The 288,358-nt window shown below is 44.2% G+C and overlaps 5 protein-coding genes across 24 annotated transcripts; 3 read left to right on the top strand and 2 right to left on the bottom strand.

The window, feature by feature from the left end:
* Positions 1 to 73,023: 73,023 nt before the first annotated feature.
* Positions 73,024 to 91,639, bottom strand: NUDT8 (nudix hydrolase 8). Of its 10 annotated transcripts, none has more exons than XM_033920527.1 (6): positions 91,621 to 91,639; positions 85,189 to 85,326; positions 77,985 to 78,289; positions 76,390 to 76,522; positions 74,887 to 74,964; positions 73,024 to 74,478 (listed from the first exon to the last, which is right to left on the bottom strand). In XM_033920527.1, exons 3-6 carry the CDS (start codon positions 78,269 to 78,271, stop codon positions 74,257 to 74,259), a joined length of 720 nt encoding a protein of 239 aa, XP_033776418.1. In that variant the 5' UTR covers positions 78,272 to 78,289; positions 85,189 to 85,326; positions 91,621 to 91,639; the 3' UTR covers positions 73,024 to 74,256. The 10 variants fall into 10 exon arrangements, with proteins under 10 accessions (XP_033776418.1, XP_033776412.1, XP_033776411.1 ...); XM_033920521.1 differs by lacking the exon at positions 91,621 to 91,639 and adding an exon at positions 91,115 to 91,273; XM_033920520.1 differs by lacking the exon at positions 91,621 to 91,639 and adding an exon at positions 86,957 to 87,019.
* Positions 90,931 to 117,016, top strand: ACY3 (aminoacylase 3). Of its 8 annotated transcripts, none has more exons than XM_033920511.1 (9): positions 90,931 to 91,289; positions 97,011 to 97,074; positions 97,940 to 98,006; positions 102,707 to 102,959; positions 109,524 to 109,719; positions 111,507 to 111,600; positions 114,138 to 114,245; positions 115,029 to 115,138; positions 116,588 to 117,016. In XM_033920511.1, exons 3-9 carry the CDS (start codon positions 97,991 to 97,993, stop codon positions 116,783 to 116,785), a joined length of 975 nt encoding a protein of 324 aa, XP_033776402.1. In that variant the 5' UTR covers positions 90,931 to 91,289; positions 97,011 to 97,074; positions 97,940 to 97,990; the 3' UTR covers positions 116,786 to 117,016. The 8 variants fall into 8 exon arrangements, with proteins under 8 accessions (XP_033776402.1, XP_033776404.1, XP_033776403.1 ...); XM_033920513.1 differs by having other exon boundaries at positions 97,940 to 98,032; positions 102,750 to 102,959; XM_033920512.1 differs by lacking the exon at positions 97,011 to 97,074.
* A 3,318-nt stretch (positions 117,017 to 120,334) lies between these two features.
* Positions 120,335 to 194,917, bottom strand: UNC93B1 (unc-93 homolog B1, TLR signaling regulator). Of its 3 annotated transcripts, XM_033920185.1 has the most exons (13): positions 194,819 to 194,917; positions 187,966 to 188,095; positions 162,471 to 162,612; positions 158,273 to 158,414; positions 147,036 to 147,189; positions 142,259 to 142,420; positions 138,803 to 138,932; positions 136,823 to 136,916; positions 135,456 to 135,583; positions 132,015 to 132,197; positions 124,697 to 124,970; positions 123,413 to 123,531; positions 120,335 to 121,269 (listed from the first exon to the last, which is right to left on the bottom strand). In XM_033920185.1, exons 2-13 carry the CDS (start codon positions 187,980 to 187,982, stop codon positions 120,898 to 120,900), a joined length of 1,917 nt encoding a protein of 638 aa, XP_033776076.1. In that variant the 5' UTR covers positions 187,983 to 188,095; positions 194,819 to 194,917; the 3' UTR covers positions 120,335 to 120,897. The 3 variants fall into 3 exon arrangements, with proteins under 3 accessions (XP_033776076.1, XP_033776077.1, XP_033776079.1); XM_033920186.1 differs by lacking the exons at positions 187,966 to 188,095; positions 194,819 to 194,917 and adding an exon at positions 169,922 to 170,085; XM_033920188.1 differs by lacking the exons at positions 158,273 to 158,414; positions 187,966 to 188,095; positions 194,819 to 194,917 and having other exon boundaries at positions 162,471 to 162,605.
* Positions 194,918 to 214,259: 19,342 nt separating this feature from the next.
* On the top strand, positions 214,260 to 237,338 carry ALDH3B1 (aldehyde dehydrogenase 3 family member B1). Its single transcript, XM_033920892.1, has 10 exons — positions 214,260 to 214,470; positions 221,152 to 221,314; positions 226,319 to 226,429; positions 228,724 to 228,844; positions 229,358 to 229,443; positions 231,477 to 231,558; positions 233,828 to 234,214; positions 234,373 to 234,539; positions 236,465 to 236,564; positions 236,756 to 237,338. Exons 2-10 carry the CDS (start codon positions 221,153 to 221,155, stop codon positions 236,947 to 236,949), a joined length of 1,410 nt encoding a protein of 469 aa, XP_033776783.1. The 5' UTR covers positions 214,260 to 214,470; position 221,152; the 3' UTR covers positions 236,950 to 237,338.
* A 7,256-nt stretch (positions 237,339 to 244,594) lies between these two features.
* On the top strand, positions 244,595 to 255,053 carry NDUFS8 (NADH:ubiquinone oxidoreductase core subunit S8). Of its 2 annotated transcripts, none has more exons than XM_033920648.1 (7): positions 244,595 to 244,683; positions 245,345 to 245,410; positions 247,045 to 247,107; positions 247,586 to 247,675; positions 248,653 to 248,825; positions 249,369 to 249,497; positions 254,760 to 255,053. In XM_033920648.1, the coding sequence occupies exons 2-7, from the start codon at positions 245,371 to 245,373 to the stop codon at positions 254,889 to 254,891; spliced, it is 627 nt and encodes a 208-aa protein (XP_033776539.1). In that variant the 5' UTR covers positions 244,595 to 244,683; positions 245,345 to 245,370; the 3' UTR covers positions 254,892 to 255,053. The 2 variants fall into 2 exon arrangements, with proteins under 2 accessions (XP_033776539.1, XP_033776540.1); XM_033920649.1 differs by lacking the exon at positions 244,595 to 244,683 and adding an exon at positions 245,171 to 245,229.
* Positions 255,054 to 288,358: the final 33,305 nt, after the last annotated feature.

The raw sequence follows: 288,358 nt of genomic DNA, 5'->3' as shown, positions 1-288,358 counted from the left end.
AGCCTGGTTCTGGAGGCACTCCAGCCAGCCAGGTTTTCAGGATATCCATAATGAATATTCATGAGAGAGATTTGCATGCACTGGTGAGACCTCATTTAGAATATTATGTACAATTCTGGAGACCACACCTTCAAAAAGATATAAACAGGATGGAGTTGGTCCAGAGGAAGGCTACTAAAATGGTATGTGGTCTTCATCATAAGGCGTATGGGGACAGACTTAAAGATCTCAATACGTATACTTTGGAGGAAAGGCGGGACAGGGGAGATATGACAGAGTCTTTCAAATACCTCCATGGAATAAATGCACATGAGCTGAGTCTCCTTTAATTGAAAGGAAACTCTGGAATGATGGGGTGTAGATCCTCGCCGTCTACCTGAGAGTGTAGGCCGAGTCCTCATGGTCACTCTGGTCTCCGCCACCTACTCGAGAGTGAAGGCCATGTCCCCACAGTCACTCTGGTCACTCGCCATCTACCCAAGAGTTTAGGCTGAGTCCTCATAGTCACTCTGGTCTCTGCCATCTACCCAAGAGTTTAGGCTGAGTCCTCATAGTCACTCTGGTCTCTGCCATCTACCCAAGAGTTTAGGCTGAGTCCTCATAGTCACTCTGGTCTCTGCCATCTTCCCAAGAGTGTAGGCCAAGTTCTTACAGTCACTCAAGCCCCCCTGGTCCTACTGAACTCTCTGGTCACTATGGGTCACTGTGGTATACTGGTCCTGCTGGACTCTCTGGTCACCAGAGGCTACTGTGGTACACTAGTTCTGCTGGGCTCTCTAGTCTCCATGGCTTACAAGACCCTTGGCCACAACAGGTAGGTTTGCCCTAGGCCACGCCCTGGCCACAACAGATAGGCTTATTGAAGGATAGGCCAAAGGCCAGCATTCATCCCCTCAAAGGTCACCTATAGAGTTCTTGTCACCAAGAACTCAAAGTCTCTTTCCTCTTTTCCTGAGAGTCATATGAGTAGCCTCCTCATATTCTCAAGGTAAGATCACTCTCAGGGGAAGATTCTCAAAACTTAAATGTGCCTTTAACGTGCTCGCTAAACTGGTTCCAGCCAGTTTAGCGTGCATGTATTTTAGAGACGGATTATTAAAACAGTTTACCTAGCAGTCTCCAATTCTGCCATGCAAATGTAATTCAAGAGGTCATTAATATTAAAATGAACACTCTGAGCGATTCTCTATCATTGCCGAGTGATTCCCTAATCTCGTTGTGCCACATTTGCGGCCAAAATTTGCTGACAGGTCTGAGCTGTCATAGCCTTACTTTCTGATCAGTGCCTGAGCGCTGATGGGCACTAAAGTTTTTTTCCATCTATGGTTCTTTTTTCTACTTTAAAGCACTGATTTGTAACTTTATTCCTCCATCCCTTGTGTATCAATTAGTCTGTAAGTTTGTCAGTCTAACCCATTATTTTTAAATTTTAAACAGTATGTCTAAAAGTATGTTCATTTTTATTGTATTGTATCTCGCTTAGTAAATTTGAATAAGCGACTTATCAAATCAAAATAAAACTTGAAACTTGAAACTCAGGCACTGACAGGAAAGGAAGGTTTAACAGCTCAGACCCTCCACAAAAATTTAAAAAACCCAAAAAGCCATATTGAAGATCAGCAGGAGAGATGCCCACTCTCTCCTGCCATGCTTGCACAATTTCCGGACGCCCACCCCTGCCAGCGGAAGGGATGCCCACTCCCTGCTGCTGCCATTGCACAATCTCCCGATATCCAACCCTGGCAGTGGTAGAGATGCCCACTCCCTCCCGCCACATAGCACAATCCCCTGGCACCACTACTCTCCCTCTCGCTGTTGCCCAACTCCCCTTGTGCCACCAATGATCCTCTCCCCACCCTCCTCCCTTATTGACAAAGTTTGGCCAGAGGGATGCCTACCCACTCTGGCTGGCAGGCCTGCCCCTTTCCGGTGCATCCTGAAATGTGCCGCAGAGGGGCCTAAGGCTCTGATTGGCCCAGGCGCTTAAGGGTCTTCCCAGGAGGCTAAGAACATAAGAATAGCCTTATAGGGTCAGACCAAAGGTCCATCAAGCCCAGTAGCCCGTTCTCTTGGTGCACCTGGCCAAAACCCAATGAGTAGCAACATTCCATGTTACTAATACAAAACTAAGAACTACAACCAAGAACAAATAAGAATATACCTACTATTGCATCATGAAATTACTCCTTACTCATGAGCTCTTCCCTTCCCCCATTAGTATCAACTACACACCTCTCAAGCACAACTGATACAGGAAATACAAGTTTGTTAAAAACATTGTGTAGCTGAGTGGGCTTGTAACCGTTTATATTACATGTGACCAGAAGGCTCATCTGCATACTATTTCCAGCAGAGGACACTATGACCCCTCTAGCCTCCAGATGCCCACAATTCCATGCTCCTTCTAGCAGCAAAAGAACAGATCTGCACTATGTGGCATTCGTCACATGTCACATGTAAGACCCTCACTTTCTTTAAAGTGCAACATCAGATCTGAAACACAGGGATTTTTTTTTTTTTTTTTTTTTCAAAACAAGAAGCAATTAGGTATTTATATCTGCTAGTGAGTAACCGGGCCTTTATAAATAGATTAATTATAGCCCCTTTGCAGATCACTGACAACCAAATATAGCTAAATCGAACCATTCATCATGGAGGGGCATTTTGAAAGAATGTTCAGGTCGGAGTTCCAAATGGACGTTCACCGCACATGTATATTCGAACAGGATACACAGCCTGTTTGAAAACACATGAGATGGATGTCCATGTGCTGGAAACGTCCAGCATGAACATCCATTTTACAGACTGGAACGGCCGGAATTCAAACGAGGGAGAACAAAAGACACGGATGTCTGAATCCAGCGTGCTTAGAAAATGACCGAACAGACATCCATGCAGAACGTATGGTCAGCCTTTTGGTCAATGCAATGAACTGTAAACCGAAGGACCTATGTTCAAAGCCCATCTTAACTCTTTGTTTTTGTAAGTATGAGCCCTCCAGGAACAGGAAAATGCCTACTATACCTGAATGTACGCCACTTCAATAACCTTCAGGCTTGCAAGTGTCTTATACTGTATATTTAGGTAGAGTAGATATTCTTCTGTTTATGGAAGGCTCCCAATTTTAAAAAGAAAACAGTTTAAGTAGGATTTGAACCTTGCACTAACTGCTAGGCTACTCCTCAGACCCGCTTAGGTTTTTGTTAAGAACGTCCATAATACCTGAAGCTGTCATACAGCCTGGTATCCTCTTCTGGTTTCAATTTCAGGGAAGAGGAAGGGGACAGCAACCACTTGCCCTGGATCAGTAGCATGGGATATTGCTACTCCTTGGGTTTTGGCCAGGTACTAGTGACCTGGATTGGCCACCGTTAGAACGGGCTACTGGGCTTGATGGACCATTGGTCTGACCCAGTATGACTATTCTTATGTTCTTACGTGAGCCAAGTATAGGACAGTTAAGCCATTGTAATATCACTGATGAGGTTGGCTCGGAGGCACTGTGGACTGAGGCATTATGACATCACAATCTCAGCTTTGGAATGTTGCTCTCATTGGGGTTCCGGAACCTTGTTATTCTTTGAGATGCTGGAATGTTGCTACTCTTTGGGTTTTGGCCAGGTACTAGTGAACTGGATTGGCCACCGTGAGAACGGGCTACTGGGTTTGATAGACCATTAGTCTGACCCAGTATGGCTATTCTTATGTTCTTACGTGAGCCAAGTATAGGACAGTTAAGCCATTGTAATATCACTGATGAGGTTGGCTCTGAGGCACTGTGGAATGAGGCATTATGACATCACAATCTCAGCTCTGGAATGTTGCTCTGATTGGGATTCCCGAATCTTGTATTCTTTGAGATGCTGGAATGTTGCTACTCTTTGGGTTTTAGCCAGGTACTAGTGACCTGGATTGGTCACCCTAAGAATGGGCTACTGGGCTTGATGGACCATTGGTCTGACCCAGTAAGGCTATTCTTAATCCCTCCAGTGGACAACTGCTCAATCAGAACCCCTTTCTGTACCCTGGACGTTCCTGAAAGAGATCTAAATAAGGCTGTCCTCCTTTTTAGACATGGACGTTTTTCCCCCGTTGGCAATCACTGTTGCATGTCCAGATTTCAGGCCCTCCCTTCTCCTGCCCAAAACACGCCCCCTTGCTATTTGGATCTACTGCAGTGTCGGACATCCCTAGTTTGCCTTTGCAAACTAGGGATGTCCAACTCTATGACCATCGGAGCAGCGGAGAGCATTCAGTGGGCTGGCCAGCGCAAAAAGCCTCTTGCACAGTTTTGTAAAAGGGGGGGGGGGGGGGAGAGCTAATGCCTTTTAGTTAACATAACATAACATTATACTTACAGACTGCATTACCAAAAATTCTACGCGGTTTACAAAAAGATTATAAACATTAAACATAATCGTATATTTGAATGAGTCAGCTAGTCAGGTATTTGGAGAAAAGATAGGTTTTTAGCTGTTTTCTAAAATGTCTGTAAGAAACACACATCAATGAATCTATAGAAGAACAAGAAAAGTCAACAAAAAAACAAAATTTCTTGGTGCCTTGGATTTTTTGACTTGTTCCTGGGGTGCTGATTCAGAAAATTGCATTGAATAGATCGCATCAGCTCTAGTCTCTTAGATATGGTTGATATCCTAGCTTCTTATACCTTTGGGAGAGTAGAGCCAAACATGAAAATTGGACCCAAAAAAGATTGGCCTCCGAGGGAATATATGGTGACTGGGGGAAAAAATGTAATCGATGAACCTTTGGTAGCACAAGATAGATTCATACCTGATGGAACAATTTGTAAAGGCTTTGAATAAAGACGGTTCGTACATTGATTGCTTTGTTGCTCAAGTTAGGATAATTACTGAATAAAAAATAAAATTACTTTTAGTTTTCAAGCACCAATCACGTCAAAGAATGATGCTTGTCTGGGCAGTTGTATCCTTATGCACATGGACGCTCATAATATTGACAGACTCTTGTGTATGAGACGTACATGTCATCTATTCTAGTATATACAGTGGTCTCAAACTCCAACCCTTTGCAGGGCCACATTTTGGATTTGTTGGTACTTGGAGGGACGCAGAATAAAATAGTTAATGACTTATTAAAGAAATGACAATTTTGCATGAGGTAAAACTCTTTATAGTTTATAAATCTTTCCTTTTGGCTAAGTCTTAATAATAATATTGTCATTTATAGCTAAAGAGACATACGATCAAGAAACTGTTTTATTTTACTTTTGTGATTATGATAAATATACCGAGGGCCTCAAAATAGGACCTGGCGGGCCGCATGTGGCCCCCGGGCCGCGAGTTTGAGACCACTGAGTATATACTTATGAAGGGAATTTTTAAAACTCAAGTAAAATTCTGGAATCTCTCGTGGCACACCCGGAGTCTCTTTGGGGCACACCACTGTGCCGGGGCACACAGTTTGAGAGACACTAGCTTAAAATATCAGTACCTTATTTCTGCTTTGTGGGCTGCCAGGTACCGCAAGAGTATTTTCTAATGTTTTTATTTGAAGATATCAAAATCATTTCTTTATTTACTTGATACGATGCCTCTGTACGCGGTAATTTCTTTCCGCCAGTGTTTGATCTCGTATTAGAGTTATTGGAAATGTCATAAATAAAAAGGAAAAAGAAGGAGACCGAGCATCTTTTACACTCGATCTGTAAGTGTTAAAGCTAGTTAAGTGTAAGTCTGCAAATAGTCTCGGAAGACTCTTACAAGGAGCCCCAATAAAGAGAACTTAAGCAGATTAAAGTGAAGCTGCGTCTGATTGTAAAAAGCCTTATTTGCATGCAATATTGAGCTGGGAAGAACATTTTTCATTACTCCCCTCTGAGATCTAGATTGAAAAGCAGTCTAAAATGGCACAAGAGCTGCTCAGCAAATCACATTTTGGTTTCTTCCGCAATCCTCTGTTAGTTGGAGCCGCTCTGAGCGGCGCATCCCCCACCCAAGTTTCATCTTATTGTCCTGTGTCCACTTTTGCCCAGAAGGATCCTCCTACTCATTCCGAACCAGGCCTGAAATCTTATGATTTTAGTGTTTGAGGCTTGTGCAGATGAGAATGGAGCTTAGGCATTGGTGGAATGAGGCATTATGACATCACAATCTGAGCTCTAGAATGTTGCTACTTATGATGTTAAAGTGTTTGAGGCTTGTGCAGATGAGGACGGAGCTTAGGCATTGGTGGAATGAGGCATTATGACATCACAATCTGAGCTCTAGAATGTTGCTAATTAGGATTTTAAAGTGTTTGAGGCTTGTGCAGATGAGGACGGAGCTTAGGCATTGGTGGAATGAGGCATTATGACATCACAGTCTGAGCCCTAGAATGTTGCTACTTATGATTTTAAAGTGTTTGAGGCTTGTGCAGATGAGGACGGAGCTTAGGCACTGGTGGAATAAGACATTATGACATCACAAGCTGAGCTCTAGAATGTTGCTACTTATGATTTTAAAGTGTTTGAGGCTTGTGCAGATGAGGACGGAGCTTAGGCATTGGTGGAATAAGACATTATGACATCACAAGCTGAGCTCTAGAATGTTGCTACTTATGATTTTAAAGTGTTTGAGGCTTGTGCAGATGAGGACGGAGCTTAGGCACTGGTGGAATAAGACATTATGACATCACAAGCTGAGCTCTAGAATGTTGCTACTTATGATTTTAAAGTGTTGGAGGCTTGTGCAGATGAGGACGGAGCTTAGGCACTGGTGGAATAAGACATTATGACATCACAAGCTGAGCTCTAGAATATTGCTACTTATGATTTTAAAGTGTTGGAGGCTTGTGCAGATGAGGACGGAGCTTAGGCACTGGTGGAATAAGACATTATGACATCACAAGCTGAGCTCTAGAATGTTGCTACTTATGATTTTAAAGTGTTTGAGGCTTGTGCAGAAGAGGACAGAGCTAGCAGGATTGGAGCAGGGACAGGAAAAGAACTCATGGGGAAAGGGACAGTAAAATGAGTTCCCACGGGGACGAGGAAAAATTTGTCCCCGTGTCATTCTCTAATATTGAGCCTTCATTTGCCACTACCCAGAGTATGTTTCCCTACTTTAGCCATTGTAAAGATAGGTCTGGGTTGTGGGCTCTGCACCAGTGATCCTTCTGAAACCCTAGAACACAGATCTTGAATCTGTCTACCAGGTGTCACCCTTAAGCATTGCATTATACTCTGTCAACCCTTAAATTGTGCCCTATTAAATTTTGCACAGTCATGCAATCAAGGGAGAAAAAGACTTCAAGGGCTCAAGGAGGCAGGACTTCAGAATATTCTTGCCCTGCCTCTGAAGTCTGAGCCCTTGAAGTCTTTTTCTCCCTTGATTGCATGACTGTGCAAAATTTAATAGGGCACAATTTAAGGGTTGACAGAGTATAATACAACGGTTAGCCCAAAAAATGTCTTTCCTGCGTCCGTACGCAATTGTCCTCTCCACTCCACCTCACAATCACGTACGGGCGCAGGAAAGCGCTTGCGTGAGGTTACAGCAGTGAGGTGGGCAACGTTCTAGAACGTAAGGTAACCATTGGAGGCAGTGCAGCTTGTGCGTGTGTACGTAATCTCGTGCTGGAGGTGACAGCCGAAGGGGGTGGCGGACGCGACCACCGGACACTTAAGGCACAGGTTTTCCATAAAGAATCACTCTTTAGAATACCGAGGGCCTCAAAATAGGGCCTGGAGGGCCACGAGTTTGAGACCGCTGCTATAGTGCATGCTTCATATGAAAACACCTGGTTCACCTTGCCATGTCGCTCGCCATAGAGGCATCTACATTGTAAACCAATGCTGGGGGATTGATCGATTGCTAATTGACAGATATTTCCATGTAAAAAAAAATACATTCAGCATAAGGGAATCCTACAAATGTCGGGTATATCATTCATTGCAAAAAAAAAAAAAAAAATGTGAAGAATGATGATTCTATGTTGGAAACAGATCAGATGTTTAAGATAAGAATCAACTTACGCAGACACCATTTTAAATGCTCCAAAGCTAGCCAGAGTGACATCATTGTGAGAGAGCATTGTGCAAGACCAGAGCACTGCATTAATGACTTTGTGTTGAGAATACTAAGAGGACATTTTAAAACAATCCAGGAACATAAGGCCTTTGAAGTTAAAACGATGAAATGTTTTGACACCCACTAGACAGGACTTAACAGAGATTTGGATTTCCTATCACATTATAAACCATAAAATAATACTGCTTTGTCACCCACTTATCACCCGTCCTTCTCCCCCCCTTCCCCCCCCCCCCGCTTGCATCTCTGCCATTCTCTGTGATACTGTCATTAGAATGCTTTTATGTTTCACTTATATATATTCCAAATAATTGCCAACATTTGCTCATTTCTGATCTGAAAAAGCTAAACAAAAAATGTATTGTTAGTCCAATATAAAGGTATAATTTCTTTGTCTTGTTTTGATTTATTGATATTTAGATATTTTTAAAAATATGTACATATGGAGGGGCATAATCAAAAGAAACATCTAAGTCCGATTCAGACGTTTGGCACTAGACACCCAAATTTGGCAGTAGTAAAACATCCATTCTCGAAAAATACGTCTAGAATTTTTTTTTTTTTTTTTTAATTGTCTATCTGGATGTCCAGGCCATTGATTGTCTAGACTGCCAGACGTCAATCTTTAAACTGCATTTTCAACCAAAAATTCATGTAAGTCCCAAATGCCCAGAACAAGACCATTTGGACGTGGGAGGGGCCAGCATTGTGATGGACTGGCCACCCAGACATGGCAACAGAGCAGCAGGGCACCTTACAGGGCACTGCTGTGAACTTCACAAAAAGGGTGCCACATAAATATCTCACCAGAACTCCCTTATAGGTTATGGTGAGCCCCCCCCAAAACACACTGTACCCACCTGTCTACAACCCCAATATCCCTCATGGCTGCAGGTGGCACCTATATGGCAGTACAGTAGGGTTTTGGTGGGCTCACATGTTCTACCATTAATGTAGTGGTTAGAGTGGCTTATGGGCCTGGGTCCTCCTCTCTATGTTCACTGGTCCACCCCCCAGGCTACTTAAGACACCTGTAGGCAGCTCTACTAGGCTTTCCTATAGCAGGTGCTGATGTTCCAGAAACAGGTATGTACATTTTTATTCTGATATTTGTAGCAGTGTGAGGCGGTCATTGATCACTGGGAGAGTGTGTAGGGGTCTTTATATAAGAACATAAGCAATGCCTCTGCTGATTCAGACCTGAGGTCCATCGTGCCCAGCAGTCCGCTCGAGCAGCGGCCCAACAGGTCCAGGACCTGTGCAGTAATCCTCTGTCTATACCCCTCTATCCCCTTTTCTAGCAGGAAATTGTCCAATCCTTTCTTAAACCCCAATACCGTACTCTGCCCTATTAAGCTCTCTGGAAGCGCATTCCAAGTGTCCACCACACGTTGGGTAAAGAAGAACTTCCTAGCATTCGTTTTGAATCTGTCCCCTTTCAACTTTTCCAAATGCCCTTTTGGTTCTTTTATTTTTTCGATAGTTTGAAGAACCTGTCCCTCTCTACTCTCTCTATGCCCTTCATGATCTTGTAAGTCTCTATCATATCCCCTCTAAGTCTCTGCTTCTCAAGCGAAAAAAGACCCAGTTTCTCCAATCTTTCTCTTTCTCTCTCTCTATTTCTGTCTCTCTCCTTTTCTCTCTCTCTCTCTATTTCTCTCTGTCTCTCTTTCTGTCCCTCTCTACTCTCTCTATGCCCTTCATGATCTTGTAAGTCTCTATCATATCCCCTCTAAGTCTCTGCTTCTCAAGCGAAAAAAGACCCAGTTTCTCCAATCTTTCTCTATCTCTCTCTCTCTCTCTCTCTCTCTCTCTCTCTCTTTCTATCTCTCTCTCTCTGTTTCTGTCTTTGTCCCTTTCTCTCTCTCTTTCTTTCTTTCTTTCTCTCTCTCTCTCTATTTCTCTCTGTCTCCCTTTCTCTCTCTTTCTGTCCCTCTCTACTCTATCTATGCCCTTCATGATCTTGTAAGTCTCCTCTTCTCCAGGGAAAAGAGTCCCAGTTTTCCCACTCTCTCAGCGTATGAAAGGTTTTCCAAACCTTTTATCAGACGCGTCGCTCTCCTCTGAACCCTCTCGAGTATCGCCATATCCTTCTTAAGGTACGGCGACCGATATTGGACGCAGTACTCCAGATGCGGACGCACCATCGCCCGATACAACGGCAGGAAAACTTCTTTCGTTCTGGTTGTAATACCCTTCTTGATTAGGCCTAGCATTCTGTTTGCCTTCTTAGCGGTGGTTGCCTGGTCACTTTGGATACCGTTTTGCCACTTATACCTGCTTTTACAACGTCTAAGTCACAACATATAAGTTTTAACCAAGAAGTCTCGTGAAACAATCGATTATCCCTACAGCATGACTAAGTCTACGTCGGCCTACATCCCGCCCTAACCACTCCTCCAGATACGCCCCTTTCAGCTCTGGGCGCACAGCGGCATTCAGAGGCCTAAAAAGTCTCTGGATCCGTCCAAAGTCAGTTTGATTATCGGCACTTGGACGAACTGTCTTTTAGGTCAACCAAGTGCCAACTTGGGTGCTATTTTAGATGGGTTTAAGTTTCATTGATGAGCTCCATATTATATAAATGTGTCATGGCTGATAAAACACAATATTCCTAAGCCTGGTTTGCAATCACAACTGAAGATACTATAGGGAGAATGATTTAGTTGAAAATTCTAACTAATTTAGAATGAAGACTTGTGAAGCTGGAAGTCCAAAGGAACAGCGGGAAATTGCCTGACCAAAGTGGAAGAAATTGTACTAGGTCTGTCTGAAAATGTGATGTCCTGCTCGGATCCTGCACTCTGGCAATGGATCACTCAGGTCAGGATGCGTTCTTGTCTGAGCCTGTAGCCAGCACTGCCTTGAATCGTATCTCTGCTGATGTTAGAGCAGGGGATCTCCAGTTGTGTGCTCTATGCTACTTGCACCCTTGTCGCAGTCTGCCACCTGCAAGTGAAGCAGATGTGAACTTGGCATCGTTGCACCAGCAGCACTGAGGAGTTCATTTTTTTTTGCGCTGGAGAGGTCATTTTCATAGACTCACTAAAAGTACCCGCACAGGGTTAGATCTTGCACAATTCTGGTCTGCGAGGAACTGCTGTACAGCTCAGCGAAAAACCTTTCTTTCCCCACCCCTGTTCCTCCTCTGGCGACATCACACACAGTGAGAGTGGGAATGTGATAAGCCCACTCAGATGCCTGAGAGCCGTGGTCAGATTTACAGTTCATTGCAGGCATTTCTCGTATGTTCTACCTGCCGCTCAGCTCACCCAATCAAAGAAGACCTGGAAGCAGCTTATCATAGATGTATGAGTAGGGTTATCCAGTGGCATAGTAAGGATAGGAGCTGCCCGGGGTGAGGTGCCTCCTCCTCTCTGCACCCTCCCTCCCCCCATTCCACACTTGTGCTCTCCCTTCCCCCACGTACCTTTAAATCTTCGCCAGCGCAAGTGGCTTTTCTCCAGCATGCTCCTCGCACCAGCGTTGGCTTTCCATCTGATGTCACTTCCTGGCCCAGTGACCCAGAAGTGATTCAGAGGGGAACCAGGCTGGCGCGAGCAACGGGCAGGAGAAGCTACTCGCACTAGAGAGGTATGGGGAATGGGGGAGGGATGGCGCGAGCATGATATGGTGTGGCGAGGTGGGGCAGAGAGGTGCCGGCACCTCTCACCCCCCCCCCCGGCCCCCCTCTTCTACACCACTGGGGTTACCACATGGCTCCAGAAAAAGGAGGACGGATTGAGACATCCAGGTTTTACTTCCATCATAAGCAGCGGAAGCAAGACCCAGATGTCTCTGGTGTAAAATGATTGCACCCAATTGTGGCCAATTAGGTGTGTAAATGTTAGCATTCTATAACCCTTCCACATAACTGCCTGACCTTCCCCTGACCCGCTCATGCCTCTCCCAGTTCCCCGCCCCCTTGCAGTTGCATAGTCTGGAATTTACATGCACAATTAGCAGCAATTAAGACCAATAGTAGCTTATTATTATGCATTAACGGCATTTAACAGCTCATTATTAAGTTATGTGCACAACTGACCTTATTCTTAAAGTTGTGCACGGAACTTTGCACACTAGTCAGATAAGTTGAGCAAGCAACCATTTAGGATTAGGGGGATAGAGGGCTGTTCTATTACTGGGCACCAACAAATAGGAGCCCAGATGGGTAGAAGAGTACAAAATTATTTTATTTATTTATTTTAAAATTTTATATTCCGCATATTCTATACGGATTCCAATAAAACATCTAAAATAATTAAAACATACAAATAACAAGTTACACCTTACAAATACCAAATACACGTTAAAAGAAATAAAATAAAAAAACGAAATAAAGCTAACCTAAAACAATACGCTTGTCTGCTTAACTTACAGAACACTGTTAATTATGCGCATAGCCAACTCTATGACTTAAGTGCTCAGGCCTAACTTAACCCCCCCCCCCATCCTTTTACAAAAACGCGGAAGAAGTTTTTGGTGCGCAACTCATATATAGACAGCCCAGTAATCAAGAAGCCTCAGTCAATCCCAATTCCAACCAATCGAGACAAATTTCATTCAGTGCAATCATTGTGCTGCTTTAGTTCCCAGGCACACCATCTGGAGGCTCAGGGCTTGCCCCATCTGTCTTCAACTTGCTAGTATCAAAGAGGAGCTCTGTAAACTTAAGCAGGAATTGGAAGCAATTAAAGCAGCTACAATCACACCCACACAAATATACCAATTTACCACCACTCCCTCAAAGAAAAAACAACCCAGAAATAAATGGATCACAGTAGGCTCAGGTAGACAGAAACATCCACCTTCACAAGTGTTGCCCCTAAAGAATCCATTTTATCCATTAGAGCATTGTAATGCTCAAGATAAAAGAACTGAGGAGGAACCAGAACAAGTGAAGATAACTTGTGAAGTAAAGTACTCCCAAAGCATATATAAAAAAACCAGGAAAGTATTGCTGCTAGGGGAGTCCATCATCAGAAGGATTAACCTTGGAACACAGGACAAGGGACTCAAAACATCCTCAGCTACCAGGAATGCAGAACACTGCCCTCAGAATGATCTATTCCCTTGGAAAATTTGACCACATCACCAACGCCTTCCTAGATTCACACTGGCTTCCAATACAAGCCCGCATCCAATTCAAATTATACTGCATGTTATTCAAAACATTAAACGGAATGGCACCCACCCACCTAAACAACCGTCTAAACAGGAACCACTCAACCAGACAGAGGAGAACCCAATCCCCTTTCTCCTACCCCCTTTTAAAGGAACTAAACGCAAAAAGATGTACGACAACTTACTAGCAACACATGCAGCTAAATTGGACCCCACCATCACCAACCTACTGACAGCTTCAACTGACCTCAAGGCTTTCCGCAAAGAAATAAAGACCCTACTATTCAAGAAATACGCCCAAATGTCCTAACCCCTTCCTTTTCCCCTCTCGCCCCCTCTTAGCATCCTTACTTCATAATTGTTTTAGATCTTATGCCTTTAATTGTATTCCTCTTCCTGGAAAAGTCCAGCTATCTTTTTGATGTCTTTAATTGTATTTCTCTTCCTGGAAATGTCCAGTTATCTTTTTGATGTAATCCGCTTAGAACTGCAAGGTACAGGCGGAATATAAGCCAATAATGTAATGTAATGTAACAAATACTGACTGTAATTAGGGACGAAGCAAAGAATTTGAACCCTGATATTATTATTCACCTCGGAACAAATGACCTTGCCAACAATAACTGACTTGCAGCGCTGTCAGTTATTTGTCAGTTTGGGAGCTGGGGGAGAGGATAAAACCTTTTGTAAAAACGGTAACTTTTTCAGAAGTACTGCCTACTTATGGAAAGGGAGAGGAAAGAGTACAAAATACTGAAAACTTCAATAGATGGACCAAAGCCTGGTGTCATCAAGAAGACTTTAGATACATAGGAGGATGGGAAAATACATGGAAAAACAAGAGACTGTATTGTAATGATGGGCTGCACCTTACCATGGCAGGAAATAAAATCCTAGCTGAGAAATTCAGGCCATATGTTTCTAGGCATTTAAACGAGAAGGTGGGGGTGGCGTATGTATGGAGACGTTATAGCCTGAGAGCAGCAGCGGATTGCGCTCCTGAATTTGCCCCTGAGGAAGGTTACGGAACGGGCAATCGGCCAAGGCACCCCTTTAATGAACTATCTCTAAGATTACTTATTTTCTTTGCATTTTGCCATTACGGATGAGGAATTATTTATTATCACATCTGTTGACTTTAACATGGAATAAATGATAGTGACTTTTAAAATGTTTCAAGTTTCTTATTACACACAGCACCTTTAAAAATTTAATTAAAAATATTGGGTGAACGTAGATGATGCTTCTGTGTAATACCCACAGGGTGCGCTCTAGGGTACATGTTTCTTGTGGGATATATCCTGGTGGAAACCTAATACAGTGGTGCCTCACACAACGAACTTAATTGGTTCCAGGAGCAAGTTTGTTATGCGAAATGTTCGTTATGTGAAACGCGTTTTCCCATAACAATACATGTTAAAAAAAATAATTTGTTCTGTAGCATAAAATATGCTAAGATGACATAAAAAAAGATAAATTTTTTGTTATTATTTTTATTTAGATACATCTAAAAACATAATTGTTTTTTAAAACAACACACATTTTTTAAATTTAAAGACAGACTAAGTAGAGTCTAATTTTACAGTGAGAGAGGGCAGAGTCTCAGCGGCAAAAACTGGGACTTAACTGTTCATTTTTTTTTTTTTTTCTAGCATTGGGGAAGCGGCGAGAGTAGCTCCGCCCCCCCCAACGCATCAGCAGTAGGCGCCGGGCCCCTGCGAGCCGACGGTCTGCCACTGCACAGGGAGCCAGGCGGAGAGAGGGCAGTTAAGCGCAGTGCCTGCGCGGAAGGATGCAGCTCGGGCGACTTCATTGTGTGAAACGAAGTTCGTTGTAGGAAGCAAGACATGAAGTTCGTTGTGCGCAGCGTTCGCTGTGCGAGGCGTTCGTTATGCGAGGCACCACTGTATTTGATTGCAAAAGGTTTTTCCCCAGAGACTGATAATTTACTCTTAATTAACTTGGGGCTCTTTTTACTTAGTCGCGTTAGGGCTTTAACGCACGGTATAGCAAGAGCTATATTGCCCCGCACGCTAGACCTTAACGCCAGCATTGAGCTGGCGTTAGTTCTAGAAGCGTAGGGCATGGTAATTTCCTGCGTGCGCTAAAAACACTAGCGCACCTTAATAACAGGAAGAAATTGAAACCTTTAAGGTCCTGTGTGCAAATTTTTTGAAAACTAAGAGCAGGTCTATTTGCTAGTTTCAAGTTTATTAAAATTTTTGATTGAACGCAAATCAAGGTTTCTAAGCGTTTTACAAATTATATTTTAAAAAGGGGGAGTTGAAACAGACGAATATCCACTTAACAATACTTGGCCAACAAAAAAAACAATAGGAAAGTTGGGAGAACTACAAATTAAAAGTAAAGATAGACCACAATAGGGAGGGAAGGAAATCAGGATTATTGAATAACTCTGTCTGTATTCGAATTATATTTAAGAGTCATGAAGCGCCAGAAGACGTATGAGGAGAGACTGGAAGCCCTGAATATGTATACCCTAGAGGAAATGAGAGACAGGGGAGATATGATTCAGACGTTCAAATACTTGAAGGGTATTAACGTAGAACAAAATCTTTTCCAGAGAAAGGAAAATGGTAAAACTAGAGAGCACAATTTGAGGTTGCAGGGAGGAAGACTCAGGAGCAATGTTAGGACATTCTTTTTCACGGACAGGGTGGTAGATGCCTGGAATGCCCTCTCGAGGGAAGTGGTAAGAGGAAAACGGTGATGGACTTCAAAAAAGCGTGGGATAAATGCAGAGGATCTCTAATTAGAAAACGAAGGATGTAAATTAAAGAACTAAGGCCGGTACTGGACAGACTTGCATGGTCTGTATCCCATATGTGGTGATTTGGTGTTGGATGGGCTGAGGAGGGCATCAATGAGAACTCCACTAACTTGGAACATGAGGATGTTACTGGCCATGCTTTAAGAACATAAGAACATAAGCAGTGCCTCTACTGGGTCAGACCCGAGGTCCATCGTGCCCAGCAGTCCGCTCACGCGGCGGCCCAACAGGTCCAGGACCTGTGCAGTAGCCCTCTATCTATACCCCTCTATCCCTTTTTCCAGCAGGAAATTGTCCAATCCTTTCTTGAACTCCAGTACCGTACTCTGTCCTATTACGTCTTCTGGAAGCGCATTCCAGGTGTCCACCACACGCTGGGTAAAGAAAAACTTCCTAGCATTCGTTCTGAATCTGTCTCCTTCCAACTTTTCCGAATGGGACGTTTGGATAGGCTGGAGTGAGCTTGGCCGGCAACTTCAGCATTTGGAACCTAGGACAATGCCAGGTGGACTTTACAGTCTATGACCCAGAAATATCAAAGAGACAAGTTAATTTTATCATGTATTTTTAATGAGAATAACTAATGGGCAGACTGGTTGGACCGTTCAAGTCTTTATCTGCTACCATTTACTATGTTACTATGCTGGCTGCTTCTTCTATGCAATGTAGATTAGTCACTGTTGGAGCTCAGTGGATCACTGCTACAACCCATATGCAAATTTTTTTCTGTTCCGAAGAGGAGAGATGGATCATAGAAAAAGAAGGATTAGAGAGGAAGAGAAGAGAGACCAAGAGAGCTGCGGTTGCCAGGCACTTGGAGCAAGGGAGCCATAATCCACACTTGAATGGATTTCTCCTGCCTGAACCACCAGAACATAGATTTGATCCTGGAATAACTGTTCTGCAAACATGCCTGCTGGGGCTTCAAGAGAATGTGGCCGGAAGAAACATCCACAGATACAGAACATAACAGCTGATAAAGACCATACAGCTTATCCAGTCTGCTCACTCATTCATCACCCCATACCGTGCCAGCATGTGGGGTGATAGGTGTCCATGGAGGATGTTAGAGACCAGCGCTCCTGTTCTTGGAATCACACTGACCACATGGACAGTCTGTAGTTTTCAATCAGATAGGTTCTTTCTCAGATGGAATCTTGCTGCTTTTCGGAGGCCTGCCAGGTCCCTTGTGACCTGGATTAGCCACTTTTGGAAATAGGGTCCTGGATGACTTTTGGTCTGATCCAGTATGGCAATTATGCCATGCATTTCTTATCATCACAGTTCAAGGTGAGCTGCAATAACTATTCACAGCCAACACAAAAAATACTTATAACCGTACCTACCAAACAATATTAAGTAATAATAAATGAAGCCACATAAGGCATTCCAAAGGCATACCTATGCCTTGACTTGTTTCCACTTTTCTCTTTAACACAGTGTCCTGCAAACTTTTTTGAGCTGCAGCGCACTAAACGTAGTGGCCGTGGCTCGAGGCATCCAGAAGTGCATAGACGTTGCCGTGATGCTTGAAGGCCCCCCCCCCCAGACGGGCCCTGAGATGCCAGTGGGGAGTGCTGTCAGGGAAGAGGGCCGGAGAGAAGGAGACGCCACTGAAGCCAGCTGATTGCCTACAGGACATGCCTCTCCTGTAGGCAGTCAGCCGGCATTTGCGCCTCTCCTCCTCCCCAGTGTGCCGCGGCATGCCTGAAATCTTAGGAGGAAAACTAGTGTGCCATAGTGCACAGTTTAACACAAGATAGGAAGGAGTGGTATCTAGTGATGTTTAGCCTCTTCCCATCTCTGCTCATCAGAGTGCCGATCCTTACTCATGGGTAAGCCCTAGGTCCCTTCAGAACCAGCTAATGTGGATCCTAATGTGGTCCCGTGGCATCTCCACTTTCCTTCAAGCATCCCCAGCTCTGGTTGGCCTGATCTCAGGAACTGAACTCAGGTCTTCATCATACCAATGCACAGTGCTCTCCCCCCCACCCCCCACCCCCCCACGCTTGGAGATTTTGTTGGGGTTTTTTTTAGCTTGCACCTTTTCTGAAGTGCTTTAAGGTAAGTTACATTCGCATACGCCCTGTCCACCAAACCAGCCTTTGGGATTATTTAATCCTGATGACTCAAAAGCCCGTGTTTAGTCCCAAAGCGCCTCCGAACGCTGTGCAGCCTGAATATTTTAAAAATGTTCAGCTCCAGATATTATCCCCAAACCCCACATTTGGCCTATCAGAGCTCAGGGTGGCAAAAGAGCATTTCTGCTAGAGCTGGTCTGGAAGCCGAGTTGGTTTGGAGCAGATCCGCAATGTTCTTCTAAACCAATCAAGGGCCGAGATGCTGCTATTTCACATAATCCCTTTCCCACCTGGGTATTAAGAACATAAGAATTGTCACTGCTGGGTCAGACCAGTGGTCCATCATGCCCAGCAGTCCATTCCTGCGGTGGCCCCCAGGTCAAAGACCAGTGCCCTAACTGAGATTAGCCTTACCTGCGTACGTTCTGGTTCAGCAGGAACTTGTCTAACTTTGTCTTGAATCCCTGGAGGGTGTTTTCCCCTATAACAGCCTCCGGAAGAACGTTCCAGTTTTCTACCACTCTCCTGGTGAAGAACTTCCTTACGTTTGTAAGGAATCTATCCCCTTTCAACTTTAGAGAATGCCCTCTCGTTCTCTCCACCTCGGAGAGGGTGAACAATCTCTCTTTCTGTACTAAGTCTATTCCTTTCATTATCATGAATGTTTCAATCATGTCCCCTCTCAGTCTCCACTTTTCAAGGGAGAAGAGGCCCAATTTCTCTAGCCTCTCACTGTACAGCAACTCCTCCAGTCCCTTAACCCCTATGTGCCCTCTGAATCTGTCATTCTTGTTAAGCTTGCCAAAATGAAAACAATTACTTTTCTTTGGACTCATACAGATTTTACACTGAAATTACAAGTCCTTGTTTAGGGGTGTGTGCAAGGAGGGGGTGAAGAGTTGGTCAAAAACTGAGGGGACTCTTCAAATCAAGAATTCTAGTCCTGGTAGTGGCATTAAATGTGTGTGACCTTGAGCAGCTCACTTTAGTTTTCTCTGCTTCAGTTCTAATCACCGAGCTACCGTGTGTCCCCCCAACTCACCGTGTGACCTTGAACGTGTCAAGGCATCTCTTAATGCCTCAGTTCTCATTCCTATGCCTTCTGTCAATTGATACCTCTTTGGTAGTCCAAGCAAGTCACTCTGTCTTTCTGTGCCCTGAGTTCTAATCCCAGCTCTGTCACTCTCTTTATGACTCCGGGTAAGTCACTTTGTCACCCTGCGCCTGGGTTTTCCCAGGTTGCAGTCAATTTGTCGCCTCAGTCAAACATTATTAAGATGGGCTTTGGAAAATCCACTGCTTATTAAAACAGCATAAAAATCTGTTTTATTCCTTGGGATCTTGCCAGGAACTTGGACCTGGGTTGGCCACTGCTGGAAACAGAAATCTGGCCTTTATGGACCCTCGGTCTGTCCCAGTATAGCAACTCTAATAATTGCTGTCTTTCATCCTCTTCCCCCAACACGAACACATATCCAGAATCTATCATAAGGTCAAGAACCAAAACTGGTCTGTCCACGACAGAGGTGGCTGTGTGTATGTCCCTCACTTATTAATAAGTAAAGCACAACACCGGGCTCTCATTAGGATGGAAGCAAATTATTAACATTAATATTATGAGTAGAACATGCATCACCTTTTGTAAACAGCAGGATACTACACAGAAGATCCCAGCGTGATAGCCAGAGGCTCCCCCCCATCCAGCATGGTAAACACAACCTCGTCTCTCTCCTTCCAAGCCTCAGCTGCTGCCTTTTCTCAGGGTTTCGTCGGAAACATTCAATCCCCCTCTCCCCCAAATAAGAATCCCCAGATCTCTCTCCACAAAAGGATATTTCCGCTGCTTTCTGTGGCGATGGAAGGCAGGATCTGTGCACAGCCCCCCCCCCCCCACACACACACACTCCTGGGTGCAGGGCTGGAGCTCCCCTTGCCTTCTCTCCTTCTGGAGCCCGAATGACGGAGGTTTTCCTCAGGTAGGAAGCCTGCTCGAATATCCTCGGAGGCTCTCCATGCACCCCCCCCCCAAGCTAAGTTTCCGCCCGTCCTGACTCTGGGATTGCTGGAGCCAGATGTGAGGCTGGTTGCATTACTGCCCCCTTCCCAGCAAGAGCTGCCCTGGGCAGGAGGGGAGGCTTTGATGAAGGTCTAGCCAGCTCCCTTTCCCTATGCCAGGCGGAGGGACTCTGGCACCCCCCCCCCCCCCTCGGTGTCCTTCCAGTCTTTGACAGAGACAATATGAGAGAGAGAGGGTGAATGCACGAATGAATGAGTTTCTGTACCCTGTCGCTCTCAATCTCTCTCACATACAGATATAGACACAAGCCATTCTCTTTTGCTGCTCTGTGTCTCTCTATCTTCCTGGAAACTTTATTGGCCTGTCAATTTGTGTCGCCAAAACAGCACCTGAAGTTAAAATAACACAGGACAGTACTAAAATACCTTTCTCCGGCTCGGATTCTGAGCTGCTTTTTCTTCGTTCCTCCTCTGTCTCTTCCCTTCTGTCACAGTCTTTCCCTCTGTCCTCAGGCGTTCTCCCCTCGTAAGTGCTTTTTTCGCTTTCCTCGCTCCCTTGCCTCATCCAGTTGCACACATCTGTCATAAAGTGATTACCGGGGCTGCCAGCTGCCAGGGGCTGATTTATAGCACACCACTACATTTTCTAAAGGACTCCGTGTTCATCATATACTAATATTACCAAATCTGGTGAAAGTCAATGTTCCATTATACAGTCATTCAGCTGAGGTTGCAAGGACAGCCCTATGTCCTCAAAGCCCGACCTTAACATGTGTGTGACTGTGTAATTAAAGACATCTTCTCCCTATCGCTCTCTCTTTATTCAGCTGGCTCTCTCAGTTATCAAGTGGATGAGGGCTGTCTCTCCGAGTGACTTTCTAAAGACACCAGCTCATGATGTACACCCCAAAAGCCATCTCTTCTTTTCAACTTTTTCACCCATTAGCACAGCTGTGGGCAACCTCAGTGCTCAAGGGCTGCAACCAGTGGAGGGGGGTTCAGGATTTCCCTAATGCATATGCATGAGATCTATTTGCATGTACAGGTTTCAGGCATGTTCATTGGGGAAATCCTGAAAACCCAACTGGGTTGGTTGCACTCCTGCTTTTACTCCTAGGTGTACACTGGGGAGGGAAGCAGAGCAATCAGAACTGGATGAGACTGGGGGAGGGTGGGGGGGGAACGGAAATCGTTCTGTAGAGATATTTCAGACCAGTCCTGGTTATAGTCCAAAGGGATGTGATCCAAGTTTCCAAGTTTATTTGATATACCGTCAATAAGGGTTACCTAGATCAGTGTTCTTCAACCACCGGTCCATGGTCCAAATTTTCTCCTTCTCTCCCTCCAAGAGATCCTACGTGCCTAGCCCACGCCTTCGTGCAACATAGAGGAGACAGAAGGCTAGTCCCCACTAGGATAAAGGGATAAAGACCATCCTCTTCACAGACTACTTTACATAGAAACATAACGGCAGATAAAGACCAAATGGCCCATCCAGTCTGCCCATTCTCAGTAACCATTTTCTCCTTCTCTCTCCAAGAGATCCTACGTGCCTATCCCACGCCTTCGTGCAACATAGAGGAGACAGAAGGCTAGTCCCCACTAGGATAAAGGGATAAAGACCATCCTCTTCACAGACTACTTTACATAGAAACATAACGGCAGATAAAGACCAAATGGCCCATCCAGTCTGCCCATCCTCAGTAACCATTTTCTCCTTCTCTCTCCAAGAGATCCTACGTGCCTATCCCACGCCTTCGTGCAACATAGAGGAGACAGAAGGCTAGTCCTCACTAGGAACACGGTAGGATGAACACAGTAGAGATACCCAGAATTGCTGAGAATATGATAAACAAAGTACAGATAACTAGGATTATCAGGATGTAAATCTAAGATGAACATAGAATATGATACAGGTATTAGGTGTGCAAATAAGTAGGATTTAGTATGAACATAATGCACACTACTAGTATTATATGTGTATATATATGTAGGAATGTTGATTATGGTATAAATATGTCTGTATTGAAATTGAAAACCATCTCAGAAAATGCTAACTCTGTATTGTAACATCTTTACAGAAGCTCATGTAAACCTCTCTGAATTGATTCCCCAGTCTTTAGTAGCAGTATAGAAGCGTTCAATAAACTTCCCCCAGGCGACATCCAAATCCCTCCAAACAAACTTGTGTGAAAATTCCAGGGCTCTGATTGATTGGACAGTATCATTTTTTATTTTTTTTTTACATTTAGTTTCAACGTTTATAGATCACAACTGCACAAAACCTTCAATGTGATTTATAAGAAGTGCAGTAAAAATCAAGCATTCCAGAGAATTTAGCTTAGCAGTCAGAAAAGAAATGAATAGGTTCCATAGATGTAAAGTAGTTTAAGAACACACATTAATAAAACAGCACATCATTTTGGCAGCGCTTCAAACATATGGTACAGGTTTGTTGACCTGTCAGAATCTCAGCCACGTGATGTCACTGTACAGTGTTGAACCTGCACCATCATTGGCCAGCACTTTAGAACAACGGGTGTTCCTATAGGTCTCACGCTTGACCCATCACAAGCCTTGAATTCTTGCAGCCATCAGCTCTGCTGCCTGGTGGCATTTAAAGACTTTTATAATGGGCTGTTTGGTCACATGCCATTGCTTTCAGCTAATAGGGATAGTTTAAATTACAGCTTGGTTATTTAATTCATGAGTTGATCTTCTGCGAAAGAAAAAGAGGGTACACGAGGAAGCATGTCTTCCCATGAGCTCACCCCCATCCTATATTAATGCAGATGGACAAAAAGGGCACCCCCAGCAAATATATGGAATCATTCTGGACTCATCCCCATACAGACAAATAAGACAGAGATGGGATGCCTAAGGAACATATGATCACAAAGGGATCAGTTCCTTACTGTGTCGTTGCAGACGGAAAACACATTAGGACACTTGTGATCGCACAGAATTATCTTTACATTTACATGAGACATTTAAATACTGTTACCTACATGGCATAAATGCTCACTTTGGATACCTTTTTGGCACTTATACCTGTTTTTATATTGTCTAACTCACAACGTTTAAGTTTTATCCAGGACGTCTAGTAAAACATTCAATTATCCCTGCAAGACGACTAAGTCTAGGTCGACCCCCCCATCCCGCCCACAAACTGCCCTAACCACTCCTCCAGATACGCTCCTTTTAGCTTTTAGACCTTATCTTGGATGTAGGTAAGAAATTTCCAACTTGACGATGACACCAATTCGCTTTTGAGCCCACATGGGTCCATTTTACAGGTGGGACCAACATCATTTCTTTGTGTACGACATTCAAATTCAATCCAGATGTTCATTCATTCAATCTTTCTCACAGGCACTCCTTGATCTCCAACCCCTACTTCTCTCAAATATGCTGGGGGAGGGCAGCCTGATCTGCGGGATGCAGACACTGTCCTCCTATATAATAGGAGAGAGTGTAGAGGAAGAGGAATACTGCATGGAGAGGGGACGGAAGGCACAAAAGATGGAGAGGCAGGGCCTTTTCCATATGACTTGTCTTGTGATAGGAAGTAATTTGTTTTCCACTTGTAGACTGTAGGAAGGCTTATTCCCAGGTGCTCATCACCTGCCTCACAGCTGAGTTTGGTGTGGTGCAAAGGCTGCACATTCCCTAAAGACCAAACCAGCTCTCTTCCGTAGAAATACATGGCACTTTCCTTCCATCGCTCATCACTCAGGGGCTGAAAATGTCTTGTAACAGCACGAATCATGTTTCTGATGTTAACATTTTTTCAGATTGCTATTTGGATTCTCTCTAGGGAAAATTAGAATAAGGGTACCTCTATGCTGTGTTACTGTGCTCTATACTATGGTACACACAAGTTTCAAGTTTATTAGGTTTTTATATACCGTCTATCAAGGTTATCGAAGCAGTTTTTTTACAATCAGGTACTCAAACATTTTCCCTATCTGTCCTGGTGAGTTCACAATCTACCTAACATACCTGGGGCTATGGAGGACTGAGTGACTTGCTCAGGGTCACAAGGAGCAGTGTGGGATTTGAACCCACAACCTCAAGGTGCTGAGTCTGTGGCTCTAACCACTGCACCACACACTCCTCCAGCATAAACTTCCCTTGTGCACAGTCTGACCCACTAATGAATAGATACAGATAGCAATAATGCAAGCCCTCCCCCCACCCAACACACACACTGCCCCATCACAGGACAGGCAACGGCGGTACGAGCTTCTTTCCTCCCCTGACACAGGTACATACTCAGCCAACAAGCAAATAGTGGGAGAAAATGAGATGCTTCCGAAAGGGATCTTTATTAACAAATTTACAGACTCAAAGCCGTCAGCATTTGCTTACAATTCATGGAATAGAAGCAGAGACAGGTTACACCACAGACAAGACATTTGGTGATAAATAATCCCATCTTCAACTTACCAGAGGGAGCTGATGGGACATCACCCATATGTGTTTGACTATCCTGCTGCCAACGGAGAACCTACGTTACAGGTAAGTAACTACACTTAACTGATGCACAAAAAATATCTCACAATAGGGTCTCGGTTTTGTCCCTACTTATCGATATAATGCGTTTCAAGCTAGAGTTGACCTGTTCCGCTTATCTAGGAAGTTACAAATCATGCAGTCTTTTTTTCTTTTTGTTAATCTTTATTCATTTTTAAAACTCACAATAAGTGTAACATAAAATACAATCATTTCATACTTGAACATCACTTAATATATCATCAAATTCTAACTCGCATCAAATATTCCCCTCCCTTATACCCAACAATTATTTCTAAGCAAAAGAAATCATAAAATATTCCCCCCATCACCCCCACCCCGGACGTGTATGACGTGTTTTTTTCTAAGACGACTCGAGCACATCTGGATGTCTCAGTAGTTAAAAAGAACCTTAGAAATGAATGCCACCTGACCACAAAGATGAGTTCAGGCTGCCCCCTTGCTCCTTCCCAACCCCCGTGCCTCTTTCATTTTCTCAGCGTGAGAGGCATCACGAATTTGCGGCCCACGTGGTGTTGGCTCTCCTTCTGACATCACTACCTAGGTGCGGGACCCGGAAGTGATGTCAGAGACAGCCGACACCAACGCGGGCAGCAAGTTTGTGATATCACTCACACCGGGAAAATTAAAGAGGTATGAGGGAAGGGGCGCACGCACGTGGCGGCAGGGGGGGTTCAGGAAGGAGCAGGGGACGGGGAAGTGGACGGATGCCGGTGCCCCCACCAAGACAGCGCCCGGGGTAGACCGCCCCTCCCCCTTACTAGGCCACTGCAAGGGATCATACATCACATTCTACGCAAGTGTTAAAAGTTTCAATAAAGGTATCTTTGTAACCAGTTGGAGCTAGCTATATTTTGCAAAGTCACTTCCTTTGTCCTGACCCTCTGAACCAAGACAGCTTTGTTCATAATGAAAATGGATTCTGCTCACAGTGACTTTCTGTTGTCCACAGGCCTGGGGTAAATACCACACTTTGGAACTCTCTATCCCCTTTATCTTCTCTGTTCCCTAGAGCCCAAAAAGTTGGACATTGCGATGCTTATCTAGAGGGGAATGGTGGATCAGTGAGGGAAGGAGGAAGAGAATGGGGAGATGCTGGACATGGGTGAGGGAGAGAGAGAGAGAGAGAGTAAATGGTGGGGTAGGAGAAGGGGGGCATAATGTTAGAAGAAGAAGGGTCTGATGCTAAGGCTGGAAGAAGGGAGATGGGAGCAGACATGGAGAAATGCCGGGACTGGGGTTTTTGTTGGGAGAAGGGTGCTGGTTTGGGAAGAAAGGGGACGGGGACTGATTCAAGAGATAAGGATGAAAGGGGGGGCTGCACTGACCGATGCTGGGAGTTGAGTTGGGAGAAGAGCCTTGTGCGTGGGTTGAGCAAATGCAGGACTTGTATATGGAAGAAGGGTGCTTGTGCTGGCAGATACTGGAGGATTGCGATGGAGAAGGGGGGGTCAATGCTGGGGGAGTGAGAAAGAAGACCTTCAAACTGAACCTCCTATAAACTCACTCTTCGTCTAGCCTATTTCCTCTCAGTTTAATCTTTGATATCATGATGATGCTTTTCCCCTTTCTCCTTTCGTATCCTACACTGATTAATGTTTCTGGTAATTATTGTTTCGTCATGCTCCACCCCTCCCCCTTGTGGCTTATGATTCAGGTGTTGATTTTCTGTCATCTCACCATTTTCGCCTCATGCCTTCTGTAATTTAGCCTATTGTATTACATCACCTGGACGTCCTTCTCAATTGTGCACATTACCGAAGACCTTATAAATAAAAATAAATATTGTGAGGATGAGAAGCAAGGGCATGTGCCAGGGAAGGTAGAGATGGAGGGGCAGAGGAAAGGATGCTGGAGGTAAGGAGGAGGAAGGCAAGGTCACGGAATATTTTATACTCTATGTGATTTACATAAAATGTGTGTAAGAGTGACAAAGTATAATTATAAAGTGAGGAATGAGGGTGGGAGCTAGGGGAAAGAATTGGGGAAGGAGATGTACATTGTTCTTACTGCAGGATCACTCTTATATACTTCTTCTTCAGGAGTGGCAGAGAAAATAATCTCTCAGACGCATCGATGCTGCTGAAAGAGGTGTGTTGGGATTGAGGAGGTGAGAAGGAAAAACATGGGGGAAGAAAAAAAGAAAGCTGGGTAGCAGGAGGAAAAGAGAAAGAAACAGAGAGTACTTAGAGTAGGGAGACATGTTGGATGAGATAAAGAGTGTGCCAGGAGAAGAAAGGGAAAGGAGAGAGGACGATAATGAGTGAGGAAAGCAGGGGAAGGGATGGAACTGGGAGAGAAGGGGTTGGAAAGGAGAGAAGAAGGAAAGGGGAGGGGGAGAGAGAAAATGCTGGAAAGGAAAAGGTGGGAGGTGGGAGAATAGAAGAGGAAGGTGAAAAAGAAAAGGGTAAGTTGTGAGGAGAGGAAAGAAAAGGGATGAAGAGAAGGAGGGAAAGTGGAAGAAAAAAAAAAGAGATGAGAAAAAACATTTTGATAAGAGTGAGGAGAAGACATGAGCGGGAAGGGGGCATATGAAGAAAAGGAAGGATGTTGACTGTCCTGCCAGCCAGGATCGAGTTATGTTGCGGTGCAGCCAACTCCTGCTTCATACAGAATGGACTGAGATCATCTTCAAAGACTTGATTTTATTTTCTTCTACGCTTTCCTCCCTTTTTTTATTTAATTTTTATTCAACTGCATCTACTACATATGGGTCTAGCGGCCTGAGCCACTTATGATGATATATATCTCCTATCTCTTTATCTTATCTCTAACTTTCCTATATCTAATGGAGTTCCTTTCCTAGTTTATCTGTATTTTATTGTAAACCGCTTAAGCGATATATCAAATGTTAGGGTCTGGGTACAATTCTGGAGACCACACCTTCAAAAACAGGATGCAATCCACAGGGCAGCTCCTGAAATGGTTCACAGTGTTTGCCATAAAGCGTGTGGAAACAGAAGATCTCAGTTGACCTGTCAAAGCGCGCAGGACTTTGGTGCACCGACAATCCCGCAGTGGCTTTTGCGCGCAGGTCAAATGCACGCTGCCGCTTCTGCCGTTCCCTTAGCACTCTGAGGGGGGGTAACCCCCTACACTTAGAAGTCCTCACGCTCCTGTTGGGGGTGGGGTGAACCCCCCAATACACTGAAATCTCCCGAAGACCAAAAAACAGAAGGAAAACGGAACTTTTCAGTGTACTGGGAGATTCCCCCCCAAAATCCCCCCCCTAACAGGAGCGCAAACTCTTCTAAGTGTAGTCAGGATTCCCCCACCCATACCTCCTTCAGAGCGCTAACAGGAGCGGAGGACATGGTGGCAAGCATTTGTCCTGCACGCTTTAGTTATGGAACCCGATCTCAATATGCAAATTCTGGATTAGGGAGAGGAAGAGGAAATAAACATTTACCTCCAGATTCTATATATGGCACCCAAACTTGGGAGTATTCAAGATGTGCACCCAACTAGGGTTACCAGATTTTCCGTTTTGAAAATCCGGACCCCTAGACACTTTGTGCAGCTCTACTAGGCTTCCCCATACCAAATGCTGCTGTTTTAGAGAACCTTTTCGTTCTCATTTTTGTGTGGTGGAAGGGGGTCAGTGAGCACTGGGGGAGTGTGGGAGTGTCTTACCCTGATGCATGCAATGGTCAACTGGCAGTCTGGGCACCTTTGTGGCACTTAGATGCCTCCAAAACAGGTCTAGTTTCAAACATCTAAGTTCTTGAAAAACGTTCAATTACACTGCACAACAATTTTTTGGTTAAGTCTTGATTCCTGAAAAGTTTTTGGTGATTATGACAGGTACCAACTTGGTATGCTCAAATATGGTTTTGGTTTTACTGCATCACGTAAGAACTATGAGAAATAGACATTTTTATGTTTACTGACAATAAAATATATAGTCAAGTTTACGTTTCGCACAAGCGACTAAATGAAACAGAATTAAAAGTGTTTTGCTCCCGAGTTTCTTTTATATTCTGGTGCATCACGTTGTAGCATCCAACAATAGTCGGCAAGCATTGACGGATTCCAATTGCCCTGGTATCGTTTCTCCATCGTAGCTATGTCTTGATGAAACCTTTCACCGTGCTCGTCACTCACAGCACCGAGATTTGCGGGGAAGAAGTCCAAGTGTGAATGGAGGAAATGAATCTTGAGTGACATATTGCACTTCATTCTCTTGTATGCTTTGAGAAGTTTGTCTACCAGCTGAATGTAGTTTGGGGCTCTGTAATTGCCCAGAAAATTGTCAACAACGTCTTTCAAGGCTTTCCAGCCAATTTTTTCCGGCCCAACTAACAGATCTTCAAATCGCTTGTCACTCATAACATGTCTGATCTGGGGGCCAACAAAAATACCCTCTTTGATCTTGGCATCAGTTATTCTTGGGAACATCTGTCTTAAATAACGAAAACCTTCCCCTTCCTTGTTCATTGCTTTCACAAAATTCTTCATGAGTCCCAGTTTAATGTGAAGAGGAGGCAAAAATATCTTTGTCGGGTCAACAAGCGATTCATGTGCTACATTTTTCTGTCCTGGAACTAACTTTTTACGGAGTGGCCAGTTCTTTCTAGAATAGTGCGACTCTCTGTCTCGGCTGTCCCATTCGCAGATGAAACAGCAGTACTTTGTATAGCCAAGCTGCAGTCCTAGTAACAGAGCAACGACTTTGAGGTCTCCACAGATATTCCAGTTATACCTGGTATACTGGACATACTTTAGTAACATTTCCATATTCTCATATGTTTCTTTCATATGTGCTGCATAGCCAACAGGTACTGAAGGATAAACGTTGCCATTGTGCAACAGAACAGCTTTCAGGCTTAACATTGACGAATCAATGAAAAGACGCCACTCTTCCGGGTTGTGATCACAACCAAAGACCGAGAACAATCCTTCAATGTCACAACAGAAACAGAGAGTGTCGACTTGTGCAAAAAATTTGGTTATATCATGATGCCGGTCTCGAAACACAGAAATTTTCGTACCTGGTGATAGCAAACACCATTCCTGCAGTCTCGAACCTAGCAGCTCAGCTTTTGCTTTTGACAGACCCAAATCTCTGACCAAATCGTTCAATTCGGACTGTGTTATCAGATGTGGATCGCCTGATGAGGATGGTTCAAAATCCGGGTCAATGTCACTGTTAGAACCCTGCACTGCAGTTTCTTCATCTGGTTCGTCTAAGGTCCAATCCTCTGGTGGTTTCGGAACTGGAAGACTGTCATCATGTGGCATGGGTCTCATTGCTGAAGGCAGATTAGGATATTCAATTGACTTCTTGTTTTTGGCAGAGAAACCAGACACATTAGTCAAACAGAAATAACAGTCCGTCACATGGTCTTTCTGTTCTCGCCATATCATCGGAACAGCAAATGGCATCGTCTTTCGAGTACCTCTGAGCCAGGCTCTCAGACTAACAGCACATGTCGCACAGCAAATGTGAGGCGCCCATTGCTTGTCTTGATCACCTATTTTGCAGCCAAAATACAGATGATAGGCTTTCTTTACAAGGGCAGTCATCGAACGTCTCTGAGGCGTAAGTGTATATTCCCCACAGATATAGCAGAATGTGTCGCGGCTGTTACGACACCGACGAGACATATTGCCCGACACCAAAACGTCTATAGCATCAAGCTTACTTACTGTTATATTGCTACAGCTACTATACTACTATACTTTACTATACTGATACTATATACACACACGGACTATCTATATTAACCAAATGAGCAGGATCGGTGTATGGAAGCCACCATTATAGCATGGTGAGACAGCGCAAGCTCGTTCAGACCTGCCCAGACATGCCCAGGATGTCATCTTCCATAAAACAGCTTCCAACCTGGCTAGATTTTATGCATGGACATACCCAGGCGGCACAAACCGTTGTTGATAAGACACTTATGGGAGAAAAAATTGTTTGCATCCAAATATAAGAAAAAATCATGACAAAATTGAAGATTTCTCTGAAATGGTACGTGATGGGTAATTTTTGATGTAATATTCATGATCAGCACCCAAAATTCTATAAGAAACACCCAGCAGTGTTCAGGAAGCAAAAACTTTGTTGTGCAGTGTTATCGTTGCAAGATGTCCAAGTCTAACTCACCCTTAGGCACGCCCAATGTCCATCCATAACACGCCTCCACCACACCAATCAAGTTCTGGATGCACAGAGGCTGGGAGGCCTCGATAGATGTCCAGAAAGGCGGTTTTGATTATCCGCACTTGGATGTCCTGGCGATTAGGACGTCCAAGGGCCGATTTAGGACCCTTTTTGGACATTTATATTTTTTAATTATGAGCCCCATAGACGGTATCTGAATCCCAGAAAGCATAGGATGAATACATGATAGGATCTCTGAGTGGAAGGACGGGGTTCTAAAGATTGGGTTGAGGGTATGGATAAGCAGAGTGGTTTTATTTTCTGCCGTTATTTTCTGCTTCTGTGTATTAGGACCGCTATCCTGTTTGTCCTTGGAGAAGACGCAGCTTTCACAGGTTCAACAACTTGTATTACTGATTTACAATGGATCATGTAAGGTCTCAATTATCAGGAATTGTCCCCAAGTAACAGAGGTAACAAAGTATGATGGACAGTAGCCCAAGGTAATTAATTACCCTGGCCCATCATTAATCCTTGTTATACACCTAAAGTGAGGACCATTAACCTGATGCCAAAGTACACTGAAAGAAATTTACAACACAGAGCAGAGAGCAAGAGGTGAGGAAATCTATTTATAAATCATCGTGAAACAACAAAATGCTAAGTGAATGTATGGCTAGTCAGGTGTTACATGAAGGAGAAGGCAATCGGACTGCAAAACCTCAGATATGGTGTCCTTGAATAATTCTTGCCAGGGTCCATTAAAGGGAGTCACAGGTTTCAAGTTTATTAAAAATTTGATGAATCGCTTATTCAAAATTTTAAGTGATGTACAAAAATTACAAGTTTCAGGGGGACAGAATAAACCATTTGGACTAACCAGACAGAACATACCAAACAAAGGGGGGGGAAAGGGGAAAGAAATACAATTGTTGATAGTAAATAAGGAAAATACAACAAGGAGAATAAAAGTGGAAGACTTGAAATAAGTCAAAAAATAAAATAAGATCAAAGAAGTCAAATGCATCTTTAAAAAGAAAGTTTTTTTGTTTTTTTTTTAAATTCTTTATTTAATATGGAAAAAACACTACACACAAGCAACGTTTCAGCAGGCAATAAAAACAGTCCAAACAGCCCCCCACCTCCCCCCCCCAAAAAGAAAGAATTTTAACTTGCTCTTGAATCTGTCAAGAAGGCGCTCTTCTTGGCAATTTTTTGAAGAGTAGGGTTTTTTGTTTCTTTTTTGAAGGTTCTGTAGTCTGTGGTCGAAGTCAGCAGATTGATGAGTTGTCGGTCCAGTTTCGCTGCTCTGATGGCCAGTAGGTTATCATACATTTTTCTTCGTTATGACCGTTTTGGTTGGTGGGTGTGTGGGTTCTCCTTTGTCTGGTTGAGGAGGATTGAGTAAGTCGATCGTTCCAGTAGGAAGGGCTGTCTCCGTTTATAGCTTTGAATAGTAGGCAGTGGAATTTGAAGGGCACTCTGGCTTGTATACATCTCTGAAATATACATTCCTATCTCATCGACCCTCAGCACAAAGAAATACCAGCCACACAGACATGACATTATCCAGCCACTGAGCTGTTGCAAACTGTAAACACTGGAAAGACGTGTGAAAGAAGAAGAGGTCATCAAGATAACCTTAACGAATGCTAATACACACAGGCATTCCTTCTCTCCTGTTTTTTGATAAACAAATCTCTCTTTTCCAACTTTTGGGTTTATGCTTCTCTGACTTTAACTAAAATTAATTACATAATAACATAACATAGTAGATGACGGCAGATAAAGACTCGAATGGTCCATTACTTCAAATGATGGGCTCCTTTAACAAAGCCGCCTTAACGCGTGGAATAGGGCCTTAACGCGTGGAATAGCACGCGCTAAATTGCCCCGCGCGCTAGACGCTACCGCCTCCTTTTGAGCAGGCGGTAGATTTTCGGCTAGTGCGTGGGCTAAAACCGCTAGTGCGCCTTAGCAAAAGGACCCCTATCTTTCCTACCTCTTCATAACTCATATTTCTCTCCCTCTCTCTGTGCTTCTTTACTCTGTGCTAATTAACAAGAGGCCCAGTTTCAACTCCCTTTAAAATTCTCATACTTTTTGGCTCTGTTTTGTTGATAACACACATCACATGACAGAGAGAACGGGCGACTGCTCAATATAGAAGTTGTAGAGGAATGGGGAGTTCTTTTGTGAGAGTAGTGGATTTAAATTCACTTCTGTGACATCGCATTAACAAAGGACTTGCTACCTGTGGATTAGAACACCAGTGACCCCTGATGCAGGCGTTTTTAGTCGCCGAAACACAGTGCTGTGTCGGGTCCACACTTTGTGTAAGTCCTTGATTGAAATAAGCAAGACCTTTTTACATCAGAGTTCCTCTGTGGAGTGTTCATTGTCCGTTCCCACTGTTTTTTGTGTCATACATAATTGTAAACACAAGACAGAATTACAATCCTAAAATCAACATAAAAACATAAGAATTGCCGCTGCTGGGTCAGATCACTGGTCCATCCTGCCCAGCAGTCTGCTCACGCGGCGGCCCCAAGGTCAAGACCAGTGCTCCAAATGAGTCCAGTCTCACCAGTTTAGCATGCATGAACTTGTCCAACTTTGTCTGGAAACCCTGGAGGGTGTTTTCCCCTATAACAGACTCCGGAAGAGCGTTCCATTTTTCTACCACTCTCTGAGTGAAGAAGAATTTCCCTAAGTTTGTGCAGAATCGATCCCCTTTCAACTTTAGAGAGTGTCTTCTTGTTCTCCCTACCTTGGAGAGGGTAAACAGTCTGTCTTTCTCTACTAAGTCTATTCACTTCAGTATTTTGAACATTTCAATCATGTCCCCTTACCAGTCTCCTCTTTTCAAGAGAGAAGAGGCCCAGCTTCTCCAATCTCTCACTGTATGGCAACTCCTCCATCCCCTTAACCATTCTCACCCAACAAACAAACAATACCCAGCCTAAAGTATCCTCTAGGCAATCAATAACAAAGGCATTTAAAGATACTGTAGTGATATTAGGTAGATTGTGAGCCCACCAGGACAGATAGGGGAAAAAGCTTGAGTACCCGAATGTAAACCACTCAGAGTATAAGTGGTAAATGAATACTTAAATAATAATAATAATATTAAAGGCAGAGAAAATTTTCATGTGGCCAAGCCAGGCCAGCAATTCTTCAGTTCATTCATGAAGTGGTCCCACGCCATTGGGTCAATGAGCCTCCACTTCAAGGTCAATATCTATGTTGGTAAATTTCCTCTTACAAATGAGAACAATCGCACGGCTCCCGTGACAGGGGCAACCATCCTCCGTCTGTCTTCGCTCGTGATTTCTTCCTCTACATAGCTAATCTACCATGGCATTGCCTATTTGAGATTCCTCTGGGCTCTCTAAGAGAGATGAAATGATCATGGGAGGCCTTGGACAGAAAATATCGAGCCATAATTCACTGTGGGGAAATTGGAGAGGTGATAAATCTGCAACTGGAGCTGCAGAAGTGAGAGAGTCAAACTTCATCTTCACTCCTTTTTCTATAAGAAATTACGGGGGGAATCTTTTGTTTCGACCTTAAAGCTGGCGCTATAAACTATGCTTTCGTTCTTGCTAATTACCCTTTGCAAGGTCTTGCTGAACTAGTTTCTGCCTAAGAAAGCCTCCACATAGAACTTCTCATCTTTCTTATCAGATTGTCATTAAATGGTCTCTCTTTTTCTTCTCTATATAACCTCAACAGACCTTTCAAAGTTACCCCTTCCTCTGCTAGAAATTTTAAAAAACCCAAAAAATCTGTGCCATTGGAAAAAAAAAGAGGACCTCCCCCCCAGACAGACCTGTTGGACACAGTCGGTTTTTACAGTGTCAGGTCAAAAGCGCGCCGGGACAAAGGCGCGCCCAGACAATTGAGTGCAGCGCGTGCCGCCGCGCCGCTCTAAATTACTGTTTTTAGCACTCCGATGGGGGGGCGTGGGGGGGAACCCCCCCCCCACTTTACTTAATAGACATTGCACCGCATTGTGGGGGCGTTGTGGGGGGTGTGGGGGGTTGTTCCAGTGTTCCCGCTAAGCTGCGCTGGCGTGCGCTGGCGCACAAAATATTACATCGCAGCGCACAAGTTTCTCGTCACAGCGCACACACTAGTGTGCCGCGAGATGTTGCCTGGTGTGCCGCAGGGCCGCCGGGCCCGGAGCTTACAGGGGGCCCGAGGCAGGGGCGCCAGTAGCTCGCCAAGGCAAAGTGAGTCGATCACCCAGGACTCACTTTGTCTTGGCGATCTAATCCACAGTTCTTCAACCGCCGGTCCGCGGACCGGTATCGGTCCGCAGGAAATTTTTGCCGGTCCGCGCAGGACCGGCAAGATTGACTCATTTGAACTTCCTGCCGGTCCGCGCAGGACCGGCAAGATCAGCATCGGAAGCGTGCGCTGGGCCGGAGAGATCTTGGGGAGCCTCCGACAGTGGCTTTCTCCCCTCTCTGCAGCTCTCCTTTACTTCCCAGCGCAGCGATTCACGAAGGCAGCCTCGGGGCTTTTGCTGAGTCGCGGCTGCCTCTGATGATGCAACTTCCTCTTTCCTCAGAGGCGGCGCGACACAACAAAGGACCCGAGGCTGCCTTCGTGAATCGCTGCGCTGGGAAGTAAGAAGAGCTGCTGGGAGGGGAGAAAACCACTATCAGTCTGGGAAGCTGCTGGGCAGGGGAAAAAAGGGACAGCTGCTACTGGAAAGGGAGAAGGAGAGATGCTTCTGGGAGGGGAGGAGGGAAAGGAATCTGGGAAGCTGCTGGGCCAGGAAAAAAAAGGGACAGCTGCTACTGGAGAGGGAGAAGGAGAAGGAGAGATGCATCTGAGAGGGGAGGAGGGAAAGGAATCTGGGAAGCTGCTGGGCCAGGAAAAAAAAGGACAGCTGCTACTGGAGAGGGAGAAGGAGACGGAGAGATGCTTCTGGGAGGGGAGGAGGGAAAGGAATCTGGGAAGCTGCTGGGCAAGGAAAAAAAAGGGACAGCTGCTACTGGAGAGGGAGACGGAGAGATGCTGCTGGGAGGGGAGGAAGGGAAGAGAGTTACTGCTGGACAGGAGGCTGGGAGAAAGAAAGAAAGGGGGCAGGCAGGGAAACAGAAGGAAAGAAGAGAAACAGAAAAAAAGAAAGAAAGGTCAGGGAGAGAGGAAGAAAAAGTTGGGGGAGGGAATGAGGTGTGGAGGAGAGAAAGCATACAGGCTGATAGAAGGGAAGAAAGATTGGATGCACAGTCAGAAGAAGAAAGTGCAACCAGAAATCACCAGACAAGGTAGGAAAAATGATTTTATTTTAAATTTAGCAAAGTGGAGGCAGTATTACCACAGTTTTCAAAGGAATTTGCCCAAATAACTTAATAGTTAACTGGGTAAATTCCCAGAGATGAAAACTTCCCTTCACTTACTATGCACAGTTCTGAATTTATATCTGCTGTCTATATTTTACAATATGGTCCCCTTTTACTAAACCGCAATAGTGGTTTTTAGCGCAGGGAGCCTATGAGCTTCAAGAGCAGCGCTGGACATTCAGCGCAGCTCCCTGCGCTAAAAACTGCTATTGTGGTTTAATAAAAAGGATGGAGGGTATATTTGTCTATTTTTGTATGCTATAAAAACCAAATACAGAGAGAGACTGAGAGCTGTTGACGAAGAGCTACGTGTGTGTCTTTCTTCCATTCCAGCCAGAATATCAGCTTTGTGTTCAGCCAAACAGGCCCAGGTTTCGCACTGAATAAAGTATTTTATAATTTTTATAATTTTTATTTCATAATAAAGTAATTATAAAATACTTTCTTTGTGTTTATTTGATTCCTATTCAAGAGAATTACTTTATATATAGTCAATATAGGCAGAGAGTTAAATTTTTTAACATTTTCTAATGGTGGTGTGCCTCGTGATTTTTTTCATGAAACAAGTGTGCCTTTGCCCAAAAAAGGTTGAAAAACACTGGTCTAGAAATTGAAAGCATCAAACGTATTGTCTTCTGGACTGTTTTTAATTTACAGTTTACACATATGGATGTAACAGACATAACTACATTTGTTGTAAAACATTTATTAAGATATCATTTCATCCCTACAATTTCTGTGTTCTTATAAATATTATTTAACGTTATTTAATTTAGCGTGTAGGCCTAAAATTCCTTTGAATACCTCGTCCTCATGTATCAGCAACTTTGACAACATATTTATTTGGCTCATAACTTGCTGGCGCCCGATATTTTTAGCTCACAGTGAAAAAAGTTTGCTCACAACACCCGCCCGCTTAGAGGGAACACTGGTTGTAACCCCCCACATTTTACTGAAAACTTAACTTTTTCCCTGTTTTTAGGGAAAAAGTTCAGTTTACAGTAAAATGTGGAGGGTTACAACCCCCCAAACCCCCCATAACGCCGGCGCGATGTCTATCAAGTAAACTGGGGGGGGGTTCCCCAACAAAAAACCCCGACGGAGCCCCTAAAAACTGTAATTTAGAGCGGCGCGGCGGCGCGCGCGGCGCTCAATTGTCGGCGCGCACTTTTGTCTTTCGCGCCGTTGTCTATGAACCGGTTTTTATGATTGCTAAAACCCCATTTGGAATAGCCAAGCCATGTTAGTGCATCAATCGCTTGGCTATTTTGCACGGGGCTTGTGCTCATTTGCACGGCCGGATCGGAAAATGGGCGATCGAGGGTGACAAACGCGCAGCGGGCCGTCCTGTGCATCGGGTCGCTAACGGCGATTGTCGCTAAAGCTGTGAAAACAGGTTTAGCGACGATCGCCGACCACAGTGCATCTAGCCCTTCGATCGCTTTCCAGAGAATTTGGGTGACTTAAGCAAAGAGCAAGGGCGAAATAATAGGTCCCGACAGTTGCACAGACACAAACATCTCCCAGCATATACTTTAACCTGCATTTTTAGAAGCTGCTTATGCTATGATCATGATTGTTGAGTTTCATAACACTGGCCAACACTCAGGGCTCCTTTTACTAAGGTGCACTAGTGCTTTAACGCACGGAATCGCGCGCGCTAGACCTTAACGCCAGCATTGAGCTGGCGTTAGTTCTAGAAGCGTAGCGCGTGGTAATTTCCTGCATGCGCTAAAAACGCTAGCGCACCTTAGTAAAAGGAGCCCTAATTGTGGTGCCTCAAATGTTAGACCTGTTTTGGGGTACATTTGACCTGCTGATTCCAAAAATGGCACCAGTGTTCTCCTTTCCATTGCAAATGCACGCAGTGTCTCACTTCCGGCTCACCACACAATTGTTTCCCACGTACTCACCTTTATAGGACCCCCAGGGACCCCTGAAGAAGACTTTTGTCGAAACGCGGACCGTGTTGGGTCCTCTATCCCTAGCGATCTAGGTCCTTTAAGGCTCTTATGTGGATGATTTATTTTTATGCGGATGATTTCGGTGTATCTTTGGAACTTTGACACTTTCAAATAAAGTCCATTTAGGAACATCGTCACTCCACAGAGTTTTTTGGTTTTCTCTGGATTTTCTTCTTTGTGGGTATTTTGGGGTCAATTCCTTTTGTTTTTGCTACTTATGATTTGAAAGTGTTTGAGGCTCGTGCATATGAGAACAGAGCTGAGGCATTGGTGGAATGAGGCATTATGACATCACAGTCTGAGCTCTAGAATGTTGCAAACACAAGCAATGTCTCACTTCCGGCTCACCACACAATTGTTTCCCACGTACTCACCTTTCTAGGACCCCCAGGGACCCCTGAAGAAGACTTTTTGTCAAAACGCAGACCGTGTTGGGTCCTGTATCCCTAGCGGACTAGGTCCTTTAAGGCTCTTATGTGGATGATTTATTTTTATGTGGATGATTTCAGTGTACCTTTGGAACTTTGACACTTTCAAATAAAGTCCATTTAGGAACATCATCACTCCACAGACCTTATTTCTGTCTGCAACTTTGTCCCAAGCCTCTCCTGAATCTAGGAGTGTTTTGTCTGCCTCAAGCTTCTCCTAAGCCTGGGTGTTCTCCATCTCTCTCTCTGCTCGTGCTTTGGAACTTTGACACTTTCAAATAAAGTCCATTTAGGAACATCGTCACGCCACAGAGGTTTTTTTTTGGTTTTCACCAGTGTTCTCAGCTCTAGTGTTTGAGATACAGAACATGTGCCACACTCTGCTTGCCCATTAAAACATCAGGATATGTATTGTACGGGAAATATGCAGCTTATTCTGATGTATTGTTATACCGTTGTTTCTTTGTGTAATGGTATTTTTGTATATTAAAATGAAAAATCAATAAAAGAAAAATCAGGATATTTTAATATAGTGTTTAAATTAATATCTTTTAAGCGTGAAGGAAACATATTGAAAAGAAAAGTGTTCAACATGGAAATCTACTTATTTCCTTCCAAAAGCACAAGTTTATGATACAAACTTTCCAGTCATTCGACACACAAGAAGCTCCTTTTGGAAGACTTCCGAGAGTGGGATCTGCCAGGACAATCCCGCATAAGATTCCAACAATAGTCTGCCATTCATGTGTGTATCCCATCTTCCTTGGCATCTGGTTCCCATTGTTTTTAAGTCTTGGTGAAAGCTTTCTTTTTTTAAAAAAAAATCTTTATTCATTTTATAAACTAACACAAAGTGCATCATATTACCAACATTTAACAATATAGACAGCACTTAATTCCATCAAATGATATAAGTACATATCCCTCTCCCCCCTCCCCCCACCCTTTCATACAGTATAAAAACAATCAAGAACAAAACAAATGATCGAGGTAAACAAAATTACAACAAATAATTAATTAAATACTGTACATATCCCCCCCACCCACCCACCCTGGATGTGTATAATCAACAGACAAAACTAGTAATCATGCTGTTTATCCTAGAAATAAGAATAAGAAACCAAAAACTGGTCTGCGTGACATTTGAGGGAGGTTTTAATGATTCCATTTGAGCTTAGTTTAGCACTTCCCTGAACCTAGGTTCACAACAAAGGATTCTTTAATATGAGTTTTCAAATGGAGTGGTCACAGTCTAGTTGTCACTGCCATAGTATGCAGGTAAAAACAATGCATTTTAAATAAAATCATATATATATATATATTTTTTTTTTTTTTGTAGTGGTACAACAGCAACATTGTCCCCCGACGAAGGCTTTATTAGCTGAAACGCTCTGAATGTAGCGGGAGCGTTGGGCAGTTCATGGTCCCCCAACGTTGGCTCTGGCTGGAAAGCCATTAAGATAAGTGTTGTTGCTCTTGTATAAAGTACATTTTAAAATAATATATGATTAATGAAGTTGAACAAAATAAAATTAAATAAACAGTTGCACTCCCCAATCTGTTAGTTAGATTTTTAAATAAAGTTGTCAATAAACTGAATTTTAAGGTAGGAAGGGGGTTTGTGAAGTAAATGATTACATCACATGCATTCAGAATGAAGACTTGAAACAACATCCAAGTTATAAGAGGTCTCTTTACTGGGAATTATGCATATTTATGATACTTCAACCTCATTATTAATTACGGGGATTAGTTCCATTTTTTAGGTGATAGTTTACATGTTTAAAATAAATGAGCTTAAACAATTTAAATTATTGAGAATTTAAAGCACTTTATGTGCAACAGAAAAATTGTTGAATACAGGTATTTGGAAGTTATCCTTTAGACCCCCCTATTTGGAGAATTTGTATACATTTGAGTGTGGGTTGGATAATCTATAATTTGATCCGTGGAGCATTGAGATAAAGCATCAAATTACTGCATCTCAATGGCCACGAATTTGGAATTGGAGGTTGAAATGTATGGTGTCTGCGTCTATGAGACAAACACGGGGTTGTTTTTTTTTGCATAGAGTTTTTTGGACCCCAGTTTGTTTACATAAAGTAGATAATACCAAGTCTAATAGATGCTGGCACTGTCATCTTGAAGCTGGGACATTGGATCATTTATGATACTGAAATTCTGGAGATCTATTTGGGATCAAGTTAATAATTTATTAGAAAATCCAGTGGCATTATCGTATGATACCATTTTATTTGGGACATCTATGAGGGCAAAAAGTCAAATATCGGTGAAAAATAACAAACTTTTGGTGAAATCTTTCAAAAAGATAAAGGGTGCTGAACTCAACAAAAGTTTAGGCATTTTGTGGTAATTTCTCTGTTAGCGAACAGAGATTTCCACATTTTGTGACTACGATGGGATTCTGTGGCCCAGTTGTACTCAGTGTGACCAAAGACCAGATGGTCTTAGGAGTCAGCTCTGCGGTGCTTGAACAAACTCCTTGACTCTGAACAGGGAGAGGAAATTTCCATTGGGTTAAGGACCCCCCCAAAATTTAGAATAGTTGGCGCCTATGAATATGGTCCTACACTTGAACCAGCAATTGTTTCTCTTTCTCTTCTGTACCTTGTCATTCTTAGTACTTGAGCCACAAGCACAAATCGTCATGCCAAGAAAGTTTCCTGGAATAAGGAGAGAGAGGACAGGCAAACGTTAAGATAGAGACAGAAAGGGACAAGACAAGGACTAATGAACGGGACAGAAAATGAAGTGAGAGAGACAGAGAAATGCAAACATTCAGAAAAGATATCCAGACATACACAGGAAGAAGAGGGAGAGAGAAAGATGGGGAGTGGAATCAGAGTAACTGAAAGACAGAGGTAAATACAGTACATAAAACAAGAAATATTAAAATATAAATGTATAGAGATGCATGATAGCAAAGGATCTCTCTGATGTCTCCCTGTCTCCCTTACAGCTCAGGGATAAAGACAACTGTACCTATTCCAAAAATCTGACAGCACAGCTCAGAGACAGGGGACACTTACTGCCATTCTAGAAATCGACAAAGTCACCTTCATACTGCCAGCGACTCATCCTTCAAGTCATGGTGGAGCTAGTAAGAACAGAAGGCAGGTTATGTCCCGAAGAGTGAGAGGGCGGGGGGGGGGGGGGGGGAGCGGTGAGCTGCAGCAGAGAGAGTACCAGCCCACAATCTATCACAGGTAGAGGACAGGGGGGAAGATAGCTGTGGGCAGTGCACAGAACGCCAGTCTATGATTTCTCCTAGGCGTATAGGGGGAGAGTGAGGAGAGCAGCGAGCCCAGCACAAAGTCTATCACAGGTGCAGCAAGGGAGTGGAAGGGGAAGGAGAAAAGGATGCATTGGCAGGGCTGTGTAGGAAAAAATTGATTTCATATTTGAATTATTTGCAAATTATATACATATCAAATACACCCAAATTATTTATTTATTTGAAAATGTTATATTCCACTCTAGCAACATTTCTAAGCGGATTCCAACAAACATACATAATTTATAACAAACAAATCCCCGCCCCCATTTACAAGACCGCAAAAGCAGTTTTTAGCGCAGGCCGGCGTGCTGAATGCTCTGCGCTGCTCCTGACACTTGTAGAGTTCCACCAGCCTGCGCTAAAAACCGCTATCGCGATTTTGTAAAAGGAGGGGCCGTGGAATACATTAAAACAACAATTACTTAATAAACTTCAAAACATTTAATATAAAATATATAGGAAATCAGCATTGATTATACCTCCCTAAACAAAAATGTTTTCAACAAAATCTTGAAACAGTCAACATCACCAAGCCCTCGCAGTTGCTCAGGTAATTGGGTCCACACACATAGAATATAGATTTCCGATATTCCTCGCGGTGAATTACACGAACAGATGGAACCACCTTACTGTTCAAGGAACATGAGTTCCATGTTGGTCGATAAAGACAAAGGGAGTCTAACAAAACTGGAGATTTCCTGCCCATCAGTGCTGGTGTCAGATTACCCCAAGACACCTGCCAGATTTGTGGAATATTTCTTTATTTATAATACTAGTTTTTTAGCCCGTTACATTAACGGGTGCTAGAATACATGTGTAGACTTAGGCATTTCTTTCTCTCTTTCTTTCTATGTCTCTCCCTGCCCTCTGTCTGTCTGTCTTTCTTTCTTTCTGTCTCTCTCCCCTGTCCAGCAGTAGCCCTTCTCCCTTCCTTTTGCCTCTCCCCTGTCCAGCAGTACCCCTTCTCCCTTCCCTGCTCCCTGTCCAGCATCTGCTAGGCTGGGCAGCCTCAGGGTTTTTGCTAGGCCGGCCTCGCATTATTGAAGTGGGCCGGCCTAGCAAATGCCCCGCGGCTGCTTGATGAAACCGCTGCTGCTGCCGCTGCTGGTCCAAGGGTGAGAAGAGGCGTCCCGGCAGCGTAGTCAGAAGGCAGAAAGTCAGCCAGTGTCGGAGATCGAGGCAGGAAATCAGCTGAGGCAGGCACTGCGCATGCGCGGCATGGACACACGGTGCACGGCGCGCAGAGATTGAAGTGTGCATGCGCACTAAGGGTTTTATTATAGTGGATCTGAAAACACTTAATAGTCCGCAAATCGCAAACATCTCTGCGGATTACAAAAACACACTATCAAAACAGCAATCAAAGGCTAAAATCACAGATAAAATTGTACTGAACATCATGAATCAACAAAAGCTTCCTGAAAGAAAAATGCCTTGAGAGCTTTTCGAAAGGAAAGAAGCAGAGGAATCTTACGTACTGCATCTGTAACATAGTAACATAGTAACATAGTAGATGACGGCAGATAAAGACCCGAATGGTCCATCCAGTCTGCCCAACCTGATTCAATTTAAATTTTTTTTTTTTTTTTTTTTTTTTTAATTTTAATTTTATTTTTTTTCTTCTTAGCTATTTCTGGGCATTCCACAGCCTAGGGCCCATGACACTGAAAGCCCTAGAACGGATTGTAACTTGGGTGATAACATGCAAAGGTGGGACTTCCAAAAGATGTTGAGACTGTGATCGCAGCGGACAAGATGGAACATATGGCCGAATCAAAGAGCTCATAACCTTCGGCAACATGTCCTGAAGGGCTTTAAACACAGAAATTAAGATTTTAAACCTAACTCGCCATAACACTGGCAGCCAGTGCAGCTTTACCAGCAATGGGGTACCTGGATGCCCAAAAGTCAGTCGGTATTACCGATTGGATCGCTGTTGACTGATTCGCTGGCCGATTCCCCCAACACCGATCGATGCACAAACAGTGATTGACGCACAGAGGTGCAAATCATTTGCATGCAAGCGCGACCGATTCAATCGCTCAGTGAGCGATTGACACATGCGCAAAGCTGAAGCCGCAGTGACAGGAAAGCAGCCTCCTGTCACCGCTGTTAGGGCTTCTGGTTCAGTTTTGGGTTTTTTAATGGCACAGATGTTGTGCTGTGTTAAACAAAACCTGTCCCATTTAAAAAAAAAAGCATCTAGGCCTAGACACTGCGTCCAATATTGGTCGCCGTATCTTAAGAAGGATATGGCGTTAGTCGAGAGGGTTCAAAGGAGAGCAACACGTCTGATAATAGGTATGGAAAACCTGACATATTCTGAGAGATTGGAGAAGCTGGGTCTCTTTTCCCTGGAGAAGAGGAGACTTAGAGGGGATATGATAGAGACTTACAAGATCATGAAGGGCATAGAGAGAGTAGAGAGGGACAGAAAGGGAGATAGAAAGGGAGACAGAGAGAAATAGAGAGAGAGAGAGAGAAAGGGAGAGAGACAGAAATACAGAGAGATAGATAGATAAAGATTGGAGAAACTGGGTCTCTTTTCCCTGGAGAAGAGGAGACTTAGAGGGGATATGATAGAGACTTACAAGATCATGAAGGGCATATAGAGAGTAGAGAGGGACAGATTCTTCGAACTTTCAAAAAATAAGAGAACAAGAGGGCATTCGGAAAAGTTGAAAGGGGACAGATTCAAAACAAATGCTAGGAAGTTCTTCTTTACCCAACGTGTGGTGGACACCTGGAATGCGCTTCCAGAGGACGTTATAAGGCAGAGTACGGTACTGGGGTTCAAGAAAGGATTGGACAAATTCCTACTGGAAATGGGGATAGAGGGGTATAGATAGAAGATTACTGCACAGGTCCTGGACCTGTTGGGCCGCCGCGTGAGCGGACTGCTGGGCACGATGGACCTCGGGTCTGACCCAGCAGAGGCATTTCTTATGTTCTTATGTTCTTATGACACACAAAAGTCAGTCGGTAGATGAATTGTGGAGAAAAACATCTCAAATCTGAGTTTCAAAAATTGTACCTTGGAGGTTTCCACGTGAAAAGTGTCCATCTGCCACTTTTATTTTTCCAAAAAAGAACTTTATAGCATCCCAGACGGGTCAGTGATAAATATATTGGGGCCAGGGACTGAAATCTGGAAGGGGACTTTCAGATGTGAGAAGGCTTGGGGGCCCAGGGCCCTGTGTCTTAGACTGGGGAAGGTAGTTGAGACTGATTCAGCCAAAAGCCTCTTCCTCCTCCGAGTTCAGCAGATAGAAAAGATCATTTTCCTTTTCCTAGACTCACCAGTTCACAAATGCAGCACAAACTGCTACAGCTGACCGGCCTTTGCTTTTTTTTCTCCCTTCACGTTCTTCTTTCCGTATTGTAAACTGCTTAGATGTTTTATATAATTTGCAGTATAACAAATATAGGTGAACTCCGAGGAGTGGTCCTAGTAGATCAGGATTTGACAAAACGAGGTCCTTTCAAATCTGTTCGATGCTTTTGAAAGTGTTAATAAACACGTGGCGAAGGGGAGCCAGGTCATCCTCCAGTGTGTTTGAATTTTCAGAAGCCATTTAGCAAAGCTCTCCATGAGAGACTCCGGAGGAAATTAAAAAGTCACGCGGGAGGAGGCAGAGATAAAGGACAGCGGAGAAAGGTTAATGAAGCGCTCCAGGGATCTGTATGGGGACCGGCACTTTTTAATATATTTATAAACGATCTGGAAAAGGGAGCAATGAATGAAGTAATTATATTTGATGATACAAAGTGATTTGAAGCGTTAACTCATGAGCGGATAGTGTGGGAATGCAGAAGGACTTTGCAAAACATAGGGCTGGGCATCTACACGGCAGAATGAAATGTAATGTGGAGAAGTGCGATCGGCTCGAAGAGCACCGTCAGGTTTTCGTGGCAGAATCCAGACGCAGATTGCCGGGCCTTTCTTCTGCGCAGCGTAAACTCGATGCTGTTGCCGTTGTCACGCCTCCAATGCTGACCATCTGCTGCCGCCCAGGTGGGTGGTACTACATCATTCATCTGACATCTTCCTGTCTGCCTCGGGAGGCTCTGTTGGTAGTGAAACTTCCGACGGCATAGCTTTCAGCTTCTCAGAGGTGCGCAAGCCCCACTGGCATCTATAATAAAACCCTAAGCGCGCATGCGCGCTTAGGGTTTTGTGATCCCTGCCGCCGTGATGTCTGCGTCTGTGGCCACATTCCAATTGTGGCGCGTGCAGTAAATTCAGCGGTTTGACTCAGGAACGGCAGGAGGGTGTTGTGTGGGTAAGAAGTGGAGGGGGAGAGGGAAAGAGGGCTGCTTTAGGGGGGAGGGGTATGCTGGGGGGGCAGAAAACAATCACGCTTTGGTCTGGGAGGGGGGGAAACAGAAGGGGGCAACGGAGCAGGCAGGCATGGCACAACAGAGAAATACAGGCAGGCAGGGGGCCAGGGAGAGACACAGACAGAAAGAATAACAGACAGACAGACAGCGTCCAAGGAGAGAGAGGCAAAGAAAAAAAGATAGACAGACAGACAGCGTCCAAGGAGAGACAGAAAGAAAGAAAGGCAGACAGACAGAAAGCGGCCAAGGAGAGAGAGACAGAAAGAAAGAAAGACAGACAGACAGACAGCGTCCAAGGAGAGAGAGACAGAAAGAAAGACAGACAGACAGACAGAAAGCGTCCAAGGAGAGAGAGACAGAAAGAAAGAAAGAAAGACAGACAGACAGCGTCCAAGGAGAGACAGAAAGAAAGAAAGACAGACAGACAGAAAGCAGCCAAGGAGGGAGAGAAAGAAAGACAGACAGACAGACAGCGTCCAAGGAGAGAGAGACAGAAAGAAAGAAAGACAGACAGACAGAAAGCGGCCAAGGAGAGAGAAAAGAAAGAAAGACAGACAGACACACAGGCTATTCTAGCACCCAGGCTTAAAGACTAGTATAGGGAATAATAATCCTAATTAGGGTTACCAGATTTTAGTTAAATAAAATCCAGACTCATAGCCCCGCCCCCAGGCCCGCCCAGTTCTGCCCTGCTACACCTATGTCATACCCCAGCCTCGCCCCCCTCAACCTGTTCTCGTCGGTCGGTCAGGCATCCGCGCATGCAATGCGATGACATCATTTATTTGTGCACACGTGTGTGACACCACCGCATGCATTCGTGCCCTCTTGACACAGTCCCAAAGAAGAAACTTTTCAAAGCCTGGACATGTCTGGGTAAATCCGGACGTCTGGTATCCCTAATCCTAATTATAGCCACACACAGTGCTGGGTTCAATATTCACAATCACCACCCCAGGACAAAATATTGTAGGTAGTAAGTAGAAATTCTCAGCTCATTATTGGAAGCTCTCCAATAAGTGGGGAAAGCATGCAGAGCAGAGCTCATGGAAATACAGTAAAACCTTGGATTGCAAGTAACTTGGTTTGCAAGTGTTTTGCAAGACAAGCAAAATATTTTATTACGTTTTAACCTGATATACAAGCAAGGTCTTGCAATACAAGTAACATACAGTATTCTGCATTAAAGTTCTGGGGCTGTGGAACGAATTGTCTGAGTTTCCATGATTTCTTATGGGGAAATTCGCTTTGATATACCAGTGTTTTAGATTACAAGCATGGTTTCGGAACAAATTATGCTCGTAAACCAAGGTTTTACTGTACTTAATGCGACTCATATTGAGGTACCACATTGCTTATCTCTTAGCTTGAGTAATAAAGACTTTTGGTGTGACTGAGTGTGGCATGTCTCATGTTCTTATAGCAAGTGATTTACAGGAACCTGGGTATCTAATTTTAGTTCCTTAGAAATAGAAAGGAACAGCTGACTCTTATTACAAAAGGGAAGAGACTGATTTGTGGAAGAGTCTAGGCCCATATCTCTTCGATGGGAAAGCCAGAAGGGCCTCCCTAAGCAGATTCTCTTTCAAGTCAGTACAAAACTCAGTCTCATTGATTATTCAGACTCTGCATGAGTTGCAGCACTTCAGAATGCATTTCTTCCTGGACTGTACCAGCTTGCTCTAGAAATAAAAGGTAGATAAATGAAATGTCAAGATAGCAGTGACAGGGAACAGGCTTCTCAGAAGATAGTGAGTAAGAAAAACTGCACTTGATCCTGGGGAAACAGAAGGAACACAACTACACCTCCTACTAACCATTTCTACATCGCCGCTACAAGTCCACAGCACTGTAAACATGCCTATGAGGTCTCTGTAGAAGTGTAAAGAGGATCTCGTGGTTCCCACAGAACTAAAAGCGCACGGCCTTAAAAAGAAAGGGGCCATGGCACGGGATTCAAAGGGATCCTCGTTTTTTTTTAAACTCCCACGGACCTCACAGATCCCGCTCTCCCCAAGTATCCTCATTTTTCTTGCGGACTTCATGGATCCCACTAGAGAGGAGGTAGGGGGTAAAATGAGGATACTTGGGGAGAACAGGATCTGCGAGGTCTGTGGGAGTTTAAAAATTGAGATCCTCATTTTTTTAACTCCTGCAGACTTCACAGATCCCACTGGAGAGGTGGGAGGGGGTGTTAAAAAACGAGGATCCCTGCGGACCCCATGCCACAGCCGCTTTCTTTTTAAGCCATGTGCTTTAGTTCTGTGGGGTTGGCGAGATTCTCTTTTTCACTTCTGTCTTTGCTGCTACTGAATACTGGAGTCCCACTCCAGTTCTCCCTTTTGTTTTTCTGCATCCCAGTATCCCAAATGCCACCCCCCCCCCCCCCCACCGCTCCTGCTGTGCCCCCGTCACACTCACGCCCTCCCTCCCCATCCCTGTACCTTTTTTAATCTTCACCAGCGCAAGCAGGTTCTCTTGGCGTTCCCTCTAACGTCACTTCCTGGCCCCGCGACCCGGAAGTGATTTCGGAGGGAGCCAGGCCTGCGCAAGCAGCAGGCTAGAGGAGTTGCTCGCACTGGCAAAGATTTTAAAGAGGTACGAGGGCGGGGAAGGGAGGGCGTGAGCATGGCGTGGGGGGGGCAGAGAGGTGTTGTGCCCTCACCAAGATGGCACCCAGCGTAGTCTGATCTCCCCCACCCCCTTACTATGCCACTAGCCAGTGTGAACCACACCCACGCTGGCCTCAGGCATCCTTAGGCGTGTCTAAGTGCTCCTGTAGGTGCGCGAACGGGGCCTTCAACATAGGCGCCATTTGCCTCATTGATTTACTTTTAAAAATGTGCATCCCAATTGTATAGATAGATGGCAGTAGGATGCCCACCGTTACCTAACTTTGGGGTGTTGTTATGAGAATCTGGGCCTAAATGTCTCGCAACCCTTTGTATACTTATTGGCTCCATGGCAGTTAATGAATCACTAATTCTTTAGCACACCTTAGTTAAAGGACCCCTAGATGAGGTTTTAAATAAATATATATGTCAAAGGAAGATCTGTTATACTTCTGGGCAGTGGCGTAGTGAGGGTGAGTGAGTGGGTGGTGCCCCTCCCCCCTCTTCTCCGCCCCTCCCCCCCTACTTCTTCCCAACCCCCCTGCCCTATGTGCCCCCTTCCCTTCCCCCATACCTCTTTTAATTTCCAGGCGCAAGTGACAGCACAAACTTGCTGCCCACCTCGTATCGGCTATCCCTCTGATGTCACTTCCTAGGCGCAGGGCCCGGAAGTGACATCAGAAAGAGGCGACACCGATGCGGGCAGCAAGTTCGTAATGCTGCTCGCACAGGGAAAATGAAAGAGGTACAAGGGAAGGGGCACAGAGTATGGGTGCCTGCGCCCCTTACAAAGACCGTGCCCGGTGTGGACTATCTCCCCTCCTTACCACGCCACTGCTTCTGGGGCATTTCCTGGAGAAGTCAAGGGGGGGGCCATGCAGGAAAATGAAGCTTCCAGTTCTCTTTCCTCCAGGTGGGTCGTTCCTCCATTTCAACCTCCCAGAACTATGATCATAGCGAGCCTGAAACCAGCTTAGTAGAATTGTATTTAGTTCCTGCTTCGAGCTGCTTAGGTTCGTAGACTGGAAGCCCTGAATATGTATACTCTAGAGGAAAGGAGGGACAGGGGAGATATGATTCAGATGTTGAGATACTTGAAGGGTATTAACGTAGTGAAAGGTCACTTTGGGAAGCCACAAAACTTAGAGACTTGAAGAAAGCCCAGATGGTTTATTAGCATACGTATGCGACTCCTGAGCTCCAAGCTGGCTTCAGAAGTCCCGAAAACAGGAAATTACAGAGATATTTATACATTCTTCTGGCTATACAACTGAATTCTAGAAAAAACTGTTCACGTGTTACTTTTCTTAACAATCATTGGTCCTCAGCTCACACTAGCAGGTCACTAGCAAGTCACTTATCTAGGCCCTGCAGTCTTTCTGTTGCATGTCGTTTATGCTGAGATAGCCATAAGAAGTTAGAATGTCCAAGCTAACACCCAGTACAGGCAGACTAGAACATGAGATAAGTTAGATCTGCAGCTAAACATAATTCAGCATTTTATTAAAGAGAAAACTTAGTTCAACACTTAGGAAAACCAGTACCAGACTCCTTCAGTAGAACAAAATCTTTTCCAGAGAAAGGAAAATGGTAAAACCAGAGGACATAATTTGAGGTTGAGGAGTGGGAGACTCAAGAGCAATGTAAGGAAATTCTTCTTTACGGAGAGGGTGGTGGATGCCTGGAATGCGCTCCCGAGAGAGGTGGTGGAGAGGAAAACGGTGACGGAGTTCGAAAAAGCATGGGATGAACACAGAGGATCTAGAATCAAAAAATAATAGTAAATACTGAACTAAGCCTGGAGAGGGCTTCAATAGCTGGGAGGGTGTAGATGGGCTGGAGTAGGTTTTGACGGAGATTTCGGCAGTTGGAACCCAAGCACAGTACCAGGTAGAGCTTTGGATTTTTGCCCAGAAATAGCTAAGAAGAAAAAATTTAAAAAATTTAAATTGAATCAGGTTGGGCAGACTGGATGGACCATTCGGGTCGTTACCTGCCGTCATCTACTATGTTACTATGTAAATAATTTCTCTGATAAAATACTGAATTCATTGGTTCGTCTGGATTTATGTACGAATACACATAAAGAAAATTTAACGATTTGCTAAATCAAAACTAAATTCAAACCCTTGAGTAGGACTGACAAATGGTTTAATTGGATTTTGCTGAGTCCGGTTAGTTTAGGCCTGAGAGCAGATGTGTATTTCTCCTCTCTGGCAGATTAGCTCCGCTGAGGGAACTTGGAGAGAGAGAAGGTAATGCTACGCTGTCTCTGCCATGTGGGAGGACAATGGCAGGATTTTGTTTCAAGAATAGCTTTTCTCTGCCTACGGGCTGTCTAAGGATTCACCAGGCATCACACATTGGTGACTATGTGGGACTTTAATTTGGGGAGAACACAGAATGGGGCTCACTCCACCATCCTTGCGTGAACTGCCCTGCTACCATTTTTTGATCAAAGATTACTATAACAAACTGGTAAATAACCCAAATTCAATGTGCCTCAGGGGAGAGTGTAGTGCAGTGGTTAAAGCTACAGCCTCCGCACCCTGAGGTTGTGGGTTCAAATCCACGCTGCTTCTTGTGACTGTGGGCAAGTCACTTAATCCCCCCATTGCCCCAGGTACATTAGATAGATTGTGAGCCCACCGGGACAGACAGGGAAAAATGCTTGAGTACCTGAATAAATTCATGTAAACCGTTCTGAGCTCCCCTGGGAGAACGGTATAGAAAATTGAATAAATAAAAATAAATTATACAACTTTAATAATATTACAAACACTATCAGTTCCAGAGAGACAATATTATACTCACACAGCTATATTACAGTTATACTGTATACCTCTGGGTTGGATACCAGTATAGAATTCTGTATACACATTGTAAGAGAATGACACGGTAACAGAATTTGTCACTGTCCCTGTCCCCGCGGATAACCAAGGGAAACCATCCCCATGTCATTCTTTAGAGGGAAGAATCAGCCTAGCCACTGACCCTCAAGCCTTGCATTGAAGAATGCTGGTGTAGAAGGACTGAGGTTGAGATAGACACTGAAGAATGACAGTCTCTGGTATCCAGAGCAGCTATTGTGATGTCATCATGCCTCATTCCACCAATGCCTAAGAGTCAGCCTCAGTGATGTCACAATGGGTTCATTCTCCTATACTTGGCTCACATAAAAGTCAGAGTAAGAATGGGCCCAGCCACTGACCCTCAAGCCTTGCATTGAAGAATGCTGGTGTAGAAGGACTGAGGTTGAGACAGACACTAAAGAATGACACAGGATGGTTTCCTGTGATACTGGGACAGACCGAAGATCCATATAGCCCAGTATCCTGTTTCCAACAGTGACCAACCCAGGTCACAAGTACCTGACAGAAACCCAAAGAGCAGCAACATTCCAGAGCAGAGATTGTGATGTCATAATGCCTCATTCTACCAATGCCTAAGAGCCAACCTCAGCAGTGATGTCACAGTGGCTTGATTGTCCTATACTTGGCTCACATAAGAACACAAAATTTGCCGTAGAGAATGACACGGGGCCAGTTGTCCCCGTCTCCACAGTTAACCATGGGAAACCATCCTCATGTCATTCTTTAAGGAGAGAAGGAAGAATCAGAGTATGAATGGGCCCAGCCACTGGCCCTCAAGCTTTGCATTGAAGAATGCTGGTGTAGAAGGACTGAGGTTGCGATAGAAATTAAAGAATGACAATCTTTAGTATCCAGAGCAGAGATTGTGATGTCATAATGCCTCATTCTATCAATGCCTAAGAGCCAACCTCAGCAGTGATGTCACAATGGCTTGATTGTCCTATACTTGGCTCACATAAGAACACAAAATTTGCCGTAGAGAATGACACGGGGCCAGTTGTCCCCGTCTCCACAGTTAACCATGGGAAACCATCCTCATGTCATTCTTTAAGGAGAGAAGGAAGAATCAGAGTATGAATGGGCCCAGCCACTGGCCCTCAAGCTTTGCATTGAAGAATGCTGGTGTAGAAGGACTGAGGTTGAGAAAGACACTAAAGAATGACCCGGGATGGTTTCCCGCAGTTATCCAGAAGGATGAATCAATTGTGGTCAGAGGATCAGATGCTATCATGGGGAGCTCTGCAGGAGGAATATGGTTAATTAACACGGGATTCATTTTGCTATACTCAGCTGAGACACCTGATTTATAAGAAAGCAAAGGAAGAGTTAAGTCTATTTGAGATGTATGAAGGGGTGCTGAAAAGTCCTCAGAGCAACCCAAAAAAATTTAGGCCCCTTTTTACAAAGCTATACAGCAGAGTGCCACGTGGAGAACGCTCTGACACCCTTTCAATTCCTATGGCCACCGGAGCATTTACTGCACCGGCCCACGCTGCCAGATTTTGTAAAAAAAAAAGGGGTTAGATTGTAAGCTCTTTTGATCAGGGACTGTCGCTTGCCTGTTTAATGTACAGTGCTGCATGCATCTGGTAACGCTATAGAAATAATAAATAGTTTCAAGTTTATTTGCATTTGATGAATCGCTTATAAAAATTTCTAAGCGATGTACAATTTAAAAGCCACAAGTGGTGGTCTCACGTACAATTTAAACAAGTTTATCGTAAGACAAACAATATAAATCAATTGGCAATATGACATTTGAAATAGACAAACAGTGTAAAACAATTAGCATTAATACAATTACATTGGAGACAAACATGAAAGAGTAGGAGAGGAGGGAAAAGTTGCAATATCGTTCTTGTTGAGAATTTACATAAAAGGGAGAACACATTAAGGTACAAGGGGAAACAGTAGGATTGATGGTCAGAAAAATGTAAAAATAAAGGTGTGCCAAATTATGTATCAAATGCGTCTTGAAATAGAAAGGTTTTTAAGAATTTCTTAAAGGATAAAAGATCTTTTTCATTTCTAATATAGTTTGGTAAGGAATTCCAAAGTGTTGGGGCCATAACACAAAATATATCGTTTCTTCTCGTGCCAATAATTTTCAAGGAGGGGATGGATAGTAAGTTTGAGGAGGATGATCGTAAGGAACGTGCGGCATTATAAGGAATAATCATTTTTGATATGAACTGTGGTTCATTGTGGGTCAATGTTTTGTATACTAAGAATATAATTTTAAAGGTAATTCGGTGGGAAATGGGAAGCCAATGTGATTTAATCATTAGTGGAGTGACATGATCGAATTTTTTCGCTTTATGAATAAATAGTAGTAGTATCTGGTTCAATCAATGATTTGAAACAATGTCAAAACATACAATTTAATTTCTTCAAATTGGCACTTAACGAAATAAGATGACACTCTTTTTTTAAGCTACAGTGGCAAAATGACGCTCGGAATTTAGGAAGTTGGTTGGTTGGACTGAGAACCTTTCAGCACCCCCTTGTATGTCATAAAAGTGAGCCAAGTATAGGACAATCAAGCCATTGTGACATCACTGATGAGGTTGGCTCTTATTGGTGGAATGGGGCATTATGACATCACAATCTCAGCTCTGGCTACCAGACACTGAAACTCTTCACACTACAAGGTGGTGCTGAAAAGTTCTCAGAATGACGCAAATGGCTGGAAAACAGATTGCAGGGGGTGAGCATAAATGGGAAGTTCTCAGACTGGGAGAGGGTAACAAGCGGTGTGCCCCAGCGTTCGGTTCTTGGGCCCATCTTATTCAATAGCTACCAGGAACGCCTTGGAAAACTGGGGTTGTTCACCCTCGAGAAGAGAAGACTGCAAGGGGATATGATAGAGACAAAATAGAGCAAGAATCACCGTTATTCACGTTGTCAAATGGGTCTACAAAATGTCAGGAAGTTCTGCTTCACAGAGCGAGTGGTGGACGCTTGGAATGCTCTCCCGGAGGAGGTTGTGACGGAGACCAGCATTCTAGGTTTCGAGGGCAAGTTGGATGCGCACCTTCTTGCGAATCACGCCTTCCAAGCCGCCAAACTAAACCCTTGGCTAACCCAAATGGTCCTCAAGGCCTACAACTACCTCGACTTTAGAAAACTACTCAAAACTCACCTATTTCGAGACCAAGACCCTTAATCCCCTTTTCTATCCTCCTCCTCCCCCCCCTCTGACCTACTCCCCTCCCCCGTCTCCCTCCCTCCCCCCTTCTTCTCTCCTTGCTATTCGTAACTCTACGATCAATTTGATATGTAACCACTTGTAACTACTATCTCCATGTTGTTTGCAACTCTACGATCAATTTGATATGTAACCACTTGTAACTACTATCTCCATGTTGTTTGCAACTCTACGATCAATTTGATATGTAACCACTTGTAACTACTATCTCCATGTTGTTTGCAACTCTACGATCAATTTGATATGTAACCACTTGTAACTACTATCTCCATGTTGTTTGCAACTCTATGATCAATTTGATATGTAACCACTTGTAACTACTATCTCCATGTTGTTTGCAACTCTATGATCAATTTGATATGTTACCACTTGTAACTACTATCTCCATGTTGTTTGCAACTCTATGATCAATTTGATATGTAACCACTTGTAACTACTATCTCCATGTTGTTTGCAACTCTATGATCAATTTGATATGTTACCACTTGTAACTACTATCTCCATGTTGTTTGCAACTCTATGATCAATTTGATATGTAACCACTTGTAACTACTATCTCCATGTTGTTTGCAACTCTATGATCAATTTGATATGTAACCACTTGTAACTACTATCTCCATGTTGTTTGCAACTCTATGATCAATTTGATATGTAACCACTTGCAATCTCTGCCTAACCAATGTGAACCGCCTAGAACTCTTCGGGATATGGCGGTATACAAAAATAAAGTTATTATTATTATTAAGGGATACGGGTAAACATGGTAATCATCAGGAAACACTTAGCTTAGCCTCCGCGTGTGCGGGTCGCCGGGCTAGATGGACCTATGGTCTGATCCGGTGAAGGCATTTCTTATGTTCTTATGACCTGAAACAATGTCAAAACATAGAATTTCATCTCTGCAAATTGGCACTTAGCAAAATAAGATAACACTCTTTTCAGCTACAGCGGCAAAATGACGCTTGGAATTTAGGAAGTTGATTGGTTGGAATGAGAACTTTTCAACACCCTCTTATATCTGAAGCAAGTGTTGGGAAAGGGGGCCCTCTTGAGGGTCAACCTCTCACTTATCTAAGCCAAACCTGATTTTAAAATATACAGCAAAGTAGTGGGCTGGTGGCAGTTGGAGACATGTCTTTAAAAATGTACTAAGGATATCTATAGCATGTAACATGAATGAAAACAAACACAAAATATTGTATAGGTCAGTGATCAGTCCGCAGGGCCGGCACATGCATCGGGCCCCAGACAGTGCTCTTCAGCCGCCGGTCCACGGTGCGATCAATGCGGCGTTGTTTTTAGGCCAGCTCCCTGTTCCTCAGTGCTGCAGTGCACAAAGCCATGGGCAGAGGCTCCTACGTGCGTCCTGCGCCTGAAAAGGAAGCCTTCTCTCTGACGTCGCAACGTCAGAGGGAAGGTTTTCAGATGAGGATCGGGATGCGCGAGGAGCAGCTGCCCAAGGCATTGTGCACTGCAGCACTGAGGAAGAGAGAGACGACCCAAAGATAACACTGGGGGGGGGGGGGGGGGCAGGCCAGAAGGCAAGGCACCGCATGGAGGGAGAGAGACAACAATGGTAGGGAGAATTATTTTATTTTTTTAATTTAGTGATTGAATTGTGTCAATTTACATCTGCTGTCTGAATTTTGCACTGTTCAAGAAGAAATGCATTTGTTTCTTTTCCTCTGGGGTTGTACTGCTTGCAGAGTCTTGTACCTTAGGATTTGTTTGTATATATTAGTACTTTTAGTTTTTGGTCCCGTATTTGCATAGGGGTTATCTGTGTTCTGGTAGGAATGAATGTTGAGAAGCATACGTACAGTGTGCTTTGTGTAGTTTAATTTTATGGTTAACCATTATGCGTTGTTAGTAAGATTATATTGTGATAGGGAGGTTCTGGAAGCCAAATTTAGGCTCTTTCGTAAAAAGCTAAAATACAAAACATCCAGAGTAGCATTGTCAGAAGTGCTCCCTTTGAGGACCCAAGAGACAAGCAGAGCTCTGGAGTCTCAATGCACTGATGAGGAGATGGTGCAGGGAGGAGATTTTTAGATTCGTTAGGAACTGGGCAACATTCTGGGGAAGGGAGAGCCTATGCTGCAAAGATGGGCTCCACCTCAACTAGGGTGGAACCAGGCTGCTGGCAACAACATTTAAAAAGGAGATAGAGTAGCTTTTAAACTAGAAACTGAGGGAAGGTCGACAGTCACTCATAACAGCATGGTTCAGAACAAGGAATCTTTATATCACCATAATAGAGAAGACCATAGGTGCGAGCTTTGTGGGTGCTGTGGGTGCCTGAGCACCTCCAATATTTTTGGGACCTCACATGACCAGGGTCAGCATGCGGTTCAGGCATCTCTTCTCCTTCCCTCTCCCTCCCTTCCCCTCACCTACCCGGTCTCCTTTCAATTTTCTTGTTCAGAGGGGCCCTGGCACAGCAGCCATTCTTACAAACTGCTGGCACTGCCCCAAAGCTTTCCCTCTGCCACATTCCTCCCCCCCCCCCCCCCCCGAAGCAACTTCCTATTTTCACCTGGATGGATCTCGAACAGGGAAAGCTTCTGGGTAGCACTGGCAGCTTGTCAGAATGGCTGCCTTGCTAGGGCCCCTCTGAAAAAGAAGAATGAAAGGAGACCGGGAAGGTGAGGGGAAGGGAGGGAGAGGAACAGAAGGGAAAGAGATGCACGGACCATGGGGCCCCCTGAAGATGTTTTAAGTTAGCCCAGGGGTTGGGGTAGGGGTGGGGACAGAGAGGGATGAGAGCAGGGGGAAACGCAGATGGGGGGAGGGAAGGAGAGAGAGACGCCAGACCATGGGAGAGGAGAGAGATGCTAGGCTATGGGAAGGAGAGGAGAAAGATGTCAGACCATGGGAGGGGAAGGGTTGAGAGAAGATGTTGCACAGGGATGGAGGGAAAGGGAAGAGAGAGAGGGAGAAGATGATGCACAGCAATGGGTGTGGCAGGGAAGAGAGACCGAAGAAATGCTTCTTATGGATAAATAGGAATAGGGGAGAAGAAAGAGGGAGGAGATGGTACACATGGATAGAAGGGAAGGGAAGACATTGAAAAGTAGATCTATTTTGAAAAGAAAGCAGAAAAATGGAAGAAAGTTGAATGTTAAAAGTTAATGTTAAAGATGGATGTAGGGCAGAAAGTAAAGGAGAGAAAAACAGCAAATGGTAAGAAGGCCCTGGGAAAAGATGATTAGAAAAATAAAATTACCAGACAACAAAGGTAGCATTAGATAGCCATATCCTTGTTTTATATAATTAGGATGTTGACATCCAACACAGGAATAGAACTTCTAAAATAATACCGCTCCCTGCAAATCGATGGCCCATTTCTGGAAAACAAAAGGCCTATTTTTGCTTATCAGTGGGGTCATTCTGCTTTGTTCTCAATTAAAGGAGGCAAACACCCCCCACCACCCCTCTACCAAACCCATTCTCTTTTCAGTTTGACATGTTCTCCATTTTTCAGTGCATCTACTACAGAAATACTATTTTTGACTCAAGTTTCCAGAGCTCAATTAACATTTTCTTTCACTTTGCTGGAGAATGTAAACCGGCTATATTTAGCATATATATTTTAAGACTTCCCATTTATAACCACAAGTGATGGATGATGCCTCCCAGGCCAACACCCCCAGCCCCACCAGTACCATCACTTTTCCCATCTGCACATGAATTTTCAGTCCAGCGCCGTCTATTAACTTAGCAAAATACTCACCATTGTCTCGAATTTCTTTATATTCATGCATTCCCCTTAGTCCATATATCCCACCAGTATTTCTTTAGAATGTAGTTTTCTCTAATTTTTTTTTGTTTTGTTTTGTTTTCAAAAGGCTCCTCGAACCTAAGCTGTTGTTTTAATCATTCCTATTCTGAAATCCCCCATTCAGTACATTACCAGATTCTTAATCAACTTAACCATTAACAGTCCTATGCACAGGTCAGGCTTCTATCGCATGCGGTACCCCACACTCTCAATGGGTTAGATACTGTATCCGGTTCATAGACAACAACGCAAAACAGGGAAAAAGTGAAGTTTTCAGTAAAATGGGGGGGGTTACAACCCCCCAAACCCCCCACAACACCCCCACGATCTGCATTAAGTAAAGTGGGGGGTTCCCCCCCACACACACCCCCGTCAGAGCCCTAAAAACAGTAATTTTCTTTGGCGCGCACCTCCGCACTGCGCTCAATTGTCTGCTCACGCCTTTGTCCCGGCGCGCTTTTGACCTGACACCACCGTATCCTGCTCAGGACATCAGCATTGGATTTCCTTCCCCTCTCACCCCTGACCTCCGTACACACCAATACCCTTTCTTCATCCTAGTCACCATTTGAAGAAAAATGTCAGGTTCACATTCTAGAGCTGGAAATGCTCACATTATAATGCCTATGATCAGAATTCCTGGCTACAGATCACTTTCACATGGAGGGAGCAGAGAGGCATTCCCACATTATGAGCCACTTCTCTAGATCGTTTCAATACGGACTCAATCTCCTCACATGAAAGGCTGACCCCTAGCCTTAGTACTGCAGAACTACCGCAAGGGATGATGAAGGTCGTTTTGGGAACCGGAGCCGGGTGGCCAGAAGCAGAGAGAGACTGCTCCCAGCCCATGATCATCTCTGGGTAAGGCCCAGAGCTGATGGGAGGGGGAGGCTTTAGTGGGCACCATGTGGGCAGGGCTTTGCATCAGAGGAGAGTCCAATGAAATTTGGATGATCTGGGGGGACAGAGAGCATGTCTTTGTGGGGGTGGAGTGTTTGATGGCTTTGGTCAGACAGAATTGGGGATTTCCATCAGAGGTGTGTTGGGTTTGAGTACACGGATGTCAGGGGGGAATCAGGCTAATTTGGTTAAAGGACCATGGCCATGCTAGTGGACTGCCAGTACAGCGGAAGCACTTACTGCCTCTTCCCGCGACAGCAGTATGTGCAGCCCCCTCTATCAGCGGCCTTGACAGCTAGCATGCAACACGGAACTGCACGCTGTCACAGGTGACTATACCTAGGGCTGCCTAGCCCCACCGTCAGGCCCGCCTAATTATGTCCGCCCCACCCTAATTCTGCACACAAGCCTACCCTAGCTCCACACCCCACTGCCTGATCTTGTCGGGCAGGGAAGTCCGCGCATGCGCAGCCGTCACACGATGACATCACGTCATTGCATGACAGCTGTACATGCGCGGACTTTCAAAACCCGGACAAAGTGCCGGGTTTGGAGCGATGGCAAGGTGCATTGTCATCTTGGAACAGAAACTAGCCTGGAAACAGCTGCTGAGCTGATGGTACCGTGAATTTTTGTAGTACTGTGATTTTACTTGGTCCAGTTGACCATTCCTACTACTACTATTTAACATTTCTATGGCGCTGACTCTGAAGAGCTTACAATCTAGTTTGGGCAGACAGTAGGGGAGTTCCTTACAGAGAGAATGATAGTAAGGACATAGGTACTGTAATTTGTGGTGAATAGGAGTTGAGGGTTGACAGCGCTCTTGAAAAAGTGGGTTCTTAGCTTGGATTTGAATACTGCAAGAGATGGAGCCTGATGTAATGACTCAGGCAGTCTGTTCCATGCATACAGCACAGTAAGATAGAAGGGACGGAGTCAGGAGATGGTGGAGGAGAAGAAGGGTACGGTTAGGAGGGACTTGCCCAATGAACGGAGTTCACGGGAGGAGGGGAGCATAGAGGGAGACGCAGTGAGGAGTGATATTGAGGGGCTGTGGAGTGAGTGCACTTGTAGGCCAGTAAGAGGAGTTTGAATTATATTCAGAAATGGATGGGGAGCCAGTGAAATGACTTGAGGAGAAGGCTAATGCGAGTATGGCGGCAAAGTTACGCAGAATGTTGCATGGATTGGAGGGGAGAGAGATGGTTGAGCAGAAGACCCGAGAGAAGCAAGTTGCAGTAATCTATGCAAAAGGTGACGAGAGTGTGGATAAGGTTTTTGATAGTGTGCTCGGAAAAGAGAGATCAGATTGTGGTAAAATTATAGAGTGGTGAAGGAGAGAGAGGAGTCAAAGATGACTCCGAGATTGTGAGCTGATGAGACAGGGAGGAGGAGAGTGATGTCCCCAGAAATAGAGGATAGGAGGGCGGGGGAAGTGGATATAGGCAGAACGATAAGGAGCTCAGTTCCTAACATAACTTAATAACAGATCGGATCCCTTGAAGGACCCCTCAACATTAGGAAAGCACTAACAACACACCTCTTTATCTAACTCCCCTGGCCACGACTGATGGATTACAAATAAATGTATATTGGTACTAGATCTTTGATATGTGTCACGCTAAGATAAAATCTTGTATTGAAAACTTCTTGCATTATAACTAGCAAATTTAACCTGTAAACTGTATATTATGGATGGTTCATAGACAACGGTGCGAAAGACAAAAGCGCGCGCCGACAATTGAGCGCAGCGCGCGCCCCCCCGCCGCTCTAAATTACAGTTTTTAGGGGCTCCGACGGGGGGTTTTGTTGGGGAACCGCCCCCAGTTTACTTAATAGACATGGCGCCGGCGTTATGGGGGGTTTGGGGGGTTGTAACCCTCCACATTTTACTGTAAACTGAACTTTTTCCCTAAAAACAGGGAAAAAGTGAAGTTTTCAGTAAAATGTGGGGGGGTTACAACCCCCCACAACGCGGCGCGATGTCTATTAAGTAAAGTGGGGGGGTTCCCCCCCCCCCACAACCCCGTCGTAGCACTAAAAACAGTAATTTAGAGCGGCGTGGCGGCGCACGCTGCGCTCAATTGTCTGGGCGCACCTTTGTCCCGGCGCGCTTTTGACCTGACACCATTATGGATATTGGTATTAGATCCCCAGTATGTGTCGTTAGGATAAAAACTTGTATCCATAAAAACTTGCACTGTAATTACGGCAATGAGAACATAAGAAGTTGCCTCCGCTGGGTCAGACCCGAGGTCCATCGTGCCCAGCAGTCCGTACCCACAGCGGCCCATCAGGCCCATGACCTGTAATGTGATCCTTCTCTAATCCCTTTTATCCTTCTATCCATACTCTGTCTAAAACCTATCTCTACCTCTATCTGTATCCTTCAATCCCCTTGGGATAGAAAAAAATAAAATAAATGTTGCCTTTCTCAATGATCCTTAGTAGAGAATGACACGGTGACAAAATTCATCACCGTCCCCGTCCCCGCGGATAACCGCAGGAAATAATCCCATGTCATTTTCTAGTGTCTATTTCAACCTTGGTCCTTCTACACCAGCATTCTTCAAAGCAAAGCTTAAGGGTCAGTGGTTGTGGCCATTCATACTCTGATTCTTATGGGAGCCAAGGATAATGAAGCCATTGTGACATCACTGATGTGATTGGCTCTTAGGCACTGGTGGAATGAGACATTATGACATCACAATATCTGTTCTGGAATGTTGCTGCTCAATCTCAGCATTCTTCAAAGCAAAGCTTGCGGGTCAGTGGTTGTGGCCATTCATACTCTGATTCTTATGTGAGCCAAGGATAATGAAGCCATTGTGACATCACTGATGTGATTGGCTCTTAGGCACTGGTGGAATGAGGCACTATGACATCACAATATCTGCTCTGGATACCAGAGACTGTCATTCTGTAGTGTCTGTTTCAACCTCAGTCCTTCTACACCAGCATTCTTCAGAGCAAAGCTTGAGGGTCAGTGGTTGTGCCCAATTATACTCCGATTCTTTCCTCTCTCCTTAAAGAATGACATGAAGATGGTTTCCCGCGGTTATCCGTGGGGACGGGAACGGTGATGAATTTTGTCACCGTGTCATTCTCTAATCCTTAGATTATGCAGCTGTATCTTAATATTCTTTCAGTTTCAGTTTTCATGATCCCAAAGTTTAATCTTCAGGAACCGAATTTTGTTTCTTTGCAGTTCACTTGCGCTCACACTCATTCCCTCCGTCAGGACTACCTGCCGAGATACGACTTGTTGCACGGGGCTGATTTTATTGCGTGCTCCATTTTCTCCGTTAATTTGTCCGTCACAGGAAGGAGTTTATGGAACTTGTCCTCTAGCACAGCTGTGACGGCCCTTGTCAGGATCATTTCAAAAGCTTATTTCTGGTAATGGATTTGCCCATAAACTTTTGTCAGCTCCATTTACCGGCTTAGCTGCTCCGCTTTGAATATGCAGTTAATAAATGCATTGGCTTTCAACGCAAGCGGAGCAGCAGCCGAGATGGCTGGTCACCACGAAATCATCACCAAAAGCCCCTTGGAGTCATCTTTTTTGATGGTTTTTATATACCTGACAATTTTATAATCACCTCTTTAAGCATGTAAAATGTTATTCAGTGAGTTGAAGTCACATTATCCCCTCAACGTACGATCTTCTGAGGTAAAATTTTGACCATGTCTTTACATAGACTACTGTAATGTCAACTAGAAAAAGTACTGATAAACCTGCAAAAGTGACACTCAGAAGCGATATAGCAACATCACTCATTACCACAACTCAAATTGAAAAGGCAACACTGCAAAGTGTACACTGGGGCCTAGAATGCTACTACACCTTATATTGGTTCTAGTGTTGTGATTTCAACAACCCCAACTCATTTAGCAAGTCTAGGGTGTTAATTAATAGTCCATTCTAGACATGTACTTCAGGAGGAATGTTGGAAGTCATAAGCTTTTATAGTTGCAGCGCCTCAGTTATGGAATGGATGACCAGATTTTCCGGAACGAAAATCCAGACCCATAGCCCCGCCGTCCCCCAGGCCTGCCCAGTTCTGCCTGGCCCTGCCCCATTCCACCCCCCCCCCAGTCCTGCCCCCCTCAACCTGTTCCCTTGGCGGGAGGGCACCTGCGCATGCGATGGTGTGACACGGTAATGTCATGCGCATGCATGACATCACCGCGTTGCATGCACACATGCCATCCCGACATTGCTTCTAGCTGGAAGCTTTTCAAAACACGGACAAAAACGGCAGGTTTTGAAAAGCCGTCCGGACTCCCGGACGTGTCCTCGAAAAGGAGGACATGTCCGGGAAAATCCGGACGTCTGGTAACCCTACCTATAGAGTTAGACAGGAAATGAACCTCATGGCCCGGATATTCAATTCTATAAAGGTTGCCAAATGTAAGATGGCTAAATACTGTGCACAAACAAAAACAGAAAAAAGAGGACCTTAAAGCTATTTAAATATAATTTTTTTGGGTCCCCTTTTTTTCTGTTTTTGTTTGGTTTCATTCGTTTTTTGGGACACATTGTTTGAATTATCACCCAGTTGTTATATTGTAAATACTGTGCACTACATATGTATTCTATAATGGGAATTTTGTGGGTACTGTCCATGATTGAACAATAGCTAATGCCTACATTTAAGTATGCTCACTTACACCAGCTCGATGGCAGGGGGAAAAGCGTGTGACTAAATGTGGCATTTACATGCATTACTTACAGTATTTTGTAAGTGATGGATGTAAATGTAGAATCCGTCCAAGCTCCTCCCCCTATGAACAGCACTTTAACAAGCAACAGTGATCTAGTGGTCTCTTCCTGGTGCCATTGTTTAATGGAAATGACCACTGGTACTGCAGCAGGAGGTCCTGGCAGTCATTCTGAGATTAATACTGGCATAAACAAGAGCAATCTGTAGTCAATGCTGCTTATGCTGTTTCAATCTCAAAAAGGCTGTACCTTCCCAGACCCAATATTGCTCCCGCCCCCCAGAGATATCCTTCCTACCTCTCTCTCCCCCTTCTAAATGCCCTGCCATCCATCAACCAATAACAGCTCAAACACAGACTGGGCTCCTCCTCTCTCCTTTGGGGCTTTGCACCCATTGCCAGAAACTGCAGGTCACAGCAGCATTCTCATCGCATAGTAACATAGTAAATGACGGCAGATAAAAACCTGCATGCTCCATCCAGTCTGCTCAGCAGTCACATGATTATCAAAGCATTACTGAACCAACAGTGCAAGTGGACGGAACTTCTCTCGTATGAGGAAAGACTAAAATGGTTAGGGCTCTTCAGCTTGGAAAAGAGACGGCTGAGGGGGAGATAGGATTGAAGTCTACAAAATCCTGAGTGGAGTAGAACGGGTTCAAGTGGATCGATTTTTCACTCCTTCAGAAATTACAAAGACCAGGGGACACTCAATGAAGTTGCAGGGAAATACTTTTAAAACCAATAGGAGGACATTTTTTTTCACTCAGAGAAAAAGTTAGGCTCTGGAATGTGTTGCCAAAGGATGTGGTAAGAGCGGATAGCGTAGCTGGTTTTAAGAAAGGTTTGAACAAATTCCTGGAGGAAAAGTCCATAGTCTGTTATTGAGAAAGACATGGGGGAAGCCACTTCTTGCCCTGGATCGGTAGCATCAAATGTAGCTACTCTTTGGGTTTTGGACAGGTACTAGGAACCTGGATTGGTCACTGTGAGGACGGACTAATGGGCTTAATGGACCATTGGTCTGACCTAGTAAGGCTATTCTTATGTTCTTAACATTTTACTTGCTTAAGTTCCACTGAATGATGCCTTCCATTCCCCCACTGACTCATACACAATTTCAATATGGTATTAAAAAAACCACATATATGCGCCTAATAAGTACATCACGGGACGCATCGAGTCAGAAGATGATATCTTCTGGCTCATGGGACCCTCGACCACCAGAGGGCATCCGCTGAAGATCAGGGGAGGGAAGTTTCATGGCGACTCCAGGAAGTACTTCTTCACCGAAAGAGTAGTGGATCATTGGAACAGACTCCCACTCCAGGTGATAAAGGCCAGCAGCGTGACGGATTTTAAGAGAAAATGGGATACTCACGTGGGATCTTTAAGGGAGTAAATTCAGGGGAGGGGATACTTGGAATGGGCAAAGTTGGTGGGCTATAGCCCTTTTCTGCTGCTTGTTTCTATGTTTCTAAGTCCTCTTTCAGCACTCCTGCCAGTGCAAGAAATTGATCCAATACTGCTGTGTCAATCTTGAAGGACAGGCAGGTAGCTAATGACCTTCCTGAGTCTCACGATTCAAACCCACCCCAATGCCAAGCTGCTTCGTACAAATGTTGGTCTAAAGCAGCTGCAGAAATGAAGCCTTTCAAGTTCAACTCCTCTTCTGCACATGTGCTTGCCTGGAAAGAGCAGAAACAGGTGTTATATCAGGGGTGAGCAACCAGGGTTGAAAGATTTCCTCTATAAAAACAGAGGGCACCCAGTCCTGCCCCCAAATGAACCTTAATATAGTATTATACTGGGGGGCCCTCAATATTTTTCCCACGGGCCCCCGCTGTTCTAGCCCCGCCACTGAGGTAAGGAATCCTCCGGCGCGATTTGTATGCTCGGTCGGGTTCTCTCGCCCCACAGCCATCCTTGCCTCGTTACTTTTCTGTTTCACGGACTGTAGCCTCGCTTCTCCCATCTGTCACCAGGGCAGTCACAGCATTTTAATCAAGTTACTGGCAGCTTTTTTTCCTCCACACCCTGGCACCATAGGCACAAGGCGCATTATTCAACAGCAGGGTGGAAAGAGAGAGAGGAGAAGGAAGTGCGGACACAGGGGAAGAAAGAAGAGGAAAAGAAAGAGTTATTAAGTTGAAAAGAGGGGGGGGGTGAAAGAAGCAATAGGGTGGAAAAGGGGAAAGGAAAAAGGATGAGATAGGGAAGGAGAAAAAGATAAAGAAAAAAGGGAAAGAAGAAAACAATGAGAAAGGGGAACAAGGTGGACCACCCTTGGTACCATCTTAGCAGGGGCGCCAATGACACTCAAGTGCTGGTTTTAATGACTGCCGGAGGCAGAGTGCGCTCCCTCCAACCTTATCCAGCCTCTCAGGGTCCTGCAGCCATCGAAAGGCAGCGCGGGGCCTCCTAGCCGCGTGAGCACTGATGACGTTGCAGCGCCTTGCCCCCTGAGACACAGGCTTCCTGTTGCTTTGAAAGGCGGGACGCTGCAGAGTCGTCGGTGCATGACTGGGAAGTTCTGCTGCCTTTGGATGAGAACCATCTCTGCTGCATCTGTGGTCCGGTGGCAACAGCGGGTACGAGGCTGGTGAGGCTGTCGGGATGCACCGCCATCTTTTCAAGTTTTCAAGTTTTATTAGGATTTTATATACCGCCTATCAAGGTTATCTAAGCGGTTTTTACAATCAGGTACTCAAGCATTTTTCCCTCTCTGTCCCGGTGGGCTCACAATCTATCTAATGTACCTGAGGCTATGGAGGATTAAGTGACTTGCCCAGGGTCACAAGGAGCAGTGCGGGGTTTGAACCCACAACCCCAGGGTGCTGAGGCTGTAGATCCAACCACTGCGCCACACACTCCTCATCTTCTCTTATCACGCCACTGCACGAAGGAGAGAAGCATGGTGATGCCTTGGTTCTGGTATTCCAGTGATCACGTCTGCCCTCTGCTGTGCCTCGGCACTGAAGTGACCAGGACAGAAGCAGTGAAGCACACCTGGAAACGGACTGAGGTTAACATGCTCCAGGAGCAAAAAGGATTCACAATGTTTAACTGTTATAAATCACCTCCCAGAGCATAAACCTCACTTTCGATTTATTAGATGCTCTGGGGGGAAGGGGCGCATCTCCCAGATGGAAAAGGGATTTATGTCCCTTCACATCTGACTAATTTCTTGATAGAAGGGATTCAGCTCCCAGGGTGCAAGGCAGAATTTCCTGGAAGGTAAACAGCTATGTGGCCCCTATAGCAACAGTTCTCAATGGCTAGGTGCACAGCAAGGGACACAACCCACTTCAAACCTCTGTGCTGCAGCGAGATAAGAAAGGAGACACTAGTAATGAGAGTGGCAGAGTTGGAGAACTGATCTTGGGCGATCACGTGACCCGTCATTGTCTCAGGTACAAAATTAAATGGGATGTCTTCCAGGGAGGGGGAAATTCCTACTCTATCTGAATGTAACTCACCTTCAGCTACACAGGAGAAAAGGTGGAGAGGATATGAGGCCATGAAAAGAAACAGAAGTGTAAAAGAGAGGAAGATGAAATGGAGTAAGAACATAAGCATCGCCTCTGCCGAGTCAGACCATAGGTCCATCATGCCCAGCAGTCCGCTCCTGCGGCGGCCCCCCAGGTCAATGACTTGTGAGTGATCTATTACTCCAAAGCATTTTGTACTATATAGTAACCCTCTACTTGTACCCCTCAATCCTCTTATCCTTCAGGAACTCATCCAATCCCATTTTGAAACCCAAAATCGTACTCTGCTCTACCACCTCCTCTGGAAGCGCATTCCAGGTGTCCACCACCCTCTGAGTGAAGAAGAACTTCCTAGCATTTGTTCTGAACCTATCTCCCTTCAATTTTTTTGAGTGACCTCTAGTTTTTGTTGCCCCCGCCAGTCTGAAAAATCTGTCCCTTTCTACCTTCTCTCTACCCTTCATGATCTTGTAAGTTTCTATCCTATCCCCTCTAAGTCTCCGCTTTTCCAGGGAAAAGAGCCCCAGCTTCTCTTTCACCTCCAGTGGAGGTGAAAGAGAGCTGAAAATGGGGAAATACCAACAGAAGAGCAATGAATACAGATGAAAGCTGAGAAAAGATGGAGAAATGTGAAATAAGAGAGAAAGGAATGGAAAGAGTGTGGCGCAGTGGTTAAAGCTGCACCCTGAGCTTGTAGGTTCAAGCCCACACTGTCCCTTGTGACCCTGGACAAGTCACTTAGGCCCAAATTCTGTAACCAGCGCCTAAAGTTAGGCACCTATTTCGGAGGTGGTCAACTAGATAGGCGCCTATCTAAATTGAATAACAAGCTCAGTTAAGCTTTTTTAATCAGCACTGATTGAAACTTACGCGCCTGTCAAGAAAGAGCGATTCTGTAACAAGGCGCCTCTAAAAATTTAGGCAGCCTTCAAAATAGGTGCTATGCATGTTAGGCGTGGCTACGTTTTAGGCACCTTCTTACAGAATCACTGCTCTTATGCACTGCAGACTTCAGAGCATACCCTGAAGAAAGCCCCAGTATGGTGGCTGAAATGTCGGTTTCTACCTGACAAAGTTGCAGCGAGACCCGGAAGCTTGCAACAAGCACAATGCCAGCTGCGGAAACCTTGAAAGAACATCTAACCCAGCTCCACGGGGAGAACATCTTTAAACCTACCAGAGACTTTTCAATTCTATGGACTTTCACAGCAAAATTCAAATTTCTGACCAACTGACTTTCCCGCCAAAATTCAAATTGGTGGAATGCCCTGTTCCCAATCAGGTCAGTGAACCCACTATTTCCATACACTGAAGATAGCCGCAGCACGATGGCTGAAACGTCGGTTTCTACCTGACAAAGTTGCAGCGAGACCCGGAAGCCTGCAACAAGCACAATGCCAGCTGCGGAAACCTTGAAAGAACATCTAACCCAGCTCCACGGGGAGAACATCTTTAAACCTACCAGAGACTTTTCAATTCTATGGACTTTCACAGCAAAATTCAAATTTCTGACCAACTGACTTTCCCGCCAAAATTCAAATTGGTGGAATGCCCTGTTCCCAATCAGGTCAGTGAACCCACTATTTCCATACACTGAAGATAGCCGCAGCACGATGGCTGAAACTTCGGTTTCTACCTGACAAAGTTGCAGCGAGACCCGGAAGCCTGCAACAAGCACAATGCCAGCTGCGGAAACCTTGAAAGAACATCTAACCCAGCTCCACGGGGAGAACATCTTTAAACCTACCAGAGACTTTTCAATTCTATGGACTTTCACAGCAAAATTCAAATTTCTGACCAACTGACTTTCCCGCCAAAATTCAAATTGGTGGAATGCCCTGTTCCCAATCAGGTCAGTGAACCCACTATTTCCATACACTGAAGATAGCCGCAGCACGATGGCTGAAACTTCGGTTTCTACCTGACAAAGTTGCAGCGAGACCCGGAAGCTTGCAGCAAGCACAATGCCAGCTGCGGAAACCTTGAAAGAACATCTAACCCAGCTCCACGGGGAGAACATCTTTAAACCTACCAGAGACTTTTCAATTCAATGGACTTTCACAGCAAAATTCAAATTTCTGACCAACTGACTTTCCCGCCAAAATTCAAATTGGTGGAATGCCCTGTTCCCAATCAGGTCAGTGAACCCACTATTTCCATACACTGAAGATAGCCGCCGCACGATGGCTGAAACGTCGGTTTCTACCTGACAAAGTTGCAGCGAGACCCGGAAGCCTGCAACAAGCACAATGCCAGCTGCGGAAACCCTGAGAAAACACCCTGATACTGCATTATACTGATATTCTATAATAAGAATTTGGCAGCCCAGATGCTGTTAAAGAATAGACAACACTGTGTGTCCTTGAAGGGCTTAAATGCAGGTGCCAAGTTGTAAAATTGCCCCCATAATAGCTACCATTATCCAGGGAAATGCCTTTGAAAATTGGGTCCATCACACTCCTTACTCTCATCTTTGTAGACACCTCAGCTATCTTATCTCTGGGTCACAGCTGGGCGATCTTGCTTACAGGATATCAACGTAAGTTGATATCAACGTAAGTTCTACCTTCCTGCCAAGATTCTTCCTTGGGGCATTTGATATCATGTCCGGGGAATCCATTGGCAGCAACAGCTCTCTCCATGCTAATTTCCTTCCCAAGTTTCAAAGTCTTTCTTCAGGCTGCCTAGTTACAGCCTGGATCAAACAAGATGGAGTCGCACTTCAAGGATGTTCCTGGGACAAACCATTACTCACTGAGACACAGAGCTCCCTGTCAGGAGTTGGCGGGGAAGTGAAAAGGGCTTCTGTGGAAGAGGAAAAGTAACAGGGAATATCTTCTATGATATAAGAGTGTTGAGCAGAAATATGATCTGTGGCATAACATTCCTCTACAATTAAAAAAACACTATGCCACAGAGAACTCCTTCAAGCCAGTTTACCTCCAAAGGACTGCCTAGCTACCTTGCCTACATCTATTAGATCTGAGCTACACATGTTCACTCACATCCACTATCTGCTGGAGAGTGAAAAATATTAGCTGGATGTGGACTGCACAGGGTTCTTATAGGTCACATTGAAGCCAATAGTTCTCTGTCTCCATCTGCTGGTAGGAATGCATAAGCCCAAGCATTTGGACTGGTCTAGCGAAATGCTAAGGAAAGTTCTTTTCTGTATCAGCCTCAAGAAATTGTCCTGTAAAAAGATGATAAAGCCACACAAAATTCTAGTCACTGAAGCAGAGTGTGCTGTCTCTTCTGGGAAACTCCAGGTCACCTGGTTTTGCCCCATTGTAGCTATGTAGTCTTACTTTCTTAAGAAAAACTGAGCCCATAGATCTGTAGAGTACATAGCACAAAACCAGGACTGGCTTAGCCTGCCCTGTGACATGGTAGTTATTTACCAAACTACTACACCAACTTTCTGTGTCCTGACCTTGTAAACTTTAGTTTCCGGCCCAAAGTTTAAAAAGACAATACTCATATTTTTATGTGTAACCCCAGGGTCACCCTGCCCGGATGATGGTTGAAGGGGCACACAAAAATATTGGTTTGTTTGGGACCAAGGGTGGGACCAACTTCCAAAGCTGCAAGCACACCCCAGACGATCTCCTCGCTCCTCCAAGAACTCAGACCACACCAGGTATTGCTCTTTAAACTCAACTTTACTCTCTCATGTTGGTGAAAGAAGCACTCGAATGTTTCAAATCTCAAACAAATCCAAACTTATATATAGTATCTCCAGTCCTTAGAATGAATGGTCAATTAGGAGAAAATCCAAAGACCCTTTTGGCACCAAAACCAGATCTTAGATCCTCTCTGGGGATGTAGCTACTGCCACTTTACTACCCCCTAGAACAGTGGTTCTTAAACCTGTCCTTGGGGACCCCCAGCCAATAGGGCTTTCAAGATATCCCTAATGAATATGCATGAAGCAGATTTGCTTATAATAGAGGTGACAGGCAAGATCCTTTATCCGAAATTCTGAAAACTGAATTTTGACGCTTTTTTCATCCAGTCCCATAATTTGGAACATGTTTGTATTTGAAGTGTCATTGATGGACTATTCAAAAATACATTATGAGAATAAGAGAACTTCTGCTATTTCCATCATGGGAGTAACGCTGTGGAACAAATTAACTGGACCGCAAAGAGCTTTATCTGATATTCAGAAGTTCACAAAAATGCTTAAAACTACACTTTTTATAGAAGCATTTTAATGAGATGTTTTTGCTTAATGCTGGTTTTAGGATGAGAGCATTGTGAGGAACCCGTAGACATCATTTACCTCGACTTCAAAAAGGCCTTTGACAAGGTACCCCATGAGCAGCTACTTAGGAAGCTGTGGAACCACGGGGTGGAAGGGGACGTACACAGATGGATCAAACACTGGTTGGCAGGCAGAAGGCAGAGGGTTGGAGTGAAGGGTCATTACTCGAGCTGGAGGAAGGTCACGAGCGGGGTTCTGCAGGGGTCTGTACTCGGGCCGCTGCTGTTCAATGTATTTATCAATGACCTGGAAACGGGGACGAAGTGTGAAGTTATCAAATTTGCGGATGACACTAAACTCTGTAGAAGGGTTAGAAATGCGGAAGAGTGTGAGGACCTACAAAGGGACCTAAGAAAACTGGAGGAGTGGGCGAATAAATGGCAGATGGACTTCAATGTGGGGAAATGCAAGGTCATGCATTTAGGGAGAAAAAACCCGATGTTCAGCTACCAAATGGGGGGATTAGTGTTAGAGAGAAGTAGCCTTGAAAGAGATTTGGGTGTACTGGTGGACACAACAACGAAGTCAACGGCGCAATGCGCAGCAGCCGCGAAGAAGGCAAACAGAATGTTGGGTATTATTAAGAAGGGTATTACGACCAGAACGAGAGAAGTCATACTGCCGTTGTATCGGGCAATGGTGCGCCCGCATCTGGAGTACTGTGTTCAGTATTGGTCACCGTACCTTAAGAAGGATATGGCAATACTTGAGAGGGTCCAGAGGAGAGCTACACGAATGATTAAGGGCATGGAAAACCTTTCATACACTGAAAGATTGGAGAGACTGGGGCTCTTCTCCCCGGAAAAGAGGAGACATGATAGAGACCTACAAGATCAAGAGAGTAGAGAGGGACAGATTCTTCAAACTTTTAAAACATAAAAGAACAAGAGGGCATTCGGAAAAGTTGGAAGGAGACAGATTCAGAACAAATGCTAGGAAGTTTTTCTTTACCCAGCGTGTGGTGGACACCTGGAATGCGCTTCCAGAAGACGTAATAGGACAGAGTACGGTACTGGAGTTCAAGAAAGGATTGGACAATTTCCTGCTGGAAAAAGGGATAGAGGGGTATAGATAGAGGGCTACTGCACAGGTCCTGGACCTGTTGGGCCGCCGCGTGAGCGGACTGCTGGGCACGATGGACCTCGGGTCTGACCCAGTAGAGGCACTGCTTATGTTCTTATGTTTTATCTGTGAATCCACTGTTTACAATGGAATGTTTGCTGTCCGTTCCATTCTGTGAATGTTGCTTTTGTAAAGCCGCCTAAGAATAGGCGGTTGATAAGTTTTTTAAATAAATAAAAATAACGGTTGCTTTATTTTGAAATAAAATGATTTGGTGGCAATTTATGATCATAGGGCCTCTTCTATTAAACTGCGCTATTTCTAGCACGGGGAGCCGCGCTGCTCCCGACGCTCATAGAGTCCCTACGAGCGTCGGGAGCAGCACGGGCCATTCTGCGCGGCTCTCTGCGCTAAAAACTGTTAGCGCAGTTTAACAGAAGAGGGGGTATTACCATTCCAAAATATGCCTGATCCTAAGGATTTCGGATAAAGGATCTTGTATCTTTATTTATTCCCTTCTTTTCTCATCCATGTTCTGAATGTGGTAACCTTCCTAATTGTGTAGTGTGACAGATGTTATCCGTCCTTCCAACCAGCATGTCACATGGTTGTGCGGTATGACAGAGGTTATTACTTTTCCTGGCTGATGTGCATCGCCCCTGGTTGTGCACTGAGACAGATGTTACTCGTTTGCCTGGCTGACATAGTCATCCTTGGTTGTGCATAGTGACAGATGTTAGAACTCCTCCCAGCTGAAATAAAAGAACGTGGGCTGGAAATTTCTAATGGTTCCAATTCCCTGTTTGTCTAGGGCACTCTGCTTAAAAGCTGCACCGGAGACAGTTAGAGTCAGCGGCATGGGAACTGCGTACAGAAATACGGGATATGATTATTCTTCTTACGTTGCTGAGACAGAGCTGTGTGTGTCAGAATATCATCTGGAAGTGACCAGCTCAGGCCAACTTACAGTGAGGGCAGAGCCACAGCCATTTGTGTCTTTACATGGAAAAGAGGTAGAGAGAGGACACAAGGTAGCCACACTTATGCCAGGCTTTGGGCTCCTCCTTCCAAAAGGCTGATTTTAGCTAAGGCATGTATGTTAATTTTCCTTCAATGGGCCAAGATCTGCTCCCGGCCCAGAGCAGACTCATTCACTGCCCATGCAAATTCGCAACTTTTCTTCAGAGATTGAGATCAATATCTCTAGCCCTAGCCCTCTCAGGCAAGGGAGGGCGCTATGACTGATGTCTTATGCTAAAATTGCTCCGGTATAAGCCAGGGACAAGCAGCTTTAGGGCAGAATCAGTCACTACAGCGGTGATGCCCCAGACTCTGTACTTCCCATGCAGAAACACCGGGCTTGTGTAGTGGTAGTGACCATGCCAGCGGAAGTTCGTATAGCCCTGGTTTTGCTTCTCGCAAATATGCGGAAGGGACAGCGTGAAGACGTCCTCCACCTAGGAGAGAAAGAGCATGCATTAGGTACGATAGACAGCACCTCCAGAAGCTGGGAGATACAGCATGTCCTGAATATACAGGTGATCGTCTCCATCAGTAAATCACACTCAAACCCAGTTCTGTGTGATGGTTGGGTGCCTTGGGTATGAAGAACACCCCCAAAATTCCTAACTAGGGAGCATTTCATTTTGTGTTGGACAAGTGCCCTGTTAGAAGCAAGAGCCTGGCAGCACAGTGAAATGGTTATGGGTAGACGAGAGAAGATATTCAGTGGGGTCCCAAGAATGTTCCTAGAGCATCCGCCATGACCCTGAGGACAACTTAGGACAAATTCTCTGCTCTAACATTCATCCTGTGGGTCAGTGGATTCCAACATTAACAACACTTTAATGCAGGGAAGAACTCACCTCTGTGCTGTTTGGCCTCAAACTAAGCGACTCTTTACAACCAAGGTTTGCAACAACCGGAACAATCACCATTCCTGCCTGGCCACAGAGAAGAAACGTTAACACTGATGCAGAGTAAAGATCAGTGTACGCAAACACACATGATGCATACGGTATCTACAGGACCAGCTTAAGCACTGGACTAGGTAAGGCTCTGGCCTAGGGTACCAGCAATTAAAGGTGTAAAAATACCCAGCCAGTGACCTCAGCTGGTCTACAGGTTAAGCTTTTAGTTCCCTTCCTCGGATCTGGTCTCTCCCCTTTTCTCCCCCCCTACCACCACTACCATGGGTGTGGAAAAATTCATAATTTAAACGCATGTAAGTCTGACATATCGACCCAACAAAATGTTTTTTAAAATCTTTCTGTAGCTAACACAACAAAGAAAAATGGGGAGACCCATTATCTCCAGAACATCTGTATCCACAGTTTTTTGTTTTTGTTGACTTTCTGTAGCTACCCAGGGGCAGCTTAAGGACTAGTGGCACCCTGCGTCAACTTGCTTTGGGGGTCCCCCCCTCCCCACCACATGGCATAACTTCTTATGCACCTGCCTTCCCCCCCCCCTATAGGTTTGACCTCTCACCTTCCTTTGGGTTGGCATCTCTCTTTCTCTATCCTCTTGTTTCTCTCCTCGCAGGTCTGGTACTGCTCCCTCAACTCTCTCACGCCCCCACGGTCCTGTAAAGTTTACGCTGGTCGCTGGCGGCGGCAGTGGTAGCAATGAGACAGGCCGTATTTGGCCTGCCTAGGTATGTGCGATGCAGAAATAGAAGATTAGATTAGATTACCCTCTGCCCTGACCTGCCTACGGGAAATTGCATCAGGGGAGGCAGGACACACAGAGAGAAGTCCAAGGGGCATGCCAAAGGCAAGCAATGTAGTCTTTACAGGACAGAAGGGGAGTGAGCAAGGTGAGGGAGTAGTGCCAGACCTGTGAGCAGAGGGACAGTGGAGAGAGAGACACCAGCCCATAGGAGGGAGAGATGTCAAACTGGTAGGGGCCAGGGCAGAGGCACAAGTAGTAATGCAATTGAGGGTGGGTGCCACAAAAGTAAGTTGGCTTAGGGTGCCACTAGCCTTTGAACTGCTCCTGGAGAGTTACAGAAAATTCCACACCCTACTGACAATTTTTTTAACATTTTCTTGTGTCGGAATGTCAGATTCACACGCATTTAAATGATAAGCTTTTCCACACTCATCAACACACCATGTTGTACATGTTTTACTCGGGGGACAAAGCATACGCAATTCTTAGCATGTTACGCCACAATGTATGAGGTCACAATAAAATTATCCAATCGGTGAACAATTAAAGGGTGACATCATAGAAGAACTGCCCAATCAGTAAGCAGATTCATGCTCTGTGATGTCACAGGAGATAAAATAAAATCAATCCATTTATTCAGTTTTTTATTGGTCTTTCCTACAAAGGCTTCAGGAGAGGTACAATAAAACATTTACCGAAATTGTGAGCGGTTTCATGACCCCCCACACATTCTCCTCTAGCACCTGAATCCCCAACTCTTCCTCAGCCTCCCTTAGGGCTGTGTGGATAACACTCTTGTCTGATGGGTCACACTTTCCTCCAGGGAAACTGAAAGGCACAAAACCAAAATCCTCTTAAGCAACAGCACCACCTACAGACTATGTTCCTTCTACGCAGAGCACGTGAGCAATCGCTCATACATTCTAGGAGCATTGCTCACAGATTTTACATGGTAGTTCACAAAAATACTTTCAAATCTGCAGGTTAAAACCACAGGTTCACACTGCAGGGAAGGGCGGCAGAGAGCAAGACAGTTAACATAGTAACATAGTAGATGACGGCAGATAAAGACCCGAATGGTCCATCCAGTCTGCCCAACCTGATTCAATTTAAATTTTTTTATTTTTTCTTCTTAGCTATTTTTGGGCAAGAACCCAAAGCTTTACCCGGTATTGTGCTTGGGTTCCAACTGTCAAAATCTCTGTTAAGACTTACTCCAGCCCATCTAAACCCTCCCAGCCATTGAAGTCCTCCCCAGCCCATCCTCCACCAAATGGCCATATACAGACACAGACTGTGTAAGTCTGCCCAGTACTGGCCTTAGTTCAATATTTAATATTATTTTCTGATTCTAAATCTTCTGTGTTCATCCCACGCTTCTTTGAACTCAGTCACAGTTTTACTCTCCACCACCTCTCTTGGGAGCGCATTCCAGGCATCCACCACCCTCTCCGTAAAGTAGAATTTCCTAACATTGCCCCTGAATCTACCACCCCTCAACCTCAAATTATGTCCTCTGGTTTTACCATTTTCCTTTCTCTGGAAAAGATTTTGTTCTACGTTAATACCCTTCAAGTATTTGAACGTCTGAATCATATCTCCCCTGTCTCTCCTTTCCTCTAGGGCAGTGGTTCCCAACCCTGTCCTGGAGGACCACCAGGCCAATCGGGTTTTCAGGCTAGCCTTAATGAATATGCATGGAGCAGATTTGCATGCCTCTCACTTCCATTACATGCAAATCTCTCTCATGCATATCATTAGGGCTAGCCTGAAAACCCGATTGGCCTGGTGGTCCTCCAGGACAGGGTTGGGAACCACTGCTCTAGGGTATACATATTCAGGGCTTCCAGTCTCTCCTCATACGTCTTCTGGCGCAAGCCTCCTATCATTTTCGTCGCCTTCTGCACAAGGGAGATGTCTTTAAATTGGTTTTATTTTTGTTTTGATACTGGGATTTCAGGGCAGCAGAGAGCAGGACAGTCGGCAAGGACGTGAGCGATTGGTCCTCAGCAGTCGCTTCTTTTTGGATTGGCCAGCACAATCGGTGTTCCTTCATTGGTTTAGTGGTCTTCCTACTTTGCATGCCATTTCCCCCCATTTGCATGTGCGGATCGGATTGGATGCGGACCGGATCGGCCAGAAGGTTAGTGAATCGGGTCGGGGTTGGAGAAGGCTCGCAAAGCTTAGTGAATCTAGCCCCGAATAAAATATTGAAATAAGGTAAATACGGTGTTTGACTGGGGCACAGAAAGTACAGTAATTTAAACCAACTAATATCACACAGATTCACCTGACTTCCCCTTTGTGTCTCCCACGCAGTGTTTTCGAGCGCAACGTATACAGGAATGAGGGGACGCCAGCCACGGAGCACAGCGACACCAGGACAGCGGCTGCAGCTTTTGCATCACGGTACCGTGCTGTGGGAACCTCCAGCGCTCTGCGGCACCGCTGCTCATTCTCAACCGCCAGGCAGCTCCAGGCAGGACCGCAGGCCGTCGCTTCAGGCGAGTTAGCAAAGGTGGCACAGGTCCTGGCGAGATCTGGGCGCCGGGAGAGGTGCAAGACCGCCGCCAACATCACCCCCCAGACCACCGCCTGTACATTAAAAGGAGAGAGATCTTTTTCAAAGATAGAAACGTAAACATCTCGCATTTATTAAGCTGTATTAAGGTCACAAGCATTATTTGCTTATTAATGCAAGGTAATTGGCAATCGCACGGCTTAATGCAATACATATTAACTAATTATGAACAGTGATGGGTGCAAATTCACACAAAGCACCTCATTATTTAAGAATGCAGTTTGCAGTAAATTTCACAAGTTGCATTATTCACTGAATGTTAACAATACCTCATGAGAAACTGTTACCTTCCCCCCAGGAGGAAGTTAAAAGGGCCACTGATCTTTAAACAATTGCTTCGGAACAGGAGAACCAAACAAAAACTGCAGACAATGTACACGATGCAGGCAAGAATTTATTGTACCAAAGTTAAAATGCAGTAAGATAAAATCCTTATTACCAACCAAGGGACCCGACACGGTCCGTGTTTCGGTCAACACGCCTTCGTCAGGGATCCATGATAAATAAGGTATAAAATACACCGCATGAAATGAAGATAACAACAAAAGCCTGACTGTTGAATACGCCAAAACGCTGCCAAAAATAAAGCCGCTCACAAATGGAGCAAGTGAGCGGCTTTTGTGAGCGGCTTTATTTTTGGCGTATTCAACAGTCAGGCTTTTGTTGTTATCTTCATTTCATACGGTATATTTTATACCTTATTTACCATGGACCCCTGATGAAGGCGTGTTGTCCGAAACACGGACCGTGTCTTGTCCCTTGGTTGGTAATAAGGATTTTATCTTACTGCATTTTAACTTTGGTACAATAAATTCTTGCCTGCATCCTGTACATTGTCTGCAGTTTTTGTTTGGTTCTCCTGTTCCGGTGTTTTTTCTGCAGATTTGGTTGGATTTCTTTTTTGTTGCTCTTAAATAATTGCTTCCCAATCCCTCGTTTATTTTAAACAACACTGCACCCAAAACCCCTCCACGATTCCTTTGTTTGACCTACAAGCGCTCTCCCACTACCACCCATCCATCACTTTACTACAAATTCCAGATGCTGCCAGCCTCCCCACCCACACTCTCGCGGGGGCCTACTTGGGCAAAGTTACCAGATTTCCTCTTTTTAAAAAAAACAGGACACCTGGCCCCACCCCTCTCTGCCCCCGGCCCTGCCCCGCCCCACACACAAACATGCAAGCAGGCACGTGACATCATCAGGTCGATGTCCGTGCACGCGCAGAGGCCCTGCAGATGCAGCTGCGAGCACAGGGTCTTCTAAAACCCAGACACATTGCTCGGTTTTGGAGATCCCTCCGGGCCCACCCCGGACAATCTTCTAAGAAGAGGGTATGTCCGAGTTTTCCCGGACGTCTGGTAAACCTATACTTGAGGGACAGGAACAAGTTCTTGCCGCTCTTGCAGAAGTGATTGCTGCATTCAAAATGGATCCCTTGAGCCCCCTAGTGGCAGAGTGGAGGAGTAGCCTAATGGTTCTTGCAGTGGCCGGGGAACTGTTATCCCTTTTTCCCTCTATCCTATAAATGATAGTTCTACCTCTCTTTCCTTTATGTCTCAGTTTGTCTTGTCTTTGTATCAAATATTAAATTATATTTTCCCAACTTCTATACTTTTTTAATGTAATGTTCACTGCTTTGACAGTTTTTAAGCGCTATATCAAATTTTAATAAACTTGGAAACTTGGTGATTCTGACTAGAGAATGACACGGTGACAAAATTCATCACCGTTCCCGTCCCCGCGGATAACAGCGGGAAACCATCTTCATGTCATTCTTTAAGAAGAGAGGAAAGAATCAGAGTATAATTGGGCACAACCACTGACCCTCAAGCTTTGCTTTGAAGAATGCTGAGATTGAGCAGCAACATTCCAGAGCAGATATTGTGATGTCATAATGCCTCATTCCACCAGTGCCTAAGAGCCAATCACATCAGTGATGTCACAATGGCTTCATTATCCTTGGCTCCCATAAGAATCAGAGTATGAATGGCCACAGCCACTGACCCATAAGCTTTGCTTTGAAGAATGCTGGTGTAGAAGGACTGAGGTTGAAACAGACACTACAGAATGACAGTCTCTGGTATCCAGAGCAGATATTGTGATGTCATAATACCTCATTCCACCAGTGCCTAAGAGCCAATCATATCAGTGATGTCACAATGGCTTCATTATCCTTGGCTCACATAAGAATCAGAGTATGAATGGCCACAACCACTGACCCGCAAGCTTTGCTCTGAAGAATGCTGGTGTAGAAGGACTGAGGTTGAAATAGACACTAGAAAATGACATGGGATTATTTCCCGCGGTTATCCGCGGGGACGGGAACGGTGATAAATTTTGTCACCGTGTCATTCTATAATTCTGGCTCCTTTGCCCCAGGTACAAAATAAGAACCTCTCTATATATGTAAACCACTTCAATCGTAACCACAGAACGGTAGTGTATCAGGTCGCTTTCCCTTTATTACTGCTGAGTACACATAAACCTAATAAGAGAATCTGAGATAATAGGAGTTTATATGTCAAACCTAGGTTGGGGGGGGATTTTAAATATTTTGTAAAGACTGGACACTGTAACGTCAGCAGCCTAGCCCTTAAGAGATAGCTGGCCAAACAGGCTGAAAAGGTGATGGCGAAAGCTAGAAGGATGCTAGGTTGCATAGGGAGAGGTGTGGCCAGTAGGAAAAAAGAGGTATTGACGCCCCTGTGTAAGACTTTGGTGAGACCTCATTTAGACTATTGTGTACAATTCTGGAGGCAAGTTTCAAGTTTATTCAAATTTGATGTAGTCGCTTATCTCAGTTTACTAAGCAAAAAACATTGTCTTACACAAAAGGGAAGAGGGGAGAAATACAATCTTTGAAAGGAAAGGAACAAAAAAGGCAAAAACAACATGGAAGGGTTAATACCGTGTTTCCCTGAAAATAAGACACTGTCTTATATTAATTTTGGGCCCAAAAGCACTAGGTCTTATTTTTTTCCTTGTACAATGATCATCTCTCCCTTCCTCTCCTCCACGCCAATTCTTCCTATTTCCTTTCCTTCCCCCACATGTGCAGCATCTTTCCCCCTCTCACCCATCCCCTTGTGCAGTAGAATCCTTGCAGCTTCTATCCCTCCCTCCCATCCCCCTGTGCAGTAGAATCCTTGCAGCTTCTACCCCTCCCTTCCATCCCCTGTGCAGTTGAATCTTTGCAGCTTCTATCCCTCCCTCCCTCCCCTTGTGCAGCAGAACCCTTGCAGCTTCTATCCCTCCCTCCCCTTGTGCGACAGCAGCCCATTGGATTTTTACGCGCTTTTTTTCTTTTTTAAATCTAGCCCTTAGTACAAAATGCTAGGTTCTGAGTCAGCGCCCAAGAAAATGATTTTAGATAATCCACCGTTATTTTTAGCTTAGTATGCTACAATTTTAAGGGTTATCCAAAAAAGGGAAAGAGAACAAAGTTGAAAATTTCATCTCTATAATCCCCCCACACATCGGCAGCTCTACCCTACCTGTAAAAGAATAAAAACACAACTAGAAAAGGTTCAAAGAAGGCAACAAGAATGATAAAGAGGACAAAACACCTCTGCTATGAAGAGAGATTAAACAGATTAGGGCTTTTCAGGGATACCATAACAGAAATGAGCCAGACAAAAGCACACCGACAATCCCGCACAGGACTTATGCGTGCCAGCTTAAAACAGTTACTGTTAGCGCTGTTAGGGGGTGTGGGAGGGGAAAACCCCCCCCCCCAGCAAACTTACAAGCGTTCATGCTTCCGTTGGGGGTTTTTGCTTAGTTTTTTGGGTATTCGGCAGTTTTTAGTGTAGTAGGGGATTCCCCCCACACATCCTCCCCCAACAAGAGCGCAAACACTTGTAAGTTTAGTGGGGGGTTCCTCCACCACACACACCCTAACAGCGCTAACAGTAACTGTTTTAAGCCGGCGTGCATAAGTCCTGCGCAGGATTGTTGGCGCGTTTTTTGTCCAGCGCAGGAATGACGGGTCACCCTTTTCAGCCAGGAGAAAAGATGAGTGAGAGTGGATGTGATAGAAATGTATAAAGTCATGAATGGGGTAGAACAGTTAATCTATCAAAGAACATTAAAACAAGAGAACAAATCAATGAAAACCTAATGAATAACAAATTGAAAACAAATTGTATAAAGCCTTTTTCCCCACAAAGTGCATAATTAAAGCTGAGGAATATGTTGCCCACAAGATGAGATCCCAGTAATTAACATAGCAAGATTTAAAACAAATTTGGACAAGTTTCTGGAGGAAAAGTCCATAAACTAGTTGTTTGCCAGGTACATTTGGGATAGGGTTACCAGATGTCCTGTTTTTGAGGACTCTGTTGGGATTCCGAGCGGCTTTTTTTATTTTTCTACTTTTGTCTGGGGAAACCAGACATCTAGTAAACCTACAGCAGCTCGAGCAACCTCCTTCCCCCTCGCAGCGAGATCCGGCACTTGTTCACCATTTTTCCCAGCCATATCTCTTCAGGTCGACGGCAGCGTGTGTGAAGTAAACACGCTGCCTTCGGCCCACTCAGAAGCTTTCTCTCTGCTACTGCTTCCTGTCCCTGCATAGGCAGGGCCATGTGTCCTCTTTTTTTAAGAGGAAATCTGATAATCCTAATTTGAGAGAGCCATTGCTCCTTTCTGGAAATGAACTATGAGAAAGTGATCTACTTTTGGGGATCTGCCAGGTGCTTGCAGTGTTACCAGTTGGGCAATTTTCCCACCCAACTGGGCTAGTTTTTAAGCCCGACGGCAGGAAATAAAGGGCTTGAGCGGGTGGTGGGTTTTTGGGCTTTTTTTTTTTTTTTTCTGTAACTGGGCTATTTTGGGCAGGTAATGGGTTTGCTGGCAAACGTCCTGATTTTTTTTCATTGGTTCTCCTGCAGCACAACAGTCCAATCACAAATGACCTTAGGGACTCTGAGGTCATTTGTGATTGGTCCATTGTGCCCCAGCTGAACCAATGAAAATGAGACTAGAGCGGAACCGGCCACTCAGAGCTCAATGAACTTGGAATGACCCATCATGGCTTCTCTGATAAAACAAGATTATAATGCCTTTGTATCACTCCATGGCGAGACCAAATCTTGAGTATTGTGTGCAATTTTGGTCACTACATTTCAAATAAGATGTAAAGGAACTAAGAAAAAGTTCAAAGGACAAATAAAAATGATTAAGGGGATGGAATGACTCTCATATGAAAAAAAAAAGTTTGGGCTCTTCAGCTTGGAGAAGAGATGGTTAAGGGGAGATATAAAAGAGATCTATAAAACCTTGAATGGAGTGCAACAGATAAACGTGAATCAATTGTTTACTCTATCAAAACAATGCAAAGACTAGCGAACACTCCATGAACCACATTTAAAACAAATAGGAAAAAAATATGTTTTCACTCTTTAGATAATTAAGTTCTGGAGCTCAGTCCCAAGGTCCAGAGAAGAGCGACTAAAATAGTTAAGGGGCTGGAGGAGTTGCCGTACAGTGAGAGATTAGAGAAACTGGGCCTCTTCTCCCTTGAAACGAGGAGACTGAGAGGGGACATGATCGAAACATTCAAGATAATGAAGGGAATAGACTTAGTAGATAAGGACAGGTTGTTCACCCTCTCCAAGGTAGAGAGAACGAGACGGCACTCTCTAAAGTTAAAAGGGGATAGATTCCATAGAAACGTAAGGAAGTTCTTCACCCAGAGAGTGGTAAAACACTGGAACGCTCTTCCGGAGGCTGTTATAAGGGAAAACACCCTCCAGGGATTCAAGACAAAGTTAGACAGGTTCCTGCTAAACAAGAATGTAGGCAGGTAAGGTAAGGCTAGACACAGCGGCAATTAATATGCTCTTAAGTAATAAAATACAGTTTAATGCAGCTGGGTTTAAAAAAGGTTTGGAGAAATTCCTGGAGGAAAAGTCCATAAAGTGTTATTAAGAAAGACCTGGGGAAAGTCACTGTTTATCCCTGGCAGTGGTATACCAAGGGGTGAAGGGACGGACCGCCCCGGGTGCAACCCATAAGAGGGTGCTTCAAGCGAGGGCTGGTGTCATGGTCCAACTCCGTGAACTTCTTCCAGCAGCAGCAGCAGCATTCAGAATTCATTGCTCTGCCAGCGTTGGGCCTTCTTCTCTGCTGGATCCTGCCTTCGTGGAAACAGGACCTGGCAGAGAAGAAGCCCGAAGCTGGCATGAGCAGTGAGTTCTGAACACTGAACTGCCAACTGGGGGGGGGACAAAGAGAACTGGGGGGAACTGACAAAGAGAGGAAGGGATGGGGAGAGACATGCTTCATCCAATTGGGGAGAGGGAAGGAGGGAGAAGGAAGCCCAGGAAAGAGACAGGAGAAGAAAGAGAGATGCCAGACCATGTGGAAGGAAGGGAGAGAAAGGAAAGAAGAAGATGGCAGACCAAGGAGAAAGGAGGACAGGAAAGGAAAGGAAAGCGAAGATACCAGAGTATGGAGGGGGAGGGAGAGATGCCAGGGCATGGGGGAGGGCATGGAGACAGAAAGAGAAAATGGAAGGGACAGAGAAAGAGGGCAGACGCTGGATGGAATAGAGAGTGAAAAGAAGATGAGGAAAGCAGAAACCAGAGACAACAAAAGGTAGAAAAAATAAAATAGCATTGTATCTGTATTGATAAATGTTTATAAATAGAAAATAGAAATAAAGTAATCTTTTTATTGGACTAATTTTAATATATTGTTTAGTAACTTTTGGATTAATATATTGTTTATCAACCTTTGGAGACCAAAATGCCCTTCCTCAGACAGTGGCGTACCAAGGGGGAGTGGGGGGTTACTAAAAATATTTTTTTATATGGGCATAGCCATTCTGCCAAAAGCAATATGTCATTGACTTGTTTCATTCTCGATTACTGATCCATTCTAAAAAGTGAAGTATTCTAGTACTTACAGCACCAGGCTCACAATGCAGGAAGTCTGTCTGGATCAAATCCTCCTGCTGCTGATTGTAATCTTGGGCAAGACACTTAATTCTCCTATGCCTCAGGTACCAGCTTAATTTATAAACTCTCCAGGGTCAGAGAAATACCTGTGGAAAAGGTGAGAGCTAAATCTAAGCAGATTGAAATTGTCTACTATTTCTATATGAATGAAATTATTGATTATTGGATGTATACAGTATATGTACATATTTATATGTGTGTTTAAGAAGGTATAATATGAATAAATCTATGATATATTTTAAATAGGTATGTATAAGCAGGTATAGGGAGAAATGAGAAAGAGAACTGATTACGGTTTAAGAGGGCTGTATTGAAACCATCCCAGGAAATGCAAACTCTGTATTGTAACACCTTTATAGAAGCTCATGTATTGTAACACCGTTACAAAGCTCATATAAACCCTTTGAATTGACTCCCCCAGTCATCAGCAGCCGTATAGAAGCTTTCAATAAACAATTTTACCACCTGTCAGGATCTTTGCCTTATTTATGTTAAGGTCCAGACCCATTCAGTTAATCTGCTCTACAAAGCTCCAATAATGGTGACTCCACAGGACAGCTAGCAAGATCTTGTAAGCATTAAGGTCCTTAATTATTTTCCTATTGTTTCAGCCCCAATACCCCTGGTATTAGGCAGTATCAGAGTGCAATAGCATCTCATGATTTTACAAATGTTCCAAAGGAAGGACAACAATAGCAAACATTAATCACCCTTCAGAAGTCAGTCAAAAAAAAGCAATCAACCAGCGCCCACTAGCGACGAAAAAAAGACACCGCAACATGACAGCTGTTTCCTCTAAGACTTACTTCTCCCTTATTGCAGGCGTCATAACCCTCACTTTACAAATTTTTACAGTTATTTATTAACTTTGATTCGATGTTTCGTATCATTTTTTTGGGGAAGTGGAACATCTTCAGATTGAAGTAAATCGCGATGACCAAATCCTCCTAGCCCAGTGCATTCTGGATCTTGTAAGTACTGAACCCAGCAAGCATTGGGGAGGCGGGGGGAAGAGGCAGGACTACAAATCCCGAAGTACGGACGAAGCACGTGGGCACATTTAAAATCTGCAGCATGCCAAGGGCAAAGCGTAATGGTTATATTCCAAACGGGGTTATTTTTAATATACAAATTATTAACTTAATTTTAAAAGTGAAAATACATTTAATTGCACCAAATGGTACATGGACGTTTCTACTAATAAGGAACTTAGTGAGTTTTAAAATGGAAGGTCACCTCTTAGGAAACTGTCAGTTTGGGAAAATAAGCTTCACCAGAAACAAAGATGGCGACTAGTAAAGACACAACCATCGCTTCCGCCCCAAACCAACAGGGCCGCCTCGCCCCTCATAAAAATGGATGCCCACACGCTCGTTCCCCAGAACCTTTGCCCTTCTCCAAAATGGCTACTGCGTGCGTTCCCCCTCCCCCCCCCTCTCATATAACATACTTAGGAACTTTTGCATTTTGCTCAGCGGAACATTTATCGCATCCTATCACTGAAACCCTAAGTAAAATCACTTAAAAATGAGATAGGCCTATTCCTACATATTGCTTTAAATTAAAACATTACAGTTTTGTTCTTCGAGCAAGATATGTATTTGAACGATAGCAAAAAGGATGAGGGAGACACCAGCTATTTGTGTTTTCTCTCTGAGCGGTGACAGAGCGGCGATACCGTTTTGTACAAGAGCAAAAACCGAGTACTCTACTTACACAGACACACCAGGATCAGAGTTTCACAAGTTACTTGAAGGCTGATCTCAGCTGCCATCTACAGGGTGGATGTAAAATGCATCTACTAGGTTGAACATTGATTTTATACTATTTTATTTATTTACAATGATTTAGATTCCTCCAGTCCAGGGGAGTAAACCCATTTCTGGTAGTTTATCATGAACTAGATAGAAGACTGGGCATCCAAATAGTAGATTAGATTTAATGTGGACAAGTGCAAAGTGATTCACATTGGGAAAATAATCCAAATCATAGTTACCTGATGCTAAATGTACAGCTCTGCATACGCCTTTCAGCGCTATATAAGTGATAAATAGTAGTAGTATTTTTAAAAATTTATATACCGCCTGGGATCTCAGCGGTTCCCATACAACAAACAAACTATTACACATGTCTTACGACTGACAAATCATTTACGTCTTCCTGGAGCAATATCTTCATACTTCTTAACGAATAACAAAATACAACCTGGGATATTGTACTTCAATATTATAGGGCAGTGGTCTCAAACTCAAACCCTTTGCAGGGCCACATTTTGGATTTGTCGGTACTTGGAGGGCCGCAGAAAAAATAGTTAATGTCTTATTAAAGAAATGACAATTTTGCATGAGGTAAAACTCTTCATAGTTTATAAATCTTTCCTTTTGGCCAAGTCTCCAATAATAATATTGTCATTTATAGCTAAAGAGACATATGATCAAGAAACTGTTTTATTTTACTTTTGCGATTATGATAAACATACTGAGGGCCTCAAAATAATACCTGGTGGGTTGCATGTGGCCCCCGGGCCGAGTGTTTGAGACCACTGTTTTGCATCTGGTAAAGGAGGACACATGGCCCCATCCTGTTCCACCCTCAGATCCACCTCTTGCACATCTTGCCATCTTGGGCTGAGTCTGGGAAAAGAGCTGCTGCCGGCGAATCCAAGAATGGAGGGGGGGGATTGTTGGGGACATTCGGGAGCGGCTACGGGGGTCGATCTAACTAGGGCTTATTTCTGGGGTAGGGCTTATTTTCCGGGAAACACCATAGCAGCATGTCATTGTAAACAATACACCGAAATCTGCTCAGTATACAGTGGCAGCCAAAAAAGCAAACAGGATGCAAGGAATTATTAGGAAAGGAATGGAAAATAAGGCATTATAGTGTTCTGTACTATAAGGCCTCTGTATTGCACCTTGTATTGAGTATTGTGTGTAATTCTGGTTGCTGTATCTCAAAAGCGAAATTAAAAAAGGATCAACCAAAATGAACATAAGAACATAAGAACATAAGCAGTGCCTCTGCCGGTCAGACCATAGGTCCATCCTGCCAAGCAGTCCGCTCCCGCGGCGGCCCAAACAGGTCACGACCTGTCTGAATCACTAGAAGGGGCTCCCTTGCCACCTTGGTATCTCGTTTAAGTCCTGCCTTCCTATCGAAGTCCTAGCCCTCCAGTCTTGCGCATGCACGACCTGGTTGGTTTATACTCATTACCTGGTTAACATTCTATACTTGTGTTACATCCCAGCTCCTCCCTCAGTATCCCATGATCCCTTTATCCGTCAGGAATCCGTCCAATCCCTGTTTGAATCCCTGGACCGTACTCTGCTTGATCACTTCCTCTGGTAGTGCATTCCAAGTGTCCACGACCCTCTGGGTGAAAAAAAACTTCCTTGCATTTGTTTTGAACCTATCTCCCTTCAGTTTCTCAGATTAAACTCTTTTCATATTAGAAAAGGCTTAATAGTCTTGGAAAAGAGACAGATGGGGTGGGGATATGATTGAGGTCTACAAAATCCTGAATGGTGTAGAATAGGTAAACATGGATCAATTGTTTATTGTTTAAAAAAGAAATAAGACTAGGGGGGCACTCAATGATGTTACATGGCAATACTTTTCTAATGATTAGGAAGAAATATTTTTTACTCAACAAATAGTTAAACTCTGGAAGTTGTTACCAGAGGATGTAGTAACAACAGTAAGCTTAACTGGGTTCAAAAAAGGTTTGGACAATTTCCACTGGCCTTTTTAGCCAGAGTTAGACAAATTTTCTCTCTGCTATTGAACAAAATTTCCACATATCCAGAGTTTCCACAGCCAAAACTTTAAAGCTCAATGGAACCACTTTCCAACTAACCAGCCTGACCTGATCCAATACTCCAGACCAAAAATTACCCAGAAGAAAGGTAGCTTTAGACATTCTATCTCAGCTATGCACGTTAAACAAACCAAAACTTTTCAAGTTGAACCCTGCCTTTGTCTAAATAGCCCTTGTGCAATAATTTAAAAATGTCCCTGAAAAAAGAATCAGAGGTTAGTTTAAACAAAATGAGAGAATATTTCTCAAGCGCCTGTATTATCAGAACCTCTCCTATTTTTGGCAATCATTTAGCAGTTGATATCTCCATGTCTTGTGCATTGATATGTCCCATCAAACATGTAGGGGGGAATTCATCAAGGGGCCATGTGTCCTTTTTTCAAAGAGGAAATCTGGTAACCCTAATTTGAGAGAGCCATTGCTCCTCTCTGGAAATTAACTATGAGAAAGTGATCTACTCTTTGGGATCTGCCAGGTGCTTGAGGTGGGGGGGGGGGGGCCAAGCAAGCTAGCCTCAAGCTGTCCACGCACTCACTCCAATAAGGTAGACCATACCGGATTTGTAAACTCCAGTCCAGACGTGAACTTTACCTTCTCTCAGTTGATAAAAGAAGCAGTTTCCTTAAACAGTTCCAAATTATATATGTGGAGGGGCATAATCGATAGTGCATCTAAGTACAACTTTGGACATCTCCCGCTCGACATCCAAAGTTGGCATTTTTGAACAGAGAACTGCAAGATGTCCTGGATGGGACTTATACATTTTGGGCTAGACCTGTTGTTGAAGTATATAAGTGCCAAAAAGGTGCCCAGACTGACTAGATGACCACTGGAGGAATTAAGTAGTGACCCCACCACACTCCCCCAGTGGTAACAGACCCCCTCCCACCCCACAAAAATCTCAGTGAAAAAGTGCTTACCTGTCTCTAGAATAGCAACATCTAGTATGGGAAAGCCTACTAGAGCATCACACAGGTGTCTTAAGTAGCCAAGTGGGTAGACTAGTGAACCATAGACAGGAGCAGAAAGTCCCATAAGCCATTCTAATCTGTATATTTATGGTGGAAAATATGAGTCCATCAACTCCCTCCCTCCCCCCCCCAAAATCCAACAACAACCCTACTCTACTGCCATATAGGTACCCTCTACAACCATAAGGACTATTGGGGTTGTAGCCCGGTAGGTATAGTAGTTTGGGGGGCTTCACAATAAATTATAAGGTGGTTATGGTGAGATGTACACGTAGCACCCTTTATGTGAAGTTCACAGCGGTGCCCTCTAAGGTGCCCCACTGCTCTGTTGGCAGTCTGGACTTTCCATTGCAAGGCTGGCCCGTCCTACATCCAAATGGCCTTGTTCTAGACTTTTGGAACGTGAGGCAGAATTTTGGTCGAAAATGGGGTATAAAGCTGGACGTCCTGGCAGTCTGAAGGTACTGCCAGCCAAGACATTCAAAGGGATGATTTTTAAAAAATAAATAATTTTGGGACGTTTAGAGGTTCTCTGTTTGAAAATGGTTCTTTTTGCATTGCTGACTTTGGACATCGAGCAGAAGATGTCCAAAGTCAGACTTAGATACACTATTGATTTTGCCCTGTGCAAAGGTTTTTGCAACAGGGATGTATGATATACCAAGAAGTCACAGACTCATTCAAATGAAAAACCAGAATACCTCCCACTAGGCAAAGATTCATCAGAGACTTAGAAAACTTAATTTGAAGACCAAATAAAGTTCTAAAGTGCTCAAATATTTTCAAAACTCCATGGAGAGCTAATCTGAGGTTACACCAGAACAGTAATATATCATCTGTAAAGAAGTTAATTTTAACCTGAAGAGGTTAATATATAATCCTAGGTCGATGGCCAGAAGTTCCGAAATAACAACGAATACTGGAAGAGGCAGAGGACACCCTTGCCTGCCAAGAAGAAAGAAATGCGAAGACTGGCTATTCATTCAGCATATTGCCCCTAGGTAGCTCTAGCAGCATCAGAATCTGATCTAAAAACAGCCTATCGAAGCCAACTTTTGGTAGGACTGAAACGAGGTTGTCAAATACCTTTTCGGTATCAAGGCTCAGCAAAACAGCTTCTTTGTAGCCGTCCCTCTGAGAATTTACAGCCATCAACACTTTCATCATGCTGAATACAGAACGATGATGTTTAACAAAACCTGTTGATCACCATTGGAGCAACCCAGAAACAACATCAAGGAGACGCCCAGCTGAAACAGAGGTGAGTAATTACTGTGCATATGTAGTGAGGCAGTGACGTGTCTTGTGCTGAATTAATCATTACACCTGATTCAGGACTATCGCATGTATGGAATTGAGGAAATGGCTGAGACTGACGTTTCAAAATGAAAAGGAGACAAAAACTAATCTAATCTAATTAGGTTTGTATACCGCATCATCTCCACGTTCGTAGAGCTCAACGCGGTTTACAGTAGGAGAAATAGGAAGGAACTACAACAGAGGGTTAGAGGTAGAAGTGTGAAGAAAATTTAGAGGACTTGGGATGCCAAGAATAAGAGTTTCCTTGATTCCTAAGTTGGAGGGAGACTTACATTTTTTGAGAAAAGCCAGGTTTTCAGATGTTTGCGGAAAACTTGGAGAGAGCTCAAGTTCCGAAGAGGGGAGGTAAGGTTGTTCCAGAGCTCGGTGATTTTGAAGTGGAGGGAGGTCCCTAGCTTTCCTGCCCTTGCACAAGATTAGAACTGAAAAGGAACAGATAAAATAAAATAATTTCCAAAAGAACGCATCAAACCTTTCTCTAAGCAAATTTGGCCATTTAGCTTGAAGTGATATGCATATTTTCAGACAACATCCCACCAGCACTGGACAGAGCTTTACCATTTAGGGTCAAACACCGCTGACCCCTGATGCAATGATCTGGACATTTCTGGGTGCATCGTCTGACCCAACCAACCAGCAGATGAACCACAAAGATCAGTTTAAATCAATCCAGAACAGACCTTGCTCACCACCTTTTCGTCCAGGAATAAAACGGACCTGGTCTCACCTCATTTCACTTTGCAATTGAGTCACTACACACTATGGGCTCCTTTTATCAAGGTGCGGTAGGCGGTTAATGCGCGGAATACCGCGCGTTCAACCGCCTGCCGCGCTAGTCGCTAACGCCTCCATTGACGAGGCATTAGGTTTTTGGCTTGCCGCGGGGGTTAGCGCATGATGAAATGTCTGACGCGCTAACCCCCGTAGCGCACCTCGATAAAAGGAGCCCTATGTAGCCTAATTCTCTACAGCTGTATATTTTAAAAAGAAGAAAAACAGGACAGAAACGGCCGAACCACAGTTTCTCTTTTTTTTCTTTTGTCTCTTTCTTGTCACCTTGGAAAAACCCCAAAAACAAGAGTTACTGTTCCCTATCTCTCTCTCTCATCTTCCTTGCAAGCAGCAAAGCTCTCCCTCTCGATTAGGATCGCTAGGACAGTGGAAAGGTTTCCAATGAGTTTATTTATTTACCCAATCCAACACCACATTCTCAAATTTGTTTAAAAAGTCTTGAAATGGGCACAACTTCATTGAACATTTTCCTGCATTAGATACTTTAAAGCAGTGTTTTTCAACCTTTTTACACCTATGGACCGGCAGGAATAAAATAATTATTCTGTGGACCGGCATCGGTCCGTGGACTGGCGGTTGAAGAACACTGGGCTAAGTCGTGGGCCAGGCCCCGCCCATCTCTACCCAATCTCCACCCCAGACCCCGCCCCCATAATAGTAAGTTATGGGCCAGACCCCGCCCATCTCTACCCAATCTCCACCCCAGACCCCGCCCCCATAATAGTAAGTTATGGGCCAGACCCCGCCCATCTCTACCCAATCTCCACCCCAGACCCCGCCCCCATAATAGTACTAATTGCACTTTGTACGTCCCTTGCCTCATCTGGAAGCCTTCCCTCTGACGTCAGAGAGAAGGCTTCCGGTTCAGGCGCAGGATGCCCGTAGGAGCAACTGCCTGTGGCTTTGTGCACTGAATCAGTGAGGAAGAGGGCGCTGGCTCGAAGATAATGCCGCATCGATCGCACCATGGACCGGCGGTTGAAGAACACTGGGCTAAGTCGTGGGCCGGACCCCACCCATCTCTACCCAATCTCCTCCCCAGACCCCGCCCCCATAATAGTACTAATTGCACCTTGCACGTCCCGTGCCTCATCTGGAAGCCTTCCCTCTGACATTGCAACGTCAAAGAGAAGGCTTCCGGTTCAGGCGCAGGATGCCTGTAGGAGCCACCGTCCGTGGCTTTGTGGACTGAATCAGTGAGGAAGAGGGAGCTGGCTCGAAGATAACGCGACATCGATCGCACCGTGGACCGGCGGTTGAAGAACACTGGGCTAAGTCGTGGGCCGGACCCCACCCATCTCTACCCAATCTCCACCCCAGACCCCGCCCCCATAATAGTACTAATTGCACCTTGCACGTCCCGTGCCTCATCTGGAAGCCTTCCCTCTGACGTTGCAACGTCAGAGAGAAGGCTTCCGGTTTAGACGCAGGATGCCCGTAGGAGCCACTGCCCGTGGCTTTGTGCACTGAATCAGTTAGGAAGAGAGAGCTAGGCTCGAAGATAACGCCGCATCGATCGCACCATGGACCGGCGGTTGAAGAACACTGTTTTGGCCCTCATGCACGTGCTGGCCCTGTGGACCGGCAGGAAATTTCTGTGGACCGGCACTGGTCCGTGGACCGGTGGTTGAAGAACACTGCTTTAAAGCACTTTAAATTATACTACGGGGAGAGCCTCAGATCCCCGTGCGTTGCTGAATTTTGCAACCGCACTAGAAAGGGAATAATTTCTCACCGGCTCTTGATCCCCCTCCTGTCCCGCTAAATGCTGCTCTGCTCAACTTAGAACAACAAAAAGTCAAGCTACTTAGCTGCAGGCAGGATACGTTAGCAGTTTTAAGAATGCCGCTGCATCCCCACCAGTCCTTGTACAAAACCGCAAAAGCGGTTGGCCGGTGCGCTGAATGCTGTGCTCTGCTCCGATGCTCATGGGAACTCTGTGAGCATCGGAGCAGGGTACGGCGCTCAGCGCATCGGCCAGCGTTAAAAAACGCTTTTGCGGTTTTGTAAAAGGGAGCCTCTTTATCAGGATTTATTAGCCGCCTTTATGAAGAGATTCGCTTAAGGCAGGGTATAATTCGGCGTAAAACTTACAATATTGTTAACAGCCCAACAGTAGTAAAAAGGCCAAAGATAACCATAAATGGTATGAATGAGGTAAAATTAAAATCAGTAAACTGAAACTTAGGGCTCCTTTTACGAAGCCGCGTTAGCGGCTGTATCGCACAAACATTTGTGGCGCGCGCTAAGCCCCGCGCCAGCCGAAAAACTACCGCCTGCTCAAGAGGAGGCGGTAGCGGCTAGCGCGGTCGTCAAATTAGCGTGCGCTATTACGCGCGTGAAACTGCTGACGCGGCTTCACAAAAGGAGCCCTTAATAATAGGACTTCCATAAAACCGTTTCAAAAATATTCTTATTAAGAGCCCTGAAATTAAAATGAGAGAGATATAAAACATACTTATGCAGCATGTTTCAAGTTTCAAGTTTATTATGGGACTTGATAAATCGCTTAATCGGATATTCTAAGCGATTTACATTTAAAATTTACAATGTAAAAACGAAGAACAATAACAATACAATACATTACAATACATACAATAAAATAATGGCTAATAAGCACAAACCAGAATAATGTGACGAGGCTGGAAGAGTGGGCAAAAAAGTGGCAAATGAGCTTTAACATAGAGAAATGCAAGGTCATGCATGTAGGGAAAAAGAACCCGATGTTCAGCTACAAAATGGGGGGGATCATTGCTAGGGGTGAGCAACCTTGAAAGAGACCTGGGGGTGATGGTAGACACAACATTGAAAGCATCGGCACAGTGTGCGACGGCCTCAAAGAAAGCGAACGGAATGTGGGGTATCATTAAAAAGGGTATCACGACCAGGACGAAGAAAGTCATCATGCCGCTGTATCGCGCAATGATGCGCCCGCATCTGGAGTACTGTGTCCAGTACTGGTCGCCGCACCTCAAGAAGGACATGGCAGTACTTGAGGGAGTCCAGAGAAGGGCGACTAAACTGATCAAAGGTATGGAAAACTTTTCATACGCTGACAGGTTGGAAATGCTGGGGCTGTTCTCCCTGGAAAAGCGGAGACTTAGAGGAGACATGATAGAAACCGTTAAAATCCTGAAGGGCATAGAGAAGAAGAAATTTCTGGAGTTGCAGTTTTTCAATATAGAACTTGCTGAGTTGTAGGATTTGTGGGTCTAAAATCCAGGCCTGGTTGCATAATTGCCTGAAGTTTGGTCCAGGTGCACAAAGAGATGAACAGGGCCATTTATTTATTTTCTGAGGTTTCCTTAGAAACTGCTTTTGGTTCCCCCTCTCTTAACCACAAGCTTTTTATAAAAGTTCTTTTTGCCATGTCAACAATTATCTATTTCCTCATTTGTGCTCTTGCTAGCCCTTACACCCCCCCCCCCCCCCAGGGTTAGTTAACAAGGAATATTTGATTAAAACTGTAGGGTTACCATATGGCTCCAGAAAAAGGAGGCCGGATTGAGACATCCGGGTTTTACTACTGAAAGCAATGGAAGTAAGGAGGACAGATAGAAACATCTGAGCTTTACTTCTATTGAAAGCAATGGAAGTAAAACCCGGATGTCTAAATCCGTTCTCCTTTTCCTGGAGCCATACGGTAACCCTAATTAAAAGGGGAAAGAGTCATTGATTTGATATACTGCCTTTCTGTGGTTTAGATTCATACGCAGGGACTTCCTTTGTTCCTAGAGGCTCACAATCTACGTTTTGAGATTGTCTGGCAACCTTGGGGCAACAGAGGGTTAGGTAACTTTCCCAGAGTCGCAATGATCTGCTGTGGGAATTGAACCCAGTTCCCCCAGGTTCTCAGCCCACTGCATTAACCATTAGGCCACTCCTCCACTCCACTCCACTCCACTCCACTCCATTCGCTTTTGATACTGAGGGTCGTTTGTCCCAACTGGAACTGAAAGGAGCAACTTCAAGGACGGTGATCAACTCTTTAACTGGACAACTGTTGATAGAAGACATACACAACACATTACACTGGAAATTGTTTAGGCCACTTGAGTATGTACTACAACTCCTCTAAAAAGGGGAAAACTTTTTTTAAAAATATATTTATTTATCGTTTTTCAATAACATATCAAGTATCCACTTGTACAGAAAGGTAAAGTTAAGCAGAAAATACAATACAATACAATACAAATTATTATGTGCTATTATAAGAAAAAAAATATATATATAGCTTAACTTTAGCTCAAGTCCTCAAAAAAAAAAAAGAGACCAAGATGTAGAATCAGCGAGAATTATAATTAGGAATTAAAAAACCAAAAAGCTAAAGATTGTGTTAGCTGAGGAAGGAGATGAAACAATCAAAGAGTGCTCATATTTCCCCTCCTTTTTTCAGGCGAGCCGCTGACAAGAAGGTTGTCCGTTGGCTAGGATCAAAGAAAACATATTTTTGCATTTGATACAATATCACACATTTGCATGGGTGACGAAGAAAAAAGGTCGCCCCCCAAGAGCGATAACATCTGTCTTTCTTTTTTTTTTTTTTAAATATTTTATTATAATTTTGAATACTTACAATATCCAATAATTCAAAAGGAAAAAAGGAAACACCTGTCTTTAACAACAAGAATTCACATCGACGTTTTCGTGTATCTCGTGACAGATCTGGAGCCATTTGTATCTTATACCCAAGAAATTCTTTGTTTATTTTTAAAGAAAAGTCTCAATAGCCAGTTCTTATCCGATGCTAAGGCAACTGTAAGAAAAAGGGTTGCTGGCAATACCACTTCCTTGTCTGAGAGTTCCAACATCGCAGAAATATTAAGCAATTGTTGATCATCTTCCTTTAATTTTTCTTCCCTTTTAATAGGTAAATAATACGCTTGAGTGAATGGCGGCAACAGTTCCTCTGTAATTTCTAAAACCTCCTTCAGGTAACGTTTCCGCATGTCTCTAGGAGTTACAGCCGCAACTCTAGGAAAACATGAATATAATCAGTGGCGTAGTAATTGCGGGGTGGGGGGGGCGGTCCATCCCGGGCGCTGTCTTGGTGGGGCGCCGGCACCAGTTCTCCTCTCCGTCCTCCTCTCCCTCCCAATCCCCCCTCCTGAGTTGCCAGATTTTCCTGATCCCTAGCCCCTCCCCCAAGCCTGCCCTAGCCCCGCCCCCCCCATGCCGCCTGCTCTTGTCGGGCAGGGAGGAAGGTCGCGCATGCGCGGACTTCCTCTCTGCCCATTCAAAACCTGGACAAAGTGCTGGGTTTTGAAAAGCTGTCCGGACCCCCACACATGCCCTCAAAAGGAGGACATGTCCATGGAAATCCGGACTTCTGGTAACCCTACCCCTGCGCCCAATTCTCTTCCCTCGTACTGCTTTCATTTTCCCAGCGCAAACAGCATCATGAACTTGCTGCCGTCATTGGCGTCGGCTCTCTCTGACGTCACATCTAAGTTCTGCGCTTAGGAAGTGACATCAGAGGGAAAGGTTTTTTTTGTTGTTGTTGCTACTTAGGATTTTATTGTAACGTTTTATTGAAGAAATCCAATAAATATACAATAATATAATACAATAAAATAATCATTATGTAAAAAATTTACCATATTGTTATTTTATCACATACATTATTTTATCAAATACATTGTTATTTTATCAAATACATTTTTGAAATAACCTATTACAACTATCAATACATTCCCCTTTTTACCTTCCACCCTTCCCTTTCCCCAAGTTAACTCTTTGTATATGTTTGAATTGAAGGGGATATATTTTTTGAAAATTCACAGAGTTTTATAATTGCAGACATTGAACTCTGACGCCTCGACCCTGAAGAAGAATCAGAAACATGGATTCATGTCGGCGAGGGGTGGTGAATTCAAACTTTTTTTTATTAAGATAAGTGCTTCCTGGATCATTGTTTCAACTAATTAGGATCCCTATGTTCAAAAACTTTCACCTAGAGCAGGAAGTTTAATTCTCAATGAATTACATTGAAGCTATGTTTGTCTTAATTGTGTTCCGGGTCTTGGTTTGTTGTTGGTGGTGTTTGGGTTTTTTTGTCACCTTTCATCCGGGGAAGGGAAAATGTGATGGAAGGAAGGGGGAATGGGATGGAGGGGGGGGGGAAATGAAATGGGTTGGAAGGAGGGAGGGGGAAATGTGAGGGAGAGAGGAGGGAAGGGGAGAGAAGGGGTCATAATGAGTGATTATGATTATAATATAAAATGATTGAAGGAATGATAATATTATTTGATAATATGTATTAAATGGAATGGAATTTTTAAATATTTGAATTCATTTGTATGGAATATCTTTATATATTATCTGAATGTATTTTCTTTTTGTTCTTTCAATAAAAAATGTATAAATATTAATTGAACAAAATGAGAAAATCTAAAACAAATGATCAATGAGGAATTGGGCTGCATGTTTAGAAAGTTATAAACTCGGTCAGCCATCTGAGGATCCATAAAAAATATTTTTGTATGTTGTTTTGGTTATGAACTGGAATTGCGCGCAGGAAATATGATAAGTATAGTACTGATATTAGTTAGCATCGTGTATGCAGAAAGCGATAGGCTGTGTAGCACTTAATTTGATCTTGTAATTCATGATTTGACTTATGCGAAATCAAGGAGGAAAATGTTTTAAGTTATATCCAATATCAGCTTTCTGACCTGCCGTGGAAGATCATTCCAATGATCAACCATCCTTTCGGTGAAGAAATACTTCCTGGTGTCGCCATGAAGTTTCCCGCCCCTAATTTTCAGCGGATGCCCTCTCGTGGCCGTGGGCCCTTTAAGAAAAAAGATATCTTCTTCCACCTCGATACGGCCCGTGACGTATTTGAACGTCTCCATCATGTCCCCCCTCTCTCTGCGCTCCTCGAGTGAGTATAGCTGCAACTTTCCCAGCCGTTCCTCATACGGGAGATCCTTGAGTCCCGAGACCATCCTGGTGGCCCATCGCTGGACCGACTCGACTCTCAGCACATCTTTTTGGTGGTGTGGCCTCCAGAATTGTACACACAGATGATCTGAAACAATGTCAAAAACATAAGAGTTTCGTTTCTGGAAATTGGCTTATAATGAAAAAAGATAACCCTCTTATCAGCTACAGTGACAAAAGAATGCTTAGAATTTTGGAAGATGGTTCGTTGGGGGCTTAGAACTTTTCAGCACCCCCTCGCGTACACTAAAATTATTTTTAAAATTCCATTTACGTATTGTTTCTAGGGTATATGATATGGCAGTGTCACTCAAACTGTGTGCCATGGCACAGTGGTGTGCCCTGAAGAGATTCTGGGTGTGCCATGAGAGATTCCAGCATTTTATTTTATTTAAAAAAAATTTCCTTCATAAGCATACACTAGAATAGATGACATGTACGTCGCATACGCAAGTGTCTTTCAGTGTTATGAGCAAGCAGTTGAAATAGACTCATCTGTACATTTATTAAAATGTCTCTATGATATTTCTCTTCCACCTTTCTTGCAAAGAATGCATGAGATCTTTAAGTCTGTCCCCCTACAATTTATGATGAAGGCCACTGTCCATTTTAGTAGCGGACCTCTGTTTATATCTTTTGAAGGTGTGAGCTCCAGAATTGTACACAATATTCTAAATGAGGTCTTACCTTTATACAGAGGCATCCTCATCTACTTTTTCCCACTGGCCATTCTTCTCCCTATGCACCCAAACATCCTTCTGACTTTGTCTATCATCTTCTCTACCTATTTGGCCACATTTAAGATCATCAGATATGATCACCCCCCAAGTCTGGACTTCTTTTGTGCACAGAAGTACTTCAATTCCTATAGTGTACCATTCCCTCAAGATTTTGTAGCCAAAATGAATGGAAACACTTTTAAAACAGAAAATAGTGAAGTTTCTGGAATCCCGCGGATCATAGGACCCAAGGCAACATGGATTTACTAGAGGCAGGTATTGTCAGACAAATCTAATCAATTTCTTTGACTGGGTGGCCAGAGAATTGGATAGAGGAAGTGCAGTAGATGTGGTGCATTTAGATTTTAGCAAAGCCTTTGACAGTGTTCCACACAGACGTCTAATAAATAAACTGGGTACCCTCAGGATGGGCCCCAAAGTGACAGACTGGGTCAGGAACTGGTTGATTGGAAGGCGTCAGAGGGTAGTGGTCAATGGAGATCGCTCTGAGGAAAGGGATGTTACCAGTGGTGTGCCTCAAGGTTCTGTTCTTGGGCCTATTCTTTTTAACATTGGTATAAACGATATTGCTGAAGGATTGTCGGGTAAGATTTGCCTCTTTGCGGATGATACCAAAATCTGCAATAGAGTAGACTCCTCTGATGGTGTGTATAACATGAGGAAGGACCTAGCCAAGCTTGAAGAATGGTCTGAAATTTGGCAGCTAAGATTCAGAGCTAAGAAATGTAAGGTCATGCATTTGGGCTGCAAAAACCCAAGAGAACTGTACAGTTTAGGGGGTGAAGAACTTTTGTGCATGAAAAGAGGAGCGGGTCTTGTGAGTGATGATCTTGAGGTGACCAAACAAGTTGAAAAGGTAATGGCAAAAGCTAGAAGGATGCTGGGATGCATAGGGAGAGGTATAAGACTCTGGTGAGACCTCATTTAGAATATTGTGTACAATTCTGGAGACCACACCTTCGAAAAGATATAAACAGGATGGAGTCAATGCAGAGAAATGCTACTAAAATGGTCAGTGGTCTTCGTCATAAGGCATATGGGGACTGAGAAAGATCTCAATATGTATACTTTGGAGGAAAGCCAGGAGAAGGGAGATTTGCCTCGTGCCATATAGGTATTTAAATGTCTAGCATATCTCTTTTATTTGTAAGGAAGCTCTGGAATGAGAGGGCATAGGATGAAGTTAAAAGTTTATAGGTTCAGGAGTAATCTAAGAAAATTCTTTTTTATAGAAAGGCTAGTAGATGCATGGAATAGTCTCCCGGTAGAGACAAAGACTGTGTCTGAATTCAAGAAAGTGTGGGAGAGGAGACAGTGGATGCTGTGGATGGGCAGACAGGCCTTTATCTGACATCATATTTCTATAATGAAATGCACAACTGTGCATTTTTTTTTTTTGACATTAAAAATTTTAGCTACCAAATTCTAGACCATTTTCAGGTTTTGTTAGGTCCTTCCTCATGTTACCACATCATCAGGAATGTTGACCCTATTATACAGTTTGGTATCATCTGCAAAGAAGTGAACCTTACCAGACAGACATTCCGCAATATCACGCACAAAAATGTGAAGAGCCACAAGGACTGGTCCTTGTGGCACACCACTGGGTAACATCCCTTTCCTAGAAGTGAGCTCTGTTTACCAATACCCCCGTTTATTTATGTCATCTAGGTGGAATTGTGTTAAAGACTGCTAAAATGTAAGTACACCACTTTCAAAACATAAAAGAACAAGAGGGCATTCGGAAAAGTTGGAAGGAGACAGATTCAGAACGAATGCTAGGAAGTTTTTCTTTACCCAGCGTGTGGTGGACACCTGGAATGCGCTTCCAGAGGACGTAATAGGACAGAGTACGGTACTGGAGTTCAAGAAAGGATTGGACAATTTCCTGCTGGAAAAAGGGATAGAGGGGTATAGATAGAGGATTACTGCACAGGTCCTGGACCTGTTGGGCCGCCGCGTGAGTGGACTGCTGGGCACGATGGACCTCGGGTCTGACCCAGTGGAGGCATTGCTTATGTTCTGTCAGGTGACCCGTTCAAAGAAATGAATCTGATTCATCCGGCAAGAACTGTTTAGAATAGATCATAAATCCCAATAAATAAATAAAGTAAATCGTGCATATTTGTGGTCTCATTTGCCACTCCTCTCAAATCCAGCTGTTACTGATTTGATGAGTTAGAAACTTGCTCCGAACTCTGACATGTGCTCTCTTGTTTTGCTCCTGTAAGAGGTTTTCACTTCCTAATTTAAATTTTTACTCCATTAAAAAAAAAAAAAAAGTATACACCCACCCACCGAACACATTTATTGCCCAGTGTGGCTTCTTTCTGCCCTGACTTATATCAGCATTTCTGTAAGGATGTCCATTCTTTTCTACAGCATATAGTAATTTTGTACCTTTTTCCCTATCTTTTCCCTTTCCTTATGTATCTGAGTCTGTCTGTTTTGTCAGTTTGTTTTTATTCCCTTTTAAAGCTGTATAATGTATATTTTATTGTTACTCGCTTAGTATGTAATAAGCGATTTATCAAATTTGACTAAACTTGAAACTTGAAACTTAAACCTATGTATCTAACAATCTTTCTATTATTGATGATCTATTATCATTCTCTCTGTGTATATGTGCATTCATCTATACTATATTTCTGTAATCTATCATTTATCCCTATTATCTCGCTTTCTCCATATCAGTTTCTATGGGGGGGGGTCTGTCTTGTCTCCAATGTCTCTAATTTCTATAATTCTTCCCCGTTTTCTGTATATATTGAGTATATTCTGTATATATTGTGTATATATGGATAGTGAAGGTTTGTTGGTGAAATTTTTGTCTGCTACATGGTCACTCTCAGAAGACCTTTAATGCTGATTTGTCTTGCAGGAACGGAACAAGTTGATCAAACACTTTTTTTGATCATGTTTAAGCCCTTGAAACGGGTGGTCGTGACCGGAGACACCCACGGGAATGAAATGTCCGGGGTCTATCTCGCCAAGCACTGGCTGAAGAACCCTTCTGAGCTGCAGCGCGAAACCTTCAGCGCCACGCCCTTCCTAGGGAATCCTCGCGCCACTGAGAAAATTGTGCGATACGTTGACCAGGACCTTAACCGCAGCTTCAAAACAGAGATTTTAACGTAAGTATGAAAGGTCACTTGGATACACAAAGTCAGAGGCGTGAAGAAAGTACAAGAGATTTATTACGGTATACCGGACTCTAGTGCAGTTAATAGCCTGCCTATTAGAGTGTCAGAAACAGGAAATACACGGACTTTTATGCCCTTTTCACAAACTAATATATGCAAAAACTACAATTTTCATTTGTTACTTCTATAACTTTTTTACAATTATTATTGGTCCTAAGCTCACACTAGCAGGTCACTTATCTAACTCTTACAGTTCTAAATGTTACATGTACAGAAGGGCAGGGTACATCATGGCTCAAACTCTTATCTATTTAGCTTACAATGTGGTAAGGTAGGGACATACATTTTAGGCAGATGAGGTCAATAGATTGTACACTGTTTTCACCTATGTAGGCCAAAGCAATATTTTAAACAACAGTTAACCATTTCATGACCCTACAAGTAGAGTTTCGGTCTGACCGATTGGCATGGGGTGATTCGCCCATAAACTCTGTCTTCTTTTTGCCCCCCTCTTTTAGGAACGCATAGCGCGGGTTTAAGCACCGGCAGTAACTGCTCTGACGTTCATAGAATTCCTGTAAGCGTCGGAGCAGTTATCGCCGCTGCCGGCACTATGCGTTCGCAAAACAGGCATTTAGCTCACACCTTCAAGTATATCTAATCTAATCTAATAATTCATTTCTATACCGCACAGCCAAAAAGTTCGATGCAATTTTACATAAATTTAAAAAATACCATACAAAAGGATCAGATTAGTTAAATACTAAACGGATGAGTTTTCAATTGCTTTTTTAAAATCATAATAAGACTTAGAACAAAGTAGCAGGGGTTTTAATTCCATGTCCCAGAGAGCTGCTTGGTAAGCGAGCAGACGGTGATGGCATTTTTTTATACCGACATCCTTTAGTTGAAGGAAAGCTAAACAAGCCATGAGCACTTTGCTGATGTTTGGATCCAGCAATGGAGAATGAATCAAAAAGATAAGTGGACCTCATACCAAAGAGAACTGTAGAATTTCAGTAGGCAACCAATGCAGTTGGCGTGTTTCCTTGCCGAGGTAAGTACAATACAGTTTAGGACTGGATAATATATCATCAAGATAGAGTTTAATCTCTTCAGCTCTCAGATGCCTGCGTTGGCTGAATCATTGTCTGTAAGCCAACAAAAGCAGACGGAATGGTATCTTTCATTGAGCTATGAAGAGTTTTTGATATAAATGTTTATAGGTTTTTCTAAATATGCAAATAAAATTTCAAGCATTTCATTTAAAAGTGCATTGAAAAAAACCGGCACTTAGCTTTAAGTAATGTTGCCGGTATAATCCGTTAGTCGTCACCCAACGGGCCCCGTTTCACCCAGAATAGGGCTTCATCAGGGGTCGGATTATTAATCTACAAAACATAAAAGTTTATAGTTAAAATATAACATTCTACCTTAACGATAACTCAAATTTTGAGCTAGAAAGCTGTCGGGTACTCACCGAGCAATTTAGGCTCGTTCTTTTAGTTTGTAAAAATGGCGAATGCGATGGTACCACGCCACGCATGCGCTTTATATATCATATCCTACTGCGCATGTTTAGAACTTTAGATAAAAGTTTTTTTAAATTTTCAAAGAAGTTTCATAGTTAGAATGTAAACACAATAAAGCATGACTCAGTTCAAAAGAAAGAATGCCATTCAATGGCAGAATTTAATCCTTGGGGTTTCAGCGTGTTAAGACGGAAAATCCATCGAGATTCCCTTTGTAGAAGTTTTCTTTTTCTATCACCACCTCTTAGATTCGACTCTTCTTTATCAATGCAGAAAAAGCGGAGATCAGAGAAATTGAATTTTTCTAAGAAACAACTAGTTTTCCTGGATTTGTTAATCATTCAACATAATGAATGTTTTGAGTTCGAAGTACATACCAAACCTACCGATCGAAATACAATATTGAATTTTAAAAGCTGTCATCCTCTGAGTTTGAGGAAAAACTTACCTTTCTCCCAGTTTTTAAGGATAAAAAGAAACTGTTCATCTGATAAAACTTTTAATAAACATGCGAAAGCTTTATGCAAAAAACTGGATGAGTGAGGATATCCACAAGATGTAGTAAAGAAAGCATTTAAAAGATCAAAATATTATCAAAGAGATTGGTTATTACAAAAAAAGCAAAAAGAAATTAACCCCTCTGATAAATTCACTTGTACTCTTCGTTACTCTACTCATGGGAATGAGATAGCTAACATCCTTCGAAACAACTGGAAAATTGTTCAAACTAACCCTTTATTCCAGGAACAAGATCTATTGATAGCGTTTTCAAGAGGTAGCAACTTTAAAGATCTTTTATCACCAGCAGTGTTTGCTAGTTCTGCAAAACCTTCGAGAATTTTACCTGAAGGGTTCCATAAATGTGGTCACTGCAGCATTTGCCATTTGACAATTACTCAAAAAACTTTTAAAAATCCTCAAACGGGCAAGGAATATGAGATCAAACATTTCCTGACTTGCGATTCCAATTACATAATTTACATAATCATATGCCCATGTAATTTGTTATATGTAGGAATGTCAACTCGATCTTTTAAGATTAGAATTTCAGAACACAAATCCAGCCTTAAATGTCAGAAACTCAATGCCCCCTTGGTAGAACATTGTAATTCAAAATCTCACAATTTCTCTGATCTCCGCTTTTTCTGCATTGATAAAGAAGAGTCGAATCTAAGAGGTGGTGATAGAAAAAGAAAACTTCTACAAAGGGAATCTCGATGGATTTTCCGTCTTAACACGCTGAAACCCCAAGGATTAAATTCTGCCATTGAATGGCATTCTTTCTTTTGAACTGAGTCATGCTTTATTGTGTTTACATTCTAACTATGAAACTTCTTTGAAAATTTAAAAAAACTTTTATCTAAAGTTCTAAACATGCGCAGTAGGATATGATATATAAAGCGCATGCGTGGCGTGGTACCATCGCATTCGCCATTTTTACAAACTAAAAGAACGAGCCTAAATTGCTCGGTGAGTACCCGACAGCTTTCTAGCTCAAAATTTGAGTTATCGTTAAGGTAGAATGTTATATTTTAACTATAAACTTTTATGTTTTGTAGATTAATAATCCGACCCCTGATGAAGCCCTATTCTGGGTGAAACGGGGCCCGTTGGGTGACGACTAACGGATTATACCGGCAACATTACTTAAAGCTAAGTGCCGGTTTTTTTCAATGCACTTTTAAATGAAATGCTTGAAATTTTATTTGCATATTTAGAAAAACCTATAAACATTTATATCAAAAACTCTTCATAGCTCAATGAAAGATACCATTCCGTCTGCTTTTGTTGGCTTACAGACAATGATTCAGCCAACGCAGGCATCTGAGAGCTGAAGAGATTAAACTCTATCTTGATGATATATTATCCAGTCCTAAACTGTATTGTACTTACCTAGGAGAGGACTTTTTCCATTAGATATTTAGTGTTTCCTTGCCGCTCATAATCTGTGTTGGACTCATTTATTCAAGAAAGGACACGATCTTTTCTGTCACAGCCCCTCAAATCTGGAACTCGCTCCCTATCAATATAAGGGAAGAAAGATTACTTAGTAAGTTTAAAAGTCTCCTGAAAAGCTGGCTTTTTAAAGACGCCTTAAACTGAGTTATTTGAATTCTATATAATCTGGATACTCTTTAGCGCAGTGATTCTCAACCCTGTCCTGGAGGAACACCAGGCCAATCGGGTTTTCAGGCTAGCCCTAATGAATATGCATGAGAGAGATTTGCATATGATGGAAGTGATAGGCATGCAAATTTGCTTCATGCATATTCATTAGGGCTAGCCTGAAAACCCGATTGGCCTGGTGTTCCTCCAGGACAGGGTTGGGAACCACTGCTTTAGCGGACTAAAAGTGCCGCTAAGTGAGAATTGAGAGGGTAACCTTTTCCCATCCTATTGTTTCATGTTCAAGTTTCAAGTTTATTAAATTTTGATTTTACGCAATATCCAATATTTCAATGCGTATTACATAATTGTAAAAGCCAGGGATGACAAATACAAATACAAATAAGACCTATGTCTTTTTTATTTGTTTACAAATTGTATTTAATCCTTCCCCCCCCCCCCCTTTTGTGTTTGGTTGGTCAAAAGTTGTATTAACCGTTTGGTTTAATTAATGTGTTTTTCATTTTTTTACTCTGATTTTATTGTTATTTGTAAATCGCATTGGATTACGATTTTGCAATCAAATCAAATTTTTAAATTATTAGATTGAAACTTAAACTTGAGGGGTTACGTGACTTGCCCAAGATGACACGGAGCTGCTGTGAGATTTGAACTTGGCTATGCTCAAAAATGTAAATCTCGCTACCCTCTTTATAATCACTCATCCGTATTATGTTTTTCCTTCCTTTAAATAAAGTTCCTGTAAACCGTGCCGAGCTCTTTCTTTATGGAGAGGATGCGGTATATAAACTGAAGGTTTAGTTTAGTTCCCCTAGTACCAGTGGCATAATAAAGGGGGCGGCTCGCCCCAGGCGCCATCGTGGCGGGGGTGCTGGCACCTCTCCGCCCACCCCACCCCCCTCCACAGCACACATGCGCCCTCCCTCGCCTCTTTAAATCTTCGTTAGCACGAATAACTTTTCCAGCCTGCTGCTTGCACCAGCCTGGCCCCCCTCAGAACCCACTTCCGGGTCACGGGTCCAGAAAGTGACATCAGAGGGAAATCCAGTGATGGCGTGAGCAGCGAGTCGGAGACGCTGCTCAGGCTGGCAAATATTTAAAGAGGTACAGGGGGAAGGGAGGGCATGAGTGCCATGGGGGTTGGTGAAGAAGCAGAGGGGGCACAGGAGGAGCAGGGAACGGAGAGTGTACCTGGCCGGGGTGCCTCCTACCCTCGATATGCCACTGCCTGGTGCTTGTCCTGCAGGCGTGTCACTCCCCCTTCATGCATCCAGGACGGGATGTATTGAGCAGCCATGGAGCGGCGGTGCTTGACCATGAAAAATCAGATGGACGCAGTGGTTCAAAAGGGTTACTATACCTTTTGGAAATTACGTACCATCAGATCCTACTTTAATGCTGCTGCTTTCACAATTGTAGTTCAGGCATTACTTTTGAGTGTTCTGGATTACTTGGCTAGACTGACCTTGGGTCAGAATACAGCAGTAAGAATGATTTATGGTCTAAGGAAGGATGACCAAGTGACCCCCTCATTATTGTGAGCTGCATTGGCTCCCGGTGGAGAGCTGGGTGATTTCTAAGTTGGGATGCTTATATTATAAAGTCACTTTTGGTGTTGCCCCATTATATCTTGTTGATAGATTTGTTATCACGGTACATGAGAATAGTAGAAAATCTCATGCCCTATTTATGTTCCCTTCAGTCAAGGGCAAAAGATGTCCGTCATTTATTGATTAGATCCACATCTTATGAACATTACAGGAAACTTTTGAAGACTTTTCTTTTTTTTCCAAAATTCTTGGTTAATTAAATTTCTGTATATCGCATTATTCCTGTATTTTCTCATAGCATAATCTTTTGTTAACCGCATTGAACCAAGGGTTGCGCAGTCTAGAAATTTGCTATTATGTTATGTTCAGGCGTGCGGCTGTTTGCTCTGCCAATCCCCTGCCCCCTCTGACGTCAGTTTCCTGTTCTGGGGCAGGGGGTCTAGCAGAGCTGATATCTGCATGACTATAGACCGTGACTCCATGACTGCTCAGTTCACCCCTGCACTGCCAACACCTGGGGCAGTCCACACCCACCGCCCTTGCCCTTGGTATGCCACTGCACAGTGGAATATTGCCTTCTATCCCGTGACTTTTTGATTTCCTCGGGAATCTCTCATGAGACACTTAAGTGTTTTCTTCAACTAGCTCACTGATATCCCATGTTTTATTTACATATTCAAAAATCCTAGATTGGTCAGACATAACTTTCCTTTGCTAAATCGTGTTGACTTTGCCATGTTCTTTCCTGTCTATTCAGATGTTCACCGATTTGGTCGTTGACAGGTCAAAAGCGCGCGCCGACAAAGGCACGCCGAGACAATTGAGCGCAAGGCGGAAGCCCGCGCCGAAGAAAAACAGTGTTTTAAGGGGCTCCGACAGGGGGTGGGGGAGGGAACCCCCCCACTTTACTGAATACAGATCGCGCCGGCGTTGGTGGGGGTTTGGGGGGTTGTAACCCTCCACATTATACTGAAAGCTTCACTTTTTCCCTAAAAAACAGGGAAAAAGTTAAGTTTCCAGTATAATGAGGGGGGTTACAACCCCCAAACCCCCCCACAACGCTGCACAATGCCGGCGCGATCTGTATTCAGTAAAGTGGGGGGGGGGGGGTCAGAGCCCCTTAAAACACTGGTTTTCTTCGGCGCGGGCTTCCACCTTGCGCTCAGTTGTCTCGGCGCGCGCTTTTGACTATCTACCAATTTTGTCACCTGCATGTCTCCCCGGCACTCTCAGACCCCCCAGCTTAGATCATAAGAGTTAGTACATGGAAGCCATGTCTGATCATTCTATAAGAATTTTTTAAAGGCGTGACTCTGCTCTCCATCAAATTGCCTCTCCTCTTCCAGCTCCTCTTCTGAAGGCGATGAACTGTATGAGATAAAACGAGCCAAAGAAATTAACCAGCTGTACGGCCCCAAAGGGTCAACACAGACTTACGACTTTATGATTGACATGCACAACACAACCTCCAACATGGGCGCTTGCCTGATTGTGGACAGCACGGAGAACCACCTCATCATGCACATGGCAAATTATGTACAGGTAATATACACTTCAAAAGATTCTGTCACCTATGTACAGGTAATAGACCTAACAACACCTCTCCACAATATTATAGAGAATGACATGGGGATAAATTTTTCCCCATCCCCGCAGGAAATCAAGCTCCCCATCCAATCCCGTCCCCACGAGTTTTATCCCTGTCTCTGTCTCTGCCCAATAGGAGGAAATATTTTTTCACTCAGAGAATAGTTAAGCTCTGTAATGCATTGCCAGAGGATGTGGTGAAAGCAGTTAATGTAGCTGGTTTTAATAAAGGTTTGGACAAGTTCCTGGAGGAAAAGTCTACAGTCTGCTGTTGAGACAGACATGGGAGAAGCCACTGCTTGCCCTGGATCTGTGGCATGGAATGCTGCTACTCTTTGGGTTTTTGTCAGGTACTTGTGACTTGGATTGGCCTCCGTGAAGACGGGATACTGGGCTGTATGGACCATTGGTTTAACCCAGTGAGGCTATTCTTATGTTCTTATGCCCCATTCCTGTAACCGCACAAGCCTCGAACACTTATGATTTTAAAGTGTTTGAGGCTTGTGCAGATGAGGACGGAGCTTAGGCATTGGTGGAATGAGGCATTATGACATCACAATCTGAGCTCTAGAATGTTGCTACTTAGGATTTTAAAGCGTTTGAGGCTTGTGCAGATGAGGACGGAGCTTAGGCATTGGTGGAATGAGGCATTATGACATCACAATCTGAGCTCTAGAATGTCGCTACTTAGGATGTTAAAGCGTTTGAGGCTTGTGCAGATGAGGACGGAGCTTAGGCATTGGTGGAATGAGGCATTATGACATCACAATTTGAGCTCTAGAATGTCGCTACTTAGGATGTTAAAGCGTTTGAGGCTTGTGCAGATGAGGACGGAGCTTAGGCATTGGTGGAATGAGGCATTATGACATCACAATTTGAGCTCTAGAATGTCGCTACTTAGGATGTTAAAGCGTTTGAGGCTTGTGCAGATGAGGACGGAGCTTAGGCATTGGTGGAATGAGGCATTATGACATCACAATCTGAGCTCTAGAATGTTGCTACTTAGGATTTTCAAGTGTTTGAAGCTTGTGCAGATGAGGATGGAGCTTGCAGGAATGGGGCAGGGACAGGAAAAGAACTCGCCGGGACGGGACAAGAAAATGAGTTCCTGTGTGGATGGGGGAAAATTTGTCTCCATGTCATTCTCTGCTCCAAATACAGTAATCTACATACAGGTAATGCATCTAGTGACACTTCTCCACATACAATTCATTAAATGAAGATAACACCCCTCCAGTGAAACCTTACCAGCTATATTCACCTATGTACAGGTAATACACCCAATGACATTTCTCCAGATACAGTCACCTAACTAAAGGTCATCCACCAGGGGCACCTCACCAGATAAAGTTACCTATATACAGGTAACACCCTACCCCCCCAATAAAACATCTCTACATAGAGTAACATATAAACAGGTAACATATTCAGAAGCACCTTTCCAGATACTGTCACCTATGTGCATGTAACAGACCCAGTGATACCTCACCAGACACAATCACCTATATAGATATAATATACCCAGAAGCACATCTCCAGATAGTCACCTATGTACAGGTAACACACCCAGCAACACCTCTCCAGATACAGTCGCTTATGTACAGGTAACGCACGGAGATCTCTTTCATTCACTTCTGTATAGGAAACACATAGTCACTTAAATAACGTACTTGTAATTTTAGAGCACTACAAACTAAGAAGCACTGAAAGATGTATTAACGTATATTTTTGCTTTCTGCTAGAAAAACTATACCCTTGCCAAGACACCTATCTACCTGTACAAGCTGGGCGATGAAGAGTCCTATGCTATTGACTCTATCTGTAAATATGGACTAGGTGAGAATGGGAAAGCTTTGCGCTGGTGACTTATTGTTAGAGCAAGGTTCGGGCGAACCCGCTCTGAACGCAGTGGGACTGGGCAGAAGAGTCTCTGTGAGAGGAACTAGGAGCAGTGGCGAGGGTGAGGGGCACCCCTCACCCGCCCTCTTCTCCACCCACCCATCCCCTGCTCCTTCCCAACCCCCCCGCGCGCCCTTCCTTTCCCCTGTTCCCTTTTTTACTTTCCAGGCCCCAGCGTCATCGCAAACCCACTTCCCGTGTCGTGTCGGCTACCCCCCCCTTGACGTCACTTCCTAGGCGCGGGGCCCGGAAGTGACGTCGGAGAGAGGCGACACCGACGCGGGGAGCAAGTTTGCAATGCTGCTCGCACAGGGAGAATTAAAGAGGGACAAGGCGCACGCATGCAATAGGGGGGAGCAGGGGGGCGTAGAGGAAGAGGGAGCCTGCGCCCCTTACAATGACTGCTCCAGGGGCGGACTGCTGCCCCATTACTATGCCATTGACTAGGAGGCTGGTTTCTTGCCTGCACTAGTAGAGTCCTTTGAATAGTATATAGAACATTATAAATTCTGTGGATAATAAAAACATGATGACAGATAAAGGCCAAATGGCCCATCTAGTCTGCCCATTCGCAGCATCCACTATCTCCTCTCCCTATTGGCTAAGGCTCTTAACATTTGCATCTCCTCTTCCTATAGGCTAAGGCTCTTTACACCTGCATTGTGAGGTCATAGAGCTTTATGGTTATAGAGACACAGAAGCATGATGGCAGATAAAGGCCAAATGGCCCATCCACAGCATCCACTATCTCCTCCTCTCCCTGTTGGTTAAGGCTCTTTACACCTGCATTGTGAGGTCATAGAGCTTTATGGTTATAGAAGCATTGTAACGTGATGGCAGATAAAGGCCAAAGGGCCCATCCAGTCTGCCCATCTGCAGCATCCACTATCTCCTCCTCTCCATAAGAGATCCCCTGGTATCTTAGCTCAGGCACTGTATCCAGGGATCTGGAACCTATGTGATCCAGCAACGTTGCTTCTCGTTACCCTGGGCAAGTCACCTAATCTAGGGTTGCCAGATTTTACTATAGTAAAATCCAGACCCTAGACCCTCCCCCAGGCCTGCCTAGTTCGCCCCATCCCTGCCCTGTTATGCCCCTGTCCCGCCCCCAATCCCGCCCCTACTGCCTGCTCTTGTTGGGCAAGAGGAGGCTTTTGAAAACCCGGACAAAGGGCCGGGTCTTGAAAAACCGTCCGAACCCCCGGACATGGCACCACCAGTATTCCCTCCTACCCCGAATGCAAAAAATATGAGCCAGAATGCACTTACAGAGCCGGCATCCTGCTGTGAGGTCTTTCTGTTCAAAATGGAGCAGACGGGACTACTGGCGCGATTGTATTTACATAAATATATATTTGCATTATATTCGTAATTCACTATCTTCTGAGTTGTTGGAGGATGGAAGTGAGGATGCCGCTGCCACAGCCACTCAGAGATATTGGCCCACTGCATGGCAAAAGTGAGGAAGTATGGGGCAGCAAAGTAAGGTAGACCTATACTGGGGGAAGGGGCAACTGATGGAGGAAGAAGGTCCAAAAGAGGGAGAGTGCCACCACTGGATGGCCACAGGGATGTTTTCACCTCCCTAGGTAGTCACATGAGCTACCAAAAAGGTTGCAATGTGGTGTAGGGGGGCTGGAAAGGAGAGGAAGAGGGTTAGGGTTACCATATGACTCCAGAATAAGGAGGACGGATTGAGACATTGCTTTCAATGGAAGTAAAACCCAGATGTCTCCATCCGTTCTCCTTTTTCTGGAGCCATAAGATAATCCTAAAGAGGGTGGCACTGAGGGAAGGATGTTACAACGATGCTGAAGATCTGAATTTCTTGACCTTTGGATTCATGAATTGGATTTAGGACTCCTGTACAGAGCTGCCATATTTGAAGAGGGAGATTTTAGGCCAGTCCCGGCTTTCTGACAACCCATTCATGCTGAATTATGGGCCCTGCAGGATGGATTTGAATTGGCAGAATCAGCGACTATAAATCTCTATAAGTGAAAAACTAGAATTGGCCAAAATGTTTTCCTCCCGGCACTGGGTAACTTGATAACTCTGCATGTAGAGTTGTTTGCTTTGGTGTTAACACATCTTAAAATTCAATAAAATTGGTTTTGGTTTTTTTTTTTTAAAGTTACAATGTCCCTGGTCCCAGAGAGAGTAACCAGGGCTCTGACTCTATATACCCAGCTGACTAAGCATCTTCCCCTCCATCAATATCCCAAATAATTTGAACTGAAGAGATGAGGGAGCAGCTGGTCTGTGAACTCACACAGCTGCTAAGATACGCGGTTATATTTTGTGGCCTGCCACATTGATTTCAATGCGTAGAACCACAGTCTACAAATCCCATGCTGCTTTGGGATGTACGTTCACAACTGGGGTTGGTCAAAAAGTTTCCCTCCCGGAGCTGGGTAATTTGGTAACGCTGTGATACGTGAGATTCTGACTCTGGCTTTGTGTCTCCCTGGCAGCACTGGAAGTGGGTCCACAGCCTCAGGGGGTAGTGAGAGCCGATGCTCTCAAACACATGAGAGGTCTGGTCAACTCCGTTTTGGACTTCATTGACCTTTTCAACAAAGGTGAGCCACACTGCTTATTTAAGTTTAAGTTTATTTACATTTGATTCTGATATACCACCTTCATGGTGGTTTTGCAAAGAGAATAACTAGAGCTGTACCAAATTGCATATTTTACCGTTCAGCCAAAAATGAACAATGAAAATATTCGGCCGAATACGAATAATACTGCAAATCATGAGAAAGTCACTCCATTAAGGTCAAAATAAACTCAACCGAAGGTAATATTGTTTATATATCTGGTAGAACTCTGCTCAGAGATATGAAGGCTGTGTGTGCCGCCTCATCACCCAATCATCACGGTGTTCAATGATAATACACACCACTATTCATGATAGTTCAGCTACTCAAGCTACAGGAAACTTCTCTTAATCACTTAAATTTGTATAAAGCGACTGAAACTTAGTTTGAACTGGTTTTATGGTTCCGACGTGACACGTTTCGGTACTGCGTCAGGGAACCGACACAAGCTTTAAATACAATCCAAACTGAAGGTGAAGACTCACTCAAATTGTACACATTATACACTCTCCAATCAATACTTATTTCTTCTTGCTGTTGCAGCTCTCTCCCTATGGCCATTTTTCCCTTTCTCATCCCTCTCACTCCTCCTGCAACAATTTCCCTCCCCACAACCCCACTCCCAACTAATATGCTCTCTCCCCATGCACCCTCTCCTCCAGCGTGGAGCACCTTTCCTTTCCCTTCCCTTCCCCATCTGCCAGGTCCAGCTCTTACGTTGCCATAACACTCTGTTTTTCCCACGCCCTCATTTTCTTTCTGCAGGTACAGCCTTCCCAGCCTTTGAGATTGAAGCGTACAAGCTCCTTGCACGAGAAGATTACCCTCGATCCTCTGATGGTGAGATCATGGCCATCATTCATCCTCATCTACAGGTACTTGTGACCTGGATTGGCCACTGTTAGAAACAGGATACTGGGCTAGATGAACCACTGGCCTGACTCGTATGGTCTTATTTCTCAGGGTACCCCCAAAGGTGGACACTCGTATCCAGAAAAGAGGACAAAGATGTGCACTGAATATATCTACCTAAATTCTCATTACAAATTGTTAATCCTTGCCCCATCATCTTCCAAAGAAAACTGAAAACCCATCTGTTCGATACTTAATCTCCTTTACCCTCTCTTCTCTCCCTTCCCCTCCTCCCTCCCTCCTCTCTCCCCTCTTTTTCTCTCCCCTTCCTCTCCCTCTTACCTATCCACCTCCTCTCTCCTCTCTTTACAGTCACTTTGAGCCTGTGTAGGTATGAGCAACGCCCAAGTAGAAGATTAAATTAGATTAATCCAATCCTGGTCCTCATCTGTAAGGGATTGGAACTTGTATACCACCACATACAGGTATTTCAAGCACGTTTCCTTATTTGTCCTGGTGGCAGGGCAGGATTAATTCTTCGAGGGCCCCTAAGCACACAAGTACACTGGGCCCCTCCTGGGTCTGCCCCGCCCACACCCTGCCCCCATTTATCTGTTTTCTTATTTACTTTTTTATTTCCACTTATATTTCTTTTTTAAAAATTCAAAACAAACAAAGATTAGCATACCAGTGCACAGTTTTTCTTCTATGCAACCCCCAAACATCTCTGAACCAATCCCCCCCCCTTCCTTCCCTTCCCACCTACTTACCCAGGACATTAACTTTGAACCCTTTCAATACGTATATAAAAGCTTTCAAATATATTGTAAAGCAGTAATACTATCCGAAATATAAGTCTATATTAATAACCAAGTTTACATCGCCTAACTGCCTCACTCGACATCAGGGGTGTCAAACTCAATCACACAAGGGACCGAAATCTGATTGAATAAGGCCCGACTTAGTGCAGGAAGAGGCGGTCGGAGCGTACCGCGAGTGATTTCCTGAACTCGTGGCGCTCCGGCTGCTCTCTCCTGCCTCTCCCGCTGCCCTCTCCTTGTCGGTGGTGCGTGGTCAGAAAATACCGCGAACTGCCGACCGCGAACGACCGGGGGAACACTGTACTTCTACTAAGACTAAGGGTTCCTTTTATTAAGGTTAGCGTACCTTAATAAAAGGGACCCCTATGTATCTTGAGAATGGCCATGTCTGGTACTGTAAATTTGTGTGTCTGCTGCAAACTTGGATTTGGGCATCATATCGAAAATGGCCCTCCACTTATCCAGTTAACTTTAATCAGAACAGGTGCCGCTGATCAACCCATCCTTTCTCTGGCAATATAGACACATTCAGCTCTGTACAGATAGACATAAGAGACTTCGCGCTCTGGTTGTGCAGTTGTGGCAATTTTCTTTTTTTTTGGGGGGGGGGGAGCGATCTGACTCATGAAACTCCTTTCTCTCCCACATTAGGATAAGGATTTTGACCCCCTGAACCCTGGAGATCCAATGTTCCAGACCCTGGATGGGAAAGATATTATCTACGAGGGAGATACTCCCGTCTACCCCACCTTTATCAATGAGGGCGCGTACTATGAAAAGAAGATCGCCTTTGCCAAGATGGAAAAGCTCACTTTCTCCATCCCCGCCATTCAAGCGCAGACAGAGTGAAATAAGCTGCAGCTTAGGTCAGCAGCCTCTCCTCCTGCTGGGAAAAGAAAGCCAAAGAAACCGGGGCCTGCGGGCCTGCAAAGAAATTGTGCTAATTCTTCACGTGTTCATGTTTTTATGATCATCTTCTTGTGGAACTGGCCCCGAGCTGATATGTTACTTAGCTTTCTTTATAATTTCATATCTCTTTTGTATTACTGTTAAAATAAAGCTTTAATACTCTACAAATTAGCAGACAAATTAGAGATGAAACCTTTACTTTTGGAATGGTGTCCAAGAAGGCAATTTTTGAAGAAGAATGCCAATAGTTAAGCTCCAAGAACTTGTATAAATGACCAGACTACTGGTGTATAAGAAACAAAAGTGCTGCCATATTGGGACAGACCAAAGGTCCATCGAGCCCAGTATCTTGTTTGCAGCAGTGGCTAATCCAGGTCACAAGATCCCAAAAGAGTAAAACAGGTTTTATGGTGCTTATCCTAGAAATAAGCAGTGTATTTTCCCAAATCCATCTTAATAACGGTTCATGGACTTTTCTTTTAGGAAATGATCCAAACCTGGGTTTTTTTTGTTTTTTTTTAAACCCTGCTAAACTAACTGCTTTTACCACATTCTCTGGCAACGAATTCCATGTAAAAGGCAATGTTCCTACGGTGCGCTATTCTATAGCATGGCGCTAAATGTGATAGCTATACTTTGAAGGTTGGCGTACACGGGGCAGAGTCCGGGTTACAGGGAGTCTGAAGCAAAATCTATGGCCAAAATTCACCGCTTGGTTTCAAGCAAAACCGAAACTGGACCTACCCCCAAACCATCGCAACCTCTACTCCCTCTCCCTTCTTGAACTATAACAGCCTCTACCCCCCTTTTCCTTCCCAAACAAAAGGTAGCTTCCACGCCTTTACCCTCACCTAGACCCATCTGTAGGCCCTCTTGAGTCTACCTTAGAATCCCTAGGAGTCTAGTGCAGAGGTTCTCAACATGGAGTACACGTATCCCAAGGGGTACGCAAAGTGCTGGTGTGGGGGGGGGTATGTGGCGCTTCGTGGGTCTCCTGCCCTCTTTCCTTTTCAACCTCCTGGTGGAGCCACTACTGTCGCAGCCACCACCCCTGCCCGACGTACGCAGCGCTGTACAGAGTCACAAAGGAGACAGTCCCTGCTCGAATGAGCTTACCACACTGTTCTTACCTACAGAAACATCATTAAAGTGCCAGAAGAGAATGTCGTACTAGTAGTCATAGGGCAGGCAGAAGACCCTCCAAATAGCACTGTTAGTTGTAAAACATCCTCTTTCTATTTGTGGATCCTTTTATAATTTATTGTCCGCCTTTAACAAGGTGGATTACAACCTTATATACACAGTAAACACACAAAGCAACATATAAATTGTACAACACACAAAGTACTTCTGAAAAGGTCATCTCGTCATTATGAAACATCAATAGCTACCGTGTTTCCCCGAAAATAAGGCAGTGCCTTATATTAATTTTGGGTCCAAAAAATGCACTAGGGCTTACTTTCGGGGATTTCTTATTTTTTTCATGTACACCAATCATCTCTCCCTTCCCCTCCTCCACCCCAATTCTTCCTCTTTCCTTTCTCCCCCCCCCCCCCTCCATGTGCAGCATCTTTCCTCCCCCTCTCACCCATCCCTTTTTGCAGCATCTCTCTATCTCTCCCTCCCATCCCCCCTGTACAGCAGATCCCCCACCAACCCTCCCACCATAAGACTGACATACCTCCGCTCCGAGGCCTCTTAAAGCAGCAGGTGGGGGTTGCTGAATTGAGTCTGATTTTTCAGCAAACCAGGCAGCACTAGTGTCAAGGATGGAGTCAGAGAGGGGGGGGGGCTTCGGGGGTCAATCTTAACTAGGGCTTATTTTTGGGGTAGGGCTTATATTAGGAGCATCTTTAAAAATCATGCTTGGGCTTATTTTGGGGGAAACAGGGTAGTGTGCTGGGGCACACAGTTTTCAATACACTGCATTAAATGCTAAGACCCCCATTATCTTCCTTAGTGTTTAGCACACGCGAATCATTAGTGCATACTAACGTGCTTAGCACGTGCTCAGTCGCTTGGCACTCATTGATGAATTCTCCCCTTCGAGTCCAACAACTTTATGGTTCTGAAAACGTACTTATTTATTTAAAAAATTTATAGCCAAAATTATCTAAACATTGCAAGCTGGTTACAAGGAAATATACATACAATTAAAACAAAATATAAAAAAACAGTTAGAAAATCAATCAGCCCCCCAATCCATCCGCTGTTACAACTTAAATTGGCTCAGTTTAAATAAAATTAATTAAGACTTCAATGCCTTTTTACATTCTGCATCAGGCCTAGTTTGCCACACAAACACTAAATCAGTTCCTTATACTGTACCTTGTATAACTGCAGTGGCATAGTAAGGGAGGGTGGGGGATCCACCTCGGGCACCATCTTGGTGAGGGCACCGTCACCTCTCCACCCCGCCATGCCACGCTCACGCCCTCCCTTCCCCCCACCCCACCACACCTTTAAATTTTCACCAGCGCAAGCAGCTTCTCCAGCCTGCGGCTTCCGCCAGTCTGGCTCCCCTCTGAAATCACTTCCTGGTCACAGGGCCAGGATGTGACATCAGAGGGAAAGCCAACACTGGCGTAAGCAGCAGGTCGGAGAGGTTGCTCACGCTGGTGAATATTTAAAGAGGTACTGGGGGGGAAGGGAGGGCATGAGTGTGATGTGGAGGGTGGGGAAGGGACAGGGGTCGAAGAGGAGGGTGTACCTGCACCCCTGGGACCTCTTACCCTCACTATGCCACTGTTCAACTTGCCTTGCCTTGAGTTTAGCCTCCCATCTGTTTATCCCAACTCACTCTGTACCACCCATCTTGTCCCCATCTAATATTTGGGGCTAGGAGGAAGGGCACAAGTGGAGGCTGGAGCTGAAGGTAAGGGAGAGAGGGGAGTTTGACTTAAGGAGGACTTGCAGGAGGGGGAGCAGACAACAAAAGGTAGAAAAATAAGTGTACAGTACTCCCCTGAAATTCGCGGGGGTTCCGTTTGGTTTTTCAGCTGATCAAAGGCAGGAGAGGGCAGCTGTGGCGCTGGCAGGTGTTTAAATTGTACTTACGAAGCCGGACACATTTTCTGATTGCCTCTTCCTGGTACTAAAGTCACTGTTACATCAATCAGGGGCTGCTCTGACACGCTATCTGGCCTGTCAAAGCAGCTCCTGATTGGTGTAACCATGACTTTAGTACTAGGAAGAGGTGGTCGAAAAATACCACGAATTACTGAGTCCACGATTTGCGAAACGCGAATTCGCAGGGGTTACCTGTATTTTCTATTCTGTGATTAGAATATAAGAGAACTGAAATGTTTATCCTTCCAGTGCTGCTATTAAGACATGGGTAGGGCCCAGGGCCGAAATTTGGGAGGAGACCCCAAAGCCCACTACTAGCCCATGCCATCTTCAGCTTCCAACAAGCTTAGGGCTTTCTCTAGCCAGCAGGCAGTTGCCCTAATTGCACTCCTTGGCCTAACACCATCCCTGGCATGTGTGATCTTTATATTTTGCACCGTATAGGAGGAAATGGATCTTTTTCTTTGCTGACGGTCAAGGTTGAGTGATAGGAGGGCCGATGTTAGGATGCTGCAGAGGAGAGAGGGCAGTGATGTGCCACAGCTGGGTGGGCCACATCTCCCTGCCATGGAGCTTCTGAAATGACGTCGTTAAGCACTTGCTCAGCAGGAACCTGGGACCTGCAGTCGCTGAAAGGCAGTTCCAGCAAGAAGGGCTATGTTTCACCAGTTCAGACTAGCCCCAGAATGCCACTCCTGTGGGGACCTCCTTTGCTTCCCCATTTCAGGGATGCAAGTAGTGTCCATCAATTCAACACAAACCCAACACAATACATCACTATAAAATAACGAACAGAATAATGCAAATTCCCTGGCTGACCTGCCCCACCCTCTCTCTACTGACGTCCTCACACCCATCTCTAGGCATCGTTTGCCGAGGGTGGGGTTGGTGCTCAACCCTCCTCAGGTTTTAGCAGGTTTGATGTTCTTCTGGAGCACACCAAAACAGAAGGGTGAGGAGTCCTACGGATCTCCGCGCCGAGTTCAAATCTCTTTGCACCCTGGGTTCTTTCCTGCCTCCTCCTCTTCCACGGCCTGTTCATAGTTGTACTGTGGCTGTTCCCTCTTTTGCCTCTGTACGTCTTTCTCAGCACCGTTTCTCAGAGCCCTGTTGTCTGCCTCTGCCATCTGCTCGCCCTCATCCGATGTGGAGTCATCATCGATCTGTTCATCCGATTTCTCAGAGTCTGACTCGTCTGAGTTGTCATCCTCCAGGTAGCGGTATCCACGCACTTTATGGCGGGGTTTGGGGATCTTGGGAATGCGGGGGTTAACACCCTGGGAAATCTTGCGTTCCATCCAGAGATAGGAGGCAATGGAAACGAGCAGGGCAAACAGCATGATGGACAGCTTTGCCTGCAGGGGGCACCAGAGAGAAAGAAAGTCAGAGCACACATAGAAACGGTGGAGATTATGGAAGCAATTACTCTTTCAATAAGGTTGCCAGCTGGATCCAGACAAGGTTTACCCAGTTCTGAGTCTACCCCCACTGTGGTTCTGATTTCTTTCATTGCATGCCCTGAGAAAAGCAAGTCTACAAGTCCCAGCATGCACTGTAGTAAATTGAGGACCAGATCAACCCTGCTGGGTGAATCTGGATCCAGTTGGCAACTTTATCTTTCAGAAAATTAATTTGTGGTGGGGATATTTGTACTTAACAGTAATAATTGACCATTGCATGCTTGTCTAGAATATCAGAATAACAACACTGGACCAGTGGCATAGCAAGGGGGGGGCAGTCTACCTCAGGCGTCATCTTGATGGGGGCTCCGGCGCCTCTCCTCCTCCTGTTGCTGCTCCCCACTGTTCCCACGCCTTCAATTCCCCACCACTGTACCTCTAGGTCAGGTCAAAGTCCCACCTCGAGGGCCGCAATCCAGTCGATTCTTTTCAATGTTTATATGTCCTCCCTGAAACTCCTCCAACTATCCCCCTTGGAGACACTTTACACCTACGCAGACGACATCCTTGTCCTCCTTGAGACCGATTCTAACCTCACCAACCTCTCTGATAACATCTCTTCTTGTATAACGAATCTCCAATCCTGGGCGCTCACCGTTCAAATGAAACTAAACGAGACCAAAACAAGACTACTCTGGCTCGGCCCAAAATTAGATCAACTACCCACCCTCATCCCACTATCCTCTGGCACCAAACTGCAGCTTGAGCACTCAAGCAAAGTTCTGGGAATCATCATTGACTCTACACTGTCCTTCAATGATCTCCTAAACTCCTTAGTAAAAAAAATGCTTTTTCAATCTTCACATGTTAAGGAAAGTAAGATCCTGCTTCCACCAACAACACTTCGCTGTCCTCGTTCAATCCATTATTCTATCCAGACTGGATTACTGCAACTCCATCTACTTAAGCCTAACAAAGAAAAGTCTTCACAGACTTCAGCGGATTCAAAAAACCGCGGCTAAACTAATCTAAGCTTCACTGGCTCCCAGTTATCCTCAGGGTTCACTACAAATGCGCCTGTCTAGCCTTCAAATCTCTACACGGCATCCTTCCTCCCCTCTTTCCTCTATCTTGGCTCTCTTCGAATCCTACCTCTACCAGATCCACTCAAAAATTCAAATTATCCTTCCCCTCTTTAAAAGGCATATCCCATACAGGAAAACTTGGGACATCCCTCCTCTTCAGGATCACTGAGCTGTGGAACAGCTTCACTGCCCCTCTTCGGAGTTCGACCTCCCTCCAACGCTTCCGAAAACATTTGAAAACCTGGCTTTTCGCTAAAATGTAACTACTCCCTTCCTCTCCATTATACTAAGTCCCCTCTTTCTTTCTTTTTACTTAGCCCTTCTCCTTTCCATTGGAGTTCCTTTCTATATTAATTCCTATAAACCGTGTCGAGCTCCACTTTTGTGGAGATGATGCGGTATATAAACTTAAGGTTTAGTTTAGTTTAGGATTTCCCTCATGAATATGCATGAGATCTATTAGCCTACAATGAAAGCACTGCATGCAAATAGATCTCATGCATATTCATGAGGGAAATCCTGAAAACCCGACTGGATTGTGGCCCTCCAGGAGGGACTTTGACACTCCTGCTCTAGCTCTTGCCAGCACGAGCCGCTGCACCAAATCGTTGCTCGCACAGGCCTCGGCGCTCCCCTCTGTCGTGACTTCCAGGTCCCGCAACAAGGAAGTGATGTCAGAAGGAGAGACACTGCTGGCAGCGTGTTAGAGATGCTTCTCACACCAGGGAAGTTAGACTGATACAGGGGAAGGGAAGGGAATGCGCGAGGCAGGAGGGGGCAGGGAAGGAACAGGGGCTGGAGAAGAGAGGGGGCATCGCTGCCCCAGGAGCTTCGCGCCCTTGCTACGCCACTGCGCTGGACCAAACAGAACAGTTATAGCTTGGAACGCAGCAGCGTAGGCATCTCTTCCATATACACATTGCCACACTAAGGAGCAGGTCCATTACAGGCAGAAGTGGTCTAAGGAGATGGCACGCTCCGAGCAGGTTGTAGAGAGGGCATGAGCCTCTCACCTTCATTGGCAGTTCGGACCAAAGGTAGACCACAAAGATGGCCATTGCCTGCCACCAGTGATAGATGGTGAAGATAAAATCCTGCCGCTCTTTATCTTCATAGAACATCCCTAGGATAACTGCAGGAAAAGAGAGGGAGAAAAATTAGAAAGACAGAAAGGAGGACAGGCCTATCAAATGCAGATCAAGAGTCTCGGAAATCTCTGGAACATATAATAAGTCAGAAATGGTTCTTATATTACTCTTACTATCCCAGGTCATCTGAGCGTAAGATTCTAGCCATCTAGCCGCCTTCCCATCTAAGCAGGTGCAGGCGTTATCTGTTAGTAGAGAATGACACGGGGACACATTTTTCACGGTTCCTATGGGAACTCATTTTCCCGTCCCATCCCAGCGAGTTCTTTTCCTGTCCCTGCCCCATTTCTGCAAGCTCCGTCTTCATCTGCACAAGCCTCAAACACTTTAACATCATAAGTAGCAACATTCTAGAGCTCAGACTGTGATGTCATAATGCCTCATTCCACCAATGCCTAAGCTCCGTCCTCATCTGCACAAGCCTCAAACGCTTTAAAATCACAAGTAGCAACATTCTAGAGCTCAGCTTGTGATGTCATAATGCCTCATTCCACCAATGCCTAAGCTCCGTCCTCATCTGCACAAGCCTCAAACGCTTTAAAATCATAAGAAGCAACATTCTAGAGCTCAGCTTGTGATGTCATAATGCCTCATTCCACCAATGCCTAAGCTCCGTCCTCATCTGCACAAGCCTCAAACACTTTAAAATCCTAAGTAGCAACATTCTAGAGCTCAGATTGTGATGTCATAATGCCTCATTCCACCAATGCCTAAGCTCCGTCCTCATCTGCACAAGCCTCAAACACTTTAACATCCTAAGTAGCAACATTCTAGAGCTCGTATTGTGATGTCATAATGCCTCATTCCACCAATGCCTAAGCTCTGTCCTCATCTGCACAAGCCTCAAACACTTTAAAATCACAAGTAGCAACATTCTAGAGCTCAGCTTGTGATGTCATAATGCCTCATTCCACCAATGCCTAAGCTCCGTCCTCATCTGCACAAGCCTCAAACACTTTAAAATCATAAGTGTTCAAGGCTTGTGTGGTTAAGGCAGAGCTTACAGGAATGGGTCAGGGACAGTGAGAAAACCTGCGGGGACGGGAAAAAATTTGACCCCATGTCATTCTCTATCTGTTAGTTTTAAGTACTATTTCAGTTCCTGGCACTGCTGTAATTTAGCAGTTCTACTGGACTTATCACACTTACTGCTCAGTCCAGATTTGTTTAAGGCACTTCCAAGACCCCAAAGTACAGTCAGCAGGTACACAGTGCCGCTCTGTGACAGGTCTTTTGGCCTGGGGGCCCAGCAAAAAAGCGCTATGATGAGGAAGCCATGGACGACTCCTCCTGCCACCAGCGGAATCTGACGGGGCATCTTCAGCATAATCAGGGAGAGGCTGGAGAAGATGGACGCTGAGAAACCATAAGCGATGATGATGTATGCCAAGTTTTCCAAGCCGATGGAGCAGACTCCATAGCACTGAGAGAAAGAAAGAAAACGCCATCAGAACAGGATAGGATCTGTACAATGACTCAGCAGCAGAGCTATGCAGTGCCTTGTGAAGACCAGGGTTTAGTTTCTGAGCCCAGCTTCTACTCCCTGGGCCAGAAACAGCGGCAGATGCCACAGAGGTAGCATTCAATAACTTCAGGAGTAGGCGTGAGGTGAAGAAGGGAGCCTCAGCTGTTGTTCAATGGTGCCACCCACTGGCCATATATAGAATGCATGTTTAACCAGGTTCTTGGGGGATCAGCAGACCATGGCATTTGGCTCCTCCTACGCCCCCCCCCTCCAATTAAAAAGGGCCTGAGGGTCTCTATGTAAGGAGCAGTCTAAATTAATCCTTATTCTGCAGATTGCAAACCAGGTGATATGGAGAAATATTATGCAAAGAACTGATGCAGCATGAGATTTAAATAAAATCCTATCATAAAATCCTATCATAAAATGTAAAAGGTGAATAATCAAGGATACAAACTATTACAAATACAATAACATAATAAAAACTAAACTAAGACTTCAATAAAATACACAATTTCAAAAACATACAATTTAAAAAAAAAATCCTGAAACAACGGTTCAAAACTCAGCTGGAACTCCCGTCACTCATGTTCCATTCGCCCACGCACAGCAGCAGGGCAGGATTAACCCTGTGGTGGACTCTTGGCAACCAATCATGTTGACCTTCCCTTCGAAATGTTCAAATACATCTTAAAACTTCCACAAAAGTATCCCATGTGATTTTGACTGCAGAAGAAAACCAGCAAAGGAGCAATTGCCGCTTGTCCAGGACAGAGAGTGGACAGAGCTTTTTGGACAGTGGCGTTCTTGGCCCTTCCCCTATGCTTCTTTCTACCAGCAGACATAGAAACGGTGGAGATTATGGAAGCAATTACTCCTTCAATAAGGTTGCCAGCTGGATCCAGACAAGGTTTACCCAGTTCTGAGTCTACCCCCACTGTGGTTCTGATTTCTTTCATTGCATGCCCTGAGAAAAGCAAGACTACAAGTCCCAGCATGCACTGTAGTAAATTCAGGACTAGATCAACCCTGCTGGGCGAATCTGGATCCAGTTAGCAACCTTATCTTTCAGAAAATTTAGACTTCATTTACACATCTGAGGGGGGCCCCTCTTAAACCTCGAGCCCTAGGCAGGTGCCTAGTTTACATATGCCTTAATCCTGCCCTGCACAGCAGTCGCCATCTTTCTAACAATTGAAAAGCCGTGTTTTCTACTTTCTGAGTCACAAATAAGAGGTCTGTTTTAAATTCAGCTACCAGCACTGGAAAGTGGACACTCCCCAGTCGAATTCAATTTCTGTTCCGTAGCCAAAGGAATCCCTAACCAAACAGTTGACTGGGCGCACAGAACCTCAGCTGGTGCATGCTTAAAAATGTGAAAAAGATATATTTCAGACTGATATTTCAAAGAATTTGAAACATAAGGGCAAGCAGTGATAGCAAACGTCTGCCAGTCTGTTCCCTTCAGTGCTCACAGGTGGCAGTTCTAGAAACTGGCGCCCATATGCAGTTGCTAAAATGGAGTGCAGGTCACGCCAATTCCATTATGGCATCTGGGCACCCAGATTTCAATAAAGAATTTCCGCTTATCAAAAGAACTGTTTTAAGGTAAAAAGATATGGGTATTCCTGGATAAGGCTGCCCAGGAAAAAAGGAAACAATTTTTGTCAGGTTAAGTATATTTTTTTCCAGCCGGAGCAGCTAAGATCATTTCTGGAGCTAAAGAAAATTGCTGTTGTTTAGTGGAATTTTTTTTTTTTTTAATAAAGTTTAGTACATTTACAATATCAAAAGATATCAAGGAAAAAAAGGTTTTCATACAACATTTTTAACACAACAAACATACAAAACAATCCTTTACAAGCCCACTAATGGGGAGACATAGTTGCATTATTTATTAACTTAATTTTAAAGGAAAACTAAGAAATGGGTTGAATTCCAATGAACCCAAATCATTCCCTACTAAATTAGGACACAGACATTCCAACCTATTTTTCTCATCAAAATAATGGTTTAGTGGAATTTAATATAAATGCAGAATATGTTATAGCCTTTCATTGATTAGTTTCTTTTCCTTTGTGTTTAACTTCTTATGTTACCTGCCATATACTCACTCCCCTTTCACTTTTTTGGGGTCTAAGGAAGCGAGAATTTCATTTCTTTTTTTTTTTTTTTTTTTAATTATTCTGTATTAATTTTTAATCAAAAACAGTGTCATACAAATAAAAGAACAGTAGGTATTACATGCATTACACTAATTTCTGTTTAGGTAACATAAATATCATTCAATAATTTCAGATTTTTGCATATAATAATATCAAAATATTACCTAAGATATAATACAAAAGAAGAATAAAGTTACCCAAATATCTCTATCAATATTTACTCTCCTCCCTCCAACCCCCCACCCTCCCTGGATGTGTAAAGATGAATAAACCAAAAGAAAGATATGATGTTTAATATTTATTCCTGCTGTATTTCCTTAGCAAGAATGTTAGTTTCTTGTAATGTATTGAAAATTTCAATAAATAAATAATTAAAAAAAAAAAGAATACGAGTACAACCCAGCAGTGGTACACCAAAATGTGCATATGTCCACTTACGGCAGGTTAATGGCTGGCCAAAAGTGGATGCACATAAAGGCGGCAAGCTACGTGCACATCTTATAGTATTCTATGGAGGTACCTATGTCAGTAGGAAACATGCCCATGTTCTGTCCAAGCTCCGCCCACGTCTCCGCCTCCCTTACAGATTAGTGCACGTAACTGGCAATTGAGGCACCATTCATGCGCGCCTGCGGTGCCTAACCGATGGCACACAGTTACAATATTGCCCTTATAATTCCTGTCTTCCTTTCTCGGGGACGTCCGGTGGATGGAGCAGTTCTCCACCACCACCTTACTTGACTGTCTGCCTCTTTTAAAAAGCCGCGCTAGCGGCTCCGAAGCCCTTTAAATCTCTATGGGCTTCGGGGCCATTAGCGCAGCACAGCCACTAGCGCGGCTTTGTAAAAGAGGTCGTGTATGCACAGATAGTCCTGTTTTTACAGAATCTAATTGAAGGCTTGGCTTTATATACCGAGTCATCATTCTAAGAAAGCTCGACTCGGTTTACAATAGTTAACTTAACAGAAAAAAAACCATAAGGAATAATGACAAAATTTCAAGAAAATTCATTTTCAAAATGTTTAGCAAATAAAGTGTTTTTTAAAGATTTACCAGAAAATTGAAGTGAACCAGAACTCTTTAAAAGAAGCGGAAGATCATTCCAAAGTTGAGAAAATTTAAAAATCAAAGATTGACTAAAAATCTTGACTCCTTTAGTCCCTTTCCTGGAAAGAAGGGATAAACTTAAATTGTTGGATGCCTCTTGCAAAAGAGAATCAGTAGACATTCCAAGATAAAGGAATAAAAGAGGAGTAAAGATACCATATAGGATCTTGAAAGCAACACAAGCATATTTATGTTTAAATATTTTTATTAAATTTTCCAATAAAGTGCAAGAAAAATTATACAGATATGCAAACTAAATGCGTACAAACCAATCCCCCCACCCTCCTCCTCACCCCCACGTGTACAGAATTAGAGTCCAGCTACAGCTCATATAGCATGTGGTCATCTTCACAAGTTCAGTAATCTACCGCGAGCATGGGGAGTAAGGTCCATCCAGAAATGCTCCTAAGTCTGACAGAAGCGCCGACCCGGGCCTTGGTCAAGATCCCCAACCTGTCTCCCCTCCAAAGATGCATGTACGATCATCAAGGATCTGCATTGACTATAAGATGGCGGGTCTTGGGACAGCCAGTTAGCCAATATAGCTTTCTTGCCCATAAGCAACATTCTTGCCACTAAGGCTGTAATCCCTTTGGGTTTCAGCGTTGCGATAGTATAATACCCAAATAGTGCTCTTGGCGTAGGAGACCACCGCCTGCCCCAGAGAGATGTAGTGTAATGTCCAAGTCTATGCCAAAACTGTAGAATGTGGGGACAAGTCTAAAGCATATGTCCCAATGAAGCATGAGCCTGAGCACACTTTGGGCACACAAGCACATTTAAATTGAACTCTAAAATAAACCGGGAGCCAATGAAGCAACAGAGTCAAATTTACGTTTCTCAAAAATCAATTTCGCAGCAGTATTTGGAATCAATTGCAGCCTATAAAGGCAGATTTTTGTAATGCTGAGGTAAATAACGTTGCAGTAATCAAGGCGAGATAGTATAATTGACTGAACTAAAATAGAAAAATGACAATGATGAAAAAGATGTCTAACCTTCCTCAGCAGACGTAGATTAAAAGAACATTTCTTGACCACCAAATTAATTGATCCTTAAAAGAGAGTGAGGAGTCAAAAAGGACTCCCAAAATCTTAGCAGAAAACTCAATTTGTAGAGAGGATCCAGAAACCAAAGCTACAGAAAGAGGAAGACAATCTAATTTTGGACCTAACCGGTGACGGGATAATTGCGCGCCAGACACCAGCGTGCCGACAATCCAGCGCTGACAATTCGGCGCAAGAAAGAAGCGCACTGCAGAAAAACCTATTTTTAAAGAGCTCTGAGGGGGGGGGTGTGGGGGTGCAACCACCCACATTATAGAGAAAACGGAACTTTTCCTGAAAAAAATCAGAAAAAGTTCCGTTTTCTCTATAATGGAAGGTTCCAACCCCCACCCCAAACAGCAGCGCAAACACTATGCAGTAAAGTGGGGTCCCCCCACAACCCCCCCTCCTTGGAGCTCCTTAAAAATAAGTTTTTCCGCGGCGCGCTTCTTTCTTGTGCCGAATTGTCAGCGCTGGATTGTCGGTGTGCTGGTGTCTCACGCGCCACTAACTGTGAACCGGACTATCCGGACAGACTGAGCCCAGTGACGTAGTGAGAGTGGCACCCCCTCCCTCCTGCCATGCATGCACCATTTCCCTTCCCCACCCACCCCCCCGCACTTCTGTAACGTTCCTGGCGCGAGCAGCAGCTTTCGGCCTGCTGTCACGCCAGCGTCGGCTCATCCTCCGACGTCACTTCCAAGGCGCAGGTCCAGGAAGACATCAGAGGACCGGACAACGCTGGCGACAGCAGATTGGGGGTTGCTGCTTGTGCCAGGAACATTGCAGAGGTACGGTGGAAGGAAAGCGGCAAGCACGTGCGGCAGTGGGTAGGCAGGGCGGAGAGGAGTGTGAGTGCTTGCACCCTCACCAAAACAGCGCCCTCACAAAGATGGCGCCCAGAGAGAACCCTCCCCCTTAGTATGCCACTGCTTGGGGCAAGCCAAAAACGTCAGAAAACATTGGGCCCAATATTCAGCTGGCAGCAATCACCGCCAGCACCAAACCCGGAAATTCAATGCCAGGCCACATCCGGGCACTAGCACTGAAATTCCAGGTTTGCAGCGTCGGCTAACACATAGCCAGTTAAATATGGCATGCAGCACTTAACCAACCGACTGCTCACTCTGATTCTGGAACGCCCCCCAAAATGGCCAGTTTGGTGCTTTTCAACGTCGCTAACTAGCTACCGTAAGTGCTGCTGAAAATGAGTGGTTAGGCCCGAACAGGCACTTCAACTGGCCAGGAGCCGTTTCCAGCTGGTTAAATCACATTGAATATCGACGCCATTAATTTTCCATTTTCTTTCATTCTAATTTATTATGTTACTCACGAATCTCTATTCCCCAGCAATAAACAGGCTAGTCAGAAGCTTGTCTCTTGCTGTCAGGGCCGCTGTCTCCTAGTGCACAGGGTGTCTCAGTTCCACTTCACCCACCCCAAGCATGCCAGTCCTGACACACAAAGAGATGCCTTGCACTGATCAAAGAAATACATACACACTGAAAAAAGGAAAATATTGAATCTGAGTGTGGGAATAACTGATTTGGGGGGGTGTCACGTTTCAAGTTTTATTTAAAATTTGATTCCATCGCTTATCAAAGCTTCTAAGTGGAGTAGAGTAGAACGGGTACAAGTGGATTGATTTTTCACTCCGTCAAAAATTACAAAGACTAGGGGACATTTGATGAAGTTACAGGGAACTTTTAAAACCAACAGGAGGAAAAATTTTTCCCTCAGAGAATAGTTAAGCTCTGGAACGCATTGCCAGAGGATGTGGTAAGAGCGGATAGCGTAGCTGGTTTTAAGAAAGGTTTGGACAAGTTCCTGGAGGAAAAGTCTGTTATTGAGAAAGACACGGGAGATGCCACTGCTTGCCCTGTATCATTAACATGGAATGTTGCTACTCCTTGGGTTTTGGCCAGGTACTAGAAACCTGGATTTGCCACCGTGGGAATGGGCTACTGGGCTTGATGGGCCATGGTCTGACCCAGTGAGGCTATTCTTATGTTCTTAAGGAAGTTACAGGTAAGAAAAAAGGAGATTAAAATAAACATCAATGGAATAAAAACATAAGAATTGCTGCTTCTGGGTCAGACCGGTGGACCATCGTGCCCAGCAGTCCGCTCACGCAGCAGCCCTTAGGTCAAAGACCAGAACCCTGAGTCTAGCCTTACCTGCGTACGTTCTGGTTCAGCAGGAACTTGTCTAACTTTGTCTTGAATTATAACATAAGTGTTTTAGAATTGCACTTAAAACAGATGACTTAACTAACATGAGATGAAAGGTAAGTTGGAAGTACAATTGATATAGTAGAGAAGAACAATTAAGGAAAGTAGAAAAAGGCACGGGGATGCTGAAAGTTGTTTCTTATGGAAGTTAAAGAAAGACGCAAAAAAGTATCGGAATCAAATTTTGAATGCGTCTTTGAATAAATGACTCTTGAGAAGGCCTTAAAGCCTTCTCAAGCTCAGGAAAGAACACATCCCGTGCTTTGAAATCCATTAACCTCGTACAGTAACTGAGCATCAAAAGCAAACAGCAAGGCGAACGTAGTCGCGCCTGAACGTCGCAGAGCGGTCACACGCATCTTTATACCACGTTTCCCCTGAAACAAGATTCAAAGCGGTCACTGCCCTACCTGCCAAAAAAACCAGATCAAGGCAAAAGTTTCCATCACTTACCAAAGCAAAGCCCTTGCAAACGAAGAGCACCTCAAAACCGCTGTAGACGAACAGCGGGAAGAGGTGGCGGAGGCGGTAGTCCCTCATGTGTTTGAATGACAGCTGGAAGATGTTACCCCAGCCAATGCTGCGTAGGTCGATCTCCTCTGTGGGGCGGTATGCGGATCCACACAGGATCAGGATCTGGAAATCAGCAGAGGAATTCAAATTACGAAAAGCAGTCAATTAGATCAGTCCCCTCCCAGCACTCTCACGAAACCCCCCTCTTTTGCAAAGCCGCGCTAGCGTTTTCAGCGCCGGCTGCCGCGGTAACAGCGTCGACGCTCATAGAATTCCTATGAGCGTCCGAGCTGTTACCATGGATGTAATTGTAGACTGTCTGCCCAATGTGCGGCAACGGCCAAAAAAGCAAGCAAGATGCTAGAACGATTAAGAATGTTATAATGGCTCTGTATCGCTCCATGGTGTGACCTCACTTTGAGTATCGCATTCGGTTCTGGTCAGCATATCTCAGAAAGATATAGCAGAACTAGAAAAGGTTCAAAGAAGAGCGAGCAAGATGATAAAGGGGATGGAACCCCTCTCGTATGAGGAAAGACTAAAGAGGTTAGGGCTCTTCAGCTTGGAAAAGAGACGGCTGAGGAGAGATAGGATTGAAGTCTCCAAAATCCTGAGTGGTGTAGAAGGGGTACAAGTGAATCACATTTTTACTCTGCCAAAAATTACAAAGACTAGGGGACACTCGGTGAAGTTTCGGTGAAATACTTTTAAAACCAATAGGAGAGATTTTTTTTTTTTTCACTCAGAGAGTAGATAAGCTCTGGAACGCATTGCCAGAGGTTGTGGTAAGAGCAGATAGTGTAGCTGGTTTTATGAAAGGTTTGGACAAGTTCCTGGAGGAAAAGTCCATAGTCCGTTATTGAAACGGACATGGGGGAAGCCACTGCTTGCCCTGGATCGGTGGCATCGAATGTTGCTACTCTTTGGGTTTTTGCCAGGTACTAGTGACCTGGATTGGCCACCGTGAAGACGGGCCACTGGGCTTGATGGACCATTGGTCTGACCCAGTAAGGCTATTCTTATGTTCTTAAGTAGGGGTCTCAATAATTATAGATTTTTATTCATTGGGATTTATTAACTGCCCTTTTCATGAAGAGATTCACCCAAAGCGATTTACAATACATTGAATAGTAATCAGGTACTCTTAAATAAGTAAATTTTAAAAGAGTACATTGAGGTCTCGAGGGGAATTCGTGTAAAAATTCCACGTCAGCTTACAGGTACAGTTGGACAGTGCTAATATTCAGTGTCACTATCCATTTTAGTACTTGGGACAGGAAGTACAATTTAACCAGGGAAGAGCCTCTCCTACCCAGTTACCCTCCAAAACATGGCCATCAAAGTCTTGCATGAGGTCGACTGTAATGACCATATTTCCTATTTATTCAAAAAACTCCATTGGTTACTTGTTCAACGGAGGATCGCGTATAAGGTTTCATTTCTTACTTTCTAAGGTCTCCTTTTACTAAGGTGCACTAGCGGTTTTAGCGCACGCACAAAATTACCGCACGCTACACCGCGCGGTACGCTTCTAGAATGACGCCAGCTCAATGCCGGCGTTAAGGTCTAGCGCGCGCGCCATTCCGCATGGTAAGGCCCTAACGCACCTTAGTAAAAGGAACCCTCAGACTTTCTGGACGGGATTGCCAGAATATCTTTAATCTCTTATTCACCAAACCGGGTCCTAGGCTCCTTAAACCATCACCGCCTTCTTAGCGGACCAAATTCACCAGATCCAGAGCTTTTTATTTTCTGTCACCGTTTACTTGGAATAATCTACCTTTGCATGTTCGCAGTGAGTTATCACTACAGAATTTTAAATCAGCTTTAAAAACGTTGCTGTTTCATTAGGTAGATAGTGGTAGCTAGTTATGGAATCCCCTCAGTTAAGAGATACCAGACTTTCTGGCTTTCTAGATTTTACTTTTAACCTGTTGCTTTTAATTTTTCTTATCTCTTTTCTGTCGTTTCCAACCTCTTTTCGAGTGTGATTGGTACTGATATATTATCCATTATATAAGAGTTCCTTTTTGAAGTATTTTCCTTGAATTGTTTTTTTTATTTCATGAAATTGTTATATTTTGTAACAAATGAATAAATTTATAAAAATAAAAAAAAGAGTTCCTTTCGATATTTTTATTAATTTGGAAACTGATTGGTTCTGCGAGCCAGTAAGGGCAGTATAAGAATTTTTAATAATCTGTAAACTATAAACTATCATTTGTTTTAACGATTGTATATACTCTGGTATAATCCGCAAAGGGGAGTATTTTATTTTCTGGACTGGTGGGCTATGAATGCTTCCATATAAATAAACAAATAAAGGCGAAGGATGAAGGACATATGAGGAGAGACTGGAAGCCCTGAATATGTATACCCTAGCCTAGAGGAAAGGAGAGACAGGGGAGATATGATTCAGACGTTCAAATACTTGAAGGGTATTAACGTAGAACAAAATCTTTTTCAGAGAAAGGAAAATGGTAAAACAGAGGACATAATTTGAGGTTGAGGGATGGTAGATTCAAAGGCAATGTTAGGAAATTCTACTTTACGGAGAGGGTGGTGGATGCCTGGAATGCGCTCCCGAGAGAGGTGGTGGAGAGTAAAACTGTGACTGAGTTCAAAGAAGCGTGGGATGAACACAAAGGATCTAGAATCAGAAAATAAGATTAAATATTGAACTAAGGCCAGTACTGGGCAGACTTGCACGTTTGGTGGAGGATGGGCTGGGGAGGGCTTCAATGGCTGGGAGGGTGTAGATGGGCTGGAGTAAGTCTTAACAGAGATTTCGGCAGTTGGAATCCAAGCACAGTACAGGGTAAAGCTAAGAAGAAAAAATTTAAAAATTTAAATTGAATCAGGTTGGGCAGACTGGATGGACCATTCGGGTCTTTATCTGCCATCATCTACTATGTTACTATGTAAGGCAGGGGTGTCCAATGTCGGTCCTCGAGGGCCGCAATCCAGTCGGGTTTTCAGGATTTCCCCAATGAATATGCATGAAATCTATTTGCATGCACTGCTATCATTGTATGCTAATAGATCTCATGCATATTCATTGGGGAAATCCTGAAAACCCGACTGGATTGCGGCCCTCGAGGACCGACATTGGACACCCCTGATGTAAGGGACCCCATCGCTCATCTGATCGAGGACAGGGTTTCCCGCTGTCCAGTCACTTGTCTTCACAGAAGAATGAAGGGAGAGAACCTGCCAAGCTATGGATGGCTGAGATCCCAAAGCATTTTTCTCTCAAAAAGAGAAAGGAAAATATTTTTTACACAGAGACAGGGGTGTCAAAATCTGGCCCGCAGTGTAATTATATTTGGCCCACGAGAAAATACCAAATGTCTACCAGAGCTGGCCCGCTGGCATCCCTACCAGAAGCATAGAAAGGAAAGCCACGCCCATCAGGACGCTCTCCACAATGATCAGGTTTAGACTGCGTGGCAGGGTCTGAAGCACTGTCTTGTTAAGCCCTGGCAGGGTCCCATGAGTCACTGAAGTCCCTGGAGAAAGGAAGGAAGGAAGAAAATCACCAACTCCCAGATCAATCAGTTATCCGAGAGCAAATCTCATCTGTTCCTCCAATCAATTACAGTTACAATAAATTTATTACCTGCCACGATCAAAATGTTCCGGATGACTTCCAATAAAAGAAGCTGAGCATACTCAGGAATCCACTTATCTAACACATATTTTTGAAATATAAAAGCTTTCTAAAGTTATTATATTTACAACTTCTCCCGGGATGCATTTCCAGCTTTCTCCAGTAGGAAGCAGTGTAGGGAATGGTACAGGAATGCTGGCTTGGGACAGGGAGAGAGATTAGAGTTCTGGCAGTTCCAGCCTCGCCCAGCAAGAGGAGCTGTTGATGCTAGAGCTCTTCTTGTTGGGGGAAGTATGGATCTTGTAGTCCCAGGGTCAAATACAGCTTGGATCAAAGATATAAGACAGGGATGTCAAAGTCCCTCCCCGAGGGCCGCAATCCAGTTGGGTTTTCAGGATTTCTCCAATGAATATGCATGAGATCTAGTAGCATACAATGAAAGCAGTGCATGCAAATAGATCTCATGCATATTCATTGGGGAAATCCTGAAAACCCGACTGGATTGCGGCCCTCGAGGAGGGACTTTGACACCCCTGTCCTAGGGTAAGCCCTTTTAAGCTGTGGTAAATTCACACTAACGCTCATCCAGCTTAGTAAAAGGACCTCAGTATCTCGTAAATTTGATCATGTGACACCCCCCCCCCTTATTAAAGAATGAACATTTGCTACTCAGTTCTTCTAGGATCTGGTTTAAAATGGTGCAATGAACCCTCTGGGATAGGGTTGCCATGTGGCTCCAGAAAAAGGAGGATGTATTGTGACATCCGGGTTTTACTTCCATTGCTTTCAATGGAAGTAAAATCCAGATATCTCAATCTGTCCTCCTTTTTCTGGAGCTGTATGGTAACCTTGGCCGAAAACCGGCAATGAGAGAGTGCTGGGTATGTTTCCTCCCGGGGATTACTAGTGGAGAAAATGTCTGTCACTGAGAGCAGACAAGGAAGGAGGTTGGGAGTGACAGTCTCCATTGTATGCAAATTATCTCATGCATATTCATTGTGGGTATCCTGAAAACCTGACTGGTTAAATGTGTCTGAAGACTGGGTTAAGAAACCCTGAACCAGAATGACTTAATTCAGCAGTCTTTAGGTCAGGAGGTGCTGTATTAGCAAAGGTAAGAGATTGATCTATGGCTTACCACATTCCTTCACACTGAAGAGGGTGTGATCGTGAGGGGAGAGATATTGATTCAAGAAAAACACCATGGGCATCTCCGCAATGACAAAACTTAACTGTAAAACAATGAAAAGAAAATAAGTGACAAATGCATGCCATCTGTCTGACGTATATGAGGCAAGGAATCTCATCTTCACTAGACTACATCTCACTCAAAAACACACCTGTACCAAGGCTTACACCACTGCTATCAACCCTTCCCCACCCTGTACCTGGGTACCATCAAATTTCTTGTCTGACTCACTTACTCTCAACCCCCAAATTGTAATAAAACCAAAAGCATGTATTTAATACATCTTTTATTAGAAAAGAAAAAAAAATTATTTAACATGGTACCAGAATAGAAATCTTCACATAACAACGTGTGATACAGCTGACAAAAAAGAACTGTAAAATAATCAATACTTGCAAATATTTCAGCTCTAATTAATGAACTGCAAAGTACATCAACAATCAAGATGCCAAAAGCTTTTGTCTGTCTTTCACAGTTGTGCTGATAAGTTTATATCTCTCTCTCTCTATATATATTTATTCCCCCCTACCAGAGCAAGCATCTCTCCCCCCTATAGCCCCCTCCCCTGATCAAGCATCCTCTCTCCTCTATCTCCCTCCCCTGATCAAGCATTTCACTCTCTCTCTCCTATATCCCCTTCCCCTGATCAAGCAACCCTCTCTCTCCCCTATCCCCCTTCCCCTAGCATCTCTATCTCCACTATCCATCATCCCCAGAGCAAGCATCTCTCCTTCTCCCCATCCCCTGATCAAGTATCCCTCTCTCTCCCCATATCCTTCTCCCATGATTAAGCATCCCTCTCTCTCTCTCTCCTCTATTCCCCTCAGCTGATTAAGCATCCCTCTCTCTCTCCCTCTCCCTTCCCCTTATCAAGCATTCATCTCTCTCTTACCCTATCCTTCTCCCATGATTAAGCCTCACTCTCACCCCTATCCCCCCTCCCCAAGCATCTCTCTCTCTCCACTATCCATCATCCCCAGAGCAAGCATCTCTCCTCCTCCCCTTCCCCTGATCAAGCATCCCTTTCTTTCCTCTATCCACCTCCCCTGATCAAGCATCCCTCTCTCTCTTCCCCTATCCTTCTCCCGTGATTAAGCATTGCTCTCTCTCTCCCCTATTCCCCTCAGCTGATCAAGTATCCTTCTCTCACCTCTATCCACCTCCCTGATCAAGCAACCCTCTTTCTCTCTCCTCTCCCCCTCCCCTGATCAAGTATCTCTCTTCCTCAAACATATCTCTCTCTCTCCCCTCCCCAGAGCAAGCATCTCTCTCTTCCCTATTCCCCCTCCCCTGAGCAAGCATCCAAATCAGAATTTAATTCTTGCACCTCATTTCCCTTCCCTTTGTCCTCCCCTAGGTCTGGCAGTTTCTCCTACCTGTAAATACATGGTCTTCCTTGGTGATTAATAGAGGCTGACAGCAGGCAGTCCTGAAGCCTTCCTTTCACCAGTCCTGCCTGCGCAATTGGTGAGAGAAGACCCCCCCTGGGCTGTCTCATGTCAGCCTGCCTTAATCTTCAACAAAGAGGTGCAAATTTTCAGGACCCGGCAGGGTGAGGGAAGATAGGAGAAATCCCCAGATCCATGGGAAGCAGAGATACATACATAGAAAAAAAACAAACAAACCCCAAAATGATAGCAGGAACCACCAAAGAGGTCCTCGCAGGCAGCCATTGTCCTGCGGGCCTCGCATTGAAGACCACATTATCCAAGGAATCTGCGAAAGTAAATGGCTATTTATATACAGAATATTTTTTAAAAACCTTTGAAAATTGCCTCCCTCCTGCCCCTCCCTTTACAGGGGAAAAAAAGAGCTGCACAAAGGTCAGAGTTAGGGCAGACCCAAAGAAGTACATCCCCTTGATTTTTTTCAAACTCAGATATTTTGCAGCTGTAATATATGATGTGTGTGGAGAATCCAGAAACTCACATAGAAGAAGTTGAAGAAGACAGTCTGAAAGAGAATAATGTACTTGTGACAGGCTCCGCGAGGCGCTTTGCGCTGTTCCTGCACATGCGGCTCTTTGTAATTCGCATACTCGTAATACTTCTGTGCCATTCTGTAAAAGGGAAAAAGAATCTTTAAAAAAAAAAAAAAGTCACAGAAGTCATTTATCGGGCTGCGCCTCAGGTATTGCAGACTGAGAGTGTTAGTGATAGGGTTACCAGATTAGAGAAACTGGGACTCTTTTCCCTGGAAAAGCGGAGACTTAGAAGGGACATGATAGAGACTTACAAGATCATGAAGGGCATAGAGAAAGTGGAGAGGGACAGAAAGAGAGAGAGAGAGAGAGATAGAAAGAGAGAGAGAGAGAGAGAAAGAGAGAGAGATAGAAAGAGAGAGAGAGAGAGATAGAAAGAGAGAGAGAGAGAGATAGAAAGAGAGAGAGAGAGAGAAAGAGAGAGATAGAAAGAGAAAGAGAGAGAGAGAAAGAGAGAGAGATAGAAAGAGAGAGGGAGAAAGAGAGAGAGAGAGAAAGATTGGAGAAACTGGGGCTCTTTTCCCTGGAGAAGAGGAGACTTAGAAGGGACATGATAGAGACTTACAAGATCATGAAGGGCATAGAGAAAGTGGAGAGGGACAGAAAGAGAGAGAGAGAGAGAGATAGAAAGAGAGAGAGAGAGAGAGAAAGAGAGATAGAAAGAGAGAGAGAGGGAGAAAGAGAGAGAGAGAGAAAGATTGGAGAAACTGGGGCTCTTTTCCCTGGAGAAGAGGAGACTTAGAAGGGACATGATAGAGACTTACAAGATCATGAAGGGCATAGAGAAAGTGGAGAGGGATAGATTCTTCAAACTTTCAAAAACTACAAGAACGAGAGGGCATTCGGAAAAATTAAGAGGGGACAGATTCAGAACCAATGCTAGGAAGTTCTTCTTTACCCAGAGCGAGGTGGACACCTGGAATGCACTTCTTGAGGGTGTGATAGGACAGAGTACAGTATTGGGGTTCAAGAAGGGATTAGACAATTTCCTGAAGGAAAAGGGGATAGAAGGATATAGATAGAGGACCTGGACCGTGTGAGCGGACTGCTGGGCATGATGGACCTCTGGTCTGACCCAGCAGAGGCACTACTTATGTTCTTATGTTCAGACGTTTGGATTTACCCGGACATGTCCTCTTTGTAGAGGGCATGTCCAGGCATCCGGATGGCTTTTCAAAACACGGCACTTTGATCGTGTCAGGAAGGGCATCTGCTTATGTGCGAATGCCCTCCCCGACTGAGATGAGCAGGCTGAGGGGGGTGGGGCTAGGGGCGTGGCATGGACATAAAGGGCAGGGATGGGTGGAACTGGGCGGGCCTGGGGCAGGTCTATAGGTCCGGATTTTACATAAGTAAAATCTGGTAACCCTAGTCAGTGATCTCCTGGGCTGAGCCAGACATACTGCAGACTCTTCACTTATCTCCCCCTATAATTCACCCCCCCCCACCCAAGCTCTGCTTAGCTGGTAAGTCCCTCCTTTCTGTGCCCTTCTCTTCAGCTGCCAATTGCAGACTCCATCGCTTCTGTCTTGCTGCACCATATGCTTGGAACAAGCTGCCCAAACCCCTACGGCAGGCTCCGTCTCTGGCAGTGTTCAAGGCCCAGTTAAAAGCCCACCTCTTCGAGAGTGCTTTCGACTCCTAACTCCTCTCACCTTGGGTTCTGCATCCCCAACCCTATATGTCGTGTCTGTCTGTCCAAGTCAGATTGTAAGCTCTTTCAAGCAGGGACCATCTATAAATGTCAAAATGTGCAGCGCTATATAAGTGATAAGGAGGAGGAGGAGTGTTGGTAACTTGCTGGGCTGAACCAGAGATGCTATGGGCTTTCCTGGGCTGAGTCTTAGGTGTTGCAGGCTTGGAGTGTCACTAACTTGATGGGCTGAGCCAGAGGTCCTAGGCCAGCAACTTCCTAGGCCGAGTCTTAGGTGCTGCAGGGTGGGAGTGCCAGTAACTTACTGAGCTGCTTTGCATTTCAGCTTTCTTTTTCTTCTTTTAATAATTCCTACAATCCAGAACTTACAGAGTAAAGTTGAACAAAGAAAAATCAGAACCATGGTCCAACCCCTGCGGCATACCCCAAGGATCTCCACTATCCCCAACTCTCTTCAATCCCTACATTGCATCCCTCGGCACCTGCCTGGACAAATTAGGCTTAACCTCCCATAGCTATGCAGACGACATCACCATTCTCCTTCCTTTTGACCAACCAACGTCCTCCATGACAGACACACTACACAGGACACTTGAAACAGTAGCAACATGGATGAAAAATCACAAACTGAAACTGAACCCAGACAAGACAAAATTCATTCTCCTCGAAAATAATAAAACCCCAACCATAACAAATCTAGTAATAAACTCAATCACATACCCCATACAACCCACTCTAAAACTTCTAGGAATGATGATAGACAGATGCTGTACAATGCAACCACAAATCAACAAAACAATACATGAGAAACTTAAGGCAAGTTCGAAAATTCTTCGACAGAACACAATTCCAGCCCCTGGTCCTAGGTCTTCTAGACTACTGCAACATACTCTATCTCCCCTGCCCCACAACCATGATAAAACAACTACAAACAGTTCAAAACACAGCGCTAAGACTTATGTATTCACTGAGGAAACACGACCACATCACAGCGGCAAACCTCGACTCACACTGGCACCCAATACAAGCAAGAGTACAATTCAAATTCTACTGCCTACTATTTAAAACCATAAATGGAGGCAGCCCAGCCTACCCAAACTACCTCAACCGGACATAGGAGAACCCACAAACCATTCATGCATCCCCCAATCAGAGACGTCAAATGAAAAAACTGTACGATGGCCTTCTAGCCATACAAGCAGCAAAACTAGACTACCAACTCTCCAATTTACTGATAACGACCCCAGACTACAAATCATTCAGAAAAGAAATAAACATCCTATTCAAGAAATCCTTGAAGACAAACTAACACCTCAAGACTCGTCCCAATTCTCTGAAGCAACTCGCTCTACTCTTCAATTCCTCTGGAAATGGCCAGATAACTCCTTTTGTAATCCGCCTTGAACCGCAAGGTAATGGCGGAATAGAAATCACTAATTCCATAATTTCTCTGAGGTTCATTGTTCTTTCCCTTCCTATTGATTTTTACCATAATTGTCTTCACTTCTATTATTCAAATTGTATTTCTTTTCCCATCCTTTCCTCGTGTTTTATTATGTTTGTAAAGTTAGCCTTCAATATGTTTTTGTAAGGTTTAGTTCTTTGTTTGTTTTTGTTGCCCCCTCAGTTTTGTAAATTTTACTGATATGTTCATCGTTTAGAATTTTGAATAAGCGATTAATCAAAATTATAATAAACTTGAAACTTGAATGTAATTCTTCAGCCCAAAGGCCTGTCTCGTGCCTCTTACCTGATGATGTAGTTGCCCAAGGAAGCCCACAGGGGCACAATCACTGCCCCAATGGCTATGGCCGAGGGTACCAGGGTGTAATAGCGCTCCCAGTAATTGGTGGATACAAAGAGAGCGTAAATGCCAACTGCAAGAAACATCATCCACTTGGTACCGAAAAACCTAAGGACATAAAACACAGGAGTCTGTGGAGATTCTCAGAAGCTTCCCTTCTGCACTTCAAACTAGCTTAGATGAAAGAAACTGTACAACCTAAAATGAACAGGCTCGATATTTAGCCGGCGGCAATCAGCATATCTGAAAATTCAATGCTGGGCTATGCCCGGGCTCCAGTATTGTATTGTAGGGTATAGGGAGTTGACCAAAACAGATGCTTAAGTGCGATATTTGGCACTTACGGTAACTGGCTATAAAGAAGAGCAAAAAGATAGGACTGCCTTTTATGCAGACCTATTAATGCAGTTAATTTTAACCAATTAAGCCCCAAATATTGCACTTAACCAGTTAAGTGCTGACTCTGCCCCCAGAAACCCCCCAAAGTAGCTGGTTTCAGTTCGGACACTAACTGGGCATTTTCAGTGGCACTATTCGGTTAATTGTAATTGAAAATGCCCAGTTAGCCCCAGACAGGTGATTTAAATGGCCAGAAGCTTCTCCTGGCCATTTAAATCATTTTGTTTTTTTGGGGTGTTTTTTTAAAAACTTTATTGATTTTCAAACTTTGACAGTGCAATACAATTAATTGAACATAAAATACTGCATAGAACGCACTATTAACTACACAAGTAATACATAAAACAATCATTTTCTCCCATCCTCCTCCCAATTATTAATACAATAAGACATATGACGGGATTACAGTATTATAATTAAGTCATTTAAATCCTCAAAATACATTTCCCTCCCCCCACCCATCCACCCTGGATGTGTAAGGAAATCTAAGAAAAGGAGAGATATATGACCCTTATTGCAAGGTAACAAATGTAGTCAATGGGCTCCAGACTTTATTAAATGAACTACTTAAGAAGGCTATAACTCTGCTGGAGAAGGTGCAGAGACGAGCCACGAAACTAATCAAAGGTATGGAGAATTTGAGCTACAAAGAACGCCTCAGAAAACTGGGACTATTCACCCTTGAAAAGAGAAGATTGAGAGGGGATTTGATAGAGACCTTTAAGATATTAAAAGGATTCGATAAAATAGACCAGGAAACAGCATTACTAACATTTTCGGAAGTGACACGCACACGGGGTCATAGCCTGAAACTGAGTGGCAGCAGGCTTAGGACAAATGTTAGGAAGTTCTGTTTCACACAGCGAGTGGTTGGCGCTTGAAACGCTCTCCCGGAGGAGGTTGTGGCGGAGACTACTGTTCCAAGTTTCAAGCGCAAGTTGGATGCACATCTTCTGGCAAATTGTATTGAGGCATACAGGGAATCCCGGTCTCCAAAAAGGAGAACCTAAATGGGCCACCGCGTGCGCGGATCGCCGGACACGATGGACCTTGGTCTGATCCGGTGAAGGCATTTCTTATGTTCTTATGTACTAAACCCCATACGTTCCGCATTCATTCTCTCATATTTATATGTAGTACAGCCTGCTTGTGACGTTTTTCATATCCTATGCCTCTTCAGAGGATTAAGTTTTCTTCAAGAAATATCCTAGATGGGTGCTTTTGGCAGTATACAAGGATTTTGCAAAGATTGGTCAAGTCTTGCAGAAAATGTATGGCTTTTTTAGGTTGAATCAATTTTTATTTTCCAAACAACAAAAATCCAACCAACAAATGCCAACAGTAGAAAACACTAGAAAAAAATCAAAATCCAAAGCATCAGATCCAACAATCCCAACCCAAACCTTTCCCACCCCAAACCTCCCGATCCAAAAGCAAAGAAAAATCTTAGAGCAGTAGGCTTGGACTCTTATAACCCACTGCCAAGGACTAGGAATAAAACTCCAACATTGAAAAAAAAAAAAATGTAAAAACAACACAGAAGAAAGGTTCATGGCCTCCCACGCACCCCTGGCGCCCCAGCGATAACAATATAGAGAGCTCTGGCCTTGGAGAGGTTCACAAGGAATTCAAAATGTCACTTTAGCCCGTGGCGATAGAGAATGGAGATAGGAATCCCAAATCCGAAGAAACTGTCGCTTTCGTCGCAAACTATGATACACATCCTTCCGTTCCAGCAGCAGCAGAGTATGCAAACGATTCCTCCAAGCCCAAAAGGAGGGCAAAGCGTCTCCAATCCAGACAGAAAGAATCACCTTCTTCCCCAAGGCACCCACCCGCCGCATAAACTGACGCTGACCCGGATCGGGCAAGCAAAAGGCTTCATATTTATCCAGCAAAAGACCAGCCGCAGAAAAAGGAAGCGTACAACCCAAAACACACTCTACGTAAGATAAAACCTGCCTCCAAAAGCGTTTAATTTTCACACAGGACCAAAAAGCATGGATAAACAAATGGGGCTGCATGAGGCACTTAGGGCACAAAGGTGAATCCGTATAACCCGAGTAACATAACTGACTCTTCGTAAAATAGCCACGATGAAGTACCCGAAATTGACATTCACGCAGATCTGCATTAACAGAGACTCCCGGGATTCGTTTAATCAAGGAAGAGAGATCCAAAGCATCTCGGGCAATCCCCAGATCTTGACACCAACGTGCCTGTAACACTGCACGATCAGTCGGTCCCATAATACGATGAAAGTCCTTATAGAGTCCAGAAACCGTAAATCCAACCTCCAGATATGGATCCAGAAGTGCCGCAAACCTGTCTTCAATAGGAAAAGCTAAAGCGTCTCGAGGAAGAGACCGAATGTAATGATGAAGTTGCTGAAAAGCAAGAAAGTCCCCAATGGAAAAAAACACCAGACAAGCTAAGATCATTCCAAGATATTAAGGAGCCATCAGCCTGTAGAACATGGGTGAGCAAAAAAATGTATGGCTTTTAATATGGAGTGTTATATCTGGCCGTATATGATGCAATAAAGTTTATTCACAAGGATCAGGTATCAATAAAGAATAACCCAGGTGATAACGTTTTTTCACCCTTTCTTCCCTGTGCACAAAAGAGAGCTTTTCAACAGATTTTTCTTGCCCTCAGAGATGCCACCAGGAGATCACCATATCATATCTTCTGGCTTTACGCACCAAATCGTCATAGGGTCAAAATATTTAGTGTGTGTCTATTTCATTTATTTTTTGATTTTTTAGTTTTTAGTTATTTTAGCCTTAAAACTATAAATATTTTAAAGAAATTTTTCAATATTAGAATACTTAGCTGGCTGGTGGTAGATGATTAATAAGGGATTAATGAGCCAACATGTTTCACCCTTGGAGGGGGTTTCCTCAGGGCTACTATCCCTTTTTCTGCCAATTGTTCACGACATGACCACCCAAAAGTTTTCCAAAAAACTTTTACTGGGTGGTCATGTCGTGAACAATTGGCAGAAAAAGGGATAGTAGCCCTGAGGAAACCCCCTCCAAGGGTGAAACATGTTGGCTCATTAATCCCTTATTAATCATCTACCACCAGCCAGCTAAGTATTCTAATATTGAAAAATTTCTTTAAAATATTTATAGTTTTAAGGCTAAAATAACTAAAAACTAAAAAATCAAAAAATAAATGAAATAGACACACACTAAATATTTTGACCCTATGACGATTTGGTGCGTAAAGCCAGAAGATATGATATGGTGATCTCCTGGTGGCATCTCTGAGGGCAAGAAAAATCTGTTGAAAAGCTCTCTTTTGTGCACAGGGAAGAAAGGGTGAAAAAACGTTATCACCTGGGTTATTCTTTTTTTAATATGGAGTGGCATGGTCTGATTCTTAATGTCAGTCCAATTTTCATTTAAATCATTTTGACTATTGGGTTCAACATTCACATACTAATAAAACTATTCTATAAAACAAGCATTAAGAGGCTGATTCGCAAAACAGCGTCCTGAAGGTAGGCGTCCTACCGCCATCTAATGGACAAATCAGGATATACAGTGGGGTGGTTGGTTTGTTTTTTAATCAAAGCGGCGAACAACACCTATAATGTAGGTGTCTGACTCGTATCTACAGAAGTGCCTATGCACGCCTATGGATGCCTCGGGCCGATGTAGGCGTGGCTTATGCCGGAAGTGGCCTTAGGCGTCCATAGGCATGCCTTAGTGCTTCTGTAGGCGCCAAGTCAGATGCCTTAAATGTAGGCCTGCAATGCAGCCTACATTTAAGTTATCTGTTCAAAAAATAGATGTGATTCTGGACGCAATGCCTACCGGTGATTGACACCCAGTAGGCGCCCATTTTGCAGGCGCCTACTCTGGCTGTCACAGTTTTCAGAATCAGGCCCTTAAGACATATGAATGTTATAATATTAGCATAGCTGCAAGTATGCTCCAATCAGTATCTACCTAAGCATATTCTGTTAATATAGAAACAGAGAAAAATGAAGGCTGTCCAAGACCATATGGTCCATCTAGTCCGTCTCTCCATGCCATCTTCTTCTCTCTTCCTCTCCCTTAGAGATTCAATGTATTTGAACCTAAGAATAGCTTTACTGGGTCAGACCAATGGTCCATCTAGCCCAGGAGCCTGTCCTCACGGTGGCCAATCCAGGTCACTTTTTTCTTGGGTTCAGATACATTTTTGGCTTCACCGCCTCCACCGGGAAGCCATTCCAGCCATTCGCCACCCTTTCCGTGAAAAAATATTTTCTGAGGTTACTTCTGAGTCTATCCTTTTTAGAGAAGGGCTAGCTGCATCATGCGTGTGGTACCTAATGAGAACAGGTGTATACAGCAGCGCCACAATGGGTGTGACGTTAATACCCATCAGCATCTTGTTGTCAATGTCCTGCAACCCCATGGTACCGTATTTCACCTCTCGGTAAGTCTCGTCGTAGTGTAGGATCAGCTGCATCTGAAGGAGACCTGGGGAAGAGTTCAGAAAAGAGCTGGTCAGGCAAGGTCGGGAGGACTAAAACCCCCCAAACCAAAAGTCAAAAAGAGCTCAGAAATCACAGGCTCAGTTGCCACTGCTGCTGTATCATGTTTAGTACCCGGTAGGGAGGGATATGTGGTTGAAGTGAGCACTGCTGTTGCCTGTCCTTTATCTGTCCTGTGGTAATGTGTTACATTGCATTAGATTCTTTTATTCCGTTAACAAATTATATGAGGACGCAACAACATATAATAAGTCCATATAATGATTCAAAATGTTGTGTGATCGTGGCACCGAGTAAGAAAAAGCCTCAGACTAATGTAGCAGTATAGAACCAAAAGGTACAAATCAAAACTGCTTTTGATACTTTCACTGGCAAAAAAAAACTCCCTCACACAACGGCTCAGTTTAGAAAAAGGCAAAGTCTCCCAAAGGCACTTTCAAGGACTCAGCTGACAAAAGACGACTTGAGCTCCGACACTGTCATATCTTCTCCAATCTTCCCAACAAGCGACCTTGTTTCACCCATGTTTGGCTCAGCGGGGGAACAAACAATACAGCCTTGAAAAGTGCAGAGACCAGCCCCACTTTTATTCCGCCAATGCCTCGCGGTTCTAGGCGGATTACAAAAGGAAGAGATTCTGTTCATTTCCAGAAGATTACAGGGAAGCTATTGGTTGTAACATTTGGAGTCTGGTGATGGAGTGAGGATAATTGGTTGTATCAGGAGTTTGTCTTGACATGTTTTTTGAAGAGCCTGGTTTTCATTTCCCTCCTGAAGGTTCTGTAGTTTGGGGCTGAAATCAGTAGATTGGAGAGATAATGTGTGTGTGAGTGCATGTGTGAGGAAACCTTGCACTCAGTGGCATAGTAAGTGGAGGGGGGGGGGGTGTTGTTCACTCTGGGTGCTGTCTTGGTGGGGGCGCAGACACCTATCCTCCTCCCTGCCCCCTTCTACTTCCGGGCGTGTGCATGCTATCTGTGCTGAGCATACCCCGGAAAATCAAAAATCGTTCCCAGCAGTCTTTTTTGCCGGGTTACCAGGGCTTTGTGTGTCCTGTCCCTAGTCCTGTGGTATGTGAGGGACCTGTTGCTCCCTGCGGATAAATGCAAAACCTCATTCTGCTGTTTTGTAAATCAAACTATAAAAAAATGGCAGAGACAATTACATTTCAAAACAGACTCTCTGTCTTGCCACATATATTTCTGAAAGCAAGAACTATGCAATGATATGTGAACACTGGGGATAACTCAGAACGCTACTCTGAAATTTATCAGCGTAGCAGCACTCCTCACTGAATTCCCCTGGTGTGTATTACAATTGGGGTTTTTTTTTCTTTTTTTCTTTATCTTTTAATTTAACCCTCGGCTTTTCCTGAGAGCTAGTTTCAATTTTCTTTCTTCATTTATGTTAAATTTGCTCATGTGGGCATACCATTCTTTAACCATCATGAATGACTAATGCACTTAACTTAGTATTAAAGCTGCATGGCCGAACTGTTCCCCACCAACGCGTTTCGCCTTCTTCGTCAGGACGGGGCTAGGGTCATTCAGAATTATGAGGTGTGCCTCCTGGCAAAAAGGGAACCTGTGGTCTGGCCAATTCCTCTCACTTCCATCTACTGCTGCCTCGGCGTCATATACAGGAAGCGAGAGCAGGGACACCTCGTGATCTTGCGACTCCTGGCAAGGGCTGTGTTCTCCTGGGCTCTTTAAGGGCAACAGGCAAATGTAGCTCAGCCAATCAGATTCAGATCTGTACTATACGGGCCTTCAGGCGTATGGGTTACCATATGGCTTCCAGAAACATCCAGGTTTTATTTCCATTGCTTTCAATGGAAGTAAAACTAGTCCGTCCTCCTTTTTATGGAGCCATATGGTAACATTAAGATCAGGGGGTTCGGAAAATCCCCAGCCCAAGAGCCCTGCTTTTTTTTTTTTTTTTTTGGTTTACTTTTTGTTTGATTCAGTTTGACTGGTTGAGCAGGCTGCCTACTCGACAAATCAAGCAAAAAGTAAAGAAATTTTTTTAAAAATCACCACACGCCACTGCAGAGAGGGGTTGAAAGGAGGAATAACATGAGAACCCAGACATGAGGAGAAGAAGGGACTCAGCCCGGCAGCATCAGGAATGTGATAGCTACAGGTACAACAGGAAGAACCTGGCATGAGAAGGAGAAGAGGCCCGGCCACGCAGCAAAAACATAAGAACATAAGAAATGCCTCTGCTGGGTCAGACCCGAGGTCCATCGTGCCCAGCAGTCCGCTCACGCGGCGGCCCAACAGGTCCAGGACCTGTGCATTAATCTTCTATCTATACCCCTCTATCCCCATTTCCAGTAGGAATTTGTCCAATCCTTTCTTGAACCCCAGTACCGTACTCTGCCTTATAACGTCCTCTGGAAGCGCATTCCAGGTGTCCACCACACGTTGGGTAAAGAAGAACTTCCTAGCATTTGTTTTGAATCTGTCCCCTTTCAACTTTTCCGAATGCCCTCTTGTTCTCTTATTTTTCGAAAGTTCAAAGAATCTGTCCCTCTCTACTCTCTCTATGCCCTTCATGATCTTGTAAGTCTCTATCATATCCCCTCTAAGTCTCCTCTTCTCCAGGGAAAAGAGACCCAGCTTCTCCAATCTCTCAGAATATGACAGGTTTTCCATACCTATTATCAGACGTGTTGCTCTCCTTTGAACCCTCTCGACTAATGCCATATCCTTAAGATACGGCGACCAATATTGGACGCAGTACTCCAAATGCGGGCGCACCATCGCCCGATACAACGGCAGGATAACTTCTTTCGTTCTGGCTGTAATACCCTTTTTGATTATACCAAGCATTCTATTCGCTCTCTTAGCGGCCGCTGCACACTGTGCCGACGGCTTCATTGTCATGTCCACCATTACCCCCAAGTCCCTTTCCTGGGTACTCTTATTCAATAACATCCCTCCCATTGTATAGTTGTACCTCGAGTTTCTGCTCCCCACATGTAATACTTTACATTTTTCAATGTTGAACTTCATCTGCCATTTCGCCGCCCATTCTTCTAATTTGTTCAAGTCCCTTTGCAACTTTTCGCAGTCCTCTGTAGTCCGAGCTCCATTAAATAGTTTGGTGTCGTCCGCAAATTTTATTATCTCGCACTTCGTTCCTGTTTCTAGATCATTTATGAAGATATTAAATAGCAGCAGCCCGAGCACCGAGCCCTGCGGGACACCACTCGTGACCCTCCTCCAGTCGGAGTAGTGACCCTTCACTCCTACCCTTTGTTTTCTACCCTCCAACCAGTTTCTGATCCATCTATGTACGTCTCCTTCCACCCCATGGTTCTTCAGTTTCCGGAGTAACAAGCAGCAACAGGAATGCAACAGCTTTAGGCACAACAGGGGAACCGTGGCATCGGGAGGAGAAGGGCCCCAGCCTTGCAGCATGAAAAGCAGCAACAGGAATGCGACAGCAAGAGAAGCAATGATTTCCCCAAAATGAGAAGCGCCGACAAAAAAAAAAAAAATGCCACTGTGAGGAACTACGGAAGGAAGATCCTGACAGATATACGCTGGTGCTCATGGGAAGAGGACGGTGACTGTGGCAGCAAGAGAAGCAAATGCAGAGGAAACAAATGGAGGGAGAAACAGAATATTATAACTAGGAAGAAGGTGACTGAGGAGGTGTCAATGGCACTGGGAAGGCAGTACAACGGGGTCAGGACACAGGAAGATGGCAGTGGAATTGGAGAAGGTGAGGAGGCGGAGTGTGGTGGGACCAGGAAGAGGGCTAGTAAGAAAGAGGCAGGGAGTGATGAACCGAGGAGAGGGAGGAGAGCAATGGTTCCCAACCCTGTCCCAGAGGACTACCAGCCAGACAGGTTTTCAGGATAGCTATAATGAATATTCATGGGGCAGATTCCCATGCCTGTCGCCTCCATTATATGCAAATCTTTCTCATGCATATTCATTAGGGCCGTTCCGAAAAGACTGGCTGGTGGTCCTCTGGGACAGGGTTGGGAACCACTGGAGTGGAGCCGGAGAAGACGTGACAGGATTTCATCCTGCAAACCACATGAACTCTCTGCTATCCCCGGTTTACCCCACCCCACCCCCCAACAACCTGGTAATCTTACCGATCATATCATAGCCGTTCGCAGAAATCCCACCCCCATCCCCAGTGACGCCTTGGAAAACCTGCATGTGAGTGAGGGCGTTGCAGGAGGAGCACAACCCACAGGAAAAAAAGGGTACATGCCCTCCAGACAGGAAGGGACTAAGAGCTGGAGGACTACTTGTGCCCTTTCACTGCAGCCAAGTAAAGTGATCTTCAGATCAACTTACAAAGCACCATATGAGAGTAAGGAAAGTTTAGCTACAAACCTCTCTTCTCCCCAGGTCCCATCTCTGTTGCTGTTCCTCTCACAGAGTACTAAGGAGTGTTTTAGCAGAAGGCTTAATCCTCTTGCTTTGGCAATAGTCAGCTATTCGGTGTCTCTCAGCTCAGTCCTGGAGCACCCCCTTGCCAGTCAGGTTTTCAGGATTTCCACAATGAATATGCTTGAAAGAATTTTGCATATAATGGAGGCAGCATATGCAAATCAAGTTTATGCCTGAAAACCTGACTGGCACGACCGAGCTGAGAAACACTGAATGTCACTGAGAATTCCTATGAGCGCTGGAGCACTTACCTCACCGGCTCGCGGAATAAACCTCTACCCTGGCTTTGTAAAGGGAGCCCCTAATTGGAATTTGCTTGTGTATCTCTGATGCACACACAAAACGGGACACAGAAATTTGGGTGCAACAAAATCTGGGAATTTGTGCATAACTTAACAGTAATTCTGTAAATTATGCGGATAACTTGGCACCCCGACCATGGCCCACACATGTTCCACTCAGGGTCTACAACCAACGAAAAAAAGAAGACCCAATAATCCACAGTAGAATCAATCCAACGATAAAAACAAAAAAGACTGTGGATATAAATGTTCTGGAAATGATTTATTAAGCACAGTTACTTACCGTAACAGGTGTTATCCAGGGACAGCAGGCAGATATTCTTTACGCATGGGTGACGTCACCGACGGAGCCCTCGGTACGGACCTTTTTAACTAGAAAGTTCTAGTTGGCCGCACCGCGCGTGCGCGAGTGCCTTCCCGCCCGACGGAGGAGTGCGTGGTCCCCAGTTAGGATAAGCCAGCTAAGAAGCCAACCCGGGGAGGAGGGTGGGACGTAAGAATATCTGCCTGCTGTCCCTGGATAACACCTGTTACGGTAAGTAACTGTGCTTTATCCCAGGACAAGCAGGCAGCATATTCTTTACGCATGGGTGACCTCCAAGCTAACAGAGAGGGAGGAGGGATGGTTGGCCATTAGGAAAATAAATTTTGTAACACAGATTGGCCGAAGTGCCCATCCCGTCTGGAGAAAGCATCCAGACAGTAGTGAGTAGTGAACGTGTGAACTGAGGACCAAGTGGCCGCCTTACAGATTTCCTCGATGGGCGTGGAACGGAGGAAAGCCACAGAAGCAGCCATAGCTCGGACTCTGTGGGCCGTGACAGCACCTTCCAGTGAGAGACCGGCCCGAGCATAACAGAACGCAATACAGGCAGCAAGCCAATTGGAAAGCGTCCGTTTGGAGACAGGATGACCTAGACGGTTAGGGTCGAAGGACAAAAAGAGCTGAGGAGATGAGCGGTGAGCCCTGGTATGGTCAAGGTAGTAGGCAAGGGCACGCTTACAATCCAGCGTGTGCAGCGCCTGTTCCCCAGGATGAGAATGGGGTTTAGGGAAAAAGACGGGCAACACAATGGACTGGTTCAGGTGAAAAGCTGAGACCACCTTTGGAAGGAATTTGGGATGGGTACGCAGGACCACCTTGTCATGGTGAAAAACAGTGAATGGTGGATCGGCAACCAGTGCATGCAGCTCACTAACCCTCCTGGCAGAGGTGATGGCAATTAGGAAAAGCACCTTCCAGGTAAGAAATTTGAGTGAAGTTGTGGCAAGAGGCTCAAACGGAGGTTTCATGAGTGCTGATAAAACCACATTCAGGTCCCAGACGACAGGAGGAGGCTTCAGAGGTGGTTTGACATTGAAGAGACCTCTCATGAACCGGGAAACCAGTGGATGAGCCGTGAGAGGTTTTCCGAGGATAGGCTCGTGAAACGCAGTGATGGCACTGAGGTGGACTCTGATGGAGGTAGATTTGAGGCCAGCATTGGACAGCGAGAGCAAATATTCCAGTACAGTTTCCACCGCTAAAGAGGTGGGATCGTGATGATGCCGTAGACACCAAGAGGAGAACCTGGTCCACTTCTGATGGTAACATTGGAGGGTGGCTGGTTTCCTGGAGGCGTCCAAAATGAGACGGACAGGCTGAGATAGATTCTCAGGAGAGGTCAGCCCGAGAGAAACCAAGCTGTCAGGTGGAGCGAAGACAGATTGGGATGTAGTAGAGATTGATGCTGCTGTGTAAGTAGAGTAGGAAACACAGGAAGAGGAATGGGCTCCCTGGAGCTGAGTTGGAGCAGGAGGGAGAACCAGTGTTGTCGAGGCCACCGAGGAGCGATGAGAATCATGGTGGCTCTGTCCCTGCGGAGTTTGGACAAGGTCCGCAACATCAGAGGAAGTGGAGGGAAGGCATAAAGGAACCGATCTCTCCAGTCGAGCAGGAATGCATCTGGGGCCAGACGATGAGGAGAGAAGAGTCTGGAACAGAATTGGGGCAGCTGATGGTTGTGAGGTGCTGCAAAGAGGTCCACCTGCGGAGTGCCCCAGCGAGCAAAGATGGAGTGGAGTGTTGGAGGGTCCAGCGTCCACTCGTGAGGTTGAAGGATGCGGCTGAGATTGTCGGCCAGGGAGTTCTGTTCGCCCTGGATATAGACAGCCTTGAGGAAGAGATTGCGGGCCGTGGCCCAGGTCCAGATGCGTAGAGCCTCCAAACAAAGGAGGCGAGATCCGGTGCCGCCTTGCTTGTTTATGTAGTACATGGCGACTTGATTGTCTGTGCACAGGAGAAGAACCTGAGGGCAGAGAAGATGCTGGAAAGCCTTGAGGGCGTAGAACATGGCTCTGAGTTCCAGGAAATTGATGTGATGTTGACGCTCCTGTGGGGTCCAAAGTCCCTGGGTGCGTAGATCTCCTAGGTGAGCTCCCCACGCATAGGGGGAGGCATCCGTGGTGATGATCATGGAGTGAGGGGGTAGATGAAAGAGCAGACCCCTGGAAAGATTTGAGGAGTTCAACCACCATTGGAGAGATTGCTGAAGAGATGATGTCACAGAGATGGGATGAGAAAGAAGATCCGTAGTCTGTGACCATTGGTTGGCGAGAGTCCATTGAGGTGTTCTGAGGTGGAGACGCGCTAGAGGAAGGACATGTACTGTCGAGGCCATGTGACCCAGGAGGACCATCATCTGTCGGGCAGGAATGGAGGGATGCATGAGTACCTGACGACAGAGATGGAGCAGGGTTCGCTGACGATCGGAGGGGAGAAAAGCCCTCATTAGTGTGGTGTCCAGAACTGCTCCGATGAATTGAAGTCGCTGGGTGGGAAGCAGATGCGACTTGGGGTAGTTGATCTCGAACCCCAGGAGGTGGAGTAGAGAGATGGTGTGATGAGTAGCTTGTAGCACAAGTTGAGACGTAGGTGCTTTCACCAAACAATCGTCCAAGTAGGGGAACACCTGGAGATTGTGAGACCTGAGGAAGGCCGCTACTACGATAAGGCACTTGGTGAATACCCTGGGTGATGAAGCGAGGCCAAAGGGTAGCACTTTGTACTGATAGTGGCGGTGTTGTACCTGGAACCGCAGGTAGCGGCGTGAATTCGGATTGATTGGGATGTGAGTGTAGGCCTCCTTGAGGTCCAGGGAACATAGCCAGTCGTGTTGAGAAAGAAGAGGATAAAGCGTGGCAAGGGAGAGCATTCTGAATTTCTCCTTGACGAGATACTTGTTGAGGTCCCTGAGATCGAGAATGGGACGGAGGTCTCCCGTCTTTTTGGGTACCAGGAAGTAGCGGGAGTAGAATCCCTGACCCCTTTGTTCCAGAGGTACTTCTTTGATGGCATTGAGAAGAAGGAGGGATTGAACCTCCCTCAGGAGGAGGGGGGGTTTGGGAGGAGTGAGAAGCAGACTCTACGGGAGGGTTGTCTGGTGGAAGAGTCTGGAAGTTGAGAGAGTAGCCGTGGTGGATGATGTTGAGGACCCACTGGTCCGATGTGATGACCTCCCAACGGCTGAAGAATATGAGGAGACGACCTCCGATTGGTTGTGGAAGAGGTAGCGAAGGTGGAAGACTGGCTATGCCCTGGAGAGAAGAGTCAAAAGGGCTGAGAAGGTTTAGCAGGAGGAAGAGGCTTGTTGGGTTGATTGGACTGAGAACGAGCCTGTGCCTGGTGTTGGTGTTGTCGGGGCCGCCGAGATTGTTGGGAAGGCGGATTGAGTGGCCTGGCTGAGAACCTACGCTGGTAGGAGGATTGAGGCCTGAAAGGACGGGCAGGCGGAGCCTTTTTCTTGGGTTTAATCAGGGTGTCCCATCTGGTTTCATGTGCAGAGAGTTTCTGGGTGGTGGAATCCAGGGACTCTCTGAAAAGTTCGTCCCCAAGACAGGGGGCGTTGGCCAGACGATCCTGGTGGTTAATGTCCAAATCTGAGACTCTCAGCCAGGCTAGGCGGCGCATGGCTACGGCCATGGCAGAGGCACGGGAGGTGAGCTCGAATGAATCATAGATAGAGCGGACGATAAATTTTCGTAACTGAAGGAGACCAGAGATGTGTTGCTGAAAAAGTGGAACCTTTCTCTCCGGGAGATATTTTTGGAGGGCGGACAGCTGTTGAACCAAGTGTTTCATGTAAAATGAAAAATGGAAGGAATAATTGTTCGCCCTGTTGGCCAGCATGGCATTCTGATAGAGCCTCTTGCCAAACTTGTCCATGGTTTTACCCTCTCTGCCAGGAGGGGTGGAGGCATAGACACTGGAGCCCTGAGTCTTCTTTAAGGTGGATTCAACAAGAAGGGACTCATGGGGCAATTGGGACTTATCGAACCCAGGAATTGGAATGACTCGATAGAGGTTATCCAGCTTGCGGGGGGCCCCAGGTACTGTAAGGGGGTTCTCCCAATTCTTGTAAAAGGTCTCCCGTAGGATGTCGTGTACGGGTAGCTTAAGAAACTCCTTAGGAGGTTGTTCAAAATCCAAAGCCTCCAGGAAGGCTTGAGATTTTTTGGAGTCTGATTCCAGAGGGAGGGATAAAGCTGCAGACATCTCCCTGAGGAACTTTGAGAATGAGGATTGCTCAGGTTTGGAGGTGGCATCGGGTGCTGAGGGATCCTCATCAGATGAGGAGAGATCCTCCTCGGTACCGGGGGGGGGACTCTTCCCATAAGTCTGGGTCCCGGACCTCTGGGTGTGCATGCCGAGACACCGGGGTGGAAGGTGCGGTATGGTGAGTCTTGGATAAAGACTTTCCAGAGCGCACCGAAACGGTACCGGGAGAAGAGGACCGGCGTCGATCCCGGTCCCGGGAAGAATGGTGCCCTGCCCGGTCCCGAGGTGGATCCGTAGTGGTATGGGAGTGAACCACAGGATGGGCATGAAGTTGCTCAGCCGAAAGAATCGGCATGGAGGTGTTAATTGGTACCGATGGGGTGGATACCGGTGGCTCGGTACGGGGCTCGGGCCGGTCTGGTACCGAAAGGAGCGGTGCCAGGATAGTAGGTAACAGGTGCTGGAGTTGATGCTGCAGCTGTTCCTGTAGTTGAACTTGGAGGATGGCCGCAATACGGTCATCCAGGGGTGGCACCGGAACCGCTTTCTTTTGCTTCGGTTCCTTAGGTGCCGCTCCACGTCCCGGCGATGAGGAGGCCGATGACGAGGCACTCACCAAAATCGGGGCGGAGCGCTTTCGGGGTCGGCGCGAGGCCGGCAAGGTCGGTGTCGCCATTGTGGCTGGTGGACGCTCGAGGGTAGAGGGAGGCTTCTTAGCCGGCTTACCTGGCGCCAGTGGCGCCGATGCGGGGTCGGGTGGCGTCGAAGTAGACGGTGCCGATTTTGATGGTACCACTGTCGATGCCGAGGAGTCCATCGTCGACCCGGTGCCGAACAAAAGGTTTTGTTGGATTTGCCGATTTTTAAGCGTCCGCTTTTTAAGAGTGGCACAGCGGGTGCAGGAGTCCGCCCGATGCTCCGGACCCAAACACTGTAAACACCAATTGTGTGGGTCAGTGAGGGAGATCGGGCGTGCACACCGCTGGCACTTCTTAAAACCGGCTTGCGGGGGCATGAAGGGGAAAACAGCCTCTGCAAAATCGAACCCCGAGGCCTGTATAATGGCAACAGGCCCCACCGGGACAAAGTCGAAAAAAGGGTAAAAAAAATTGAAGTTTTTTTTTTTTTTTTTTTAAATCAAAGAAAAAAGAAACCCGAAGGTAAAAAGAAAGAAAAAGTACAAAAATTCGCGAGCGGGAAGGCAAAAAGTGAGTTCAACGGCCGTTGAAAAAACACACGCGTCTTCTTCGCTCCGCGGAAACGAAGAAACTGGGGACCACGCACTCCTCCGTCGGGCGGGAAGGCACTCGTGCATGCGCGGTGCGGCCAACTAGAACTTTCTAGTTAAAAAGGTCCGTACCGAGGGCTCCGTCGGTGACGTCACCCATGCATAAAGAATATGCTGCCTGCTTGTCCTGGGATAATACGCTCTTTCACAATAAAACCATAAAAATACAAATATAATAGTCCAACCGGATCCTATATGGTCTATGTTTCGGCGAACACGCCTTCCTCAGGGGTCCAGTTGATGTAAGGTACACAAATAAAGAAATGGACTAAAAACAGTGTACTTGTCTTTAAGCGTATAGTCGGAAATGACTGGAGACAAGCAAGTGGCACGAAAAATCGCTACACCTCCCCCTTACCCTTACATGTGACACCACTTACATGGGATTTATGTGCATATCAGCCACTGTTTTCAGCAGTCATGTGCTTATGTGATGTGTTAAGTGTAGGGGCCCAGTTATACAAGTACCCTCAAAACTTGGACCTTAGCGGTACTCAGGCTATGCTGTGATGCTGAGAACGTACCAAGGTATACGCCGTAGGTCAGCATGCCGCCCACACTGGCGGAGACGACGTTCTTGATAACGGTGAGGCGCTTACGGCGAAAGTACTTCTGCTCCTCCTCCTCCTCGTTGTAGTCTTGGTTGGGATCGAGGAAATTGTCAATCTGGGTAGAGAACAGATGTAGAAAGGGCCTGGTGAGGTCCAGTGTGGGGAAAAAAAAAGGACGTGCAGCTCTGAAGCCTCCCGGTGATTATTTTTATGTATCAGTATTACTGACATTAAGGTTTCCCTTTGCTTCGTGTCCTTATGATATTCTCAGTGATTGCCTAGATGTGTAAATATTAATAAAAAGAGATTTATTTTCATTAGGAGCGTGTGGTGCAGGGGTTAGAGCACCCTGGGGCTGCAGGTTCAAATCCCATGCTGCTCCTTGCGACCCTGGACAAGTCACTTAATCCCCCATTGTCCCAGGTACATTAGATAGAGTGTGAGCCCACTGGGACAGAAAGGGATGCTCGAGTGCCTGAATGTAAACCACTTAGGCCATAAGTAGTATATAAATATTAAAAAATAAATGTCATGTCCTCCCAAAGCCCCAGGTGGGAGAATATAACATGCAACAAAACATATGTCCAGTCAATATTCAATCTGAAGTGGTCAGCATTTAAAAGCTGACCATCACCAGCTAAATTAGACTTGGATATTCAGTGCTAAGCCATATCCGGACAGTACCATTGAACATCTGGGGCTATCTGAGTATTGCAGCTCAATATTCAGCCGAGACCCCCCCTTCCTCTTTCCGATCCAACCCTTCCGTTCAAAGCCCCCTTTTCCAATTTGGCTCCAACTCAAAGCCCCCCTTTTCCAATCCAATCCTTTCCCACCCGGAACCCCTTCCACCTCGATGCCCCCATCCATCTTGACTTCTTCTCCAGCAAAACAGTGCAGGAGTCGTCCTACCTAGTCACCACCGTTAAATATCACTGGAACCCACATATCTCCAAACTCTTCCCCAACTCCACTCTCAGAATGCCCCTCCAGTACCCAGTTTCACCTTCTGCAGTTAGAGCCGATATTCAGGGGCCAGACCACTGAGTGTGATTTAAGCAGGCAGGAGCACCTCCTGCCCCCTTAAATTAAAAAAAAACCCCAAACAACCCTAAAATAGACAGAAACACATTCTAACTCATTTATAAACAGCCATACTGAATCCATCACCAATACTGTTTCCAGACATTCCAGAAGGACAGAAGATGGATATCCCCAACTCTCGTTACATAAAATAGGCCTGGATATTACGAAATAAAAGCCACCGACCAGCTTTAAAATGCAAACAGCCAATGTTCTGCTAGGCTAGGTAGTCCTTCACGCTTTAAGGACTGAATTCCTCAAATGTGGGCCGGCACAAGCTGTTGCTCGGTTTTGAGTTTTTGAATATCGGATCCACTGTGGATCGTCATTTGGGAAGAGTGCAATGCTTAGGAGAGCAATATGGAATCAACTGATCACATGGGAACCGGGAACCAAGTTTATTCCCTGGAATGAATTACTACTCATTATACATTCAAGAGACAGTCCCTGCTCAGTAGAGCTAACAATCTAATCAGACAAAGTAGGGGTTTCGGGAGCTTCTTAGAGAGGGAATGATGAAAACAGGCATGAGTAGGGTTGCTAGATGTCTGGATCTCCCCGGACACGTCCTTTAAAAGACATGCCTACTGGCGCCTACGTTTAGATGCTGTTTGTAGAATTTCCCCCTTAGTAGCTAAGCCGTCTATTTTGCACGATAGCTGCCAGTTTTAAACACCGACTAGCCAAGTTTAGTGGCCAAATTGGGCCGCCCAAATAGCTAGTCCACATTTGGCCGCTATAACTTAATTGGCCAGTGCTTAAAATCGAGCTAGCCAGCCAAAATTAGTCAATGCCACTCAACAGAAATGGCTCTGCCCTGAATATATGGGCTGAGCGTTGACTGCAGGAATTAGCCAGCCTCCCTCCCGTGCTCTCATGTCCAGCACGGGAGGACAAACACTGCATGAGCGATCTGTCCCAGGCGCGGCCTTGGTAGGGGCTCCGGCAACCATTTTCACCCCTCCCCTGCTCCTTTCTGCCCCCCCCCCATGCCATGTGCGTGTTCCCCTTCCCTCCCCTCGTACCGCGCCTCGGAAGTGACGTCAGAGGGAGAGCCGACACGACGCAGGCAGCAAATCTGTGAGGTTGCTTGCGCCTGGAAAATTTAAAAGGGACGGCGGAAGAGAAGGCGGAGTACGCGCGGCAGGGGGATTGGGAGGGGCGCCACCGCCCTCACCCTCACTATGCCACCGTTTTCCACTGAATATTGCCAGTTAACAGGCCCAGATTCTCTAATGGCAACCGTTTTTTAGGGGCCGGATGGCGCTCATAGAAACATAGAAATAGACGGCAGATAAGGGCCACGGCCCATCCAGTCTGCCCACCCCAATGACCCTCCCCTACCTTTCTCTGTGAATAGATCCCACGTGTCGATCCCATTTGGCCTTAAAATCAGGCACGCTGCTGGCCTCAATCACTTCACTTTCAGAACAGAGAGCAAGACCATGCGATCTTTCTACTGCGTCAGTTCTTCAAGGTGGAAAACTCATTTGTTCCCAGGAAACAGCAAATGTGTGTGTGTGTAGGGTTACCCTATGGCTCCAGAAAAAAAGAGATATATATTTTTTCCTTATTGTATCACAGCTCTAATTCATATCTTACAGAAAAATAACAATAAAAATATTCCATCCTCGGATACAATGATTCAGTATCCAAACACGCTGGGGAAAAAACCCACAAGGCCTGTTGTGACTGGCCGTATCCACTTTATACTCCTGCTGCTATCATTAAAACGGCAGGGTGATGTACGATCAAAATCCCAGCGATTGTAAGAATCGTGTGCAAATTGTGCAATTAAAGGAAATGGTGCAAATGGTGCATTAAAGTGCCAAATTACATATTAGTTCAATGCCTGGCCCCCCCGACTCGAGTTTCGTATTCTTCTTCAGGAGGGGTCTACGATAAAAACTAAAATTAAAAATCCTAATTAAAACCTATATATAAATAAACATCTGAATCGTTGTAATTTTATCCTTTTAATCATACTTTCATAAACCATTGAAGCTAATCTTAAACATACCTGCTTAGGCGAACTAGACCGGGGACGGCACCGGAACAGGAACTGACTAAGACGGGCAACCAACACCCGGTTATATATGCTACAAAACCCCACTAAAATACCAAAACGGAAATGACGCAAAACCCGAGGATCTCAGACACTTCTTTATAAATTTAACCATTCAATCTCAGAGTTTAAACCATTAGGTGATCAAGTATTCCAATTATAAATAAACCGTTGTTTTTTTTTGTAATAAAAGTTTACATATATCACCCTCAAATTGTTTAATATGGATTAACACTGTGTACTTAAGATCCTGTAATGAATGATCCTCCTTCAACCAATGATCTACCAGGGGGGCGGACACTCTGCCCCTGCGGATATTACTAAGATGTTCTATAATACGTGTTTTGATCTTTCTGTTGGTTTGGCCAATATATAATAAACCACAAGGACAGATCACGCAATATACCACCCCCTGGGAGTCACAGTTTGTACCCGTGGTGAGTTCAAATCTCTTCCCTTGCGGAACTGGAATCATTATAAAGGATTGATGCCACACATAACTGCAAATACGGCAATACTCATTATCGACTCCCTAGTAGTGTGTATAAGTCCAGAAAAAAGAGGACAGATTGAGACATCCAGGTTTTATTTCCATTGTTTTCAGTGGAAGTAAAACCCAGAAGTCTCTATCTGTCCTCCTTACTTCCATTGTTGTCAATGGAAGTAAAACCCGGATGTCTCAATCCGTTCTCCTTTTTCTAGAGCCATATGGGGAGGAGGAAAGTAACGAAAAGATCCACCTATTCAAAGCATAAGGAGTTAAAAAGAAAAGGGAGGAAAAGGATCTCAGAAACCTACTTGAAGAAAGAAATAGAATAAAAAATGAAGGGGAGGTTTTTGGGAATCAATGAATGAATCATGGAACCTTGTCAGACCCGGCTGAGGTTTCTGAGATCCTTTTCCTCCCCCTTTTTTTACACCTTATGCTTTGAACAGTGGGATCTTTTTTGTTATTTTGGAGTTGTTTCAGTGGGTCTCCCTTATCTTCTTTATTGTGTATAATCGAAGGAGGAAAGGACTCACCTGCGCCTCAGCGCCCTCTGGAACCGGCATCCCATCCGCCATTCCTGCCCCGACATCATCGAAATCAGCAAACACACCATTCACAGAGGCCCCATGTTCCAAGTTTAAACGATCCATCTTTCTGTGCTCTTCACATATGAATCTGATGCAAAACACATGAAAAGATCGGGAGGGGGACGCACATAGCAAACATTCTTCCATTCACGCAACTGGTCCCCTCTCTCTCTTTTGTTTTAACTGAGAAAATTCGTATGTTTATGGAAATTTGGGATCCGTATATTCAGAATCTTTCAGCTAAGGCAAGAAGTTTAATTCTTAATGATTTACATTGAAGCTACGATTATTTATCTAAAATTCCAGTTCTTTACTTTTATTATTCTTTATTTTTGTCAACTTTCATTGGGTTTGGGGGGTTTAGCATGATTCTTTCAATAAAAAAGTTATAAACTAAATTTGGGGGGAGGATAGGGGGGAGAGGTCAATAGGAAAAGGGAAGGGAGGTAGGAATTAGGGGGAAGGTATTGAGAGATGGAATGGGTATTTTGGAAATATATTTTGAAGAAATGAAAGATATTTGATGGAAATTAATATGATGAATTTTAATTTAATGACTATTTTATTGTATTATAATATTGTATATTTACTGATTTCTTCAATAAAAATGTTATAAATTAACCGAGAAACCAAGGCAAATAAATCAAAACAAGGAAACGTTTATATATTTTATAACTATTAAATTTATATTAATTAATTAATTTTTAATTTAATTTATTAATTTGGATATTATACAGTATAATCTCATTATAACGGACTCGCTTATAACGGAACCTCATCTATAGCGGACGAGGTCCGCTGGTCCCGGTCGTGCACCATTATAAACATATAGAAAATCATCGCATATAACGGACTTTCATATATAACGGACAACCAATTTGGTCCCCAGAGCCGCTTTTAGCTGTAGTTTTGTTATGCTATAACGGACATTCAGGCTCCTCCTACAGGCGTATGGCGTGCCGGTGATACAGTATCAAAATGCAGCCCAGAAGAAAATGACAGTATTTTTCTTTCCAGTACAGTATGACATAATGCTTTAGATTAGAACATCTTTTTTTTTTTTTTTAAATCTTTATTGATTTTTAAACTTTGACAATGCAATACAATTATCTGAACATAAATATTTCATAAAACGCATTATTAAACATACAATTTATACTTAGAACATCTTTTAGTGTTCCGGTTTTGCAATCATTTCATGCCATACCAATGTTTTGCTGAGTTTTGTTATAGATGTTGCTGATATGTTTGTGCAGTGACTGTTGTTCATCGATTGTACGTTGTTTCAAGATGACCTAAATAAAGTTTTTTTAAAAAATGCAACTCTGGATATAACAGACTGTTTTGCCAGGTCCCTTGAAGTCCGTTATAACGAGATTATACTATAGGATATTATGTATTAGAAATGTTACAGGATCCGAGGCAACATGGCTTTACAAAAGGTAAATCGTGCCAAACGAACCTGATTGAATTTTTTGATTGGGTGACCAGAGAGCTGGATCGAGGACATATGCTAGATGTAATTTACTTGGATTTCAGCAAAGCCTTTGATACAGTTCCTCATAAGAGGCTGTTGAACAAACTTGAAGGGCTGAAGTTAGGACCCAAAGTGGTGAACTGGGTCAGAAACTGGCTGTCGGACAGACGCCAGAGGGTGGTGGTTAATGGAAGTCGCTCGAAGGAAGGAAAGGTGACTAGTGGAGTCCCTCAGGGTTCGGTGCTGGGGCCAATCCTGTTCAATATGTATGTAAGTGACATTGCTGAAGGGTTAGAAGGAAAAGTGTGCCTTTTTGCAGATGATACCAAGATTTGTAACAGAGTAGACACCGAAGAGGGAGTGGAAAATATGAAAAAGGATCTGCAAAAGTTAGAGGAATGGTCTAATGCCTGGCAACTAAAATTCAATGCAAAGAAATGCAGAGTAATGCATTTGGGGATTAATAATAGGAAGGAACCGTATATGCTGGGAGGAGAGAAGCTGATATGCACGGACGGGGAGAGGGACCTTGGGGTGATAGTGTCCGAAGATCTAAAGGCGAAAAAACAGTGTGACAAGGCAGTGGCTGCTGCCAGAAGGATTCTGGGCTGTATAAAGAGAGGCATAGTCAGTAGAAGGAAGAAAGTGTTGATGCCCCTGTATAGGTCATTGGTGAGGCCCCACTTGGAGTATTGTGTTCAGTTTTGGAGACCGTATCTGGCGAAAGACGTAAGAAGACTTGAGGCGGTCCAGAGGAGGGCGACGAAAATGATAGGAGGCTTGCACCAGAAGACGTATGAGGAGAGACTGGAAGCCCTGAATACGTATACCCTAGAGGAAAGGAGAGACAGGGGAGATATGATTCAGACGTTCAAATACTTAAAGGGTATTAACGTAGAACAAAATCTTTTCCAGAGAAAGGAAAATGGTAAAACCAGAGGACATAATTTGAGGTTGAGGGGTGGTAGATTCAGGGGCAATGTTAGGAAATTCTACTTTACGGAGAGGGTGGTGGATGCCTGGAATGCGCTCCCGAGAGAGGTGGTGGAGAGTAAAACTGTGACTGAGTTCAAAGAAGCGTGGGATGAACACAGAAGATTTAGAATCAGAAAATAATATTAAAGATTGAACTAGGCCAGTTACTGGGCAGACTTGTACGGTCTGTGTCTGTGTATGGCCGTTTGGAGGAGGATGGGCAGGGGAAGGCTTCAATGGCTGGGAGGGTGTAGATGGGCTGGAGTAAGTCTTAACAGAGATTTCGGCAGTTGGAAGCACAGTACCGGGTAAAGCTTTGGATTCTCGCCCAGAAATAGCTAAGAAGAAGAAAAAAAATTTTTTAAATTGAATCAGGTTGGGCAGACTGGATGGACCATTCGGGTCTTTATCTGCCGTCATCTACTATGTTACTATGTTGTTGGGGGGGGGTTCTTCTTTTCTCTTTTTTTTTCTTTTCTATTTTAAATGGAGTTCTTTTCATAATTTGAATTGAGTTCCACTTTGATCCTTTTAGGTTGTATATGCAGTATATAAAGATTTTAAAAAACATAAATATATACCACCTGATATTTAAAACCATTTAACTGGCCATAAATGGTTCCTGGCCAATTCAATGGCTCTTAAATGGCTATCCGGCAATCTTCAGATGTTTTATCACCAGTGAGGAGGGAGAGCGATCTATCCCAGGCGCGGCCTTGGTAGGAGCGCCGGCAACCATTTTCACCCCTCCCTTGCTCCTTTCTACCCCCCCCCCATGCCGTGTGCATGTTCACCTTCCCTCCCCTCGTACCGCGCCTCGGAAGTGACATCAGAGGGAGAGCCGACACGACGCAGGCAGCAAATCTGTGAGGTTGCTTGCGCCTGGAAAATTTAAAAGGGACGGCGGAAGAGAAGGCGGCGTACGCACGGCAGGGGGATTGGGAGGGGCGCCACCGCCCTCACCCTCACTATGCCACCATTTTCCACTGAATATTGCCAGTTAATAGGCCCAGATTCTCTAATGGCAACCATTTTTTAGGGGCCGGATGGCGCTCATAGAAACATAGAAATAGACGGCAGATAAGGGCCACGGCCCATCTAGTCTGCCCACCTCATTGACCCTCCCCTACCTTTCTCTGTGAATAGATCCCACGTGTCTATCCCATTTGGCCTTAAAATCAGGCACGCTGCTGGCCTCAATAACCTGAAGTAGAAGACTATTTCAGCGATCAACCACCCTTTCAGTGAAAAAGAATTTCCTGGTGTCCCCGTGCAGTTTCCCGCCCCTGATTTTCCACGGATGCCCCCTTGTTGCCGCGGGACCCTTGAAAAAGAAGATATCTTCTTCCACCTCGATGCGGCCCGTGAGATACTTGAATGTCTCAATCATGTCACCCCTCTCTCTGCGTTCCTCGAGTGAGTACAGCTGCAACTTATCCAGCTCGGGGAGAGGAAGGCTGATCGGCCCAGTAGATTGTGAAAGCAACACAAGTCTATCACGGAGCCTGGGATGGGCTCCGCAATCGACTCACTTTGCCATCGCGATCTGTTTTATTTTACCACACCGCTCTCAGTAATAATACGTGGGGAACAATCCGCACGCTTCAAATCTGCTCTTAAGACCTGGCTTTTTTCGGCAGGTCTTCGGAACCTGAGCGGGATTGGATTGGACCACACAGCGTTTGCTCCCTAGTTGTCTCCTAGGGTTTGCTTTCTCTGTTGAATGAAAGTTTATCTTTTTTAAATTGTTATTATATGTATAACAATTTTTACTGAAAGAATCAAATAATCAGTACAATAGGATAATACAAAAATACATTCAATACAATAAGAATCACAATAATAATATTTCATACAAATTTAAATCATTCTTTTGTAATTTAATTTCCATATAAATTAATTCAATCTTATCTACACCCCCCTTAATTCCATCCCCTACCCACTATGTTCCCCCTAAATTAAATCCCTCCCCCTGGATGAAAGTAGACAAAAATAAGGAATTAAAATAAATAACTGGAATGTAATTATTAAACCTAATTTTCATAATAAATCATTGATAACCAAACTTCGTAATCTTGGTGAAAAATTCTGAATATAAGGATCCCAAACCTCCATATTTATAATTTCAAAATATATTACAAGAAAATAAACATCTTGTTACAGAAATACAGTAGGTATAGTGTTATTTCGAATTTAAAAAAAACAAAAGAAGAATAGTCTTTAATCTTTCTTAGACCGCAAAATTCGAGGGGGGATTAAGCCAGAAAAAAAACTGAGAAGATATTTAAACAATAAGCAACAAGATATTGATTTCTTCAAAAGATATTTGATTGAAAAATTGGGAATTTCTCCTGAAAATATTCCTACTTTAAATAAGATTTATTGTTTGCCAAACAAAAAATTTCCTCAGGAAAAAAATGTTGAACAAGAGAAAAATAATGGACAAGAGGAACAGATTGACTTTGCCAATGTTACTGCTCTTTTGGAACAAACCTTGAATCCAGATACTGCAAGATCTACACTTCTAATATCCTTTGTTTTTGAGCAAGATTTAAATATGATCTTAAGATTATACTTTAAAAATTCTCAAAAATTATTTGGGGCACAACGTATTTGGATTTATCCAGATGTTTCCAAAGTGACTCAGGAGCGAAGGAAAGAATTTCTTTCCCTACGACAAGAAACTCTAAAATTGGGTGCTACATTTCTTCTAGCCTACCCCTGTAAATGTTTGGTAAGGTATTTGGGAGTCAAATATGTTTTCTTTTCATCAGAACATTTAAAGGAGTTTCTAAAAGTTAAAAAGATTACTAAGAGTTAAAGGATTACCAAGGTATGATGTAGAAAGGAATAAAATAAATTGGAGGGTGGCCGTGCCTCATTAAGCCTTTTCCTTTAAGTTAAATTCTTTAAATTTATGTCTCCAACTAGTGTATGATTATCACACCCCTTTTTAGTGGTCTAAGGAAGGGATAAAAATGTATTTTTGAATTTTCAATTTGAATTGTTTTGTTCAAATTTGATATATTACTTTGGTGGAACCTGTTTTCTTTCTCTGTATTTCATGGAACAAGATTACGCTTGTGAATTGTTGTTTTGAAAAATTTAAATAAAGAATTAAAAAAAAAAAAAGCAACAAGATTAAGGAATACGCATAACACTAGACTCTGCTAATTACTTTACTTTCCACTCGGTCAATTTGAGGCAGTTTTTTTTCAGCTCCACAAAGGCCTCACGCTGTTCTGGGAGGAAAAAAACCACATATTTAGTCTGAGCGTCCTTCACTACGCTCGCACGGATAAACAAGCAGGAACGACGCCCCCAGAGATTTAGGGCTCCTTTTACTAAGGTGCACTAGCGTTTTTAGCGCATGCAGGATATTATCGTGTGCTACGCGGCTAGAACTAATGCCAGCTCAATGCTGGCGTTAAGGTCTAGCGCGCGGGGGCCAATTCAGCGTACGCTATTCCACGCATTCATGCCCTAACGCAGCTTAGTAAAAGATGCCCTTAGTTTCTTGCCTTAATGACAAAAACTGTTTTCTTCTTTCCTGTGTGGATTTGGTAACGTCTTGATAGACCAGAAAGTTTATCTTTCCTATCCAGAATTATAGGGCTAGATTCACTAACCTGCCCAATCGTGACCGATCCGTGTCCGATCCGGGCAGGTCCGGTGGATTCTGCAACCAATGCTATTCTAATGGGGGGGCGATCGGAGGAACGCCCCCATCCGCCGACACGGATCGTTAGTGTGCGATCCTGACGCATACGCAGACCATCTGCTTTCCCTGTAGATCAGGGGTGTCAAAAGTCCCTCCTCGAGGGCCGCAATCCAGTCGGGTTTTCAGGATTCCCCCCATGAATATGCATGAGATCTATTAGCATACAAGGAAAGCAGTGCATGCAAATAGATCTCATGCATGTTCATTGGGGAAACCCTGAAAACCTGACTGGATTGTGGCCCTCGAGGAGGGACTTTGACACCCCTGCTGTAGATGGTCTGCGCATGCGTTTGGTGTTCGTTTTAGCTGGGCTTTGGGTTGAGTTTTGTTGGGTTTTTTTTAACTCTCCTGCTCTGGAAGGGTGATCCCCAGCGGCAAGCTGCTCAGTAGGAGATGTTAGAAGGCAGAAATAGGGCAATCCCTGGTGGCAGGCTGCTCATAAAAGTTACAAAAGATGTTTAAAGCAGGCAATTGACTATCCTGCTCTCTGCCGCCCTTCCCCGCAGTGCAGCCCCCCTTTAAAACCACGGGCTCACACTGCGGGGAAGGACGGCGGAGAGCAGGAGAGTCGGGGCGGCAAGAGCAGGGTTCGTGTGGAAGGGGCAGAGAGCAGAGATGGGCTGCAGGGCCGGGATTTCAGGCCGAGGACAGTGGGAAAGGACGTTTGTGACCGGTCCCCATCCGTCGCGTCTTGTATTGATCGGCCAGCCCAGTCGGTTTGCAAGATTTCTGCGGTGAATCGCGTCCTTGCCTACTTTGCATGCCATCCCCCCTAATTTGCATGCACGGATCGGTATCAGATCGGCACAGAGGTAAGTGAATCGGGCCGGAGTAAAACCGGGTCACAAAGGGGGGGGGGGTTGCAAACCAATCGGCACGCTTAGTGAATCAAGCCCATGGTTCTTTATGTTTCCGGTGTTTTAATCTGTAATTGGCTGAGCCCTGCTCGCCAGTCCATGCAGTGCCAGACATATAATCTGATCAAAAACAATACCGGACCCTGGAATTGCCTTTATTTCTTACCTAGAATTGTCATTCTTCTACTTTACAACTTTTCCCCCGATCTATCAATTTATCTATCACTTGGTCAATACATATGCAAACTGTCAAACCAGTAAAATGTATTGAATCTTAAAAATCTCTCTCTCCAATTGTTCTCATTGTCTGCCTCACTCTGTCAGTCTCCCTGTCTGTGCGTTTTGGGGACTCTCTCCTGCTTCTTACCTTGCCACAGACTCCCAGGGGTATTACTTGCTCGGGGGGATCTAGGGTGCAGGCTCCCCGCTGTCCCCTCACATGTCTCGACTGAATGTCCAGCTTTCATTAATAGGCATTAGTGAAGCGCAGTCAAGCAGGAAGCCAGGTTTCATTTCCTCTTCCTCATTTCAGTAAATAGAAACTGATGTGGACACAGAGTTGGGAGGGCCCAGAGCAGAGCAGAGGAGTTGTTAAAGGGACAGGTCTTAAAACTGCAGGAAGACCTTGGGAGGCTGAAGGCGTGGGCATCCAAATGGCAGATGAAATTTAACGTGGATAATAAGTGCATGTTGGGAAGAATAAGCCAAATTAATAATAATAATAATAATAACAGCTTATATACCGCAATACCGTGAAGTTCTATGCGGTTTACAAAAGATTAAGCAAAGGTACAAATTGACTGACTTCAAGAGGGGAAGAAGAAAGAGAAGTAATTAGACAGGAAATACATTGTTGAGGAGAAAAGTGATCAAATTACAGCTATATGATGATAAAATCCACATTAAGAGTCACCACCAAGGATATGGATTTAGGAGTCAAGGACCGGTGGACAATACGTTAAAATCTGCAGATCAGGGTGCAGTGGCTGCAATAAAAGTTGCATCGTTTACTTCTATTTGAGGTCTGGGAGGTTCAGCAATCTCCGACCTAGACGCACAATATAATCTTAACACATAATGGTAATGGTCCACCACAAAATTAAACTACACAAAACACACTGCATGCTTCACAACATTCATTCCTACCAGAACACAGATAACCTCTATGAAAATACGGGACCAAAAACTAAAAGTGCTAATATATATATATATTTTTTTTGTTTTTAAAATGTTTAAATGATTTTTATTATTCCAGCAGTAAGAAGTAAATACAAACAGTAGTACCATTCAGGAAATAACATTTTCAACAATATAATCAGTTCCCCTCCCATCCCCCCCTCCCCTCCCCTCCCCCTCCCCAGGAATCCATGGCCAGTCCAACAGCTGAGAGTGGGAATAAAATCTTAAAGATTCAAAAGTCTACTGCGAGCACGCGGTGTGAGGTCCTGCCAGAAGTGCTCCCACACCTGACAAAATTTGCGACCCGGGCCAAGAGTCAAGTCTCCCACCATGCGTCTCTCCAGTGTTGCGTGCACTATCATGAGGGATCTCCATTGTGCATATATATATTTTTAAACCCCCTAAGATTCAAGATTCTGCATGCAGTACAACCCCCAGAGAAAAAGAAACAAATATATTTCTTCCTGAGCAGTGCAAAAGATAAGACAGCAGATTAAAATGCTCAAAATTGACACAATTCAAACACTACCTTGAAAATGAAACCATTCCCCCTACCTTTGTTCTCTCCCTCCCTCCATGCTGTGTGCGGCGGGTGTCTAACCTTCTGGCCGGCTCCAACCTGGCCGTTTTAGGCGGCCCACGGTCCGATGCCCCCAGGTGTCATTTTGTGATCATGTCCCTCCTTTTCGCAGCCGTAGTGTGCACGGAGCCGCGTGCAGCGGCTCCTCGTGCGTCCTGCCTGAACCAGAAGCCTTCTCTCCGACGTTACGACGTCAGAAGGAATGCTTCTGAATGAGGAGTGGGACGCGGCTCTGCGCACATTACGGCTGTGAGGAAGAGGGAGCCGGCCACAGGGCATCGGACCGTGGGCCGCATAAAACGACCCGGCGGGCCGGATGTGCCCCGCGGGCCTTGAGTTTGACACCTGTGGTTTAGTGTGTCTTGCAGTAATGCCGCACACAGTATTTTGGTTTGCTCAATTTGCAACCTTAACTTGAGGTTTACAGAAGTGCCAGACCCCAGAAGAAGGTCTTTTATGACCGAAACACGGCCCATGTCGGGTCAATACCGCAAACCTTTTAGTGTGTTTTATATTTTTATATTGTGTTTTATTTTGGAATTTATCTGCACCTTTTTGAAATAAAGATTTCATCAAGGTCATCAATTCCACAGTTCCTTTTGTTTGTGTCTGCATAAGAACAGCTGCTAACAACCTCCGGCTACAAAGTAAACATTAGTGCTTCTTCTCTTCACTTGCTCCTTGCAGCAGTCAGCCACTCAAAGAATTATCAGTGCTCCTGGAGCAGCAGTCACATAGAGTCTAATTGCTCCAAGCATATTAAAGTTAGTAAAGTTGCATGACCACCGGTGCCTTCCTTATAATTCCAGTGTGCCTCGGATGTTGGGCATACATAACATGACCATACGTCCCATTCTGAATGGGACCGTCCCGTTTTTAGGCAGCCTGTCCCGTTGTCCCCAAACACAGCTTCGGGACGCCGAAATGTCCCGTTTTTGAGCAACCCACTGCAGTGCTCCACCTAGAGCAGGGGTGCCTAAAACATCGAAGGCAACGCAAGTCTATCGCCCGGGAACAACGCCGATACATGAACAGATCAAGTGCATGCAGCTACTGCAAAAGCCTCCCCCCCCCATGTCAATTCTTATGTTGGAGTGGAAGTTCTGGGTTCCTCTTACACGTCAGAATTGATGTCGGGAAGGGGGGGGGAGGTTTGTGCAGTCGTTGCATGCACCTAGCCTGTTGCTGCGGTGGCAGCGGTGGCTTGGAGAAATCAGCAGCGGCTTGAGGAGGCAGGGAGAAAGAAAGAAAGGGGGCATGGAGAGAAAGAAAGAAATTAAAGGATGCACAGTCAGAAGGAAGTGCAACCAGAGACTCACCAGAGAACAAATGTAGTAAAAATGATTTTATTTTCAATTTAGTGATCAAAATGTCAGTTTTGAGAATTTATATCTGCTCTCTATATTTTGCACTATATTTGTCTGTTTTTCTATAGTTGTTACTGAGGTGACATTGCATATTTTAAAGTCATCTATCTTGACCTCTTTGAAAGAAACCTGAATATAAATAATAATTAACATTTTCTCTGCATACAGTGTGCTTTGTGGGTTTTTTAAAATTTTATGGTTACCATTATGAATTAATAAGATATTGTGTTTACATGAAAAATGAATGGAAGAAATTAGGGGCGGGGCGGGGCGAGGCTAGGGCGGGAAGGACTGAAAATTAATAGATGTCCTGTTTTGAGGAAAAAAATGAATGGTCCCATTAGACATACAGTATGTGTAAGATCCAAATGACTGGAAATGTTGATCCACAACATTATACGAAGTTTGCTTTTATCAATGCCACTGAGTGATATTGTGTTGCTCTTGTTTTCTGGACTTGATTCCTGATACAGCTAACCGTTGCCTCTCTTTTTCTTGCTGGAATACTAGCTACGGAGCAAAACAGCAGGGCCAGACGAGTTGGGGATTTTATTGTTTACTAGTCTTTAAGCCCGTTACATTAACGGGTGCTAGAATAGATGTGTGCGTCTGTCTTTCTTTCTCTCTCTCCTTGGCCGCTGTCTTTCTTTTTTTGCTGTCTCTCTCCTTGGCAGCTGTCTTTCTTTCTCTCTCTCTCCTTGGCCGCTTTCTGTCTTTCTTTCTTTCTGTCTCTCTCTCTCCTTGGCCGCTGTCTTTCTTTCTTTCTCTCTCTTTCTGTCTCTCTCTCTCCTAGGCCGCTGTCTTTCTTTCTGTCTCTCTCTCTCCTTGGCCGGTGTTTCTTTCTTTCTCTCTCTTTCTGTCTCTTTCTCTCTGCTAGGCCACTGTCTGTCTGTCTTTCTCTCTCTCTCTTTCTGTCTCTCTCTCTCTCCTTGGCCGCTGTCTGTCTTTCTTTATTTGCTGTCTCTCTCCTTGGCCGCTGTCTATCTTTCTTTCTGTCTCTCTCTCCTAGGCCGCTGTCTTTCTTTCTGTCTCTCTCTCTCCTTGGCCGGTGTTTCTTTCTTTCTCTCTCTTTCTGTCTCTTTCTCTCTGCTAGGCCACTGTCTGTCTTTCTCTCTCTTTCTGTCTCTCTCTCGCTCCTTGGCCGCTGTCTGTCTTTCTTTATTTGCTGTCTCTCTCCTTGGCCGCTGTCTATCTTTCTTTCTGTCTCTCTCTCCTAGGCTGCTGTCTTTCTTTCTTTCTGTCTCTCTCTCCTAGGCCGCTGCCTGTCTATCTTTCTTTCTGTCTCTCTCTCCTAGGCCGCTGTCTTTCTTTCTTTCTGTCTCTCTCTCCTAGGCCGCTGCATGTCTATCTTTCTTTCTGTCTCTCTCTCCTAGGCTGCTGTCTGTCTTTCTTTCTTTCTGTCTCTCTCTCTCCTTGGCCGCTGTCTGTCTTTTTTTCTGTGCGTCTCTCTCTCTCCTTATCCGCTGTCTGGTGGTTTTTTTTTTTCTTTCAATCTCTCTCCCTGTCAATTATCATGCCCCACCCTACCTTTTTTTTAAATCACACATTGTATTGGGAAGGGCAACCGGCACACAGTAACCGCTGCTGGATTAGGTTAAACCGCCACTCGAAGCAAATCTTCATGTGCGCACGCAAACGCTTTACAATTTCTCTGCCGGCCACGGAGCTACAGACGTACAGAGCCACGAAAATTGAAGTGCGTATGCGCGCTAAGGGTATTATTATATAGGATTAGAATTCAAATTAAATAAGCCATTGGATGCACATTATACAGAGGTTATAGAAAAGCAGTGGCCATGCCACTTAATATCAAGGTATAGTGACCTGTGGCTGTGTGCAGTGAGGAATCCTTCCTGTGATGTTTCAAGGCAGAGTACAGGAGGGGTTTGCCATTGCCTTCTCCTGTGCAGTGTGTGATCAACATAGGGCCCTGCAGCACCTGGTGTTCCTTAGTGCCCCCCCTATCCAGGTACTAGCCAGGACTGATGCTGCTTAGCTTTCAATAACAAGAGCAGGCCTACCCAGGGAAGGGTTTATTTGTAGCTACTCTTTCAAAAAGCACAAGGATAAAGTAGTAAATTTAAAACAAATGGACTTGAACTCTGGAATGTATTGCCAGAGAATGTGGTAAAAGCAGTTAGCTTAGCAGGGTTTAAATATGGTTTGAACAAGTTCACCCTCCCCCCCCCCCAAAAAAAAAAAAAAAAAGGCTCTAAGCCATTATTAAAATGAACTTAGGAAAATTCAATTTATTCCTGGGCTAAGCAGCATAAAATCTATTTCACTGTTTTGTGATCTTGCCAAGAACTTATGATCTGAATTGGCCACTGTTGGAAACAGGATACTAGGCTTGATGAACTTTTGGTCTGTCCCAGTATGATAATACTTACGTTCTAGTGTTCTACAGCACCTGGTATTCCCCAGCAGTGTTCCCGCTAAGCTGCGCTGGCGTGCGCTGGCGCACAAAATATTACATCGCAGCGCACAAGTTTCTCGTCACAGTGCACACACGTGCTTGCAGGCAGGCGAGCTGGCAGTCCATGTAACGCGTCGCAAAGGTAAGGGGAGGCTGGGGGAGGAATCGGACGTCGGGGTGGGGGTGCGAGCAGGGAGAGGGGCGATCGGAAGAGGCGTACGGCAGATGGCAGGGCGGCGAGAGGAGAGTCGGGGGGGGGGGGGGGGAGTAACACCGGAAGAGAGCGGCAAATCCGGGCAAGGCAAGACTTGCAGAGGCGTACCTAGGGGGTGCGGGGGGTCGATCCCGACGGTCCGCTCAGCTCGCCAACAAGGAGAGGCAGCCGGACTCGCGTACGCTCCGACCGCCTCTTCTTGGGGATGATGATGAAGATATTGATGATATCTAACTTGAGTGAAGAATTGATTCCATTCCAGTTTCACAACAATTATTCTACAACATATTGAGTGAACTCTTCTCACTGAAGGCAAACTTTGTGCCCAATAAAATGGTTTTCAATATTTTGTTTTAATGTATTTATACTTTTGTGTAGAAGCTGGAATTGATAGATTGTCTAGAAATTGAAAGCATCAAACGTATTGTCTTCTGGACTGTTTTTAATTTACAGTTTACACATATGGATGTAACAGACATAACTACATTTGTTGTAAAACATTTATTAAGATATCATTTCATCCCTACAATTTCTGTAGACTGTTTTAAAATAAATTTGAGTTTTTCTGGTAAAAAAAAAAAAAAAAAATAAAGAATTTTGTACTTTCAAGAATTAATGCGTTGTTTTGTGTTCTTAAAAATATTATTTAACGTTATTTAATTTAGCGTGTAGGCCTAAAATTCCTTTGAATACCTCGTCCTCATGTATCAGCAACTTTGACAACATATTTATTTGGCTCATAACTTGCTGGCGCCCGATATTTTTAGCTCACAGTGAAAAAAGTTTGCTCACAACACCCGCCCGCTTAGAGGGAACACTGTTCCCCAGTGGTCCCCCATCTAGGTACTAGCTGGGCCTGCCCCTGCTTAGCTTCTGATGACAACAGGGCAGCCAGGCTGTAGGCCATCAGGGTCTCAGACCGCTCATAAGGCAGGCTTATAACATAAGGAGCTGGTACAGGATTAAAACACACAAAATGCTCAAGGTCTTTAGAGAGCATCAACATAGTTATCATTGCCAGTATTAAACCAACAGGGCCGGCTTAGAAGATGAGACAGCAAAGCACCAGCTCGGAGCACCACGGCCTTCACCTTCTGCAATGGCTTGCGTTAGTGCTTTCTCTCTTGCCTCTCTCTCTACTGGTTTGTCTGGCTCTGCCTGCACTGCGGGAGAACTTAAGAACCTGGGAAACCAGCATTTCTCGTTCTTTGCCTATAGTTCAAATGCAACAGTGCTGTGTAGGAGACGGCTGCAGCAGGATCACTGCCAGCCTTGGGAGGAAAATATTGAGTAGAACTGTGGTGCTTGCATAATATTTTGCAGGGAAAAGCCTTGAAGCAGAGAAAAATGAATGGCTGGAGGTGTTCGAAATGATTTCTAAATAAAGTTCATGGCCGATTGTTACAGCACGTGTACTTTCTAAGCCAGTGGTTCTCAACCCAGTTCCCAGGACAGACCCTGCCAGTCAGGTTTTCAAGATATCCAGTGAATATGCATGAAAGAAAGAAATTTGTATGCAAATCAAGTTTATGCATATTCATTGTGGATATCCTGAAAACCTGACTGGCAAGGGGGTACTCCAGGACCGAATTGAGAAACACGGCTTTAGAAGATAGAAACCAGAGTTCTGCCCAGGCAGGATGAGCCCATCTGAACCGAGCTCAACCACCACTGGCAAGGCTTGTTGAGTTCACAGGACTTCCAAAGAACAGATGCAGACAAATGCTAAAGTTGATGAACTGGTTAAACGAGAAGAGAGTTGCAGGGAGAGATGAGGCAGCTTATGTAACCTTGCTGAGAATCAAGATGGAGATTTTCTTCCTAAGGGGTGGGATGCAGAGGACTATCCATAAAGGCTAGAGGCTCTGGACTTGACCTATAGGGGCAAAGGATGTACTTTGTTGAATTCTAAGCAAGGCAGTTCTCAAGGAGACTGGAGAGAACGGAAAAGGTAAAAAACGGACAAAATCTGGAAAAAGCACCAACAACATCAAAGCAGGTGCCATAAGGCGGTAAGAGGGGCCAAAAGAGACTACGAGGAAAAAATAGCCAAGGAGGCAAAAAAACTTTAAGCCATTCTTTCGATATATTAAGGGGAAACGACCCGCAAAGGAAGCGGTGGGGCCATTGGATGACCATGGAATAAAGGGAGTGCTAAAGGAGGACAAAGCCATCACCGACAAACTGAACACATTTTTTGCGTCTGTATTTACTGAAGAGGATATACACAATATACCGGAAGCCGACAGGCTATATGCAGGAAACGAAGACGGGAAACTTACAGGGTTGACGGTCAGCCTAGAAGAGGTATGCAGGCTTAAAAACGATAAATCCCCGGGACCAGATGGCATCCATCTGAGGGTAATCAAGGAACTGAAAGGGGTTATAGCTGAACTGCTTCAACTAATAGCCAATCTGTTAATCAAATCAGGAAGGATTCTGGAAGACTGGAAAGTGGCGAATGTTACACCAATCTTCAAGAAAGGTTTGAAGAGAGATCCGGGAAACTACAGACCGGTGAGTCTAACCTCGGTACCGGGAAAGATGGTAGAGGAGCTGATAAAGGATCGTATCATTGATCACCTTGACAGACACAAAGCACGGCTTCAGCAAAGGAAGATCTTGCTTGACGAACTTGCTGCACTTCTTCGAGGGAGTAAACATGCAGATAGACAAGGGTGACCCGGTCGACATCATATATCTGAATTTTCAGAAGGCGTTCGTCAAGGTTCTGTATGAACAACTACTTTGAAAAATTGTGAGCCATGGAATCAAGGGTGAAATACATGGATTAAAAACTGGCTGGCGGATAGGAAAGAGAGTGGGGGTAAATGGACAATACTTGGACTGGAAAAGCGTCACGAGTGGAGTGTTGCAGGGTTCGGTGCTTGGACCCATGCTCTTCAACATATTTATAAACGACCTGAAAATTAGTACGAGTGAGGTGATTAAATTTGCAGACGATACAAAGTTATTCAGAGTAGTGAAGATGCAGGAGGATTGCGAAGACCTGCAACGGGACATAAACACGCTCGAGAAATGGGCTGCGACATGGTAAATGAGATTTAACGTGGATAAGTGTAAGGTGATGCATATTGGTAACAAAAATCTTATACACGAATACAGGATGTCCGGTGCAGTACTTGGAGAGACCCTTCAAGAAAGAGACTTGGGAGTACTGGTCGACAAGCCAATGAAGCCGTCCGCACAATGCACAGCAGCAGCGAAAAGGGCAAATAGAATGCTAGGAATGATTAAGAAGGGGATCACGAACAGATCAGAGAAGGTTATCATGCCGCTGTACCGGGCCATGTACGCCCTCACCTGGAATACTGCATCCAGCACTGGTCATCATACATGAAGGACACAGTACTACTCAAAAGGGTCCAGAGAAGAGCGACTAAAATGGTTAAGGGGCTGGAGGAGTTGCTGTACAGTGAGAGATTAGAGAAACTGGGCCTCTTCTCCCTTGAAAAGACGAGACTGAGAGGGCACATGATCAAAACATTCAAGATAATGAAGGGAATAGACTTATTAGATCAAGACAGGTTGTTCACCTTCTCCAAGGTAAAGAGAACGGAGAGGGCACTCTCTAAAGTTAAAAGGGGATAGATTCCGTACAAACGTAAGGAAATTCTTTGTCACCCAGAGAGTGGTAGAAAACTGGAACGCTCTTCCAGAGGCTGTTATAGGGGATAACGCCCTCCAGGGATTCAAGACAAAATTAGACAAGTTCTGCTGAACCAGAAGATAATCAGGTAAGGCTATTCTCAGTTAGGGCACTGGTCTTTGACCTAAGGGCCGCCCCGTGAGCAAACTGCTGGGCACAATGGACCACTGATCTGACCCAGTAGTGTGAATTCTTATGTTCAAGGCTAGAGGCTCTAGACTTGACCAATAGGGGCAAAGGCTGTACTTCATTGAGTTCTAAGCAAGGCAGTTCTCAAGGAGACTGGAGAGAAGGGATCCCATGCAGCAATTAAACCTATCAGTGCAAAGATTACAGGACCGAAGCAGCTTATATTAGCTTAGGGTGGTCTGTATAATATAAACCAAAAGGTGCACATGCATACCACGGGCAGGAGCAGTGGCAGCAAAACTGGCTCAAAAAGGGCATCCTCAGAGGTAGGGCACAGCAGGAATGTGCCGGGGTAGGTTTGCCCCTTTGTGTGGTGAAGCGGAGCAAGCATGTTTGAGCGACTGGTGTGCATGCGAGACTATGGGTTTACGTGGAAGCAAGAGTTTAACAACTCTGCTCTCTCCCCTCTATGTCCCTTTCCATCCCCAATCTGTCCCTTACACGCCATCCCTTGCCCCCGTGACCGACGTGCCACTTTCCTTTTTGAACACATATTAAGCTGTTCCCCGCCCTTAAATTGCACCTAGTACCACCAGAAACGCAGAACGATCAAACCAAAATTCCCGACTCTGAACAAATATTTATTTTGCAAAAGTATACTGTTAATTTACAGAACATGCATAAAACAACTTAACCAACAAAACACTGAATACATTTGAATGACATTTAACAAAGCATGCAAAACAGTACAATGCAGTAAAATGCAAATATTTCATAATGTATCACAACCAGACTATCAACAAAGATCATATTTATGTCATGTATGTAAATGCATGATAACCTTCCAGGAAAAATAATACATCTTTTAGGACTTGGATGAAATTAGATCAGTATCTTAAAGGCCATGAGAAGTTTGTTATTTTTTTAAAACTATTTATCAATTATAAACATAACAATACTGGTCCCGGATGCTGCCTTGCGGCATTTTTTTTTTTTTTAACAAGGGTTTAATTGGCACAACCAATTATTATGCCACTTAAACCCAATTCAATTAGGCAGTGGTAGGGTGGCTACTGCCACCTAACTTGCAGTGGCCCTTGTAGAATCTGAAAAGCAAGAAAAACAGTGGGACTGGACAAAAAGCTTTTTATCCAGTCCCACTGTTTTTTCTTGCTTGCATTTTGTTGTGGGTCTCTCCTCTGGTGGACGTCTTGGTGGTATCTGGGCTGATTTTTTTTGGTAGAATCTGGCCCCATATGTATAAGGTTTTGTATACAAGGGGGTGCTGCAAGTCCTTGGCATTTGTAAAAGCAAGTTACAGGATTAAAATAATTAATTTACATATTCACTACTGAGCCACACACTCAATCTCAATAGTTTTCCTTTGATTTTGTTTACTTGTAGTATGTAAATGCCTTCTCTCTTACTGTGAGGTAGTTGGTTTTGTTATCTGTATTTATCTTTGATTTTTTTTTTGCCCCGCAATTCCATTTCTGGTTTCTTTTTTCTTAGTTACATACATTTCTGTTTAAACAATTTTTATTGTTGACGGCACACAAATGTACAATAAACATTACCACAGCGCAACCGTTGCCATCAAATTTTTGGCATTGTGTAAAACAAGCAAGCAAATACAACCCTCCCCCATCCAACTGAACCCAAATAGACCAGGCAATCATTACCGGAAAAACAGAAAATAAAGGGGGGGGGGAAGGAAAAAGGAGGGAGAAAGTCCTCCAATGAGCTGAATCATAACAAAAGCATCTGCACGAACAATTCAGGCGCTAGTTTAAATGTCCCATCCACGAACCAGTGGCCATTTTGCTCAAAGAGTATTAATGTTAGCTTGTGATTAAAACGAAAATGCATTTTTCATCGTTTCCTCCAGAATCCCACAACAGAAAACGTTCCCCAAAATGTTACTTTGAACTGATCTGGAATTTGGATTTCTTGCACTGACCGCGGATTTCCCATCGATACATTTGCTCATTTTTTCCTCGATAGTTCGCTGCATCGACATGTATGAAGGCAATAACTGAACCGCTTCTAAACTTGAGGCCGCTGTTGTTCCGAGACTAATCTGTACCAAATTAAGTGCTCAATCAAAATTTTAATATAAGATATAAGGGTCTGAATGAAGAAAAAAAAACCACCAACCCTAAGAAACGGTGAAGAATAGAACAGAAAGAGGGAGGCTACTCAATGTTTCACAAGAACTGTAAAACGTTTCCTACAGATGTTAGTTTAGATGGCAAAAGAATTATTCAGAGATGATTTGCAAAATATGGTTGTCGATGAACTCTGTATTGTGCTGGCAATCGCCAAAAAGTTTTAAGACTGGCAATATAAAATTTTTAAATAAAGAGAATATAGTTTGTGGAATCCACTCGCAGGTCTAGCAAACCTGGCTGGGACCAGCGATGGTCAACTAAGAAAGGGCTTCTTTTACAAAGCCGTGCGATTCCCTATGAATGTTGGCGCGATTAACGCGGCTTTCTAAAAAGAGGGGGGGGGGGGGAGGGAACGATGAAAGTCCAGGATACTGAAAGAGGAAACACATGTCAAAGAAACCATTTATATGTACCAGTGCAATGATCACAGTCTGGTCTGCCTAACTTTACTAACTACTTAACTAACTAATCTATGAATCTAATTAACTTTAAGTAACTTAACTACTTAACTGATCTAACACTTAACTAATGAATCTAATTAACTTTACCAACTACTTAACTAACTTAACGAAATGCATGCATGTGCGTGCGTGCCGCGAGAACCACAAGTCCCGTGAGAACTGGCGGCAGTGTTTCAGTGAGTGGCGCAGGGCAGAGCAGGAGTTCCAAAAAAACTCGTTCCTGCGCGTGCCGGCCCAGGTGCGCTACTTGCTTCTGACCGCTGACATCGGCAGGAAGGGGCTCGGTGCAGGATACACCGCTGGACCACCAGGGAAAAGGTACGCGGGGAGGGGTAAAAAAATAGTACTGTATTAACAAAAGCCAACTTACGTCTGGATCAACTTACGACCTGTGACTGTGGAAGAGGATCCACATGTCAAAGAAACCATTTATATGTACTGAGTGTAATAACATATATATTTACACACACACAGTGACTATGGAAGAGGATCCACATGTCAAAGAAACCATTTATATGTACTGAGTGTAATAAAAGCTTTATTCATCTATCATATCTAAAATGGCAGCAGAGGATCACATGAGAGACAAACCACATCCATGTCCTCTATATGGAATTCCTAATGGTTATTGCAGCAGACTGCGACCCTGGGGAATTTAAGTCCCACTGTAGCTTCTTATGATTCTGGGCAAGTCACTTAAATCCTCCATTGCCCCAGGTACAAAAACTTAAGATTGTGAACCCACCAGGGACAGAGAAAAGTACCTGTACATAGTGTGTACAGCACTGCGTCCATCCAGCAGCATTACAGAAATGATTAGTAGTAGTTTCAAAGTCCTTAAGTATAATGAGGGGCCACTGAAAAGTTCTCAGCCCAACCAAGAAGAGAATAATGTGGAGCCATGAAACTTAAGTTATTCCGCATTTTTGACACTTCATTTTAGTGAAACAAATGTATCTAGTAAATGGGGACAAAGGATAGGGAAACCAAGCCATTGTGACATCACCAATGAGGCTGGCTCTTAGACATTGGTGTAAATGAGGCATTATGACATCACAATACGAGGGGCTGCTGAAATAAGTGTCCTGAGAACCCTTGAAAAAGCCACGTTTAGTGGCGAAACGGGTCCCCGTCGGTCTTGTCAGTACTCTGCACACTTTAAAATAAGTAAAAATTTCTTTGCTGTTTATAAAAAAAAACTCAAAAAAGAAGAAGTAAAAAAATAATGAATTTATGACAGTAGAAATTGACAACACAAATAAGGAGGTAAAGGTAATTTGGTCAGTGATAAAAATACCTTGTTGGGATTAAAATATCCTTATCCAAGCAGGTTTCTGAGACCATTTCTCTCCACTATCTCATTGAGTACCTTTATTAGTGGGATTTATTTCGCATTTGAGGATTGTTTTCAAGAAATCCCACGTACCATTTTCCTGGTTTCACTCAGTGGTTCGCTGCTGAAAAGTTCCCAGCCCAACCAAGAAGAGAATGATGTGGAGCCATGAAACTTACAAGTTATTCCACACTTTTCTTGACACTTCATTTCAGTGAGGCAAATGCATCTAGCAAATGGGCACAAGTATAGGGAATCCAGGCCATTGTGACATCACCGATGAGATTGGCTCTTCGGCACTGGTGGAATGAGGCATTATGACATCACAATAGGAGGGGCCGCTGAAAAGGTCTCAGCCCAACCAAGAGAATGATGTGGAGCCATGAAACTTGCAAGTTATTCTACACTTTTCTTGATACTTTTTGTTTCAATGATATGAAATGAAACGAAATGAAACAAAGGGCTCCTTTCACTAAGGTGCGCTAGTGGTTTTAGCGCACGCACAAAATTACCGCGCGCTAGCAAAATTATTACCACCTGCTTAAAAGGAGGCGGCAGCGGCTCACGCGCGGGGCAATTTAGAACGCGCTATTCTGCGCGTTAAAGCCCTAGCGCACCTTTGTAAAAGGAGCCCAAAGTGTCAAGAAAAGTGTGGAATAACTTGTAAGTTTCACAATGTCACATCATTCTCGTCTTGGTTGGGCTGAGAAATTTTCAGCAGCCCCTCATGATACCTTTCCATAGTACTAAACTACTGATAACATTTACCTGCTTTTACACCTGTAATTCTCTCCCAGAATTTGAAGGTAAGATGAGAGAGGAAACTAGTTAGTGATCTAATCTAATCTTAGATTTATATACCGCATCATCCCTAAAGATATAGGGCTCGACTTGGTTTACAATAAAAATATGTTTACAATAATAAAAATGTTTACAAAGATGTGTTGATTTTAAGATAGATCATTAGAAATTACATTCTAAAAAAAAACGTTGAAACATCGTAGTTTTTAAAATTTTACAAAAAAAACTTGAAAAGAAATACATGATCATATATATCTGAACGGGAAGGTCATTCCATAGTGCAGTCAATAGGAAGGACAATGGAGGAGTACTTTTGCTGGCTGATCGAGAACCTTTGACCGAAGGACAATGGAGGAGTACTTTTGCTGGCTGATCGAGAACTTTTAACCGAAGGACAATGATGGAGCACTTTTGCTGGCTGATCGAGAACCTTTGACCGAAGGACAATGGAGGAGTACTTTTGCTGGCTGATCGAGAACCTTTGACCGAAGGACAATGATGGAGTACTTTTGCTGGCTGATCGAGAACCTTTGACCGAAGGACAATGGAGGAGTACTTTTGCTGGCTGATCGAGAACCTTTGACCGAAGGACAATGGAGGAGTACTTTTGCTGGCTGATCGAGAACCTTTGACCGAAGGACAATGGAGGAGTACTTTTGCTGGCTGATCGAGAACCTTTGACCGAAGGACAAGATAACTTATGTACATGACTAGTTTTACAACCCAAAATGATATGCGCTTGTTTAGTACATGAGACCACAGAATCCCATTTCCATGCATGCTCCTTCTCTTCCATGACAAGCAATGATGGGCTTTTTAAACCTTCCAAGAATATGGAGCAAAGTTCTCTCTCTCTTTTTTTTTTTTACCTCCACCTCAAAATCTGTAGGTTTCAACAATATAAACATCCATATCTTGCTGTGAATATTCACACCGTAACAAGTCCAGGCGTTGGCAGCTGCCGACGTAACACCAACTTCCCAGTTTCTGCAAGAGGAAGAGGGAGAACAGCTCGGCAGTGAATTTCAGTGGCTGGGAAGGGCTTCAGCATCCCCACCCGCAAAAGTATTTTTTAATATGCTGGGGAGAGGGAATGCATTGCCCCCCCTCAAAACTGGAGAGTTAGCTATGCCCCTGCTTAAAAAACAAACAGTCACATAACTATTTAATATAAAATAGAAACAAAATGATTTAGGTCATTCTTTCTTAATGCTAACATTATATTTGAAGTTTGTATTTTAACCTCTTTTTTCAGAAATATCAAAGGTAAAAAAAAAAAAAGCGAGTATTGCCAATGGATCAGTCCTATCTGATAAAGGACGATTCTCTCAGGTGCTAAATGATCTGGCATTCTTCTGGCTGAATTCTCCGAATATCAGATGCTCTGGAGAAAGAATAAGCACAAATTGGACACATTAAACAATGTCATGAGTCATAACATTAGTATTTGCACATTTCGTCACCACCCACAAATCGCAATTGTACCAATAAATACAACAAATAATTTTGTGGCTCGATCAGTTTGGCCGCAGCTTTATTTCCATCCCCCAAACATTTCCAAATGTTGAACAAGTCCATCAAATTTCGACAAACCCCCATAACATTTTCACCACCAGAGGGAGCTATTCGGTGCCAAAACTAGCTCCCCATTAACATGCATCTTTCAACAACCCCCAAAAACATGGCCTATGGCAACGCCAGGCCATGCTTCCCTCACAGTGGAGCTGCCTATGAGGCTCACATTTCATCCCTCATCCCAATCCCATAAAATTCTCATTAAATCAATATAAACACACCCAGGGAGGGAAAATTTCCCAAACTCAATCCTACCCTACCCTTTAAAAACCACCAAAATTCCAACCAATCCCTAAACAGCTTCCCTCAAAACATTGCTGCCTTACCTCCACCACTCACAAACCCCCTTACAAAACCCCACCTCATCATACACCTTATAATTTTCATTCCTCACTTCTCCTACCTAGCTCCATACTTCCCTACCATTAGTGACCGGCTTAGCTAATGTTAATTTCCACCAGTTAATTCTGGTGTTAGCATTATTCACTTAGGCCCCCTTTTACAAAGCTGCGCTTGCAAGTGCCCCGCAGCAAATGTCAACATCTATTCAGTCCCTATGGGCGTCAGAGCGTTTACCGCATTGGCCCACGCTATCGGGCTTTGTAAAAGAGGCCCCTAAGCAGCAGCACTGAAACGCATTCAGGACGACAAGTTTGCAAAATTCAATCACCAGATCAGTTATCAAATTTCTGTTCCATTTGAGACTAAATATAAAAAAAAAAAAAAAAAAACAACTGAAGTACAAAACACTTACTCCTTAAAAATACAATATAGAAAATGTAAATTCACAAATGATAAGTACCCAAGATCAATTCTTCAATAAAGAAAATCCTTTTTGCTCTTTTTCTTTGCATATCAGATCAGAAAATGTGAAAAAATAGTGTGAAAAATGTAAAGGGTGCACGTTCTCAAAACAAGATTATGGCCTAGATTCACTAAATTTACCGATCCTCTAACGACGGTCGCAAAGACAGTTTTACGATTGTTCCCTGACCCGATTTACTAAACTGCTGTCCGATTAATCTCCTCTCCGATCCACCCATGCAAATTAGTAAAACCCCATGTAAAATAGCCAAGTGATCGATTCACTAACAATTGCTTGGCTATTTTGAATCGGGTTTTACTATCCTAAAACCCGACTGCTGCAGACCCGTCGGTAACTGTGTTACCGACAGGTCTGCCAGTTTTTTGACAGGTCTGCCTGTCTTTTATATTCATTTTTCCCCCCATGGCACAGATATTTTACATGTGCTACACACAAATATCTATCCCATTAAAAAAAAAACTGAATTAAAAAAAAAAAAAGACAAGCAAAGACCTGTCAAAAAAACACTCCCCCCTGACAAACGTGCCTCCCCCTCCCCCCTACAAATGGCAGGAGGGATGCCCGGTCCCTCCTCCTTTGCCCAAACACCCTCCACCCGCCGAACACTCAACCCACACTTAAAAATATGGCAGGAGCGAAGCCATATTTTCACGGAGCGACTGAGTCGGGGAGTTAGCATGCAAATGATTTCCACCCCCGTGCAACAATCATTTGCATGCAAAAAAGATAAGTGAATCAATCGCTGTTTCAAAATCGGGCAGAGAATCGGCCAACAGTGAATCTGGGCGTATGAGATGTATAGATAGGTTTAATTATAATTTGCTTGTATGCTGCCCTGAACAAGGTTTGTCCTGGTAAGAGTGTTAGAAACACATTTTTACATCAAATTAAGCTAGGCTGTAGAATAAAAAAAAATAATTACTTACGTAAACAAGACTTTCACACGTAAAACTGAATTGCAGCCAGCCTGACAGTCTTGAAGGTTAGTAAACACTATCCTGCTTCAGGGGAATTTTCAACCAGTCTTAAAAACAGAACGGCCTAATACTAGCATTGATACCTAGCTAATTCTTCACATGCCAAAAAAAGGGGGTGTTTCAGGGCTGCTAACACCATTTTGAATTTTAATTGCTTCAGCCATGTTTTCACCTTGGGACTCTTGCAGGTAAGGACAACGAAAGAGTATGGAAGGGGTTTCTTTTGCATTTTGGGTGGCAGAGGAATGGGATGAATTTCACACTTTTTTTTAGGAAGGATGAGAGGAGACCACGGGGAGAGAGAGGTGGTCATTTTGGAAAGGGGATTTAATTGGTTTTCTATCCCATTCTCCCCAAATAGTTCAGAACGGATTACAGGTTAACATATATAACTAAGGTTCTTACCTTGCTAATTTTCTTTCTTGTACACAGGAATGGGAGTCTTGAACAGCGGGTAAAACCTTCATTAGCCACGAAGGCTGTAGAGAGCCCAGTTTTGTTTCCATGCTCCACCTCCCATCACTCTGGGATGAGCTCCGCCCCCTCAGTCAGTACCAAAGCTTCTAGCGAGTCCTGGAGTGCAAATATAAAAGAGAGGGGTACGGGGAAACTCCTCAAAACCACATAAGTCTAAATGCAAACATTAAGCAATGCTTTTAACCCTCTACTAACCGAAATAAGCAAGGTGGAAGCAAAAGAGGCCACCACCTACCTGTGTGCAATCTGCATCAATAGTTCTGTTGCTCTGTATTTAAAATGAGCTTCTTATGAGTGAATTCATCTTCATTCCGGACCCTACCAGGCAGGAGATAGAAATAAGACATCCGACTGATTTGGCACGTCTGAAACAGAAAGCAGGTGAGTATACATTGATGGAGGAGAAGGGTCGTTTCTCTATGGTAGAGGTCAGAATTCAGAGCTTTAAGCCCTTTAAAAAAGACACTACAAAATACCAGCATAAAGGCTCACTGGCATGCCACAATTTTGGTATGCCCTTATAGCAGATGAATGCCTGGTGTAAGCTGACATTCCTAAATGCGGCATGCAATGCATACAACTGATGGTATTCTATCATTTGTGCACACTGTATGTTGTCATGCCCACCAGGCTCCACCCACATGTACACCCCCATTACAGCTGCGCACTAGCCAAATTTGGAGCACAATTTTAAGACAGTACCTAGCATTTAAACATGTAAATTATTGGCATAAATTCTAGTATTCTATAACCTACAGGAACTCCCCACAGCCATTTCCTAATGGCTATCTGCACGGGGCAGGAGCGTAGGAAGATCGCTCCTGCCCCGAAAACCAGCTAGACCACCAGGTAAGGCTGGGATTCCGGAGGGGAAGACAAAAATATGGGGGGGGGGGCGGTTTCCTCCTCACCCCCCCCAAAATAAAATCACGATTATGTGAAATCGCGAGTAGGGAAACCGCGAATGGGGAGGGGGAAGTGTATTACTCATCTGGGATGCTCCCTTCACCCTGGCACACATTCGCTCCCTCCACCCCGCAGCAATGATCACAACAAACGCGACACCACAACCACAGCACAACAAACCTGCTCGCCGGAACCAACACAATCCAGTTCCCCAGGTGAATAAAAAAATACATAGCTATAAATTAAACTTTGGTTACATTAAGGGTGGTCATGACCATGTCCAAGCTATACCCTATGGCTCAGGAATGTCAGCAGTTGTTTACACAATCCAAGTGGACTCCCTAGAAGCCCAGGAGATGAAATGCAACTCTCTGCCAAGTGAGGGAGATGTAATACTGAAGGATGCGGATGAACAGGATCGCAGAGTAGACATGATGCATAGCCTAAAGCAGTGGCCTTCTTTGTGGCACATACCAATTTCCGTCGGTCTCCTTCAGAGGATGTCGGTCCGTTCCCTTCGTTCGTAAAAGGGGTGGATTATATAGTTGAGGTTATGAGCAAAGTCTCTGCTTATTCTATCTGGATCAGGCAACGGGCAGGAGACTCGGCCTTTAAAGGCACATTCAATAAACTGTCCTTTAAAGGGTAAATATTATTTGGAAAGGGGCTGGATGCCCTTATGGCTAGCGTGGCAGATTGTCGCACAAAATATTTACCAGACAGTAGGCCAAGGGCTCCTAGAGGGGTTTCTGTGACTCCATCCACTGAATCCCGTTTGAGGAATCAACCCAGTGCTTTTAGGAACCATTGCTCTACCCAGTAGTTTGCTTCCAGTACCACGGTTATACTTCGTTTTGTCCCCGTTGCAATTTGCCCGATTGCATGGCTACATTACTGTAAATCAAAAGCTTCACCGTTGGTGCTTAGCATTGATCACTTGAAAAGAAGAGACAGAGGGGACATGATCGAGACATTCAAGATATTGCAGGGAATAGACTTAGTAGAGAAAGAGAGATTCTTCACCCTGTCCAAGGTGGAGAGAACGAGAGGGCACTCGCTAAAGTTAAAAGGGGACAGATTTCGTACAAACGTAAGGAAGTTCTTCTTCACCCAGAGAGTGGTAGAAATCTGGAACACTCTTCCAGAGGCTGCTATAGGGGAAAGCACCCTTCAGGGATTCAAGAACAGGTTAGATAAGTTCCTGCGAACCAGAACGTACGCAGGTAAGGCTAGACTCAAATAGGGCACTGGTCTTTGACCTAAGGACCGTCGTGTGAGCGGACTGCTGGGCGCAATGGACCACTGGTCTGACCCAGCAGCAGCAAATCATATGTTCTTACTAGCAGGGAAAGGGTCACAGGTAGACAAATGGACAGACAGAACCAGGGCATGAGGCATTCTCAGAGGTTTCTTGAGAAAGGACAGCAAAACAAGGATCAATGAATTTGGTCCCAGAATATTTTTTGTAAGTATGATAATACACTAAATATTTACTAGAGTCTGAAGACACTACATTGTTTGGTCTCACGCTCTCAAAATGCGTACCGATTCATATGACCTGTGCATAATCCTTTTAACTTAATAAAAAGGTGAATTTAAGAATCACCTTTCATACAAATTTCACACCAAGCATCATTCGACCCTCCCTGGTTACAGCTACTCGCCTGCTTCTGCCTCTTGGCAGGCAGCCAGTCAGCGGCAAGCATCCGAGCACCAGAGGCCAAGACGAGAGAGAAAGCGCTTCGTCCATCACATGCTCGAATCTCCCAGTCCTGGACAGACCCACACGCCGCATTTTCAGAGAAGGTAATGTGGTTTGCTGGGAAAATCTTTTAAAAAAAGAGACTAGAAGGGGGTAAAGTCACCCCCCTCACTAGCCCTGCTTAGTCTGTTATCATGAACAATTCCAGGAGGAACGGCTGCCTGCGTTCTCAACGTGGGTGCTGCATTAGTGGCAGACAGCCGAGTGGTAGGCGTGGAGCTTAATCCAGATAATTCCTAGGGTGGAGTTGATGAGTTAATACCCGTATAAAGAGAGGGATCTGGGAGAAAATAGAACCGTAAGCTCTACCTGTCAAAAAGAAGTCCGATATCAAAGAGGTAAACGCAGTCATGACCCCATCTGCTGAAGGATCGCATGTCAGATGTTCCTCTCCGTTTGGGTCATGGCACGGTGCCGATGAGACGCAGTGCCCTCGCTATCGCAGTTCTCCACGGCCGACAGCATGACGCTTCCGTTTCACCTCATCGACTGTGTCCCCCCTCTTCCGTCGGGCATAGCATCCCCAACCAGTTCCACATAACCTGACTCAAATAAGCCAGTCCTGGTTTTGCAGCCCGACATCTATTGATGTGCAATTCTCATCTAACGGCCTTCAACCAAGGTGGTTCTCAGCTTTCCAGGCGACATGGAATCGCTTAGTAACCACAGCTGCACGAGCCACTGGGAAATATTCCTCGGCCCCAGTGGCGTTTCCCCGATTTCTGCTGCCAAAGGTTCCATTGTAGGCCCAGATGTACGTGGATTGAAGACAAAGTTTTATTTTATTTTTCTTTCCAGCTTATGATTTATCTTTAATCTTATCTATTGTTTTGCCTTTTGTCTTTGTTTTGTTCTATTTCTATCATTTAAATTTCTCCAGAATTCTACTGTTCAACGGCTCCCCCTTCTGCTTCTATTCCTTTCTCTCCTCTCTTCTACCTTCCAAAGTATTTAGATCAATGCTGTCTTGTTAAAATGTTTATTTTATTTTTATTTTTCCTCTAACTCTACTTTTCACTTCTCTATTACCCTCCAGGTACTTTAGTTAGATTGTGAGCCTTCGGGACAGTAAGGGAATTTTTCAAGTACCTTTCTTATTTCTAATCTTAATGTATATTTTCTGTAAACCGCTTAGAACCTAACGGATGTAGCGGTATATAAGAAATAAATTACATTACATTACATTATGGCATAGATTGGGCTGCTGAGCTTTGACTGTCAGGACCAATTTTCAGTCCAGCCTATTACTCCTCAAGCTGCCGCAATATCAGATAAGCCGTACTTTTAGTGGGACCACACTGGAATCGTTTAGCTTGGCTCATATTTGGAGCTCTTCTGGGCCACCTCATAGGAGCGAAAGAACTCTCTGAATGCTTGAAAATGATGTGACAACAAAATACTTTCCGACTCAAAATTTCACTTTTCTCTTTTTTTTAGCTTGTCATAGAAATTACAGAAATCCAATTTTCAAATGCCACAAGCAGGTCTGGTTTGCAGAATTACACAAATATGTGGATTGACCACTACACGGAAATAAAATGTCGAAAGTGTTAATTTGCATACACCCCCCACTGAAATTCAGGACTAGCCACAGCCTTTTAGGACCAGTTTTAATAATAATAATAGCTTTATTTATATCCCGTCATACCTGTTCAGTTCAAGATGGTATACAGTAATGGAGAAGTACAAAATGGATATTGTGGGAACAGGTGTCGGTACACATCAAGGGCGTAGGGAGTGGAGGGTTTTGGGAGATTACCTCATAGGTTTAAAGTGGGTATGGGTGGGTGGAGGGGTGGTTAGTCTGAGTGAGGTGTTTGGAAGTTCAGGCAAACGTGTCAAATAAGTGGGTTTTCAGGGGTTTTCTGAGAGATTGGTACGATGGAGAGTTCATGAGAAGGTCGCTTAGGGCAGTGTTCTTCAACCACCGGTCTGTGGACCAGTGCCGGTCCACAGAAATTTCCTGCAGGTCCACAGGGCCAGCACGTGCATCAGGCCCAAAACAGTGTTCTTCAACTGCCGGTCCACAGTGCAATCTTCGAGCCAGCTCCCTCTTCCTAACTGATTCAGTGCACAAAGCCATGGGCAGTGGCTCCTAAGGGCATCCTGCGCCTGAACCGGAAGCCTTCTCTCTGACGTTGCAACGTCAGAGGGAAGGCTTCCAGATGAGGCACAGGACGTGCAAGGTGCAATTAGTACTATTATGGGGGCGGGGTCCGGGGGGGAGATTGGGTAGAGATGGGCGGTGTCTTGCCCACAACTTAGCCCCGTGTTCTTCAACCACCGGTCCATGGACCGATGCCGGTCCACAGAATAATTTTTTTTATTTCTGCCGGTCCATAGGTGTAAAAAAGTTGAAAAACACTGGCTTAGGGTGTTCCAGACACCTCTTTTGGCCAAAACTTAAGGGTCCTTAATTAAGGCATGCTGATTTAGCGTGTGCTAAATGCTAAGGCATCCATTATATTCTATGCGCGCGCTAAATCAGTTAGCATAAAAGGACCCCTTAGCGAGGGTAAGACACTGCTTTAGTAATCTCTTCCCAGACAAGGATAAAATAACAGTTTTACAATATTTTCTCGCTGGCGCTCATTATTCTTCACTTTTCTGGTACCATCACACTGCTGTTTACCTTCCTTCATTATATCTATCTGTCTTCCCTTTTCAACACGGCCGAGTACATTTACATAAAATAAAAAATTTACCTTTTCCGGTGCTCAGCTGCTAGCATAGGCCCCCTTTTATGAAGCCGCGTTAGGGGTTTTTTTTTTAAATCACAAGTCACTGTGGTAAAAAGCTCCAAAACTTATAGGAATTCTATGAGCGTCAGATCTTTTACCGCAGCAGCCTGCGATTTTTTTAAAAAAAACTCTAACGCAGCTTCATAAAAGGGGGCTATAGTGACGAACAGAGAATACAGCCAGCTACTAGAAGTAATTTTAAACCCTAGTTTCAATTTTGAAAATGTATTTTTAGAAAGGTTTAATATTTCTTTGGAATAATTTTTTTTTTTTAAAGTCTGGTGAGGATCCTGTGGAGCCAGTGATAATTTAATCATTTAATTTTTTTAAATTATGGATTGCTTTTTTTTGTATTATTGGGCGTTTTCTGCTTTACTTTTTAAAAATGGCATTCCTTTCTTTTTAAACAATTAATTTATTGTAAGCTGTAAATGACCTGTTGCATTAGCAGGGTATAAAGTATGCAATAAACAAACAGATAAAACAGATGAAGGACCAAAGGGCTAGGGGGGAAAAAAAAAAAAAAAAAAAAAAGCCTGATCTGTTGCTTCAAACATTGAACTTCGGAGTCAAGATAATGCCCGAGACTACGTTCAAATTCCTCCTGCTTTCATCTTCTTTGCCCTCTCTCTGTGCACAGCTTAGCCTAGGCCTAGGCGGGTGTCTACTTCCAACCCACGTGCCAACCTAGCACGTGCTGCAATTAGGGAACAGAGCGATCCAGTGCTGGTTTTCACCCGTGCAGCAACTCTTAAGTTTCTGCCACCGAATTTCCCAAATAGCTCAAAACTGCACGTTCACTCATGCAACAGGGTAAAGCCAAGCCTGGATCAGCGTTTAAGACTGTAAACTCGCTCAATCAGGGACTGTCTCCTTTGGGGCTCTGGTAGAAATAGTTTAGCACAAGTCCTGGAGGACCACCAGGCCAGTCGGGTTTTCAGGCTAGCCCTAATGAATATGCATGAGAGAGATTTGCATATAATGGAAGTGACAGGCATGCAAATCTGCTCCATGCATATTCATTAGGGCTAGCCTGAAAACCCGATTGGCCTAGTGGTCCTCCAGGACAGGGTTGGGTTAGCAGTAATAAAGCACCCTGGGACACTCTATAGCAGTGGTTCCCAACCCTGTCCTGGAGGACCACTAGGCCAGTCGGGTTTTCAGGTTAGCCCTAATGAATATGCATAAAAGAGATTTGCATATAATAGAGGTGACAGGCATGCAAATCTGCTCCATGCATATTCATTAGGGCTATCCTGAAAACCCGATTGGCCTGGTGGTCCTCCAGGACAGGGTTGGGAACCACTGCCCTATAGGGCATGGTAAAACCTTACACAGATTCTCCTAAAACACAATCACCAAATATCTAGGCCACAGACTCATGTGGCAGCCCTAACCCGAAGGATCCGGCTTTTACCTAGTCCCCCCCCGCCCCCATGCAAACGATCTCTATAAAACCACAAATGTTTCTCCCACCTGCAATACATCATTTACACCCGTTAAACCGGTCTAGTACCGACCAAAATCGCGGCCGATTCTCACTTACCCTGCGCCCTGGGTTATAATGAAACTTGAAATGTTTTGACTTTTTTTTTTTAAAACCAGAAAAAAAAGCTGCCCTTACGAGATGCTAACGGCAGAATCCACTGCAACCCGTTTAAAGAAATAAACTCTCATACCATTTTCTTTTTAGAACAGGTTGCAGGAACAAACTGCTCCGACCTTGCAAATGTATCCAGGGCTGGCTCGTTCCACGCGCTGCTCCAGCTCAGATGGCCTTAAAAGGGCAGGAGGCCGGGTCATTTTTGTTCCACGTGATGCACAGGCTGGGAGGGGGTTGGAAAGGACAGATGCTACATGGATGGGGTGCTGGGAAGGGAGAGAGAGAGATGCTTTTAGGGGGGGGGTAAGAGAAAATGAGAATGATTGGACTTTGGTGCATGGAGTGGGAGGGAAAGAGAGATGGTATACATGGGGAAAGGAAGAAAGAGGGAGAACTGTTGGACATGATAGAGGTGGAGAGGAGGAAGGGAGGAATGTTCCACTGGGAGGGAGGAGAGATGACTCAAAGAAGGGAGAGATGTTGGATTCTGGAAAAGGGGAAGGAAGGAGGGGAGAGAGATATGCCAGACTGCAGGAAGGAGAGAGATGCCAAACTGCAGGAAGGAGGAAAGAGAGGGAGAAAGATGTTAGAGCATGGGAAGAGGGAGAGAAGAAGAGAGATGCCGGACCATGGGAGAGGAGAGATATGCCAGACAATAGGAGGGGAGAAGGGGGAAGACAAAGATGTAAGACCATGAGAGAGGAAGGAGATGGTGCACAGGGATGGAGGGGAAGGGGAGAGAGAGGGAGAAGATGGTGCACAGCAATGGGTGTGTCAGGGAAGAGAGATAGAAGAAATGCTTTTTATGGATAGATGGGAAGGGAAGACATGGAAAACTAGATTTTGAGAAGAAAGCAGAAAAATGGAAGAAAGTTGAATGTTAAAAGTTAATGCCAAAGATGGATGTAGGGCAGAAAGGTCTAGATTCATTAACCTGATTTCCAGAGCCGATTCAGGGCCGATTCCAGCAGGCTCGGCAAATTCCCAAAACAATAATATTGAAATGTGGGCGATCGGAGGAACGCCCCTGTCCGACCGCATGGATCGCTAGTGTGCGATCCCGACGCATGCGCAGACCATCTGTAGATGGTAGACCCACTGCGCATGCGTCTAAGACCCGTATGTGCCGCAACTTTTTTTTTTCTTTTCTTCACTTTAGCCCACGAGCCCATGGTTTTAACTTGCTTAATCCCAAGGGTCTAAACCACGGGCTTGCTGTGCGGGGAAGGGCAGCGAGATTCGGGGCGGCAGGCAGGAGAGATTCAGGGCAGAGCAGGCGGGAGAGATTCAGGGCAGAGCAGGCAGGAGAGATTCGGGGCAGAGCATCAGGGCGCAGGCAGCAGAGAGCAGGGCAGCAATGGAGCTGAAGAGTCTGAAAGAACATTTGCGACTGGTCCCCAGCAGTCGCTCCTTGGGTTGATCAGCCAGCCCAGTCGGATCGCGAAATATGTTTTGTGAATTGCGTCCCTACCAACTTTGCATGCCGTTCCCCTCATTTGCATGTGCGGATCGGAATCGGATCAGCAGAGAGATAAGTGAATCGGGCCGGAGTAAAATCGGGTTGCAAACCAATCGGTACACGATCAGTTTGCTTAGTGAATCTAGCCCAAAGTGGAGAAAAACAGCAAATGGATACGAAGGCCCTGGAAACAGAGCACAGACAGAAGGAAGTGCAACCAGAAACTGGGAAAAGATGATAGAAAAATAAAATCACCAGACAACAAAGGTAGGGAATATGATTTTATTTTCAATTTAGTGATTGAAATGTGTCAGTTTTGAGAATTTATATCTGCTCTCTATATCTTGCAGTGTTCTGGAAGAAATGAATTGCTTTCTATTTCTCTGGTGTTATAATGCACGTAGAGTTTGGCATCTTAGGGTTTCATTTGTGTATATTAGTTCTTGTACCTCCCCTTTTGCAAAACCGTAGTGCGGTTTTAGCGCTGGCCGTGGCGGTAACCGCTCCCATGCTCATAGAATTCCTATGAGCGTCGGAACTGTTACCGCTAGGGCCAGCGCTAAAATCTGCACTACGGTTTTGTAAAAGGGGAGGGGGGTGGTAGTTTCTGGTCCTGTGTTTGCATAGGGGTTATCTGTGTTCTGCATGTGTGACCAAGGCCAGGTGTTCTGGTAGGAATGAATGTTGAGAAGCATACAGTGTAGTTTAATTTTGTGGTTAATCATTATGTGTTGTTAATAAGATTATATTATGTGTATGTATATGAGAAATGAATGGAAGCAATGGCATTACAATTAGTAAGAACATAAGAAGTTGCCTCCGCTGGGGCAGACCAGAGGTCCATCCTGCCCAGCGGTCCGCTCCCACGGCGGCCCATCAGGCCCACTGCCTGAACAGTGGTCTCTGACTAATTTTGTAATTTACCTCTAATCCTGTCCCTATAACCTTACCTCTACTCCAGGGGTGTCCAATGTCGGTCCTCGAGGGCCGCAGTCCAGTCGGGTTTTCAAGATTTCCCCAATGAATATTCATGAGATCTATTTGCATGCACTGCTTTCATTGTATGCTAATAGATCTCATGCATATTCATTGGGGAAATCCTGAAAACCCGACTGGATTGCGGCCCTCGAGGACCGACATTGGACACCCCTGCTCTACTCCTATCTGTACCCCTCAATCCCTTTGTCCTCCAGGTACCTGTCCAGACCTTCTTTGAAGCCCTGTAGCGTACTTCTGCCTATCACATCCTCCGGCAGCGCATTTCATGTATCCACCACCCTCTGGGTGAAAAAGAACTTCCTGGTGTTTGTTCTAAACCTTTTCCCTTTCAATTTCTCCGAGTGCCCCCTTGTACCTGTGGTTCCCCTTAGTTTGAAAAATCTGTCCCTATCCACTTTTTCTATGCCCTTCATGATCTTGAAGGTTTCTATCATGTCTCCCCTGAGTCGTCGCTTTTCCAAGGAGAAAAGCCCCAGCTTTTTCAGTCTGTCAGTATATGAGAGGTCCCCCATACCTTTTATTAGCTTAGTTGCTCTTCTCTGGACTCTCTCAAGTACCGCCATGTCTTTCTTGAGGTACGGCGACCAGTACTGGACACAGTACTCCAGGTGCGGGCGCACCATTGCACGATACAGTGGCAGGATGACTTCCTTCGTCCCGGTTGTGATACCTTTCTTAATGATACCCAACATTTTGTTCACTTTCCTTGAGGCTGTGGCGCACTGCGCCGACGCCTTCAATGTTGTGTCCACCATCACTCCCAGGTCTCTTTCAAGGTTGTTCACCCCTAGCGGTGATCCCCCCCATCTTGTAAGTGAACATTGGGTTCTTTTTCCCAATATGCATGATCTTGCATTTCCCTATGTTGAAGCTCATTTGAAGTACTATTATTATGGGGGTGGGGTCTGGGGCGGAGCTTGGGCGGGGTCTAGGGTGGAGCTTTTTGCCCCCCCCCCCCCATATAAAAAAGTGTTCGATTACCGGTAATTGTATTCCCAGACCTGGAGGGAGATCAGCTAACCCATCAGGTATGTCAGTGCTCCAGCTGTTACAGGTGGTCAGATATGGGGTCATCAGCGGTCCAGCTACCACCCAACAGGCATGGTTTCAGTGCTACAGCAGTCACCCACTGGCAGGTGCGGGCTCAGTGATGAGGTTATCACCAGTTATCAGGTATGGGGCTCAGCAATTTGTCACCCTTTATCAGGCCTGGGCACAGGCCTCTGGCTGTCACCTGTCAGGAGTTGGTTCAGCACTTTGGCTTTCATCCACTGTCAGACAGGGGGCTCAGCACTCCAGCCCTTGACCAGTGAAGATAGGGTTTAGGCCTGTGGCTCCCACATGGTTGGATATAGTTTCAGTGCTTTGGCTATCACCCACTGTGAGACAAGCACTTGGTCCTCAGTCAGACTGTTAGGTGAAACTTGGCTTCAGCACTTTCACTGTGACCACAGGACAAAACTTTTAAAAAATGACTGGGGAGAGGACTAAACCCAAGCAAATAATTACCTCTCCCTGGACACAGGGTTGAATATTTTTTATTTTTTTTTCAGGGAATCTATTTGCAGGTCTAGCAATTATTCCAAGCATTATTAGAAATCAGGAAAAGAAATTCAGCCTAGCACAGTGGTCTCAAATTCGTGGCCTGGGAGCCACATGCGGCCCGCCAGGTCCTATTTTGAGGCCCTCGGTCTGTTTATCATAATCACAAAAGTAAAATCAAACAGTTTCTTGATCACATGTCTCTTTAGCTATAAATGGCAATATTATTATTAAGACTTAACCAAAAGGAAAGATTTATAAACTATAAAGAGTTTTACCTCATGCAAAATTGTCATTAACTATTTTTTTCTGAGGCCCTCCAAGTACCTACAAATCCAAAATGTGGCCCTGCAAAGGGTTTGAGTTGGAGACCACTGGCAGCAAGAAATTCCTAAATCACTCTTTAACATCTCAGGCAGCTTCTCTTGAAAAATAATTTCGATCCTTGTTGCTCACAGCCGTTTCTTACAGACTTTTAGAAAACTAGCTGACTCATTTAAATATACGATTATGTCTAATGTTTATAATCTTTTGTAAACCCTGTAGAACTTTTTGGTAACGTGGTCTATAAGTATAATGTTATATTATGTTATGTTATAAACAACATCTTGGCTCCTCCCTAAAACCCTTCATCTTTTGAGGGCTCACTGAGAGTCTCTTAGGAGTCAAGATTAGAATTGGAGTTATTAGGGGAAACTGGGAGGAAAATAGAAGGCGAGAGATTTGTAATTGAGTTTCAGAGGGGGGTCAAAATAGAGGGTCTTCCCATTGATAAGAGGAAACCATGTTGGAGTGGGAGCATAGTAGAAGGTAAAAATGCTATCACGTGTTGCAATTTATCATTGGTTTACAAGCTGACAGTTGTGCTCTGTGTTTGCAAATTATTAAAAGAGTTAAAGTTAAAAAAAAAACCATAAGGTGCAGGATTTATATTGTAAGAAGTCATCCTGCCACTGTACCGGGCTATGGTGCACCCGCATCTGGAATACTGTGTACAGTACTGGTCACCGTACCTCAAAAAGGACATGGCAATGCTTGAGGGAGTCCGGAGAAGAGCAACTAAACCGATTAAGGGTATGGAAAACCTTACATACACTGACAGACTGAAGAAGCTGGGGCTGTTCTCCCTGGAAAAGCGGAGACTCAGAGGAGATATGATAGAGACCTTCAAGATCCTGAGGGGCATCGAAAAGGTTGACAAGGACAGATTTTTCAATTTGAAAGAAACCACAAGAACAAGGGGTCACTCGATGAAATTGAAGGGGGACAGGTTTAGAACAAATGTAAGGAAATTCTTTTTCACACAGAGGGTGGTGGACACATGGAACACCCTTCCGGAGAAATAGCACAGTACAGGGTTTCAAGGAAGACCTGGATAGGTTCCTGGAGGACAAAGGGTTTGAGGGGTACAGATAAGAGCAGTGGAAGGTTTAGAGATAAGTGTAGAGGTAGGTATAAAATTAGTCAGGGACCGCTGCTCAGGCAATATGCCTGATGGGCCGCCGCGTGAGCGGACCGCTGGGCGGGATGGACCTCTGGTCTGCCCCAGTGGAGGCGACTACTTATGTTCTTATGTTCTTAGATGTTTTGAGCATGAACGGTCTCTTGTGTGTTTAATGTACAGCACTACGTGCATCTGGTAGCACATTAGAAATAATAAACAGTACATAAAAATCGCCATCCTGGAACAGACCGAAGGTCCATCAAGTCCAGTATCCTGTTTCCAACAGTGGCCAACCCAGGTCCCAAGCACCTGACTAGATCCCAAGTAGCAAAACACATTTTATGGGTTCATAGACAACCCCGCTAAAGACAAAGGCGCGCGCCAACAACTGAGCGCAAGACGGAGGCGCGCACCGAAGAAAATTACAGTTTTTAGGGGCTCCGACGGTGGGTTTTGTTGGGGAGCCCCCCCCCCAGTTTACTTAATAGAGATCGCGCCGGCGTTGTGGGGGGTTTGGGGGGTTGTAACCCTCCACATTTTACTGTAAACTTAACGTTTTCCCTAAAAACAGGGAAAAAGTGAAGTTTTCAGTAAAATGTGGGGGGTTACAACCCCCCCACAACGCGGCGCGATCTCTATTAAGTAAAGTGGGGGGTTCCCCCCCCACACACCCCCCGTCGGAGCCGTAAAAACTGTAATTTTCTGCGGCGCTCAATTGTCTGCACGCGCCTTTGTCCCGGCGCGCTTTTGACCTGACACCCATTTTATGCTGCTTATCCTAGGAATAAGCAGTGGATTTCCCCAAGCCATCTCAATAATGGCCTATAGACTTCTCTTTTAGGAAATTAGCCAACCCTTTTTTAAACCCTACTAAGCTAATTCATTTCACCACATTCTCTGGCAACAAATTCCAGAGTTTAAGTTATTTATTTCTTCAATTTTCTATACCGTTCTCCCAGGGGAGCTCAGAACGGTTTACATTAATTCATTCAGGCATTCAAGCATTTTACCCCATCTGTCCCAGTGGGCTCACAATCTATCTAATATATCTGGGGCATTGGGGTCCAAGTGATCTGTCCAAGGTCACAAGGAGCAGCACATGTCACAACCCCAGGGTGCCGAGGCTGCAGTTCCAACCCCTACGTTACACTCTCAAACATAGTGTGGTAGGAGATAGCATGGCAAACGTTGGCTGTTAGGGATGGCAAAACATAGTTAACAAAACATGGTAAAACATAAAATGACAAACATGGTATGGTCAGCCTGGTACACCGACAGTAGCACCCAGGACAATTGCGCCATGACAATTCCACTCCGTCAATGTGCGCACCAACAAGTGCGCATATGAAGGGAGTGAAATTGTCAGGGCGCAATTGCTGAAAGAGAAGGCATGGAAGTGGGGTGCAGTGAGCAGCTAATGAAAGCAATCTAGTAAGCACCCCAACCCCCCCCCTCCCCCAGTATGCGCGTCGGCAATCATATTGGGGGTGGGGGGTTCCCCCACACACACACCACCCCTCAGCACACAGAAAGCATGGGAATGGGTTGAGTGTTTTAAGGGAGCGGGGTTGTTTTCTACAGAAGGCGGGAGCGGGGCTGTTTTAAGGGGACGCGGGGGCGCGACAGAAGGGACAGCGGAGTGAATGTTTTAAAGGGGGCGTACAGAAGCGGGGTGAATGTTTTAAAGGAGCGGGACATCGGGGTGAATCAGAAGGCATCTACAGAAGGTCGGAAGACATGTACGGAAGTGGGATGAATGTTTTAAGGGAACGGGTGAATGTTTTAAAGTGGGCATGTGGAAGGCATGTAAGAAAGTGAGGTGAATGTTTTAAGGGTGCGGGGCTGGAAGGCATGTACAGGGTGGATCGGGTGTACAGGGTGAATCGGAAGGTATGGTGGCGGGGCAGGCATGGGACAGCGGGGTGAATGTTTTAAAGGGGCACGCATTTGTCGTGTGTGCAAATATCTGGGCAGAATTGTCAGCGCTCAATTGTCCGGCGCAACTCTGCAAGATGAAACACAGCATGGAACAAAAAACCCTGTGTGGCCGACATGGCATGAGAGATTGAAGCATGGTAGACAGTGTGGCAAACACAATATGGTAAATACGGCGCATAGTATAGGCAGACAAAGATGGCGGATGGTAGTAGGAAATGGCGTTTTGGTTTTGTTCCATCAGTGGCGTACATTAACTGCTCATACCACATCCTCTGGTAACGTGTTCCAGAGCTTAACTTTTCTCTGAGTGAAAAAAATCTCCTCCTATTGATTTTAAAAGTATTTCCCTGTAACTTCATCAAGTGTCCCCCTAGTCTTTGTAATTTTTGACGGAGTGAAAAATCGATCCACTTGTACCTGTTCTACTCCACTCAGGATTTTGTAGACTTCAATCATATCTCCCCTCAACCGTCTCTTTTCCAAGTTGAAGAGCCCAAACCTTTTTAGTTCCATCCCCTTTACCATCTTGGTCGCCCTTCTTTGAACCTTTTCTAGCGCCACTATATCTTTTTTGAGATAAGGAGACCAGAACTGAACACAATACTCAAGGTGAGGTAGCACCATTGAGCGATACAGAGGCATTATAACATTCTTAGTCTTGTTAACTATCCCTTTTCTAATCATTCCTAGCATCCTATTTGCTTTCTTGGCTGCTTCCGCACATTGGGCAGAAGGCTTCAGTATATTGCCTACGATGGCACCCAGATCCTTTTCTTGAGCGCTGACCCCCCCAAGATGGTCCTTAGCATCCAATAACTATGATTTGGATTATTCTTCCCAATGTGCATCACTTTGCATTTGTCCACCTTAAATTTCATCTGCCATTTGGTTGCCCAGTCTTCCAATTTCCTAAGGTCTTCCTGCAGTTTTTCACATTCCGCATGCGTTTTAACAAGTTTGAACAGTTTACTGTCATCTGCAAATTTAATCACCTCACTCGTAGTTCCAATTCCTAGATCATTTATAAATAAGTTAAATAGCACCGGTCCCGGCACAGATCCCTGTGGCACACCCCTATTTACCCCTCCTCTAGTAAGAAAAATGGCCATTCAACCCTTCCCTCTGTTTTCTGTTCAATAACTAGTTCTTAATCCACAACTGAACATTGCCTCCTATCCCATGACTCTTTAATTTTCTCAGGAAGTTGAAGAAACCACATGAAGAGTATTTGTCCCTAAAGAACTCATCATTGAGAAGGTGAAAGACAAAATGAAGACATATTTAAAAGTGAACTCAGTTGTTTGATATTTAAACAAAAAAAAAAAAAAAGATGTTGACCTTCAAACAACTGAAAAAGAATGTAGAAAGAGGCAGCACAAAGAAAAGAAAATCATGAGAAAAGTGAAGTATGAGGAAAGGCAGACAAAATTGCACCAGAGACAAAGTTACGAATGGTGCCAAACTTACAGCGTCCGTCGTTGCCAGACATTCCACGACATCTCATGCGCACACGTGAAACGGAACTTGTGACCTTTGAAAGTCTACATGATATAAATGCGCACGAGTCGAGTCTCTTTCATTTGAAAAGAAACTGCAATGAGAGGGCATAGGATGAAGTTAAGAGGTGATAGGCTCCAGAGTAATCTCAGGAAGTACTGTTTTTTTTACAGAAAGGGTGGTAGATGCATGGAACAGTCTCCCAGAAGAGGTGGTGGAGACAGAGACTGTGTCTGAATACAAAAGAGCCTGGGATAGGCACGTGGGATCTCTCGGAGAGAGAAAGAGATAATGGTTACTGCGGATGGGCAGACTTGATGGGCCATTTGGCCTTTATCTGCTGTCATGTTTCTGTGACACAGAGAACGCAGTTAGTTTTTGATCTCTTGATCGAAGGAGGATCGACAAAAGAGAAAATATTTCAGGAGAAACATCCCATAGAGTGGACTGATGATCCAGTTTTCAAGGCATCCGGACTGGCTCTTGTCAATGATGATGCAGAACTAGGGATAAGCCGCATTGAAAAATATTGATACTTTGACAAATGATGAAGGACAGAAGCAATTTGTTCTTCGGCTAGTGGCCAGCCACCGAAAGAAATTTCCTTCTGCATCAAAGGCGGCTCTTATGTCATAGACCGTTGATTGTCGAGTGCACAAGAATTACAATATACTGTTAAGCTTAGTGGTAGTTTAAAAAAAACCAGCAAGGTGAGGCAACCCCTAAACTTTGTTTTAAGTAAAATTTTGTGTGTTTTTAATTTTTATATAAAGTAATAAAATTAGTCTTGTAGATAAATGAAATATGTTAATTTTTTGGACCACCCTAACGTTACAGCCTGTGAACTGCAGAAGGAAACTCTCTTTCACATAAAAAGTGTAGTTACTTACCTGTAACATAGGTTCTCCGTGGACAGCAGGATAGTCAGCCACATATGGGTTGTGTGGCTGACTCATCCTGCTTGTCCTAGGAGAAAGTGTAGTTACTTACCTGTAACGTAGGTTCTCCGTGGACAGCAGGATAGTCAGCCACACAACCCATATGTGGCTGACTCATCCTGCTTGTCCTAGGAGAACAAGTATTACAGCGAGTGTCAGCCAACATGCCCTGGCTTAGGAGTGAAGTTCAATGCCATCGTATTGTTCACAAAAACTAACCCATTTGGAGACAAATCTAGACATTACGTTACTGATCAAACGCATTGTGAAAAATGCTTACGGCAAACTCTGCTGGGTTAGAAGACCTAAACTCTACCTCACCCATCAAACAATGTCCAACGCAATAACCCTTGTACTCTCAATCCTTGACTACTGCAATGCAATCCTGCTGGGCGTTCCAAAGTACCTGATCGGTCAAATTCAAATGGTACAAAATGTTGCAGCAGAATTTCTGCTGGGAAAATCAAGGCAGACGTGTGCCATCCTGCTTCTGAAAGAGTTACACTGGCTGACACACAAAAATCATTCATTCATCTCTTGGAACCACAAGAGAACCACGACATTACCATACACCAGCATGCGTCCTGTGCTGGAGCCAAGAATACCTGTTGGATATATCCGCCTTCAAAGACATCAAATACAAAAGCTTCAGGACACAAATGTTCTCAGTGATGGCTCCAAAGTGGTGGAACTCCCTTACGAAGGAATTAAAAGGACACCGGAAAGTTCAAGAAAGGGATAAAGACCATCCTCTTTACGGACTACTTTTACTAATAATGCAACATAGAGGAGACAGCTGGCTAGTCCCCACTAGGAAAACGATAGGATGAACACAGTAGAGACACCCAGAATTGCTGAGGATACGATAAACAAAGAACAGATAACTAGGATTATCAGGATATAAATCTAAGATGAACACAGAATATGATACAAGTATTAGGTGTGCAAATAAATAGGATTTAGTATAAACAAGGTACACAATACTAGCATTATATGTGTATATACATAATAATAATAATAACTTTATTTTTGTATACCGCAGTACCAGAATAGTTCAGAGCGGTTTACATGACAACAGACTGTACATCTACAGCGAAATTTACAAATACAGTGGTGCCTCACACAACGAACTTAATTCGTTCCAGGAGCAAGTTTGTTATGCGAAAAGTTCGTTATGTGAAACGCGTTTTCCCATAACAATACATGTTAAAAAAAATAATTCGTTCTGCAGCATAAAATATGCTAAGATGACATAAAAAAAGATAAATTTGTCAAAATGGTGAAAATGGTGGTCTTGCTGAGGCCAAACTCTTTGACGAGGTCACACTGTTTGACCCCACATTCACTCCTTCTAATTATTTCCCGTTTCATTTCAACAGAAATCACCTTCCTGCTTTTTTTAGAAGCCATGATATATAAAAAATATTGAGTTTATCTTAAAAGGACGACTGTATACAGTGAGAGAGGGCAGTTAAGCGCAGTGACTAACGACTGCCTGCAGTGCCTGCGCGGAAGGATGCAATACATCGGCAGCTCGGGCGACTTCGTTGTGTGAAACGAAGTTCGTTGTGTGAAACGAAGTTCGTTGTGTGAAACGAAGTTCGTTGTGTGAATCAAGACATGAAGTTCGTTGTGTGCAGCGTTCGTTGTGCGAGGCGTTCGTTATGCGAGGCACCACTGTAAGTCAATCAATCAATATAACTTAGCGAGTCGGGAGCAGGCAAGAAGGAGATAGAGAGGTTATAAACAAGTCAATCGGCGTGGCTTAGGAAGTCGGGTGCAGGTAGGTGGGAGGTGCAGGAAGGGGGGAGGTACAAGGCATAGTTAAAAGTAGAGTTACAAGGAGGGCGGGAGTCAGAGAGATTTGTCAAAGAGATAAGTTTTGATTGACTTCCTGAAAGTTTGGTAGGAGGGAGAATTAGAGATGAGAGTGGATAGACATTTGTTCCATTTGCATGCCTTGAACGCCAGGGATGATTGATTATGATATAAATGTGTCTGTATTGAAAACCATCGCTAACTCTGTATTGTAACACCTTTACAGAAGCTCATGTATTGTAACACAATTACAGAAACTCATGTAAATCGCTCTGAATTGACTCCCCAGCCATTGGTACCGGTATAGAAGCTTTCAAAAAACAGAACTACCCCCAAGTTCTTTTTAAACAGACAGTGGCACCCAATATAGTTGGCATAATCTCATTTTCTTTCTTGCTCTCTGACTGCATTGCTGGGTCTCCTTCTCCAGACCACTAATATCATCTTGTTGCAGTCCTTTTTGACAGTGTCTTGCTTCTTTTGTTTGTTTTTTTATCATTTTTTTTAAATTATTGCTTGGCACTGAACTGCCCCAGGTAATCACAGCTTCTATATTCTCAGCAATGTTTACACAGTTTCCAGTGAATGAGATGCAGGAGGTGTGGAGAAACTGTTTCCCTGAGGAAACCAAACAAACATCCGCCTCGGAGCATTCAATTTGCCAAAGCCGTGTGGGCAAAAAGTTGGTTGGGCTACAGCAGTGGTCTCACACTCGCGGCCCGGGGGCCACATGTGGCCCGCCAGGTACTATTTTGAGGCCCTCGGTATGTTTATCATAATCACAAAAGTAAAATAAAACAGTTTCTTGATCATATGTTTCTTTAGCTATAAATTACAATATTATTATTAAGACTTAGCCAAAAGGAAAGATTTATAAACTATAAAGAGTTTTACCTCATGCAAAATTGTCATTTCTTTATTAAGACATTAACTATTTTTTTCTGCGGCCCTCCAAATATCTACAAATCCAAAATGTGGCCCTGCAAAGGGTTTGAGCTTGAGACCACTGGGCTACAGGGACCTCACCTCAAATAATCATGCTCTAACACAACCTTAACCTATAACCACCAGAACCCAATCACACAATGAAAGAAGTGGGGGGAAACCTCAGTTCCGCTTCATTGGTAAAAAACAAATAAACAACCTACTTCATAAAGCACAGTAAATCTGCTGCTCATACAATCAAACGACAAAAAATACAGTTTAAAAAAAAATTCTTTATTAAGGTTTTCAAATTACAAAATACAAAAGTGAAAAAATCTGTTGCATAACAACCACTTAAACTATTGGATTGGATTGGGATTTAAAGCTAATGATTATGTTTATAACTATTTCTCTCTTGAAATGGAGATTTCTTTTGGAAATATGACCAGATGGAGGAAAAAGGTTATTATCCCTTGAAATGAGGAGACTGAGAGGGGACATGATTGAAACATTCAAGATAATGAAGGGAATAGACTTAGTAGATAAAGACAGGTTGTTCACCATCTCCAAGGTAAAGAGAATGAGAGGGAACTCTCTAAAGTTAAAAGGGGATAGATTCCGTACAAATGTAAGGAAGTTCTGTGGTAGAAATTTGGAACACTCTTCCGGAAGCTGTTGTAGGGGAAAACACCCTCCAGGGATTCAAAAGAAGGTTAGACAAGTTCCTGATGAACCAGAACATATGCAGGTAAGGCTAGTCTCAGTTAGGGCACTGGTCTTTGACCTAAGGGCTGCCGCGGGAGCGGACTGCTGAGCACAATGGACCAATGGTCTGACCCAGCAGCGGCAATTCTTACGTTTTTTTGTTCTAATAGAAAAATACAGTCTTTCCGGTGAAAGGTATCCGTTGTAGAAGGGGGCACCCCTCCTAACAAAAAAGTGCACTCGAAGGCACAGTGCATGTCCAAAATTCTGCGTAGGCATGAGTCCCAGAAGTGACATCACAGGGAAAGCCGACGCTTACGCGAGCAACAGGTTGGAGTTGCTGCTCGCTCCGGCAAAGAGCTAGAGATACGGGGGGAGGGGGAGAGGGAGTGTAGGCATGCACGTGGCAGGGGGAGAAATGGGAAGGAGGGGTGCCAGCGCCCCTCCCCCCCAAGTTGGCCCCTGCGGCAGACCTGCCCTCTGTTCCTACGCCACTGGATGCAGGGGTCCTGAGGAGTGGAAGAAGCAATATGGATTGTCTTAGAAAGAGACAATGGAACATCCAGGAGCCGCGCTGAATGCCTCGCGCAGCTCCCGACGCTCATAGGAACTCTATGAGGGTCGGGAGCAGCGCGGGGCATTCAGCGCGGCTCCCCGCGCTAAAAACTGCTAGCGCAGTTTAATAAAAGGGGGGTATAAGATTTAGTCCTACGTAGATTTCCAAAAGTTGGGAATGAAAGGGGAGGTGCTATGAATGAAACACCTGTCTGGTACTTAGAAAATTGTTAAAATCATACTTGTTTCGTACAATTTTTAACTAAGGGATTGTAATTCACTGCGAATGTGCAGTATCTTTTTTTTAATTTTTTTTGAAAATCATTTTTATTAAGGAGTCAATCTAATCTAATCTAATCTAAACCTTAGTTTTGTATACCGCATCATCTCTACATTCGTAAAGCTCGACACGGTTAACAAGAGTTAGGGTAGAAAGGATCTCCAGTGGAGGGAAGAGGCAAAATGAAGAGAAAATTTAGAGGACTAGACTAACCAGAGAGGGAGGAGGAGTTACATTTTTGAGAATAACCAGGTTTTCAGATGTTTACGGAAGAGTTGGAGGGAGCTCAGATTCCTAAGAGGGGAGGTAAGGTTGTTCCAGAGCTGAGTGATTCTGAAAGGGAGGGAAGAACCTAGTTTTCCTACAAGGGAAACGCCTTTTCGAGAGGGAAAGGAAAGTTTCAGTTTTTGGGTGGATCTGGCAGAATTGGGGTTAGAGGAGTTCCAAGAAAGAGGAATGAAGTGAGGGAGAATACCGTGTAGGATCTTGAAAGTGAGGCAGGCACATTTGAAGTGGACTCTGTCAACAAGAGAGTCAACAAGAGAGACAAGCAAATACAATATGAATACAGTCAAACAGCAGCAGCCAGAAAAAGAAAACAACCAGTATCAACGAGAGATAGAATATATCAGGAAACCGCAAAGCTGTCTTAAATAGGAAAGCAGAGACAGCCTCTCTCCCATATCGGCTCCTCACCGCACAGAACTGAAAGGTAGCTGCGGTATAGGAGCATATTGTTAGGTTATGTTAGTGCATACCTGCCTGTATGAGAGCGTCAGTTGTTATGGCCAGTCCTAGAGCAGCAAACAGGGTCCTAGAGTACCCTGGTGGGTGGTGTAGCAAGCCATAGAGAGGGGACTCGGGTCCATACTCCTGCCTAACCACAACTCTGAGCCTTCCAAATCGGTGACGGGACAAAAGCGTGCGAGACTTCAGCACGCCGACATTGGAGCGCAGACAATTCGGCGCAAGACCCCAGAGCGCCGGCAAAAAACTTACTTTTAAAGAGCTCCGACGCTTCCGTTTGGGGGTGTGGGGGGGGGTGCAAACCCACACATTATAGAGAAAACTTAACTTTTTCCTAAAAAATCGGGAAAAAGTTAGGTTTTCTCTATAATGGAGGGTTCCAACCCCCCCAACGGCAGCGCGAAGAATATGAAGTAAACTGGGGGGGGGGGTTCCCCACTCACACACCCCGGTCGGAGCTCTTTAAAAGTAAGTTTTTCGCCAGCACAGTGGGGTCTTGCGCTGAATTGTCTGCACTCCAATGTTGGCGCGCTGAAGTCTCGCGCGCGAATGACTATGAACCTCCAAATCCCATCCTAATCCCACTGTACCCACATATAGGTGTCACTGCTGACATAAGGGCTATTAGGATGGTGTTCAGTTGGGTCCAGTAGGTTTTGGGTGGGTTTTGGAGGGCTCACCATACATAGGGTTGCCAGATTTCCAAATTGGAAAATCCGGACCATCTAGACTTGCCCCCAGGCCCACCCAGTTCCGCCCATCCCTGCCTTGTAAGGCCTTAATCCCGCCCTAGCCCCGTCCCCATCCGCCTGCTCTTGTCGGGCAGGAAGTCTGCGCACATTCATGTGATGTCATCACGTGGCATCCGCGGTTCATAGACAACCCTGCGAAAGACAAAGGCGCGCACCGACAACTGAGCGCAAGACGGAGGCGCGCGCCGAAGAAAATTACAGTTTTTAGGGGCTCCGACGGGGGGTTTGTTGGGGAGCCCCCCCCCAGTTTACTTAATAGAGATCGCGCCGGCATTAGGGGGGGTTTGGGGGGTTGTAACCCTCCACATTTTACTGTAAACTTAACTTTTTCCCTACAAACAGGGAAAAAGTGAAGTTTTCAATAAAATGTGGGGGGTTACAACCCCCCAAACCTCCCACAACACCCCCACAACGCGGCGTGATCTCTATTAAGTAAAGTGGGGGGTTCCCCCCCCACGCCCCCCCCATCGGAGCCCTAAAAACTGTAATTTTCTGTGGCGCGCGCCTCCGTGCTGCACTCAATTGTCTGCGCGCGCCTTTGTCCTGGCGCACTTTTGACCTGACACCGGCATCCGCGCATGTGCAGACTTCCTGCCCAATGTGATTTGAGGAAGCTTTTCAAAACCCGGACAAAGTGCCGGGTTTTGAAAAGTCGTCCGGACCCTCGGACATGTTCTCAAAAGGAGGACATGTCCGTGGGAATCCGGATGTCTGGTATGGTGGGTTATGGTGAGATGTGTACCTGGGCCTTTATATGTGAAGTTCACTGCAGTGCCCCCGAGGTGCGCCAGTGCTCTGCTGGGATAACTGTGTAGCCCGTCTTCAAAATATTCTGGGGCTCCCCTTCATCCATCCCAATGACTCGTCTTGGGCATTTATCTTTTGGAAGTGTTTGGGGGTTTTTTATTCCTGAAACGGTCCAAAAATATAGACACATGGAGCGCAAACACGTCCAGTTTTGAAAATGGGCATGTTTGGGACTGGATTTTTGTGCGTGTTCTGCAAAACGCCTAAACTTGGATTTGGACGTCATATTGAAAATGCCCCTCTATATCATGCAATTTATGCCAAGCTTTGCTTTTCTTATATGTCACAGAAGACTGACCTACTGACTCGGGAAGTCTGTTCCAGGCATATAGTACAGCAAGAGAGAAGGGGCGGAGTCTGTAGTTGGCAGTAGAGGAGAAGGGTACAGATAAGAGAGACTTTTGCCCGATGAACAGAGTTCTCGGGGAGGAATATAAAGAGAGTTAACAGAGGAGAGATATCGAGGAGCTATAGAGTGAATCACTTGTAGGTCAATAAGAGGAGTTTGAACTATATGCAAAAATGGAAAGGGAGCCATTGAAGTGACTTGAGGCGAAGAAGAATGTGAGCATAGTGACACTGGCGGAAAATAAGACATGTCAGGTTAAAGTCTTCACCAATAATACATAGGGTGTCCCCTTCTGCTGCAATTAATCAGCTATTTTTTCCATAAAAGGCCAGACAATCTATATTCAGATTAATAATTGATATTTTTGTATCTTTAACGCTGATGTTAACCTTGATCAAACGACCTTGTGTATCAGACATGTATGAATTAATTTTTATATCAGGGTGTTTCTTTATCAAAATAGATACCCTGTTTTTCTTTCCTTCTGCAGGAGAGAATAGAGGTGGAAGGGCTCATTTACATGTTAGTTTAAGTGCTTCATAGACCAATAGGCAGTGGCGTAGCATGGGGTGAAAGGACCGTCCCGGGTGCCATCTTCGGGGTGCCATCACCTCTCCGCCCACCCACCTCTTCAAATCTCCTACTTGCTACTCACACTGGCCTCAGCTTTCCTTCTGATGTCACTTCCTGGTTCCAGGACTAGGAAGTGACATTAGAGGTAGGGTTGCCAGATTTTCCAATTGGAAAATCCGGAACCCCTCTAGACCTGCCCCCAGGCCCACCCTAATCCCGCCCCAGTCCTGCCCTAGCCACACCCCCCACCGCCTACTCTTGTCAGGCACGGAGGAAGTCCGCGCAAGTGCGGATGCCACGCGAATGCGCAGACTTCCTCCCTGCCCCAGGTGATTTGAGTGGGCATCTCTCCCGCTGCTGATGGGATGTTTGGGAGTGTGCTGCTTGGCGGTGGGAAGGGCGATGCAACGCCAGCTTTCAACAAGCGTGCATAAGACATGCCTTTTCTCCCACAAAGATTACTATGGGCTCCTTTTACTGAGCTGCGTTAGGGCTTTAACGCGCAGAATAGCACGCGCTAAATTGCCACGTGCGATAGACCTTAATACCAGCATTGAGCTGGCGTTAGTTCTAGTTGCGTAGCGCGCGCTAAAATGCTGCATGCACTAAAAACGCTAATGCAACTTAGCAAAAGGAGCCCTATGATTCATTAGACACGGCTATAATACGTGCGCTCAAGAAGCGTGCTTTTACCACTCTCCCTAAAAAAAAAAACCCAAAGCTGTAATTTATGTGAATCATGTAATTTTTATTTTGTTTCATTGTCCACAGTCAAAACGCACACCACGAGATGCACTTTTCACAGTGCTGGCACTGTACCGGCAACCCCCCCCCCCCCCCCCGGACCAGTTGCTGTGTGTTTTTTTGTTGCCAAAAGCCGAAGCCGCACTCGGAGAATGGCTCGGCGATGTTTAAGAATCCATCGGCGTGCTCGTTTCAGTATTCAAGAGCCCGTTGGCACGGCAGTGTCGGAGACTGCTAGAAAGCTGGCAAAAAGACCGCGATAAGCCGTTTTGATAATCCGCTGCTAAAACGCGTGCAGGCTAAACCGGCTGGAACCGGTTTAGCGACCGCGTTAAAGGCCACCTTACGTTTTGAGAATCTGGCCCTAAGGGTGTTGTTGGACGCATTGGCTGTTCTGTATACCTCTTGCAAGCTTGATGCTAGCCTCTGACCACTGGCTTATTTATTAACGGCCATTCCATGATGAGATTCACCCCCCAAATACCTGTACTTTGAATGGTAATCAGATACTCTTGAGTATTTTCTTATACCGTATATCCCTGTAGGCTCTCAATCTAACTTTGGTGCCTGGGTTGGGTGACTTGCAGTAGCTCCTCCCCCTCCTATAATTTCCTTTCTTTGGTACCCTGGGCAATCGCAGATGCCAGCAGCGGAATGCAGGGTTAACAACAGTATGCACACACCTCCTTCAGGGTAGCCTTGCCAACTTCTGGAAGTTATCACAGGTGCTGTAAGGTGAAGAAGTGACAGAGCCATCATTGGGACAGTAAATGCCCATTTTTTAAAAAATTTTTAGTGGCTTCATAATACACACAGCCCAATGCATTATCGCCCACAGCGGTGGCCAGTCAGCACTGGCTGGCCAGAGGGGTCAGTACTGGGATAGGAGGCTGTGTGCTTCAGGTCAGGATGGAGGTGCATTGGCCCAGCTGTGAGTGTGGGAGGCCGGTACTAGGATGTGATTGGAGTGTGTTGCAGTTAATAATGTCAGAGCAATGTTGAGGGTGCAATAGTGAAATAGTTGAAGCTGTTTTTCCTTCCCTCTTTTTTTTTGCAGCTTAAAACGAATTTTGCTTATTCTCTCCTGTGCCCTGATCTAGGGATTCCCATCGGGGGCAGCAGTTACCCCGGGTAAAAGGCAGGAGTGAGGGAAGGGGGAGCTGTAGTTGGGCGGCGAATCATGACAGAGTGAGGGGCTGGGGACAGATTTTGACAAGAGCCCATGTGCTACAGGGACAATAGATAGATCCTGGAAGCAGCAGCATGAGCCCTGGGAGGAGCGTGTGGGCTGGGGATCTCTCCGCCTCTTGCCTGCTGATTTTTTTTCTGCATTTGTCTTGGAGGAAAAAAAAAAAGTGCAGTTTTGGCCATGAAGCAGAAACGCGTGTGTGCGCTGAAGTCAGTTTGGGTGTATGTCAGCTGACCACTCCGCCCATCTATTGCTACAGGAAGAAAAAAAAAAACACACGACTGTTTTGTTTCGTGATGCAATTTTGTCTTGCTCTATTACTGTCAAGAGTCCGATTCCAGACCTAGAGCTGCAGAAAGGAAGGATATGAATTGAGTAAGCAGGAAGGAGTGGCAGAGAGTGGCACCGAGACGGCTTCAGAGTTCAGACACAGAGAGAAGTTGCCCAGGTATCAAGAACAAGAAAAAGGTAAAAGATTACTATTAAATGCCGAGCAAATGTTACGGGCAGGGGAGCATGGGAGGTACCAGCATTTCAACATGCATGGGAGTGCCAAACACGATACCAATCACTCCTCCTGGGACACAGTGAAGGAGCTTATTAAATATGGGGGGGTGCTCACTGGTAGAGCACCCAGAGGTCTTGAGATCAAATCCCAGTGTCGTTCCTTGTGATCCTGGGCAAAGTCACTTAATCCTCCAGCTTTGAAATGCCAAAAGCCACAAAAAGGCGGTGTACAAGTCCCCATTCCCTCCTCTCCCTTGGGAGGGGGGGAGTATGGGAGAGGCTTGGAGAGTCATGGGGCTTGGAAGGCTCCACAGGGCATGGTGACCCCTGGTAAATGAAAGATCACGTGGGTACAGAGGGTGTGTGCTCGGGGGAGGGGAGCCTAAATGCTGCAGAGAAACAGCAAATATTCTTATAAAGTATTCCTAACTTGTGGTTAGTCCTGTCTGTGTGCTTTTGGCAAGACAATAAGCTCCACGGAGCAGGGATCGTCTCTTTCAGGGTTGTTTTCAAAAGCATTTGTGCAGAGTGCTAAATAGTTTGGATCTAAAGAAACCAACTTGGCTGCTAGCAGCCAAAGATATGCATTAAAAATGAACGTGGATAAGAGCATTCTGTGATGAGGTTTGACTGATGTTCCTATCTTGTGAGCTAGAAGGGAAGAGAATCTCAAACAAACCATTGAACATTGAAGAGAGAGGGGGTGCATATAACAGAGCCCACAAAACTGGGCATTTGCACCAAGAGCTGGGACTGGGAATCCGCACCTCATTCCTATCAAGACTAAGGAGCACTGTATCATTTCCTCTACCATAATCTTCTCAACCCTGAGATGTCCTGACTGTCAAATTAGATTGTTAGCTCTTCTGAGCAGGGATTGTCTATTGCAGTGTCTCGCAAACTTTCTGGCTGGCTGCACTCTAAATACAGGGCCCCAGCCGGAAGGCACCCAGAAGTGCGCTGAGGTCCATCTGATTATGTGTGTGAATAAGTAGGATTTAGTAAGAACATAGTACACAATACTAAGGGCTAGATTCACTAACCTTACTTTCCGTGTCCGATTGCATGCAGGCCGACGAATTCACAAAAGGCCTGCATGCAAATGGGGGCGATTGTTGGCACGGCCCCCACCGACCACACGGATTGCTGGAGAGTGATCCTTCAGTTTGCGCAGACCATCTGACTTGACTGTAGATGGTCTGCGCATGTGCTGACCCTCCGTGCTCGGCAAAGCAGAAAACTTTTTTTTTGCTATTATTTTTCTTTGCAAGCCCGAAAACATGTAGGCAGCAGCCTGATGCAGATAGAAGTTAAAAAAAAAGGAGGGCTGGACATACCAGTCCATGGACCGGAGTATAGAATGGCCAATAGGCAGTGAGCAAAAGGGAATCATGGTGAGTGGGCAAAAGTGGCGTAGAAAGAGGGGCAGGGGGTGGGGTAATAATTTTCCCAGCCATTAGGTAACCACTTAAAATTTGTCTTCCATTTTTCACAAAAGTTAATCGAGATTTGAGATCCGTGTGCTCAATCTATCTATCTGAAGATTCTTTCCATTTGTATCTGTTGTTTATAATAATAATAATAATAACTTTATTTTTCTATACCGCCATAGTCAGGCGACTTCTAGGCGGTTAACATTGTAAGAAGGCTGGACATTCAGCGAATAACAAGAGGTCTTAATGCAATACAATAATTCTGCATACAATACAATACAATGGGTCTGAATACAGTACAATACAATACAATACAATGAGTCTGAATATCATACAATACATAGAATACAATAAGTCTAAGTACAATACAATGAGTCTAAATACTTTACAATAATCTAAATGGGAAACTTACGTTCTAATTGGAGTTCTAAGGGTAATGAATATCTGTGTATGGCCGTTTGGAGGAGGATGGGCAGGGGAGGGCTTCAATGGCTGGGAGGGTGTAGATGGGCTGGAGTAAGTCTTAACAGAGATTTCGGCCGTTGGAACCCAAGCACAGTACCGGGTAAAGCTTTGGATTCTCGCCCAGAAATAGCTAAGAAGAAAAAAAAAAAAAAAAATTTAAATTGAATCAGGTTGGGCAGACTGGATGGACCATTCGGGTCTTTATCTGCCGTCATCTACTATGTTACTATGTTACTATGTTTAGTACTAACATATTAATTGGGGTTCTCTGGGTAGAGAATACCTAATGCGTGAAGGGAGCTTCTTGAGAGAAAGAAAAGGAGATTACAGGGGGGAAGTTCTAGTGAGGGAGGGGATTGTTTTGGCCAATGAATTTGGCGAACAGGGTGGTTTTGATCGATTTTCGGAATGCGCTGTAAGTCAGATTGGGTTCGTTTAAGTAGTTTTTCAGCCAAACTTGCTGTCTGTTCGCTTGGAATTTAAAGGTTTGCACCAAGCATGGGAGAAGTCAACACCTTCTCCTTTTTAAGCCTTATTTTCCAAGCTTGTTGAATTATGCATTCTCTAATTTGCTACTACAGATAATAAGAACATAAGAATTGCCGCTGCTGGGTCCATCGTGCCCAGCAGTCCGCTCACGCGGCAGCCCTTTGGTCAAAGACCAGTGCCCTAACTGAGACTAGCCTTACCTGCGTACGTTCTTCTTCAGCAGGAACTTGTCTAACTTTGTCTTGAATCCCTGGAGGGTGTTTTCCCCTATAACAGCCTCCAGAAGAGCGTTCCAGTTCTCTACCACTCTCTGGGTGAAGAAGAACTTCCTTACGTTTGTACGGAATCGATCCCCTTTCAACTTTAGAGAGTGCCCTCTTGTTCTCCCTACTTTGGAGAGGGTGAACAACCTGTCTTTATCTACTAAGTCTATCCCCTTCAGTATCTTGAATGGACTATCAATGCTCCCTACACCCTCCATTAGCGGGCTGAGAAAGCGTTCACCTGGGTGCTCTCTGTTCAACTTAGGAAGTTCTGACTTCAGTGGGAAACAGATTTTTAACAAAGATTGTCCCATCTAGTAACTCCAATTACAACAACTTAGATTGTGAGCCCACTAGGAAGAGAGAAAATACTTGCATATAATAGATGTGAACCGCTTTGGTTGTACCACAGAGAGGTGGTATATCAAATCAAGTTTTAAGTTTATTTATAATTTACTATCTTGCTCATCAGACAAGCCATCTAGATAGTTTACAGCAGGGGTGTCCAGCCTTTTGGCTTCCCTGGGCCGCATTGGCCGAAAAAAATGTTTCTGGGGCCACACAAATGCACAAACGCTGCAGCAAGATGGAGGAGGGAGCCGGCAAGATGGTAAACACCCAGGGGCAGCAGAGGAAAACACTGCATCGCCCTCGGGGCCACACAAAATCCTTCATGGGGCCGCATGGGGCCCTCGGGCCGCAGGTTGGACACCCCTGGTTTACAGGCTAATAAAAAGACTATCATAAGAGAAATGACAAACGGGGGGAGAATTATATTGATGGTAGTATGGGGAGGGGAATTACACATAAGGGACATTGATTTTGTCATCGAGAACTCTGCATCCTGTGCCCACAGCAGTTGAGCTGGCAGGCTCAGTGGTAGGCATCAGCAAAGAGGAAGGTTTTCAAATCAGCAACATGCTCTAATCTAATCTAAGGCTTGGCTTTATATCATTCAAGGAAAGCTCAACTCGGTTTACAATAGTTAAATTAGCATATAAAAGACCATGAAAGAGAAATAAGACTGAATTTGAAAAAGTTAATTTTCGAAGTGTGTAGCAAATAAAGTGGTTTTTAAAGATTTGCGAAAAAATTGAAGAGAACCAGAACTCCTTAAAAGAAGTGGAAGCTCATTCCAAAATTGGGATAACTTAAAAATCAGAGATTGACTAAAAGATTTGACTCCTTTGATTCCTTTTTGGAAGGAAGGGATAATTTAAATTGTTGGTCATCTCTTGCAAAAGAGAATCTATAAGCATTCCAAGATAGAGGACGGAGAGGAGTAAAGATACCACATAGGATTTTAAAAGCAACACAGGCCCTGTGCTGACAAAATGGAACATGAGTATGTCCATAAACTAATTCTCTGAAAGTAGGGACTGTTAAACAGTGTTGTGGCGGAGGACCTAAGTGCTCTTGAGGAGATATAAGATGTCAATGACTGCGAGAGAAATCCATGACCCTTTATCCCACAAGTTTCTGGATTTATCTGCTGCTGATGACAAGGAAGGAAAAATGATGTCTTGAACTGATAATTTTCTTTCTTTTAGTCACAGTGGATAAATCCAGAGTCCCTCCCTCTCATGTTCCTTTCTTCCTTAGGTGTTTGACCTTCTGGCGTCATAAAGTCCTGTCGTCAGATTCATATCTAGTGGCTATGAGGAAGGCGTTCTGTTTCTATCATTTTTTCACTAATTGTCCTTTTGCTTTGTTATGAGAAATACTGGCTGACCAAGGAGCATGACATCCTGTGTGAAAGAGCTCCGTTTAATGCTCTCTGTCTGTACCTGCTCGTAGATGATCATAACCCACAAGTCTCTGGATTCATCTGCTGTGAATAAGGTCCCCTTTTACAAAGCGGTGGTAGCAAGTACCAGCGCAGCAAAGAGGCTGCATCACATTTGTCATGCGGGAATTGCTACTGTGGCTTTGCAAAAGGGGCTCTAAAGGAAAGAAAATGATCAGGTAAGACATCATTTTTTCCATCCAGCTTCCATTCATCAAACTAATCATCCTGAACCCCCCCACCCCAGGTTTTTAACATCTTTTTAAATTGTTGTTAATTAGTTTCTATTGTGAAATCTTTTATGAGAGCGTTTCATCAAGCAGGTGCAATAATAAAAATAATCCTTGATCGTAAGCATACATCTTTTATTTCTTTTTTTAGGAGGGTCTTTTAATAAGATGTCTTGACTGATCTCAGATTCCTGCCTGGAATATATCTTTTCAATCTATCATAAATATCTTGAACTTGCATTTCTCAGGGCTTTAAAAGCCAGCAGCAAAATTTTAAATGTAACTCTCAATAAATCTGGAATCCAATAAAGGGGTCCTTTTACTAAGGCACGTGCTAAATGCTAACGCGTGGCAACGCGTCCATAGGATATAATGGGTGCGTTAGCACTTAGCGTGTGCTAAGACACAGTAGCACGCCTTAGTAAAAGGACCCCAAAGTTTCCTAAAAAAAAAAAAAAAAAAAAGAAGAATTTACATAATACAACTGAAGAATTTCGACAATTCCCATTCTTCAGTTGTATTATGTTCTTATGGATCACTTGTTTTCCAGTTTCACCAACTTTAACATTCGCAAACCACATCTGGTTTCATCGCATCCTGATTATCTCTTTGAATTCCAAGCCTGGGGATCTTATCACAGAAGTATCTGCTCATATGATATGTCAGACTAGAACTCCTTGTGACCCTGGGCAAGTCACTTAATCCCCTCATTACCCCAGGTACACTAGATAGAGTTTGAGTCCACCGGGACAGATAGGGAAATATGATAAAACTAGACTTTAAGCCCGTTACATTAACGGATGCTAGAGATGTCTGTCTGTCTGGGTTCTATTCTTTGTCTCTCTCTTCCTCCTCTGTTATGATCTTCCATCTCTCTGTTCTTCCTCAGGGTCTCCCCCCCCCACCCTATCTGCACCTCTCATAGTCCAGCATCTGCCTCCTGTCTTTCCCCTTTGGTCCAGACCTTTCTGTGTTTCTTCTGCTTACAACCCCCACCCCTTCTCTGCCTCTCTCTTCTTCCTTCCTCCCTATTTCCCCTTACTGTCTTTCATCCTTTGTCCCACCCCTCCCCTGAAGCCAGCCTGCCTGCGTTCCTCCTGCGCCCAAGCCTGACCTATCTGCTGGCAATACTTCCTACCCCCGGTCCGCTGCCACTCGCCACCCTTGGCCGCCTTCCCGCCTCCTCCCAAGCAGGCATTGACTCCGGCGTCACCCCGCCCTCTGGCGAGAAATCGACGGCTCGGTGATCGACCGCCGCAAGACTCGTGCCCTCCGCCATTTTAGGCGGGGACGTCAGGGGGCGGCGCTTGGGCAGCGTTAACTCTTCATTTGTCCGCGCGGAGCCTGGTTACGGCGGCGAAGCCCTTTTATTTATGTTTACTAAGCGGCGAACTTGGCCGTGCCACAGCGCTGCGCCAGCTGAGAGGCTGAGGCGGGAAGACGCAGCCCGTCGCGAGCGCCGAATCCCCCTGTGGAGACGAAACTTTTTTGTCCTTCTTGCCTTGGGAGGATGATTGAGCCAGGAGGGAGGAGTCGCTGGCACACGCGCCTCCAGCTAGCGCAGGCGCCGTGAGGACTGGCACAGAAGCACACCTCACAGCGCCAGGAATCACAAAGTTTGAACAGCGCATGCACGCTCTAGGGTTTTATTATTATAGATACCTGAATGTAAACCACTTATATAAAGGATATAAGTGGTATATAAATGATTAAATAAATAACTTGGGATCTGTTCAAAAAGAACAAAACAGAATTACCAAATGAAACTGAAAATGTCAACAGATAAGAACTTAGTCCACCCTGTTTGAAAGCAATCAGAAACTTTGGCAATATCTCCTGAGGACAGCTGGTGGGAGAGAGGATATTTTAAGAAGCAGACTGGGTTTCTAACATGCATTGCTTCCTTTCAGGAGACACGAGCATGGATTGTGAAGATGTAGCTGGCTAAACTCCTCCATCTTCCCTTATGCCCTCAGGATGTCATCTTACAAGGAGATTTTGGACTGTCTCCGGACCAGCTTCCTCTCGGGGAAGACCCGGTCAGAGCAATTCCGGATTTCACAGCTGGAGGCACTTGAACGCTTTTTGGAGGAGAACAAGAATACCATTATTGAAGCACTGGCCAAGGACCTGCACAAGGTAAAGAGAAGGGTCAGTGGCCAGGCCACATGGGCACAGACATGTCTAATTTCTCTAATTCCCGTTGACACCCCAAAAGCTAAGTGAAACTTATTATTTTTTTTCTGATTGAAGATTTTTTTTGAGTAATCACAATTTTGCATTTATTCAACCTCTGTTACTATTCCATACACAGTGATTGGCTGGTGGGTTTGGCTAAAGGAGCTTCGCTCTTGGCCGAATTACACAATTCTGAGTGTATGTGAATCTTAACACATAAGAACATAAGAAGTTGCCACCACTGGGTCAGACCATTGGTCCATCGCGCCCAGCGGTCCGCTCCCGCGGCGGCCCGTCAGGTCTATGACCTGTAATGTGGTTCCTGTCTATTTCTGTAACCCTCAATCCCCTTATCTTTTAGGAACTTGTCTAAACCTTCCTTGAAACCCTGCAATGTACTCTGGGCTATCACAACCTCCGGAAGCGCGTTCCATGTGTCCACTACCCTCTGGGTAAAAAAGAACCTCCTAGCATTTGTTCTAAACCTGTCCCCTCTCAATTTCTCCGAGTGACCCCTTGTGTTAGTGGTTCCCCTCAGTCTGAAAAATCTGTCCCTGTCCACTTTCTCTGTGCCCCTCAGGATTTATGATATTGTAAACATGTGAATACATATGTATACATATGTAGAGATCTTTTTTCATAATTCCTCTGGAAGGTCATGTAGGAAATGCTTACTCCAGATGCAAGGGAAAATGCTTGAAGTATCTGTATGTAAACTACTTTGAGTGTGGTGGTATAACTATGGTAGTTCCAATCCCTTTCCCTCTCTCCACTTTTCACTATTGGAAATAGGATACTGGGCTTGATGGACCTTCGTTCTGTCCCAGTATGGCGATTCTTATGTTCTTGTTTCCTGAGTAGACCTAGACAAGTCAGAAAAATGAATGCATGTTCTATAAACATAACAATAGTAATGTTTAAAAAATACACATTTAACTGGGATTTATTTTTTTTAAGTTTACCAAAGTGTTAGGTTCAGTAGTCCTTTCTGTGAAGGTCCTAGTACAATCCATCATCCTCTCCAGATTGGACTATTGCAATTCTATCCATCTCAGCCTAACCAAGAAAAGCCTCCACAGACTGCAGCGGATTCAGAACGCCGCGGCTAAGCTTGTTTTCGCGAAAAGCAAATTTGATCACGTCTCACCACTCCTGTCTAAGCTCCATTGGCTCCCAGTAATCCCCAGGATCCACTTCAAATGTGCGTGTCTGGCCTACAAGATCCTACATGGCATCCTTCCTGCCGTTATCCCTCTATCCTGGAACTCCCCAACCCATACTGCCTCCAGATTCTCCCAAATTTTTAAACTATCCTTCCCTTCCATAAAAGGTATTTCCCATGTAGGCAAACTTGGGTCATCCCTCCCCTTTAGAATCACTGGGATCTGGAATAACCTCCCCTCCCCTCTCCGAACCTCAAGCTCCCTCCAACTCTTCCGCAAACACCTAAAAACCTGGCTATTCTCAAAACTGTAACACTTCCCCCCTCTTAGGCCTCTCCCACCTTCCCCCTTTACACCTAACTCTTTAATCTCTCCACTGTAGTTCCTCTCTCATCTTTCTTCCTGTAAACCGTGCCGAGCTCCGCATTCGTGGAGATGGTGCGGTATATAAACCCAAGGTTTAGTTTAGTTTAGTTTAGTCCTGGCAATGTTGAACAGGGCAGACCCAAAGGTATCTAGTGGACCAGAACAAACCTAAAGCCATGTACCCCCAAGCCCGTCCCAAGGGAGATCAGAGCCTTTTCCCCTTCCTCCCTTCCTTCCCCATCTCCATTTCCCTTTATTCTTTCTCTACACTCAAGTTTATTTTTTTATTTATTTCAAGTTTATTTAGTTACTTTGATGACCTCGCATAGTCCAAATCCAATGCGATTTACACAAGTTCCAAAATTATGTAAAAATATTAAAAACCAACAAACATAACATTCATTACTAGTACATGTAAGGAGGGAAGGGGTTAACAACAATTAGCATAAATACAATTTTAAAAAAAATTAAAAAATTAAAATTGAAGATAAAACAAGGGGAGGGTTAAGTCACAAAAGGTTTGGGAACAAATACCCGCTTGATTCTATTAGATCGTCTTCCTGAAACTATTATAGGCTATGACAAATCTATTGGAAAGCGTCCTTGAATAGCCAGCTCTTTAGGAGACTTTTAAACTTGCTAAGTGATTTTTCTTCTCTTATATTGAGTGGAAGTGAATTCCAAATTTGAGAGCTGTGACTGAAAAGATTATATCTCTCTTAGAATATATAACTTTTAAGGAAGGTACTACTAACAGGGGTTTGTCTTCAGATCTTAAGGATTTTATGGGGGAATATGGTATCTTCCCTTCCCCTGCTGATTTAGATAACTCTGTTGGTAGAACGTATGCTACCAAAATAAAGAGAATTTTAAAAAGGAGATCATTTATGCTGGGTTTTACTAAGCATAATAAACAGTAAATTATGTCTGGTGTAAAGTTCTTTCATAGTTCAACTTGAATATTTGAAGAACCCTCCAATGACAGATACAATTAATACTTTTAAATAGTTAGTCTCAGTGAGACTATCTGAATTCAATTGCAAAATTCTTCCCTATACAAAAAAAACACCCTCCTGAAAATTTGATATCTGGTAGAGATAAAGTTGCTCTATCCAATACATTTTGAACCAAAGTGATTGTTGGTGTCAAAACTGAAATACAAGGCTTCAAAGATGGGTAAAATGAGTTAATAATGTTTTTACCGCTCTGTTTCACTTGCAATATCTTTGCAAATAAATGAAAGCAGGCCTTGATAGTTTCATAGATGAATAGTAATCAGTAGTTGAGCAGGTGTAGCAAGCAAGAAGTCACTGCAGAGTGTGGCGCAGTGGTTAAAGCCACAGCCTCAGCACCCTGAGGTTGAGGGTTCAAACCCACGCTGCTCCTTGTGACCCTGGGCAAGTCACTTAATCCCCCCATTGCCCCAGGTACATTAGATAGATTAGGAGCTCACTGGGACAGACAGGGAAAAATGCTTGAGTACCTGAATAAATTCATGTAAATCGTTCTGAGCTCCCCTGGGAGAATGGCATAGAAAAATGAATAAATAAATAGTGTGAAAAGTTTCAGCCTCTCATAACCAGAGCTGGTATTGTGACATCATAATGCCTCATTCCACCAATGCCTAAGAGCCAATTTCATCAGTGATGTCACAATGGCTGGATTATCCTAGACTCAGCTCACTTTTAGTACATTTTGATTTCTAGAGTGGCGCAGTGGTTAAAGCCACAGCCTCAGCACCCTGAGGTTGAGGGTTCAAACCCACGCTGCTCCTTGTGACCCTGGGCAAGTCACTTAATCCCCCCATTGCCCCAGGTACATTAGACTGATTGAGAGCCCACAAGGACAGACAGGGGAAAATGCTTGAGTACCTGAATGTAAACCGTTCTGAGCTCCCCTGGGAGAACAGTGTAGAAAATTGAATAAATAAATTTGTTACAAATATATGACACCCCAAAAATGAAGCCAAAAATTAGTGAATTGAGTTTTTGGCCAAATTTGGCATTGAGGCATCAGAAGAGCGCTTGACATAGATTTTTAAAACTCCAAAAGCTTATTAAGTACAAAAAGTTGCACCAGTAGACTAAATTTCAGGCTGGTGTTAGAAATACTCTGTATACAGGAGGCCATTGAAGTTGCCCGTTTGTTTCGTATGACGCGCACAAAAAATTTAAGGCGTCTACATAGGCACCTCTTACTACATGAATTTCAGGTTTAGTGGGGTTGAAACTTTACATGGCTTAGTGCCATAAGTTAGGGTACCTACATGTCAAGTTTCATTAAAATTGAAGATGGTAAGGTGGAGACCACTTGAACAGTTGACATGGACTATGTTCCAGTGTCAACAAAATTGTAAGATTAGAAACAAGTGATCTAAAAAGTTGATTCTAATCACCAAATGTATCCCTTATAATGTGGTACACAGACAAATCGATTGGGTTATCAAAAAAATTAAAATAAAAGGTCAGAAAGTTGAAAGAATGCAAAGTTTACATGTGGTTCCAGACATTTGCACATCACTGTATCTTAGGCTTCTTGGGTTTGTAAATTGCTGTATTTAATTTTTTTTTTTTTTGGGGGGGGGCACATGCTTTTGTGGGTTTAAGTATCTGAAAGTATTTTTTATGTCCTCTATTATTATAGGGGTGTCTAGAAGTGCTTGGTATCTTTTATACTTAACAGACAACAGGCTCTGTATAGAAACATGGCCAAATGGCCCATCTAGTCTGCCCATCTGCAGTAACCATTATCTCTTTCTCTCTCCCTATTGGCTAAGGTTCTTAACATTTGCATCTCCTCTTCCTTTAGACTAAGGCTCTTTACACCTGCATTGTGATGTCATAAAACTTTATGGTTATAGAAACATGACGGCAGATAAAGGCCAAATGGCCCATCTAGTCTGCCCATCCGCAGTAACCATCTCCTGGCTCTGTCCCTCTTTCCATGTCTCACCTGCCCCCTGTACTGCTAATGTCTTGTCTCTGTCCCCTTCTGCATGTTTCCTCCCTCCATGTACTGCTATTTATTTATTTTGATTTATTAGCTGCCTTTACGAAGAGATTCACCCAATGATGTGGACAGCAAACACAATTCAACACAAAACTTCTAAATTCTTGTCACAGCATAACAGTAGTCAAAAGACCAAATGTAAACAAATACAATGAGTGAGGTAAACTCAAAATCATCAAATTGAAACTTAATAAGATTACTAGTATCCTATCTCTGGCCCTCTCTCTGTCAACCCCCTCATACTGCTACAAGTGTCTCTGCTGTCTGCTAGTGTCCTCAGTCCCTCTCTCCATGTTTCCCCCCTCCCCATAATATTGGTGTCCTGTCTCTGTCCCTGTCCCTCTCTCCATGTTTCCTCCCCTACCCTGTACTGCTAGTGTTTTGTCCCTATCCCTCGCCTGTACTAATTTGTTCACTTATGCCATAGAGCACGTTCGAGTCCGAGGTCTCTGAGCTCAGCATGGTGAGAACTGAAATCAACTTTGCCATCAACAACCTGAGATCCTGGATGAAAGATGAATATGTGGATAAGAACTTAGTAAGTTATTGGGGCGGCTGGGGGAACTGATAGGTGGGCAGTGTGTGAGACAGACATTCCTAGGCTCTAGCAACACGGCCGTGTGGGCATGCCCATAACGGATATAACACAGTTGATATTATTGGACACAGCTCACATTGTTGAGCTTAATATCTGAAGCAAAGCGCTTTATTAGAAAGAGGTAACATATCCAGACAGTTACAGAGATCACCATTCAAGGTTTGGCTCACTTGCCACAGGTCCACATCTTACATATGGTTTCAGTTTGGCAGGGCCCCCACCAGGCCACTTGAACATGCCATGTTTGTATCCACTAGAAAATGATACGGGGACAAATTTTCCCCCGACCCCGCGGGAACTCATTTTCCCATCCCGTCCCTGTGAGTTCTTTTCCTGTCCCTGCCCCATTCCTGCAAGCTCTGTCCTCATTTGCACAAGCCTCAAACACTTTAACATCATAAGTAGCAACATTCTAGAGCTCAGATTGTGATGTCATAATGCCTCATTCCACCAATTCCTAAGCTCTGTCCTCATCTGCACAAGTCTCAAACACTTTAAACTCATAAGTATCAACATTCTAGAGCTCAGATTGTGATGTCATAATGCCTCATTCCACCAATGCCTAAGCTCTGTCCTCATCTGCACAAGCCTCAAACACGTTAACATCATAAGTAACAACATTCTAGAGCTCAGACTGTGATGTCATAATGCCTCATTCCACCAATGCCTAAGCTCCGTCCTCATCTGCACAAGCCTCAAACACTTTAACATCATAAGTAGCAACATTCTAGAGCTCAGAAAGTGATGTCATAATGCCTCATTCCACCAATGCCTAAGCTTTGTCCTCATCTGCACAAGCCTCAAACACTTTAACATCATAAGTGTTCGAGGCTTGTGCGGTAAAGGCAGAGCTTACCGGAATGGGACAGGGACAGTGACAAAACTCGCAGGGATGGGGAAATTGAGATCCTGCGTGGAATGGGAAAAATTTGTCCCCATGTCATTCTCTAGTATCCACTAGCCTTCCCCTTCACTAACAACAACAACAATTAATTATTTCTATAGCACAACCAGGCAAATGCAGCACTGTACATTGTACTTGCAAGAGACCCACTAACCAGATGGATCTCAGGGGAGAGCAGCCCAGCAGCAGGAGTGAAGCAGAGAGAGGCCAACCCGTTCTTGGGTTATCCTTCCCCCCTGCTATATATACCATCCATGTTTATTGTAGGCAGTTGTCTATGGCAGCTGCGGAGCAAATGATTTCCAGTAATGCGGTATATATGGTGATCCTAGCGTCAGCTGAAGTAGGACGTCACTGTCACTGGGGCAGATGCCAGCAGTTCTGTATACAGGAGCCAATGTTGAGACTATGAGAGGCAGCCCTGGCTACCTTCCGTGGTCGGCGGCAATCCCAGTTATGCCATACTTGGGCCATATCGAGCCACCAGCATTGAATATCCAGGGTAAAGGTTCACCACCATGGACTTAGCTGACCAAGCTAATTTTCATCGACTAGCTGGCTAAAGCTAATGGCCAAAGATATACCTGTTTCATAGGCAGGTCTGGCTGGCTGCGTGCCTTAGTGGGCCAGCCAGTGAAAATCAGCACAGACCGGCTATATTACTCAACATAGGCAATTACCAGGCGAGCCGGATGTTCAGCAAGAGAGAGCCACCTATCTCCCGCTGGATATCGGTGGATAGTCGTCCAAACAGGACGTAGGTGGCTGGAAGCCGTTCCCAGATGGCTAAGTCCCACTGACAGTGCTTATGTTGTAGGACTCCAAATGTAGGAGGCGTATGAATGTTAATGTGTTACTGTTCTAAAGAATGGCGCTTGGATTGGTGGGTAGGGGGATAGGCCTAGGCAGAGGTGGGGGAGCGAGGGCCACAATCCAGTCGCGTTTTCAGGATTCCCCCCCCCCCAATGAATATGCATGAAACCTATTTTGCATTCACTGCCTCCATTATATGCAGACAGATCTCATGCATTTTCACCGGGGAAATCCTGAAAACCCGACTGGATTGTGGCCCTCGTTCCCCACCTCTGGCCCAGGGGATGTGTTACTGGTGTTTATCCAGTAAATGTCCCTTTTTATTGCACTGGGAGTGTTCTGTCTATCAAGACCTAAAATCACAAGCCTTAATTATGCTTGTACATGGTGGGAGGAAGAGAATGCCTCTACTGTATTTGGGTTTATATGTGTCTGTGAGGAAGCAGATGGAAAGAGGGATGCTTGAGCAGCGATACACTCGTCACTTAATTTTATGTAAAATGTATCTTCATGACAGGCCACCAAATTGGACTCTGCTTTTGTCCGGAAGGACCCTTATGGAGTAGCACTAATAATAGCACCCTGGAACTATCCCATCCATTTGACGCTGATCCCTCTAATTGGAGCCATTAGTGCAGGTAAGAGCCATTGCCGTGTCCTCATAATTTGTCGTATGATGGGAGAGGCTGGTACTGCAGGAACTAGGAAACCCCCTCACAGCCAGGCTTCCTGTACCATTGACAACAGCACCTCGTACAGAGAGAGACTGGGACTGCAAGAACTGGGAGCTCCCGCCACAACCAGGCTTTCTGTACCATTACCAATAGTGCCTCCTCCTGGGAGAGGCTGGGACTGCAAGAACTGGGAGCTCCCGCCACAACCAGGCTTTCTGTACCATTACCAATAGTGCCTCCTCCTGGGAGAGGCTGGGACTGCAAGAACTGGGAGCTCCCGCCACAACCAGGCTTTCTGTACCATTACCAATAGTGCCTCCTCCTGGGAGAGGCTGGGACTGCAAGAACTGGGAGCTGCCCCACAGTCAAGCTTATTTTGTACTATTGCCTACAATGCCTTGTGCTGAGAGAGGCTGGGTCTGCGGGAGCTGTGATCTTTTCTACTCTCAGTGGTCCTGTCTCTTAATGTTGTTTCAGGAAACTGTGTGATTCTTAAACCATCAGAGATCAGTGCAAACTCAGAGAAAGTCATTGCTGAGCTCCTACCTCCGTACCTTGACAAGGTGAGACCCAGATTACTGCAGCAGGGGTGTTATATTCACCTGAATAGGGGTTACCAGACGTCCGGATTTACCCGGACATGGGTCATGCATCCTCTTTTTCCAGATGCAAAATCTGGTAACCCTAGTATGTATTTGTTCTACCCCCCACTTTAAGTGAGCATTTACTCAATTTCTTATATAAGAACAGGTTTAAGTGTTTTATGTTAAGATGTATGAGTAAGGAGTGTTCTGTGGACTTAATTCCCCAGAGGGCCTTGCTTCTCCCAGAGAAATAGGCTGCATTCAGAAAGCTGAAGCCCCACCCTTCTTTTCCACTGTGAGAGAGAACTGTTGCGATATTTGAGATTGCATGGCTGCATGAGAACCAGAGGAGTGTGTGGCGCAGTGGATGGAGCTACGGCCTCAGCACCCTGGGGTTGTGGGTTCAAACCGCACGCTGCTCCTTGTGACCCTGGGCAAGTCACTTAATCCTCCAGAGCCCCAGGTACGTTAGATAGATTGTGAGCCCGCCGGGACAGAGAGGGAAAAATGCTTGAGTACCTGATTGTAGAACCGCTTAGATAACCTTGATAGGCGGTATATAAAAACCTAATAAACTTGAAACTTATTCTCCCACCAGGTTTTTCAGCCTTTATTTCTAACAATCTAACACAGCTTAGTTTTATATCTAAGTCTGGAGAACAGTGTGATTTCCACAAGGTGTGGACACACTCCCAGCTTGACTAGGAAAGTTGGTAGAGTGAGAAGATTCTGTGACAGAGTTGAATTGCTTTGAAGTTTTTACCTCAAGCTTGTGCGGAGAGTAAGCGCATGCGCGGATCACATCTACAGGCAAAGAGGGTGGTCTGCACATGCATCTGGATCGTTCTGTGGGGTTGCTAAGGGGCTCTGTAGTGAATCGGTCACCCAGCAAGACTCGGCCACGGATTGCCCAGATCGGTCAGTTTTAGGGAATCTAGGCCTAAGATTACAGAAGCAAGGGTCGGCTGAATAGAACCCTTTTACAGTTGCCAATATAACTCGGAGGAGTCCTTGCTTTCAACACAAAAAGCCGAGAACAGGACTGTACAGTAAGCTATAGCTGTATAGAGAGATTTAGGGCTCCTTTTACGAAGCCGCGTTAGTGGTTTTAGCGCACACAGCTTTTTAGCGCGCGCTAAAACCTCGCTACGCGGCTAGAACTACCTAGACAGTGGGGGGTGGGGGATCTTCAGGGGCTTTCCATGGACTGGGGGGGGGCATGTTCAGAGGGGGGTCAGGAGATGGAAGAGCAAGGAAGACCTGAATTGGGGGAATTTTGTTTTTAGTTTACTTTAAAAAAAAAACCCAAGAACTTATGCGGTGGCCCAGTATTCAGTCAGGATTGCGTAACTCTTATGTGGCCCTGGCTGAATATTGGCGGGGCCACCTAAGCTCCAGGCAGCTAGTCTGCCCAAAATTATCCAATAATTATTATTTTAAGAATTTCTATTCCGTTTAAAACTAAGCGGTTTACAGAATTACATACATAATTTAAAACAAAATCATCATAACATAGACATACAAATAATCCTTAAAAATCATATCTACAAACTAAAACCACGTCAGAGAAGGTCGTGAACAGTTCATCAGCTTTGCCAGAGAGGGTAATTATTGACTAGAAAAAGGCATCTACAAATAGTTGCGTCTATGTGTAGTTTCCTAAGGCTGCCCTTTTCACGACAGTTTCGTATTTGGCCCACAAGGGAGTTCCATATTTTAACTCCTGCACAGAGGAAAGTCATTTTTCCAGTCTCAAGCCTTGGGTTCACATTCGTCTTCAGTAACCAATGAAGATTCTGTAACAAACATGTTATATAGAGCTTGAGAAACTAACAGAATAGCATCCTAGCTGTGGTATTCTGTACACTCTGCAGACCACTTGCAGGCTGCTGCTGGGCTCTCTGTTGTGAAAATGAGGTGGGAGGATGTGTGTGATCCAGCTGGGTTGAGTGTAATTGGATTTTTGCCGGGACAGATGTAGCTATTCCACTGGATGTCTCATTTCTTCTCAGGACTGCTTTGCTGTTGTGAGTGGGGGTGTCCCGGAGACCACCCAGCTTCTGGAGCTGAAGTTTGACTACATTTTCTTCACTGGTAAGTTCTGAAGAGGATACTTTGTGGAGCTGGGAGCTTTGTGTACTTTGTGCGCTTTGTGGAGCTTGGAGCTTGTACTTTGTGGAGCTGGGAGCTTTGTGTGCTTTGTGTACTTTGTGGAGCTGCGAGCTTTGTGTACTTTGTGGATCTTGGAGCTTTGTGTACTTTGTGTGCTTGGTGTACTTTGTGGAGCTGGGAGCTTTGTGTACTTTGTGTGCTTTGTGTACTCTGTGGAGCTGGGAGCTTTGTGTACTTTGTGGAGCTTGGAGCTTTGTGTGCATTGTGTACTTTGTGAAGCTGGGAGCTTTGTGTGCTTTGTGTACTTTGTGGAGCTGCGAGCTTTGTGTACTTTGTGTGCTTTGTGGAGCTGGGAGCTTTGTGTACTTTGTGTGCTTTGTGGAGCTGGGAGCTTTGTGTACTTTTTGTGCTTTGTGGAGCTGGGAGCTTTGTGTACTTTGTGTGCTTTGTGGAGCTTGGAGCTTCGTGTGCTTTGTGTACTTTGTGGAACTGGGAGCTTTGTGTACTTTGTGGAACTGGGAGCTTTGTGTACTTTGTGGAACTGGGAGCTTTGTGTACTTTGTGGAGCTTGGAGCTTTGTGTACTTTGTGGAGCTGGGGGCTTTGTGTACTTGGTGGAGCTTGGAGCTTTGTGTGCTTTGTGGAACTGGGAGCTTTGTGTACTTTGTGGAACTGGGAGCTTTGTGTACTTTGTGGAGCTTGGAGCTTTGTGTACTTTGTGGAGCTGGGGGCTTTGTGTACTTGGTGGAGCTTGGAGCTTTGTGTGCTTTGTGGAGCTTGGAGCTTTGTGTGCTTGGAGCTGCCCTGCGAGCCCTTGGGTTTAAAGCGGGGCTGCACTACGGTGTGTTCTGTTCCATGTTGTTCCGGTCTGGCTGCAAAGCATGTTCTGTTCTATTTAAATGATTCCTGAAGTCCTGAAATATCAATTCACTTCATTGGCGAAGGAGCTCACGAGAGAACACAGAAGCTTCTTAGGAATAGCACCTGGTTTTATGTTGCAGAAGTGGTTTCAGTCCTTGTTTTACCTAAGGCTTAGACTAGTGATCCCACTTTGTGTAGAGAAATTGGAATTTCAAATCCAGGCATCTAAGAGAGTTAAAACCAGGACTGGATCTGCATTCTTAGAAAACACAGAGCCTGTTGGCCATCTTCTCCATGATGTATGTGGAAGGGTGAAGTTGTCTGGAAATTGAACTCAAATTTCGCCCTTTCCTTTGGAGCAGCCCATCTGCATTTGTCAGTTGATGTCTACTGATTCTCCTTTGACATTCACAATATTATAAGAAGTTCCTTGATAGAACCTTTTCTTTTCAGGCCGCCCAATTGAATACATGGCTCGGTAAAATGATGTTAGAAGCTGCTTCTTATTTAGATTTTAGGAAATTGTTAAAAAGACTTATTTATTTAATAAGTTGATATCTTAACATTTTTCTCTTAACTTCATTATCTTTTTATCACTTGCATTTCTATCTATATATGGCATGCTTTTTATTCTGATGTATTATTGAAATGTATGTAGCTCCTTGTTGTATTTCACCAGGACATTGTTGATGGAATTGTCTTTTGTAGTAGGTTGTTACTTGTACACGTATGTATTCCTTGTACGGTGAATGTTACGGGAAAATCAATTTAAAAAAAAGTCACAAGGCACCTCGACTTAGGTGTCGCTAGGCGCTGCGCAGTATTCCATGTGAAATTTAAATTGACAGTTAAAATATTTTTTTTTTAATTGGTTTTTAATGGCGTGGTCAATTACCATGCCATTTTTAAGCCCATTAACAACAATTTAGTTCTGCACATATTTAACCCCCCCCCCCCTTTTTACAAAACCATAGGGCAGTTTTTAGCACCGGCCGCGGTGGTAACAGCTGCGTCGGAGCTGTTACCGCCGTGGCTGGCACTAAAAACCATGCTACGGTTTTGTAAAACGGGGTATAGGGGGTGTAACTTAAGTGTCGCTAGGCATTCTCATTGTTGGCCGCTAGCGTCGCTTAACCTAGACACTTCTTATAGAGTCGGGTCCAAAATTCATAATGGAGTCCAAGAAAACCTGGGATAAGCGTAGCCTAGTTGTGAACGTGTGAGTGGAAAACCAGAGATCAGCTGAGGACTGTGTCATTGCACCGGGGAGTAAACTGGGCAGAGACTGATGGTCCTCACGGCCCTTATTCACCATTAGATTCTGTGATGGCTCCAGTCCTCCTATCCAGTGTCTATCTTGTGTTTGTGACTTTAATATGTTTCCTACTTAGGGAGCCCAAATGTGGGAAAAATCATCATGGCGGCCGCAGCGAAACACCTGACGCCGTTGACACTGGAGCTGGGAGGCAAGAACCCCTGTTTTGTGGACAAGGGCGTGAACCTCTCCAACACTGCCAACCGCATTGTCTGGTCACGTTTTTTCAATGCCGGACAGACTTGTGTGGCGCCCGATTATATACTCTGCGACACCGAGACGCGGGATCAGCTTGTACCGGCACTGCGGGACAGCGTGGAGAAGTTCTTTGGAAAGGAGCCACAGAAATCACCCGACTTTGGCCGCATTGTCAACGATAAAAACTTCCAGAGGCTGAAGGCAATGCTCGGGAGCGGAAAAGTTGTTGTTGGGGGAGAAACAGATGAAAATGACAAATATATTGGTAAGGGCCACCCCACAGTGCTGTTCTGCATCTGGAGGCTTTATAACACTGTACATTGTACTGCTTGTGGGTATATTTTTTTTTTTTTTGGGGGGGCAGTAGGTTATGGTATATGTGTGGTACATTAAAGCTGCCTTTTTTTACTTTTCCCACTGTAGCCCCCACAGTCCTCGTGGATGTTAAGGAGACAGATCCTGTGATGCAGGAAGAGATATTTGGACCCATCCTCCCAGTCCTTACAGTTGAGAACGTGGAAAAGGCCGTTGAGTTCATAAACCAGCATGAACGACCGCTTGCACTTTACGCCTTCTCCCCTGACAACAAGGTATCACATCATCTCTATAATGCCCTATATACAGTGGCGTCGTATGGGGAGGACTCCCCTGGGCGCCATCTTCTCTGCCACCCTGCCCCCACGGCACACTCGTGTCCTCCCTTCCTCCCATACCTCTTCAAATCTTCACCAGTGCAAGCAGCTTCTCTGGCCTCCAGCTTGTGCCGGCCTGGCTCCCCTCTGAAATCACTTCCTGGTTGCAGGGGCCAGTAAGTGATGTCAGAGGGAAAGCCGACACCAGCACGAGCAGCAGGCCGGAGAAGCTGTTCGTGCTGGAGAAGATTTAAAGAGGTATGCGGGGGTGAGGGCGCGAGTGTGGTGGTGGTGGGGTGGGCAAGGAGCAAGAGGGGACAGAGGGGGTGCATGGGGGGGCGGAGAACAGGGTGCGGGGGCGCCACTGCCCCAGACGTCTCCTACCCTCACTGTGCCACTGCCTATATATGCCTTTTTCCACATAACTGTTTGGGTTTTTGAAGATGGGATACTGGCCTAGATGCACCATTGGTCTGACCCAGTTAAAGCTGTTCCTGTTCTTCCCCACGGAGCCCTCCAGCCAGCTTCTTTTTTCAGGTTTTACCCGTTTTACGTACAGATCTGCCAAGTCTCCTGTTTTCAGTCTCTCACTTTTGCGGGTCATCTCCTACACTCCTGTGGGTCAGATGTGATCTCCTGCTTGCCCTGTCCAGCGGCAGCAGGAAAGGCTTCATAAAGCATCATCCCCTGCTGTCGCTAATCCCGCAGCACCATTTCGAAGAGGGTGGCACCAGAGGCAGAATCAAGTGGGCAACACTTCCTACTTCTAAGGGGGGGAGGGCGTGAGCATGGCATGGGGGGCAGAGAGGTGCTGGTACCCCCACCAAGACGGTGCCCAGGGCACTCCGTCCACCCACCCCCACCCCCTATCCTCCCTTACATCACTGCACCTGGGCAAGGAGGCTCATATGGGTGTAGGTTACACGTGCAAGGGCTGATCCCATCCTCCTTGCTGCCCATTCTCTGCTCTCAGGAATGCCAACAAATACATCACATAACGGCAGTCTGTGTGTTTTCATTACATCTATGTATGTGCTGGGTAAATGCTGTTACTGTATGCAATGCTGTAGAAAAAATACCAAACACCTTTTTGTTTGGGGTTGCCTTGACAGTCAGGATGGAAATTTTTGTAGAGTATAATTAGGTTCTCCATTCTTAAAAGCAGAACCAACTTTGTTCACGAATCCGTAGTCAAGTCAAGCTGTCAGAATATCCACACTGAATATACACTTCTCAGCATTATGCAGATATCTCTCATGTGTGTTCATTGTGGATATCCTGATAGCAGACTGCTGGGGTGCAAATTGTTGCAGGAGAGGAAAGGTACAGAAGGCCTATATGTGAGAAAGCACAAGAAATAGGGCAATTGAGATGGCTTTTTGGAGGGATCAATAAAGATGTGATCTTTTCTTCAAGTAACAGTCTTTATTGATCCAAATCAACCCAACAAGGATCCACGTTTTGGCAATATTATTTTGCCTTCATCGGGGGTTAACCTCTATGACAGGTGGACGGCAGCATATAGCAAAGTAATGCATTTTTGGTTTACCTATAGAGCTTGTTCCTCTATTTTGCCTAGCTCAGGGGTAGGCAATTCCGGTCCTCGAGAGCAGGAGTCAAGTCAGGTTTTCAGGATATCCACAATGAATATGTATGAGATGGATTTGCATGCACTGCCTCTTTGAGATGCAAATCTATCTCATGCATATTTATTGTGGATATCCTGAAAACCTGACCTTGCTCTGGCTCTCGAGGACTGGAATTGCCTACCCCTGGCCTAGCTGGATGTGAGAATGCCTAGATGCTAGTGAAAATGTGCTTGAAATCTGCAGGAGAGGGCTACTTGGGCTTCTGCCATCAGCCTTTTAACTTTCTGTCTGTAGGTGGTGAATCATGTGCTTGATCGGACAAGTAGCGGTGGCTTCTGTGGCAATGATGGGATGATGCATATGACACTGATCTCACTGCCCTTCGGAGGAATTGGTATGTAAGAGTCTGGCACTGTTGGACATTGCCAAGTTATGTTTTTTTACAGTGCTGCTTAGCTCTGGCTCTCCAGCCTCCTGTCATAATGCTGCACCCCTCATAGTTATCTGGTAATAATAGGCTTTAAGTTCAAGCAGGTTCTGCCCCCAGTATAGTGATGCTTCAACCTACTTGTCTTTCCATTCCAGGGAACAGTGGCATGGGGATGTACCACGGAAAGTACAGTTTTGACACCTTTTCACACTTTCGTGCCTGCCTTCTACGCAACACCGGCCTAGAGAGCCTCAACACACTTCGCTATCCTCCCTACAGTGAACGCAACCTGGGCCTACTCCTGCAGGCTATCGAGACCAAACGCAGGGGCTTCTGTAGCATCCAGTGAGCAAGGACAAGCCCTTGCCTCCCAAGAGAGAAACCAGTTACTGGGGACTCCTTTCTCCTCCTTCAGATCCTTCTTGCCTACCATGTTTCCAAACTAAACATCCACTGCATTTCTGGAGTCTGATGCAAAGGCCATTTTGGGATAGGGAGGGACATCAATATGTCCATGTTTCCCTACCACTGCTGTACTAAGGCACTAAGGCTCCAATTCTGTAAATGGCACCGAGAAACATGGTAAACAGCGCATATCATTCTTAAGTTAGGCGTAGAGAATGACACGGTGACAGAATTCATCACCGTTCCTGTCCCCATGGATAACCAAGGGAAATCATCCCCATGTCTTTCTTCAAGGAGAGAGGGAAGAATCAGAGTATGAATGGGCACAACCACTGACCCTCAAGCCTTGCATTGAAGAATGCTGGTGTAGAAAGACTTGAGGTTGAGATAGACACTAAAGAATGACACGGGATGGTTAGAACATAAAACCATAAGTGTTGCCATACTGGGACACACCAAAGGTCCATCAAGCCCAGTTTCCAACAGTGGCCAATTCAGGTCACAAGTACTTGCCAGAAACCCAAAGATTACCAACATTCCAGAACTGAGATTGTGATGTCATAAAGCCTCATTCAACTAGAGCTTAAGAGTCAACATCATCAGTGATGTCACAATGGGTTCACATAAGAATCAGAGTATGAATTGACATAGCCACTGACCCTCAAGCCTTGCATTGAAGAATGCTGGTGTAGGACTGAGGTTGAGATAGACACTAAAGAATGACATGGGATGGTTTCACGTGGTTATCCGTGGGGACAAGAACAGTGATGAATTCTGTCACTGTGTCATACTCTCACGCCATTTGTAGAGTCAAGCCTAGCAGTGCCTAAAGTGGACTTAAGCACCAGTAGGCATCTGAACCTTAGACGTACCCTATTTATGCCAGGGTTTTCTTGTCCTAGATACCACTACCTGCAAAACATGCACATGATCTGCCCTAACCATGCCTACTTTCTAATAGGCCCTTTGGACTAGGCACCTACCTGAAAGTAGTAGGCGCCTACCACCCAATTAAATTAAAATTAAGCCAATTATGAGGTGCTAATTGTTTGTTGATGCCAATTAAGCTTTTGAAATAATTAAGTCAGGTACCTAGATCAGCTAGGCGTGCCAATCTAGGCGCCTTTCAGCCTCTTTTATTGAATCTGCCAGTAAAATGCACATTCATTCATGCTCTGTAGGAAACAGTCCAGAAATTTGCATATTTAACTTGTGAATCTGCTCCTGAAATTCATTTTCCTCTGCCCAGAGCAAAACTAGAAGCCAGCTCTAAGCCAGAGAATCAATATTGCATCTTCTCATCTCCAGACATTCTTTGCTTTTGTTTTCCCTCCCTTTACACCAGTCTAATGCAGGATACCTCAGATTTTGGATGTCAGGGAAATGCTCATGTTTCTCTGTTGCTCCCAAGCTTTTTTTCCCCTTCACTTTTCTATTCCTGTTTGATACTTAAGAACTTTTTAAAACTCTGGTTACAGAAATAATGTTTACTGCTTCGGTATTTCTGCAATAAAAACATATTGTACTTTAAGCTGTTGTTTTTGGTTTGCTGAAGAACTTTTTAAGCACGGCATATGTGGATAGCAGTTATTCAGATTGTAATTTTTAGATGATATATTTCATATTTGAAAATCTGGCAGCATATCTGCAAAGTCAGATTAATGCCAACACCCAATTCTGAACAGAGCCTGTGGGGAAAGAAATTCATTGTTCTGGAATGTAAAGTTCTAAGGAATTTCTGCTATAGTAACTGGTGATTTCCATAGACAGCATAATTAGTAATGCATACAACTGGATGACGTTGTTGTATGTTTAAATTATTTTTATTATTCCAGCAGTAAGAAGCAAATACAAACAGTAGTACCATTCAGGAAATAACATTTTCAACAATATAATCAGTTCCCTTCCCATCCCCCCCTTCCATTCCCCTCCCCAAGAATCCATGGCCAATCCAACAGCTGAGAGTGGGAATAAAATCTTAAAGATTCAAAAGTCTACTGCGAGCACGTGGTGTGAGGTCCTGCCAGAAGTGCTCCCACACCTGACAAAATTTGCGACCCGGGCCAAGAGTCAAGTCTCCCACCATGCGTCTCTCCAGTGTTGCATGCACTATCATTAGGGATCTCCATTGTGCATATAACGGGGAATCACGGGAGAGCCAGTTGGTGAGGATGGCTTTTTTTTCCCATCAAAAGGGCTCTGGAGATAAATGCTGACATTCCCCTGGGTTTGGGCGAGGCTATATTATAAAATCCAAATAACGCCCTCGGTTGCGGAAGCCATCGCCTTCCCCAAAGCGATGTGGGGATGAAGTTGTTGTATGTTCCCAGTATGAAATGGCGGTCCTAGAACCCAGACTGGTGTTGAGGTTGGTGACTTGGTGACAAGGTTTTGAGTATTTATGGCCCTTTCCAGCCACAGTGGTCTCCTCGAAGATACAGCAAGTGGCCTAGATTTTTATATGATTAGAAATCAAAACAACAAATTTGTGCTACTCCCTAGCATATGTGGAGAGAACCCATGCTTCTTGACACAGTAATTGTCTGTAGATCTTCAGGATCAATCAGTTGTTTTACAAACACTCAGAGGGAGAAAGTAGTGCCCTGGGTTCCAGGTCCTTGATTTGGTTTATTTGATCTCGATATACCACAAGTTCTGAGTGGATCAAAACAGTTTACAATAATTAAAAAAAAAACCTGATACATAAAAGAAAAGAACTCCAGTATAACAATATAGGAAAGGATAAACACTAATACCAGACAAAAAATAAAAGCATTACACCCCCCCCCCCCTTTTACCATGCCGTGCTTCCAAGCAGCTCTATGGTCTTCAGTTCCAGCCAACCACCAGCCAAATTATTTGAAGGCTTGTTTCTCTTTCTGGCTTTTATTCATCATCAGACCTTAGTTTTTTTTAAAGTGCTTGTGCTCTATATTCTGTTTTGTGCAAATCGATAAACTTTTCTTATACAACTTTAAAACTTTTGTACTTAGCTTTAGCTATTTCTTCATTCTATTTTTAAACCTCGGGAAGGATCTTAAGGTTCAACCAGTTTCGCCCAAAGGCTTTTTCAAGAACGGATCCCCCTCTTTTGTTTTACTCCACAGCATCCCGACGTGTGCTCTTGAAAAAGCCTTTGGGCGAAACTGGTTGAACCTTAAGGTCCTTCCCGAGGTTTAAAAAAAGAATGAAAAAAATAGCTAAAGCTAAGTACAAAAGTTTTAAAGTTGTATAAGAAAAGTTTATTGATTTGCACAAAACATAGAATATAGAGCACGAGCACTTTAAAAAAAATACTAAGGTCTAATGATGAATAAAAGCCAGAAAGAGAAACAAGCCTTCAAATAATTTGGCTAGTGTTTGGCTGGAACTGAAGACTATAGAGGTACTTAGAAAGGTATTATCTGAAAAAAAAGATCACTTAGAAATTAGGCACTTTGAAGTTTATTATATGCCGTTGTGGATTGATGGTGTATATTACATAGACAACGTCATAACAACATTGGGCTATTTTAATACATCAGTTGAGTGCTTCCAAGCAGTGCACGCTAAATGCCAAGCCATCCATAGAAACAGAATGGGTGGCTTAGCATTTAGCTCGGACTGCTCAGCAGCGCATCTTGGTTAAGGGGGGGGGGGGGGGAATATGTGCAGTTCTTGAGTACTAAGCAGGAGCATGGCATGGTCAAGCGGCCCTTAGATTGAGTCAAAGAGGATTCCCCCCAACCGATGTTGAAAGCATTTGTTTCAAGGATATAAATATACTATAGTGATGCAAAGAGAATATCTATTTTTTTTTTTAGGTTGAGTTCTAACATCTACCAATGTACCATGATCCAGAATGAACAAGACAAACTGTGATGAAAAGTTCATTTATCCTTGATATACCACCTATCACAATAAAAAAAACCCTGCTAATGCAGCTTCATAAAAGGGGGGGGGTAAGGTTTTTTTTAGAATATAAAAAGGGCGATTCTATAAAGTAGCATGTGAGGCAAGATGTTTATTGGAAGCTTCTATACCGCTACTAATGACTAGGGAGTCAATTATGAGCGGTTTGCATGAGCTTCAGTAAAGAAGTTACAATACCTGAGTTTCAGTAATGGTGTTATAATACATGAGCTAAATATATGTGAATCTTACCTATTTATACCATCTATATACATATACTATAATTATTGTTTCCATATTGTCACATGCCCAGGTACATTACTGAATACTAGTACATGCTCGGGTAAAAAGTGCCACTAATTGGAACTTAGCCATGTATAACTGGGCATCTCAGCAGGTACAGTTTGGAAAATAATTCATGAAAAGTTGGGCATGTCCAAGGTTAGTGCAAGATGGGTTCCAAGAATGCTGACACAATGTCAGGTCACGAGGTTCCAGTGCTGTCAGGAGAACTTGTAGATGTTCCGTGAAGACTATTGATTTTTTTTTTCATAATTTGGTGACTAGAGATGAGACTTCTGTCTATCACAGAGATCCTGAGTTCAAAATGGAGTCAATGCAGTAGAAGCACAAGTCATCCTCCACCCCAAAAAAGTTTAAGACAGAAAAATCTACAGGCAAAGTCATGGCAAATGTCTTCTGGGATGATGGACTTTTGCATCTGGAGTTCATGCCACACAAGACAACCATAACTGGGGAGAGTTACGCCAATATAATGATCACTTTGTGAGGGTCAATCAAGAAGAAAAGGCAAGGAAAACTCACAACAGGCGTGCTGCTTCTTCACAACAATGCACTGGTGTACATGTCACAACAATCACAGGCTGCCATCAAGAATGTAGGTTTCAGCAGCTGAACCATCTCTACAGTCCTTACCTGGCTCCCTCAGATTATTTCCTGTACCAAGGTTTGAAAAAATCTCTTCGTGGACAATGGTTTTCAAGTGAGGAAGATGTCAAGGAAGCTGTGACGTCCTGGTTTGAAGGTCGAACAGAAAAATTCCTTTCAAAGGGGTTAAAGTTATTGCAGGAAAAGTGAAGTATATGGAGCTATCAGGGGACTATATTGAAAAATAAAACAAAAATTCTTGAAACTCTTTTCCTTCCTACTGAGGTAGATAAATTATTGAACAGCACTCATACAGTAACTGACCATCATAGTGATAATAAATCTACTTTTTTAATGTGTTGTATTCTGTTTAAATATACCATTTAGAAAATAATCCCCTCTGATACAACTGCATATAATCTCTCTTCCACATGTACAATCACATGGTTGTAAGTCATCTGTTTGCATTGAATGCACAATGCAGTCTTCTTTATATTGACATGCATAATTTGCTGCAAGGCAGAAGTTGCCTCAGATCACTGATTTGTCTTTCAGTAAGCTAAGTTTGCATTCCAGAGGGACTATCACATGAGAATTTACTGTAAATCAGGAGTAGGGAGTACAGATCAGAAAGATCAGCAAGTCACTTAATCCTCCCATTGCCCCAGGTACATTAGATAGTGAGCCCACTGGGACAGACAGGGAAAATGCTTGAGTACCTGAATAAATTCATGTAAACCATTCTGAGCTCTCTTGAGAGAACGGTATAGAAAATTGAATAAAATAAATCAATAAATCAGGGCAGTGGAATTAAGACAAAGAACCCAAGCACAGCAAATACAGGAGAAAAATTCTTCACAGTTACATTACATTAGTGATTTCTAATGTAAGCTCTGCGCTTGCGGAGATGGCGCGGTATACAAACCTAAGGTTTAGTTTAGTTCTATTCCGCCAATACCTTGCGGTTCAAAGCGGATTACAAAAGAAGTTATCTGGCCATTTCCAGAGGTATTGAAGAGTAGAAAGATTTGCTACAGAGAATTGGAATGAGTCTTCCGGAATTAGTTTGTCTTCAAGGATGTCTTGAATAGGATGTTTATTATTTATTTTCTAAACGATTTGTAGTCTGTAGTTGTTATCAGTAAATTGGAATTGGTAGACTAGTTTTGCTGCTTGAGTGGCTAGAAGGCCATCGTACAGTTTTTTTTCGTTTGAGGTCTTTGATTGGGGATGAGTGAACGGTCTGTGAGTTCTCCTGTATCTGGTTGAGGTAGTTTGGATTAGGCGGTTGTTTAGGTAGGCTGGGCTATCTCCGTTTATGGTTCCAAGTTAATATGTTCCAAGTTAATATGTCTTGGTGGTAGAGTGGTTGTAACTACCCCTAAATATAAGTTGGTGCAAGTGTCACAGTACCCAAATAACTCCAGACAACAAAGGGATTCGACAAGAGAAAGAATTATAAGATTTATTAAATAGAAATGGAAGAGGAGCGTTTGGGTGTACTCTCCTATTGAATACCAGTAAGTACAAATAGATGGTACAAGATGTTAATATTAGAGTAAATTATACAGTACAGGTAAAAGGATGTTACAGTTTATCCCTACAAACTGTTACGTACGCTTACACCCAAAACATTCTCATTTGGCTGTGATTCCTTCAGGCAAGTATACCATAGTACGCAACAACTACTTTATATACTCAAATCTGACATGTGATAGCTTTTTGAAAATGCTTTCATAGCTTTTCAGTGATTTTGGTTACTCTGGCATGTTAGTTGGACCGAGCTTTGTTTTATCCCAGACCTGTCATCTGTGAACATATACACCACAGTGACCCCTGATGCATGCATTCCTCAGATAGCTTCTGCTTGTATCCTTTTATGAAATAAACAAGTTGGTTTTACATCAGTGATCTTCAGTGGAGTGTTCATTGTCCGTTTCCACTTCCTTTTGTACTATTTGGGTTTTTGCCAGGTACTTGGATTGGCCTCTGTGAAGATGGGATACTGGGTCATATGGACCATTGGTCTGATCCAGTAAGGCTATTCTTATGTGAGCCAAGTATAGGACAGTCAAGCCATTGTGACATCACTGATGAGGTTGGCTCTTAGGCATTGGTGGAATTAGGTATTATGATATCACAATCTCAGCTCTAAAATGCTGCTACTCTTTGGGTTTTTGCCAGGTACTTGGATTGGCCTCTGTGAAGACGGGATACTGGGCCAGATGGACCATTGGTCTGATCCAGTAAGGCTATTCTTATGATCTTAAGTACCACTGCGCTGAATTGGGGTGGTTTGGTGAGGGGAGAAGGCGGCCCTTGGAAGATCCTGATTACTGAGAGGCTGGTAGGCACGCTCTCCCGGGAAACCCACCGGAACTACCTCCAGCCCCCCTCGGAATTCCCTCAAACCCAGTTCCAGGGCAACTCTGAACTTGGCTTTGAAATCATCTGCAACCTCCCCCTCCCCCTCCCCAGCTTTGTTAGTCTAACCCAGTGGTCTCAAACTCAAACCCTTTGCAGGGCCACAATTTGGATTTGTAGGTACTTGTAGGGCCTCAGAAAAAAATAGTTAATGACAATTTTGCATGAGGTAAAACTCTTTATAGTTTATAAATCTTTTCTTTTGGCTAAGTTTTAATAATAATATTGTGATTTATAGCTAAAGAGACATATGATCAAGAAACTTTTATTTTACTTTTGTGATTATGATAAACGTAACGAGGGCCTCAAAATAGTACCTGGGGGACCGCATGTGGCCCCCCCAGCCCGCGTGTTTGAGATCACTGGTCTAACCCATCTCCTCTCCCTCGGATACTTCCCTTCTTGCCGGAAACAGGAAGCTGCGTCACAGGGGGGCGGGACATAGGTGCGGGAAAGCCTTGGTGGGAGACCTCAGGTATGAGTTTGACGTTAAGATGAGAAAGGGGGGGGGTGTTCAGGGAGACGTTCCGGATCGGGGATAGGGGGGAGGGAAGGACGGAAGAGAGAGGGAGATATTGCCGACCACGGGGAGGGGAAACCGGTCCCCGAACGCGTACAAAGGGGGGCTGCTCGGCGCGCGACTTAGTATCCAGCCGCGTCGTTCTCCGTTTGTAAAAAGCTTTTGCTAAGTGGGGGAGGTTTTTTGTTTGTGTTGGTTTTTTTTAAGAGCTCGCGCTTGGCTTCTGCACTGCGCGTGTGTCAAGGTCGACGCTCCGTTGTTGTGTACAGGCTCCGTAAGGTGGAGCTCTGCAGCGCGCATGATCAGAGCTGTGGTGTTGGGGTGTTTTTTGTTTTTTTTTTTGCCAAGCTTTATTAAGAAATGAATATGGACAGTGGACTTTTTTTTTTTTTTTTCTGTCATAGGAGCGTTGCTTTCTGCACTTTGAGTGTGAAGGTGGCGGTACCTGGCTTAAAATAGATTTGGTTTTTAGGTTTATTTCTCTTTTTTTTTTTTTTCAAGGTACAGTAGCTATTTGTCCAGGAACGTTTGGACTGCATTTCTTGGTACTTAATCTTTCTCTCTGGTTGATTCTTGGAATGGTGATTTTTTTTTTCTCCCTCTCTCTCTCTCTCAGGATTCAGGTGATCCTTCACACTTGCCATGTCGGCGCTGAGGATTCTGCCCCATGTGTCCCGGGCAGGTGAGTGCCATGAGAGGCTGCTGCGGTAATGTCATGAACCGTGAGAGTGTCTGAGATTTCATTATTGGCATAGAGAGGCACTGTCCAAGGCTTGAAGAGTTTTGGAAGCTGCTAGTCTTGTGCTTTATACAGAATGACATACAAACCCATAGTTTGTGTTTTTACGCCCACTGTAGAATGTCCTTTCCTAATACTCTTTCATTTACTTTCTTGCTTTGTTTTCTTTCCAACCCACTGCCTTTTAGAAAGAAATACATAAGGGGATGAGAGTGGTTCAGTTTTCAGAGTTATTTTGCCCCCTGACAGTTCAAATTGGTATTGGGGGCCGGGGGAACAAATTGTTTGAAAATAGGCCAGATCAGTGGTTCCCAATAGTGCTGCCCAATTCGCGATTCGAATCGATTCACTTCAGGTGAATCAGTTCGAATCGATTTGTTTGCACACAAAAATCAAATTCACCAATTCAAAGGTCAGCCCCCCTTGAGACCCGCTCGCGTTCGGGCTTTCCCTCTGCCACAGCCACCGGAGTCCTTCATCTAATGTTTTGCAAAACCGGAAGTTACATCAAAAGAAAGGATGTTGGCATGCGAGAGTGTACGATCCGTCACGGCTGCAACTTGCAAGCATGTTGATTTTTTTGTAGTTGTTGGCTCTTGGCTGGCTCGTTCCCTAAAGCATTTCTCCTCTCGAGTCCCCGCATCTAACTTTCAGCATAAGTAAAGGATCTCTCTTCTGCAGTGCTCTTTTCTTTTCCTGAGGCCATGGAATTGGGGGGGGGGGAAGCTTAGGACCTTTCTTTAGGGAATTTGAGAATCGGGGAGAAGGGCTGGGGAGGAGGAATATGGGGCCTATTTCTTTGGGGATGCTCTGGGCCTGGGGAAGCTGATAATCAGGGAGGGGGCTGGGGAGGAGGAATATGGGGCCTATTTCTTTGGGGATGCTCTGGGCCTGAGGAAGCTGAAAATCGGGGAAGGGGAATATGGGGTCCTTTCTTTGGGGAAGCTGAGAATCATCTCTGTAGGCTGGAGAAGGGGAATATGGTAGTGCTGCCCGATTTCCTTGATATTGCCTTGTTTAAATAAAATGTTTAAATTTTAAAAGCTGTGGGTGAATCGAAATATTTTTCACTGAATCGGGCAGCACTAGTTCCCAACCCTGTCCTAGAGGATCACCAGATCAATTGGGTTTTCAGGCTAGCCCTAATGAATATGCATGAGAGAGATTTGCATATAATGGAAGTGACAGGCGGTATACGACTTACAATTTTGTTAACAGCATAATAAGAAAATGGTCACATATGAACATAAATATAATAAATGAGGAAATCCAACAATAGGACAATCATGAAACAGTATAAAAATATACACATTTAACAGCACTGGTATTTAAATAACATATATAATATGATGATTGCATAATACTAATGCGAAACTTTATAAGCACACATTAGAACATCCAGATACATGTATATATGAACATTATATGTACATGAATTATTTGCATGCATAATTGTAGTTTGAAAATTTAATAAAGATTAAAAAAAAGAACATCCAGATAACAGATGCTTTTGCAGCTTACCACAAATAAGACTTTAATAATTTTTGACAATTTCTCCTCTACCGTTCTTTCCCCAGGGACACTTGCCTACCCAGTTCTTGTAAGACAGTTTAGCATCTCTGTGCAGCGGAAATCATACAGTAAGTGACAAGTGCCTAAAAAAAGATTCTGGGAGGAGACATTTAGTAGTGAGAGCCCTGAGCTAAAAATCAGAATAGCTGGCTTCCAATCTCAGCTATGCTGCGGACTTTGTGGGATCAGGGAAAGCCTCATTAGCTCCCTGTGCTGCTATCTATTCTTTGACCTTTAAGATGGAACCAATTTGGTCTAGCATTTGTGTACTACAGTATTGTTTCTTTTTCGTATAGGTCTAAAGAGTTCTCTCAGTCTGCAGACTACAGATGGTAATAGAGCCAATGGTAATAGAGCCAATGGTAATAGAGCAGATAGCGTATTCTGTGGTTCCTGTGAATGAACAGTGGCTCTTTAGCAAGGATGTAATCTCTGGACTGAGAGTTCTGCTCATTTCTTTCATTGTTTCCTATGTAATTGGTTTGAACTGTTCTGTAAAATGCAAATATGCAGTTTATCAAATATCTTTCTTCTGCTCCATGGCAGAGTATGTGAATTTACGAGAAGAACCAACAGACATGAAGTCTATCACGGACAAGGCTGCACAAACACTGTTGTGGACGGAGCTGTATAGAGGTGGGATGAACATTAGGATTTTTTTTTTATTATGCAATCACATACAATCCCACCAATAGTGCTAGAATTCCACTGAATCGCCAGTCAACACTGTCCCATATATAGTTCAGCATAAACATAGCCATCCTATTAAATCCCATCAAAGAAGTAAAGACCTTGTACCTACAGTCAACTTTCTTGTTCTTGTGGGGTTTGATGGGAGGGGCATAATAGGGGAATTTTGTAACATGCTGTTGGATTTCTTGTACTGATTTTTTTTTTTTTGTAATATATTTGATAAAATATTGAAACACAAATCCTATCAAAGGAGGAGATGGATTGAGTGAATCTTAACATATATACTCAATATAAAATAAATAGTTCCCACTCATCTGTTACTTAGCTTTATCAACTGTCCAAAGCTCCTTCCTCATCTCAGAGGAATACATCAGATGTCCCAGTTCCAGTCTAGCTGCTAATAAGTTTCACCCAGCCTAAAATACTGCCCCAGTTAAAATTCTGGTAGAACTAGTCCCAAAAGGAGTAGCTTGGAATCAGAGAGAATCGCAGAAATGTGCCCCTGAACCCCCCTCCCCAAACTCTGTCATCTGTCAGTCCTACCACATGTGCAGAAAAGAGCCCCCCCTCTAGCAACCCGTTGTCTCCAACAACCCCAAGTGAGAGTTGGGGTTTTTTTGGCATTGAGAAGGGAGAAAAATCTAATAATCTGTTGTAAGGGACAACCGAGTCCCTCCCCCCTCTAGGGTCAGTTTCTTCCTAACTGCCTTCTATGTAATTTTGGAGGTTCTGGAGGCATTATCACTCTGTCTGATATCTTAAAGAATCAATTTAGGAGCTGATCATTGGAATTAATGCTGTTTGAGATAGTTTTCAGTATTCTCTTCCTACTCCCCTTCTGAAATTTTTTTCTTTCTTTCTTTCAAACTCATTGACCCATGTCCCCCTCACTCTGTGAAGCTTTTTACCTTCCTCTTCAGGACTGGGCATGACACTGAGCTACCTATTCCGAGAGCCTGCTACCATCAATTACCCTTTTGAGAAAGGGCCCCTGAGCCCACGCTTCCGTGGCGAGCACGCACTACGTAGATACCCCTCGGGAGAGGAACGTTGCATCGCCTGTAAACTCTGTGAAGCTGTCTGTCCTGCTCAGGTGAGACCCTCCAAAAGAGACCTATTTATTTCCACATTCCTTTTCTAATTTTATTTTTATGCAGTTTTACAAATAATATAACAAGCGAAATGCTTGCACAGAAATTTAGAAGAATACATATTATTAGGAAAAAGAAAAAATAGGCAAAATTCATAAGAAACAAATATACCGTATTCTCTCTAATAATCGCCCATAAGTTTCAAGTTTATTTAGATCTTGATATACTGCACATCATATATCTGAGCGGTTTACTAGTCCCCTTGAATTACTTCAATGTCACAGCCCTCTTTTATGTAGAGACGCTGAATCTGGGCAATATGTATCGCCTACCAGCTCTTAATTTTAAGTTTGATTCCAGCAATTGTGCAATTCTTTTTTCTTAAATCTCCCGTGTTCCCTTTTTTCTTTCCCTCTCTGTGGTCTCTCACTCTGTCCCTGCAATTTTTCTTTCTTTTGCTTTCCCTCATCTAATGCTTTTTGTCTGTCTTTTCTGATCTTCCTACCTGCCTCCACTCTTTTCCTGTCCCTGCTACACAAACACAGGCAATCACGATTGAGGCGGAGACACGAGCAGATGGCAGCCGGAGAACCACGCGCTATGATATTGACATGACCAAATGTATTTATTGTGGATTTTGCCAGGAAGCGTGTCCTGTGGATGCCATTGTGGAGGTCAGTGTTGGTCTAGGCTTTGTGCCATCTGATTTATCAAGAGGTTTCTTTCCCTGACCGTTTTTGAAAGAGAAGTGAGGTTCTTGACATCGTGAATTCTAGTTCTTTGTTGTGGGAAAGGTTGATCACTCCTGCTTTATTATTTCATTTTAGAGTCCTGGCAGCAGCCACTTTCCTAGAATCACTTTTGGGAAAAGATACCTTGGGAAGCAGAACCTTGGGCCAGCTTGTGGCAAGAACCATTTTTTTAAAATAAACTTATCACATATCCAAGGAAATATCTTAGTTGTAACACTTTTTGTAGGTTCTTTGGGAACTTCAGAGGTGACACTCTCCAAGCATATTTCACCATATATCTTCATCAGTCTAAAGTGTTATATTTTAATATTTCTTTTTAACTATAAATAATACATTCATAATTTATTAATTAAATCTTTAATACAACTATATACCGCCCCCTTCCCCTAATTATAAATATACTTTCAGTGTAAAAAAGGCATCTAATGATTACAATAATTTATCAATGGCCCCCAAATCTTTTTAAAATTATTATAATTCCCTTTTTGTATGGCAATTATTCTTTCCATTTTGTATATATGACAATGAATTCCACCAGAAAGTGTAGTTAAGTCTAGAATAATTTTTCCAATTCATGGTAATATGTTGAATTGCGACTCCTGTCATTATCAATAAAAGTTTGTTATTACTTGATGAAATTTGACTTTTTATTCTCATTGACGTCCCAAATAGAATTGTGTCATATGATAGAGCTACATGGTTTTCTAATAAACAATTGATTTGAGATTTAATTAATAATTATGAATGTATTATTTATATGAAATTTTGATTACAATATCTGTGGGAAGGGTGGGGGATTGAGGAAATAAATTTATGTATTTAAGATGATAATAGAAAGAAATTCAAGTGATGTGTATAAGTTCAATTGAAATAATTTTTATGTACTTGATATAAGATGAAAAATGAATAAAGAATTGGAAAAAATATATATATATATTTCTTTTTAACTTATTTTAAACTTTTCTTTATGTGTAGCACTCTTTATAGTGATATTTGTTTTTGTTAAAGCATCTGTATTACTAAAATTTAAAAGCTAAAGCACTTATCTGTATTTGTATCAGTGATGGGGTATTAGCTTCTAAATTTTAGTAATATAGATGCTTTAACGGTAACAAATTTCATTATAACAGTTTAAAATAAGTTAAAAAGGAATATTAAAATATAACACTTTAGACTGATGAAGATATATGATGAAATATACTCCCATTGACATTGCTTGGAGAGTGTCGCCTCTGAAGGTCCCGAAGAACCTATAAAAAGTGTTGTTACTAAGATATTTCCTTGGATAAATTATACGTTTGTATATTTTTCTATAATATAGCTTATCCCTAAAACTTATTCTGAAGTAGTTTCTGGAGTCCTGTTTAAGAACCACTTTCTGCCATGCAGAAGACTCCAATTCAGTTCCGAGCTCAGGCTGGCTGGGTATATCCCTGGGGGAGGAGGGATAGGGTTTTGACCATTGTATAAAAGCAACATCTAGTGGCCAGACCCAGGGTGCTCATGTACCAGGTTCCAGAAGGGGTCACAGAATGAGGAATATCTTGGGAAGTTGTAATTGAAGGCTCAGAATGGAAGTTCAAATTGAGTTAAAATCCCAAAGGAGCCAGATGAAACTATACAACTCAAAAGAAATACATGTAATAAAAATGTAACCTTGAGCATCTATTATTTTCAAATTCCGATAGATCAGAAAGGCATAAGAATTTTTTTTTAAATGTTTGTATGTAATATATATGTATGAAACTCTTACACAGATACAAACACTTGAAGGCTCGCTGAGTATTTTTAAAACACAAAACAATTACCAGTGGAAGTCAACAATCTAAAATTTGTACCGTTTATACTCGAATATAAACTGAGAGTTTGGGGCAAAAAAAATGACCCAAAAATGGGGGGATCTCAGTTTATTTCAGTTTAGGTTAAGATCAGCGCCCACTTGACCCCCCCCCCCTTCTGGACCTGTTGCAGGTCTCCTCTAGGCCTGCCGTAAGCCCTAGTGGTCAGTGGTGGGCCTGAACCAGAGGGATCTCTCCTGCTGCCTGTCCCAGATGACTCTGACACATCTCACCTCCCAGATTTTCAAAAAACCTACCTTTAAAGCTATGTGCAGAGCTGCTATCTGAATGGCTGCTGCAAGTTCTCATGGTCTCGTAAGGTTGCCATGAGAACTCGCGGCAGCCATTCAGATAGTGGCTTTGCACAGGGCAGGAGCATAGGTAGATAGTTCCTGCCCCAGTTCACCACTAGACTACCAGGGCTTTTTTTTTTTTTTATTATTATTATTCTTTATTCATTTTCAAACTTTCATCAAGTGTACAAATATCAAATCAGTAACATAGTATACATCACTTGATATTCTTACTGTCTACCAAGACTTTAAAAGTAAGTTTTTTGAAAGTCTGTTTTAAATTTTTTATTCATTTTCATATATCAACAAGTGTAACATAGAAATTTTAAAAGATCACATAAAACATACACTTGAATTCCTTTCATGTATCACTGTAAATACAATATATTATTCTGTATAAACAATAATACCTAAAATATCTGTATTACCTAATATGTATAATAATTGTTGTTAAAATTTAAACCCTTCTTTTCCCTCCCCTCCTAATACACATAACAATTATAATAAAAATAATGACAAATATTTTATGAGATAAATTAAATAAAATGAATCCCACCCCCCTCCCTTCTTAATAAGATTTTTATTATGGGAAAATGATTTCATTCATTACAGAAATCTGCTAATGGTCCCCAGATCTTCTGAAACTTGCCAAAATAACCTCTCTGTGTTGCTAATGCACGCTCCATTTTATATATATGGCATACGGAATTCCACCAGAAGTTATAGTTTAACCTAGTTTTTTGAAAGTCTGGAAGGCGGAAGGGAGGTGGGATATGTCAGAGGCAGGAGGGACAAGAGGTGGGAGGGATCCCTCTCCCAGCCCACTGCTGGACCACCAAGGCTTATGGCAGGCTTGGGGGAGGCCTGCAAGGCATCAGGGAAGGTAGGGAAGAGGGACAGGGTGCAGAGCCTGGCAGGGCAGGGGATGGAGCGAGGAAGGCGGGGAGGGAGCAGGGCTGGATGCAGAGCCGGGGAGGGAGGAAGGCTGGGTGCAGAGTTGGTCAGGGCACTTGAATATAAACCCCCAGTTTATATTCGAGTCAGCGTTTTTTGGGGAGGGAAAAGGTAACTTCAGTTTATATGAGTATACTGTATATGGTAAGTGAAGATTATAACTAGCTGCACCTGACACTCATTCATTTCCTTAAGCGAGAAGTGAGTCAGTATGGGAAAGGTAGAGTTCATTGCTCACAAGCTGTCCCCAACTCCCCTTCCCACCTGCCCAAGGATGTGTGCTAAGAAAGGGATCTAGGATACACAGGCTGCACGCTTCCTATCTTCAGGAAGTGTGCGGTGAAAGATGACTCTTCTCTGCTTCTCCTATAGCCCCTCACCCCTGCCTGAGAATTATGGTTGCCAATTGGATCCAGATTTGCAGGTCAGGGACTTGTAGTTCTGATTTTCCCATTGCATTCCCTAAGAAAAGCAAGACTTGTATAAATCCCAACATGTGATGGGGTAAACCCAGAACTGGATCAACCCTGTCCTGTGAATTTGGAATCAGCTGGCAGCCTTACTGAGAATATGTATCTTGAAAAGTGGATTAGAGGGGGCTATAGAAGAAGGGTTTGCTTGTGAATATATTAAATTGTTGCTTATAGAGATGGTCTACAAAATTGTGACCCAAAATATACCTCTCCCTTGTTACCTAAGTATTATATAGAGACTTATTGGGCTTTATTTATTTCTAGTTTCTGGATTTCTTGTTTCTTTGTTTTAATTATTTAAAAATTGTATTTCCTTGTCATCTTTACCAGAGCAATCCAGAACGGATGGGTTATGTCCATCCACCAGCAGAAGGAGACAGAGAAAATAGTTCCAAGTAATTTGCCCCTCAAGGGTATTATGCAGCCTGGAATGTTCAGTATTTTTCTCTATCTGTCAGCAGATGGTGGATCAGGGATCTCAAAGTCCCTCCTCGAGAGCCGCAATCCAGTCGGGTTTTCAGGATTTCCCAAAGTCCCTCCTCGAGGGCCGCAATTCAGTAGGGTTTTCAGGATTTCCCCAATGAATATGCATTGAAAGCAGTGCATGCACATAGATCTCATGCATATTTATTGGGGAAATTCTGAAAACCCAACTGGATTGCGGCCCTCAAGGAGGGACTTTGAGACCCCTGTGGTGGATGGATTGTGCAGCTCCTACTTGATGCTTAGGAATTAGCTCCTGTCTCAATTTTTCCGAATAGCAGGGGTTTCTTGCTGGTTTGAGTTTGCTCTCTCCTATTGCCTGAAGATGCATGGAGGTCGTTTATTCAGCTTCCTATATTAATATCTTTTTCATCATGCATGTCCTGACTCAGTGAAATATCTGTTAGTTAAGAATGAACTGCACTAAATATTGCTGCTATGGCAGAATAGCTTACTACGATATTAAATTTTTCAGTGCTCTTTGCTATTGATGTCTTGAGCACATTGCTTGTCTATTTGAAATACAGTACTGAACATTCCAGGCTGCTTGATACTCTTGAGCGAATTACTTGGAACTATTTTCTCTGTTGTCTTACACTGGTTGGATGGATTTATTCCATTTGTTCTGGACTGATCTGGTTGGAGCAAAGGAAAGAAAATGATTAGGTAAGATATAAATTTTCCATAATATATACCACCTACTTGCTCCCAAGTAAGCAATCGAAGCGCTGTTCAATCACAGCACACAAAAAAAAACCCAACCGAACAAAATAAGAATAAAAATAAATACAAAAAGCTCTTTCTGACAACTTATTACCTCAGTTTGGTTGTGATATTTGACTGTGATGTTTGGTTTATAATCACTACTCTTCAGTTGTTTTGTTTGATTTCATATAACATGTTTTTACCTGTGAAAGCTGCAGACTGTGCTGTATTCAGCTGCTAACATCCTGGTTGATAACCACAGGGTGTCCTCAGATGCTAGATAATAGCAGAGCTTTTACCAAAGCTAAGTAGTCATTTTGTCATCTGATGATTAAAAGTAGATAGGAACATGTTAGTGGCCTCTCTGGATCTCTGTCCCACTGAGAAACCACTGCAGTGAGTGTTTTCAGACTTTTTTTTCTTGCTTTTCCTCTGCAGGGTCCTAACTTTGAGTTTTCTACTGAGACGCATGAGGAACTGCTGTACAATAAAGAGAAGTTGCTTAATAATGGGGACAAGTGGGAAGCTGAGATAGCAGCCAATATCCAAGCAGACTACCTGTACCGGTGATTTACTCCTTTGATAGCTGTATACCTGGGGCAGGGGAGATTGAAGCAGAAGCTGCTTCCAGTTCCCAAACTCCAGCATCTGTGTGTGGTTTTGTGAATAGGACAGAAAACGCTTTATTTAACATATTCCATTTAATAAAAATTTGCAAAAAAACCCCCAAAATCTAGCAAGTTTGTGTGTTCATTACTTGTGAAAAACTAATATACAGGATCAACAAAAGTAGATATACAGTATTCATTTTTCTTTTTATTTTACAGGTATCATGAATAACATTTGTGTGAAGTTTTTGTATCAGTTACATTGTTTTGTGAAATAATGAATGAATACTGTATACCTACTTTTGGCCCACCGTGTATTACTGTAGGTGAATTGATCAAATGGCCAATGGATGGCCTGTCCCCTCACGGGTGTGCTGTTGAGACCGAGCAAATTGCTTGCCAAGCAGGAAAAAAATGACCAAAAACTACCATGCATTTTATTTCCCACTCCTCTAAAACACTGACAAAAAAGGGGGTATCTCGGAGAAGCCTTGCACCAACTCCAGCCTCCAAATCGACTCTTGATCCAACTCACTTACTTTCAAAGCCCATGCCTATTAGCTATGTTCATGACCTTAAAATTTCAAAGGAAAAAAAACCCCAAACAGCTTGCTCAGTGCCCAGGAAATGTTTTTGACTACTGCACCCACTACGTCCACATCCTCTCTTCAATGCTTTGTGCACTGAAAAACAGTCAGTTCAGTCAGCAGGTGAGGACCTCTACAAACGAAACAATTCAAGGACGGCCTGCCTCTTCACTTTTCCTGCTCTGCCCTAGAGATGGGTAATTTTGGGTTTTATTCTGCAGATCATAAATCAAAAAGCAGATCAAGTGCAAGCAGCACAGAATTGAGCACTTTTAACATATTTTCAGAAGCAATCAGTGAGTTCAAGAAGTCATCCCCAGCAAAAACAAGAGTTGAACAGTGAGAGAAACAATAAAATAAACCATCTTAGTAAATCATTTATCATCAATCAAATGGAAGGATAAGTGAGAGCGTCAATAAAATATAGCTGGAAGGCAATGAGCAGGAATGTTCAGCCGGACAACAAAGTGCAGGATTTGCAAGCCCTGATGATAGAAGCAGACTTAGCAACAAAATCTATCACAGAGACATGGTGTAATGACTCCCATGAATGGGATGCAACCCTACCAGTCTATAATCTCTTTAGGAAGAATAGAGCTGGCTAAAAAGGTGCAGGAACAACAGCATAAAAAGCACCTGAAATTCAGGATAACTGGGGAAAGGAGGACAGCAGTATGGATTGTCTTACAGAGAGACAATGGAACATGGGTGTCATCTACAGACCTCTTGACACAAATGGAAAATCTGGACAAAATGATTATGGCTGCGCATCGATTAAATTTTTTAATTGCAAAAAGTGTCCCCCTCACATTTCCTTCCACCTGTACAGTGTAAAATATAGACAGTATATGTAAATTCTCATAACTAACATATTTCAGTTACTAAACTGAAAATAAAATCATTTTTCTTGCCTTTGTTGTCCACTGACTATTTTTCTACTCATGTTATTCACTGTCTCTGGTTCTGCTCTTACTGTGCTCTAAACTCACTAATTTCTTTTCATCTCGTCTTGCCCTATATACATTATTCATATGCAGCTCCCATTTTTTTCTTCCCTCTCATATCTCTCGTTTCCACCTCTTCATCCATGGGTACCGTCTTCTCTTCCTCTCCCCAAGAAAAAAATCTGGGTGTCACTGTAGACAATACGATGAAACCTTCTGCCTAATGTGCGGCAGCAGCCAAAAAAGCAAAGAAGGTGCAAGGAATTATTAAAAAGGGATGGTTAACAAGACTAAGAATGTTATAATGCTTCTGTATCGCTTCATGGTGCATCCTCACCTGGAGTATTGCATTCAGTTCTAGTCCCCTTATCGCAAGAAAGATATAGTGGAACTAGAAAAAGTTCAAAGAAGAGCAACCAAGATGCTAAAGGGGATAGAACACCTCTTGTATAAGGAAAGACTAAAAAGGTTGGGGCTCTTCATCTTGGAAAAGAAATGGCTGAGGGGAGATATGATTGAAGTCTACAAAATCCTGAGTGGAGTAGAAAGGGTACAAGTGGATTGATTTTTCACTCTGTCAAAAATTACAAAGACTAGGGGACACTCGATGAACTTGCAGGGAAATACTTTTAAAACCAATAGGAAATATTTTTTCACTTGGAGAATAGTTAAGCTCTGGAACGTGTTGGCAGAGGTTGCAGTAAGAGTGGTTAATGTAGCTGGTTTTAAGAAAGGTTTGGACAATTTCAAGGGGGATGCCAGACATGGGGGATGCCACTGCTTACCCTGGATTGGTGAACTGAAGAAAAATCACTCCGTGGACCGTTCAAAGTATTATATGGATGATATAACAGAGTTCACAGGCTTGCTCAGAATCATGGAGGGGAAAACTGGGGTGAACCCCAGAGGAAAAACCACCTCACAGCCCAATCATCGCATGGACAAGTAAACCAGAGGTTTTATCAATTCATATATGTTTTTACGTTGTGAAAAAACTACGGTTTACTATAGCTTATGGTCAAAGAACTTAGGCAAACTTAGCTTGCAGCTTGCGAGTTCCGACATGCATGTTTCGGTCCTGCCTCAGGGAGCACACCTGAGGCAGGAGCACACCTGAGGCAGGACCGAAACATGCATGTTGGAACTCGCAAGCTGCAAGCTAAGTTTGCCTAAGTTCTTTGACCATAAGCTATAGTAAACCGGAGCCCGAGGACTGTGCATACATTTCGGACTTGCACAAACGTTACTCCGGTCTCTAGCCACTGAGAACCTCATCACACCTGTGGATTCTGGAAGCAGGGGCCTAGAGCGTAAATTTAGGACTAAAGGGCAGCTGGAGGATTGGGGGGAGGGGGGAGAGGTCTGTTCTGTTATTTATACTGTGGCGAAAGCAGTTCAGGAGGCCGTTACAAGTTCAGCAACTTTGTAAGTCTATATTTTAAAACTGCTGTAAACCAATGTGCGTCTGTGTATTTCATGGGTTTGCCTGTGGCCTTGTAGACGAAGAAGCTCTTTTATATGTGTGTGGAACAGAGCAAGGGCAGTGGTGCCTGGCCCTGTCTCTTAGTTCATACCCCAATCCTAAAATGCCTAAATGGTTTTTACAATAAAAAGGGTGCATTAAATAGAAAATATTAAAAGAGATGGTATAATAGGATTCCTAGGTTCTAATATCATTTTAACCTCATTAGATTAAATCATTAACCTACTCTCCTAAGATAAGGAAGGGAGCGTGTTAAGTGAATGGAGTTTAACAAACAGTATAAGAAGTCTTACCCCCTCCTTTAAAAAAAGCCGCGCTAGCGTTTTTAATGCCGGTCGCCGCAGTAACACCTCCGACGAGTGTTGCGGTGCAGTGGTTAGAGCTACAGCCTCGGCACCCTGAGGTTGTGGGTTTGAATCCCGCCCTGCTCCTTGTGACCCCGGGCAAGTCACTTGGAGCCTTTTTACGAAGGCGCGTGAGGGCCTTAACGCGCAGAATAGCGGGCGCTAAAATGCCCCACGCGCTAGCCGCCGCCTCCTCTTGAGCAGGCGGTAGTTTTTCGGCTAGCGCGCATGCTAAAAAAACGCTGGCGCAACCTTCGTAAGAGGAGCCCTTAATCCCCATTGCCCCAGGTACATTAGATAGACCGGGAGCCCACCGGGACAGTTGAGGGAGAATAATTTGTGATCCGCACAGAATTGTTAGGATATGCGGAATATAAATTATTAAATAAAATAACAATATAAATTCTTAAATAAATGATTATTAAATAAGACGCTCGTGGAATTCCTCTGAGCGTCCAAGCCGTTACCGCTGTGGCCGGTGACTTTTCTTGAATGTACTTCCATGTTAATTGTATTTTTTTCCACTGATTGCACAGTTCTCTTTGATGTGAACCGCCTAGAACTATGTGGTTTGACGGTATATAAGAATAAAGTTATTATTATTAAAAACACTAGCGTGGCTTGGTTAATTTTTAACTGCTTACACTGTTTGTAAAGCTCCATGCATTTACAAGTGTATTGAATTAAAAGGCTGCTAACTTTTCTTCACTGGGAGTGTCCGATGTGATGGAGGAAACCTCCCCCCCCCAAATGTTAAAAAAAAACCCAAAAATATTACATTGTATATTTCAAAGCAAATAACTTTTTAGTCTAGTAATTAATATTATAGCAGCATTTGTCAAATCAGAAATAAATCAGTTCGGACATATACAATGGAGAGAAAAAAAACCTCATACCAACAGTGCCGGCATCTTTCTGTAAGCGTGGCGCAGTTTCTCCAAAGAGACTGGCCATCCATCTCAGTATAAAAAAAGAAAAGCAAAAAAATTGCAAGAGTCTGTCCATGTGATTGAGGATGTATAACCCAAAAAGACAAGGAAGGGCATTTTCGATAGGACATCGAAGCCTGACATTTCCCGCAAGATGTCCAAAGTTGGGAACGAACTAACGCCCAGTTTCGAAACCAGCAAAATAACTTTAAACCGTGCAAAACACAGCCCTCAGACTGATCTACTCACTGAAGAAGTTCGACCACATTCACCGCCACACGCTGGCTACCTGTACAAGCACGAATACTTTTTAAATTCTACTGCATGCTCTTCAAAACCCAACCTGGCAATGGACCATCCTACCTGAACACTCGCCTAACAAGGAACAGCTCTTCCAGACCAAGTGGCACTCAGACACCCTTCACCCACCCCCCAATCAAAGGCATTCAGCGTAAAAAAAATACACGACAGACTACTCGCCACGCAAGCAGCGAAACTAGACAGCCACATCTCCAATCTATTGATTTCAGCACCGAACTACAGAACCTTCAGGAGGGAAATAAAAACCAGGTTGTTCAAGAAATATGTCAAGCCAAACTCCTGATACAACCAATTATCCTCACTCCATTGCCAGACTCCAAATGTTCCAACCAATAGCTTCCCTGTAATCTTCTGGAAATGACCAGAATCTCTTCCTTTTGTAATCCGCCTACAACCGCAAGGTATTGGCAGAATAAAAGAAACTAATGTAATGCAATATAAAACTGCTAGACATCCCCCCCCCAAAAAATTTTAATTGCCTATTTAGATGTCTTGGCCAACAGGATGTCCAACCTTAGGACGTTTTAACTTTTTTGGGGCTTTTTTCGACCACAAAAACATCCTAGTTCAGAACCATCTAAATTTAGACCATTTGGACATGGGAGGAGCCAGCCTTGTGATGGACTGGCCATGGGGCACTTTAGAGGGCACTGCTGTGAACTTCACATAGAGTGCCAGGAGTACATTTTACCAAATACCCCTTATAATTTATGCTGAGCCCTCCAAACCTACTATACCTACCTGTCTACACCCCTATAGCCCTTATGGCTAGTAAAGGAGGGTTTGGTGTCCTCACTCTTTCCAGTATAAATGTAGTTGGTTAGAGTGGCTCCACCCCCACTGGGCTACTTAAGACATCTGTGTGATATACTATGCTTTCCCATATCAGGTGCTGCTGTTCTAAAGACAGGTATGTACTCTTTCATTCATATCTTTGTGGGGTGGGAAGGAGTCAGTGACCAGTGGGCGGGGGTCAGTTTGTGAACCTTTTTGGCACTTAAACACTTTTAAAACAGGTCTAGCTCAGAATGTCTAAGTTCTGTCCAGGACACCCTGGGAAAGGTTCAATTATTACCGCAGGACATCCCAGGTCTGCCCAGAACATGCCTTCAGCAAGCTCCTCCCCCTTTCTGGACTCACAGGGAGTAGGACGCCTTGCAAGACGTCCAAAAAGACGGTTTCAAAAATCAGCACTTGGATGTCTTGGTGATTAGGACTTCCAAGAGCCAATATGTGGTAGTGGTGGTGGTGGGGGGGGGGGGGTTGGTAGTAAAATCCAGACGTCTTGATCTGTCCTCCTTACTTCCATTGCTTTCAGTGACAATAAAACCCATGTGTCTCCATCCATCCTCCTTTTTCTGGAGCCATAGGGTAACCCTAGCTCAGGGATCTCAAAGTCCCTCCTTGAGGGCTGCAATCCAGTCGGGTTTTCAGGATTTCTCCAATGAATATGCATTGAAAGCAGTGCATGCACATAGATCTCATGCATATTTATTGGGGAAATCCTGAAAACCCGACTGGATTGCAGCCCTCGAGGAGGGACTTTGAGATCCCTGTAAGTCTTTCAAGTCTTCTGTTTAGGAGTCACCAGTGTGTGTCTGACTCATGCAGAAAGTGAGTTACTTACCTGGACTAGGGGAGCTCAGTTGACAGCAGAATAAGTTAACCACTCAAACCCTCCTACCTCCTCTTTAGGGATGAACCTGCTTAGTGCCGGAGAAGAAACAGGTGGCCCGCACATGTTCAGAAAGGCCTTTTAGGCTTTTCTGAGCTCTAGAAAAGCTAATCTGTCTCTGACATCATTGGGAGATATTACTAGTTTATGGCTGACATCCTGCTGTCTTTGGAGAATCCCCATTACAGACAAGAACCTCACTCTGTTTGTATTAACTCTTGAAATAGCACCGGGACTTTGCCTGGCAATGGAGGCCTTTGCCCAGTGGGTGGCGCTTTGGTTTTATGTAAGGATGCTTGGCTGGCGCTGGGCTGTGTCTGCAAGCTTCTCTTGCTTAGGCAGTGCTAGAAGCACCCAAAGATAAGGCACTTAACCTTTTTGCAAGTAGGAACTAGCTTCGCTTAGAATCATTAGCAGTCAGTGCTGTCACAGGCCTTGAGGTCTTGGTGCGATTTGAAGCTTAATATGGAACATGCAAGGCAGGAATGAGGTGCATTGGCAGAGCTGTGTTGTGTGTGTGTGTGTGGGGGGGGGGAGAGAGTGAGGAGTAACAGAAGGTTAGCAGAACTGGAGGGGTGCCCAGAAGGCACTGCGAGGAAGGAACGGGGTATATTAGTAGATCTGTGTGTGATGGAGGGCACTAGGGCCAGCAGGAGTGAGGTACATAGTTAGAGCTGTAGAGGGGGGGGAGAAGGAGGAGTGAGGTTTTCCCTCGCCTTTTCTTCAGTCCTAAAGTTCACATTTTCTGGCTTTGGCTGCCTTCAGCAGTCATGCGACCGGGTAACAAAGCCCCCTGACCCTGCACGCTGTCTGATTCGGCTGCTGTTGAACAGTTTGCGTGCCGGAACCCTTCTCAGGCTGAGTGGAATTTGGGTTATGAGCTGCAGGGAGTGGTTGTGAATTTCTCCGTGAGAACCTTGTGCATCCTCCTCCAGCTTGAGTTCCGATCCTCCCCGAGGCTGACGTATTTCCTGTTGCCTCAGCTTTCAACAGCAATCTGACCTGGAGGAGGGGAGAACAAGGCCTGGGAATGCATTTATCTGAGTTTGGTGCTGAATGTAAGACGCGCGCACGAGGACGCGCACGCGTAGACGTCCGCACGTAGACGCCCGCACTAGACGTCCCCACGTAGACGTCCGCACCAGACGCCCGCACTAGACGTCCGCACTAGACGCCCGAACTAGACGTCCCCACTAGACGTCCGCACTAGACGTCCGCACTAGACGTCCCCACGTAGACGTCCGCACTAGACGCCCGAACTAGACGTCCGCACTAGACGTCCGCACTAGACGCCCGAACTAGACGTCCCCACTAGACGTCCCCACGTAGACGTCCGCACTAGACGTCCCCACGTAGACGTCCGCACTAGACGTCCGCACTAGACGCCCGAACTAGACGTCCCCACGTAGACGTCTGCACTAGACGTCCCCACGTAGACGTCCGCACTAGACGTCCGCACTAGACGCCCGAACTAGACGTCCGCACTAGACGTCCCCACGTAGACGTCCGCACTAGACGTCCCCACGTAGACGTCCGCACTAGACGTCCCCACGTAGACGTCCGCACGTAGACGCCGCAGCAAGGCGCGGTTTCTTTTCTCGGTGCTCCCCCGCTGGAAGCCGGGAAATCAATGTCCATAATATCTTTTTCCTAACTTTTCTCCTCTGCTTAGAATTTGCCTTTCAGCAGTTTCCTGCCTTTGCCCTCTCCCCCACCTCCCCCAGATCAGCTTCTACTCTCCGCCTTTTAATGAATCCACATCCTTAATACGGATGGCATCATCTGATTTCTTTCCAAGTAACTCCCTAAACATTTTCTTTGCTTTTCGAACCGCTGTTGCACGGTGATTTTAGGATTTGATCCTGCAATTTGGATTATTCCTCCCCCCTCCCCCCCCGTATGTGCTGTATGCGCTTTGCATTTTATCCACATTACGTTTCAGCTGCCAGTTTTGACTCTCGCTCTTCGAAGGTCCTCCTGCAGCTTCTCACAATCAGCTCATGATTCAACTACTTTAGAATCATTTTTTGTCATCAGCAAATTTGATTTCTTCATTCATTGCTCCCTTTTCCAGATCATGCAAAAACCCCAAAACAGTATGAAGGAGTGCTGAAAAGTTCTCAGCCCTACCAAGAATGGAATGATGTGGAGCCATGAAACTTACAAGTTATTCCGCACTTGGCGCATCATGTCTGAAGTTTCTGTAACCCCCCCAGAATACTCTGATGTCATGGAACTACTCCGCCACTTCAATCGCCTCTGAATCACTCGAAAATTGTTGACCTTTCAAACTCTTTTTAAGGTTTGGAAACAGAAAATAGTCAGATGGAGCAAGATCTGGTGAGTAGGGTGGATGGTCTATGCCAGTGTTCTTCAACCGCCGGTCCGTGGACCGGTGCTGGCCCGTAGAAATTTTCTGCCAGTCCACAGGGCTGGCACGTCCATCGGGCAAAAGACGGTGTTCTTCAGACTCCAGTCCACAGTGCGATCAACACGGCGTTTTTGGGCCGGCTCTCTTGAGTGCCGCAGTGCACAAAGCCGTGGGAAAAGGCTCCTACGCGTGTCCTGTGCCTGACCTTGAAGCCTTCTGTCTGACGTCGCAACGTCAGAGGGAAGGCTACCAGATGAGGGGGCGGGACGCGCGCTGCCCACAACTTTGTGCAACGCTGCACTCAGGGAGCCGGCCCGAAGACGCTGCATTGATCTCACAGTGGACCGGCCCGAAGATAACACTGGGTGGCAGGCCAGAAGGCAACGCACGGCACAGCATGGAGGGAGAGAGACAACAACGGTAGGGGGAATCTTTTTCTTGTATGTTATGCTATGTTTGTCGTACCTTATTTTAAATTTTGTGCATCACATTGACGATACGATAATGCGTTTTAATCAAAATTGTATTCAACTTGAAACTTGAAATGAAATTCATGCCATAACTGGACACCCAGCGTAGTTTCCTGTTTTTTAGCTAGTTAACAAAAGCATGGTTAACAAAAGAAGTTAAGAAGGTGGTAGGAGATAAGAAAAAATCCTTCAGGACATGGAAAAAGGATAAAACTGAGGAAAATTGGAAAAAGCACAGGAAGCACCAAAAAGAATGCCACCGCGTAGTCAGAACAGCAAAGAGAGAATATGAAGAGAAACTTGCAAAGGAGGCACGGAACTTTAAACCTTTCTTTCGATATGTGAAAGGGGAACAGCCGGCGAGGGAGGAAGTGGGACCCCTGGATGAGGGGGATAGGAAAGGAGTGGTAAAGGAGGAAAAGGAAGTGGCGGACAGATTAAACACGTTCTTCTCGTCGGTCTTCACAAAAGAGGACACATCCAATGTTCCGGAACCGGAAAAATTCTTCAAGGGGGACCAAGAGGAAAAATTATCGTGCATGGAGGTAAGCCTCGAAGACGTACTCAAACAGATAGATAGGCTAAAAACTGACAAATCGCCAGGCCCGGACGGAATTCACCCAAGAATACTAAGAGAACTTAGAAACGAAATAGCGGAGTTACTGCAACAGATTTGTAACCTATCCCTGAAAACAGGGGTAATACCGGAAGACTGGAGGATAGCAAATGTTACACCTATCTTCAAGAAAGGAACCAGAGGCGACCCGGGGAATTATAGACCGGTCAGCTTGACCTCAGTTCCGGGGAAGATGGCCGAATCATTGATCAAGAACAGTATCAGCGAGCACATAGAAAAAAATAAGCTGATGAGAACAAGCCAGCATGGTTTCTGTACTGGAAGATCCTGCCAAACAAACCTACTGCACTTCTTCGAGGGGATAAGCGGACATTTGGACAAAGGTGACCCCATAGATATAGTAGACCTAGACTTCCAGAAAGCCTTCGACAAGGTACCTCATGAGCGCCTTCTAAGGAAACTGTGGAACCACGGGGTGGAAGGGGACATACACAGATGGATCAAAAACTGGTTGGCAAACAGGAAACAGAGGGTAGGAGTAAAGGGACACTATTCTGACTGGAAAGGGGTCACAAGTGGCGTCCCACAAGGGTCAGTGCTGGGACCGCTGCTATTCAATATATTTATTAATGACTTGGAAACAGGGACAAAGTGTGAAGTTATAAAATTTGCGGATGACACAAAACTCTCCGGTAAGGTTAGATCTGTAGAGGAATGTAAAAAACTCCAAAGGGATCTGGACAAACTGAGTGAGTGGGCAGATAAATGGCAGATGAGTTTTAATGTGGAGAAATGTAAAGTTATGCACATAGGGAAAGGGAACCTGATGTACAACTACATGATGGGGGGGATGACATTGGGAAAAGGCAACCTAGAAAAGGACTTGGGGGTTTTGGTGGATAAAACAATGAAACCGGCAGCACAATGCGCAGCGGCCTCAAAAAAGGCGAACAGAATGTTGGGCATTATCAAAAAAGGTATCACTACCAGAACCAAGGAAGTTATCCTCCCGCTGTACAGGGCAATGGTGCGACCGCATCTGGAGTACTGCGTCCAGTACTGGTCGCCGTACCTAAAGAAAGATATGGCGATACTCGAGAGGGTCCAGAGAAGAGCGACAAAAATGATAAAGGGCATGGAAAACCTCTCGTATGCTGAGAGGCTGGAGAAGTTGGGGCTCTTTTCCCTGGAAAAGAGGAGACTTAGAGGGGATATGATAGAAACTTATAAGATCATGAAGGGTATAGTGAAGGTAGAGAGAGACAGATTCTTCAGACTGGCGGGGGCAACAAGAACTAGAGGACATTCAAAAAAATTGAAGGGAGATAGGTTTAGAACAAATGCTAGGAAGTTCTTCTTCATCCAGAGGGTGGTGGACACCTGGAATGCGCTTCCAGAGGGGGTAGTTGAGCAGAGTACAGTTTTGGGGTTCAAAGAGGGATTGGACGAATTCCTGAAGGGTAAGGGAATCCAGGGGTACAATTAGAGGGTTACTATACAAGACAAAATGCTCTTGAGTAATAGTTCACTACAGGTCATTGACCTGGGGGGCCGCCGCGGGAGCGGACTGCTGGGCATGATGGACCTATGGTCTGACTCGGCAGAGGCCATGCTTATGTGCTTATATATTAATACACAAATAAAAAATTTCCTCCTGTAGCATAACTTTTATTTTCTGACAAGTCTCCTATGAGCTTCTTTGCAGATGTTTTCTGAAAATCCAGAGGAGCTCTATCCATTGACTCACCGTTGTCCGTATGTCTATTAAAAAAAATATATATATATGTTTAAAAAAAAAAATCTAACAAATTGGTAAGGCAAGACTTTCTCCTCTGTCTATCCAAATGGTAAATTATTTTGTTCTTCAGACTATTTTGCTTGACATGAATGTCAAGCTTATCGGTCTCTAGTTTAATGGATCACCCATGCAGTCCTATTCCTGAAATACTGCAATTGATTTGAAAGAGAAGTTACAGATTGCTAGTCTGGAATTTAACTCTTGAGTTCTTTTATTATTCTGGGGTGTCTGCCATTTGGTCCTGGTGATTTGTTATTCTTTAGTTTGTTCATTTGATCTATTGCATTTTTTTTTCTGGTTTTCTGTGATCTGCTTTAAGTTCTTCTCAACCTTAAGTAATGTTTCTGGCTTCCATCCTCTGAAACGTCCTGTTTTGGAAGGGGCGGGAGCTGGCATGCTCACGCGCTTCAGGTTCTGTGCTGGCTGACCGGAACGCTTCTGGTGTTATGTAGATCAAAGTATCGCTGACCTGGGCGATGGATATAAGGAAGGAAAAACCTCATGGGGAGGAGGGTGAAAGATGCTGGAGGGTGGGGGTAGGGAGGAGGAGGAGGAGGAGAGAAATGCTGGATACTCTGGGGGGGAGTTAAGAGGTAGGGAAGAAGAAAAATGCTGGGTACCAGGGGGAAGGAAGAGAGGACATCAGGGAAAGTTGACCTGATTTGGGATGTAATTTATAGGAAACCTTTCTCTGTTTATATGGGAGAATATACTGTAATTAAAAGTTCATTCTCTTATATTAACATCTAGAGCACCTTAGTTCTATGGCAGTTTTGTCCCAACATAATTTTAGCAAGCTTTAATGCTCCAAGAGGTTAGAATTGGGCATGGGGCCACTTCTGGGATGCACATCCTGGTACCACCCTTTTTCCAGCAATAACATTGAGATTGCTGTCTCCTCGGCGGAGGAATCTCGACAGTGAGCAAAGCTGCCAGCTGTTTAATGACTCCCAGTGGTACATCTTGGGATTTCTTAAGACAGGGCCTGACACACAGGGGCTTGGATTAGTGTTAAAAAATCCAACAAGGACCTGATGAACTGGAATTGGTTTGTAAGACACATCCACCCTCTGGATTGGGAGTTTGAGCTTAAAATCAGGTTAATAGGCGTACCTTGGTTAGGGTTACCAGGCATTCAGGAAAATCTGGACTTGTCCTCTATTTAGAGGACTGTCCGGGCTCCCGGACGGACTTTCCAAAACCCGGCATTTGTCTGGGTTTTGGAAAGCCCCGACGAGCTCCAGCCGCATCTGGAGGGCCTCTGAGCATGGATGATGTCACACACATCCGCGCATCCAGATGCAGCTGGAGCTTGTCAGAAAGAAGAGAGGAGGCTTTGTGGGGGCAGGGCTGAAGGAAGAACGGGGCGGGGCATGCAAAACGGGGAGGGGGGTTGGGGGGGTCCTGTGCCTGGGCTTTACATGGAAACATGATGGCAGATAAAGGCCAAATGGCCCATCTAATCTGCCCATCCGCAGTAACTATTATCCCTTCCTCTCCCTATTGGCTAAGGCTCTTAACATTTGCATCACCTCTTCCTATAGGCTAAGGCTCTTTACACCTGCATTGTGAGGTCAAAGAGCAGATAAAGGCCAAATGACCCATCCAGAGCAGCCACTATCTCCTCCTCTCCCTATTGGCTAGGTTCTTAACATTTGCATCTCCTCTTCCTATTGGCTAAGACTCTTTACACCTGCATTGTGATGTCATAGAGGTTTATGGTTATAGAAACATGATGGCAGATAAAGGCCAAATGACCCATCCAGAGCAGCCACTATCTCCTCCTCTACGTATTGGCTAGGTTCTTAACATTTGCATCTCCTCTTCCTATTGGCTAAGGCTCTTTACACCTGCACTGTGATGTCATAGAGCTTTATGGTTATAGAAACATGATGGCAGACAAAGGCCAAATGGCCCATCTAGTTGGCCCATCCACAGTAACCATAATCTCTTCCTCGCTCTAAGAGATCCCACACCTTCTTGAATTCGCACGCAGTCTCTGTCTCCACCACCTCTACCGGGAGACTGTTCCACGCATCTACCACCTTTTCTGTAAAAAAGTATTTCCTTAGATTACTCCTGAGCCTATCACCTCTTACTATGCACATGCACGGACTTCCTCTCTGCCTAACAAGAGCAGGGGGGAAGGGGGGGGAATTAGGGCGGGTCTATGGGGTCTGGATTTTCCAATTGGAAAATCTGACAACCCTACATACGATCAACATCTGTGAGTGGCTCTATTGCAAGCCTTTCTGCATCGCCCACTCGGCCTTCTGATGTGCACCAACTCCAGGCCTAGTCCCAACCACAAATACATTTAATTTATGTACTGGGTACGTATCACTCATGGCATGCACTAGGCAACTTCCTAGGTGACACACACACTCGAGATTACGCATATTTAGGGGATCTAATTATGAATCCTTAGTAGAGCCGCTGTGATTGTAACCACACAGAAAAGGTGGTATATCAAGACCCACCCCTTTTACTCTTTATAGCAGCTGGGGCTTCCTTCTGTTTCAAAGCCCAGCTATGCATCATAGAGCCTGAAGTAAGATAAACATCTACAGTGCGTGATATTAAAACACCCGTGTTAGCCAGCAGCTGCAGAAAGAAAATGCTGATTATGGCTGGCTGGAAACTAGGCCTCGCTGTTAGACCCGGTGCTAATTCTGTCTGGCACTTTTCATGTTGTTGGACAGATGGAAAGAAAACATTCCTTTTTCCTAAGAGAAGGGGGGGGTTCCCTTTATAACCTCCTCTTTATCCCTGTAGTAAGTAGAGATGATTGTTATACAGGGGCCTTGCCTTACCTCACTCCCTAAATTAACACGTGACACCTTAAAATAGGGACATGTCATCTGTATTTATTCCTGCCTGGGCTGAAATTACGCTGGGAAATCCCCCCTGCCCCCTCTCCAGCTGTAATCAAAGTTTATAGGGAATAGGGGGGTGCCAGTATTGGAGTTGTCGTAATTTTTAAAAAGCGCTAGTGACAAAATGGTACAATTTTATGTGGAAAAGCAACGACTAGCTTTAAATTTTGTATAATATGTTATTTACCTAGGAAATTTCTAGAAATTATGTAAAAATACACAAATTCCCTGAAATATGTTTAAGTGCTCTGATAAAAATTTGAATGCTTTCATTGCATATTAATGCCTTTATGCCCCAATTATCAATTTATCTTACTTATTTACTAGGGCTGCATATTTAACATGTTAATGGCGTGATTAACATGTTAAATATTTAACGTGTGTTAAAAATTGTAACACACTTTAACTGAGATTTGACTCGTGTGCATTTACACCACATAGGCATTTAAATGTCTCTATAGAGAATGACACGGAGACAAAATTCATCACCGTTCCCGTCCCCGCGGATAACCGCGGGAAATAATCCCATGTCATTTTCTAGTGTCTATTTCAACCTCGGTCCTTCTACACCAGCATTCTTCAAAGCACAGTTTTCGGGTCAGTGGTTGTGGCCATTCATACTCTGATTCTTATGGGAGCCAAGGATAATGAAGCCATTGTGACATCACTGATGTGATTGGCTCTTAGGCACTGGTGGAATGAGGCATTATGACATCACAATATCTGCTCTGGATACCAGAGACTGTCATTCTGTAGTGTCTGTTTCAACCTCGGTCCTTCTACACCAGCATTCTTCAAAGCAAAGCTTGAGGGTCAGTGGTTTTGGCCATTCATACTCTGATTCTTATGGGAGCATAGGATAATGAAGCCACTGTGACATCACTGATGTGATTGGCTCTTAGGCACTGGTGGAATGAGGCATTATGACATCACAATATCTGCTCTGGAATGTTGCTGCTCAATCTCAGCATTCTTCAAAGCAAAGCTTGCGGGTCAGTGGTTGTGGCCATTCATACTCTGATTCTTCCCTCTCTCCTTAAAGAATGACATGAAGATGGTTTCCCACGGTTATCCGCGGGGACGGGAACGGTGATGAATTTTGTCACCGTGTCACTCGCCCTCCTTTCCTCCAAAGTCTACAGATTGAGATCTTTAAGTCTATCCCCATACGCCTTATCACGAAGATCACACACCATTTTAGTAGCCTTCCTCTGGACCGACTCCATCCTTTTTATATCTTTTTGAAGGTGCGGCCTCCAGAATTGTACACAATATTCTAAATGAGGTCTCGTCAGTACCTCTTTTTTCCTACTGGTCAAACCTCTCCCTATGCAACCTAGCATCCTTCTAGCTTTTCAACCTGTCTAGCCACTTTAAGAGGGGAATAGACAGAGCAGGGAAGCAGAACCAGAGATGCGAAACGAAAATCAGCAGACAACAAAGGTAAGATAAATTATTTTATTTTTAGTTCAGTAAGGGGGTAAATTGGATTTGACATATCCCCTTTCTGTGAGAACAACTGAATTGAAATGTGTCAATTCTGAGAATTTATGCCTGCTGTGTATGCATTGCACTATACAGGATTAATTGTGAGAGGGCACTTTATGTGATTAATTGTGCGATTAAAAATTGTAACTGATATACAGCTCTATTATTTATCCATATTGACACTAACACATTTGTTTAATTTTTTCGTTCACAGGTTGTCATAGAGAATATCAATATTGAATATGTCCAAAATTAAAACCAGAGTGCAAGTGTGGACTCACTAACATTTAGCGGGATCAGGCGAGAACCACCCGCAGTGAACTACCACCCGTCAGGGATCTCATTTGATATCGATTGTATTTGAGAGACATCAGTAATCAAGGCGGATGAAATTATAGCACTGATGAACTGTTCCATGACCCTAATGACTGGATTACTTGCTCTGTGGTAAAAAGCAAATCCTGTGGTCCCGTCAGGGTAGGATTAATTCTTCAGTGGATTCTAGGCCCCCCAAGTACACTGGGTCCCCTAGCATAGGGCTACCAGATTTTCCGGTTAGCCAGTAGGGGTAGCAAGATGAGTGAGAGGAGAATAGTAAGTACAGAGTAGTGCTGCCTGATGCAGGAAAAAAAATTTTGATTCGATTCGATTCAGCCTATTGAATTGGTTTTTCGATTCGATTCGATTTTCCTGCCCAATTGGGTGTTTTTGTTGGATTTTTTTTTTTTTTTTTTTCAAACATCCTGGTGGGTTTATTTTACAGCGCTGTGGTGTAAACAAAATAAACAAACAAAAAAGACTTTTCCTCTCTCTGTTAAATCCTAGTTCATGTTTGTGGTCTAACACCAGCTCTGGCAGGATACACATTTCAAATCTGACATATTGTAATCACAAAACAAAAAATAGAATTAGTTTTTCTACCTTTTGTTGTCTTGTCATTATTCAAATTTTGTTGGTCTCAGGCTCTGGTTGTCTTCTGATAACTTGCTTGCCAGGGTCTCCTTCTTTCTCCCTGCTAACCATCCATCTTCCATCTCTGTCCTCCCCTTCCGTTTCTCTTCCCTCCCCAGGAGGTCTGGCATCTTTCCTTTTTTTCATCTCCCTCCACAGATCTACCTTTTCTTAACTATCCTTTCATCCAGCATCTCTCCTTCCTTCCCCACCACCCCAGGGTCCACCATCTCTCCCTTTCTTTTCCCAACTACCCTCCTATCCGGGCAGCACTAGTACAGAAGTAGAAATGTGGTCATGGGGATTAGATGGAAGAAAATAGGAAGCTGTTAAAGATGGGAGAGCTAGGAGATGGAAAATTAATAGGTAGCTGAAAATTAAAAAGGAGAAAGGGTGAAATTTGGATGGATAAGAACATAAGAAGTTGCCTCTGATGGGTCAGCCCAGAGGTCCATCGCGCCCAGCAGTCCGCAGCTGCGGCGGCCCATCAGGTCCATGACATGTAAGGTGATCCTTGTCTAAACCCTTTAATCCCCCTTACTGACTAAATGTATCTTTATTGTAAACCGCTTCGAACTTCACGGTATAGCGGTATATAAGAAATAAATTATTATTATTATTATTATTCTTTCTATAACCTATCTCCACCTCTGTCTGTATCCCTCAATCCCCCTATCCTTCAGGAATTTATCCAATCCTTCTTTAAAACCCCACAGTGTACTCTGTCCTATCACAACCTCCGGAAGCGCATTCCAGGTGTCCACCACCCTCTGAGTGAAAAAAAAAGGGAAGTAACTGAAAAGGAAGAATGAATATCTTAGATGTAGTGAGGGAATGAAACAAGAGAGAAGAGAGAATAAATTAAAATGGACAGCAGACGCTAGAAAGAGAATTAGCAGAAGACTAACATGAAAGCAGAAAAGAAAAACTGGGACCAAGACGATGGAAAAGCAAAATGTCCAGACAACAAAGATAGTGAAAAAGTGTTTTAGTCTGACTTTATTAATGGGAATATGTTGCCCAATTCAATTCCTCTCCACTTAAACAAACTGCAAAATATGTTCTCCCACCAGACGCCTACAGAGATGACAGAAAAAGCCTCAGGTCACAGGTGAACCATTATGCAGCTAGCTCTGCCCAACTGGACATCATTGGCCCAATAGCTCCAAAACTAAAGAAAGGTCTAGTGGCCAGGCATCAGCAACTTTTCAATCTTTCAGGATTGCTTGCCTTACCCGCACATCAAACCCACATATTCCACCATGACATTTGAACTCGGAAGGACTTTACCTGGGCCTGATGTTCCTACATTCCTCCCCATCTCTCACGGAACCTAACGTCGTCCCGGTAAGGACGTAGGACCCCTGAGGAAGGCATTTTTTTGCCAAGACATGGCCCATGCAGCTAATCCATGTACACTAAAAACACGAGCCAGGGAAATGACTTAGTAATGGCCGGTGGCTTTTTTAGAGCCATGGACAAGTTGCCCCAATAGCTCCAACCTGCACAAAACTAAAGAAAGGTCTAGTGGCCAGGCATCAGCAACTTTTCAATCTTTCAGGATTGCTTGCCTTACCCGCACATCAAACCCACATATTCCACCATGACATTTGAACTCGGAAGGACTTTACCTGGGCCCGATGTTCCTACAATCCTCCCCATCTCTCACGGAACCTAACGCCGCTCCGATAAGGACGTAGGACCCACAAGAAAGGCATTTTTTTTGCCAAGACATGGCCCTTGCAGCTAATCCATGCACACTAAAAACACGAGCCAGGGAAATAACTTAGTAATGGCCGGTGGCTTTTTAGAGCCATGGACAAGTTGCCCCAACAGCTCCAACCTGCACAAAACTAAAGAAAGGTCTAGTGGCCAGGCATCAGCAACTTTTCAATCTTTCAGGATTGCTTGCCTTACCCGCACATCAAACCCACAAATTCCACCATGACATTTGAACTCGGAAGGACTTTACCTGGGCCTGATGTTCCTACATTCCTCCCCATCTCTCAAGCAAGGGGGCACGGGCTCGTCCTCCCTCTGCCAGGAAGCTCTCAGGGTCTGGGATTGGGCGGTTCGCCACAACACCTTCCTCAAAGCTGTCTACATTCAGAGGAAGGACAATGTCTTGGCAGACAACTTGAGTCGACTTCTCCAGCCTCACGAATGGACACTCCATTCCAACCCCCTTCATCGCATCTTTGCACAATGGGGGACACCTCAGATCGACCTCTTTGCGGCTCCCCACAACTTCAAACTGCCTCAGTTTTGCTCCAGGATCTACACTCCTCAGCGCCTCGAGGCAGATGCCTTTCTGCTGGATTGGGGGAATCGCTTTCTGTATGCGTTTCCTCCATTTCCTCTCATTCAAAAGACTCTGGTCAAGTTGAGATCCGACCAGGCCACCATGATTCTGATAGCTCCTCGGTGGCCCAGACAACCTTGGTTCTCCCTTCTACTTCAACTCAGCAGCAGGGAGCCGGTACTTCTTCCAGTGTTTCCTTCACTACTTACTCAGCATCAAGGATCACTGCTTCATCCCAACCTGCAGTCTCTCCACCTGACAGCTTGGTTCCTCTCAACGTAACTCCTCACCAGTTTTCCCAGGCGGTGAGGGATGTCTTGGAGGCTTCCAGGAAGCCTGCTACTCGTCAATGCTACTCCCAGAAATGGACTAGATTTTCTTCCTGGTGTATTTCCAATTCCAAGGAGCCTCAGCGAGCCTCCCTATCCTCTGTATTGGACTATCTTCTACACCTGTCTCAGTCTGGTCTCAAGTCTACATCTATACGAGTCCACCTGAGTGCTATTGCGGCTTTCCATCAGCCTCTACAAGGGAAACCTCTCTCTGCTCATCCTGTGGTTTCCAGATTTATGAAAGGACTTTTTCATGTCAACCCTCCTCTCAAACCTCCTCCAGTGGTTTGGGATCTCAATGTTGTCCTTTCTCTGCTTATGAAACCTCCTTTTGAGCCTCTCAACAAGGCTCCTCTTAAGTTTCTCACCTGGAAAGTGGTTTTTCTGGTGGCCCTCACATCTGCTCGCAGGGTCAGTGAGCTTCAGGCCTTAGTGGCGGATCCACCTTTCACAGTGTTCCATCATGACAAAGTGGTCCTTCGCACTCATCCGAAATTCCTGCCTAAAGTGGTCTCTGAATTTCATCTCAACCAATCTATTGTACTTCCAGTGTTTTTTCCAAAGCCTCATTCTCATTCTGGAGAATCAGCTCTTCATACTCTGGACTGTAAACGTGCTTTGGCTTTCTACCTGGATCGCACCAAACCACACAGAACTGCTCCTCAACTTTTTGTCTCCTTTGATCCAAACAAGTTGGGACGACCTGTATCGAAGCGTACCATCTCCAACTGGATGGCGGCTTGTATCTCTTTTTGCTATGCCCAGGCTGGATTATCCCTTCCCTGTAAGGTCACAGCCCATAAGGTCAGAGCAATGGCAGCCTCTGTAGCCTTCCTCAGATCGACACCGATCGAGGAGATTTGTAAGGCTGCCACTTGGTCCTCAGTTCATACATTCACCTCTCATTATTGTCTGGATACTTTCTCCAGACGGGATGGACAGTTTGGCCAAACAGTGTTACAGAATTTATTCTCCTAAGTTGCCAACTCTCCCTCCATCCCATTGAGGTTAGCTTGGAGGTCACCCACTAGTGAGAATACCGGCCTGCTTGTCCTGGGATAAAGCAATGTTACTTACCGTCCCACCCACCTCCCCTGGGTTGGCTTCTCAGCTAGCTACCTGAACTGAGGAGACACGCCCGGACCATCGGGCGGGAAGGCACTGGCGCATGCGCGGTGCGGGCATCTCGAAACTTCTGAGTTTCTTCAAGCAAGACATGCTTGTAAGATGTCCGTATCGGGGCTCTGTCGGATGACATCACCCACTAGTGAGAATAGCTGCCTGCTGTCCCTGGATAACAACTGTTACGGTAAGTAACATTGCTTTATAGATATTCCACCTAGTATGAGAAGCCATACTATCCAGTAGGAGAGGAAATGTTCTCTAATTGTACAGGTACTGGTACCGGTATTAGACTAACTTTGGCTACTCATTTTTGAAGTCTCAGTCCTAGTTTCCTGCTTCTTTGGGAAGCTGTTTGAATAATGTTCAGGGGGCTGTTTCCTGTGGTTGCTTGCAAGGAAATGGTTAGAGAATAGGAAACATGAGAATGGGGAGTCCAAAAAATCAGTCTTGGAGAAGTTCTAAACTTGAGAGATGTAAGAAAATAAATCAGAGGATGAGAGGGACAGACTGTGGAATAGAGCAAAAAAAAAAAAAAAGAACCCCAGACACTGGAAATGAAATTGGAACTTGAGATGTCCTGTGAGTAACAGCGGTTTATCTTAGCATTTACAGTGTGTCATTTCATTACCACGAGAAGTCTCTGCTTATAAACCAGCTCTTTCCAGAGTGGAAACAGCGTTCAGTCTCAAGAAAAGCAGAAGTTACTCATTGCCCTTTCTTACTCAATCCAGTCTGGTGACTTGTGAAGCAACAGTACTAGCAGAATTATGTAGTTAGAAAAAAAAGTGAGATATACCTGATTTTATTTATTTATTGAGGTATACTCAAATCTGAAAGCCTTCTCTGCTTAAACCTTCCACTTTAAAAGTAGTAAACTAGAGTGTTACTGTGCTCTGTACCCAACTGTGACTTGGAGATCTCCATAGCCACAAGAGAATTTCTACAGTGTTAATTTTCAACAAAATACCCCTCTGGGTAAAAAGCGTTATATGGTCTACGACACACCATATAGAGACTTTGCCGAAACACTGCCAGGGTCGAGTCCATCTGTTTACACCGTATTGTCTACCAATAAAGAACACCTTGAATTACCCATCTCTGAGTACGTGACATCTTTTGTCTTGCGGCTCCTCTATTTGCACATAAAGTGTGACATTGTGAACAGCTGAACTTGGAATTTTTTTTTTAATCTCTTTTCCATTGAATTGGTGTTTCCTCCTGGTGACCCAATGAACAACCTCTCCAAGATTACCTCACACTAGCTAATGTCTAAATTACTGCAGAGACATTAATGTTTTCTTGGATCCCATCTGTCTATCTTAATAAACATGATTCTTCAAAAAGGTCTCAGATTCAGTTTGCAGAAAGCTGAATTTTTGGCCTTGAACCATTAAACCCTTATGAAGGGATTATGGGCTAGATTCACTAAGCAAACCGATCAGTTTGCGACCCGATTTTACTCCGGCCCAATTCACTTACATCTGTGCCAATCCGATTCCGATCCGTGCATGCAAATGAGGGGAACGGCATGCAAAGTAGGCAGGGACGCGATTCACTAAAAAAATCTTTGAAACTGACGGCTGGCCGATCAACCCAAGAAGCGACTGCTGGGGACCAGTCGCAAACGTCCTTCCCGACTGTCCTCGGCCTGAAATCCCAGCCCTGCAGCCCGTCTCTGCCAGCCGAGTCCTGCTCTTGCCGCCCCAATTCTCCTGCTCTCTGCCGCCTTTCCCTGCAGTGCCAGCCCATGGTTTTAAAGTGGGGCTGCACTGCGGGGAAGGGCAGCAGAGAGCAGGAGAGTCAATAATTGCCTGCTTTTAAAAGTCCCCTGCTATAATGAAAGGTGCCGCCGGGGATCGTCCTTCCCTAGGAGAGCAGGAGAGTCGGGGCCAGTAAAAAAAAAAAACAAAAAACAACCCAGCAAAAACGGACACCAAACGCATGCACAGACCATCTACACAGGGAAAGCTGATGGTCTGCGCATGCATCAGGATTGCACACTAGAGATCCATGCAGTTGGAGGGGGGGGGCCTCATTTAATTTTTTTGTTTTGTGAATTGGTCGGGCCTGCATGGATCAGCCACGGATCGGGCACGGAGAGTCAAGTTAGTGAATCTAGCCCTTTCTCTTATAGCACAAATCAAAGGAGATAATGGGTTGCTTTGTTGTATGAGGATGAGAGGATAGTCCTTCCTTAGGAACACATAAACCTTATTGGAGAATCACATAAGATGGATTTACAGCTCAGCTTAACAGGGCCAGTGTTTCGACACATAAATGTGTGGGCTACAAATTTCCTGTTTCTTTTTAGCTTTGTTATGTACCGTAGAACAATTGAAGAGAATCTGAGGAGTTTTTAGCAATAATATATGTTGTTAGAATTGAATATAATAAGTTAGAGCCTCTAACAAAGCTCTGGTTGGTTTTCTTTTTTTAACATGCTTTATTAGTGGTTGAATGCATACACAGTTATTCCACATGCTGTAAAACAAAGGGTACAATTTGCAACAGGAGAACAAGCAGGTATAAAAAAACCCCACTAAGGGGGAACCAACCAAGTTAAGAGTACTGGGTGGGCCACGGAAAAGTGGATTGTTTTTATTTGGCTGGTGGTTTTGTTCCTGGGTACTTGTTGGCGAAGGCCTCTTGCGTTTCCTTAATCGATCTGCTTCGCATATGCCTTCCACAATCACTATTCTTTCTGGCACCGGTATTAGAGGCGGGCTACTTTTTCATGGCCCACCCTGTACAAACCAGCAGTGAAAAACAAAATACAGCACACCAGCCAAAACTTGTAGCAGAAATGTCTACAGCAATCATCCAAAGTAACAATAGGAGAACCTTGCTGGACATGCTTGAACCAGGCCGTCCTTCCATCTTTTTATATTTTCCTTTCAAACGATCACGCTCATACCGCTCCTCCATGCACTACCACACACCCACACTAGTCTACACAACTATTGCACAGCCAAGCATCACATACAGTCCAAGCAAACAACAAAGCTGTAGTAGTGGTTCTCTCATAGCAAATGCACAGAAGCCCATTCAATGGCTTTATGAATGAAAGAATTCTCATAGTTATGCTGGTGAGGTAAAGTAAGCAGCGTTACTTCACCCTGGAAAACCAGTTATTCAAGACCAATTAAAGATCTTCCTAGTCTACCCTGCAAACAGGTTGAAAAGGTGATGGTGAAAGCTAGAAGGATGCTAGGGTGCATAAGGAGAGGTATAGCCAGTAGGAAAAAGGAGGTATAGATGCCCCTGTATGTCTTCATCATAAGGCGTATGGGGACAGACTTAAAAATCTCAATAAGTATTCTTTACAGGAAAGGCGGAAGAGGAGAGATAAGATAGAGACGTTTAAATTCACAAAAATATGCTAATATGTTATCAGCCAGTGGTGGATCTGACCTCAGATCTGAGGTCAGTTCCACCACTGGCAGATAACATATTAGCGTATTTTTGTAAATATATTTTGTTATCAATACTTATTTTTGCTTGAGAGACGTTTAAATACCTACATGATGTAAATGCGCATGAGTCGAGAGTTTCATTTGAAAGGAAGCTCTGGAATGAGAGGGCATAGGATGAAGTTAAGAGGCGATAGGCTCAGGAGTAATCTAAGGAAATACTTTTTTACAGAAAAGGTGGTAGATGTGTGGAACAGTCTCCCGGAAAAGGTGCTGGAGAAAGAGACTGATTTCAAGAAAGCCTGGGATAGACACGTGGGATCTCTTCGAGAGAGGAAGAGATAATGGTTACTGCGGATGAGCCATTTGGCCTTTATCTGCCATCATGAAACAGAAATTGCCTTTGACAGGGCGTAATGGGCTAAATGCATAATATGACAAAATAATTTGGTATTACCTGTCTACCTCCCAAAAAGCCAACCTGAGAACTACAGAATTCTGGTGGCCTATAAGGGGCAGATTCTCAAAACTAAAATCTGCCTTTAATGTGCTCACTAAACCAGTTCCAGCCGGTTTAGCGTACATGTATTTTAGCAGTGGATTTTCAAAACGGCTTAGCATGGTCTCTTCCAAGTTTTTTAGCAGTCTCGGATATTGCCATTCAAATTTAGTACAATGAGGTCATTAATATTAAAATGATTATTCTCTATAATCATAGAGTGATTCTCTAAACTCGATGTGTCACATTTGCGGCCAAAATTTGCTGACATTTCTGAGCTGTCGTTGCCTTACTTTCTGATTAGTGCCTGACCCCCCCCCCCATGCAAATTAAAATAATTAAGAAAACCATAAAAACAAATTTAAGATAGGCAGAAGAAATGCCCAGTCTCTCTTGCCATATCGCACAATCACCTGACACTGCTACACACACATCCTGCAGCAGGAGAGATGCCCACTCCCTCCTGCCACCAAGCAACGCTCCCCCTGACACCCCCTCCTGGCATGGGGAGAGATGCCCACTCCTTCCCACGTCCGCTGTTAAAGACACCCTCCCCTCCCGGTAGCAGGAGAGATGCCCATTCCCTCCCGCTACCAAGCAACACACCTCCCAACACCCCCCAGCCGCAGGAGAGTTGCCCACTCCTACCACCATGCAATCCCCCCAACCTCCCTCTGTGCCTCTGATGACCCCCCCCCCCCCCCACTGCCTCCCCCTTTCTTACAATTGCTGGCTGGAGAAATGCCTACTCCCTCTGGCCAGCAAGCCCACCTGTTCAAAATGGCAGGCCTTTCTCTCCCCAGTATGTCCTGGAAACACCAGGGAGGAGCCTAAGACTCTGATTGCCCAGGATTTTTAAGGCCCCTCCTATTTTTCAGTCTCCCAGCAGGTGGTAGAGGTGCAACTCTTTGGTGGGAGGTATGTAGGTCTCGCGGTCGGTGGGGTTTGGATGAGAGGGAAGGATGGGTGGGTCAGTGGGGGTTCTGCTGCGCAGCGGGGGGCAGGCTGCTCAAGGGTTCTGCTGCAGATTAGAGCGGGATAGAAGCTGTGCAAGAGTTCTGCTCGAGGGATGGAATGGATAGAAAGATGCTGTACAGAAGAGAGGGATAGAAACTGTACAGAAGAGAGGGCTAGAAGCTGTGCAAGGGTTCTGCTGCACGAGGGATGGGAGGGAGGGATAGAAAGATGGTGTACAGAAGGGAGGGATAGAAGCTGTGCAAGGGTTCTGCTGCACGAGGGATAGGAGGGAAGGATAGAAAGATGCTGCAGAGGGAAGGCACAAAGGGATGGGTGAGAGGGGAGGAAAGATGCTGCACATGTGGGAGAGAGAAAGGAAAGAGGAAGAATTGGGGTGAAGGAGAGGAAGGGAGAGATGATCATTGTACATGAAAAAAATAAGACCTACCCCAAAAATAAGCCCTAGTGCTTTTTTGGGGCCCAAGATTAATATAAGACACTGTCTTATTTTCAGGGAAACATGGTAAAATAGATTAAATGAAAGTCTCCACTTTAGAACTGATTCTGTCGCCATATGGTTTGTCTATAATGCAGAACTGAACCCTGGCACAGGATGTGTTCAGGATATGATGGCTAAACAGCAGTAAAACTCCAAGAGAAGTATTTCAACATATAAACAACTTTATTAGTAGTTCATGTTGTAACGCTGCTCTAAGAGGAAAGGCCTGCATCATTTCTGGGATCTGGTTTCTTTTCAGGAACAATAAGCACTTTTTCAAAAGAGCCTCGTTTTGCTGAGGTTAAGGATGAGTTGGCTCTTCAGTGGTTTTATTACTGCAGTTCATTTGTTCCCCTTCTTTCATAAAGGCTTCAGAGAAATGCTCATTTTCAATAGATTATAAATTATTTTAAGGTGGGTTTATTTATTATTTATATACTGCCTATCAAGGTTATCTAGGTGGTTTTCAGTCAGGTTCTCAAGCATTTTCGCTATCTCTTCTGGTGGGCTCACAACCTATCTAATGTACCTGGAGCAATGGAGGATTGAGTGACTTTGCCCAGGGTCACAAGGAGCAACTCCGAATTTGAACCCACAGCCTCAGGGTGCTGAGGCTGTAGCTCTAACCACCAGGCCACTCTTTCCTTGGAGGAGTTGTCATACAGCGAGAGATTAGAGAAACTGGGCCTCTTCTCCCTTGAAAAGAGGAGACTGAGAGGGGACATGATCGAAACCTTCAAGATACTGAAGGGAATAGACTTAGTAGATAAAGACAGGTTGTTCACCCTCTCCAAGGTAGAGAGAACGAGAGGGCACTCTCTAAAGTTAAAAGGGTAAAGATTCCGTACGAATGTAAGGAAGTTCTTCTTCACCCAGAGAGTGGTAGAGAACTGGAACGCTCTTCCGGAAGCTGTTAAAGGGGAAAACACCCTCCAGGGATTCAAGACAAAGTTAGACAACTTCCTGCTGAACCAGAACGTACGCAGGTAAGGCTAGACTCAGGGCACTGGTCTTTGACCTAGGGGCCGCCGCGGGAGCGGACCTCTGGGCACAATGGACCACTGGTCTGACCCAGCAGCGGCAATTCTTGTGTTCTAACTGCAACCCCTTTGCCTTCACTCTTCCCTACCTCACATCTCCTCTGCTACCAGTGTATGATAATAGCAGCAGCAGCAGCACTCCTCATTCAGCAGCCCCTCCTTCTCCTGCCTGAGATTCAATGCATGACTAGGTGGAGACTGTGTAGTGTAAGCATGCAGTGGCTTGCAGTCCATCCACTCCAGGAGGGGGAGAGATACTGCTGCTGCTAATGTCTGGCACAGAGAGTATGAGAGTATGTGTCTACCCTGCTGCCTTGGAAAAAAAAGGTGGAGTGAGCAAGTGGAGGAATGAGAAGTGAGAGACTTTGTTAAGTTTTGCCATCTCTGTCAGACAATGTCCTGCCATGTCATGTTTGCCATCATCTTCTATAAATACACTTATTAATATGTATGAAAACTTGTAACCTGTTTGAGTTCTCCTGGAAGGACGGGATATAAAGCCTAAACTAAACTAAGCCTTAAGTTTATATACCGCATCATCTCCACGGAAGTGGAGCTCGACACGGTTTACAAAGCTTAAAAATAGGGAAGAGAGAGGAGAAGGATTTACAAAACCATATAAAAGAGGGGATGTAATCCGGAGGAGAGAAGTTATATGTTAGAGAAAAGCCAGGTTTTCAGTTGTTTTCGGAATAGTTGGAGGGAGCCCAGGTTCCGCAGCAGGATAGTGAGGTCATTCCAAAGGCCCGTGATTTTGTAGAGAAGGGATCTTCCCAGTTTACCTGCGTGGAGGATGCCGTGTAGAGAGGGGAAGCCGAATAAACGTGTGCAGAAACTGACGGCTAAATTTTGAACCTGAACGGAGAAGCAAAATAATATTTTGCCGGCCCTGTGTCATGCTCTGCCTTTTAACTGGTAAAGGTAGGCCCAGGTGGAGAGGACGGTATTTTTAAAAATACATTTCTTCAGCGCTATTACAAGCGGTGGAGTTCGCCTACGAGCCTGAAAGAGAAGGCGCTGAGAGCACAGCGTCAGAAGAAAAGTTTTTTTCAAGTGACTGACCCGCAATTGTTATACAGTTGAAAGATTCAAATAAGAGTTCGTGATTAAGAAATTTAGAGCTTTCTGGACCCCTGTTCGATTACAAAAAATAGATAGCTCTAGATCAAATAGATGCTGGCATTGTCATGTTGAAATTGGGACATTAGACCATCTTTTATTCTTCTGTCCATTTATCTTATCATTCTGGAAATCAATTTGGCCCCAAATAAATAGGATGATGGAAAATCCAATAGCCTTGACATATGATACCATATTATTTGGAACAACTATGAGAGCAAGAAGTCAAATATCATCAAGTAATAACAAACTTCTATTTATTTTAACTGGAATAGCAATACAACAAATCACATTCAATTGGAAAAAACATGACAGATTAAATTATACATTCTGGTGGAATTCTGTATGTCATATATACAAAATGGAGCTCACTATAGCAACACAAAAAGGACATGTAGATAAATTTCAAAAAATATGGAGACCATTAACTGAATATTGTAAAGAATGATTAATTTTCCCATATATAGAACTTGATTAGAAGAAAATGAGAGGGATCATATTTCTAAATATTATATAATATAATAACACTTGATTATATAATATGAAATATGGAAAGAATAGCATTTTAAAAATTTTATTCATGTATTACTGTATAGAAGGGAGGGGGGAGGGGATGGGATATTATTATATAAACTAAGAATTATATAAATTTAGATTTTTGAAATAATAGTATGAATTTTATATTTCTGGAAGTAACATATGAAAAGAAATAAAGATTTCTCATTCTGTATTATTGATAGGGAGGGAGGGAGGGACGGGGGATTATTATATTCAATAATAATTATATAAATTTTGAATATCTTGCATAATATTATAACTTTATAAAATATTGATTTTTTTAAAGAAATGTTAAATTTGATATTAATTCATGAGTTAATCAAGTGTGTATATTCAAGTTTATAATGAATTTATTTAAAACACTTGTTGTAACATAAGAAAATGAATAAAGATTTATAAAACAAAAAAAGAATTTTATCCCCCTCATCTGGTTTAGAATTTTCACACAATCAGTTTTGAACCACATGAGGAACCACACTGACCTTTGTACACATTTCCTTCGGTTTTTTTTTGAGCCACCTACCATGTGCTGCACATCTTTGACTTGTTCCTATGTAATGTAGGTTCCAGCTCTTGCCACCATCCTAACATTTTGTGAATTGTTTTCCCCTTCTGACCTTTTAGTACAGGAGTAGGGAACTCCGGTCCTCGAGAGCCGTATTCCAGTCGGGTTTTCAGGATTTCCCCAATGAATATGCATGAGATCTATTTGCATGCACTGCTTTCACAGAAACATAGAAAATGACGGCAGAAAAGGGCCACGGCCCATCTAGTCTGCCCGCACTAGTGACCCACCTCTAACTTCTCCATGAAGAGATCCCACATGCCCATCCCATCTTTTCTTAAAATCTGGCACGCTGCTGGCATATTCATTGGGGAAATCCTGAAAACCCGACTGGAATACGGCTCTCGAGGACCGGAGTTCCCTACCCCTGCTTTAGTACATTAAAAGATCCCAAAACTTCAGATGCTTTGAGTCACGCTCTGGCAAAACACACTTCATTTACCCCCCCACCCCTTTTTTAGCTATGCTCAAAGTTTATTTTAGTCCTTCCTTATTTTTTACTTCCCCCCCTATTGTTCTTTCCATTCATGTCTTCTCCTATATTCTAATAAAAACAATTGTAGTTCTTCTACTTCTTACTTATGTATCTGTTAGTCTGTAAGTCTGTTAGTTAAACTCATTATTTTTAATGACCAAATTGGTATATGCTTAAACCTTTTTTAAATTTGTAAATCGCATAGTAAAGTAAATAAGCGATTCATCAAGTCAAAATAAAACTTGAACTTGAGTTTTTAGCGTCAGCTGCGGTGGTAATAATAATAACTTTATTTTTTCTATACCGCCATAATCTTGCGACTTCTAGGCGGTTTAAGGTGAAAGAGAGCTGTACAATCAGCGAATTACAAGGTGAGAACAGGTAGGAGTCACTGAGTAATCAGTGTTTACAGGTTACAAATAGGTTACTTTATAATCTTTTTTTTTTATTATTATTTATTTATTCAATTTTCAAAATACAATTCAAGATTTACTTGTACAGAAAGCTTTAAGTCAAGAAAATAAAACCACAACAATATTATAAATTCAGGAATACCAATTAACTTAAATCAGCTCAAGTCCACAAAAGATCCAAAATGTAATCATAAACGGAAAAAAGCAAAGAAATATTAATTTATTTATTCAATTTTCAAAATACAATTCAAGATTTACTTGTACAGAAAGCTTTAAGTCAAGAAAATAAAACCACAACACTATTATAAATTCAGGAATACCAATTAACTTAAATCAGCTCAAGTCCACAAAAGATCCAAAATGTAATCATAAATGGAAAAAAGCAAAGAAATATTAGTTACTTTATAATCTTAAGCATTTTACATCAAAGGGGCTGGATGGTCAGCGAGTTACAGAAAACAGGTGGGGAGGAAAACACTGAATAGTCAAGAGAAGAACATAATACATTTGTGAAGAAGTGTAGTATCAGCATAAAGAGAAAGGTTTTAGGATGGGGGGGGGGGGGTTATCTGGCTGGGAAATAAATCTATTGAATAGAGCGGTCTTGATTTCTTTCCGAAAGGCGCCATAGGTCTGCCTGGCTTTGTCGGTGAAGTTGCCTAGCCAGGTTTGCTGTCTGGCAGCTTGAAACTTAAAAGTTCTATCCAGAAAGATTCTGTATTTGCAACCTATGATCTTCAGGTAGGAAAAGAGGTTGCGATTTCTGGTTGTCCTTGTGGGGGTGTAAAGTTCGAAGTGAGATAATAGGTAAATTGGGGCCATTCCCCACACCAGTTTACAGCAAAAGCAGAAAAACTTGAATAAAGTACATGCCTCAATTGGCAACCAATGCAGCAGTTTATAGTAGGGGCTAATGTGGTCACTTTTCTTTAGTCCGAATATTAGTTGGACGGCCGTGCTTTGCACTATCCTTAATTTTCTCAAGGTTTTTTTGGGTGTACCCACATAGATGATATTGCAGTAGTCTAAGGTGGATAGGATCAGTGACTGAACCAATAGTCTAAAGCAGTGATTCCCAACCCTGTCCTGGAGGAACACCAGGCCAATCGGGTTTTCAGGCTAGCCCTAATGAATATGCATGAGAGAGATTTGCATATGATGGAAGTGATAGGCATGCAAATTTGCTTCATGCATATTCATTAGGGCTAGCCTGAAAACCCAATTGGCCTGGTGTTCCTCCAGGACAGGGTTGGGAACCACTGGTCTAAAAGATAGAGGGTCAAAATATTTTCTGATGGTTTTTAATTTCCAAAGTGTGTGGAAGCATTTTTTGGTCACCGAGTTTGTGTGTTCGATCAAGGTCAGGTGGGTGTCTAGGGTGACAATATCCTAGTTTTGGATATTGGATGATCATGACCATTTAAGTGAATTGTTGTTGTGTTGATTTTGTCTTTTGGGCTTGCCATGAAGATTTTTGTCTTTTCTGAGTTGAGTTTCAGTTTAAAATTAATAGACCATTGTTCTATTTCGGTCATGATGTGGGAGATTTGTTTTGAGGTGTCATTGGTCACTTTGGTAACTGGGATTAGGATAGAGATGTCATCGGCTATCGATGTATACTATATTAGGTTTAACTTTTGTAGAAGTTGGCCTAAGGATGAGATATAGATGTTAAATAAGGTGGGAGATAGGGGGGAACCCTGGGGAACTCCCGATGGACTTTTACATCTCCAACTCCAATGCTCATGTTACTGCTGCGGCCGGCACTTAAAACCATGCTACGGTTTTGTAAAAGGGGGTGTTAGGCAGCAAAGGCCAAATAACTTGAATAACTGGGAACTGACGCTGAAGAAGAATCAGATATTTTAAAAGAAGAAGTCATAGCAGCAATTAAAGCTTCATTGAAAAACAAGTCACCTGGTATCAACAGTATTCCAATTGAATTAATCAAAAGCTCAAAAGGTTCTATTATGGCCCTTATGTGACTTATTATACCCTTATGTGGAAGGAGAAAACATGGACAACTGGTGGAGATCACTTTTCATACCTATACCAAAGAAAGGTGATGCCAAGGACTGTAACAATTACAGAACAATTGAATTAATTCCACATGTCAGCAAAATATTGCTGAAAATAATACAACGGAGGTTACCATCATATGTCGAACAAAAACTACCCAAAGTTCAGGCTGGTTTCAGAAAAGGTTGAAGAACAAGAGACATTACTGTCAAAGTTAGATGGCTATTGGAAAAGAGCAAAGAATACCAAAAGCTCCTATACTTTTGCTTAATTGACTACAGCAAAGCTTTTGACTGTGTGGATCACGAGAAACTATGGAGAACTCTATGTATATGGGAATACCTAAACACATAACTCAGCTGATAAAGAGCCTCTATGAAATCTATGAAAATCAAGAAGCTGCAGTGAGAAGAGAATATGGCAACACTGATTGGTTTCCAATAAAACATGGCGTCGGGCAAGGCTGCATCGTATCACCTTAACTGCTCAATCTTTACGGTGAAGCCAAGTTCAGAAAAGCAAATTTGGAAGATAGCGTTAGTGTCAAAGTTGGTGGCCAAAATATAAACAACCTGTGCGATGCAGATGATACAAGAAGACTGACTCATTGACTTTTGGTATTGGAGAAGGATTTTATGCTTGCTGTGGATCGCCAGAACTAACAAATTGATTCTGGAAGAGATCAAACCGACTATGTCACTCGAAGCCCAAATGATGAAGTTACAACTGTCTTATTTTGGTGCTAAGACATTGAACTGCTCTGCGTTCTCCTTCCCCGACCCTGATGAAATAATGAAACGCGTCGGTGGGGATTGAGCCAGACCCAGTTTCTTTTATAAAAAAAAGCTAAGTAATTGCTACTTCTGCTACTATCGCAATTATACTATAAAAAATTAAGCATAAGCACTTTATAATTTATTGAATAATATATAAAAGAAAACAAAGAAAAAAAGAAAAAAATTACACACTAATTGGTTCCTATGAGGACAGCTACCATACGCTAAAACTGTGTGGCAAACTGAGGAACTTGTGTGTAGTTTCTTTAGAGCTTTCTATTTAAACTTATTACTTTGGTGGCTAGTTTAAGTCTAACACATTTGTAAGTGAATTTTTGTGCACAATTTTATTTTATTTTGGTCACAGCATCAGAAGAGAAAGATCATTGGAGGACATTATGTTTGGGAAGATCGAAGGAACCAGGCGAAAAGAGCAACCTGGAATCAGATGGCTGGACAATATCTCTGGACATGTTGAAAACAACCATGGGAATGACACTGGAGGACCTTACTGGACTAGGACAAA

The sequence above is a fragment of the Geotrypetes seraphini genome, chromosome 14 (genome assembly GCF_902459505.1).
Source record: "Geotrypetes seraphini chromosome 14, aGeoSer1.1, whole genome shotgun sequence".
NCBI lineage: Eukaryota > Metazoa > Chordata > Amphibia > Gymnophiona > Dermophiidae > Geotrypetes > Geotrypetes seraphini.
The sequence above is the reverse complement of the archived record's forward strand: the minus strand, read 5'-3'. Positions and strand labels throughout refer to the sequence as shown.

Coding starts and splice junctions, on each gene's coding strand:
- NUDT8 (XM_033920527.1), bottom strand. CDS start 78,271: ATGTTGGCGGCGGTCTTGCACCTCTCCCGGCGCCCAGATCTCGCCAGG. Junction 74,965..76,389: donor TGAAACCGCTCACAATTTCG/GTAAATGTTTTA, acceptor CTCTGTGGCCAG/GCAGGAATGGTGATTGTTCC. Junction 74,479..74,886: donor TGAGGCCAAACAGCACAGAG/GTGAGTTCTTCC, acceptor TTTCTCTCCTAG/GTGGAGGACGTCTTCACGCT.
- ACY3 (XM_033920510.1), top strand. CDS start 102,664: ATGGTCACTCTCAGAAGACCTTTAATGCTGATTTGTCTTGCAGGAACG. Junction 109,720..111,506: donor ACATGGCAAATTATGTACAG/GTAATATACACT, acceptor GCTTTCTGCTAG/AAAAACTATACCCTTGCCAA. Junction 114,246..115,028: donor CATTGACCTTTTCAACAAAG/GTGAGCCACACT, acceptor TTCTTTCTGCAG/GTACAGCCTTCCCAGCCTTT.
- UNC93B1 (XM_033920185.1), bottom strand. Junction 158,415..162,470: donor CAGAGGGCGCTGAGGCGCAG/GTGAGTCCTTTC, acceptor TTCTCTACCCAG/ATTGACAATTTCCTCGATCC. Junction 132,198..135,455: donor CTTTCCTTTCTATGCTTCTG/GTAGGGATGCCA, acceptor GCTGATTTCCAG/ATCCTGATCCTGTGTGGATC.
- ALDH3B1 (XM_033920892.1), top strand. CDS start 221,153: ATGTCATCTTACAAGGAGATTTTGGACTGTCTCCGGACCAGCTTCCTC. Junction 231,559..233,827: donor TGACTACATTTTCTTCACTG/GTAAGTTCTGAA, acceptor TTTCCTACTTAG/GGAGCCCAAATGTGGGAAAA. Junction 236,565..236,755: donor ACTGCCCTTCGGAGGAATTG/GTATGTAAGAGT, acceptor TTTCCATTCCAG/GGAACAGTGGCATGGGGATG.
- NDUFS8 (XM_033920648.1), top strand. CDS start 245,371: ATGTCGGCGCTGAGGATTCTGCCCCATGTGTCCCGGGCAG. Junction 245,411..247,044: donor GCCCCATGTGTCCCGGGCAG/GTGAGTGCCATG, acceptor TTCTTTCCCCAG/GGACACTTGCCTACCCAGTT. Junction 248,826..249,368: donor AAGCTGTCTGTCCTGCTCAG/GTGAGACCCTCC, acceptor ACACAAACACAG/GCAATCACGATTGAGGCGGA.